General features: G+C 40.1%; 9 protein-coding genes and 1 pseudogene across 23 annotated transcripts; 3 read left to right on the top strand and 7 right to left on the bottom strand.

The window, feature by feature from the left end:
* Window positions 1-4,543: 4,543 nt before the first annotated feature.
* SLC25A28 (solute carrier family 25 member 28) lies at window positions 4,544-8,524 on the bottom strand. Its single transcript, XM_015887490.2, has 4 exons — window positions 8,166-8,524; window positions 7,249-7,477; window positions 5,981-6,037; window positions 4,544-5,472 (listed from the first exon to the last, which is right to left on the bottom strand). The coding sequence occupies exons 1-4, from the start codon at window positions 8,454-8,456 to the stop codon at window positions 4,955-4,957; spliced, it is 1,095 nt and encodes a 364-aa protein (XP_015742976.2). The 5' UTR covers window positions 8,457-8,524; the 3' UTR covers window positions 4,544-4,954.
* Window positions 8,525-8,769: 245 nt separating this feature from the next.
* ENTPD7 (ectonucleoside triphosphate diphosphohydrolase 7) lies at window positions 8,770-26,818 on the top strand. Of its 3 annotated transcripts, none has more exons than XM_007424758.4 (13): window positions 8,770-9,171; window positions 9,510-9,608; window positions 10,967-11,146; window positions 13,103-13,308; window positions 20,265-20,415; window positions 20,920-21,023; window positions 21,370-21,426; window positions 21,728-21,876; window positions 21,961-22,127; window positions 23,740-24,064; window positions 24,147-24,232; window positions 24,399-24,560; window positions 25,562-26,818. In XM_007424758.4, the coding sequence occupies exons 2-13, from the start codon at window positions 9,601-9,603 to the stop codon at window positions 25,788-25,790; spliced, it is 1,824 nt and encodes a 607-aa protein (XP_007424820.1). In that variant the 5' UTR covers window positions 8,770-9,171; window positions 9,510-9,600; the 3' UTR covers window positions 25,791-26,818. The 3 variants fall into 3 exon arrangements, with proteins under 3 accessions (XP_007424820.1, XP_007424818.1, XP_007424819.1); XM_007424756.4 differs by lacking the exon at window positions 8,770-9,171 and adding an exon at window positions 9,203-9,365; XM_007424757.4 differs by lacking the exon at window positions 8,770-9,171 and adding an exon at window positions 9,204-9,355.
* A 133-nt stretch (window positions 26,819-26,951) lies between these two features.
* On the bottom strand, window positions 26,952-30,800 carry LOC103055596 (V-type proton ATPase subunit e 2). Its single transcript, XM_007424755.3, has 4 exons — window positions 30,654-30,800; window positions 29,926-29,973; window positions 27,776-27,897; window positions 26,952-27,460 (listed from the first exon to the last, which is right to left on the bottom strand). Exons 1-3 carry the CDS (start codon window positions 30,755-30,757, stop codon window positions 27,804-27,806), a joined length of 246 nt encoding a protein of 81 aa, XP_007424817.1. The 5' UTR covers window positions 30,758-30,800; the 3' UTR covers window positions 26,952-27,460; window positions 27,776-27,803.
* Window positions 30,801-35,509: 4,709 nt separating this feature from the next.
* On the bottom strand, window positions 35,510-43,107 carry COX15 (cytochrome c oxidase assembly factor COX15). Its single transcript, XM_007424750.3, has 9 exons — window positions 42,904-43,107; window positions 40,455-40,642; window positions 39,766-39,888; window positions 39,362-39,548; window positions 38,214-38,381; window positions 37,900-37,981; window positions 37,465-37,619; window positions 36,730-36,843; window positions 35,510-36,190 (listed from the first exon to the last, which is right to left on the bottom strand). The coding sequence occupies exons 1-9, from the start codon at window positions 42,973-42,975 to the stop codon at window positions 36,059-36,061; spliced, it is 1,221 nt and encodes a 406-aa protein (XP_007424812.1). The 5' UTR covers window positions 42,976-43,107; the 3' UTR covers window positions 35,510-36,058.
* CUTC (cutC copper transporter) lies at window positions 42,162-52,462 on the top strand. Of its 5 annotated transcripts, none has more exons than XM_025164475.2 (9): window positions 42,162-42,763; window positions 45,227-45,298; window positions 45,798-45,857; window positions 46,294-46,503; window positions 48,029-48,064; window positions 50,666-50,799; window positions 50,974-51,001; window positions 51,653-51,758; window positions 52,077-52,462. In XM_025164475.2, exons 2-9 carry the CDS (start codon window positions 45,229-45,231, stop codon window positions 52,186-52,188), a joined length of 756 nt encoding a protein of 251 aa, XP_025020243.1. In that variant the 5' UTR covers window positions 42,162-42,763; window positions 45,227-45,228; the 3' UTR covers window positions 52,189-52,462. The 5 variants fall into 5 exon arrangements, with proteins under 5 accessions (XP_025020243.1, XP_007424814.1, XP_007424813.1 ...); XM_007424752.4 differs by lacking the exon at window positions 42,162-42,763 and adding an exon at window positions 43,040-43,112; XM_007424751.4 differs by lacking the exon at window positions 42,162-42,763 and adding an exon at window positions 43,125-43,247.
* A 152-nt stretch (window positions 52,463-52,614) lies between these two features.
* ABCC2 (ATP binding cassette subfamily C member 2) lies at window positions 52,615-89,370 on the top strand. 2 transcript variants are annotated; one of them, XM_007424753.4, is made up of 32 exons: window positions 52,615-54,958; window positions 56,958-57,131; window positions 59,886-60,032; window positions 60,798-60,932; window positions 61,257-61,379; window positions 61,664-61,719; window positions 62,107-62,338; window positions 62,553-62,728; window positions 64,313-64,490; window positions 64,950-65,204; window positions 68,001-68,066; window positions 68,802-68,939; window positions 70,570-70,716; window positions 71,263-71,347; window positions 71,502-71,568; window positions 71,799-71,925; window positions 72,410-72,586; window positions 73,774-73,941; window positions 75,521-75,707; window positions 75,900-76,026; window positions 77,903-78,026; window positions 79,394-79,613; window positions 79,987-80,141; window positions 81,638-81,793; window positions 82,864-83,063; window positions 83,685-83,811; window positions 84,876-84,977; window positions 85,095-85,238; window positions 85,586-85,744; window positions 86,529-86,695; window positions 86,938-87,132; window positions 88,699-89,370. In XM_007424753.4, exons 1-32 carry the CDS (start codon window positions 54,914-54,916, stop codon window positions 88,826-88,828), a joined length of 4,689 nt encoding a protein of 1,562 aa, XP_007424815.1. In that variant the 5' UTR covers window positions 52,615-54,913; the 3' UTR covers window positions 88,829-89,370. The 2 variants fall into 2 exon arrangements, with proteins under 2 accessions (XP_007424815.1, XP_087987846.1); XM_088131720.1 differs by lacking the exons at window positions 52,615-54,958; window positions 56,958-57,131; window positions 59,886-60,032 and having other exon boundaries at window positions 60,807-60,945.
* A 971-nt stretch (window positions 89,371-90,341) lies between these two features.
* Window positions 90,342-145,178, bottom strand: DNMBP (dynamin binding protein). 4 transcript variants are annotated; one of them, XM_088131722.1, is made up of 18 exons: window positions 145,051-145,178; window positions 123,925-124,078; window positions 120,191-120,313; window positions 117,924-119,796; window positions 114,809-115,074; window positions 99,518-99,711; window positions 98,791-98,890; window positions 96,796-96,943; window positions 96,504-96,521; window positions 95,652-95,851; window positions 94,892-95,022; window positions 94,669-94,773; window positions 94,302-94,430; window positions 93,206-93,538; window positions 92,657-92,839; window positions 91,944-92,142; window positions 91,399-91,835; window positions 90,342-90,892 (listed from the first exon to the last, which is right to left on the bottom strand). In XM_088131722.1, exons 2-18 carry the CDS (start codon window positions 124,067-124,069, stop codon window positions 90,707-90,709), a joined length of 4,770 nt encoding a protein of 1,589 aa, XP_087987848.1. In that variant the 5' UTR covers window positions 124,070-124,078; window positions 145,051-145,178; the 3' UTR covers window positions 90,342-90,706. The 4 variants fall into 4 exon arrangements, with proteins under 4 accessions (XP_087987848.1, XP_007424816.2, XP_087987847.1 ...); XM_007424754.4 differs by lacking the exon at window positions 114,809-115,074 and having other exon boundaries at window positions 117,928-119,796; XM_088131721.1 differs by lacking the exons at window positions 114,809-115,074; window positions 145,051-145,178 and adding an exon at window positions 144,518-144,648 and having other exon boundaries at window positions 117,928-119,796.
* Window positions 145,179-152,827: 7,649 nt separating this feature from the next.
* Window positions 152,828-170,556, bottom strand: CPN1 (carboxypeptidase N subunit 1). Of its 3 annotated transcripts, none has more exons than XM_007424749.3 (9): window positions 168,846-169,220; window positions 166,464-166,660; window positions 164,738-164,893; window positions 162,884-163,066; window positions 159,019-159,130; window positions 158,342-158,481; window positions 157,144-157,243; window positions 155,265-155,383; window positions 152,828-153,956 (listed from the first exon to the last, which is right to left on the bottom strand). In XM_007424749.3, the coding sequence occupies exons 1-9, from the start codon at window positions 169,066-169,068 to the stop codon at window positions 153,825-153,827; spliced, it is 1,362 nt and encodes a 453-aa protein (XP_007424811.1). In that variant the 5' UTR covers window positions 169,069-169,220; the 3' UTR covers window positions 152,828-153,824. The 3 variants fall into 3 exon arrangements, with proteins under 3 accessions (XP_007424811.1, XP_087988225.1, XP_087988223.1); XM_088132099.1 differs by lacking the exon at window positions 168,846-169,220 and adding an exon at window positions 170,447-170,556 and having other exon boundaries at window positions 152,829-153,956; XM_088132097.1 differs by lacking the exon at window positions 152,828-153,956 and adding an exon at window positions 153,993-154,093 and having other exon boundaries at window positions 168,846-169,221.
* A 1,891-nt stretch (window positions 170,557-172,447) lies between these two features.
* Window positions 172,448-219,532, bottom strand: ENTPD1 (ectonucleoside triphosphate diphosphohydrolase 1). 3 transcript variants are annotated; one of them, XM_088131891.1, is made up of 10 exons: window positions 219,415-219,532; window positions 189,344-189,468; window positions 187,954-188,071; window positions 185,665-185,815; window positions 184,679-184,838; window positions 183,922-184,155; window positions 179,790-180,047; window positions 177,027-177,134; window positions 176,566-176,703; window positions 172,448-175,718 (listed from the first exon to the last, which is right to left on the bottom strand). In XM_088131891.1, the coding sequence occupies exons 1-10, from the start codon at window positions 219,428-219,430 to the stop codon at window positions 175,512-175,514; spliced, it is 1,515 nt and encodes a 504-aa protein (XP_087988017.1). In that variant the 5' UTR covers window positions 219,431-219,532; the 3' UTR covers window positions 172,448-175,511. The 3 variants fall into 3 exon arrangements, with proteins under 3 accessions (XP_087988017.1, XP_087988016.1, XP_007424810.2); XM_088131890.1 differs by lacking the exon at window positions 219,415-219,532 and adding an exon at window positions 218,987-219,274 and having other exon boundaries at window positions 183,994-184,155; XM_007424748.4 differs by lacking the exon at window positions 219,415-219,532 and adding an exon at window positions 218,987-219,271.
* LOC148213577 (uncharacterized) lies at window positions 191,004-192,041 on the bottom strand (annotated as a pseudogene).
* Window positions 219,533-230,696: the final 11,164 nt, after the last annotated feature.

The raw sequence follows: 230,696 nt of genomic DNA, 5'->3' as shown, positions 1-230,696 counted from the left end.
TACAGTAAAGTCTTCATAATTGGTAGCCATCACTACACCTTTTGGCAATGAAATTCACAGCTTGACTAGGAACTGTGCTGAATTTCCCTCCATTCAGCTTGATTAGATGGTCCCAATTCCTAGCATTATGGTGCACAGGGGTGGGAGACCTTGGGACTTTCATTATAGTGAAAGTGTCTATATAGAAAATGAAGGGAAGGACAGTTATTTATGTTATGCACTCCTGGATTTAAAGGGAATAATTGCATCCGAAGAATGTCTAGTTTTAATAAAGAAAAGGAGGAGCATCTCAGCCCAGGACGACTGTGCTGTCACCTGCTACTACCCTTTCCCACATGTCCATGATAAATACCCTTTTAATGAATAACACACTGAAATCGGCTATTTCCATAGGGATCATGCTTTTCACCTGACATATACAATTAATTTACAGGAAGTTGTTCTCATCCTAAATCTTTGCACCCCTACCCTTTACTCTCCCGAGGAACGGGTTCTTAGCTGAAGATAATTTCATATGATGTCACATTAACTTCCCCTCCCCCGCCGCAGCTTCTCACTTCCCTTCCAGAAGCAATTTGATTCATTCATCTATTTTTCATCATGTATTAGAAGACTGAGTCATCTATAACATCATTTATTAGAAGTGTGCACCATTCTTGATGGAGCCAAAATGACAGCATCCCCTTGGAAAAGCCCAGAAATATGTAAAACCTTTGCAAACAAATACATGGAAAGGCCGGGGGCGGGGGGAGAGCTAAGGGGAAGCCCTTTAATGGCCGAGGAGGACAAGCAGCGACTACATGGACTAGCCTGAATGCAAGCAGTGCAACATTTTGTAGAAGATCCCGTTTTTGGAACCAGAGAATGATCGCCTCCTCCCACCCATCCCCGAAGAATACGGTAGCGAGAATTCCACAAGTGATCGTGAGGCCAGCGTGCTAAGGAAAGCCTAGAATAACTTTACCGCCACAAGACAGCAGTACTAAGGCCAGCTTGCTTTCAGTCCAGCTCGGTGGTTTCCTTAGCAACTCATAGAAAGATGCCAGATAGTGCACTCGGACTTTTCTTGGGGTGCCAATCCACCGGTACGCGCACGCTGCGCGTCGAAAGGGCGACTCTTTCGCGATTCCATCAACGCAGGCGGTCGCGATACGGTACTGTATTCTCCAGGCAGCAGCCCAAAGGAAGAGCCGCAGGAGCGGTGCCTTTGGCGGCATCCCCACCTATTGGCTGGCGTCATAACTGCATCTTTGATGGCTTCGCTGCCAGAGTAGATTTGTTCAGGCTTAGTAGAGAAGCTGTTCCGTACTTTTCGGGAAACTAAGCGTTGTAGCCGGGAATATTCATGTTTGGATTTAATCGTGCTTATGTTTAAGCAGAGGACACTGTTATTTCGATTCGTTGTGTAAGCACACAGCTAACATTTCCCTTTTCTGTCTCACCACACCACTGAAAGCTTTAGGTGTGGTTTTACATTCAGGCTATCTTTGTACAAAACTAACCAACCAACCGAACAAATTAGCAGTAAGGGAAACGTAGTATTCAGCAGGTAACATTTTATATTTTATGCTTTTTAAGAATATCAAACAGTTCCAATATAAGAGAGTATCTGTAGCTCAGGGTTGAATTATGGAATTCTTGGTGTTCTCCGACCTTGTTTGCTTGCAGATGTTTCATTACCCGATTAGGTAACATAATCAGGGCAGCCTAACTCCATCATTGCTGTGAATGTTCCAATACCTGAAATCAGGAAAGTGGAAAAGGAAGAGAGGTGGGAAACTACCCTTACCTTGGGCTTCTGAGGAAAAGCTAAAAAGTATGCTTCCATCCCACACTTAGGCAGAGGCCAAGCAGACAGGATGCCTACAAAACTCATAGATGGGGGAAATATCTAAAAAGAGTTACTCTCATTCTTCCAAAACTTCTCACCAGAACAGAAACTGGTTCAACCTGTGAATGACCAAGCAAAAAGTTCCGGAGTTGGAGTGCATCTGGCAGCTGCACCCATGGGACCACCTTTTAACTCCTAAAGATTCATATCCTTGTTTAGAGAGATCTCTGATAAGGAAGAAACATTTTACCCAGGCTTTATGAGGAGGAGAGAGAATCCCTATCTCCATCCCTATTAATCTGCTAGATGATGCTGGCAGGGAGTGTGGCTGAAGCTCACTGTGGATGAGATTAATCATTTCCGGTTTTTTCCCCTGCCCCTCCTAATCTTTTCTCCCGTCCTAGTAAAACTACTCATGCCAGGGGATTTGCTCATGTCCAACACAGATAGAAGCTAAATATACATGGAATGTATATGCTTTGAGGAAAATTATCTAAAATCTAACATTTTCTGATCTGATGTCATCCAGATGTGCTGCAATTGCAATTCCCAGATATCACAAACTGCTATAGAATCCTCTTAAAATTCTCAAGGAAAGGCTAGAAAGATGTGTGTTAGGAAAGTTTTACATACATACAGCAAGCAGGCAGCTTCCACAAAAGTTAAAAAAAAAAAAGTGAAGGGATTCAGTGATCTCATCCCAACATGTGGTTACTTCCCTGTAAAGCAAGTTATTTCTTTCTAAATTGTCTGATGCCTATGGAAATATATCCATATCTGGCGATGAGTAATTCCCCAAAGTTGTACTGATATCATGAAAATGTGATCTAGATAGCAGAAGCTACCAAGTCAGTTTCTCTTGTCCAACACAGAGCAACGTGCTTAAAATCCATCCCAAATAGATTATCTACAGCAGCCCTCCTCAGAGCGGTGTGTTCCAAATATTAACCTGCAGTTCCTAGAATATCTAGTCAGCATAAGAAGACACTGAGACATCTGTCACTAGATCTAGCACTACTTTTTGTTCAAATGGAAGTGTCTGTTATTGTTACTGATATTACTAGAAATTCAGGGGAAAAAAATCAAAACATATGAGACTTCCAGACTTCCTATGTTCTAATTATTGCTCTTTCTCTAGCTAACAGAGGTCAATCAGTAAAGTTCTCTAGCCCATGCATTTGTGTGTTTGTATGTGTGGGGAGATTTATGACTAAGAGGGGATAGGAATTAAAATGTTCATTTAGATCCTAAAAATTACCTTTAAAAAAATCTGAACCAGCACAGATGTTATGAAACTGGTTGATATGTACAAATAGTTGCATTTTATGCAGGGACATATGAAAGATCATAAGATTAATTTCTATGAGGCAGGGTGGCACCAAAGTAAAGCTGAAGATGGGAACAAATGCAAAATGCACTTTCCTAACAGTAGACATTGCTACAGTAAGCATGTACATATGATTGCATCAATGTTCCCAAGTGGTGAGATCTTTCCTACGTTTCCTAGGATGACAAGACATTCTAGCAAAGGCTAAAAGATAAGTCAGTAGAAGATAAATTAAGATGCAGCCAAGCAGCTATGCATGAACAAAAGGGCACTTCAAAGAGAAAATATTTTACTTCCTATTTTAGCTCAGCTTATGGTTCAGGAATGTCTATTTTTTCTCCCCATCCCCACCCCCACCCCCATGTACCTATTGATGCATTGTTAGGAATGTAAAACTGGGATATACTCACCTGAATAAAAGACAGAGAGCTATACTATACAAAGATCTATGCAACATTGCATTTTGACAGATCTGTTAACGGCATACTAAAAAAGACTAGCTTAACTGCATTGCTATATTTATTCCCCCTGTATATTCCCCCCCTTCTAAAATGTCAGCTTTGAAGCCTTGGGATGAAGAAGGAAAGCTAATCACAACTCATTCCTAATAATGACAAATCCATTATCACTGTCAAAAGTTCTGTATCTTTGAAGTTAAGACTATTCTTACTAAACCACTCCATGTTAAATGTTAACAATTACAGAACTACTATCCCTCCTTTAAATTTGTATTTCATTGGCTGAGACTGAAAAAAGGCCTTTTTGTTACAAGTACAAGCTAATGCAGAACTGCATATTTTACAAATATTAATGGAGAAATATGTTAAGAGCGCCCGTCCCTGCTCTTCAACTGTAGTTTGGCATGCACGTTTATTCTTCCACATCAGCTTTGTGTATATGTTATGTGAACAAATTATACCATGCACGCCTATGTTATATAACATTTTCCATGACAGGATATTTTAATACAATGCCTCACAAGCCAGTTGAAGGTTAAAGCAGATAGTGTCTCTTTTCACTATTCCCATATACATCAAGATTAAGGGGAATAACAAGAATAGTGCTGAATAGATTGTGCTATGCTGTTGAAAAGACACAGTTGAAAAAGCAATCGGTGGCATCAAACAGAAAACAGACCTTTCATGGATCTCAATGTACATCGTATGACATTCAGCATTATGAAAGTCAGTCTTTTCTTCCACCTCTTCAAATAAGAAAACAAAACAATTTCTGTCATACAAGTACAACGAATCCATCTTATTTGTAAGGAGAGGATTGCTGGGACTAATGAATGTTGGAATCTAACACCATCAGGAAAGCTACAAGGTCCCTACTCTCTTCCATAAAGAGATGCTCAGAATCACCTGGTAAGAAAGAGACAAGTCCTAGGACAATAAAGCAGACTTTATTGGAGGTGCCACGGGCCACAACAATCAAAGCCTTCTCAAAGAGCATGAGGTCTGTGTGAGTGCTAATAGACAACAGCTTAGCTAACACTTCTTCTGCCTCTACTAACTCTTACCTGCAATCACTTCTGAGACTGCAGGTTATCACCCCAATTTCCAATATGCTCACAGTAATTCCTGGTAGCCACCCTGGTCTTTATAGGTATCCAACAAGTGGGGCATGCTTGTTAGGTGATAAGCTAAAAGCAGGTGAAGTTGCTGTTTGCTGTATACTTTCCATTGAGAGAACAATGGGCTGTGCAAAATGCAGCAGCAGGCAAGAGGCGGCATCAGTATTCCAAAGTCTTGCTTTTCATCTGAGTTTGGCACCAGCCAATCTGAAAATGCATTTCACTTCCCGGACAACCGTTCCTCCTTTCGTTTTGTTAAGATGTACTTGAAGAACTCATACACAGACCATGCAATAGCTGTGGAGGGCATCTGGTAAATGACACGTGCCTGAACCCCACGGAAATAGGCAGTTAGCCCGCCCACGCGGTATACCGTCCTGAATGCGTGAGCCATGCCTGTAATGTGCCCACTGATGTTGGTATTCAGTGCCAAGGCTTCCTGGGTATTCAGCAATGTTTTGCAAACGTCCAAAGGTGTGGTGGCGGCAGCAGCAATGGCACCTGCACAGGCACCTGCTACCATGTGGGAACTAGGGTTGTACTGTCTATGGGGATTGAGGTGTTCCTGTAGGGATTCATATGCCATGAAATGGATAGCCTGGAAGGGGATGTTCATGGTCAGTTGAGTGGTATAGCTTCGGTAGAAAGCTCCTGCCCCTTCATTGCACCACACAGCACGCACACAGTCTGTTACTCGCTGATACGGAGAATTGTACATCTGCATTCTTTGTTTTATCACTGGAAATGGATGATAACAGCAGTCCAGCCATAATGAAAGGGGGGAAAGAAAGGAAAAAAAACTGAATGAATACAGATATATAAACAGTATATATTCAGTGTAGACACACACATGGACTATTATGCTTCTGTATTCAGTGCAGCCCTCATATGTACCTCAGTACTGGAATACAGTATCAATCCAGCAAGCCTTACATAATTGCATAAATCAGCAGACCCAGGTGCCCTCTTCCTAGATTGTGGGAAAAAATTGGGGTCCACTGAAATGTGTTTTGATTATCCTACAAAAATCAGGGAACATGTACACAGGAAAGCCATGTTACAATACGATTTTCATTCACTTTTTCACACTTATAACAGGACAAGAACACAAGGCTGTTCTTCACTCCAGCCAATGCAATCCACCATTCAAATAAATTCTGTAGAAATATTTGCTCTGTCTCCCTTCTCACAAGCATAAGAGCATTTCATGGTGATAAGATGGAGCACATAACAAAAACAGTATTACCTTCTGCAGGATTCATGGCTGCATCATGAAGCAATGTTGCCACACAGCCTGCTGCACCTGCAAGACAAGAACTGTTACATGTGAAGAAAAGTTGAGATGACACCCATGAGGGCCCCAATGAGATCCCAGACTATAACATCAAAATACTATATATGTGAAAATAGGGACATAAGCCTTTCCTACCAAGAGACAAGTTGCTTATGCAGAAGCAAGCCTCAATTTTCAATGAGAACAGCAGAAATAATCAAGGTTCTGATACAATGTTTCTCCAAATTAATTTCAATCACATACTGGAAAAAGGAGGAAACAAATATTTCCCAGGTGTTTTCATCAAGGTCTTTATAATATCTGAAGCAGAAAAAAACTAAGACTATTCTGCACCTATTTAGTAGGCTGTGCAGCATTTCAGATTTGATCATATACAAGTGTTTCAGAGAATGCAGGAGCACAAACACAGTACCTTTCTGCTATACTTCAACCATCAAACCCTTTCCCAGTATCACATGGGCAGGAAGGGATCTAAACCCAGGAAAAGATACAGCTACTTTATGATGTTGTAGGCAGGTGCTAATTTCATGCTCCTTCTACCTTGGAAGCGTCTTTTGGATCCCCGAATCTGAAGTGTTGCATAAACCTACTATTTACATCTTCACCATCTTTCTCCTAAAAAAACTCAACAAGCTCCAGGGGGTGATAAATTATGTCTTAGAGTTTAGGAGATAGAACAATACAATCAAATGATCAGAGATTAAGTACAAGCATCAGAAACAATCTATTCTGAGGAAGCACACTTGGCTGAATGAATTCAAGAGCACCTGTTACAGCAAGCCTGGAATTTTCCTCATTCAATTAAGTTGCTAAAAAAAGAGGCACTGAGGCAAATACAAGCATATGTATCTTTAGGATATCAGTCTATAAAGAACACTTTTTAAAAACAGAACTACATGCAAACAAAATCACAGCCATTCTTCTACAATATCACATTCTCACATAAGAAACAAAAACACATGCCAGAAACCTTATTTGCCCAGCCCATTTTATTCCCTTAATCCCTTCCAGGCCACATGTTGCTCAAAAAGACATACTGCTAACATACTGTTTTGGTGTAAGCAGAACACAGCATTATGAAAGAATGTCCATAACCACGAGGGGTTCAGAGAGTACTAATGCCAAAACAATAGGAACAAATCTGGCATCCTCTCACTCTGAGCCCCAACTGGTACAGCTGGAACCCCAGGATGGGGTTAGGAGGCAGGAAGGGATAATACCGTTGGCCACGTGACTATTGCCCCCAGCATGGATAAGGTTGGTAAGTGTCTTTTTCAATTTTTCGTAGCAGGCGAAATACAAGGCATGGGCAGGACCAGCCCCTGTAGCTGTGATGTTCAATCCACGCATAGGTCGCCAGATTCCTTCAGTCTGCACAATCCGCCACAAGGCCTCCAGCACATTCCGGTAACGAGCAGCAGGTTCTGGTTGCAGGCTTTGCATCCTTGTCTGCCAGTGCGGGGGGGGGGGGGGGGAGCAGGTTAGATATGTTTAGAGATTTACTCAAATAAGTTCTCCCAGCCAAGCTCTCTCCACCCACTTTCCTTTTACAAACCTTCAGCATTTGAGTCTCTGCTGTAATTCTGCTGTACATCCTCTCCCTACTTCCACATGATTTTTGCAGACAGTATGGTTCAGTGAGAGGTGTCTGACAGCATAAAAAACTTCCAATCTACCCAGAGTCACCTAACCTCCTATGCAATGGCTGAGCCCAATCCGTTTTGCCGGCAGAAGTAGGGGACTAGTCTGAGATGGAAGTAATAGATCCTACTTCTCAGCTGCTGGCGGCAACGCTTAACTGTCATCTCAAGTTTGGGACTCAGGAGACTGCACATTGCCACTTCCGCCGCCAACCGCAAAAGGCACAAGCACTTGTTACTCCGTTCTTCTTGGCCTAATTCATAACATCCACCCCGAGACATACATCCCTTTGACCTTCTGTCAACTTTCTTTATTGCTCATTTGAACAATTCGGATCGAGCCGAAATATCCCAGCCAGACCAGCATCCAACGTTATGGAGCAACGTGCAGCCGTGCGTGATCCTGCTCAGCCCTGCTCGAGACATCACCCGCCCGCGTTCCTAGCCCACCCCGCCGCCCCTCTGAGGCACGAACGCAGCTCCCCGCCTGTCCTCACCTTGACACAGTCCACCGGGTACATGAGGCTGTGCTCCAGCACCCCAGCCACAGCCCCTGCGAGCATGTGGGTGGAGGCGGCGGAGCCGCGGGGCAGGGCCTCGTAGTCCGGCTCCGGGCCGGCTTCCGTGTCCGTTCCTGACCCCCCCTCCCCGCCGCCCCCCGAGGGCCACGGCCACACCCAACCCGACCCTCCCCCGCCATCCCCGCCCAGCAGCAAGAGGAGCAGGCGGCCCGGCGCCGCCGCGCCCCCCTGACCGGGCCCCGCCGCGCCGCCTGCCCCCAGCTCCATGGCGCCTCCGTCGAGTCCGTTACGGGATACCCCACTCGGTCCTGCGGCTCCCGCTCAGTCCATCCCGCCTACTGGCACTGCTGATTGGTCGCGGTCCATATTCGCGCTGCCCTAGGCCAACGTGAATTGGTCGATTGGCAAAGGCCGGCCTTGAGCCCCGCCTATCAAGAAAAGATATTTGGCAATGCCTCTTTGACCTTTTCTTTTATCCTCACACCATTGGGCAGCTTTCCGTTGTACGCGCTGTACGTTGGAGAAAGGAAATAGTCATTGGCTACACTGCCTGTCAGGCTGGTAGTCAGCCTGGTAATAAGGGATCGCAGCTTTCTATGGCGCGTGTGGTTTGTTTGGAGAAGCTGGTTGGTTTGACTTTAACAATGACGTTGCCGTGGGTAGCATGTGTCTTTGTGGGTCGCAAGGGAAGGCTGTAGAATGCGGGCTCATTGGAAATCCCATGAGGTTGCCATCTTCTAACATTTCGGCTTACAGGGAAACCAATCAAGCTGAACTTTTCAAAGTATTCAGGCCCACGAATTAGGCAATGTTCTCGTGACGTAATTCCATGAAACTGGAACATCCGCCCTCAGCCGAGACCGGCCCCTGCATTGGTCCAGACCTTGTGACGTTTCAGATACCAGAGTTGCTTAACGACGTTTCGGGATTGTGTCCCGGGAACTGAAAATTCCCTCTGAATTGCGAGCTGATTGGATACAAGGTGAGAAGGCGGGGCCATGGCTGCCGAACTGCTCAAAGTAGCCGCATTGGGCTTGCTACGTCAACCCTATCCTAGTCCCCATTGGCTCTCCCTTCCGAGCTCGATCGTCCTGGGGACGTGGCTGGAAAGCGATCTCTTGACAGGCTCCGGGCAGAGAAAAGAGCGGCGGCGGCGAGTCCCTCCAGTGAGGGCCGGTGAGGAGGGATGCCCTGGGAGCGTGGGAGAGACCCGGGGCCTCTGTTTGGAGGCGCGAAGTGGCCCGCGTGTCTTGTGGCCGTTTCGGGAGAGGGGCGTCGGGGCTCACTTGGCGATCTCTTACTCGCTTTCTTCTTTATAAGCTCCGGGATCCTGTTGCGGAGAGAAAGAGATGCAACTCGCTTCTGGAGACCGTAGACAACGCTAACAGAATCCGGGCAGGGGGGTGACCATATGGCCAGGTGAGGTGATGGGAATGCGAAGCCTCGCCAGTGATCCTCTTACATTTCTTCCTCCCTCCCTCCCTCCTTCCCTCCCTCCCTCCTATACGTTAAACTGAATCATCCCCAGACTGCACGGCTGTTGGGAGCTGTGACTGAGCGTGTTTGAGAGAAACGGTGGTATCACAGCTGCTGCTAGGTTAGAGTGGGAAATGATCTTATGCCTGAAGTTTCAGAGAAAATATGCTTGTTTTTCCACCCCCGCCCCCCCATGGCTCTGCTTGCTCTGTGCCTGCAAGTTCTCGAAAACTGGCACGGCACAGTCTGGCTAGCAACCAGGACGGTTCAAGGATCACACTCAGTGCCAGTTAAGCAGAGGAGAAGGGTGACTGTATGATTCCCGTGGGTGTGCAAAGTGGGAGAAGAGCTTCCTCCTTGGTATTCAGTTCTAAAAGACATCTCTGGCACAGAGGTAGGGTGAGACTTCTCTGAGGAAGGGCCCAGGAAAGAGAGATGATATAATGCAGCATTACATGGATATATCAAAATAAATTTCTTATTATCCGTATGCTGGTGGGGATTCTGAAAACTGTTGTCCAGTCCACTGGAGGGAATTGGGTTGAGGGAGGCAGATGTAAGTCATTGATTGCAGTTGTATGCATGGAAGTAAGCCCCAATTAATACAAAAGGAGGAACTCTTGTAATGCATAGGATTGTAGTATAGGTGAAAACACTGAAGTCTTGCCCATTTATTTAAAGGATTGATATCCCATATTTCAGCTGACAGGTTTAAGGTTTACTAATCAATACAATCCTTCTTCTCCTCTGTTCTCTTACTTCCAATGTAAAAAGACTTGACCCCAAAAGAAAACAGGGGTGGAAACAAGAATATTCAGGTACCAATTCTTACTATTATAAGAATTTTAATCTCTCCTTCTGCCATAGCCTGATGGAATGACTCTTGGCTGGCAGTTGGGAGAGTCCAAGCCCTGTGAGTGGGCTTCCCAGGACATCTGAAAGTGGTCCTGCTTTTGTTCTCTTCCTCTTCTATCATGTGGGAGAATGGCTGTCATGAGACCACTGGGGAGTGGGTGAAGAAGTTTCTCAGGGCTGCTGATGGCAAAAAGAACTGGTGCTGCAGACCTTAATGTTCTTATCTATCCGTGAAGCTCGTATTTTTCCTGTTACATTTTATGTTATTTCCTAATCTTCTTGGAAGATTTCCTCCTATTCCAAGCTTATAGCTTTGAGCTGCGTTGATTTTTCTGTGGATATTAGAAACATCTGCACTTGGCTTTCTAATAGTCATTGTACTGATAAGCGGCAGGGGCTGAGACTACATCCCAGTCTTTAAAAAGCTGCTTTTTTTCTTTTTCCAGGATCAGTTTTTCCTGCCTGTGTCCAGCATCTTGGCACTTCACTGTGCCTTCAGTGAGCCTTTGTCTCCGTCAGCGTTTGGCCCTGATACTCCTGTTATTTGCAGTCTCTCTTTTGCTACTTGTGGCAATTACAAATCTGTGGCATTGGAAAACTGATTCTCAGGATAGGCAATTTGAAAGGTAGGTAAGTGGGGCATTGGGTAGAAATGAGGCATGCTAAGATAAAACAAATAATGCCTTCCAATCTGATTGCGGAGGTTACATAGAGAAGGGGCAGGAAGCTGCAGCCTTGGGCCTAATTCCAAAAGCTCTCTGCAAGTCAAATGTTTTGATTTATAAGAATGATTCATCTGTTTCTTCTCCAGCCACTTGCTGAGCAGAGAGGAAAAAAAATGGGATGGTAGAGAGAGGAGGGGGCTTTGACCATTATTTCCTTCATCCCTTCTTGTCTTTGGCAAGTTATCCCCAACAGATGACTTTTGAGAAAATATAGTTCTCAACATTCCCTGTCCTCAGAACCTCTTTGGTTTTTAAATCCAATTTTTAAATCAATCACATGGATTCATTTATTATAGAAGATCTCTATTCATTGTGCATAGCAATTCTGTATCTATGCAGAAGTAAGTCCTGTTGTAGTCAATGCAATTTACTTCTTAGTAGGTACGCTTAGGACTACAATCCAACTTAGACCTGAATGTAAAGTCTGTTTGAGAGAAAAGGAGTTGGGCCCAATCAAATTTCATTGTCTCCATTTATAAATTAGCTGATCATCAAAATACATTGTAAAAGGAGTTTAAGAGGAAAAAAACTGAGCACAATATTGCTCTAATGAAACACAAGTCCTCCAGAAAGGAGATGTAAACAATATGCCCTAAAACAAAAGGTTATCATACTGAGCATAAAGGCACTGCATGCTTGTAACCAATTTCTGAAGGTACTATGTATGTGCAATATAGGTTCTGAATTGTAGATTCTATTTTAGAGAATAGAATTTGATTTCCTGTAAAAATTAATAGGGAAAGAAATTGATCACTTCTTGTGTCATATAAAATCTTTCTGCCTGATCTTTCTCTAATCTTGTCAGGCAGAAAGTTATCCTAATGTAAACACTGATTGAAACCTAAAAAAAAAAAAAAATCAGAAATGATTGTAGCACTTTTCCCCCAATCCATATTCTCCTATTGATAGAAATTAGCATTTGTTCTCTCCCAAGTGGTGGGAAGGAGCTGCCTGGACTAAATTCAGCTTGTATTTTCCCACTAGCAAAAGTGATCATAATAATGCTGCTTTTTGGAGGGGAGGAATGTGGCTGTATTGATTCTTCAGTTAATGGAATGTGGGGAAGAGCATCAGCATTAAGGGCCCAAGATATGTGCTGGAATTTCTGCAATGCGGTCCAATGCAGCACTAGTGTTTAACTTCTGTATAGGCCATGGGAAGTATGCTATTTATAATATGCAGTATATTTGTTTCATAATAAAAATAAATGAAATGTTACATATCTTTATACAAGGTCTTGTACGTTCTGATAAAATCTCATTTTTTTGGCTTGCACTTCCAAGGGTCTATATCTACTGCAAGATATTTTATGCCATGTTTATCTGCTCCTATAGACAAACTGATGACGATGTGTTTTGATGTAGATATATTCCTGATAAAATGTTGCTGGCTTCTCTCTAGTCTTACTATACTCTGTTTCCCCATGTTTTCCTATAATAAAAACATCACTAGCAGCAACACATATAAGATACATAACAATGAACAATACATATTAACATAATAACTTCTGTAGTAATTTTGACATTAAATATTAATTCCCTGTGGTAAAATAATCATAACTCAAAAACATGAAACCCCTTTCAAAATTTCAAGCAATGCCTCCATCAGTATGACCATCGGGTGAGAATCTTCTTTATGCTACTTTCTTGCTAACAAATGTAATGAAATAGGCTTTGCTAGCTACACTGTTCAGATAGATGGTCCTTTTAAGGATATCCCAGTCCCAGAATAATTGTCTTTTGGGGATATCTAGAACCATAGAAAAATCTATGAAAAGTTAGCTTGTTTTCTGTGCTGCATATTCAGTGTTTACTCTCGCATTTTGTCACACAATGTAAATCACCTTTCGACTTGCAGGTATTTAGCACGATACCGAGCCTTGGAGGCAACAGACACAAAGAATTCAGCTCTGAGTTATGGAGTGGTTGTTGATTGTGGGAGCAGTGGGTCCCGGGTCTTTGTGTATTACTGGCCGCCACACAATGGGAATCCCCATGACCTGCTGGACATCCGACAAATGCGAGATCACAGCAGTGAACCTGTGGTCAAGAAGATCAAACCAGGTTTGGAATTTTCTGATTACCTTCTGTTATGGTAGGCACGCATCCATGAGAAGCAGATGGGAGATCCCATAGTTGTCCTTGAGGTGCTGGTGTACATCTGTACTTTGGCAAGGAATGGTGTTGATATTACCCTGGCCAGTCACTTTTTATCTGTTTCTTAATTATAACAGCTGTACAAACTAAAATGTTTCACAAATTCAAATCAATACATTTTAAATATTATTCAAAGCAAGAATATTATTAACATAGTTTATAAATTATGTTAATATTGTGTGTTTGAGTATAGTATTTATATCTTCCACAGTGTTGCATCATATGATGTAGGTGGTTATTGTTTTCATTCTTAGAATGTTTTGTGAAATCATACCATACAGAAAAAAATATTTTTCTCCCTTATTATCTGCAACTGGTTTCAATGTATATATTATTTCCATTAATGGAATAGACCATATGTTCTCTTACCACTTTTTCTTATATGCCCCTTTTAGATGTTTTGAATATTTTGCTATTACTAACCTAGCAGCCATTGATTAAAAAATTAGTAGTATTTTACTTTTCAAGTACTTTTACTTGCATTTGTACCAGAAAATAATCAGAAAAGACTTAAATATGTTTATTCTTTGATTAGTAATTAATGCAATTTTCTGAAATATTATATCTGAAAATTTACTGACTTTCAGATATGATTACCACATATGTAAAAATGTACCTCATCCATGCAAATTGTCCAACATTTTTGCTTGTTTTTATTATGTAGGCCTAGCAGCAAGGCTTGGGCACAGATGAAAGACGGAGGGTTCTCAACCTTCCTCTATCTTTTATGCAACATAGCCTACCTTCTTCCCTTGGTGAAGCATCCTGGTAGTTTATGGCTTCCTGTACCTATTTTGGATGGAGGGGAATGCCACAACCTGGCCTCTTCCTTTTTAACACCAGCTGGTGTCAGGGACCACATCTCACAGCCTGAGCACTTACTTGCCAATAAACTGGAAGAACAACAGTACTGTAGCCTGGCTTTTGTAGCTCTGAGTTATGTGGCCTTAGAAAAACAGCCTCCCCCGCCCTTTGAGGAGACAGAACAAAAGCACAAAGTATAGTTTTAAAATAAATTTTATTTAAAAAAAGAAAAAGTGAAAAAGTAAACTTCCTTTTAACATTAGCTAGTCAAGTGTCCAAAGCACTTACAAGTGAAGGAAATAAAATAATAAGTTCTGATAAAATCACAGTGTCTTAAACTTCAATCTCCATTAGAATGATGCAAAGGCGAAATAAGATTGCTGAGCAGATCATGTGGTGGGATTAGTGGATTCCTCTTGCTTGGAAGCATTCTGATATAACAAGGTTCCAAGTTGTATAAAAGAATACTATTCACTGAGCTTGTCCAGGAATACATAAAATCTAGTGAGAACCATCCCCTTCATGGATCACTGCTGTGTCGTGGCGAAGGGGCTTGCGTAACTCAATGAAGCCATGAGCTATCCTGTGCAGGGCCACCCAAGATGGACAGGTCATGGCGGAGAGTTCTGACAAAACGTGGTCCACTGGAGAAGGAAATGGCAACCCACTCCGGTATCCTTGCCAAGAAAACCCCATGGACAATGTCAAAAGGCTAAAAGATATGAGGCCGGAAGATGAGCCCCTCAAACGACAGAATGATCTCAGCGCGAAACCAACATCACAGTAATCCAAGTCTGTGCCCCTACCACTGATACTGAAGAAGCTGAAGTTGACTGGTTCTATGAAGACCTACAACGCCTTCTAGAACTAGCACCAAAAAAAGATGCCCTTTTCATCATAGGGGATTGGAATGCTAAAGTAGGAAGTCAAGAAATAATCAGAATAATAGGCAAGTTTGGCCTTGGAGTACAAAATGAAGCAGGGCAAAGGCTAATAGAGTTTTGTCAAGAGAACAAACTGGCCATTGCAAACACTCTTTTCCAACAACACAAGAGATGACTCTACACATGGACATTACCAGATGGTCAATACCAAAACCAGATTGATTATGTACTTTGCAGCCACAGATGGAGAAGCTCTATATAGATAGCAAAAACAAGACCAGGAGCTGACTGTGGCTCAGATCATGAGCTTCTTATTGCAAAATTTAGGCTTAAATTGAAGAACGTAGGGAAAACCACTAGACCATTCAGATATGACTTAAATCATATTCCTTGTGAGTACACACACAGTGAAGGTGATGAATAGATTTAGGGGATTAGATTTGGTAGACAGAGTGCCTGAAGAACTACGGACAGAGGTTCATAACATTGTACAGGAGGAAGCAACTAAAACCATCCCAAAGAAAAAGAAATGCAAAGAAGCAAAATGGCTGTCTGATGAGGCTTTATAAATAGCTGTAGAAAGAAGGAATGTGAAAAGCAAGGGTGAAAGGGAAAGATATAAACAACTGAATGCAAATTTCCAGAGAATAGCAAGGAGAGATAAGAAGGCCTTCTTAAATGAACAATACAAAGAAATCGAGGAAAACAATAGAAAGGGGAAGACTAGAGACCTCTTCAAGAAAATTGGAGATACCAAGGGAACGTTTAGTGCAAAGATGGGCATGATAAAGGACAAAAAAGGCAGGGACCTAACAGAAGCAGAAGAGATTAAGAAGAAGTGGCACAAATACACAGAACTATACAAGAAAGATCTTAATGTCCCTGATGTCCACGCTGGTGTGGTCACTGACCTTGAGCTGGACATCCTAGAGAGTGAAGTCAAGTGGGCCTTAGGAAGCATTACTAACAACAAAGCTAGTGGAGATAACAGTATTCCAGCTGAGCTATTTAAAACACTAAAAGATGATACTGTTAAAGTGCTGCACTCAATATGCCAACAAGTTTGGAAAACTCAACAGTGGCCATGGGATTGGAAAAGGTCAGTTTATGTTCCAATTCCAAAGAAGGGCAATGCCAAACAATGCTCAAACTACCGCATAATTGCACTCATTTCACATGCTAGCAAGGTTATGCTCAAAATCCTACAAGCTAGACTTCAGCAGTACGTGAACTGAGAACTACCGGATGTACAAGTTGGGTTTTGAAGAGGCAGAGGAACTAGAGACCAAATTGCCAACATTTGCTGGGTCATGGAGAAAGCACGAGAGTTCCAGAAAAACATCTACTTCTGCTTCATTGACTATGCAAAAGCCTTTGATTGTGTGGATCACAACAAACTGTGGCAAATTATTAAAGAGATGGGAGTACCAGACCACCTTACCTGTCTCCTGAGAAATCTGTATGCGGGCCAAGAAGCAATAGTTACAACCAGTCATGGAACAACTGATTGGTTCAAAATAGGGAAAGGAGTATGACAAGACTGTATGCTGTCACCCTGCTTATTTAACTTATATGCAGAGTATATCATGAGAAATGCCAGGCTGGAAGAATCACAAGTTGGAATTAAGATTGCAGTGAGAAATATCAACAATCTCAGATATGCAGACGATACCACCCTAATGGCAGAAAGTGAAGAAGAACTAAAGAGCCTCTTGATGAGGGTGAAAGAGGAGAGTACAAAAGCTGGCTGGAAACTCAACATTAAAAAAACTAAGATCATGGCATCTGGACCCATCAATTCCTGGCAAATAGAAGGGGTAGAAATGGAAGCAGTAACAGACTTCATTTATTTGGGCTCCAAGATCACCACAGATGGAGACTGTAGCCATGAAATTAAAAGACGCTTGCTCCTTAGGAGGAAAGCTATGGCAAACCTAGACAGCATATCAAAAAGCAGCATATCATCTTGCCGACAAAGATCCACATAATCAAAGCTATGGTTTTTCCATTAGCAATGTATGGCTGTGAGAGCTGGACCAGAGGAAGGCTGAGCACCAAAGAATTGATGCCTTTGAATTGTGGTGCTGGAGGAGACTCTTAGGAGTCCCTTGGACTGCCAGAAGGTCAAACCAGTCAATCTTAAAGGAAATCAACCCTGACTGCTCATTGGAAGGACTGATACTGAAGCTCAAGCTTAGATACTTTCGCCACCTAATGCGAAGAGAGGACTCTTTGGAAAAGACCCTGATGCTGGGAAAGATTGAAGGCAAAAGGTGAAGGGGACGGCAGAGGATGAGATGGCTAGATAGCATCACTGAAGGAATGAACATGAAACTGAGCAAACTCTGGGAGGCAGTGAAGGACAGGAAGGCCTGGTGCAATATGGTTCATGGGGTCACGAAGAGTTGGACACGACTTAACGACTGAACAACAACAGTGAGAACCATGCAAAAATACTGTAATGGAGACATTACAGTATTTAATTGGAAGACACAGATTAAAATAAGGCATTAAATCCTGAAGGAGAGTTCTAGCTGCACTTGTTTACCTAAACCTTGGAGACAAATGGCTTCCTGCAGAAAAGGTTTCTACGGCTTCCTGGTTCTGTTACAGACTGTCTCCTTTCCACAGAGATGTTTCCAGTGACTTGCTTCCATCTGTTTCTCCCAGGGGTCTCTCCTACCAGAGACCTCTCTCCCAGAGCAAGCAGGTTTCATTTAGCTCCCTCCCCCTCCCCCAGATTTCACAGACATTTACCAAAACACTGCCTCCATCTGTGCTTCTCCCAGAGATCCACCTGCTTAGGATCTCCCTCAGACCTCCTCTAGATCTGCTTTCTCATTCCCTTCAGCTTTGCATCCAAATCTCAAGACAAAGCTTATTATAAAGCAGAATGCATGGGGGCTAGGGAAACTCTTTTGGTTTTGGACAAAAAATACTTCTGTCCTACTTTTTTGATCCTGGGATACCAAAATGACTAAAATTCTGTTCTCTGTAGCCAAAAAGTGGGACCTGTGGGTCATTCCCTTGATATAAGCGTTATCAGGTGTGCTCTAAGATGCAAAGGTGCTGATGATCACCATGTTGGCCATCTGGGGTGATTATGGGAACAGCTTGCCTGCTTGCCTGTGTGGGGCAAGTGAATGGGGGCTTGCTCAGCACAGTATGAGATAGTAACTGCAGTAAGATGCAACAGTGTAAACTCTGTATATGCGTTTCCTACAAAGATCTTGAAAGGGAACCTAAGAATGGGTTTTTCTGTATTCCTTTTCATTCATCTTTGGTTAGTTCTCCCTCAAAATCTGATTCCTATAGCCAAATTCTGACTGTGTTAATAACTTATAATTAATATAAATTCGGGTTGTGCACCAGTTACGCCCTTTCCTGGATCGGGATGCCCTGCGAACAGTCACTCATGCCCTTGTTATCTCCCAGATAGATTACTGCAATGTGCTCTACATGGGGCTACTCTTGAAGAATATCCGGAAGCTTCAGCTGGTCCAGAATGCGGCCACGCGAGCAATTTTTGGGGCCCGAAGAAGGACTCATATAACACCTCTGCTCCGTGAGCTGCATTGGGTACCGGTTTGCTTCCGGGTCCAATTCAAGGTGTTGATTATCACCTTTAAAGCCCTACATAGCATGGGGCCAGGTTACCTGAAGGACCGCCTCGCCCCCGCGATTTCAACCCGTCCCACCCGATCTCACAGAGAGGGCATGCTCCGGATCCCCGCGGTAAAAGAACTTCGATTAGCGGGGTCCAGAAGGCGGGCCTTCTCTGCTGTAGCCCCCGCCCTTTGGAACATCTTGCCCCCGGAGGTGAGACAGGCCCCCTCACTCCAGGCCTTTTGGAGGGATTTGAAGACCTGGCTCTGCCATCTGGCCTGGGGCGGGGAGGGAGGATATCAGAAATGGGGTTGGCTGGCCCCTTAGCGGCCTGGTGTGGCCCCTATCAGCCTCTTGGATTTTTTAGCCTTTTTATCTTTGTAATATCTGGTTTTTATAACTTTTAATTGTATTTCTGATTTTAGTTTGTTGTAAGCCGGGGGACTGTGGGGAGATGGGCGGGGACAAGTCTATTAAATAAAATAAATAAATAAATAAATAAATAAATAATTGTTTGAAGAATACACTTTTTTTTACCATTAAATTAAATAGTAAGCATGTGCTCAAATTCTGTAAATGGTGTACTGACTTGGATAGGAAACTCTCTTGTTTTCAAAAAAGTGTTAGTCTGTATCCATTTTAACCAATTTAATTCAACTGATAATTTGAATTTCAACTTTAGATAATGGAATAAAATTTACCTATTATACAATATGGTCTTTTTTCTTTTCAGCCCATATATTGTTTTATTATTTTAAAAAATAGAGATGAACTGGTATAAGAGTGAGAGGACATTTATTTGGCATTAAAAGATCCACATACGGCTTCCATGTCTTAAATATCTCTTGAGCAAATTGATTAGTATCTGTTTAAAAGGCTGCATTTTTTTAAAAAAATACTAATCTTCATAAAGGTTTGTAACTTACATTAATATTTCCTAATTTTACCCAATGCCTTTTATGGCTTAGTAAAGAAATGTGTTTAAGTTGAAATTTGTTGATCCCGTCTTCATTAAGATATAAATAGAGCAAACCTCTTTTTATTTAAGGCTTTTTTTGAACCAAAACTGAAAAAAAATCACCTTTGTATTTCTATTCTTTTAATCATTTATTAAACAAATGAAAGGGAACAGAATGGAATAAAAATAGCAGTTTTGATAGAACAGACATATTAATAGCTGTAGTCTTATCCTAAACGAGTAAATTCTTTATCACCTGCAAATAAATTAACACATTTTAAAAGGTTTTGGATATATAAAAATATATTGTTTCCAATTATTAGGGAGTGAAAAACTATTTTTTAGATTTTCATGTACCTTAAGAAACTGCGGTATTAGAAACTCTGCTTTATAAAATTCTGTTATAAAACCATCTGGTGCAGGGGCTTGACTTTTCTCAAAGAAGAAAGTTTGCCAATTCATATTCTGTAACAGGAGCAATTGACAATGCTCTATCCTCATCAATCAACTCTGGAAATTTGAAATGAGATACAGGATTATAAATTTTCAATATGTCTAAATTATTTGATCTATGTAAAGGAGACTAAAGGGCCCATTCTTTTCTTGAATAGGGATCTCTACCCTGGCAAAAACTCCAGAGAAAGCTAACGAATATATGAAGCCATTGCTCGCTTTTGCTGCTGCCTATGTGCCCAAGGTCAAGCACAAGGAGACGCCACTCTACATTATGTGTACTGCAGGCATGAGGCTGTTGCCTGACAAGTGGGTGATCAACAGCTTTCTTAGACTTGAACCAAACTGGTTTGGGGCTTAGAAGCAAGAAGTATTGGGCTATTAGAAACCAGAGCGGGGAGTGGAAAGGGAAAGATTTCTCAAAGCACAGGAGTCTCGTATAACAACATTTCAGTAGGATTTTAGCTATTCTTTCTTCTGCTGGATGGATATTTTAAAGACAACATGATTTCCCAATTTTGTGTACTGTAAAGCAACTCTGTTTTCTTCATTTAACTATAGTCAATGGAACTCCATTTCCACCCCTACCCCCAACCCAACTTCCCTGTAGCTATGTGTGAAAGCTTAACTGTTTGCAAATTCGTAACTGAAAAGAGTCCCAACAGGAAAATATTGGATTCCTGCACCAAGGAGTAAAGAGACAGGTTTTCAAATTGGGGGAGAGCCTGCTATGCTCCCTGGGAAGGTAAATAGAGCAGGGCGGGTGAATATATGGCAGGGAGATATTCCTCATTTCCATATGGATCTTTGCAGGCAGCAAGAGGCCATCCTGGAGGACTTGGTGAGGGACATCCCCTTGGAATTTGATTTCCTCTTCTCGGAATCTCAGGCAGAAGTGATTTCAGGGAAACAAGAAGGTGCGGATCTGAGTTTAGTTTCTTCATGTTTCAGAGTGATTCGTCATAAAGGACAGATTGAAGGTGTACATAGTGAAATCATATTTGGGTGGAATTTTTTGAGTGGGTGGATTTGGTCTTGGCTAACTGCTTTCTGGCCTAATGTGAACTGTTCTGTGACTTGCATTGTGTTGGGGCTTGTGGATAGTTGCAGTCAGTATGCTGCTCCACCTACTGTTGATGTACCTGCCCCTACGAGGGGGGGGTCCCTTTTTTTTAAGCCTTAAATGTTGTTTAAGCCTTACAGAAAAGCTTCTCTGCCTCTTCAGTGGGCCTAATGTTGCATTTTGTGTTCTTTCCCTACCAGGTGTCTATGCTTGGATAGGCATCAACTTTGTCCTAGGGAGATTTGATCACGAGGAAGGTAAGGCTCAGAGAAAGGTCTGTTGGAATACGGGGCCCATGAAGTGGATAGTTGTTTTCTTATTGATGCATGAAGCAAGGAATGTCCTATGCAGTTCTTCATTCCCAGCAGGAGCAAGGAATTGGCTGTCTCATCTCATTTATTCCCTTCTGTCTCCTCAATTGAGCAGGAACAGAAATAAAGTGAAAGAGGCATAAGCTCCTTTTCCCTTTCCCTTTCCCTTTCCTTTTCCCTGTTTTCCTTTTTTCTACTACAATTAGTAATTCATTCTCTCTCTCTTCTCTTTCTATCTGTGCTACAGAGGAAGATGCGCTGATTTCTGTGACCTTGTCAAGTCAGGAAGAGCCCCTGGTCCGAAAAAGGACAGTTGGGATCCTCGACATGGGAGGCGCTTCCCTGCAGATAGCCTATGAGGTGCCTAGCTCGACCTTCTTTTCTTCTCCACAGCAGGTATGTCTGTTGAATAGGGAGGTATCTGGGGGGCTGGGCTGGGTTTAGCTTTTTATCATTTTACCACTTTTCTCTCCCTTCCAGGAGGAAACTGCCAAAAGTTTGCTTGCTGACTTCAACTTAGGATGTGACGTGCAACACACAAAACATGTGTATCGGGTCTATGTCAATACTTTCTTGGGCTTTGGAGGGAACTTTGCCCGGCAACGCTATGAAGAACTGGTGCTGAATCAGACCATCACTCACAACAGGTGCCCTGCCCTTGTGTTGCTGAGCCAGAAATGACTTTCCAAGGCAATTCTAGGTCATAAGGTCTCCTAGGGCTAGCAGTTCCTGTTTCTGTTCCCCGCACCAAGGAGAGCCCAAAATGGGGTTGAGGAACTACTTACAGAAGTAAGGTGTTAATGAAAATAAGGTGGAAATTGCCTAGAATCCAATTACAGTGGTACCTCGGTTCACGCACTTAATTCGTTCCGCGACTCTGGTCGTGACCTGAATTGGTCGCGACCTGAATCAAATTTTCCCATAAGGTTCAATGTAATTATGGTTAATCCGTTCTGACCCCTCCGAATTTGGTCGCCAACCGATTTTGGTTGCGACCCGAATCAAATTTTCCCATAAGGTTCAATGTAATTACGGTTAATCCGTTCTGAACCATATGTATTTTTTTTTTTAAACCACAAAAATATGACACAAAGTACAGTACGAAGAGAGAGAACGCTAACCTTGCTCGACGCGACTTCTGGCGTGGAGGACAGGAAGGCGGGTGGGGAGGTGGTTATTGCTTGGAGGGAGAGTCCCCCTCCCTACAGGAAGCCACGACCACGTGTCACGGGAGGGAAAATGGCCGCGGATCCTGTTTGTCACCCAATCCGGCATTCGCGAACGGAAGCAAAATTTTGCGAACGGTGCTGTTCGTGACCCGAATTGGTCATGAACAGAAGCATTCGTGACCCAAGGTACCACTTTATATACACAGAAAAAGGTGCCTCTGGCATCGGGGAGAGTGGTTAATCAGAAGGACCGTTCTGTCTTCCTCTGTGAATCAAGGATTTTAAAAATTATTACTGCCCCATGTTTTCCTGCTGAACAATTCCACCTTTTCCTGCTAAATTATTCCAATTTAGTTCCACACCAAAGTTGGAATCAGAGACTGTAGGAAATGATTTTAAAAAGTCTGGAGTATTTGATATATAAAAAGTAAATTGAGGAGAGGTGTTTTGGCATGTGTGACTCTGAGGTTTGGTGACTAAATCTTGCTACATTTTAAAAAACACCCTGTAATCCATCCAGTCTTCCAGGGAAGTTTGTTGGCAGAAAAGCTTTTAATATAAAAATTGCAATATACAGTTTATGTAAAGTAGTGGATATGCCAGAAATCAGTCCATGTTGTTCTTCAGTCTGCAATCGAGGATCTGATCTTTGATGTTTCTGTCCTTGCCAGATCACGATTGATTGATTATGTTTCTGTACTACTGAACTTAAAATAGCGACTCCCAGCGGTTTACATTATAAAGAACAAAAACCAATGAAAGCACAAAACTGCCCTTTCACCCGCTTGTGCTGAATAGCAAGCCAACTCTGGAGATAGTACCTCTATTACAGCCCCAAGTGGTCATGTCTCTGAAAGTCAGGTTGTATGCTGTTGTTGATTGTTGTAGTTACATGTCTCATTAATAGGGTATCCCCTATTAAGGGGTGTGTGTGTGTGTGTGTGTGTGTGTGTGTGTGTGTTTTAGGGAAAATCTGGGAAATAATGAGCTAGGCACCTAAATGAGGGCAAGGGAAAAGTTGATGTTCTGACTGGGTTGGTGCCATGAAGTGGGAGTGCTGTCTTAATGTTACCATATTTATTTATTGTAGGTTGCGTAGTGTACAGATGGGCATGAATCCTGAGGTGCCAGTCTTAGACCCGTGCTTGCCAATGGGACTAGAGGATGTTGTGGATAAAGGTGGCCAGGCAATGCATGTCAGGGGCCAGGGAGACTGGCAGAGCTGTGCACAACAACTGCGCCCCCTGTTGGCTGGAGACAACAGTAGCAGAAACTCTTTGAGCAATGCTTATCAGGCACCTATTGATTTTACTAACAGTGAATTCTACGGGTTCTCTGAATTCTACTACAGCACTGATGATGTGCTGCGTCTAGGAGGACCATATCAAAGCAGTACATTCACACGTGCTGCCCAGGTGAGTATGACTTTTGCCTTGATAATTTTCTAGGTGTGTCTTTTTTTCTATGCTAATCTCCCTTTGCTTTTCTGCCTTTCAGGATTATTGTAGCCTCAGCTGGTCAGTGTTGCTACAGAGATTCCAAGACAAGCTTTACTCGCCACATGCAGACCTGCACCGTGTCAAGTAAGAAGCTATTCTTGCCTTTTGTAGGAGAAGAACTGGGGGTAGAAAATGTACTGTGTCCATAGTCCTGCTTTTGCAGCGTTGGGACAAGAGCCTTAGAAATCACTGAGTAAGATGAGTCCCAGATCTGCATCTTTGTAATGAAACTGATATGTTTTGCTTGCAGGTACCAATGCTTCAAGTCAGCTTGGATGCACCAGGTTCTGCATGAAGGGTTCCATTTCCCCAAGGATTACTCTAGCCTACGTACAGTCCAGTTGGTATATGACCGAGAAGTGCAGTGGACATTGGGAGCCATGCTTTATAAAACCCGTTTCTTACCTCTCAGGTATTATAAGTTGCTATTTCCTGGGTCTTCTCTAGGAGTAAAGTCATCTTGGGAACTCCAACATCAGCCTTTTGGAAGAAGAGTTTATCAAAAAAAAAATTGGTCTTCCAAGGTTGTGGCCTTCAGAAATTGTGTTTTACGACAGTCTATACCTCCTCATACTCAGTTCTATAGTTGTTGTTTTTTTAAAGCTGAAGGTTAAAGCAATTTTTTGGACATAAAACATGAAACTGGTGCCAAAAACCCCTAGGATGTGTTCAAAAAGAGAGAGAGAGCGCCCATGCGAAAGAGAGATGCAATGCATTCTGCACAAATTTGATAAGAATAAAATACTAATTTTAGGAGATATTTCCCTTCCATTCATAAATTGTTTGTGGAACTTGAACTAACACAAACCGAAACTTTTAGGTATCTAGGACTTAAATTTTCTTCTTGCATTTGAAGGTTTGCTTATCTTCCATTTTCAGTAGCTGAAGTCTTGGCACTTGACTTTCAGGCCAAATCATGATATATAATAAACTGATGTGGAGGTTAGATAGGAGCGCAGTCCTCTCCCACTGAATGGGTCCCTAAAGCGTACACGCCTATGGGAAGGCAGGTAATGCAGTACATGGAAACATTCAGAAAGGGGACCTTATCAGATAAATGAATGGGACCTGTATATCACAGTCTTTGCACCTTTCAGGCAATAAAAGGCACTATAAGGAATAAGTAAGGAGTGTCAAAACTCCCAGTAAACAGCATCACACAGTAGAGGGTACAGGATAATGTATGATTAGATAGGCTATTAAGACTCAGTTTTAAATCATTGCTCAGTTGTAAACCATCTGAGAAGACTTTGGGCCAGTTGCTTCCTAACTTATCTCAAGGCTATTGTAATGATAAAATTGGGGTGGGTCAGGGTTTAGGGCAAGGACTTTACATATAACACTCTGAGCTCTATGGAGAATGTGAAATACATGAAATGTGTATAACAGTAGCCAGTTTCTGTTCTGTTTTAGGGAGATCCGCCAGGAGAACTTCCGTCAGTCACACAGCTCTTGGTTCCATCTCTCCTTTGTCTACAATCACTATCTGTTCTTTGGATGTATTCTTGTGGTGACGCTTGCAATTGGGCTCTACCTCCTCCGTCTGCGCCGTATCCACAAGCAGCCGTTGCAGTCCACGCCTCTTGATCTGCTGTGGCTAACGGAAGTTGTACCACTGCCAGCCCAGGAACAAGGCTCCTGACAAAAGAATGCTATCAGGACTATCTCACTGACTGTCCAGTTCTTCCCTATCGGCACTGGTTTTTAATGGGCCAAAAGGTGTGATTCCCTTATGTCTTTTTTCAGTCCAGAATACTGTGGCACTCCTCATTAGCCTCAGGGTGGCTGCTCAGTGTTACTCTGTCCCCAGGGCTATGGCTGCGAGGGGGCTTCAGGATGTCCTCTGTGTCGGAGGTTCCTAGCTAGGGGAGGGCAATCATGTTGCAGGTGTTACCAAAGGTGTTCACTTCCATTCCTATTGGAGATGAAAACAGTATCAGTACAAATGACCAAAGAAAATTATTTGCTCAGGAAGGGGTGGGTGGGAGAACGGGATATTTTTAGGACCGAGCAGCTCTTCTGAGGCATCTTCTGCAAAGGAAAGCGAAGAATTCATACTGGTGCTTCAACTCTGTTTGAATAGAGGCTTCTCCTTGTACCAGTGGCTGTGAGAGGACAACACTTTAAAATGTAGGATCCATTGGGTAAAGAAGCACTTTTTTAAAACAAGAAGAAAAAGAAGATATCATTAGCTGCTATTTTCTGCCTCCTTTTTCCACTTGTGGTTTTTGAGGAATTGAATTTTGCACATACAGTATGGGGATTTCTGTCAGATTCCCTATTACATACATCATGAAGGATGGCTCTTTGGTGATGCTCCTTCCTTGGGAGTTTCATCTATTTTTTGTATTGCAGAAGACTATCTTGAAATACAAACCATTCTGGACAATTCAACTTGTTTTAACACTGATTGTCTGAATCAACTGTGGGCTACATTTCATAATGTATTTGTTTTAATACTTGAAATCCAGTAACTGTAGCAATAAATTACATTGAGCTATGTAACCAGAGTTTCTTAAAATCATCCTTGATGCTTGTTTTCTATAGGCCAAGGGGCTGCACAAGCCATTATTCCTCATGTGCCTTCCTACTTGGTCATAGTTCTAAAGGGAAAAAAATGTTTTCTAAAGTTTGAATGTTTGCACAGAATAAACTTCAGCATGGTTTGTATTTTCCCATTTCTACTTTTGGAATGGAGAGAGTTCTTTACTGACTTCAATCATCTGGGTAGCTATACTGAAATCTCCCTTGGCAACAAAATCTCCATCTGAAATTTGATTTTGGTAAAACTGTTCTTTAAAATGATACAAGTGATATCAGCAGTTTCACTGTAGATAAGCTTTTCCAAGCAATATGAATAGGACAATAGGACCTTGCCAACAGGTCACAAACAGTAATTTTATTTTCACAATACAAGTTTATACCATATTTACATTTACAACTGGTAGTTAACATGGACAACCAGAGATGTCTAGGCAAATGTACTCTGACAGAAGAGCGTTTGTATGCAAAGATCAAGATGTGGAGAGACCTACAAATCTAGTATATCATTTAAAATGGAGAAAAGTTCTTTGTCTCTTACTAAGAAGGAAGTTGCAAAGCTCTACCAACAGTGATTCAATCTTCAGGCTACAACTACTTACTGTATTTACTGCAGTTATCAAGGGAGGGTCATTAATAAAAACATTACATTAAGATTATATATGCCAAGGTATCAGTTAAAATCGGAAGGCAGGGGATGGTCACTGCAGTGGAAACATCAGGCTGTAAAAGATCCATCACGTTCCCACTGGAAAGGGCAGGGGGTGAAGCCTGAAAGAGAAAGATATCAGCACTGAACTTTCCCAAGACAGAAAGAACCTGTCTTGGAACTATAAAACTGCTTGCCCCCCCTTACCCCACCTTACACAGACAGAAAGAAAAACAGCCTGTTCTATGGATTCACAAATTCTGGTCCTACCAGTGCAGGCCTAGGACAAGTAAAGAGCCAAGGCCAAGATCTTTTGCAAATAATAAAGTCAATCCTTTTTCTTTTCAGTTGTTAGTTGGTCACAACCAGCAGAGTAGATGTGGGTAAGAGGCTAGTCACTTCTACGCTTTTATTAGTAAGGATAGGTGGGTATATACCTGTTTAATTGGTCTGTAACAGCCCAGGTCACTCCCACTGAAACAGCACATACCAGATGGTATCATTCTTCAGCTGAGGTCCAAAGAGAGGATTGGCTTGAGCCAGAATTGCTATAAGCCAACTGCAAGAAAAAGAATAAAATTGCATGACTGAGTCACAACTCAGAGCAAAGAAATTAATCTAAAAGCATGATTTGTATAATTGTTTATGATGAAAGGTAAGAATTAGTGAAGAATACAAGGGTGATATGAGAGTCTGAATGTGAGACAAACTCCTTGGTACTGTCAAGAGGGGAAATTAGGAAAAAAATAAGTGAAAGAAAACAAAGTTATGAAAGTACAAATCTTTTGTATGAAAAAGCTTTTAGATTAATCTCCCAACAGAATTAATGGGAAGAGGACATAAGGAAAGAAGATATGGAAGCTATTTGGAATAGGGTGAAAGGAATTATGTTACAAAGTACCACAGAGCTGAGTTATGCTTATGAGAAATATGAGAAAAGGTGCTTGGCGTAATGGTTTTGAAAGAAGCTGTGGATGACAGAAAGTGCATATAATAAAATGAATACATGAATAAAAAATATTCAATGAAGTTTTCATCATTGAGCAAGGAATAAGATAAGGATGTGTAATGCCCCATTGGTCATTTGATATATTTAGGGGAAATGTATAAGGAATACATCAGAAAACAAGTGTGTTGGCTGGAGATATGAATGTGCACGCACTTTTATATGATTATGTTGACACCTTGTTGCCTGAGAAGCCAAATGATGTCACAGATATAAAATTGCATAATGCAACAAGGAGTATGGATCTGAAAATGGATGTATCAAAGAGCAAGATAGTTGTACTTGACAAAGAAAACAAAGAACATTTGCAAACTGTAAATAAATGGTGACAACTTGTAGAATGGTTACTGACGATGGGAAAATAAACAAAATTTCATAACATGCAAATACTGGGAAGTAATGGGAATTGCATGGTTGATTGGGAGGAATGGATGTTTGCCAATAGAAGCAAAATGGGTTTGTATAAGACTCTGCTTCTGCCTACTTCATTATATGGAAGTACGAGTTGATGTGTCAAGAGAAACATAAAAAGTAAATTGAATGCATTGTGAATGGGATATTTAAGAAGTGTTTGGTAAAATAAGAGTTAAATAATGAATGGGTGGTGAATGAACTGAAATTGAATACAAAAGTGAGTGATCCGTATGAAAGAAGTGAGGTGGTTTGGTCACACAGAATGAATAAGGACTGACTTACAAAATACATACATGAAGAAAAGTGAACAGGTTGAAAGAAATGGAAAAACCAAGGAAGTTGTGATTGGATGGAGTTGATGAGATACTAAAAAGGAAGCAGGTGAGAAGTTTAACGAAAAGACAGCAATGTATGAATCAATGTGTGGATGTGGCGGAAGCAAATGTGGTTTGTAGCAAGGACAAAAAGGTATGGAGAAGTATAGTTAATAATATTGGTTAAGCTCAATTTACATAGATTTTCTTCCTTTTCTCTTCTTGCTTTTAATTTTTGTTTATTATTACTTCTCATGCTTTTTCTCTGCATAACTGTACATGCCAGATTAGGATAGTACAAAGGTATGTGACTAGGATATGAGCATGTAGATTTTGCAATGGAACAAAAGCCTCCAATGTTATGTTAAAACAAAACTTTAAGCCAAAACATATGCTTATGACCTGTTGGTTCACACTTTAGACTTAACGTGAATTTACCAATTTTTTAGACGCACACAATACACTGAGCCATAAACTACTCAAAGAGGTTGGGTTTTCACAACACATTAAGTGCTAACAAACAACCTATAATACAAACTAACCAAATTTGGCATGTTGTACCCACACAGTTGTTAGGTTTTTAACAAATGTAGTTAAGCATGTTGTGTGACTGCAGTCTAGTAGAAGAAAGAGTCCAGTGGCACTGTGGAGTGAGATCATCCTACCAGCACAGTAAGAATTAAGTATCTAACTATCACCTCTTCTATCTTGGATTTCCTTTTATTTTCCCAGTATCCAGGAAGGAGGAACTGGGATCATACTGCTACAGTATATCATCCCCAGTTACAAAAGCATACATCTTTTCTAGAAACAGCCCCAGCTAGCTCCTTCCTATTATGCATGATTTACTTACAAAAGATAGCAACAAACAGCAGTAGTCACCAGCATGGTAATAATCACTCTAAAGAAAAAAAGAAAAAAAGTTAGAGTAGCATATAAGGGAATGTGAGGATAACAGATGCAAGAGTTATATCTTAGACTGCTATACACATAAAGTAATTGTATACATAAAGAGCTATTATTCTTTTGAACATCCCTAACCCTCACGTAAATAACTTCCTGCCAAGAGAATCCTAGTAGATGATCTAACTCAGTCTTTTGGTAGCCATATTGATTATCTATTTACAGGATTTTAAAAAAATCAGCAAAATAACAACGCATAAATTAATGCTTCCCCCCCCCCCCGCCACCTTTGGTGAAGTGATACCCTATTCTACACTGGAAAAAGGATGCATCGCTTACATCTCTTGCTCTTGTACTGGCTGGAGATTCTAGGAGTCTCAACACATCTGGAGGGCACTGGAGGGAGCAGGTTAGATCAGCGTTTCTCAACCTTGGCAGCTTGAAGAGGTGTGGATTTCAACTCCCAGAATTCCCCAGCCAGCATGCAATTCTCAGAATTCTGGGAACTGAAGTCCATACCTCTTCAAGCTGCCAAGGTTGAGAAACATTGGGCTAAATGAAGGACTTGAAGGTCTTGTACACATTCTGGGGCGTCAATAGCCTGGAATGACAGACCGGGTGAATTGAGATTGTGTGAATGGGAAGGCGAGGAGAAAACAAGGCGGAAAGAAGCCTCACCCGCGGTTGGGCCCCTTTGGCACAAGCCACGGCCCCGCGAATCCCACGAGCCCCCAGAAGATGGAGAAGAGGACCATCGGCAACGCGAAGCCGTGCGCCGTCATAGCGAAGCCGCTTCGGATCGACGAGGGGAGCTGTCCACCGCTGCAAGAGAAAGGCTCCGCCCCCTATCCCTGATTCCCGTATTCATTGGTCCCCTCGACAACCTCTCCAGCTTGCTTCCGGATCAACTCCGCAGGCGTCGCGACGATTGGCTGGCGCCTGGTCTTTCATTGCCCCTTCTTTTGGAATTTGGGCTCCGCGCGGATTATACAGTACTAGCCATCTGGCTTCTGCCGAAATCCCCTTTAATGAGCCTTGACACTTGCGGCATAGAATAGACCGAGGGTGCCAAAACTGTGGCTTTCTCGATGAGCCGAAATACAGTTTCTACAGTATTGGGGTGAATGCCGGCTGGCATTATAATATCAGCAACGTCAGCAAGGAACCTATTTTTACAGGAATTGGATGAAATTGGTGTTATTTAGGGATTTCTGAAATAAAGAGAGTCGACGTCCTGTTCTGATATTTACAAGAACCATCCACTGGTTTAAGTAAAATTAGTTTCCTTTGATCTTAAAAAAAGGTTAATACAACAACAAAAATATATAGCTTGGTGGATGCCTCAGAGAATGTGTAATAAGGGTTGGTTACAACTGCCTTGCTTTTGAAGATGCTATTTAGAAGTTATTTTTAACTCTCATGATCTGGATTTGTATTATGGCCACTTTGCGGACCGAAATCAACATGAATGCTAATGACTCTGGATCCATGGCTTAAGATGATTGAAATGTATAAAAACATTTAAGTCTTGTTAATTTTCTGAACAAAGGGACTACCTGAAAATTTTTATACAACGCTGGAAGGAGAAATCTCATCTGGTCTTCAGCAATGGACTGTCATACGTATTGACTGTTGATATCTGAATTAGGGTTTTTATAATAAAGGAGTAAGGAAGACTTTCAAGCAAAATGATCCAATTTGGGGGATTGCTCTGTTTATAATGCTAAAAAAAGAAAAAAGCTAAAATAATTGTATTAGGAATATTGATCTTGATATTGCATTACATTATTAATGCTGTTATACTGTTACTGTAACAAACACTGTTTATTAATGTGAAATAGTAAAATATACAGTATATATTTTAAAAAACCTGTATTGTTCCAGATTACTTGTTCCTTTCAAGGGAGGGGTTCTTTTGAGAAATGTTACAGACCATCAACCATCCAACAGTTACCTTCCCTCCATTTCCAGGGAGGCTTTTATTATATAAAATTTTATCAAACATATTTTCCAAACTTTCTAGCTTTTTTACACATCCACCAAACATGACAAAATGTCCCTTCTTGTTGTTCACATTTCCAACATAAATATAAAGTGCCTTTATACATTCTAGACAATTTCTCTGGTGATATATACCAATGATACATCATTTTATAAAAATTCTCTTCAAGATTGCAACATACTGTAAATTTCAATCCTTTCCGCCACATATTTTCCCATTGTTCCATCTATTATAACCAAACATTTAGCCCACTTTATCACACATTCTTTTACTTGTTCTTCTGTTTCAAATTTCAGTAAAAGTTTATACATTTTAGCAATTAAATGTTCATCGTTTGTATACAATTCTATTTCAAACTCAGTCTTCAATGTTCAAAACCATAAATTCTTTTGTCTACTTTAAATATTTCTAATAATTTATATAAGAGAACCATTGACAACTATATCCCTCTGCCACCAGTTGTTCTTTTGATTTTATTTTACATTCCCCTTGACATAATTCTAGTATCTCACAATAAGCCATTTGTGTTTGCTTATTATTACTCATCTATAAAATGCCTCTCAGTATGGCATGTCCAACATAATAATTTTTAAAATCTACATTAACCTGAACTTTGTCATACCACAATATAGCTGGTATTGGAATACAGAGGAATATGTAAATTGGGCTCAATGGAAGAGAGTCCAGGCAGCTAACTGCAAGGGGAGAGAAGTGCTGTGTTCTGCAGCATGAACCCATTGCACAGACATGGGAGACTGAAATATGCAAGCCAGTAGTAAGATGAAGTGTGCGAAGTAAACTTTGGAGATGCCTATTTGACACATATAACCAAAAACATCCATCTGAATCCACATTTCTCTGCTTTGGTTACAATATTATGATTATGAGAGCAAAGCAAAAAGTTGGATTGTGCAGAAGAAATAGTCTTACAAAACTACAGCAAAGGATTCTCTTTAAAAGCAAAATTTTCCAGTCCAGTTAAAAATAATAATTTCTCATTTTAAAAAAATGGGTATTCTGGGCCCTCCATCTAGTCTTTGTATTCTGAACTGCCTAAAGCACAAATAAAAAGTTAAAATTCATTCTCATACATTGATGCTCTTTAACTTATTGAGCAACAAGGATTGGAAGTATCAGTAATCAGAGAAAGGTAAGGAGGCCAAGGCTCACTGTCCATATTGTATGATGCCAACCCACCCAAGATGTGAATCAAAGAGTGAAAGACTCTTCCTTTAACCTTCTAGGCGATAGGTTCAATATACTAATGGTATTTGACTAGGGGCAGTGAACTTTTTAAAGTTTATATCCTCAAACTGTGTTTGGTTTCTCTATTGATTTATGGCAGGGAACCCTAAATAAATACATAAAACAGCAGTACAATGTTCAGCATGAACAAATAGCAAATCAGATTTCAGATTAAAAGTCTGCAAGTAAAAAACAGATGATTTCCATTCCTGATCAACCCATACAGCAGGTGAGTAGCTTGAATATGAATTTTGTGCAACAAGTATTGTAAATGAGTCAATGGGGTAAGACTTACCACAGTATGTTCCTGGCTCAGTAACAGCAACTGAACAAACACAGAAAGGCATTAGAGCTTGCTAGTATGAGTGATTGTTTATGTGTGGCAGAGTAATGCTGTAGAGATACTTGGAGGTCTCAAAAGGGGTTTGAAAAAGATTGAGGGACTAGGTGGGAATTTTAGATGTATTGCTCTGTACATGTCGGGTTCAGCCCAAAGAACTCCACGAGACAGTATAGATACAGTTCTATTGCATTTATTAGCTTCCACCTACAAGACAGAATCTCGCCAGACTGAATCTAAACTTCCCAAGCCAGCAAGCAAACATTGCAAATTCCTTAGGGTGGTGCCAGTCTCATCCTCTTCACCTTCCCACGGTCATTCTGGGGGCTAAGGAAATGCTTATCTCCCCGAGTGTGGCCTTCACCATACCATTCCATCACCGTACAGTATATCCAAATCAAGGACCCTCTGTTTGATTTCCTGTACACAATACTTCTGTTAAATCCAAGTGTTATTAAGTATGGAGTAGAAAGGCCATAAAAGAAAAAGTATTTGACAATCATCACAAATAAGATTAGGTAGCAATTCACCTCAAGAAAAAGTTTTTCTCAGCAAATTTCAGGCAGCAGATTATAATTCAAGGTGCTACAGAAGACACATAATTCTAACCAAAAGAAGGTATTTAAAGTGGAGCAAGGGACTTGAAATGGACTACTAATAATGTTTGACTGAGTGGCTTCAACATGTCATAGATCAGAGTAAACATAAAACTGGGCATAAACAACAAAACATTCAGTATCTTTGTATTAAACAGTCTGATTGCAGTAGAAACTGATATGTTCCTGTTGCAGCTGGGAAATTTAATAATTGCTTAATAATTGCAGCTGTTTGAGCCTGGGCTGTGACCGTTTGAATTTGGTGTCCAGGAAATACAGATTGGAAGAAAATACCAAAATATTTGAACATCTTTACGTGCTCAATTTGAAAGCAATTAATTTCCCATTTCCTGGAGAAGATAGCAGACTGAAGACAGCTCCATGAAAAAGCAGAGCCGACTTTTGTGGACTTTTTTAAGGAGTCAATTAGTAGATCGGCCCCTACGATCCTCTCTGGATAAGAGAGAGATACGTGAGATCCCCCAAGGTGTTTCCCCTTACGATTGGCCCCCATGAAGAGACTGCAAGACTCAGGTTTCTGGAGGGAGGGGGAATTGGGAGATAGGGGAATTCTCCCTAATTGCTCAAGCTGCAGATGGAGCCTTTTCAAAGGACATTAAGTTTGTGTACTTCCCTTGCTAACTACCTCCAGAAATTGCCTATTAACTGTTTCAAAGAAGTTAGACACCTGCAAAGTGACAAGGCTGGAAATACCTGGTGAGTGTCTTTAATCCTTAAATAAGAATATGAAGATCTATTTTTATAATCCTTAAGAACTTAAAATAAACAGCAAAAAGCAAGGCAAGGTTTTGGCTATAGAGAGTTTTAAATGGGTTAAGGGCTCAGAAAACATTGACAAATTGGATTTTGAATATTAAGGCTTTGAAACGTTAAGACTTTGACATTATTTTTAAAGAATAAATGCATGCTTGTGGGAAAGAAAAATGTTTTTGAGACTGGAGACATAACAAAACACGTAATTTAAAATGGTATTCAGAGATCTTTGAGGAACTGCATTGGGATCTGCACCGGAGAGGGAAGTCAAACAAGAAACATGCACCCAATATGCCTAATAATTAAAGCAAACTACTGTGGGGATTTCTTGCTCTTGGAAAACCAAATACATTGGATGATGAATATATAACTTTGCTTTTGTTTTCTCACTGCAGAGGGCACTGCTCTGCCTATATAATTTCCTGAGTTTCATTGTTTACTACTGTTTTAGGAATTTATGCTTAATCTTGTACCATTTCAAGTCATAAAATATAATAATATGGCTTTCTCTTTTAACATCATATTTAAAAAATAGGTTGCATAAGGACATAAGAACACCAGTGGATGAAAAAAGCTAAGATTATCATCATGTTTATTTAGAAATCTCATAATACACTATATGTTAATATTTTTAAAAATGAACATGATTCCTCTCAAAGAAACATGAGAACACACAATTACATACAATTCAGAATATAAACTTTGTATTTTCCCATCCATTACATAATACAAATGCTTCCAAATTTCCAAGGCCATTCATTCCATAATCCTATGCTGTATCTTACCATCATCTTTTATATACAGAATTTAAACATAGAGACCACTGAAATTGTTTGTGGTTATAGCTTCAATAAATTGCAGGAAATTTATTGTGTTGCAGGAGTAACAGCTAAAACAATCCTTTGTTCTTGCCACAGATATGGTCTCAGTAATTTTATAACATGAAAAAAGGTCAGCAAAACAGACGATGGTTTGTATTCATGACATTTGAAGCAATATATTCCACATCAATGAAGCTAAGGTACTTCTCTATATAGTTGTCTTCTTCAATTCAATTCAAATTTCATGGTACATATTGCAAAGGCATTAATTCTAAACTTTCAATGCTTGGGCTAAGAGAGTAAGACTATTTAGGAATCCCTCTGAGTTCATGAATTAGCCACACAGCCATACTCAGCAACATCAAAGAACCTGATTGATGAGTAGCTGCTAAAGGAGTTGGGACATACAGAAGTAGTGTGCTGATACCCAGGGTGACCTGCAAAGGAGCAAAAGTATCAATGCTATATCAGATATAACCTTAATGTATACTATATACATTATACTATATAGTGTATACTATATAGTATACCTCTGTATATTATATAGACAGCAATACAAAACAACCTTATAACTAATTAGGTGTTAACTAGCTTCTGTTACTCATTCTTATACTTTTTAATAAGTAAACTTTTTTACAACTGCAATAGTAATTTACCCTGTGCTTCATGAAGTAATGCTTATATAGCTTCACCTTCTCTGGCAGTTTCTTCCCATTATGACATGGCATAGTATTATTGCAGCTCGCTCGCTCGCTCAATCATCTTTAGCTCAAAGCTATATGAAAAAAGCTGGGCTGTATAGTGTCATGGTTGCTAATAACTCTACTTTAAAATCCCTAAGTCAATCATCCAAGTTAAATCAGTTTGCTATAAGCAGGTAGGTATCTGGAAGAACGGCAGTTTATCATTCAGCTCAGAGAATACTATTTCCCTGCTAGCTGGAATTTAAATGTGTGTATTAATGAGAAATCAATACCTGAAGATATGCTACAGTCAGTAAGGAAGCAAATGCCATTCTAGTTCTACGTGGGAGTGAGATCTTCCTGGAAAGTAGATAGAGAGCTGTGATGGCTGCAACTGAGGCGATGCCCTAAAGGAAGAAAAAAACTTATTAAAACGTCTTCCAACAGCTCCACAAAAGCCTTGGAAAGGTCCCAATTTACAAAACAAGCAGTCCTGCTTTCAAAGGAAACAAATGGGTAGGAGAACAAGTATTAAGTAAACTGATCCACACCTAGTAATTTTCAAGCCCTGTCTTCTCCTATACCTTATATAGGAGGTCATGACCTCATATAGGAGGTTATAACAGGTCAACAGCAGTTCTTCAGGCTTGGGTTGTAGCCTCCTCCAGGCTCTTCTCTTATAGCCTTATTAACTCTTTCATAATTTTTTATATTCAAATCCTTCTAAAGGGTGGGTTTCCAAAGATTATAGTTGTATTTGTAATAACTTTGTTTTAAGGGATCATGCAAGCCATATAACTGAACCATAGTTTTTACTGTCTTTGCAAAGATGGTCTTTCCGAGCAACATACCTGCGATTTTTTAAACTATAGATGGCAGGACTGAAATTAGTATCTTAGGTATGTAAAAGCTAACATTCCATCCAAGCTGGTACAATTCATTCCCATAACCCCAGTTTCTCTGTCATTTAAAAAAACTAATCAGCTAAAAGAACTATTAGTTCATAGCATAAAGGCAGCGATGCATACCAGGATTCTGTGATCAAATTGCACTGTTGTGGGATTCTCAAATATGTTCTTTGTCATTGGGGAAAAAGCAAGGAGGTCATCAGGAATCCAGCGTTCTCCCATCTTAGGAAAGGAATTATATACAAGACCAGCATCCAGTCCAGCCACAAATGCTCCTACAGTTTCAGAGAAGAGAGACTGACATACCTGAAGGCAGATTTTCAATAAGACTAACTATATGAGATTTAAAGTCTTCAAGATGATAAGTTTTTATCCCTAGACTGTGTAACATTTCCCAGCTCTGTATACTGTCCTTCAGGAGAAGGCATTTAAGAACTTTTATGTCAGAGAAAGTGCAAATCTTATCATGGACATGAAGCAAGGACAATAGATGATTTTTCCTATCTCCCCCATCCCCCACCCCCAATTTAGTGCATCAGTAACAGAGACATTTACCTGAGAGGGCAGTGAGGAAGATGAGTCCTGATGTTCCATAAGCAAATCTTCTCAGGCGTAGTAGTTGGTGGATTTTAGGTAGCTGAAAAACACAAGTACTGTAAGTATATGCAGTAATCCTTTCATATATTCTACAGAAAAGATCTTACAAAAGCAACATATTTTCTAATTACATTCCCCACCTCTGCCTCCTGGCTAAGCCTGTACAGGATATACCTGCCATACCTCTTCCCCATTCCAAGTACAACTGCTATCCAGATTATGGTGCCCAATCTGTATTCAAGACACAAGCCTTTACCAATGATTTTACCCACCTCATATTGTGGTAGCAACAATGATAGCCCAGTCCACAAGCTGTAGCAGTAAAGAACAAGAGCAGATCCAAGATGTGCAGTTAGACGGTACTGACTGACCCGAGGGATATCATAAGAGTCTGGCTTTTCCTCTAATCCACTTTTGACCATATACCAGCCCAAAAGACCCTGCAAAAATAACAAAATAATTATATTGAAACAAAGTTCATTTCTTTTCTTGCTAGTATCATATATGTTACATGCAAAGGAACATCATCTGACAATTTCAAAACAGAGATCCAGTTTATTAACCATTTCATCTTTCACCACTGTTCAGGAAAGGAAGTCTTTCAACTTATAGCAAGAAGTTACACCTGGTCCAGAATGTGGCGGCACAGCCTGAGATGAGTGTGTCACAGTATATGCACATGTCCCCACTACTTCACAAGTTCCACTGGTTAGCAGCTGGCTTCCAGGTGCAATTCAAGGACCTGGTTACTACTGGTAAAACCCTTCATGGCACAGGGCCTGGCTACTTGAGAGACTGTTTGTCTCCAAATTTTTATGCCCATCTGGTGAGGTCAGGCAGAGTGGGCATGCTTTGGGTCACATCAGTTAAACAATGCCATCTTGTGCAACCCAGGAAATGTGTTTTCTCTGTTGCCTGCACTCTGGAATGACCTCCCACCAGAGATCCATATAGCTCTCACCTTAATGATTTTCAGGAAACTATTAAAAACTTGGTTGTTCTCCCAGGCCTTGGGATGGGGTGGTTGTGGAATCCCTAATTTTTGGGGGGTTTGCTACTGAGTTAGCCTTCCAGTCAGTTGTGTTTTCTTGATATGTGTTATTTTTCTCTTTTGATTGTAAGCTGACTAGAGTTATAAAGGAGTTGGGCAAGTTTCAAAACTGAATTTAAATAAATAAATAAATATCAGGAGAAAGAATAATCTTCACAGCCTGACTCCTTTCTTCTGTTACTGCATAATCATCTCAAGCACAATTATTTCAAGGTTCTGCAAGGCTACCATATATCACAGTCCTTGACTCACATACAGATCAGCACCAGCTCTCTGAATGTTCAGATATTACTACTTTTCATTGCCTGTCTCAGTTATTTTAAAAAGACCCACAATCATTTATTCCTAAATTCCAATGGCTATTCCTACCTGAAAGCAGACAAGCCCACAGAGGGTGAGGACATGACCTTTCAAGGATTGCTTCAGGTAGCCCTTTCTCCAGAAGTAGGCCGCTGGAAGGATGTAAACCAACCCCACAAGTCGCCCCCACATACGATGTGAGTACTCCATGTACCAGATGAATTTGAACTCCGAAAGTGTCATATCGTGGTTCAGGCTGTTACATTGGGGATTTTTTTTTTCAAAAATAGGGGGAAAAAACAGCAACAAAGTTTAATAATTTCTAATTTTCAGCTCAACGTCCCTCAAAAAGCAGCTGCCAAAGTCCCCCTTGCCCCTCAACTTGTCTGTTGCTGAAACAGAGCCATGCTAATGGTAGAATTCCTCTTAACTGAAATTTAGAATATAGGAACCTTAACACAAATCATACTTACATTTTAAACTCTGGAAATTGCTGGTACTTTTGGAATTCTGCCTCCCATTCCTGCTGTGTTTGAGGAGGCTTCATCTCCCGCACTAAGTGCCAGTCAACCATCGAAAGCCCAGATTCTGTCAATCTTGGAAAGAGAGCAAAGAAACCATTTATCAGGGGAGAAGTTCCTTTCAAGTTGAAATATGATAGATGTGCCTACCTAGAAAAGCAGAGTTAGAACATAACGGGACAATTTAGAAATTGATGCAGACACATAGATTGATGCAATCCAGATGGGGAAATCTATTAGTGATTAAAAAAATGCTTAAGATACGCATATATAGTTAAAAAACAATGAACGTACCTCATAGGTTTTCTAGGGGAAAAAGAAACAAGAATATTATCTTAAACTCTCGGGAGGAAGGGTGATATAAAAATGTATACATTTAGATTGCACTTACAAATGACATGCTCAGCTCAAACACTATGACACAGAACTCCTATCTTAATAAGCAAAGACATAAAAATGACACAAGTACCCAAAGGGCAGGGATTTTTTTTTTAACACTCATTAAAAGACACTTAGAGTACATAGCAAAGCTACGAGGAAGTAGCAAAAGATATTTTGTAGAAAGATCTATTGAATGTAATCCATATATTGTGAGAAAAAGATGGGGGGAGGGTTGAGGATGAGAAATTAACTCTCCCCACCTAGTTATGCCACCAAGCACCACAGCTCCAGCCACAGTACTGCTGCAAATTATGAGCCAACGTCCTATTGTTCGGTCTGTCACAGCATTGGGTACAGGTGGTACTGCTACTCTGGAATGTGAAGCTGCTTCTGAAACTGCACTGTGTTGTGTCCGTTTCTGCAGGAGCTGCCACCACCGGAGACATTGCTAAAGACAAAGAAGGTGGTGAGACATTTATTAACAATTCAAGCAACCCTTTGTGTAAATATTTGGTATGTAATATTGTCACTACTGGACTGAAGGGATTACTGTTAATAAAAAAAGTGAGAATCACAGCCATTGGGAAGATGCACTTTACAATAAGAAATTCATTAATCTTTGCTATATCACCTAAGGTGCCCTTAATGGAGAAGCTATTGTACTTTAAAAAAGCACAAGAAAAAACACATTTACAAGAGTTCTGACAGAAAAAAGGACACTAGAATGTCAATTGATATTGACTAAGGAGCTTAGTACAACTTGCTTTTAAATTTTATTGTAGAAGCTCAGTTGAGCAGCTTTCTCACAAACAGTAGCATCCACAGCAAACAATGGTGATGGTAAATTAGCAACACATGTGCAGTAATGTCATCATGCAAATATAAAACTTACACCATTGTGTCCCAACATCTGATCAAATATGTTAAGTCAGGGCATTTGTATAATGATATATGTCATCATTTGTCCCCTCTGGGGATGAACATATTCACAAGTGCCTCAAAGGAGAAAAGAAGCTGATAGCAGGGAACTACTATGTCCATCAGCCCCTCCCGGGTTCTTCCTGTTCTCTGAGCTTGCTTCTTGCAAATGCTTCATTACAAGGCACTGATGAGGTTGCCTTGCCTGGTAATGAAATCTCTGCAGGAAAAGCAAACTCAGAGAACAACAAGAGCCCAACAATTCAATCATCAGCTATATATATTCTTCACTACCTGCTTCTCCTATTATCAGCTAGCATGGGGAGCCCTTCTCCTTCACGATGACTTATATTATAAGGCAGATCAGCAAAACCATCTATTTTGGAGGTGTGGATGTTATCCTGGTTTTCTAAGCATCCTATTTCTATCACAGCCAGCCATTACAGGAATCATAAAATGTTAAGAACTGGTAAGTTTTCTTTTTTATTCCTACTCCATTTCAGCTCTGCATTGCACCTTTTTTGGATCAAAAACCTAAGACCAGGTTCTGTCTTGTTTTTGCTATCTGATAAGCTGCTTTCAGTGTTGAAGAGCAGAAAAATAAATGCTTTAAATAAATAAGGAAATCTTTATTTTTTTAGTTCGCTGAAGTGAAATTTTTTCTCGTTTTTTTTTTTTTACAACAGTGAAAACCCAGTGAGAAAGGAAGTGCAGGTCCCATCCTAAAGGATGTGTTAGAGTAAATCAAGGCTGCCTATTCTTCTGGGAAACAACAGTACACAAACTGTGACAGCAGGCAGCCCTTGCTGTGTTCTCTTGGTCTAATTACATTGAATGATATATTAAGGACCCATATGTCACCCTAATTACCACAGAAACGTGAGCCCAAGCCACTTCATAAATTATTAGTTTTACTATGGCTACCATATCTGGGTGTAAAAGACCACGAGATTACAAGACAGAGTAAGAATTGTTAGAAGGTTGGTGCATGTAGACATTTTTATATATTAAGACATGTAGATGTTTAAAACATTTATCTTTATAATAAAAGCAGGCCTAGCAAAATGCCAATATTCCCTTTCCTGTATGTATGGTTAACTGTATTTTAGATTATCAAAAGGTTGCATTCTTGAGGATGAGACCTTTAACACTTTTCAAAATCTCAAGGATGTGTTAATTGCTGACATGGTTTGCCTCTTCCTGACTGGAAAGGCAGCAACTCATGTAAGCAGATAAACTGTCTTGACCTGATAGTCTCTTCTTGTTCAGATGACCCCTCACAAAGAAAGATAAGCGGTCCTGACCTTGTTTCTTAGGGATGTATGTTTACATATGGCTGTTAACACTCAAGGTGATAGAAATTAGTTTACATACAGAAAGGAAGAACCTTATTTGGCATCAGAGAAAGGGGTCCTGGGTAAGGGGAGGAGTATGGATCAAGGTAACTGGCTTTGATTGGATCAGAAAGTCATGACATCTTAACGTGGGTTTGAATGTAACAGAAGGTATATAAGGTACTGTGGGGAGGGGGCCCAGCGCAGCCGCCCACCTAACTGCCTGCTGTCATTGCTTCTGCACTTGGGTGAAGAATAAATCTCCTAACTTCATGCAATTTGTCAGTGTCTTTACTCCCGGCTCAGAAACGGACTTGGTAAGATAACTTTTTCTTCCAACAGAATGTTCTCTTTGCTCCTATTTAATTTTCGTCCTGCTATTTGCAGCTCAGATGTGATACCCCTAACTTTATCACATTTTGAGAGATCAGGAAACCGTATTCCACTGTGCAAGTACCTGGCCAGAAGAACTTCCTTTACGAGGTGCCAGCAAAAATCGAGTACCTCCCAGTACCGCCCGTAAAAGCATCGCTTCACGTTACCACGAGGAAGTAGCTTTCCTCTAACCGGAAATAAGGCAACTTTCCCCGGAAACGCAGTGCAATACGCTCCATGGTATCACGTGACAGTTAGAACGGCGCTTCCCCGCGTGCACGGCCAGGACAGGTGAGAGTTGGGGGCGTGGCCTTCTTCCTTTCCCATCAGCCCCGTCGATCTCGGAGTCACCTCCGGAGCTCCGGTGTGACGGACGTGGAATGAGGAAATGGGACCGGAAGCGGGGCCCGGTGGGAGGGTGCGAGGGTGAGTTGGGTGGAGGCGAAACCAGGAACGGAGGCCGGAAGGGATCATAAGGGTTTGGGAAGGCGGAGTTAAAAATAGATATCCGGGCAATTTTAATCCTTAAGTCTGTCTCGCGCGCGCACCCCCTTTAGTTTCAGAGTAGCTTCGAAAGAAGCGAATAATGCGGTGGAGATGTTTTGCTGGTGCCCCACTTCTGCCTGGGTTTGGCTCGCTGCACTTAGTTGCATCCACTCAAGAAAACTAAACGGAAAAGGCGCGGCAGATAAGGGGGGTGACGCTTTTTTTAGAATCATCCTTTGTGTGTCTACTCAGGAATAAGTTCACTGAATTCAGTGGTTTTTGATCCCAGGTACATACGTCACTGTGAGCAAATTCTGCCGGGCTTGGTGGGATGTACGCATATAGGATCGCACTGCTAATATTACTCCATTTGAAATGATCCTTAGATGTAAAAGAGAATGATGTAGAGTAGATTAGGATAAGTCTTTCTCCCTGGCATACTTTAGATCTTCGGAAGTGGGTATGTATCGGCACACGCAAATCGGCATTAGCACGCGTGCTGTGGGATCAGAGTTGCAAAGTGGTGGATTTAGGCACTTCTTTCCCCATCGTGGCTCTAGTGAAAACCAATTTGCTGCTTTCACTGAGAAAACTCACAGAGATAGTAAAGGTCTTCACTATTTTTCTATTGAATAAATAAATTGGTCTCCAGTTTCCCCCTCTGTTAAAACAGTACAGTTACAATCAGATTATATAAATAATGTTATATTTAGTTCATGCTAGGTATTTGTGTATCTTCTAAATTATTTTTGTTTTGTCCTGCAGTAGTGTACAGTAGTACAATTACAGTAGTATATTTCAGAGATTTTTTTACCTTTTCCACAATGCAAGACACTGCAGCATATTGCTTATGTAAAATAGTTTAAATAATTAGCAATATAATGCCAAATAGTGCAATTAAATGGCATTAGATATTTCAGACGAACACAGGGATCCTAGTGCTCCAAGATTAAGAGCAGTTGTAAAATAAGCATGATTCCTATGCATAAGTATATATCATTAGACTAGTGTATACTTCTTTAAATTGAAAGATTTGTTTTGAACTAAGAGCATCTAATAATCTACACAGGAAGTTAGAGATGCTTGTAGATCACTAAGCTTATCAGTCAAAAAGTTGATCATAGACAACTTTGTGAGAAACACAAAATACTTCATCAAAGTCTTGGTTGATGTTGGTGCATCACTTGTTAGCAGTCAGAGGTCGGTCTTTATGGATCTAAAATATTTCTGCATCAACCAAGGATGCTATGTTCATCACTTTTGTGGATGTCAGGTCTTTCCTCAATTCCTGTAAAAAAGCCAAAATACTTTAAGTTATATGGGAAAAAAAGTGAGAGGGGAACCAAATAAATTTTGCTCATTGTAGTAGAATCTTTCTACATGGAGAAAAATGTGGATCTTTAATAAGCAAATTATTTTTAGTATTCCCTCCCCTGTGCCCCCATCTTAACTCTCTCTTTTTGTGTGTGTGTGTGTGCTTTAGGGAAATCTTTCAGCATTACCTTTCTATATGTAATTACCTTAATTACTGTACATAATCACTTGCATGAATGTGAGATATGTTCTTCGGAGGTTCATATTCATTCTCCTGCCTTCAGAAGTGAGGTGTAGGTAGTTGAAAATAGAGTCCTCTATTACAGTTTTAGCTTTTCAATAACAATCTCCTAGGTATGTTGTTCAGACAGTAAATGCTGTTTATAATAACTTAGACAGAATTTAACTAGTAAATAGAAATCTAGGAGCCTTTTGGTTCTGCGTTCAGATATGCCTGGGCTAATTACATGGAAGAAACTGACTGAGAGTTACAGCAAGGGCTGGATCTTAAGATAAAAGATATCACCTTTTTCATAAATAGTCTTGCCCTTTTCTCAAGGGCAGAGTCCATTTGCCCCATAACTTCTGCTTTGTATTTCTCCTAGGAATGGCCAGTGGCTTTCTCATGGAAGTATGTGTTGATTCAGTGGAATCTGCCATTAATGCTGAAAGAGGAGGTAATCCCATAAAAATAGTAGCTGAAGATACTGAAGAGTCACAGAGGAGACCTACCACTGAGGACATAGGCTGAATGCATTGTAAAAAGCATTATGAAGCCATTTTGGAAATCCTTTTGGAGAGAAGAGCAAGATGTGTAATATTTTAAAGTGTGAAACAATATATTCGTTTTAATATCTTCAATTATGTGTTCTGACACTTAAGACAGGCAAGATGCAAATTTATATGAATAGATGACAATTCATATTTTACAGTTTTTGTATTGTTCTACTTTAATGTGTTGAATCAGTACCACAGTAAATCATGTAAAATACATATTCACTTTTTGAAATCACATAGTCATTAATACTTAGAAGTCCAAATGAGGAAATTAAATAGGGTTTTTCCTTATAAATGATGGTTCAGGAATGCCCAGAAACACTCCTGTCTATTACAGCAAATAATGTACAGTATTGTTCTTAACTTCTGCTTTCAAACAGTAGATCTGTATTTTTGCAGGTGCTGGTCGCCTTGAATTATGTGCCAATCTGATGGAGGGAGGAACTACACCAAGTATAGGTGAGTTGGCAAGCTGAATCTAGCCCCTCATACTTTACAGTGATGAGAACTGATCAGTGCTATAAAATATTGTAAATTAAACCTTGGTCTATAGCTCTCCAACCCTCAGATAAAAAGGAAGATATTACTTTTGTAACTGAGACAGGAATGTTACAGCATTAGCAGTGTTTTACTTTTTACAAAGCAGGCTAACACTTTTTCATATTTGTTTGTATACTATTCTTCAACCTCCCTTTTACCTCCCAACCTCTTCTGGAAAAGGTCAGAACTTTCTTCTTTTCTTTTATCTTACTGCTGCAGGAAGCAGAACTGAGGATCTAGCTCTGTCGGGTTGGCATAATTCTTTTCGTTATACTGTGGTTTATTTTCTTGTCGCACTCATACACTGCCCCAGCTCTTAACTGATACTGTGGATTACATCTTTTATTGCTTATAGGTCTTTTGCAAGTAGTGAAGCAGTGCATAGCAGTCCCCATATTTGTGATGATCCGCCCCCGTGGTGGGGATTTCCTCTATTCTGACCGGGAAACAGAGGTCATGAAAGCTGACATCCAGCTTGCCAAGCAGTATGGGGCTGATGGGCTGGTATTTGGAGCTTTGACTGAGAATGGGTATGTGGACACAGAACTCTGCACAGCACTGCTTGGTGAGAGTCTTGCTTTCCTTAGGATTTATTTGATTGCTGTGACCATAATTGTAGTAAGATAGATTCAGATAGAAAACAGTGGTCTCTTATAGGTAGATGTTATGACCCCCATACCTTATTGCTTGGTAGAAGCAACTTCATTCTTCTGAGCTGTAATAGATGTACAGTTGAGGTACAATCACAGGTAGTCCTTGCTTAACGGCCGTTTGTTTAACAATGGTTTGAAGTTACGAGAGTTTTGGAAAAAGTGCTTTATGACCTGTACTTCACTTATGACTGTCGTATACTGTTGCACCACCTCTCATGGTCATGTGATCATGATTTGTGATGTTCTTTATGATAGTCGTTAAGTGAATCATGCAGTTGTTAAGCGGGTTCTGATAAAAAACATCCATTGGGGAAGCTGGATTTGCTTAACCACCATGTGATTTGCTTGATGATCATGTGATTCACTGAACGACTGTGGTGATTCGCTTAACGGCCATTGTAAAAATGGTCGTGAAATTGGGTCCAGTCATGTGGTGACTCACTTAATTACCACCTTGCTTAATAACCAGTTTTCTGGTCCCTATTGTGGTTGTTAAGCAAGGCCTACCTGTATAGGAAAATGACAATAATGTACTTAACAACCTCCCTGTTCACTTTAGGAAGGGGGAATCCTTTATTTTTATTAGCCCATTTTTCAATTTTTATTTATTTTCTTCTTTATTGTACAAGATGTATCTTTGTTATTGTATAAGATGTATCACACTGTTGTGTTTTTTCTACTGTTGTTTAATCCATATTTTCAGAGAAAAAGAAGTATCGTATTGTTCCCAATCACTCATAGCCCTGAAAAACTTTTCAGCCAGCAGCTGTCAACATCTTTAATGAACCCATTTCGTTTAGTTTTATGTTCATAATTTCTAGACTGCTCTGCATCAGAACGGATTCTGCGAATTTATATGCAACAGAAGTTCAAAGTGACAGATATGGTGCATGTAGTACCTAGTGCCAGTAAAAATAAACATCATGTTAGCTATAAAATTGAGGGAGTATGAACAATGAAGCAAAAGCAAGGTGGTTAGTTACAGTGCATGGACGAATAAAAATATCTTGATCTGACACTGAAAATATAGTAATGTCATACAGTAAAATATAGTAAAGTAATATAGTAATCCTTTAGGGGGAGTGTCACAACATTGGGTTGATACAAAGAAGAGGCCTCTCCTTTGTGTCTAAAAATATAATATATCTACTGTAAGAGGCGGTACTTCAGATATTTGGTTCCAAAGTCACTTAAAACATTAAAACAAATGCTCATTTAATTTTGTGAATGATTAATTTACATGTTGTCTAAGGAGAAGAGTAGATACTTCTTTGACTCTAAGATTGCTTTTCATTAGGTACACAGCATAATAGTTGTAAGGGATTTGATATACGAAAGATAGAAGTTCACTGTGAAAAGATGTCTCGGTAGACAAGAAAAGGACATGTTTTCACCTCAGCATGAGAATGTTCACTATCTGAGGTCTTTCCTTTGCAGCTGCTTCTCGCCCTTTGCCAGTCACCTTCCACAGAGGTGAGTTTCATAGCTCAGAATGAGGATTGGAAAAGTGAAGGTCCAGGCACTGTGGCCCTGGCTGTTGGGATTTGTGAGAGTGTCATCTGGGGTTGCATGTCAGTGCTGCCTCCTAGGGGTTTCAGCCTTGCTTTGATCTCCAGACTCATGGTTAATACTCAGATCATAAAACATTCATTCATTCATTCATTCATTCATTCATTCATTCAAAAATGGTTATGCTGTCTGAGTGGTTAGACTTTTCTTATTAGAAGATTTTTCTGTACAGACTGATATGTTCCAATGCAGCTTTTTTTTCTTTTGAACATTAAAAACAGTATGTTAAAACATTTAAGGAACAAAATAAATGACTACATAAAATAAAAAGGAAGAAAGTGAAAAAGGACATAATGGATACAAAATAAAATAATCGGTAAAAAGAAAATTTATAATTGTCATAAAATTTCATTGCTTAAATAATTAATTGATTAGAACTAGAGAACTAGAGAACTAGACTCACATCAAGCAATAATTGAAAATCACTACAAAACTCTAAATAATTATGTTTTATATGTTTTTGCAATTATGGACAGCTATGTATCATCTGTAATTCTGTACCAATTTTCTCTTAAATTATAAGTTGGGGTAAATTTTATTGAATTTTTCCATAAGTCCTCCCATTGTGATGTAATTGTTGTTTTAAAATTTTGCATCCGCTTTGTCATACAGTCTTTTTTTGCTGTTCTGGGTTGCTGCAGTGCGCTTGTGCTCATTTGAATAATGTTGTTACACAGCTCCTCTTGTGGGAGGTTGGGTTGTTACTTTGGTAATGGAGTACTTGATTGGTGTGGGTTGTCTTCCGATACATTTGGCAGAGGAAACAACAGCAAATTAGAAACCCAAGAACATGATTCAAATGAGCACAAACGCACTGCAGCAACCCAGAACAGCAGAAAAAGGAAACAGGCCACCTATATGACATCTTCCAACAAAACGGGTATCCATGCAACTTTATCAAAAAGTGCCTGACCACTCAGCCTACTACAACACAACCAACACAAGCTATGAAAAGGATAACACTGCCATACATCAGAAACATCTCAGAAACTACCAACGGATTACTACAACCACATGGCATCTCCGTAGTACGCAAACCAACTAAAGCCCTTCAAAACTTCTTAAGCAAACCAAAAGACCCAGTAACCCAAGAAGAAAAAACAGGAGTCATCTACAACATACAGTGTAAGGACTGTAACAACCACTATGTAGGACAGACAGGCAGAAGGCTTGCAGAGCGCATCCATGTACACCAACTAGCAGTCAGAAGACATGATGAAAACTCCTTAATCTCACTACACGTGGACAGACTTAACCATAGTTTGAACTGGGAAACTGTCAGCATCTTAGACCAAGCTAAATCCAAAAATGCGAGGGAATTCCTGGAAGCTTGGTATTCAGATAAGGCAGCCATCAACAGGCACATAGAGATAAACAACATCTACACACTATTCAAAAGAGGCAATAAAAAGGAAAACAAACGACTAAAATATCTCACCAGTAATCATCACCCAGATAAGCAGAGATTAACACCAAGATTATCACCAGACGTATAATCAAGCAGTAAACAATACCTTAATCAAGGAACTATCAGAGGAAAAAACAAAACAAAACCCACACTCCCACCAACACTGGCAGGGCATGCCACTGTATATAAACAGAGAGCAAACCCCATTCCATTCTAGCACTGAAGATGTTACCTAGCCAGGTAACGAAACGTTTGTAAGAAAACAACCAAGCTCAGAGAACCCCCAAGGACTCCACAGTCTTTTACTTATCCTGTTTCTGTGTCTGTAGCTATTTATTTACACACACGTGTGCGCGCACACACACACACGTCCTAATAGGCGGTGGTCTTGGTTCTGTATACGTGTTTCAGATTCTGTCATTTGTCTTAAAACCTTCCTTCTTTCTTGAGGTCATTTTTTTATTCTTCCAGCAATCTGTAAATATATCAGCCATGCTAAATTTTGGCTTTCACCAAGTAATTCTTGCTGTGTCTTTAGTCTTTTGAGAGTCTTGATGTACCATATCCACATACATAATTATACTTTTCTTACAATAATTGTCTCCAGAATAAAAGACATTTCAGAGTGAGGCTAAAGGCAAGATTGTTGGACTTATTGTTTTTCTAGAACTCCATGTTTTTATCAAGTTCTGTCTGATTATGTGTCCTTTTAAAGTTTTTATTCTTCTTTTGTATCCTTATACCTAATATCTGTGAAGTTCGTTGGCTAAACCAGCACCTTCTAATATTGACATCATGCTATTCAGGGAAGTTATCCATTTGACTGTGTGTGACAAACAGCTTACATGGTAATATAATTTAAAATTGGGGAGAGCAGGTCCACCTCTATCTTTTGAATCTTGTAAAAAAAAATATTTTACTCTAGGTTTTTTTCCTTTCCAAATACATTTGTTAAGTGTTCTTTGCTAATCTTGCTTTTTTTTAAATTTGGGAATGAAGATTGGCACCATTTGAAATTAAAAAGTTACCTTAGGTGATATGTTTCTTATTTATGTTCACAACTGATCTTAACCAGGAGAGTTTTAATTCCCCTGCAGCTTTTGACATGGTCTGTGATCCTGTAACAGCCATGGAAACACTGATATCAATAGGTTTTGAACGGGTGCTGACTAGTGGTTGTGACAGCTCTGCCCTGGAGGGGCTGCCCTTGATAAAGCGGCTGATAGAACAGGTGAGCTTTCATTTCTCCCATTTTGTAATTCTGCTGATAATTTATCCTTGTTTTCTGGTAGTCCAGAATAGGGAAGATGCCAGCCAGCTGTCAATCTGGCTTCAGATATCTGAGGATTCTATGTAAGTGGGTTATATTTTCTTTTACAATTAAGGTTACTCTTTTTCTTTACAGGCAAAGGGCAGGATTATTATTGTACCAGGTAAGGTCTGTTGTGAATACCATTAACTTCAAGAATATAGATAGGACTATATTAGTTTTTGGATGAGAATCTACTGGACTTCATTTTTTTAATGAAATGCTAATTTCTTTGGAATGAGAATCTACTGAAGACATATAGTATCTTTTAAATAGCAGTTTTATTTGCAAATATTCAAACAGCATAAATTGTCTTCTACAAGCAGGGAGCACAGCAGTTAAAACAGCATCAGATTCCCAAAGGATCTAATAATGCAACCTCTTTCCTTTCTTCTGTCTTCTTTAACTAAACTGATATCTTGGACTCCTTGCCTCTCAACAGGAATTCTACTGGAAACTGCTTTCTATCTCTTCTCTAAACACTGGTGGGCATGGTGTAATCATATTTAAAGCATTAATATTATTCTATTGTATCACTATCATCAAGAAAAACAACAGCGATTGGTCCTTGAGGAAGAATACTATCTAGCAGATTTATGTGCTGGAGAGTTGCAAGTGCAGCATCCATTGCTATTGGTACCTGGAGTGTTCTTGAGTAATAATCCCAGGTTCAGAGCAGAGACGCCCTCTAATGTCTAGGTAAAATTGGCTCTGTTTTGTGAACAGTCATGCTTAACTTCTCATTTGTGACTCAGAAATGGATTATCTCCTACAGGGGGAGGCATAACTGAGAGAAATCTACAAAGAATTTTAGAAGGCTCTGGTGCTGCTGAGTTTCACTGCTCAGCTCGCTCAGCCAAGGACTCAGGCATGAAGTTCAGGTAATAGAGCAAGATCTTCCCTGCCTTAATCTTGTTTGTACTACTTAGTGCAACTTTACAGTTTGTGATCTGAATAAAACCGTCAGGAGCATTGGAGTAAAATTCATCTGTGGTTCCTAACTTCAGGTACTGTAACAAGGTAGTGTGCGTTGAGCAACCATTGGCATTTTTGATATTTCAATAATGTGGCAACAGGTGGTGTTCTGATAAATGTTGTGCATTGACCAAAATAAGAATAGGTTTGAAGTTGGTCTTTTCCTGATTTTTTATGGGTGCACTTTCTAGAGAGCATTGAAAGACTTGTTGTTTTTCTTCTAGAAACTCCAGTGTTAAGATGGGAGCCTCCCTCTCTACGCCTGAGCATTCTGTTATGGTGGCAGATGTGACTAAAGTGAGGACCCTGAATGCAATTGCAAAGAATATCCTGTAGAAGAAGAGGATATGGGACAGGAAGACCTACAGTCCTCTGACCTCCCCATTCCTTAACTGTAGACATTTCAGTAGCTTTTGGGTCAGTCAAATGAAGATGCCGGTGTGTGTTTTTCTCCTCTTCCCTCTTCCTAGTCTTCATTCAAGGAGTCTTTTCCTTAAATATTTGTCTGTGGGGAGCAAACTCTAGGAAAGCATGATATTGCCTAAAGAGGCATTCACCACTGGGTAAAATTCCTTTTGACTTTTACTTTTCAAATAAATGCTGAAGCTGATCTGCACCACTGTAGCTGTTCTTCATGCCATGTGTTTTGTCCAGCCTGGGTGGGGTTTCTGGTGTTTGTTCCAGGCAAGCAAGAGAGGTGAGTATATTATGCTTCCCTTCTTAGTTCACTTTGACAGAAATTGAGGTCTCTGCTTCTGTGGAATACAGGACTCAAATGGAATTTAGGAGTGGGTGAGGTATCATTTTCTTCATTCAGAGAATGAATGGATGAAGGAGCAAGAACTGCACGGGAAAACAGTGCAGTGCTTTGCAACATATTCCAGGCTGTGTTGATTTAAAGGGCTTAGATGTTTTCACAAATTGGCCCTATCACATAGGACAAGAAAGAAAAGGTTGGTAGGGGTTTTAACTGTGTCCCATCCTTTGGGGAGGGTAGCAAAGAACCAGGCAGGCAGGAGCTAGCAGTACAACCTATACCATATCCAATTTCATGGGCACATTGATTTCATCTGTCACAAATGATGAGGAAATTGGTAGGAGTCAATATCTCCATTCTAGCATGGCACTGGGAAGAGTGCAGACTTTTTTTTAATGAAGTTTGTCTCTATTTTTCCTTGAATTGTTCATTACAAAGGTAAACTGCTCAATAGCTGTATTATCTACATGGTGTAGAAATATTTTAGAAAAATACAAAATAAAGGAAAATCAATCATAGTGGATAGTGGACTAAAAAAATGAAATGGCCAAGAAAACAAAAACACCTTCTCATGCTTCTCTAAAGACCACAATGTGTCCCAAGCACGGAATTCTAGGAGGAATGTTGCATACGTGAGAAGTTATCACTGAAAAGGTTCTCTTTCCTATAGCCACTAGGTTTGCCTTATTTAGCTAGGGAAATTGAGGGAAAGTTTGATATAATAATCATAGGATCCAGGTTGGTAATATGGGAGATGGTCCTGTGAAATGACCTGGCCTCAGGTCAAGTTGAAATTTCAAATATGCATGGGCATTTTTTTTTAATCTGAAAGGTTATTGATGTTTGTATTTCGATGTGTCTATAGTTGTCCACTAATCCTGTATGCACATACAGCCCCATTAAAATCATTTTATCAGTTGGGTCTAGAAATGAACTGTCAATTTGTGCAGATGCCCAAATACCTGTGTCATAGCATAATATATAAAACACATCAAATAAACAACATGGGGAAGTATTCATGTTCTGCAAGAATAATACTTGGAGCAAAAGAAGTCAGAAAAGTTCAATAGATAATTGTGTTTTTGTCAAGGTCCACCAGGGTCACAAGAGTTTAGGAGACTCTGAGCCAAATGCTAGATTGTGCAAGTCATGCACTGTAAAAGATAGTGATAGGCTGATAGCTGCATAAAATTAACTCTTTCTGTTCCCTTCGAACACAGAAGAAGACATGGGGAAAGGAACATCTCAGTGCAATGGCTTCACATTCCTAGGAAATTGTCTCAAATGAAGTATAACAATCCACAGGACAGCCAGTTACTGACAATGTCTTATGTCTCATCCCCAGACTGAATGTCAGCCTATAGTATAGACATTTTTCAAAAATATATTGACCTTTATTTAACTAATAATGAACCAAGGGATATAAATTGCCTGTCCTATGAATACTGAACACTTTCTTCAGAATTAAATCATGGTTTGCTCTGGGGTTAGTGATTTTATGCAGAAAGGAAATACTTTTCACCGTGTTTAGTTTTTTCAGTGGTTTCTGGAGGGGGAGAACACTGAAGTCAGTATCATTGCTGGCTAAAAATAAATGGAGGGGGAGGTAAGGAGAGAAAGAGAGCCAGTTTGGTGTTGTGGTTAAGGCACCAGGCTAGAAATGGGAGACCATGAGTTCTAGCCCTGCCTTAGGTACAAACCCAGCTGGGTGATCATGGGCCAGTCACTCTCAGCCCTAGGAAGAAGGTGATGGCAAACCACTTCCAAAAATCTTGCCAAGAAAACTACAGGGACTTCTCCAGGCAGTCACCAGGAATTAACACTGATTTGAAGACACAACAACAAGGAGAGAAAGAATCCATTGCAAGTGTTTGTCTTTTTACTCTCACAGCCCCCACTCCCCCTCTAATTTCCTTTGTCTTGGTCTTGGAGACATAACAGTCTTCTCCAAACTGGATTCTCAGTGCAGAACTAATCTGCTAAAAGACCTGTCCATGTACATTTCAACCATATTGTCACTGGAGAAAGGGGATTTTTTTTTTTAAATTATATATCTTGAGGAATTTCATCCAGGATACTTTGTTATTCTCCACTCAAATCCATTCATTTTCTATCTCTCAAGCCTTAGGAAAATGCCAGCCAGGTCTTTTCCATAGTTTATGAGTTTGATTATAGGGTTAAAGATTAATGGCCTTTTGTTAGGTTCCTAACACTGCTTTGCTGAACATTTGGGACTTTTGCCCTGCCTGATTTCCTGGGTTGGACAGAATAGCTGGGCAACGGCTGGAGGAGAGAACATCAGCCATGGCAGCGGCACCTTTGGAACGTTTCTGTGGCTCTGTTTTCTGGGTAAGTGGCAGCTGCTTTTCTCAGAGACATTTGCTCATCTGTTAGTCAGGATGACGCTGAATGACAGAACGTAGTTGTCATGAATTGTGAGAGGATGGTTAGATAACGGTAAATCAGTTTAACTTGTGATTTGAGATGGTGTGTATCAGTTACCGATGTATACACGTAGCAAAGGACAAATGGGCATAAATAAGATTACAACTGAGGCATTAGCAAACTCACTGTATTTCTATTTTGAAACATCCATTGACCTTGTTTTAATTACAGTGTCTTAGATGGCGGGGCTTCAAAATCTAGTTGCAGAAAATGTTTATACCATTCTCAATGCCCATTGTAACAGTCATTTATAAATAAGTTCATTCTAAAGAAGAGAAATAATCATATGTGAATTATAGTATTGTTCCAAGGGATGCTAGGGGCATGTCTGCCATTTTTATGGCATCTTTTTGTAGTTCTCTCTCTCTCTCTCTCTCTCTCTCTCTCTCTCTCCCCCCACCAAAAATTGTTGTTTTGCTCACATTATTAATGGCTCCCCCCTTCATTGGACCAGGAAGATTTGTGATCCCATCTAATATGATTGTTTGTTGGATTGCCTTACTGGAACTTTTGTATTCATTTTTATCATAGTTTATATCTTATGGCAATTTATTTTTGTTCTCTCTGTTTTTTAATTTATTAAATAAATAAATAAATAAATAAATAAATAAATAAATACATTATAATTTGTATCCTGGATTGCTTTGATAATCTAAACCACATGGTGAAAATGAAAAAACAAAAAGGAAAGTATAAGGCTTTCCCCCCAAGCGTTGGAACCGGATGAGACTGGCATGGGATGAACGTGTTGTGAGTTGCATGGAAAAGTTTAGCTGTGGTGCCAGGTCTTTTTTGTTTTTTTGTTTTAATGTTTTTATTTTATGGTTGATATGTATTGGTTTAATTTTTGGGTTGTGAGCCTCCCAGAGTTTGGCTTAAGATGGGAGGCAATATAAATGTTTTAAATAAATAAAATTATTAAATCCCCAGTTTATTTTGAAGATGTCTTTTTTTTTTAATATGTTTTGTATTTTGATTATTTTTAAGGAAGATAATTTTACTTGGATAAAATTATCTTCCTTAAAATAATCAGAATATAAAACAAAACATTACCAGTGCCACAATCCTATAAATTCTAGTAGATCTTTTGCCTTAGATACTGATTTAGAAATGGTTGTGATAGACTTCCCCAGTTCATCACATGGAGGGCTATCCCTGTTTTTGGATTGCTGCCGGCTATACCAAATACCGCTATCCTCTGCCCATTTACACACCACAGTGCCATGTAAGGAAAAAAATAAAGTCAAGTTTAGTTTAGAAGTTAAGCATAATGGATTGCATCCAATCTAAAGTTATTGAATTTAGGCCCAATTAAAATCAGTGGGACTTGGCAAATGTGTTCCACTGATTTTAGTGATATTTAAATACCCATCTGTTACTGTAAATTATTACCTAAATAATAATTGTGTAGTAAAGTCTAATTGATATATAAGAATGAGAACTGCTGTTAGCTGCTACTTGCCACATAAGTCCAACCCAGTATCAGGAAAGCATCTATGTTTAGAAAAGTACAAATTTTTTAAAATGTGTTCTCCAGTGTTACCTTCTAACATGAACTTAATTACAGTTCAGTCATGCTGTTTGATATATGGGGCAAATAAAAGAGGATGTGAACTGGTGAAGAGTTTTGAAAAGATGTTGTAGGAAATGGACATTAATGTCAAAGTAGTGTTCAGCTGCATTATGCTGAGTTGTAAATCCTTGAAATATAGCATATTGTTATTGACTTATTACATGTATAGCAAAATTTAAACTTCAGTAATTGCTATATTTATTGTCAGAGCAGAGACATAATGGAACCTTGGGAAGAAGTGTAAGGGACAGACTGCTTTATACATTAACCAACAATTTCAGAGAAAGCCTTCAGCATAAACTTCTTCTGTTTCTCTCTTGTTACCCACAGAATTCCTCTTTCCTGGACCACAATGATGCTGATCTGCCCCTATGTTTTGAACAGACAATTCTTGTTTGGATCCCTCTAGGCTTCCTTTGGCTCTTTGGCCCATGGAAGCTTCTTCCCATGTGCAAATCTAAGCTGAAGAAATCATCTGTCACAAGGCTATATCTCATGAAACAGGTGGGAGAGAAAATAGTTTCTCAGAGTTTGACAAACAGTAGAAGGATAGTGGACTCAACTCAAAGAGCACCATAATCCCCTTGAAATAAATGAGGCGTTAGAGATATGAGAAAACTCCAAAAGTTCACTTAAAATGTTCATATCTCTCCTTAACATTATAGTTGTATTTATATATATTGTCAAATTATTGTTCTTGTTTTAAAAATGTCTTCTTTATAGTTAATTGATGTACTACATGTGTATGGATGTATGTGATAGTGAAATATAGATCTAAATGTGGCTGAAAAAAAAAAGCAGGAAGAACAAAAAATATTACAGATGTGACATACCTAGAATGTTGTTCTTAAACCAACATTCTTTGATTTGCTAATTAACGTTAAGTGTTGTCACAAAAAATGTTACTAAAATGTATCTATTATTGAAATGACTTGTTCTATGGCTTAACTTCATTCATTGTTTGTAACACTTTTGATTGTTATGGAATACAGCTGTAGTTACATGTTTTTGAGTGTTTTTTTTAAAGCAAAAGCAATGAAGGCTTGATTTATACATTGTGCTAAGCTGTTGATTGCTTAACTGTGTCTGATGGAATGCAACCTAATTACTGCAAGATGGCCAAAAGCACAACTTGTATGATATTTTTAAAAACTGCTGTCCCTAATAACCAATGACATTTGCTGAAACTGAAGCCTAGTAACTGCCTTTCTAAGAATTGGCTCTATTATAGTCACATTCAGCTTTAGCTTTAAGTGCATTCCATGGGGCAATGTTATTTTGTGTGGCTTTGGAAAGATTTCTTTGAGTTAAACATCTCAAATCCTGTTCTTAAAAGGCTAAGTATCAATTCAATTAATCTCCCACATTATTACATTTGCTGCTTGCTGAAACTTTTTGGACCCTGTTTTGAAGAGGAAATTTTTCTGGTCTGATTCCCATAAGATTTAATATTTGATTAGTTTAGCTTAGGAGCCAACACTGTAGAAGCAGACAAGCTTTGCTTGAGCAGCTACTAAACAGAAAGATGAGGCTGTGTGGGCCTGGATGGGGAGGAACCATCTTCAGCCTAATACTACCAAGACTCAGTAGCTGTGGACATTTTGGCCTCCTAGATCCGAGGTCTTTCCATCTATAGTCTTGGATGGAATAGTGCTTCCCCATTCAAGAATCTTGCACAATCTGAGGATTCTCTTGGACTCACAGCTCCTGCTCAAAGAGCAGGTGAAAGCTGTGGCCAAGGGGGCCTCTGCACTGCTTCATCTGGTGTGCCAGTTGCACCCTTTCCTGGACTGGGAGACCCTTCAGACAGTCACTCATGCCCTAGTCACCTCACTACTGCAATGTGCTTTACATGGGGCTGCCCTGGAAAACCACTCAGAAGCTTCAATTAGTCCATAATACGGCAACGCAGGCAGTGATGTGACAACTCTGCTTAGCAAGCTGCTCTGGTTGCCAGTATGCTTTTGGGTGTGATTAAAGGTGCTAGTCATCACCTATAAAACCTTACATGGCATAGGACCAGGTTATTTGAGGGACCACCTATCTCCCATGGTTTCTGCCTGGCTGGCACATGCTAGCAGAGTTGGTACACTTCAGGTTCCTTTGATCAAACTGTGTCATCTATTGGGACCCAAGAACCATGCCTTCTCTGTTGTAGCACTTGCTCTCTGTATGGCTGAATGATATCTGTATGGCTCCCGCTCTGCTGGCATTTCATAAAGCTTGAAGACCTGGTTGTTCTCCCAGGCCTTGGGTTAAGATAGATGGAGCCCCTTGTTGGATGTGTTTTTGTCTATGTTTTTGTATAGAACAAGTGTTTCTTCTATCTTGTTTTGTGTTTGGTCTTTATGGTTTAATATATTGTGAACTGCTCAGAATCAGTTTGAAGCTGGGTGGTACCTAAATAGATGTAAGTAAATAAATAAATATTTACACAGTTGCTGTATTAGGCTGTTTAAGTTCTATTTTAATTATGTTTGACTACCACCTTACCTAGATTTTGTATTATTAGTTATGACTTACAGTTGAAACAAAACAGACTGGTTGATTGACTAAAGCCTAATTGGCGGCTTCATGCAACATTAAGGCAAAACTAGACAAAAATCACATTGTGGCTTAGTTCAATATATAGGCACACCAAGTCTTGTGTTCGTTTTCACCAACCAGGTGTCATGCTGGGCTGTTATTGCCCAGCATCTCTATCTATATATTCAATAGATAAGACTGTTGATAATGTTGGTGAACTTACTGTCATGCATCTCCAACTTGGAGTTTTTGTGGGAGCAAGTATAGAACATGTTATACAAATAAGCTAATTTACTCTCCAGCGGACAAGACACATTGAGCTACTGCTAGAAAAATCATTGGGTCATAATATACTTTCTGGTTTATACCAGTTGTCCAGTTTTGGTCACATTTAGCAGATTTTTTACTAATCTCAGAAAAGCTACAGTTGTACCTGGTTAGTACTGGATTTCCTAGACCATCATGAATTCTCAGAACTGTAGGTTAGACTGGGAATATTTAAATAAATCTATAAAAAGGCAATTGCAAACCACTACTCTATTGTTGTCAGTTACTTGAACATGCCTGTAGTACTCACCAAGAACCAATCTCAACACATGGCAGTGTTTAGAGTTGCCTTTATATAGCAGCTTCTTCTCTTTGATGCTTTTTGAAAATTTGTTCCTTTGAAACCTAATGAGCAGCAATCATTAACGAGTAGTAATTTGCATCATTCTCTTTTCCTTTAATCAGGTGCTGACTCTGCTGCTCTTACTGATGGCATTAACTGAACTGGTTTTCATCATTGTTGAAGACTCAGGGAAACTACAGTCCCCCACCTTTAGTAATGGAAGACCTGCTGTCCAGTACACAAATCCTGTACTCTATTCCATCACTTGGGTGAGAGTCACTTCTTGGCAAACCTTTACTCTGTGTGAGGACAAAAGCATTCTTTATTTAGTTTTCTCCCCAAGTTGCCAACTCCAGACTGACAAATTCAGCCTTGGTCTATTTCCATTATTTAGACTAGTGCTCATTAAAAGTTTTGAGAGTGGATTTTCATTAGGCCAACGTTCCCCCGTGTGGCCACTCATATCATGATGGAAGTTTTGATTCAGCACATTTAATGACATGAGGCTAGACAAGACTGCATTAGAGGAAAGGGCAGGGGAGGAAAAAGTCAAACACTTTCTCCCAAAGTATTGCATTTGAGATTCTCAATCAGCTGGGTCTGGTCATTTTCCTTTATGTTGTTTAATAAAAAGAGACCTCTGATTAAGAATGCATATATCAGGTTTCAATTGCCACTTTTATATTTTCACCTGTAGATCAAATAACAGCTTTGGGGTTTGCCCTGAATATATTTAAAAGGAAACAGAGTAATGAGGGCAAAGCTTATTCTCTCTTCAACATTAACTTCATCAAGTATGCCCTTTGCTTCATCCTCCCTGCAATTTCTGTTAAATGCTGCTAACTAGGCACTGTACTGCTGAGCTTGTCTCAATGGAGTGCATTTGGCAATCTAAGAAAGTTAATCTTCAAACTACTCTACATTAACAAGTTCCATGACCCTCCTGATAAAATGAGTTTATGGGACACTTCTTACTACTGAATGACTTAAGCTAATTTAGACTTACAGTCTTTCTGCTTTTCTCTACCCTGCAGATCCTTGTTTTGCTGATTCATGATAGCCGTCGCTTCACTAAGTGCAGAGATTCAGGGATTCTTTTCCTTTTCCTCATCCTTTCTTTGATCTGTGGTGTATTTCAGCTCCAAACGCTTATCCGACAAGCAGTGCAGGTGAGAAGCACAGGTAAAGAAAAAAAAGAGAAACGGGCCAATAAGGCCTCTTTGGCAGCAGTTTTTCCTGTAGTCATGTTTCTACTGCAAGTGAATAAAATTAGTTGCCACATTCAGTTCAGCCATTTCATCTATCAGCTGTAACTTATCCCGTTGCATGCACAGAATGCTGCAGGAGTGGAGACTGGGGAAATAACATCTGTGTGAAAAGAAGCCACGAATAGGAGTGTTCTTCCAGGTTCTCTAGTTACCAGGGAAGATGCAAGGCAATTTCATTTTTTGGCACTTCCACTCATAATTCCCATTTGCTTTCCTCTCTTGCAGGACTCCATTACAGATGTGCCACATTTCAGCTTCTTCCTTGTGTCCTATGGGCTTCAACTCCTCTTATTGTCTATTTCAGTTATTTCTGACATTGCCCCTGAAATGAAGGAAACTGCAAAGAAAGTGAGAGTCATTAGTCAAATGTTTCAATTTGCAGAGTAATTGTCAAGATGGGGAATAGTCATTGGAATTCTACAGAGGATGCCTGCTTTGATGCAGCTTCCCAGTAGGATAGGAACCTTTCCACCTACTAGTTCTACTGGAGCCTTAATTGCAGTTTGCCATATAACCCACCTGATGCATTGCAAAGTGGGAGTGACGTTGAAGTTCTTGTTTGGAGAATTAGACTGCATCACTTTGTTCCCTGAATGTTTGACCTTGAGAGTTCTGCCTCCCTTACTTCACAGAACCCAGAGATCACAGCCTCTTTCCTGAGTTCCATCACTTTCCATTGGTATAACAGGTATGCAGCTCTGCTTGGAAAATGTCAGCAAGGCCTGGGTTGTATTTTAATCTGAGGCGCTGGGCTGTTCATGTCATTACAGTGTTACCCATGGTTGCAGGGACAAGGGGGTGAGAATGGATGTGGCCATTGATCAGCAACATAGTGATTATGGTGAAGAGGGGAGAACAATACAATATTTCTCAAACCTCTTAACAGTTGTATGGTCACGGTGGGGATGTGGATGTGCAGAACTTTAGCAAGATGGAAGATAGGTAAACTCTTCTTGCTCAGGACTGACATCCCTTGTGTCTCATACCTGATTGCTAAAGCTTCACAGAGTAAGCAAGATGGAAGACCTGCAATGGCTGGATTTCACAGTCTGACAGAATTTGCTATATCTTTCAGTATGGTGGTAAAGGGATATCGGAAACCATTAGAGATTGATGACCTCTGGGACTTGAGGGATTCAAATAAGACACAGCGGGTTTTTAGCACATTTGAGAAGAATATGAAGGCTGGAGTCAGAAAGGCTCAACGAAAACTGGAGATCTGGCATCGGAAGAAGAAACGGCATTCCTTTGCCACTGACCTCACAAATGGCTTGAGCAAGGCCCAGAGTCAAGATGAGTTAGTTCTGGTAAATATTACTACTCTGTGGGAAGTCTTACCTTTTACTTGTGAAAAGCAGCAGTGATGGAAGGTGGGAGAAATCTAGTACATGGAATTTTCCACTATCTGCTGTATCTCAGTTTTAGAGGGCCTGGTAACAATAAGATCGGTTCCACATGGGTGGTCTGACTGGAGGACTGGGGTAGGCAGGTGCTTGATACCAAACTTTGCTTTGAACCTAGGAAGAAAAGGAGAAAAAGCACAAGAACATGGTGATCACTGGAGAATCCAAAGGTGACCGTGCTAAGCACTGGTTAATTGTTGCTTTGATTCAAACCTATGCTGGAAAGCTTCTGAAATCTGTGGCACTGAAAGTGGTACATGATCTTCTGATGTTTGTGAATCCACAACTGCTAAAGTAAGTCCTTATTCCAGGTTTTATTTTAAGCCTCACTGATGGATGAATGGAGACAGAAAATCACTGGAATGGCGCTAACAAAGTTTTGCTGTAAGATTGTGTCAAATACTGCTTAAAAAGCTAGATAAAAATTAGAAAATAAAAATATCTTATTTTTTATTTCCAAAGTTTTTGAGGCAAATCTTTACGCCATTGCCGTTTTCTTACTACTTGTCACATTCATTAGACAGAGACTAAATGTTATACTATGATGTCTCTTCTGCTTTCTCCGACATTTTTGCTAACTTACATAATATGCTGACTAGCTCTTTCTAATACTACCCCAAGCCACCAAACTCATATCCAAAGTTTCCTTTCCACCTAGGAGATGAATTGTCATGTATTCATCATATCTTAAATTGCTCTGCCAGTAGGCAGCAAGGAGGGGCAATCTGTAGCCCTTAAGTCTCCTTTTCAGTACCCTCAGAGTTCCCCCTTTACCATAATTTCTGAAATCCTAATAGCACAATTTCCCCTACCTTGAGGTAGAAAACACATGAAAACTATGGGGTAAGCTCTGAAATAGATATGCTGTAAGTATAAAAAGGAGATAAAACAAAACTTGACCCACTGGTTAGCCCTTATGTATATTGTGGCCCTTTTCCATTTTACAGTCTTCAGCCCCCCAATTAACTGCAACTTTCAGCCATTAAAAAGTTGCCAATGCCTGCTAAAGACCTTAAAGTAAGCCTGCAAAACTAAATACCTTACACCCATTTCTGCTTTAAAATGTGTTCTAGGATAACTTTATAAGTAAGTGACTATATCTCAGCATGTTGCTTATCTATGGCTAGGATCTGAAAACAAGTTTGTCTAAGATTAATAATGCAGCTGTAATCCTATATTAATTATTTGTAGGGAATGTTATGCGTAAGCAATCCAAGGCCAAAGGGCTCGTTGTGGCCCCTGCCAGCGTGGCTCACCTGCCCGCCCTCCCTCCCTTCCTTGAAACCTCTCTGCATTCCTGAATTTGGTGTCAGGGTTTCTGTATGTAAGGCCTGATATCTCACCATTCTGAGTCAGGAAACATAAAGAAGAAATAGGCTTAACACAATTTAGAAAACAAAGAAACAACCCAACCTCTTTAAATCTCAGAAAAAGAAAAAGTAAAATTGCAAAATCTGATCCACTATGAGTCATCACCCCCCAACACCTACTGAAGGTGTCACTAAAGGCTGGCCACCTTTGGTAATAGACCATGTTCCCAGAAGAAATTAATCTGGCTCCTGGGTGATTTTCAGCATTAATGGGTTAATCTTTAAACTGTTTCCAGTATTAGCTTATTTGTAAGGAGGTCCCTCTGAGCTTCCTGGCGCTTATTTCTGAGCTGACACACATAGTGTAGAATCAGAGATGAAGGAGCCTTGTGGGCCATTTAACCCGACACCTTTTTTAATGCAGTTCTATGTGGGATGCTCATTGCTTGCACTGCACAAGCCTGACTCAGGACTCCATGAAGGACAAAGCTGGTATAGAGTCTTGGAATATGGTCTCTGGAAGTCTGTATGGCATTTCGGGTGATGCTCAGGTTATCTTTCCTCATAGGCTGATGATCAACTTTGTATCTGATCCAAAGGCCTACCTTTGGCAGGGCTATGTGTTTGCAGTGCTGCTCTTTGTGACTGCCTTGGTGCAGTCTTTCTGCCTGCAGCAGTATTTCCAGTTGTGTTTTGAACTTGGAATGAATTTACGCACTTCCCTTATGGCTGCCATCTACAAAAAGGTCAGCTGGGCTCTTGAATCGGTGGTAGCGGGTGATGTTTTTATGCTGGTCAATCTGTGCTAATAGGATGCTCCCTTCTCATAGGGTCTGTGTGTAGAAAGCTGGGTTTGTTCAGCACTGCTGTAGATCTGCTGCTTGTGGATCTTTATACTGACTTGCCAGTCTACTTCGAGTAAAATATGCTCCCATCTCATATAATGGAATAATACCCCCTAACCTTGTAACCTTCAATTATTTTATGCTTCAATTTCCCTTCATTCCCAGCTCTCCTGGCCAATGATTTGTCTGGTTAGGGATGGTAGGGGTTTTGATCAAAGCAATTTGGAGAGCATTAGGATGCAGATTAATGCATTTGAACAACATTCTGTTTCCAAACCTCTTTGTCTCCAGAGTAAATGTTATGTGCACTGGTTTCTCACGGCACCTACATTCTCTATTAATTATTGATTCTGCCCTCAGGCACTTACGATTTCCAATGTTACACGGAAGGAATCAACAGTGGGCGAGACAGTGAATCTGATGTCAGTAGATGCCCAGCGCTTCATGGATTTCACAGTCTTTATGCATCAGCTATGGTCATCTCCACTGCAGATTATTCTATCTCTTGTCTTTCTGTGGGTTGAGCTGGGGCCCTCTGTGCTTGCTGGGATTGGTGTGATGGTGCTACTTATCCCCCTAAATGCTGTGCTGGTCACTAAGTCCAGGGCTGTTCAGGTAAGTACAGGTTTGCTTTTTCAGATGCTGTCATGAAGGGTCAGCATAATCTGGAATTTGCTGAGGGCCCATGTTTCCCCAGGGGCCCACTTAAGAAATGCCTCCCAGGGAAGCACTTCCTTTTCACCACTGCAGTTTGCTTATTCAGCTTTCTGGCTCAGAAAACAGTGCTAGTCTGAAGGAGGAGCAGTAAATGCCACTGTTTACTTGTTCCTTGGCTTTCCATCTGGAAGTAAGCAGATGATAGCACTGAAGGGGGAAACCCCCCCCCCAGCAAAGTTGGCAGCTGTATTAATAAGAGAGAGAAGAGTTATAGAGGCTGCATTTCCAGGGAACCTTCTAGTTCCTGGAGCCAGCACTGCTAATCCAGATCCTGGATGAAGTCTCAGAATCTTCCTCCCTTCACTCTAGACTTTGAATCTTATGGAGGGTGTCTCAGAAGTAAGGGGCAGATGAACTGCATCCTAGGATATTGAAGGCACCAGTTGATGTCTGGCTGAATTGTTTCAGAAATCCTGGAGAAATCAACATCTAGGAAGAGTTTAGAACATATCCCAAAGAAATTATTTGTAAGCATATTGGAAATAATATGGTAATTACCAGAACTCAACATGGATTTATTTGAAACAAATTTTGCCAGACTAATTTTATCTCATTTCTTGAATAGATTGAGGGATTGCTGTAGCTTGACATCAGCAATGCATTTCACAAAGTATCCCATGACATGCTGATTTGCATACTAGTTAACTATGAGATGTATGTCATGACAGTTTAGTGAATTGGCTAGAAAAATCATGCTCAAACACCAATAGTTCTTCATTAAATTGGAAAGATGTATCAAGTAGGGTGCTATAATGATAAGTCTCTAGTTCCTCTATTCCTAGATATTTTTATTAATAATTTGGATGATAAAGTGGATGCAGTGTTTATCAAACTAGTAGATGATACAAAATTGGGAGAGATACCTAATACACTTGAAAAAACAAATAGAATTCGAAAGGTTCTGAAAGTTCTGCTAGATTGAGAAATGGACTAAAAATAACAGAATGTTATTTAACAGAAACAAATCCACAGGTTCTATATACAATGGGGGTACCTGGCTTGGTAATAATCTTGTGAAAAAGATATTGGAATAATGGATTAGATTAATTAGACTATACAGAAAAGTAGATTTCAGTTGAATGTTAGAAAAAACTTCCCCAAAGATCCACGTGACAGTGGAATCAATTGCCAAGAGAAGTTATGAGGTTTTCCCTCATTGGGTGTGTTCAAGAGGAAGCTGGGCACCTGTTTTGTCTGGGCTGCTTTAATTTGGATCTTACTCTGATTAGATTCACTGATCTAAGTGGCCCATTTCAGTGATTCTAGACCATATATGCTTCTGTACCTTCATTTTTATTATCTCATGATAATAAAATAATAATTTTTACTTGTAGGACAGTTGGGTGAGGTAGAAGTCTGTAATCTCTCTCCTGCCTAGTTAGTTTCCTAGTTTCTTCCCTGCCTGGATATTAATTTTGCACTGAACTGTCACCCTCAGTTTACAATTCTAATTCACAGTTAACTGATAGGCAGTTCAGTTTTACTGGAATCATGTTGGGTAAGAGTCACAATTTTTACTTGTGCTCAGAGAGCAGCATAACATTCCTTGCTGTCCATCCCATCCCATCCCATCCCATCCCATCCCATCCCATCCCATCCCATCCCATCCCATCCCATCCCATCCCACTGCCTATGAAGTTTCTCTGCTTCTTCCACGAGTCATTTAACTGCATCAGAAGAAGCTGGAGTCAAACATCAGCATAGTTCTTCTCTCCCAGCACGGGCCCTAATCAGCATTTTTCATACTAAAATCCCTGATATTAGTATTTTCAAACTAAAATACTTAGTTTCACTGAAAAGGAGAAATAAAGCAAGGCTTTTCACTGTCCCTGAAATAATGTTGTTAGTTAACAGTGCAGGCTTTTTCAAATTGTTTGTGTGTAACTGTTTTAAAGCCTTAATACTATTTTCCTAATGTTATTTGTCTTATATGAAGAAATTTTGTTAGAACAAAAATTGTGTGTGTTTTTTTTTAAAACGAAGGCAAAATTAGTTGTGAGTGCCACTGGCATGTGCCATAGATATATGGCATCAGTATACAATTGACATGTTACTGACACTTCCCCCCCCCCCCGCATTGGTCTCACCCAGTGCCTGGGTAGAAATAATGAAGAATTGTAGTCCCAACATATTTGAAGGCTCTTGATTGAGAAAGGCCAAGTTAGATGATGATAAGTATGGGAAGCGAATAATCATTCAGAACCTGGTACCCTCAACATATGTAACACTACTATTTGCATCATTTTCACCCAGCACAGTTGGGAATTACAGTATAATACCTTTGGAAGATGCCACACCCAGAACTGTTGCTCTACCACATACCCAGCAGGACAAAGCTCTCATTTCCCTTTCAGAAATAGCAGCAAATCCCTTTGTTGAAGGCGGGGGTTCTTAGGCTGGGGGTAATTTGGGCCTCTCCTGGGACTAATGGAGCATTTGTAATTGGTTGTTTGTGGGTCAAGGGTTTAGTTTGGGACTGCTACTGCCGAGATGCTTGTGTAAAACAAGAGTCTGCTTTTTGTTTTTTGTTTTTGTTTTTGAGACTGGGAAAAGGTGTAATGGGGCCAAACAGTTAAAGAACTGCCAGTCTAAGGAAAACAAAACTAATCAACTAGTGGAGGCGTCCTCATAGGCAGCCAATATTTTATATGATTCTGTTTTCGGCTCTGATATGTACTTCATTTATTTTATCAGGTGAAAAACATGAAGTACAAAGATGAACGCATGAAAATAATGAATGAAATTCTTAATGGCATTAAGGTGAGCAATAAGCTGGTTGCCATCAATGGGGCTTTATTGCTATATCTTGCATTGGTCAGACTAGAGGTTAGACTAGGATTCTTTTTCCTGTTGCGATACACCTTTCCTCACTTGTGCTCTGTTCTATAACCATCAGTGCCAAAGGCAAAAGTGGTGGAGCTCAAAATAAAAATAAGCCTAAAGCGACAGTAGGTTCAAGATTGTAGATTTTCCAGTCATGGTGTAAATCAGAACGGACAACCTTCTGAAGGCCAGAGATCATATGTTTTTTTCCCCTCTGTATATTTGGAGGGATGATCTGAGGCTGCAGTGGGTGGGGTGGGATTTTTAGGATTGGGGTATTGGGGAATTTGAAAATGTTTTAAGTCTGTTTCAAGGCTTGAACAACTTTTTTTGTGTGTGTTCTGCCTAAAACAGCAGAAAACCACACTACTGATTTGCAGTGGAGCAGTTAAGGGGATTCCAGGTGCCACAAAAAAGTGTTGCAAGATTTGTGAATTGTCTGTTTCAGCTTAGACAGGCAAGATATGTGGCAGTTGTGATTTACCTGAAGTCTCTCTTAGATGCTATGCTGAAGCAAAAATGTGACAGCATCTATGTTTCTTTTGAGTGTTACCAGTGTACATATTGCTCATCTTAAAAATGGAAGCAGGGTGGAAGGAAGCCATCTCTTCTGTTTTGAATTGTTGGAGACCTCTATATGATTGAGACCCATATTTGATGAGTATCTTTCAGATCCTGAAGCTCTTTGCTTGGGAGCCCTCATTTCAGAAGCAAGTTGAAAAGATCCGGGCCTGGGAACTGAAGGGGCTCCTGCATTTTTTCCATCTACAATCAGTTGCCCTGTTCATCTTCTCCTGTGCACCTTTTCTAGTAAGACAATCCAGGGAATGGGAGGGGCATTAAGAATGGTTAAGCAGACACAAATAGAAATTTGGAATATCTGTCAGTACGACTCTGATCATACTGATAGATATTAGTGAGGATGAGCCGCGCAGCAACTTAGCAATTTCCCACATGGCCTTGACATTCTCGGTTCTGGTCTTAACACATCTGGTGGCAGCAGGTTAGGGAAGGCTGGCCTATAGCATGGCTAATTTTAATTAAGATGAATGGCCAAAGGTTTGCTGACTTAGAACCAAGGCAAAACTATGAAGGCTGACTATCTTGAGTTAAAACATTGACTTAAGAAAGAACATTATACTATGTGCTTGGACTGAAGACTGAAAAAGCTGGATGTACTTGGTGCAAGTCCATGAGCATCCTAGGTACAAAAAAGGAAGGCTCAAGGACTGAAGGTTAGCTGTATGTCTGACTCACAAAGCAACACAGCTGAAGACATTTTAGAGATTACTTAGTTCAGGTTTCCCATGTTTGTTGCTTTCTACATACCCCTGTCAGCATTGGAATCAGACATTAATGGAGCTGCATATAAACCTAATAAAAATCAATAAAATAAATTCTCAAGCCAATGCTACTATTAATAATGACTGTGATAGTCTAAGGTAGTTGAAGAGCCACATTGAGAAAGGCTGATTTACACTAAAGAATCTGAAACACAAGCAGGAGTGGATTAACAACTATAGCTGTACAGTTAAAGCATTTCTTTTGAGTTAAGAAGCCTATAAAAAACAGGCTGATTATTTTCAGAAATCATTATTTTTTCTGTTGTACCTAGCTTAGTTGTAACAATAATTGGAAATAATTAGCAAAGGATTCATTTTTATGTATTGTCGAAGGCTTAATTTTTAGCTGTTTTAGAGAAGAACACTAAATTACTTTATTTGTAACCATTTTTAATGACCAACAATATCTATATGTTTAGGCATCGATTAGAGAAGAAAGCAGCTATAGTTTATATAGCTGACAAGGCTTGATAGATTTGGTGTAGAAGGGTAATCCTCATGGCACAAAACTAGAGATGGATGGGAAAATTGCTTCATTAAGATCTTTATATAAATATACCAGTTTGGATCTACTGAATATATAGGATGACTCAGAACATATGCACATACTGAAATGTGCACTTTCCTGAATTCTGCAATGCGGCTCACAGCTCAAAAGCTAGGTTCCAAAATGCGTAGAATAAATCAACATATGCATAAATATATATTGCAGAAAAGTCTAAATATATTAATGTATATGCATAGGCATTTCCTATGAGAAGATTTGTTTGCAAGTAATGTGCACACTAGGAAGAGTATGTACAAAAATGTATGTATTAGAAATACTTACCAATTGAATTCAAATATTTGTGCAATTTTTTTTTAAAAAAGAGAGCAGAACAGATCTTTATATGAGGGGGAAAGTGCAAAAATTCACTTGGCAGAATCTCTCCCTCATATTTTAAATCTTTCTCCAGCTTGCATTCTTCTGTAAGTAGGCATTTCTCCAAACTCTTAAGATGTTTTTTAGATGCTGAATCACCCCAACGCAACCATTTTAATTCCTTTTTTTCACTTCTTTCACTGTACATATCACCACTTGCCTCTTTAACTCCTAGGTCTCTGTAGCTACCTTTGCTGTATACGTGATGGTGGATGAGAACAACATCTTGGATGCACAAAAGGCCTTTACTGCCATAGCACTCTTCAACATCCTGCGCTTCCCGCTTGCCATGTTTCCATTGACAGTGTCCTCCCTGGTGCAGGTGAGCAGCCTTACAAGGAATATATATCAGGGGAGAAGGAGCCTGGCTTACAGAATTAGTGCTGAGCTCTTTCCCATATTTATTTTGTACCATTGGCAAAGAAGTTCCATTAGAACGTGTGTAGGAGGTGAGATATTACAAATTTAATTTCAGTCACCTGTATGACTGGTGTTCCTCAATCAGACTTGGAACATTAAAACATTGGACCCTTGCCTTAATAGGCCAACTCCAGATTTCAGCAGACAGTCTGGTGACTGCTGAAAATCTAAAGTTTCCTTTGGAGCCTCATCAGCACTATCACTGGGAGTCAACATTTTAATTACCTGTAGTGGTCCAATGTGACTTTAAATTAGAGCCATTGCAGAACATTTAACGGTGGGTTCCACATCCGGCAACCTGTCATTGATTGGAACCATAACAAATGTTTAAAGTAGAATCCAGGACAAGCATCCATGTCGTACTTTACTGGGATTCTAAGAACTATCCAACAATACTGCCTGGTGGCTCTGGGGCTGTCATGCCTGACTTTGCCTTTACATTTTACAGGTGAAAGTATCTACTGAGCGGCTGGAGCAGTACCTGGGTAGTGAAGATCTGAACACTTCGGCTATATGGCATAACCCCATCCCTGGTAAATTAAATTTAGGGTTCAGGCTTGGGTGGTCAGAGCAGGCAGAGTTCTGGAGAAAATGTGCAAGAAAACAGGTATGCTTGTGTACTGTGACTGGGCTGAGTAGTTCCTGCTCTGTCCTTAATGCCGATGCTTCCCTTTCTTTCTCTTCTAGGTTGTGCTGTGAAATTCCATGAGGCCTCTTTTGCCTGGGAACAGGATTCAGATGTTACTGTGAAAGAGTGAGTCACCATGTACAGCACCAGTTGTGTTGTGGGTGGAATGAGGGTTCTTTTTATTCAGTGACATATTGAGTTGGGCAAGGAAAAATAAACAAATTCTCTTGCTCTTAGAGGATGTCTGGCACTGCTTCATTGGGGACCATTCTCTTTAGCCTAGGAACTAACAACAATCATTTTTTAAACTGCCTCCAGGCATTACTTCACATCTGATTATATGCTTTTCTCTACAGCATCACCTTGGAAATTCCACATGGAAGCCTTGTAGCCATAGTAGGGTCTGTGGGATCAGGAAAATCCTCACTGATATCTGCCATGTTGGGTGAGATGGAGAACATCAAGGGACACATCAATATTCAGGTGACAGGGGAAAAACCTTTTCCCTGTATTAAAGTATGGACTATGTAATAAATAGAACAAAGTAGTAGAATCCTGAAATGAGGCCACTGTTCTGAAGTTCACCTTTGTTTTAAAAAGAAAAGAATAAAACAAACATCACACTCCAGTAAATAAAGAAATAGTTCTACCAGGCAGCTTCTATGCCAGCTTATTCCCTTGCAGAGAGATTTCCCACACATATTCACCTCTATTGATTTCCCACACAGCTGAGCCTTCAAAAATGTGATTTGTTGCCTGCTGTGTGAAGTGATCCAGTCTAATCTGTCACCTAATTGCTTAAAACATGTTACTCTGCCACATGTGTTGACCAGACTTAGTACTCTCCTCCGTGAATATCATTTGCTTTTCCCTACACTCCTCCTTGATCCCAACCATTGACTTAAGATAATAGTTCTTTCCAGCTATTATCTTAAGTAGCTGGATTTCCCCCCTTCTCTTCCTTCAGGGCTCTATGGCCTACGTGCCTCAGCAAGCATGGATACAAAATGCCACTTTGAAAGACAACATCCTTTTTGGGTCACCCCTTGATGAGGCTCGATATCAACAAATCCTAGAGGCCTGTGCTTTGCTTCCAGACCTGCAGTTGCTTCCAGGAGGAGACCTGACTGAGATTGGAGAGAAGGTATCAACTCTGAGTTCAGTGGTCAAAGAAGCACAGAGAGGTACATGAGTTAGAGCCAGTGTGTCAGTTTAATAAAATTCAACGTCTACCAGATTTATCAGGAAAATTACGTTCATGTCCTAACCAATCTTTCTTATTATAAGAGATAAGAAGTAGCAATGAAAAGGCTGTTCAGTGACAGGGAGACAGTTACTAGCTTGTCAACCATAGTTTCCAACTTTTCCTTGCCATCTCTTTGTACATATGCTGTCTACATATCCCAGTGGATACCTGCCTTTCTACCCTTTCTAGCATCCCTGGGAGAAGCCAGTGATGTTTAGTTCTGAGAGGGCATGCATAGATCTGACTTTCTGGTTTTTACTGACATTCTGGTTCAGCTCTGCTTTGGTTTCCCCTGATGCAGTATTCAGATCCAAATTAAGAATCACTAAGCTGTTAAAAATGACCCTGCTTCTCTGGATTGTTTTCTTCATTCTCCTCTTTATTCCCATGAGAATTAAAAATAATTCTATTCCTATTGTTTATGTTCAGTCCTATTTCCTAGCAGTTCAAATTAGTGAGAAATCTGAGATATTAAAACGGAGGAACTGTATAAGCCTCTGAAATCTATATCAGAGCAATACCTTCATTTGGCAAGTCAGAGGTCATAAAATAGTATGTAAGCTTTTAGGATCTCCAGAAACTTTATCAAATTATACTGTATGCAAAGGAAGAAGGAAGTAAATACCTCAGCCTTCCAGATCTCTTGAACTCCAGTTCTGATGTAGTTTAGTTTGCCATCTGTAGATCTATCCCATTTCATTTATTTAGCCACAATCTTAAGATGGAATATGGAAGAAAATGCAGACATTCCCATCAAGCAAAAGACTAAAAACAGATAGAAAGGATCACACTCAATCCTTCACTTCCCCAGTCCCCAGAATTGTTTTTCAAAACCCTAGTCCTTCAGTTGGTTCTCAAGTATTCTCCTATCTTGAATGACTGGCTTGCTGGATTTGTCTGTATCCATCTCTCTAATTGTGCCAATAACAAAATCTAAGTCTAGCCAGCAAACAAGTACTTTAGGATGCATTATTTAATCATCCTTAATCTAAATAGTCCTGGAATTAGCCTCCTGTGCAAACTATGCCACTGGTGCAGATCATAGAGCGGGTTCAGTGATCTTGTGAGTCTACTTTCTTCTGTAGGGAATTAACCTGAGTGGAGGTCAGAAACAACGCATTAGCCTGGCTAGAGCGGTATACAGCAATGCAGATATCTACTTATTGGATGATCCCCTCTCAGCTGTGGATTCCCTTGTAGGACGGCACATTTTTGAAAAAGTGCTTGGGCCAGAAGGACTGCTACAGAATAAGGTAAATCTGCACTATGGTTCCTATTTTGTGTATAATGTGTAGATATTTTTTACTTGTTATTACTATAAAAATTAACATATGTTTCTTCCAAAGAAAATAATAAACCAGACCAGAATCTACCCAGTATAGGAGACTAATAGTACTGATCCGCATTCTTAAAAGATATTGGCTGGCTTGACTGCAAAAATGTTTTAGGATCTGCTTTTTCAGCTGGCTCAAAAAGTCAGGCTATTCAAAATGGCAGATCCCGATCCCTAACTCTAACCGTAACCTTAACCTTTTCCTCAGCTTGGACTCCTAAGAAGAGTGCTTGCTAGTGAATGACATAAGGTGGATGGCTCCTGTCCCTTGCAACAAAGGGCAGGGAAAAGAGTGGACCTGATGGCCTAAATCAGCAGTTCTTAACTGGGGGCCCTAGGATATTTCAAGGGGGCCACAGGTGAAAAGGTGAAAAACATGTAAGAGAGGGGCCATGGCATATGCTAAAGAGGGCCACAGAAAAGTAAAATGTATTATACTTCAAAAACTGTCTTGTTGATGCAAGAAAATGCACTAGTTACTGTTTCATGTCCACATCTGGTAATGGAATCTGGGTGGGGGCTACAGGAATAAAACAAGGTCAGAAGGGGGCCACAGGCGAGAAATAGTTAGGAAACACTGGCTTAAATGGCCCTTTCCAAATACATAATTATATGAAGGTCCACCGGTAACATTACCAGTTCTCCAGTGCCTCCCTAAAAAAACACATTTAATAATATAGTAAAAGATAAATCATGAAGATGCCTTAAGAGGACATTCCATAACAAAAGTGTAACATTTAAAAATTTTGCATACTGAAATCCAGATGGTTGAAGAATGTAGGGGCGGGGTTATCTAAACATGAAAGGAGTTAAATATCTGAGAGATTTAGTAGGATTGCTTTGACAATAATGCCCTATTTTTGAGGAGTCATGGTTATATTGGGTCTGGGAATTGTTCTGAGAAATAGAAAAGTAGTAGTATTTCTGATATTAAAGATTTGATTTAAGAGATGTATAAATTGTCTGTTTTTGAAAAGGCAATTTTATCCACCGATCAAAAAATAACACAATATGTTCTCCTTTTCATTGTCATGGAGAAAATCTATGTGGTTGCTAGGAGTTGAAAATGACTTGATGGCACATAATCAGTAAATGTTCTTCTTTGGCATTGATTTTATGACACTTTGAAACAATAGAGAACTATCATTTATTTTCTTTAATTTAGATTTAGAAATGTTTTAGCATCATTTGATATGTGATGGATATGTGATATGTATAGTTTCCCCCTTTTTGTTGTTTGTTACTGTTTTCTTTTATTGTTTTTATATATTTTCCTTTTTTCCATTTCTGTGTATTTCTTCATATAAAATTTTGTTAAGATAAATCAATAAACTCTATTAAAATTTTTAAAAAATCCTTTGAAAAGAGAAAGAGAAAAAAAAAATACTGAGGGCATTTGTAGAATCACTGTTTATTTAATGACATAAATCCAGGATAGTGTGACTATGAATACTGTACTCAACTGTTCTTTGAATTTGTTACACATGTTTGTGCTACAGACACGGATCCTAGTGACTCATAGCTTAAGCTTCCTTGCACAAGTTGATGATATTGTAGTATTAGAGACTGGAACCATCATGGAACGTGGTTCCTACAGCACCTTACTGGCAAATAGTGGATCATTTGCTCAGTTGCTCATCATGTACGGGAACCTGCAGGATAATATACGTGAAGAAGAAGCTACAGGTAAGGAGATAACAATAAATAAAGAGACAGCATCTAGAATCAATCTTGTTTTCAGATGAGTTCACTAAGATGAAGCTATAGCAAAATATATATCATGGCAATAAGATATAATATGATGAACCTCAGATTTGCTCACCTTAGAATTGTTTCCATCCTGCTATTCAAATATCCCGCGCTCTTGGTTATTTTTAGTGGGTATAGATGAGGAGCTGGAACTGGATGAATATCCTGAACTTGTAACTGAAGAGATACCAGCTGATGTGGTGACTATGACACAGAAGAGTGAGGCCAGTGTCCACCAAAAAATCTTCAACCGCAGGTCAGTTGTTTTACAAGCCTATTGTTCCTTTATCCCCCCTCTCTCCTCCACTTGTTCTCTTCTGCTCTTTTCAGTCACTGTTTTTTCCATTTCTTTTTCTTCTTCCTCTGGTTCTTTTCTGATTCTTTCAGATCTCCTGAGCCTGGTCTGGTTATCTTTCTTCATAAATTATTGAAGCATCACTGGAACAATTCAGCAGCCTAAATTTTATCTTTGTCCTCATGATGCTGGTTTTGTGTCATCCACAGACCATAATTTACAGAGCTTTGTTCTACTGTTTTCCATACTGCAAAACATCCACTAGCCACAAATACAAAGGATAGAAAAGGGTTTTGGGGCAATTCATTATTACAGTGACAACTCTTTCTATAACCACAACAGTGCAAAACCACTAAGGTTTTGCAGGTAAGGAAAAGTTCTCAAAATGAAGCAGTAGGAAACTCTTCAAAGTATGCAATTTCAAGGAACTGTTTGTTCCTTTCTAATGTGTTGTCCCCTAGAAGCAGCTAATAATGACACTCAGCCCCAATACCCAGTATATCATTATCTTCATGCTTGTCCTATCATAGGTTACCCTAATCTGGGCATCTTCTAGGTATATGGAATATTTATTTATTTTACCTACCTTAATCCTATCATGCTGTGGGTGAGTAACAAGATAAAACATACAACACAAAAACAGAGGAAAAAAGTAAAACACATAACAAGGCACCAAATACAGCTAAGGACCAAAGCAAATTCAATCAAACCTTTTGCAAAGTATGGTTGGGGCCATCCATCCATCCATCCATCCATCTCGATAGCACCCAGATTTGAGAAGGCTTCCATATCAACTCACTTGGATGCTTTCAGAGCTCAGAACATCTTTCTCTCCTGACCCATTTTTGCAAGCTGATTTTTTGTGGAATTCTCCACCACCTTTGCTCTGGTGCTATGCCTTGTTCTATTGTGGACCACGGCTTCATTGTGGAACACTACGTAGCCTCATCTCAGCCACATCTTTTGCTAAGCAAAGCCAAGTTGGATGCTTCAGGACAAGGTGATGAAATGTAGTTATTTGTAAAAGGATATACCATTAACCAAATATATGAAGAAGAATTATGTGGACAGCTGCACTTTCAAAATCGGACAGGCCAAGACAAAAAGTGGGTGAAGCCAGGTCTAAAGCTGTATTTGGTTTAATTGAATTCAAAATTTAATTGAAATTAAGTTAGTTAAGTACTATTAATATAATTTTCCCAACTTTCTCCCATATTAGTTTCCAATACATCATATTAAAACTTTATAATGGTAACTTATAATGAATTAGGCACTGCCCATCCCTGAACCATCTCTGGGCAGCTCACAATATGACAAAAACAAGATAAAAACACAATACAAAATACAAGATGGGAATCTGATCACTTACCACAAAAAACACAGGCCTCCATCCACCCTAGCCTGGGAGAACATTCAGGTCTTTTAGGCATTCCGGAATGGCATCAGTGTGGGAGCCACCCAGATTTCAGAGGGGGATCTCATTCCAGAGGGCAGGTGCTGCAATAGAGAAGGTATGTCTCCTGAATCCTAACAGATGGCACTGTTTAACTGAAGGGACTCCGAGCACACCAACTCTGTTAGCTCATACTAGCTGGGCAGAAACTATGGGAGATAGGCATCAAATAACCTGGCCCTATTTATCTCTATTAGCCAGCCTAGAATTCCATGGTTGGGATCCTTTCTGAGTTATTTTAGAGAAGGCTACACAGGAGGAGGCATTCTGAACTCTTTGGGAAGATTTTTCTTTTTCAGAAATGTTTGTAAAGAGCAGAGCGGTGTAGTGCCAGAGCAGCCAAGTTCTAGAAACTCTGCCATTCACCACTGTTTCCTGTTCTAGCCGCAGTACCAGCAGTACTGTATCTGTCAAGAAGGCTCATCAAGGGCATTTGAATGAGAAGAAACCAATGACAGAGTTTAAAGGACAGAGACTGATTGATAAGGAAGCCATGGAAACTGGCAAGGTAAGAGATGAAGACATGGGAATTTTTGCATTCTTTTCAAGGAGCTAGATGGAGATTATTTATGGGGGGCGGGGTAGTGAAGGAGTAAAGCCTTGTGAGGGGTTCTTTTTGTGATGACTGGACACAACATGATAATTTTACACAAACGTTATTATATCACACAGCTTCCCCAATATAAAGATGTTCCTCTGGCTGGGCAGGACTAACTCCATCCTCATAGCCCACATGGGTTGGCTTAACCACATAGACATCTTTAGAGCTTAGTCCTTACAGTTGTTAAAGTTCTTAAAGTGAAATACAGTCCTTGTCTCTCTTCAAAAGTTCTTGCACTTGCTGGGGATTATGTGCTACCTCAACATGGATGCTCCTTATGTGATTACATTTGTATAGCAAACTTGCTGTCAAGTTCCAGGCCAGGTTCCAAACTCTGCTCTAAGTAATGTTGCTGTTGAGCACCCAAGTTGAGCTCCCAAGCCAAGCTCCACACAGGAATCAAGCCAAGATGGGCTGCTTACTTTGGCTTGCGGTCCTGGCAGTTGAACGTCAGCCTTGTGTCTTGCCTCTAGCTGTTGCACTTATCTAGATATCACTTTCTATTTCCTCATCTGCGTGCCATCTCTTCTTCTCCTGCTCACTCACACATATGTTCTGGGTTAGCTTTCTCTTTTCTAGGCTGAGGGTCTGGCTGGGATGAGGTATACTAACCTAGCAGGCTATGGACTTCAGCATGGCCCTGAAAAAGCCAAGGTGTGGCTAAAGTAGCCAGCTGTGGACACCATTACCCCAGTCAAATAGCTGGGAGTCGCCAACCAACTGGCTGGAATGCGTGTGCTGTGAATCTGTGCTAGTCAGTCTGCCTCTCTCTTAACAGGTTCCCCCAACGGAGTGCTTCCCCCTCAGGTTTCCTGGTAGAGCCAGGATTGTAAAACAATCATGTCCCCTTGGGGGTCTGAGGGATGAACTAAGCCTAGCTTTGGGAGGGCTTTTGCCTAGCAGCAGCCATTCCATGTTTTCAGTACTGCTTTTCCCAGATGCAGATCACACTTTCAACGTTGCTCCTCCTCCCTTCACATCCCTAAGAAAGTATGATGACACTCTAGTTTAGAGGTCTCATATCTCGTCTGTTTGTGTCTGTACTCTTCTTTTGCCATTATCTGATGCTTAGTGTAAGAACTTTGAGATATCCACTACAGCCTTCCTGAGAGCAGTTCAGTCTTTAGTTATGATATTCTGTTCCTGCTTATATCCATGTCAATATATTTGCGAGCCCTCGATTTACTGGAATGTAAGGAGCCTGCAGGATTTGATATCGTAAAGTGTGAAACCATTGTGCGGTGTATGATTGATAACAATGTTGTGCCATGCAGGTGAAGCTAGTCATGTATCTACGATACCTTCATGCTGTTGGCTGGGGCCTCTCAATAAGCATCCTCATCAGCTATATTGGACAAGCTGCATCCTTACTTGGTTCCAACCTTTGGCTTAGTGACTGGACAAATGATGCTTTACTGTATCAGAATAAGACCTATCCAGCTGCCCAACGTGACTTGCGTGTTGGAATCTATGGAACACTGGGTGCAAGCTACAGTAAGTCTCCCCAGAATAGAACAACTTGCTATTATCTGCTTCCCTTCCCCCCTCCTCAGACTGGAAGAGAGCTTACTCTGTCTCTGGAGGGTCAGAGGATTATAACCAGCATAGAAAGCTTGTTAGCCATCCAACTCCCATCATCAGCATGATAATTTATGCTATACAAAAATGTTGGTAGATTATTTTTGGAGGTTTGAATTCTGTGTGTCAGAACAGAATGAATTGGGAGAACATAGGAGAGGACTGAGTTGCATATGTATGATGTCAACAGGACACAACACAAAGGTAGCAGAAACCAAATGTATTTTATCTACCCTCATCAACATCCCCAACTGCACCAGGATCTCAATACTGCCTGTATTTGTTCCAGGTCTCTTCCTGCTGGCTTCAACTGTTCTGGCTTCCTTCGGTAGTATCCGAGCTTCCCGGGTCCTGCATGAACAACTCCTCAGTAACATCCTGCGGGTGCCTATGAGTTTCTTTGACTCAACGCCAACTGGCCGCATAGTGAACAGATTTGCCAAGGTCAAAACTCATATACAGCTTATAATTGATACAGCTTAAGGATTGATCATGAGGAATGGACCAATACCTTGAATTTGGGGATCCTCCTGGATGCAGCTCCTGTCTGAGGAGCAGGTGGCAGTTGTGTCAGGAGGGTTATAGTACAGCTATTTCTAGTGTGTCAATTACAGCCATTTCTGGATCAGGAAGCCCTGCTCAAAGTCTCTCATGCTCTAGTCATCTCCTGTTTGGATTACTGTAATGCAGTCTACGTGAGGCAGTCCTTGAAAAGTATTTGGAAGCTATAGCTAGTACAAAATGGAGAGGCCCAGGTGGTTATGGGTGTTTCCTATTATACTTGTGTGACTCCATTGCTTTAGGAGCTGCATTGGTTGTGGTTGGCTTCTGGGTGTGATTCAAGGTGCTAGTTTCTTCCTTTAAGGCCCTACGTGGCTCTGACCTGGTTATCTTCAGGACTGCCTTCTCCCATAGTCATCTGTTTGTCTGATCAAATCAAACAGGGTAAGCTCCCTTCAAGTCCTGTCGCTTTGAAAATGCCAGTTGACAGGATCTAGGAAACAGGCATTTTTGATCATAGCCCCAAGGCTCTGAGCCTCCCTTCCTGCAAAGATCTGGTTTCCACCTTCCCTCCTGGGTTTCAGAAGAGTCTTCCCTAGATATTTTCTCTTAGGCTATGCACTTTGCCTTACTTTCATCTATTTCCTGTCACCAGTCAAGAATTTGGGAATTCTTGATTATATTGATACTTTCACACATTCATTGCTCTGTCATTTCAATGCTTGTTTCTTATATCCTCCATTCTAGGCCAATTTGCACTTCATGCTAGGCTGTTTTCATACATACCCAGTTGCTCCATCTTCAAGAGAGTATAGTAGTAATGAATCATCCATAACTTAGTTAACCAACCTTTGCTAACATGTGTACATAGGACTTTTGTCCATTGGAGAAACCAAAAAATAAAGCCATTAATAAATAGAAAACTAGTCACGGATGCATTTTCTGATATCTTCTAATATCTTTCTAATATCAGAAGCTAGATTCCTGAGTTTGCACATTGCATATCTGGTTAAGTTAGTCTTAACCAGATATGCAATTGTAAGCTCATCAACCAGCCCTGATGCCTAATAGTGCCTTTAATATTTTGTATTCTGAGATCCATTAACTGAATGCAGAAAACTGTTTTTTTATAATCCAATAAAAGTTATGAGATATTCTAATCTACTCGTTGGGGAAGATGGGCAGCATACAAATTTAATAAATAAATAAATAAAATCCTCTCCACTGCAACAGAGTTATTTTAAAACACCAAACATCATGGGAAAGAGGGCATACAGTGTGAAAAGTTAAGATAAGGTAATTAATATTTTAAAAGGACTAAAGACAGGGTGCTACTTGAATTCAGTATAAAAGTACTGTAGCTTTGCATCAAACATTGCTTCCTACTGACTATTCTTAATTTATTCATTTCATTTTTATTCTCATCCTCCTTTCTACAGGATATTTTCACTGTGGATGAATCCATTCCAATGTCATTCCGCTCCTGGATGAGCTGCTTCTTTATGATTCTCAGTACTCTAGTGATAATTTGCTTAGCTACGCCTTATTTTACAATTGTCACCCTGCCTCTGGGGATCCTCTACTACTTCATTCTAGTGAGTTGTCAATAGTGCTGGGCGTGGATGTTCTTACAACAAAGCATAGAGTTCTTACTGTACCCAGAGATTCATTTCCAAGACTGCTGCTGCCTGTTTAGACTACCTACCTGATTCTGTGATGGCTTGTAGAATGTGAAACAGAAGACAGCGAAAGCCCTATGTATCAGGCTCAAAAAATTTCACATGGAATATCACTGACTGGAAAAAAACTGTGTCCCTTGATATCTCCAAAAATGACAAGAGGGTTAAAAGTGAAGAGTGAATCATACTCAACATTTTTATTAATGCTGCTCATTTCTTAAGAACTGTCTTTCTTTTCTATAGTACCAATATTTTTTATTATTTTTGTAATGATATAAAACTGACAGCATAACATTACTAGTTGTATATCAATGTCTCTTTAGAAAATGATATTTAGCAGGCTTCAGAATAAAGCCGATGTAAGCATACTCAATATCAGTATTCTTAAGCACATTTGACTCTTTTGGATTTCAGTCAGAAAATTTTGACCCCCCACAAATCTTTCTGTAAAAAAAACCCTAATCCTGTTATGGATTTTCTGATGAGTCTCGATGATCATGGAAATGCCATAGATTGAATAATTAATTGTTTGAGCCTTGGGTGTATAAAACAAAAGATAAATCACACACATACCTAAAATTGGATAGTTCTCTTTTCTTCTCATAATGCAGACATGTCCTAGTGTTCTCTTTATTAGTTTCTGAAGCAATATTCCCCTCTAGCTATAACACTCCAGCTATAATTCTGGAGTGATAAGATAGCAAAGAAGTTGATGGAGCATGGCCAGACTCTGCAGTGAATTGTATGCAGACACACACATCTGTGCTTTGGGGAAGTAGACTTTTGCTTTAGGAACATTAATTGGAAAAAAAACTGCTCAAATACAAGAACTATGTGCTAGAATAATGTGCATTTGAAGCTACAGAGTGCCACAACTTTGCTTTATTCTTGTAAGAATGTTAGCTTAAACTGAGAAAAGCAAACTCCTATATAATATGGCTTAATATAGTTTCATGGATCTTACTGAGTTATCTTTCTCTTCCTAGCAATTCTATGTGGCTACATCCCGCCAGCTACGACGCTTGGACTCTGTCAGCCGGTCTCCTATCTATTCCCATTTTAGTGAGACAGTATCAGGTCTCTCTGTCATCCGGGCCTTTGGGCACCAGGAGCGCTTCCTGCAACACAATGAGAAGATTGTGGATGTCAATCAGAAGTCTGTATACTCTTGGATTGTTTCCAACAGGTAAGTCTTTCCTGTAGAGGAGATTAAATCAGTGACATAGGCTGCTCCCCACCCCCTCTCCACCCTCTCCCCAGCCCCTCCCCCCAATTGCAAATTCTCCCCAGATTTGCAATATTCTAGTGCAGGTGGGAGCATGGTCTGATCAGTGCATCTAGCCAATTTCTGGCCTTTGCTCTAATATGGGTCATTCATCCTCCAGTAACATCAGGAGATAGTCTTCCTTAGGTTAGCCTTCCTTAGGTTAGCCTTTCTCAACCTGGTGTCTTCCTGATGAATTGGACCAGCTTCTCAAACACCCAGCTAGCATCTGGGAGGACATGAAATTGGGAAGGCTGGCCTTAGTGTTATTGTAAAGATTGAAACAATATACAGTTTCTGTTGGCTATTTAACTTATCTGGTATTTAAAAGTAACTTGCCTTCCCTCTTGAGTGACTGAGTGATATCCTATGAACCAGGTGTTTAGGAGGTCAAGAGAAGGTATATAGGGGCCCATCTCTGTTGCAAGCCAGTAATAGGAGATTAAATGGAAATCAGTTGTTCTGAAATAACCTCTCCTTTACAAAGCAGTACAAATTGCTTATGAGATGTCATAGGCTCCCATTATCTCTCCCTTTCTATAGGTGGCTGGCTGTGCGACTAGAATTGGTGGGGAATTTGACAGTTTTCTTCGCAGCACTTCTGGCAGTCTTTGCTAAAGATTCTTTAAACAATGGCATTGTGGGACTCTCAATCTCCTCAGCTCTGAATGTGAGTGACTGAGGGTCATACTCTCAGACAAAAAGGTGGCTGAATTGGGGCTTGCTGTGTATATGCACTGACGTGTCCGATGTATCAGTTCTGATTGTAAATCTATCTGGCTGGAATCCTTTAGCCCTGGGTTTCAGGCACCATTTCTATTGCAAGTGTATTATGATAGCACAGTAGTACTAACAATAAGAGAAATATCAAACCGATAAATTTTAAATGAGTTGTTAAATTGACCATATGATTAATTCTGATTATGAAATTCATAGATTAGAAATTATACATTCTCAGATGAAATCAGTGGGTTTATAAACTAGTTGATAATCATGTTAATGTGGAATTTCAGATTGGGTGCTGTCTTTTTGCTCTGTGCTATAAATATTTTTTAAAAGACTGCATTTTTTTGGTTTTTCATGCACCCAAAGCATGAAAAGTTGAGACAATGGAATGCAATGAGAGGCATTGGAAAGGGATGTAACAGTACTGCTTGTATGATTGTGTCATGCACTTTGTGTGGACAGTACATAACAGGGTGCACACTATAAAAAAGCACTAAAATACCTTGAGTATGGGCAGGCTATTTTAGTTCCATTGTAGTTTATAGTGGAACATTAGTAACTAGATGTACCAGCAAACTCGTTTGGAATATCCACTGTGTTGAAAAGAAAGTGGAGTGAGATGAATAAGACCTTTTCTTTGGAAGCTTGGTAACCAACCTTGACTGTATGCAACTGAGGCCCTCCAGATGTTCCGAATTTGAACTCCCAGCAGTTCAATCTAACCCAATCACTGAATAGTGAAAAATGCTGAGAATTCTAGTTCAGGAACATTTGGAGAGTCAAAGGTTCCCCATACTTGTATTGCCCAGTAAGTTGAAGTTATCCTGTGTGAAGCCTTAGAAGAAGGAACTATGATGCTTATAGTAAAGTAAGTGAATATGGAAATTGCCATTTTGTTGGGGCTGTACATTGCATCCAAATGGAATATATACAATGTAAGTATTTGATCAAGAAGAGGGGACTGAAGAAGCAGGATGATTATAGTGATATTTCCATTAATTCATTCAGATAACTCAAACTCTGAACTGGTTGGTGCGGATGACTTCGGAGCTGGAGACAAACATTGTGGCTGTAGAGAGAGTGCATGAATACACAGAGGTGGCAAATGAGGTACAGAAAGTGGAGTTGTGGCAAATAATAAAAATACACTTGTGTACATGTGTAAGATGAAGAGATTATTAAATTGTTCTAAGCTCATTCTTCTAATGGCCATCTTCTCTTGTGCAGGCACCATGGGTGACAACACAGAGACCACCCTCTCAATGGCCCAACAATGGAGAGATTACTTTTATGGACTACAAGGTTCGGTATCGGCCTGAGCTAGAGCTAGTTCTAGATGGGATCAGCTGTGATATCAAGGGCACTGAGAAGGTGAGATGTCTTGGAAAAGTCAATGGAGCTCTCAAGGTTTTGTTGAGAATGGGTATGTTCCAGAAGAGAAAAAAAGAGTGGAGTCAAGTGGGGATAAATGGGAAAAGGCTTGGCCTTCTTTCACTGGGCCAATATTCTATATACCTGAAACTACTAAATTGCTCAGACCCTAAGAATGACCTCTTTTGCTGAAAGCAAAGTAACAATTACTGATCAACCCACCTGGAGTTGCTTGACAAGAGCAGGAATGGAGGTTGTAAACTGAATTGGCTCATAGAAGCAGGCCACGAGAAGAAGGAAATGAACATTTTGTCAGACACCTAATTCTTGGAATACTGCTTCCTCAGATTGGTGTGGTGGGCCGAACAGGAGCTGGAAAATCGTCTCTCACAAATTGCCTCTTTCGCATCCTGGAAGCAGCTGGAGGAAAGATCTTAATTGATGGGCTAGATATAGCAACACTTGGCCTTCACGACCTACGTCAGAAACTCACTATCATCCCACAGGTAAAAGAAACCCTAGTACATCAGATTGAAAATGCTGAGGTACAGGATTTGACTGTTTGGTTGCATGAATACTGTTCCAAACTCCATCTGCAGAATGCAATAATGGGGGCAGAGGGGACAAGGGAGGGATTCCTTTCTTACCAACTTGCTGTTCCTACTTCCTTTGAAGTAGGTGCTGACATGGGATCTAGACAACTTACACTATACCGAAGGGCTGAAGAAACTTATCAATTTCCTTCTTCAAGCTAATACTATAGCTACCTCTTGTACTTATAAGCTGGGTTTACACGTGATAAATATGATATATAAATAAACAAACATGGCTTATCAGGGAAATTTAAGACCTAGCATGTGTGTCTATGTGATAGATTAGGCCAGGCCATTTGGTTAACCTATGGTACAATGTATTATGAAAAGAATCACAAAATAGGCTAATTCAGTTACTACATAAAGTGTATTATTTGTGTGTAGCCCTCAGCCTTGCAAGGTAGTTCAGACAAGCACACCCAGAAGTACTAGCTCTATGTGTCCCTTCTGAGACATTTGCCATCCCTCCCATTCCTTCTGTGGGCTCAGCTGCCTCTTATTTGACCATGTGTAGTCTGTGGCTCATCCTCCTGCCTTCCAAGGTCATTCCCACATACTATTACAGTAGTTGAAAGCAAGTTCAGCTGGTTGAGTGAATGCCAATACTTCTCTACCTCTACTCTCTCACTTTAACCTAACTCAGCCAGTTCTCTAGCCAACTGACTGAAGTGTCATCTTGTTGCATCCACATCTTCAGGATCCTGTTCTCTTTTCGGGGAGCTTGCGTATGAATCTGGATCCATTTGATCAGTATTCAGATGAAGACATCTGGCATGCTCTAGAATTGGCACACTTGAAGTCTTATGTACATGCTCTGCCTGAAGGGTTGTCTTCTCCAGTGAATGAAGCAGGAGAGAACTGGAGGTATAAGAAATTAATGGAAACTGCCAAGGGCTGGTGTCATCTCAAGCACACATGCTTGTGCTATTCAAGTATCTCCTATCTGGAAATATTTCTCTAGTTCAGCCATAGCCTGGCTTGACTGATGGAGAGTATTACCTGGGCTGATGTTCACTTCAGTCCCCTGCAATTAATTGCATTCGTTTTGGTAGTAGCATCAATAATTAATTTTGTGTGTCTCCCCCTTCCTCCCCCTCCCCCCTCAGTGTGGGGCAAAGGCAGCTTGTATGCCTGGCACGGGCCCTGCTTCGTAAATCCAAAATCTTGGTTCTGGATGAAGCAACAGCTGCTGTGGATATGGAAACTGATCACCTGATCCAAGAAACAATCCGAAGTGAGTTTGCCAACTGCACCGTACTCACCATTGCCCATCGGTTACATACCATCATGGACAGCCAGAGGTAAAAGTATGTGCGTGTCTGTGTGTGTCAGTGAGTGAACAGGAACAGTCAGGAGTGGGGTATTTCTATCATGCACAACCAAACGTCCAAAACGTCATGCAGAATAGCAGTGGGAGGCAGCAGAGCAATCCATGATAGAGGAAATACAGGGAAGAAAGTTCTGCCCCAACAGGACTTTGTGGAGCATACCAAAACATTCTGTAGTAAAATCAGTTCAAATACATCTTTCCACATGGATGCTCCTAAAAGGAATAAAAATATAGTATAGAGATCTAAAAACAACATGAAATCCAAGGAATTGTAATCCAGTTCAAATGTACATAGGTTGAAATAGGACCCAAAACAAAAACAAGATTTGAGATCCATTTGTGTGATTTTTTTAAGGCTGGATGGCTTTCTGAGATAAGCCAGCAGAGAAATACTATGGCAGGCAGAATATACATTATGATTCCTATATGCCAGTCCCCAGATAGATGGATGGATGGATGGATAGATAGTAATGCTTTGGTATATTCTTGACCTTTTAACATAAATCAATGTATAAAATCTTGAGTGCAAGTCAGTACTCATATTCACTGACACGATTAAGTATAAATCAGCTATAGAAATGTACGTTCCCATTGCAAACAAAAACTAAAAAAACAAGAAAAGCAGGAAGGAAGGAAATGGCCAGTTTAAGATACCTGGAAAGACATTAAGAAATGTGTAGGCCATGAGACTACATAAAATTTTACATCATAGCGATACTGTTGGTTCTCAATAAGACCCAAGAACATCCAAAGAAATTGGATGATGGAAGATTCAGTATAGATTAAAACAAACTAGTTGAACTATGCAGCTTTCTACCAACAGATCTAACAATGGCCATCAAATAACTCTAAAGGGGGATTAGACAAACTCTTAGAGCATAATGCTATCACTGGTAATCAGTCATGATAAGTACACAATATCCCAGGTAGTATGCTTCTCAGTGCCACTTGTTGGAGAACATCAGCAAGAGGGCAGTAGGTTGGGTCTCCATAGGCATCTGCTGGGCAATCTCAGGTACAGAATGGTGAACATTTGCTCTGATCCAAAAGGGTTCTACATTTTAAAATGTTGCTGGCTGTTAGGCTATGTAGGGTTAGGGAAAGGAAATAAACTATTTCCCACTTTCTATATAATTGTGTCCTCTCTTTCTTTCCTTCCTGCTATTATCTTAAAAAATCATTTGGGGACTGGCATCTAGTGAAAGAAAGCCCAACACAATGCTTTGGAGAATTCATGAAACTATTCCAGTGTTGCTGTCTTCACCATAAAACTCCAGACCCTTGCTGGGACCATGAGCAGGAGCAATTAGATGGCTAGAATACACTACAATGCCTTGTTGCACACATCACTTGGTTTCCTTTTTTATGTTTATGAACATTTTTGTTCATAAATCTATACTTTCCTGCTGAAACTGGATTGACAATATCCAATTAACTCCTCTCCTCTGGTTACCCTTCTAAAAGTTATAGAATTATGGTAAGTGATGCATGTAAGTATTTCAGAATTCTCAAATTTATATTATTCTTTCTGTTCTAGGGTGATGGTACTTCAGGCAGGAAAGATTGTGGAATTTGACAGCCCTGAACAGCTACTTCAACAGGAAGGCATCTTTGCAGGGATGGCCAGGGAAGCTGGCATAACGAGAACTCAGAACACTGCGCTTTAGAGGAGTGGAAGCTCATGGCAGAAAGATCACAGCTTCCATGGCATTGCAATTTTCCTTGATCTGCCACTTGCACTGTATGAAAAAATGTTACTAGCTCTGCTAGTGCCATTTACACTTGGAACACAATAGCTTTACCAAGCATTTCCTGACACTTGATGGCAGCTTTGTTCCTTTTTGGTCATAAACCAAAATACCAGCTATAACACAAACCTGGTTCTGTTAAGTTGGTGCAGTTTTACTGATACCCCTCAAGCCTGTTCCTTGGTTTCAAGATCCAGCTCAAAAGGCGCTAAACCCTCTTGGATAATTTTCATATAATTCCCTATATTCTGAAGAGGTTGAAGGAATCGTGACTGTTTTTTTTTGTTTTTGGTACTTAGTCTATAATATGAACAGCCTTCTAATGATAATCTTACACTACTAGGGGATCAGCATGTGTTTGTTTACTTGGAAAGAACTTGAGTTTAACATTTAACATGCTAAAATGTTACCACAGGTCACATGTTAAAACAAGTAATAAATGTGGGAAACCATTCTAAGCAGTCCAGGTTTCATACCCTTCTTGTATGTATGGTGTTTTTGAAGGATGGGTTTTGTATTATTCTTAGAAGCACCCTTCTCCAATCTGGTGCCTTCAAAATTTGCTGAGTTATTGTCCTCCATGCTGGCTGAAGATCTAGGAGATGCAAGCCAACAGTGGGAGATATCAGTGAAGCAAGGCTACTAACAGATTATTTTCAATTTTTTGGTCTTTATTAAAAAATGAAAGTCATAAAGGTTCCAAAATTATTTTAGACTTATCAAAATGTTTAGAGTCGTTGTAAGATAAGTTTCTCTTGTTTAGTTTTTGATATATACTGTTACCAGTTATCACTGGACCTATAAAAGTAACTTTTTATAATCATTCCCAATAGCCTCTAGTTAGATTTCCTGAGCATGGAAAATAAATTTTTATACTAGGAAAAGGAGAATTGTTTCTGTCCAAAATAAATACAAGTAATTTGAGAAATATGTTTTATTTACACAACAGCAACTCAAGCATGTTACTCAGGAAGCAAAATGCAGTTTTTACATTCTGCTGTTTCCCCCAGAGCAGACATGCTCCCCCTCCAGCTCTGACCCGAGTCAGGGGACAAAATAATTGCAGCCTTGCCCTTGCTCAGACACTGCAGCATACAACATGAGCACCAAACCTGTCTAGCGTTGAGCAAAAACTATTCTGCCCAACAGCTAACAATGTCAACTAATACTGAGACAGGGAAATAACTCATGGAATACTTGCTTCTTGGTGGTTAATATCCAGCAGCCTTCTGTGGAGAAAAGCAAATTCGAAGCCTTTCTCTTAGGTTCACTCCTTACAGGACTGAAAATACATGGTGTCACAAAGGGCAGAAATGCCAACAGCTGTTTGCCATAACTATTAGGAGGCTCAGCTATACTACACCTTTGAACACCAGCTGTTGGGGGACAACAATAAGACTGGGCCTTAAGGACCTATTGGTGAGCCTCCTGAAATACTGGACTAATAAGACTCCCATTATCTTAACAGGGTCCCTTTGCATGTTCATGTACCACTTGTCAGATTCCTCTCTCAGTTGCATGGTTTCCAGCTATCCAGTTAGTCAAAGTGGACTAAATGTCTACCTCAAATAGAAATGAGCTCCACACAGCACTGCTAAGAGAAAGACAGGGCTGTCTCTCTGGCTGCACAATGAGAGCATGGGAGCACTGCATTTCAACTTTCCTGGAAACCGGGTCCAACTCCCCACAGAAATATATTGAAATCTAAACCTTCAGAGGAATGGAGTGGATGCAATAGTATGCCCTTGCACGGTCGTGATAAAAGCACCAGTTTGTGACATCTCCAACTCCAGCATCTCACGTGTACTCAGTCTTGCGAATGTAACTGGATGGTACATAGCCCTGTTTCCCATGTGCCTCTGCCAGCCACCATTCCTGATTGCCAGTAATGTCTTCAAATTGCAGAATCTTTAGTCTCTGATTGGCTGTTACACTCAGTTCATTTGAATTGCGGCCCTTAAAGGTATAAAGAGCATAATAGACCTGGAAGGAGAAAATATAGGATGGAGGTGAGAAAAAACACAGGACAAAACCAATGGCAATCTCCACTCTATACCAACCAGAGCCACCATACACCTCCCAAGTTGTTTTCATTTTGCTACAAAATGCTTTGGGGTTTATTTCTCTTTCCCCCCCTTTTTTTTTTTAAAGAAGTGGAAAACCTGTTTCCAGAGTAGATGTACATACATTTGCATTTCTTTAAGCAAAGTATTAGGCCATGTTAAATTCTTCCTAGTCATCTAAAACACCGAATTTCTGAGAAGATTTTAGCTACAGAAACTAGCTAGCCAATTCAGAACTGACATGCTGGTCTTATTCAAACTCTAAAGCAGAATGTGGTTTGTCTCATTTTGGCTTTGTACAATGTGTGAATCAAATCAGTTCTGGCTTTCAGTAAGCCATGATTAAACATAATAACGTTTTAAATATATGAATCAGGCCATTAAGAGCAACAAGCATGTGTCTACACATGCTTCTGTCCCACTCACCTGATTTCCCATGCACTCATTGCTCTTCAGCCTAGAGTTACCATTGTCCACTGACGGGGTTGGCCTTGCCTTGTACCGGACTTGATGCCCATTTCGTGCATCTGGATTACTGTATCGCCGGGATGATGGAGGATTGTGGGATGGCTGTGCAGATTCCACAGTGGGGCCCATCTGGAGCTGGCAAACAGCATCCACCTCTGAGAGAGTCTGAACAGAACTAATGAAATTGCCTTGGAAGCCAGAGTCCTGTGGAGGTTTCTGTGGGCTGTTAACAGATGTGGTGCCCTGGATGCTGTTTGGTGTACTGATTCCATGGGATGAGGAAGAACCACTGTGTTCAGATTCACCAGATGAATGACTGCCCAGAGAGACATCTGAGTGGCTGCATCGTGGATTGTAAGGTTTCAGAAAGGAGCTGTATACAAAGCCCTTGGTCACTGTAGAGATGGGGCAAGGAAGAAAACAAACACTAATGCTAAGCATAATGAAGTTGGGAGCAGGTCCTAGGTAAGAGATGGCTGAGGCTCAGAAAGATTTCTACTCACCTCCATTGTCAATAAGCCAGCGATTCTGACTGCCCATAGGATCCTTTTTCTTGAGAACACCAACAAGATCTCCCTCCAGTAGTGACACATCCAGTTCTTGAGCTGCATTGAAGTTACGCTCAGCCTGAAATAGCTTTTCAGGAGGATAACGGGCCAGAAGGGCTGCACGCAATTCATCTGATTGTAGCATGTAGCTGGGCTATAAGGGAAACAACGGCTCCAATGAAGGGGAAGGGAATGCCCCCAGGTATCTATAGTTCTTCGCTCAGACTTCTTTAAAACCTGAGAGCCATGTTAGATCAGACAAAGAGCTTCATGTAGTCCAGTATCCAGCTGGAGCATTGCATTTTGGAAGCTCACAAATGTGGCTAAGGGGCTGGGATGATAGAACTTTCTGCTGTTGCTCCCAACAGTGGGTTTTTAAAGTATACTACTTGTGATTCAAAAGTTATTGTACAGCCAGTGACTAGTAACCACTGACAGCCTGAACCTCCATGAATTTATCTAACCCTCTTTTAAAACCTACATTGGTGGCTATTATCATATCTGATGGCAATGAATCCCACAGATTCTTTGCTTATTACTCTCAAGATCAGGAAGAATCCATGAATGCATAAAGCCTCCAACTCTCCACTCTGACCATACGGAAGTTAATGATATAATTCCACCTCGAGAGGACAGCCTTCCCCTCTTGTTACTCCCCCAGAGCTCACCATGCCCAGAAGGGGTTGCTTTCGTGCTGACTGGCGCTCCAGGCTTTTTCTTTCAAAGGGCTTTTTAGCAGTAGCAATGCTCTCTGGAAAGAAGGTGAAGACCTGCAGTTGCTGGAGGACTCTGCTGTGCTCTTCCTGGAAGATGGCAACAAGATTCCCTTCCTTGCCAACCACTTGCAGCAGCTGAGACAGAGAAAAGTGATATTAGCCACAAGAAGGAGTAAGAAGCCAGAAAAGGACAATCTTAGGTAAATTCTGCTCAAGAACAACCCACTATATTCAGGGTAATCATGAAGATGACTCTACGCTTCCAAATCAGTCAGGACTACTTTTCTTCTCTTCCATGTTAGTGGAGAGGTAATCAGTATTAATAATTACATCATGGATCTCCCCCAAGGAGCATTTCATTTTAGAGTCTTGTATGCTCAGAAAACATGCCATAAAACTGAAAGAGCTGGGGAAGGAAACCAGGAAGCATCATGAGCTTTCCTTCCATCCTCACAGAAAGGACCAGCCATGCCAGGCTACTTGTGGCTTCTGTGAACTTACTGAGAGCAAAGGCTGCAGTTCCTGCAGCGCTCGGTGTACAAAGTCACAGTGGGCCTCAGCATAGCTGCGCAGGCAGCTTGTGAAAAGTTCCTTGGCACAGCATTGAAATTTGGGCAGCTCATCTAGCAGCTGGGTGTTCAAGGCCTCATAATTGTTGCGTGCTGACTGTAATTCTTCCAAGGTCCGTTTGTCCTTCAACCTCTCTGCACGCTCCGTGCAAGTGTGGAAATCCAGGAGCTTATCAAAGCGTTTCTGCACCAGTTTGTGAGGCCCGGCAAACATGTTCAGCAGCTGATTCAGAGGGGTAATCACTAGACGCTCAGTGCGCTTCTTCTGCAAGGCAGAGAGCAACAATCACACCTGTGTACCATACTGTAGCTTCTCCCACTCTGCCAAATTACTTTGCTTTATTCAGCATAACTTACGCTAAAAAAGAGTAGGACAATAAACAAGGGTTTTTCCATCCTCCTGCAGAAAAATCCTTCCATTAACAAAAGCAAGCCTTTTCATTTATACTGTCATTATGACCAAAGGCCTCTGCGTTTCCCATATAGGTTTTAATGGAAAATATTTCTTCCCATCTCTCTTCTATCCTTGATCCCTGAATGCAAGATCTCCTACATTTACCAGCAATTTCGTTACCATGAAATATTTTCTCCTCTCCACTTTCCACTGTATAATTTGTCCCCATAAACTACAAGCCAGCTGCTGTCAATAGTGTTTTAGGGTTTGTATGTTTTTTTTCAGGAACATTTTAATATTTCTAGGAATTCTGTAATCTGCTTGTAATGGTGGTAGTAGTAGTAACTTAGTGCCCTCCAGATGTTTTGGATTATAACTCCCATCAGTCCCAGCCAAAATGACTAGTGAACTGGGAAAAGGGAAACTCTCATCTAAAGCCTTTGGAGGGCAGCAGTAGGCTGAGGAAGGGTGCTTAGATGACACTTTATTACAGCCAAAGGCCAGTTAGGTCAACTGCTTAATGAAAAAAGGATGTTTAAACTCTTCCAAACAAAGCTCTCTTCCAAATATCTCCTGATAGTAGACATTTTACCTACGCATTCATACAGAAGAAAGGAATAAAGATCTCACTCACAAAATCAGAGAACAGCTGATCACTGATGAAATGATGAACCTTCTGGAACTGCTCCAACTCAGTACTACCCTTCTCCATGCACAGGTCCCACATACTCAATGCTGCTGTCACTTTAACACAAGCTGACTCCTGAAGGCCAAGAAATATACATATAAGCGGGCTTGAGGCATGCTCTATAGCAACCAGCTCCAGAGGCAGACACAGCCTTGAACTGTGGGCCTGGTAGTATTATACAAGCCTAGCCAAGGCAGGGTCTTCCAATCCACTACTTTGCCAGTCTCAGCCTTATTAGATGACTGATATCACAATCCTTCTCAAGGTACTCTTCCCCCTCTACACAGGCACGAATGCACATAGACTTATTTACCCGGACATGCTGAAGATAAAGGGAAAGATCCCGGATGAAAGATTTAATCAGACGCTCCTGCATCCTGAAATTCTTTTCAGTCTCCTCAAAAGCCTCATCTTTGAGCTGTTAGAGAGAGACGGGAGGAGAGGGAGAGAGGCTATGAACACTGCAAAGGTTCCTACAGTGCCAAATCCTTGTAATAACCTTAAAAAGCATGTCAGCGGAGCCAACTCTTATTCACCTGGGGAGCAAAACCTGTGAGATGTTTGAGGTGACTGCTGACCCGATTGGATTTCTTGATGATGGAATGGAAGTTAAGTTTGGAGATCTTCTCAATTAGGCTGTCATCATCAGTCTTCCTGTACTTCAGCACTGAAAAGAATGAGGTAGGAGACAGAATTAGCCCCATAATATGCTGGGGAGTTGCTAATTGGCCTTAGGACTGTGCTCTCCTGGGTCTTTTTCTACAGACCCCAGGCACTAATTCCTGGTTAACTCATTCTAATTCCTTCCGAGTATTACTTCTAAACCAGAACAACATCATCAAAGCTAGTGAGTATAGCTTCTTCCTGATAGATAAGAGCACCTATCTCTCTTTTACAGGACACAGTTGCATTAGTAACTCTTCTAATTAAACATAGTTATATTAAAGTTTAGTGGATTTTCTGTTCTTACTCCCAACACCCACAGGAATAGCCTTTCCCAACCCAGGCCCTCTTTAGATGTGCGGACTTCAATTCACACTATTCTCAGTTTGACCCAGCCTTCCCAACTTGGTGCCTGCTTCATGTCTGCTAAAAATGGAGCTCAAAGAATACAATCCCAGGCTGGCTGAGAACTACATGGGGAAAGCAAATCTTTCATTACTTTCATAGCACCCACACCTTGTGTAGACAATCTTCAAATGCAGCATCACACAGCAATGCTGATCCCTTCCTACTTTTCCACATTGTTTGTATTACCATTCCCATTCCTCCTATGCTGGCTGTCATGCAACTTACCTAGATCCTTCCGACGCTTGTACTCATTGAGGTTACCATTTATCTCCTTGACAGCTAAGACAGCATCTGCCAAAGGAGCACGATCAGGGTGAGACTCAGGAGTAGCACTCAGGAGTTCCATCAGCAGCAACGGATAGCGCATCACACGCTGAACAGGCTTGATCAGGAAGGAGCCCAGGTCGATATAGTTGGTGCAACCCCTGACAGTGTCAGAGTACAAAGGATCACACAGAATCGGGGGACATCCAGACTCCACTGCTAAAAGTACTGCACTCTAGGAATCACCCATCTTCAAAATCAACTTCTGTCTATATTGTAAACCAGTGTTTCTCAACCTTGGCCACTCGAAGATGTGTGTGGACTTCGTGGCATGGCTGGCTGGGGAATTCTGAGAGTTGAAGTCTACACATCTTCGAGTGGCCAAGGTTGAGAAACACTGTTCTAAACTGTTACATCCAAGTCATTCCAGATCTATCAAGCTATTTTCTTGCTAAAAAACAGCGCTTCACAGTGAAACAACACAGCACCAGCAATCCCATCCACAACCAAATCTGAAAAACTTTACATGCATCCTCCTCCGGCTAAAGCAACAATACGCACCTGTTGATTAGCTGCACCTGCTCAACAGCTACACTATTCATCTTGCCACCCCCAACCCTATCTCACAGTCCTTAGTCTAAGCAGGCTAACATGACTGCAGCTGCCTGCTTCTTTGAAACCCAAGTGTGCAAATGATTTCTGCAGTTCTCTCCCACTCCTGCAAATGGCTTCAGCCCCCATTACATTTCCAAATCCTTTGCTGCTGCTTCAGACACATAAACAAACAAGTCAATAGTATATAAAGCTGCTTACCATTCAGTGTATAGACTCCTGGCAGGCCCACAGCAGGAAGAAAAAAACAAGGAAGAATAGAGGATGAGAGTGCAGTTATTCTCTTATTGTCCTGCAGCTACTAAATTACAGTCAAATCAATGGATGAACATTCCAAGCAGCCACTGTATGCACTCCACCCCCTTCTACTTCAATCCATAGAGTCACAGTCATGCCAGGAGGAGGTGTACACATGAGGCAGTGTGTCAAATACCACACAAGCACAAATCAGCAGAGTCTGTCTAGCTGACGGAAGCCCACATGGCTCTTTTACCTGAGGATCTCCAGAGATTCCACCAGAAGTCTCTGCACCCTTTCATCCTTTTCATAGGCCTCCAGAAGTGCAATAGCTTCATCGTGGTTCTGACAGTATACCTTATACACAGCCTCCAGCTCTGCCCGCAGCTCCAGAAAGACTGGACCTTAGGAACAGAAGTAAATTGTTAATGTGGTAGGATACAGGCTGTACCACATTGCTTAAAGAACCAAGTTATTTATATTTATAAAACACTGATTTAAAGCCTTATCTAAGCAGCAAGCATTAAATTCAGTGATAAAACAATAAACATCTTTTTAAAACAGTAAAGCAGTATAATGCAATATATAAACAGATGTACAAGCTAATATAAATATCAGCTAAATATAAATCCAGTAATCCAGGAAATTATAAAACATTATGAACCAGGCCATATCTAAAATGCAAGTTGGTTTGTCTTGAGATTGCTCCTGTTTCAAAAAGATTGTTGTGTGGAATTCTTCACCATATACTCAATCTCAGTTGCAAAATTTGCATTCTAGGCTATACAGATTTGTAAGCAATTTCTACAAAAATGTTAAGAGATATTGATTATTTTAGTACTCTTCTTCAAACATAATAAGGAAAATGTATTCCTAATGAGCTTTTTTTCTATTTTTAGTGCCCCCGTTGTACTGTATGAAATCATATTTGTTTTCAGAATTTTAGGGACTGTGGATTATTAGTAAATATAAATGCTGATGTCTTTGGAAGAAAACTGCAGAAAGCCAATCTTTTGTTTCTTGATGTAATAGACATGGGAGGAAACAACCCCAAAAATCAATGAAAAGCACTATTAATATTATCTAAGAACATCATACCAGGCAACATGTTCTTTAACAGTGGGCCACCAGAATCAGGATGGGACTTCAGATGGGACTTTTCCTATCTCAAAATATGCTGCTTTCCCCTCCTCATCTTGGATGTTACAAAATGCAACTCAGCTGAAGCCTGGACGACTGCCATAAGTCAAGAATTATTCTAGCTTGATTTATTTTCTCAAGTCATTGAAAGTTACCCAGTTCACAGTTTCTTATAAAAAGAGACAAGTTCTGGGCCTCTTATTTGCTCTGTAATCCAGCTTCCAATCAAATTAATGGAGGGGGAAGTCAAACACTGACATAAGAAAAGCCCTCTTGGAAGAAATTAAGAATCCCTTCAGTTCAGAATACTGTTTACAACAAATGCAATTTTTGAAGAAAAAAAAAAGCCCTGCTTGACAAATGGATTAGAATTAGCAACATTATGCCAATTTAAGGATGCTAAACCTCACTGGTGTCAGCAGGCTGGATCAGCCTTCCCCAACATGGGTGCCATCCAGAGGTATAAACTTGAACTCCCTGAGCTCTCAGCAGTAGCCTTTGACAGCTGGATTTTCTGGTAATTGAAGACACACATCTAAAGGATTCCAGGTTGGGGAAGGCTGGCTTAGGCACCCCCTAAATTCCAAACAGGACTAGGCTGCAGGGGATGGCTCTTTCCCAGCCCGATCATATAGTAGAAATTTACAAAGCATTGCAAAGTATTCTGGCTACTACTTTCCAGAATAAGGGCAGGCAACTGGGGCTTGAATTTTTATATTTTTTCCTGAGGGCTTCAGATAATATCCACTCCAAAGGACTGAAGGTAAAATATTCTATCCTTCTGGAAGGGCTTGGGAGCAGTGTTAAGTGAAACAGGTGTTAGGTCTACTTATTTTGCTTGTATTATGGGGAGAGATACTCCAGGTGCCCCAGAAAAGGAATTGGCCCCATAGACAGCATGTCCCTGTCTAGAAGGATGAAACAAAGAGGTGCAACTTGAGCCTGGACAGTGTTAGAAACATGATTCAGTGGCTATGGTACCCGGGGAGTGTTCGAAGTTGATGTCCCACACACCTGGTAGGAAGGCTTGACTTTGCCTCCTCTTATCATTCTCCTTCCTTCCAGCCTAGTGTTCAGATATCCCATAAATCCCAATAGGTAAAACACATACCAACAGCATGTGCAGCTTCCAGGGAGTTCAGCAACTGCTTTGAGAAAGCAATTACCCCAGAGATATTCCCAAACAGCAGCTCACAATCAACATGTGGCACCTAGGAGGAAGCAAAGGGCAATTTGTCCTGGGGCACGCTGTTTTCATATGAAAGTTCATCTTGGTGACCTTTCCCCTGTGAACATAAATCAGTGCCACAGTACAATAATATATAGCTTGAGCACCAAGAATAACACCCCTATAAATACACAGACTGGTATCATCATTGCTGGTATGGATACTTAGAAGAGCTGAAAATGGCCCTTCCAACTCTGTACCAAAATATTTCCTCTGCAGATTCCACCTTTCACAGAAGTACCACTATCAGGATCTCAGTTTCTACACAATATTATACAAATACAATTAATTCAGCTGAAGTTAGCATACTTATACTCTTTGTCTCTTCCCAAAACCCACAAGTGATCTGGTTCAGGATTACCCAATAAGCTTTGATTAAAGTTTTCAATATTTGTCTCTTTTTATGTTTTTTTACTGTACGTTGCCCAGAGTCACATATTTGAGAGAGAGAGAGAGAGAGAGAGAGAGAGAGAGCGAGTGAGCAAACTTGGGTTTAACCTTATGTATTCCCCAAAAAAAGTGCTGTCCACTGCTCTAACCACTATACGCAATGATTCAATATGATTCAGTTATGTTCTGTTCCTGGTGAAAAGCTACACAACACTCTTACCTGTGCCTCCTGTAATGGCACCAGGACTTTCTGGACACACATTTCAAGATCCCGGATATAATCCTGCTCAGTCTGCAATAGTTCTTCAATGACTTTTGCTCTCTTTTCCAGCATTCTTTGTTCTGGGTTTGGCGTGGTGGTTGCAGGAGGTGTTGACTCCAGCGACGTTGGCTGGGAAGTCTGCAGGGTCATTTCTGAAAGAGAGGCAAAGCAACCAGAGCAGAGGCTCAGAACCAGCAGCTCAATATAAAGCAGCGATAGGTAACGGGAAGGCTCTCAGTCAGATCCAACTTACACAAGGCCATCAGCTGGTGTTCAGCAAATAAAAGGGTCTTTTAGTCCTGCACAGCCTCTTCGCACAGGCTGCACCACCCACATATTTCCTGCTTTCTCCCTCTTGTGATTAGTCTGAGGATTTCGGTAAGTGATGATTGTGCTAGCAGAAGCAATTAATTAGAAGAGAGAAAAGAAATTGTTCTCTAATCCTCGAAATTGGCAAAGGGCCAAGTATCAGAGATAGTTTGACAAGATTTACCCCTGGAAAGTGGCACAAGATTTTCCACCCACGATCTGTAGGTAACAAATATATTTTAAATCAAGAGTATTTATTTGTTTGTTTGTTTAAAACATTTACATAGCTCCCCGTCTTCTACCAAACTGTGGGCAGCTCACAGACAAAAAACAAAACAATATCTGTTTAGAATAAAAATATTAAAACCAAAAGACCTGGCACCATAGCTAAACTTTCACATGCAGCCCACAACAAGTTCATCTCATCAATCTCACCCTATCCCAGTGCTTGGGGGAAATGCCAGGTCTTAAGCGCTTTTTGGAAGGTTAAAAGAGTGGGGAATTTTGGGAGTTGAAGTCCACCCATCTTAAAGTTGTCAAGGTGACACTGCTCTAATCACTTTAAAATCTGCTGGATGGATGGAGTCTGACCATAGGTAGCACCAGACTGAATACAGCATGTCACTCCAAATTTGTTTTAATATATCTGGATATAATTTACTTTAATTTTAATTAAATTTTTAGTTTAAAAGCTAAAAGCTGAAGCTATTGAAATGCAAGCAGAACATTATAAACTATTTGAAAATTTAAAAAACAACATCTCCACCTACCCACATATTGTTCATTCTATGCCATGCTGATTCTAAGTAACCAGTGAGTATTGTAAGTACAGTAATGTATACAATAATTGTTAAACAAAAAGGAAACTGAAGAAAAAATATGATTAAATAGATCCATTATTCTTAACTCAGCAGGAGTTTTCAATTCTGGGTTCCTATTAGATGGAATTGGGCTATAGTAACAACAAAAGAATCATAAAAATGTGAAAGAGTCAAGAAGTATTAATGGTGTTCAGTTCTCCCTTCTTCACTGTTCCTAAATTTTTCATGCCAAAAACTGGAATCAGGCACTGTAACGATATCATAAGTTTTGATCAAGTGGAAGCAACACCATCATTATCTATTACTATCCGGGAATGGAACAGATGGATCGCTATTGTGTGGACTTCTGCTTGTCTAGACCTAATGAAACACGGTTGTCTAGGAGACTTGAGAGAATGGGAAAGTGTAGACATGAATACCCTTTTCGTAGCAACACGCTAAACAGAATACCACCTCAGCTCCGAAACTGCCTGGCAGACCCTCGTTTAATTTTTAAGCAATCTGTGTGCAGCGGGCATTGAAAGAATGCAAAACTGTGCTGTTACCACCCTGAGAACGATTAGTTGCTGTTGAAAGGCTTGAGTGGAGCAATTAATGTTAATGCTTCCTGAGTACAGCAAGAAGCTTGTCTGTTGAAGAAAGAAAGAAGTAAAACAGAGCGTATGCAGATGCGCCTGAACAAATGGACTGTCGCAGGATGCAGCCCATTTCGAGAGGAGCGCGGGGCGCTTTGAACGCGCGGGGCTTGTATTAGGGGATGGGCGAGGGAACGGCGCTCAGCGGCGCGGCTGCCAACAAGAAAACACGAGTTCCTCCTCTCCTCGAGCGGCTCCAGGGGTCCTGACCTCCCATCATCGGCTTTTCCTCCGATGGATGGCGTCGCGAACTCGAGCAGCTCCTTTGCGCACTTACACGACGCGGCGCTCAGGCTGCAGCCCTTTTTCCCGGGACAGCTCGGAAGAGGGGAGAAAGGGAGGCGTGGCCTCGCCTAAAAGGAGCGCGCAGCGGGCTCTGCGGCCGGCTTGGGCAATTTCAGCCACCGAGTGCCGAGCCTTAGCCCAGCGATACGCCTCAGCCGATCCTACCTGCCATCACCTCCCCACGCTTCTCACCAAGCCGAGCGCAGAAGCCATCCCTGTCCCCACTGGCTGTTCCCACTGGAGCGTCTCTCTGATAAGGAATCGGGGGTAGACAGACAAAGCTGACCCGCAGCCGTAACTCTTCGCTCTTAGGATATTAGCATCTCAATGGCCCGGGGAGGGAGAGGCTATCCAGATCCGAGCTACAACAAAGCCCGGAGCTGGGAATATCAGGCTCTGGAGACGATTGTCCCAGTTCTTCAAATCCGATTCTTTCCTCTGAAACAAGGCCCCGGAGAGTCTCGGATAACAAGTTTTGCTACCTGGCGGGCAATGCTGGGCGGATCCAAACTCAAGCAGGAAAAAGCTAAGGGCCATATCCTTCTTGCACAACTTAATACATCTGGGGTGCGGCTGGCCAAACCAATAACAGAACAATTTTTCCTAACCCAGAATCATCTTTTGCCGTCAAGTCAGTCAATGCCAAATCTGCGTCAAAAGGCGAAGCCACTTTTGCAGCCATGAGAAGCAATGGCTTGCCCTGGACTCTGACGACATGGAGAAGAGGTTCCCCACATCAGATGTCCTCCGATCCAGGGTGGCTCCCGGTAGTTCAGCCTGAAACCATTCCTGGTTTTCTACTGCACCTGCTGTTGTCTAATTCGAGCCAGCCCCCTGGCTCAGGTTCACATGGAGATTCCTGGGTCCCAGAACAATACCCCCTCCCCGCCAGGCCTGGCAAATCCCAGACTCTTTTAAAAAGAAAAAGGGGGAAAAAAAGGCACGTGCTCCTCCCCGCTCCTCCCCGCAGCATTCCTGAGTGATCCTCCTGAGGCTCTTTCCCATAACTCCACCCCATACATGCACTTGTATAAAATTAAAAGAAGTTGCTCTGTAGCATGATAGCAATGAAACACTTTCAGGAATCCTAACAGCATGCATTTCCCTCATTTTTTACATTAGTTAGAAAAACGTATCAGTACCTAAATCAAAGCAAACTCTGCCATCCCTCCTCAACTAGAGTTCTCCAAATGACACTTAAAAAACAGCCTCCTTTCTTTTGGAAAACCTGCCAACAGCATTTGACAATAAATGCTATTATTTTCAAAGGCCATCAAAAAGAGCAGACCCAGTGGGTAGAGATCACTGCATTAGCTGGCACAACAGCAGGTTTGTTTTCTTTGGTACCAGATCTCACTATTCTGATCAAGTGGGCTGAATTTCAATGAGGCTGGCAGCTGCCGCCCTCTTGTCTTCCATTACTGGAAGTTGACTGGCATGTCGTTTGTATCTCACGCCCACTGCCAGTGACCAATACTGCTGGCAGAGACATACACGTATAGATGTGTGTCAAGAATTTGCTGTATGCAAGGAGGCAGACAATCCTAATGGCTGAAAGCAAGCCACTGGGAAGGCAACATTTGTAGGGCAGTGAGAACATCACAGTCTGGGTGACTTCACACAGGCCTATCCTTTGCTCAGTGGCCATTCATCTTTTCGTCAACAACTTTCTTGCCCCAGTTTGGTCCTTCTACCAGACCAGGGATCTGCAAATGGCCACAGCCTTGGTCCATAGTTTTATACCTGGCTAAAGTATCTTGTGTCTTGCTCGGGAGGTTTTTCATCAGGCCAACATGTAACACTATGATGACCCTGAATTCTTATCGCACATCAACTCTAACTAGGAGGCCAAGTGCTTTTCTCATAGCCCCCTTGTTGTGGGGGGCCTTTTCTTTCATTATCTTTTTCCTCTGCTGCTGCCACCACCACTACTCTAAACCCTTTGAAGGTTTAGGAACTCCTTAATTCTAAGGTAAGAAAACTTGGTGGAGTATGGGGAAAATAAAGGATACAAAGTCACTTGATTAACAAAGGAACAAATAGGCTTTGATTAAACAACTTTTTAAAAAGGGGGTTTAAGCAGCTCACTTCCACCGTTATCTCTATTCTGTCAATACTAGCTAAAATTCTTCTTAAGCTGTCTCCCTGGGCAGGCAGAGGTATTCCCAGGTTTGGACTCTGAGCTTCCCTCATACCTGTCCTTCTACCTGCACCTCCCAAATCCTCTCCCTTAATGCCCTCCTCTTGCTGGAATATAACCTGGGAGGATGAACCAAGCATTGTCATCCTCTGGCCGTTCCACTACCCAGTCATCACAAAGCTGCCAGTCCATCAGCATGTAGAAGATGCCGCCTACCTCTGAACTCTTGCTCAACATTGGTCCTATTCACATTACTTTTTTCTCTAAATGCCTGGGTTCTTTACTAATGGCATGCTCTTAAAATGCAGAAATTGCACAAATTGCTACGCTTCACAATGGAACTGTCACTTTTTTTCTTGGCAAAGTTCCTGCACCTTTAACAGCTGTCTGATAGAGAAACCCAGTAGGTGTGTTAGTTTCTACCAACACTTTCCTGGACCACTTGAGTTACTTATTTACGTTGCTGTTAAAGACATAGCTAAAGATAGACATTTTCTTCCCATCCCTTTTCTTGATGCTCATGCAACTTGAAGAAATCACCAGTTGGAAAGCCATGAACCTAACTATGGTCTTTGTTGTGTAGCTAGACATTGGATTGTAATTCCTTTCACAGAAGCCTTAGCAAAGAATTAAACAGTTCAATTTATAGAAACAAAAATTCCTGTTTTCTAACAGGAAAAAACGTTTTCTAGAAAAAAAGTTTTCTTTTTCTGACAAAAACACTGTTCTCACAAGATCTGTATGACAGATAGGAATGCAAAAGTGCATGTTCCCCATCACAATCTAAACTTGAAAGTGAACATGCTTAAATACCTTGCCAGAAAAACCAGATAGCAATACATATGTTCCTGGCTCATAGTCACCACAAGAAACAAATGCAATCCAGAAGCAAAATCTATCTGCATTTATTTAATTATTATTGAAATTTATAGGCTGCTCAATTCCAAAAAGGCTCTGAGCATCTTAACAATAATACAAAAGGTGTGGTAGTGGGGTAGAATAACCAATGCCCCAAACATAAAACCTCCTAGCCATTAATATGTGGAAGAAAACAGACTGAACAGCAACAATTGCCTATTGTAGGAAGAGGGCCAGCCATACTATCAGATTTCCAGAACATCCAGGTCCTGGTGCTATTTATTTATTTATTTATTCATTTATATGCCCATTCCAATATCAGAATGTGACTCCAGGCAGGTATTATCAGGTTAAATGAGAATAACAAAAGACCCGCAAAACAACATAGGTTAAAACAATAATAACAAAAGACTCCCCAAAACATAGTATGTCTGAGGCCAATCTCATTCAAAGCAATAACCCCTAAAGATGGGCTCACCTAGCACCCTGGACCAATGCCTAAGGGAAAAGTCAAGTTTTCAATGCTTTACAAAAGGCCAGCAGAGTCAGGGCCATCCTAACCTCCTACCATGTCAGAACTTGTGGGATGGGTAGAAATAATCAGAGACAGGTAGTCTTGCAAATAACCCAGCCCTATACCAAGAAGGACTTTATACATGATAACCAGCAAGTTGAATTGCACTTGGAAGCTGACTGGGAATCAATGTAGCTTGCAAAGCAGTGGTGTTATGTGGGTGTACTGTGGTGTGCACATAATTACCCAAACTGCTGAATTCTAGACCAGTTATAACTTCTAAGTGATCTTCAAGGGTAGCCCCATGTAGAGCATGTTGCAACAGTCCAAATGGGAGGGGACCAAGGTACGGTGCAATTAATGCACAAGATGGATTTGTGCATAGGCCCTCCTGGCCACTGCTGTTACCTGCTTCTCAAACAGAATCCAGGAGTCCAGAAAGACTCCAAAACTGCATACTAGTTCTGTCTGGTGGAGTGCTATTCCATCCAGAATTAATGATGAGAGATGCCCAGATCTGGGAATCCCTAAAATTCAAAGCCATTTGGTCTTGGTAGGATTAAGCTGGATCCCATCCAGATCCTACAGACTTCTGAGCTTGGGAAAGAATCTTGACTGCATCACTTCATCAGCCAGGGTTAGAGATGTATAACGGAGTATCATCATTACATTATATTGATGGTACTTCAACCCATGCTGAAGACCTCAATCACAGCTTCATGTAGATATTAAACAGGGCCAGAGAGAGAATAGAGTCCTGAGGCCCCCATCAACACCAACTGGACCAACTTTGGAGAGAGGAGTATCACCACACCACCATGTCCCCATTCCTAACTGCTTAAATGCAGAAGGATGGCACTGAGATCCAGGAAGGCCATGATAGATGCATCACCACCATCCTGATCCCACCTGAGATTATCAACGTGAAATCAGTGATTTCTCAGTACAGGCAGTCTTCGGGTTAAGAACACCTGGTTTATTGATGACCCATAGTTAAGAACGGAGCCTACTGTAGCAAAATTCAAGTTAAATGCACAATGGTTTGAGTTCATTACACAATACAGTAAAACCTTGGATTGCGAGTAACTTGTTCTGCAAGTGTTCTGCAAGACGAGCAAACATTTCTAATAAATTTTAACTTGATAAACGAGCAATGTCTTGCAATACGAGTAGTACATGATGCCGAATGTCACATGATCACAATTGAACCAACGGTTCTTCTCTCTCTTGGTGTGGGATGATTGCTTTAATATACAAGTGCTTTGGATTACAAGCATGTTTCCGGAACAAATTATGCTCACAAACCAAGGTTTTATTGTACTACTTATATAGTATTATACAATAATACTGTTCCAGCTTACATACAAATTTGACTTAAGGACAGACCTTGGGAATGGAACTTCTTCTTAAACTGGGGACTACCTGTACTGAATGTTAACCCTGAATGTCAATAGGTTTGGTACTCATTTGACCTTAGGTGGAGTGCTGTTCCAAAGGAGAGGCACAACTACCAAAACGACACACCCCCATGGTCCCTGAAGGATGGGACTCAAAGGGTGGCTTCCCTACTAGATCTGATGAGATGGACAGAAACTACTGGGAGAAGACAGTCCCTGTGTTAAAAATGTGCTGCAACAACATTGTGATCTGGCAGCAGTTACCGAAGGCAGTCTTGAGTGTAGGCTCCACACCCAGTGTAGAGCTTCTTTAATGAAAAAGCCCGGGAAAGATTCCATCAATTAAAGACAAGACTGAAACACCCAGCCCGGTATGTGAACTTGGAAGGCCAAATGGAAGCAGCCTTCTGCATTGTCTTCCAAGCAACAGACTGCTAGCGTTTGCTGTGCTTTGCATGTACTTCCCCTTCTCAGGGATCCAATACCAAGTGCATTGTATAAGAATTTCAGGCCAAGAAGGTGTGGTCCACACTAGAATGTACACACAATGTGAGGCATCAGGAAACAAACAATGGCACAACCTACTAGAGTAACGTCTGCATTTGCAGGAAAAAAAAATTCCCAGGGCTTCTGCCCAGTGCAGGAAAACTACAACCCAGAGAACATTCCATTGGTATGACATGCACACTGCCACAATATTTAATTGAAAGCAAGTTTCTGTTTCAGGCTTCACTGATTTTTGCCTCAAAGCAGCAGAGCAAACAAGGAGACAAAGAACCAGCCTCCATCGAAGCCGGGGCACAAGCGTGAGAGGGGGTGGGAGAGAGGAATCTCTGCTGGGGGGGGGGTACCCAGAAGAATCAATAGATTGTAACTCTCAGTATGTAATTCTGGGCCCTTAAAACTGGAATCTACAACAAAATATTGCAAGGTTAGCCTGCCACATTCTCTTCTAGGATACTGTTATTTTATTCCTCCCCACTCCCCCAATTCCCCACCCTACTGATTCATTCTTAGGATTTCCCCTTTCTACACTATTTTTCTACTTCTGCAAAATTCTGGGTTCCTCCATATCTGTTGATGGAGGAATACCACTTTCCTCGTGGTATTCTTTCAGCTACAGGTGGAACCCTACTCACAGAATGACTGGGTTCATACAGTACTCAGCCATAGCATGATTAGTTTTTGGCTTGCTGTGTTGTACAAAGATAGCCATAGTGGTTTACAAAGCCATGGTTTATAGCCTTGTGTGTTGCTTGAACATGGTCCCAACCTAGCTACTTGTGGCTAACTGAATAAACTATAGTTGGCAAGTTATTATTCAATAACTGTGACTAATGAACCCCTTCCCCTGTTTGGAGAAGCACAGTTGTCCCCAATGTTGCATTCCACACCTGGAGGGCACAAGTTGAGTAAGGCAGGCTTGGTGTAACCTGTGAATCCAGGCAGTGAGTTTGCTCTCCTACAGCTGCAAGGACAGGGACTATTTTTTCTGCCAATGGCCATTCTCCCTTAGAACCCTGTCAGGAGCCCCACTTAAGAGGGGAAGGGCCAGAGCTGTCAGTGAGCAGAGCTTTAACAAGATTTTCTGAGCTGGGGTCATGCATAGTTCAGTAATTTTAGGAGCACCCTTTTCCTAAAAAATCCTTCACCAATTGAAATGATCAGAAATTATCTTGCATCACATCCCCTTATTCACAGACAAGGTTTCTGAACATACATGGGTTCATTATTTCACAGCCACTCAGCAGAACTCTTTGTCCAACCCAGCAAACCAACTTCAAAATGTTGTAGAAACAGGGCAGACATACCAGACAGGCTTACGCTAATTTCTCGCAATGGATCAATATGCCATTAATAGACTTGAATTTTAAGTATTGGATGAATTGTTCCATAATTCAATATTTATAGTTAAGTTTTAATTTACATATCATATGGCTCTAAAAAGACTGCAGAGTGGTTAATAGCATATTAAAATGCAAATCAATCTTAAAGAACAAAGGCCCATATTAAGCTATGGTTTGTTTAACCATGGTTAGTAAATAAATTACAATATACACGTTATGCTATAAACTGCTTTATAAACTACAGTGATTGTGTTCACATAGCATGTTATGGTTTAAATTCAGCACAATGTATGAGCTGGCAACATAGGAAGACTGACTTGCTCCGTGGAATTTTTTATATTGGGGTATAGGAAAGTTTGTTCTTTACCCCATTTTTTCCAAAACATAAATGAATCACCTTCTCCTAAAAGGTGGTGTTTACTCCCATCTTAGATAATTCTCCCCATCCTACCCCAAATTTAGCCAGATCTTGCAAGCAAACTGGTGATAACTGGCAAGTCTCAAACCCTCATGCGATAGTCACACTAATTCATTGGCTACATCCCAATTCTTCAGGTTATATTATCTGAAACTAATCTAGACAAACAATATGACACATATGACAATCGGAACCCATGGATGCTTCTTGCAACATTGTTTTTATATGTATGAATATGACTGTCTGGAATACCATGAATGTGCAGGTGCCTGGCAACTAATGGTTAGTCAAAAACTGTATTAAGAAACCAAGGTGGCTAAAACATGCTGAGCGTGGCTTTTGGACTTTTTCCAATCCCTTGGATGTGTGCATGTGCTCTGGGTCACATGACAAGGAGGGAAGCTTAGAATGGACCAGTTGCCCACATTTGAAGCTACTGCCCAACTTTGTCTCCCATAGGGACTGGGAGAATTTTTCAGGATATATGTTTCCTTCACAGCCCCAGTTTGATCTTTCTTTTGCCATTGTCTCCTCCCATACCATATTTGGTTCTGTACTACAGGTAGTCCCCGGGTTAAGAATGCCTGGTTTAAGGATGACCCATAGATAAGAACGGAGCCTACTGTAGCAAAATTTGAGTTAAATACACAGTGATTCAAGTTAAATACATAATGGGTCAAGTTCATTAAACAATACTACTTATACAGTATTATACAATACTGTTCCAGCTTACATACAAATTTGGCTTAAGGACAGACCTTGGGAACAGAGCTCATTCTTAAACTGGGGACTACCTATATTCTGTTTTCAGAGTGTTATCACGGTGATAGGTAAACAGAATCTTGACCCCCTTGAAACAATTCCTCTGAGCTGGAAAGAATAACGTTTCTTGATGTTGGAAATCTCTCTCCCTGAACTTTGGAAGGGAGACCTTTCAGACAGTGGGAGGAATAATATTTGAATTTCTGGGAATCAGTAAAAAAGCTCAGCTGGATGGAACCTTCAGAGATCTGCATATTTGTTCTTAAAGTCTGATGCAGGATTAGTACCTGAGCCATCCATATTTTTAAGGAGAAGTCTGTTTATTTTTAAATCTATTTTCAAATGACAGGCTTCTAGCTAAGATTGTAGTACTGAATAATGTAATTCAGGAGTTGACTTATTTTATACTCTTTAGAGAAAATAGAAATATTAGAAATTAAACCTATTAAATAAATTAGCTTCATTTATATCATTAATACCAGGTGCATAATTCAGTTCTTTGCTATTTGTGGAGGCAACCTGGGGTATTTTGGATCAAAATTTTGATTAAATGATTTATTTCATATTATATATTTTCCATCATCCTAAACCTAACTCAGTTATTTTATTCCTCTCTAATTAGTATTTAATTTATAAATAAAATGTAACTGTCAATGTTCCATGTTATTCCAGTGGAAACTAAACTCTGAAATACTGTCCCTAGAATGCTGCATGGGGGAAGTAGGAAGATTCATTTGTCATTCTCACCCTTTTAGTTGCTGTGAACTATGAAAATCTGAGAAAGGTTTAAACAGCACAGAGGCAGATGGACAAAGGATTAAATGTGAATTTGAGAAAAGATTAAGGGCAGTAACTTCATCAGGTCATCTAGAAAGGAACCAGTAAGGGTAACACTCATTTGCTCACAAAGAAAATCAAGCACAGTTCCTTTCTTGTGCTCAGATAAGGGATGACTAAGGTGTGACCAAAGACTTTGCAATCTAAAACATTTAGAGAGCCAGAGCAGTATTTAAAGCCACAGCTACCTGTTTCTTGGGCTAAAGAAAATCAAGAAATACATGACAGAGAAATGTTAAAGGAAAGGCAAGTTAAAGGCATAAGAACCACAATAATAAGCCTAATAATGAACTATAGAGAAAGAAAAGCAGATACTCCACTGTTTCAGAATGAACCAGAATTTCAAGAAAAATCACAGGTTCAGGTCAATGGCTACAAATTTCACTCTGGGCAGACTAACACGAATGTGACTCCAATATGTTCCCTGTATTGGAAGGTAAGCAATCTTTTATGTGTGTGTTTTGTGTGTGTGTGCCGGTGTGTGTTTCTAATAGCAGATGAACATATGCAACTTAAATTACCACTTTTAGATCCCAGAACTCACACAGTTACAAGACGTGTAGGTTGGAAGCATGGGCATCTGTGCAGGAGGGGGCAAATGATGAAACATGTGTTACATCATCACACAATTGTCATGACTTACCTACTTGTGTCAGAAGTCGGGATGCAAGTATATAATCACAACATTTGCATGATGTCACCATGTGCATGTCATCAGTTTGGTGTCATCATGGTTTGCTGGTTGGAAGGTACCTTGGGGATCATTTAAGTCAATCCTCTGGCCAGTACCGGAATCCATTATTACAACATCCCTGACAGATGGCCATCCAGCCTCTGTTTAAATAGATTCAGTGATGGAGAATTCACCACCTCTTGAGGTAAGTCTGTTCCATTGTTGAATAGCAATTAGTATTAGGAAATTTTTCCCATTAGCCAACCAAAATCTACTTTCTTATAATTTAAGCTTGTCTTCTGGAACAATATTGAACAGGTCCATCCCATCTTCTACATGATAGTCCTTCAGATATTTGAAGTCAGCAATCATGTCTCCCCACAATTTTCTCTTTCCATGATGGGGAAAGGGGACTGAAAAAACCTACCAATTTCATCCTCTAGGTTACTATTATATCTACCTCTTCCACATATAGACTGGGTTTATACAACACTGTTAACCAGGTCAGTTAAAATACAGCTGCCAAATCTAAAATGCAAAAACTGGGACAGCTAAGAGAAACAGAAAACCCTAACTTTTGGCTCTCATCTAGTGGTCATCCATTTTGTATTTCACAGCCTAGATATGGTTTGTTGTTCAGATACTTGTGATTGTGACCCAATGAACATTGTTTTGTCACAGTTGACTGCAGTAACTGCTTTTCTGAGTTTCTGTAAACTTATGCTTGGTCATCAGTAATCACATCTGGTCACTTTGCCTTTTCTCTGCCTCTTTTTCTATTCTCCTTTATGTTTCCAAACATCAGGGTCTTCTCTAATAACTCTTGCTTTTGCATTATGTGTACAAAATATTGGTGGTCCTACTTAAAGCAACCTTTCCTACTATGACGTCCACCATATGTGAACTCCTGGGGATTATGAGAGTTGAGTGCAACATATATGGAGGGCACCATGTTGGGGAAGATTGGCTTAACCCATTTGATATAGGAGATATGTTTGCTACTTGCCTATGGGGTGTCTATTCAAGGCAAGACCAATAACTTCCCAAAGTATGTGTAATTATTGTGTTTCCAAACATGGCATTCACAAGGAAACCCAAGTTGCAAACTTGTCTTCTAAATAAGGAGTGAATCAGACTTAGGGATCAGAGATTCAAAAACAAAAGGAAGTTAGATTTCTTGCCCATTTGTTCACTGTCAGGTTTGGGAGTTAGAATGGACAGGGGGGAAATGGTGATGCCAGTCTTCCTTAACAGGCTGCCCTCCAAAGGCTGTGCAGGCTGAGAAATGGTGGAAAAAATAATTCAGTATATCTAGAGAACACCAGTTGGGGAAGGCTGGATTAGTTCTCCAAATCTGATTTTTCAGGTATCTTATTGGCATTGCTCAGTTTAGCTTATCTGGTGGCAAGAATACCTATTTTCCAAGTTTTTGTTAACCATTAAGAATGCCAGGAGCCAACTTTGGTTTCCAGCTCTGTTTGGAGAAAAATGGCTATGGCAAGCTGAATTTCTGCACTGGATATCACTATCCACCCACTAATTTACTGCCCATCAATCTACTTGTTCATATTATAGCCTCCTCTTCCCTGCCACAACCACTGAAGATGGGTCCATGCTAGTCAGACTTATTCTGCAATGGCAATTTGGTATAGTTGTAAAATATACTGAGAATTTCCATATTCCAATTAAAATTTCTTTTACAAGCACATTTCTAGAGCCAATGGCTTCTGAAATACCCTTTGGTGTAAATTTTAAATTAGGAGCAGGAGTTTCCATGCTTTTCACAGCTATTTAGCTCCTTCCATAATTAGCAGAAATCATGTCAATTTAGGCCTAAAATGGTGCTTGATTTGAATTGCTGAATTTGCAACATCTTGGCTTAAGAAATTATTTTTTTCCTTAGTGCTGATTATTCCTCAAAATTAGATCTGCTTTTCCTTTTCTAATCTGAGATCCAGTTGATAATATGGGTTTTTGGAACCCTCTGCCATGTTCTTAGTGTACAACTCTGCCTTCAAATCTGAACCCTTGGAATGCCTTGTTACACTCATATTCCAAAGGAACTCTTATAGGAGGATTTAAGATAAACAAGGCCAGAGGATAAGGACTAGCCTTTTGCTTGAGTCACTTTGCAAATGCCTATGCACACTGATGGCAATAAATGAACAATAACCTTTGCTTACAGCATTATACATGGCATGCATCCAGCACAACAGCTGAACAAGGAAACAGGGTTGGTTTCTAGCACAAAATACAGAAAAGCCACCAACTTTCTTTCATCAGACATGACTTCCCTGAAGCTTAAAGATACTGCTAGCTTTAAAGACAAAGGAAAACTCAATGGAAACCATTTCTCAATGTAGGTAACATAATTTCCGTGATATTACCTAGTTGGGTAATGAAATGTCTGCAAGCAAACAACCAAGCTCAGAGAGCACCAAGGACTCCACAGCTCAACCCTGAGCCACAGATATTCTCTTCTATTGAAACTCAACTTCCTTATAGCTAACCCAGACAAACTGGATCAAAGTGAATGGGCACACAAGTGCTACTGTTGCAAGAACAAGCTCAAAGCAGCAGGCAAAGCAAGCTTCAGAGCAAGGAAAATTAAGTGCTTCACCAGTAAATGAGAAACCAAGCTAAATTAATTTTCTCAAGTAAACTGGCTTAAAATTATGGGGGTTGCAAACCAACACATCCAAAAGGTTCCAGTTTGGAGAAAGATAAACTAAGATAAGATTGCAGCCAAGAGAGATATTGGTTGGTTTACACTTGGTACTAAAATACTATGTGTTTATGGTTTAGCACAATCTGTTAACATACTGGTTAACAAAACATCATGTACGAACCAGATAACTGTTCTACGTCATGTCTGATTTAACATTTCCTTAGTGCTAATTTTATATTTTAAAATGTAAGCTGTCCAGAATTGTCTGAGGGTTGATTGATATGCCACAAAGTTGTTTTTGATTCCTAGTGACCACATGGATAAATTTTTTCCATGACAGTTGGAGTTCTCCATGATACTTTGAGAGTTGGGCAGCTTCTAAAGTCAATAAATATGTACGTAAATAATTATTCATGGAATTACAAACAAACTGCAAGAAGTTCACAGCCCAAGACTTCCAAGAAGTTCTACAAAATATTTACTGTATGTATTGCTTAAATTCAGAACCCAGCAGTTCAAGAAACTTTACATACAGATCTCTTTTTATTTTATCCCCACAAAAACAGCCGAGAGGTAGATTGAACTGAGAAAGAGTGGTCCAAGTACCCCAGTGAGTTCCATGCTGAGGATGGACTGGATCCTGGCTCTCCCCAATCTTTGTTCAATACCTTAACTACTAAACTAATAAAGGAGATGCAAAGTTAGTTTCAAAGTCATAGGAACCAGTCCTGAGCAACAAGTTTCTTTTGCAGGCTAGCCCATACCTAGAAAGGGAGCTTAGCAGGCAACGTTGCTAATGCTGGGAGTATTAATCTGTGGCTGCCTATCCCAACCAGGAAAGAGAAACAGCAAGCACAAAGGAAACAGGCCTGATGTTCAAAAATTATTGTTTACAGTGAAAGAAACAATTACTGTATTTAATTTCTATAAAATTGCTGATGAATGACAGGAGGTACTTCATTTTCCAGTGCTGTGGTAAATGGAGGTGTTTGTTTTGGGGCTGCCTGGCTGGTTGGGGAAGGTGTGGACATCCAAAGAAATGTAGTCTTTGCCCCACTATCTTTTGTGGATCTCCCAACACTTACCTTGGTTTTCTTTTATATTGTGCCTTAGGGCACTGGGAGCTGTACGCCGGTAACAGCTGTTCCGTTGCCAGGCTTCTGTGCCACCTGCCCATCCAGCTTCATCCTCCCAGTCCAGACTCCAGTCTGACCGTCCTGCACGTGTCCTTGGACACCCACCCTTCCAGACCTGTACATCTGCTGCAGTTTCAATTCTTTTGGTATCTGGCACACACAGTGACCTGGCAATTTCACATCCAGGGTCCAACTTCTGATTGCCATTCTCAATTCTCAAGGACCAAGTTGGTGGATCTTCTAGGGCAGAGTGATTTATATCATCCATGGTACAGCTCCCAGAAACCACCCCTGAATGTTGGGCATTGTGAGAGACTTCACACAACATAAATAAGCTTTCTGGCTTCTCAAGATATTTCCAGTCAGTGCTGCAATCCACAAACCTTTCATTTCCCTTCTTATCATTCCCATTCAAGTTATGGCTACCTGTGTTCCAATCCTCTTTTGGACAGTCGCTGAAATTCCAGTTTTCCTTCCAACGGTTCATATCCAAATGTTCTGCATTTCTGAAGAATCTAAAGTCAGCATCCTGGCCACCCTTATGCACAACAAAAGGCTTCTTGTGAACCACCCTGGTGTCATTCTCACAGTCTGTATAGTAACCTTCTTCTTCCAGATAACCATTGATTCCTTTCTCATGCTCCAAATACAGATTCATTTTCCTCTGGTCCACAGATTGTTTATCCTCCCCCACATAGTCCTTGTAGTCTCTGGTCACATCGTGGACCCTGTACCCACTATCCCCCTTCTTGAAGTGGCCACAGACTCTGTTCACAGGTCTGATGGTGCCATACAGGTCCCTGATTCTGTATTTGTTGTTCCAGTTTTCGCTACCACCATCTTGCCCATGTCCCTTAGCAATCTTTCCTCTCCTTACAGAGTTGTAGTCTTTGTACTCACGGCTGGGGAATTGTGAGAGACAAGCCTGTTGTCCTGGAGAGTTTAGCTGACTTCTGGACTCAGAATAAATGTTCATGTTCTTCCTGGTGTGCCCCTACCCCACCCTACCCCCTTCCCTTCTTCAGAAGGTTACCATTCCTTCATAACTACCCTTTCCCTGCACCTCACGCCTGAGACCGTGCTGACTAACTGCCTACAACAGAGAAGCTGTGCAACCTTCGTACCCAATAGGCAGCAAGTTCAGACAGCCTCTCCCTGTTGCTGGCAGGTAATGAGTAACAAGAGTACCACAGTTGTGGATTGGACCAGTGCCCTGCCCAAACCGGCTTCTCTGCTTTATAATGCTAAAGGCAGGAGCAAGTGACCTCTCTTTAGGGCTTCTTGGTTTAGGAAAACTAAGCATATGGTTTATGAGTTTGTATCACACAAGGACTTTTCTGGGTGGGAATACATTTTAAGAAAGGAAACAGCTTTGGAGAATTATCAAAATCTGGACCCTTAGCTGTCTCTAGTCTTCCTGTAGGAGAAACATAGGTAGTCTTGACTATTAAGTCATCCTGCATCAACAGTTATTCACAAATGCACATTGACAGTCATTAACCTTCACCCTTTTAACAGCATTAAGTCCACAGATATGCCGTATCCTCTATTTTCCAATGAACCATTCTCTTTCATCCACGAAGCCCAAACACGCACATAATATTGCAGCACTGGGTCTGAATGCTCTTCATATCTCAGAGTTCAGTTAATTCATATACTCTGTCTCAAACCTATAAAATCCTAGATAGATATTCCTAGTCCCTGATAATCAGCATGGGAATGATTAAACTGCAGAAAATAAACTGTGGCATCTAATGCAGAGTTCAACAGTTTACATAGAAGGCCAACTAATTTCACAGGATTGTGAAGAAAAACATGAAAATGCCTAATTAGCAGGTTTTCTAAGAAGATAACCTGAAAGAGGAGTTTTCTGTCCTTCTGTGGTCACAACTTTTTTACCAGCCCATGTCTATTTTTCTCAAGTCTCTACCCCACAAAATGATCAAACTCACAGAATGAACCATTATAGATTGGGGCAGCAGGAAGAGGAGACAAACACCAAGAAACAATTATGCAGCTATGCAAAGCACCCAAAACAGCCCAATAGCTTATTCACTCAGTGGATTTGCAAGAGTAGGCATTTTTAAGTTCATCTTTCCAAAGACCCAAGTGCTAATGGATTTCCACAAAATAATTTTATGGTTGCAATGTCAATAAAAATGGAAAGCATTTGCACCTTATAATTTATGCACACAGTGAAAGGCAGCAAGTCATGCTCCTGAGATTCGGAACAACGTCATTATTTTCATTCTTTCCTCAACACCAACCCACCTCATTTTCTTGCTAACTGGTACTGATCCTCCTGCAACAACGATCAGTTTTGCATAAATCCATTCCACTCTGCTTCATACTGGGTTGTAAGATACATACAAAACTCATATGGACATTTAGCCGAAATATACATTTTGGTGAGCTGTTTGCATGCTCTTTATCTGTTTGCATTCTCTTTACAGGGTTTCACTGTTAACAGACAGAATTAGAGTAAAAGGGGCCAGGAGTAAAAGGAGTGTGCATACCCACTACCTTACACTTTCTTTATTTTTGAACACCTGAAGAAAGTTAAGTGGATCTGCAATAATAACATTGCCACACTATGGTGGTTGTACAGAAACAGCCAGTAAAGTAAACAACATGTTCAAAAGATAAAGGGTTGCTAGAAAAACTTCTATAACTAACTCATTACATAATACCATTGCTCGAGTTACAATCTGATCTGCTGAAAGTTGTGGATATCTAGGCTGTATTTTCTACCAAAGCATCCCAGTAGACACACAATTTGACACAGTCTTCCCCAGCCTGAGGTCTCTTTTGGAAAGACACTATGGGATATTTAGCATAAAAATCCTTTCTGTAAATACTTGCCCCATCTAAAGATTCTGGAAGAGCAACAAGCAATTTAGATTATTGTGCCCCTTAAAAGCAGTAAAATATTGTGAGAGAATGGGGCTGAGTTTAACATAATCTCCTAATACTTTCTCTTTCTTTATTCCACCTATGCAAAAGGCAGTTGGCAGGGGAGGGGGTGTCCTGTCCTCTCCATCCACCCTCACCAAGACTACTATACTCACCCTTCAGCTCCTGTAGCTCCAGGCACAGAGCTGACATTTTACAATCACAGAAGTCTAGGTTCTCTAGTGTCTCAGCTCGTCCGACCTCATCCTGTGGTTGTTCCAGTGTTGCACTGAGCTCTGTGTGAGTCTTCCTGTAAAAATCTAGTTCTTGGTCTAATTCCTGGATGCGATTCAGTAGGAAAGGACATGGAGATGCTCTTCCAGACTCAGTAGTGTTCCCTTGTCTCTCTTTACTCCCCAGCTGCTGCTTAACTGAAGCTGGACTCTTCCTTTGACTCCCTGGAGGTGGAAGTGGTGCTGGCCTGGATGGCCGCATAGAAGTTGGAATACCCTGTGAGATAGGTGCAGTGTTGGGGCTAGTCCTTACTGGCAAATATGGTGAGGCAGAGGCAGGGGTACCAGGTCGAGGAGGTGGTGGCCGTAGCGCTTTTCTTCTCTGTGAAGTACTCTCTACTGTACCACGTACAATATCTTTCTCACAGCTGAAATCCAGAATGGAAAAATGCCGGGCAACATTGTCCTGTTCAAAAGTATCACAGCCACCATGGCCTATGGTATTTGTCAGGCTCTGTTCAAACTGAGCCAACTGCTCTGTCAGTTTGGAGTCAAGGTCCCCACAGATCTCCCCATGGCTCACACCTTGAAGGTTTTCAGCCTGAGTACTTTGACAGACAGGCCAAGTGTCCAGGCTCTCATGGATCCCACTGAAGCTGGAAGAACGGGATTTAGATTTCTGCTGCTGACCATCCATGCAAACAACCAAGTCCTCACAAAGAATGTTTTCGTGGATCAGACTGGCAGCTTCTCCATCGCACTCTAAGCGTTTGCAGCCTTTCAAGTGGCCCCATGAAGTTTTGGGGCTTTGGATGGGCTCTGATTTACCCAACTGGTCACAGTGTTGGGTTTTTACCTGAACTGGAGAATGAGGTATGGAAGAAACTCCATTTACAGCTTTGTCAGAATCTAGAGAGGAAGAGCCTGACACTTCTAAGGGAACAGATCCAATACAACCTTCCTTCTGATGATTTGGTATTTCATTCTGTTTTAGTTCTGAGTCCAAGGAATTCCTTTGCATCAGAGGAAGTTGACAAGTCTTTTCCTCAGTATGGTCTGAGCTCCATCCAGGCTCCTCCCACGCGCCAGGGGCACCTGCTTTGTGAAGACTGGCTGTTTCAGAATCCGCCCCCTTTGGCAAATATCCAGATTTCCATTGCTCCCTAGACTGTAGGGTATTCTCCTCCAATCTCACAAACCGGTGGGGAAAGATGCCACGTTTCCCTCGAACTTCTCCCTCTAGCCAGCCATCTTCCAGAACCCCCAGAATTTGGATCCGTTCCCCCACCTCAAAGTCTAGTTCTGCTGATTCCAGGGCTTGGAACTGATAGAGGGCAATCCCATAAGGTCCTGGCAATGCCACCTCATCACTCCACAGCTTCTCCTTTTCCTGGGGATATGTGTCTTTCACTCCATTTAACTTTGGAACCTCTGATGAAGTTGGCTCATCTGGGTTACTCTTGGCTTTTAGGGGACCCAAAAGCTCCACAAATCCCTCTGGGAAGATGCCTCGGCGACCTTGAATCTCCCCTTCAAACCACCCAGACTCTGGAATTCCAACAATGATAATCACATCCCCTTCCCGGAAATCAAGTTCCTCCTCCATCTGGGCTGAAAGACTCATCAGTGCTCGGGCCTGACCCAGGGCATAGGATGGCATCTCCAGTGTTGTGCCATATGGGAATCGGGGACCAAAACCTGAGAGGCTGAGTTCTCGAACACATGATGATGGGAAGAAGCCACTGGCTCCCCAACTGCTTCGACCTTTGAGCCAAGGAGAGGCTACAAAATCATTCAAAATCACCAGGTCTCCTGTAGGGATAAGGAATACACATTTAAAGAATGGCTCAGGCAACCCGTTTACCTCCCCTTATAGTCCAACTTGAGATTTCAACTCAAAGCAGGCAGTCACAAAGATGTGCTATGTTCTCAGTGGCATCTGACAAACAACTTTAGTCCCATTGCTGGAAAATGTGGCCTCTTGCAACTATCCTAGTGACTGTAGAAATGATTAGACCTCTGTTCCAAGTACAGCAAGTCTACTAAAGTACAGATGTACCAGAAGCAAAAGGCCAAGGACCACTATCACTGGAGCTGTAACGGCGAAAGGGCACAGAACTGATGGACTGACATAGAGATCTACAGGACAGCAGAGCATTACTGATCTCTTTTGCCCAAGGAAGGAAGGCATGAAATTCCCCAGTACCTCTCTGCAGGGCCAAGCTGCCAGGCTCTTGCGAAGTAAAGTTGCTGATACAGACAAACAGCTTCTCTCCCTGCTTCATAACAGGAACATCCACAGGCTCTACAAAACTGCTGGGGAACTGACCTAAAATGGGTAACAACAAATAACATTTTCAACAGAACAGAAAAATTCCTAACTAGCAAAGATGGTAGACATGCTTCTGTCCCTTGATGTGCACTTCATTCTTCACCCATGACATACAAGCATCATAAATCTTTCTCCTGTGGCCAGAGAGATCCACCCTTTTCCTCAGGATTCTCCCAGCCTTTTACACTGATGATATGGTGGGAGGTGCAGCGGTATATAAAAACCGTTAATAAACAATCTTTGGTGCTAACTATTCTGTTGTCAAATCTGTAAATTTGAGAGATTTGTACACTGGTTTCCTCATTTAATATATGCTTGTTAAGATAAAGAAATCTACAGTGTACATTGATGGAAACCCCAAACCTGACTTGTGAATTGAGTTTTGCTACATGAGAATTGATAAACTTTGAAAACACCCATTGGTAACACCAACAATATGCAAATATAAGGAAAATGTTTTATGGTTTACCAGACCATTGCTCCACCTTACTTATTACTGTCTACTATCACAACTGTACAGTTAAGGGAAATTAAAACTTGTTAATTTAATATTGAAACAGAAAATTCCATAGAAGGACCAAGTGAGTTTTTATATTAATCCTCTTCTTTCTTAGAATAGCAAGCATTTGTAACTGAATGACAAACCAGAAATGCTTAGTATGGCTCCCATTTTACTTGGATCTAACCCATCCTTCATGATGGAATTATTTCCCAGCATCTTCTCAGCAAAAATGGGAGTCTAATTTCATAAGTCAGATCCAGTCTGGCATAAGAAAAGATGAACAAAAAGAGCTATGGAAGGAGTGAAATATAGCTAAACAAAGGATTTGGTTCCTAGTATCTTTATAGAAAATCTCCAACCTTTCTTCCAGTCCTTCTTCAAAGGAATGGTTATCATACAAGAGAGATATGTTGCTTTGTATGGGACAATCTCTTCATTCTATCCATATCAGGTTGTTCTTTTTACTAGGAATGTGATTTCCATTATTCATCTAGATGATACTGTAATTGTATCTAGGATTTTTGTCCTTTAAGGAGCAAGGATATATTCTGTATAGATATGGGGCTGCGAGGACATCAACTATACATGCTGTACTTGTCAATATCTCTTAATATTTGTTTTAATTCTAATAGGGGCAGGAAACAGGGTCTGGAGTATGTGTATTTAAACAAGTGGTTCAGAAGAGGGTTAACTCTCCCTATCTGTTAGTGGGAGAAGGAAAGGTATGTCTTAAATAAATTTTCTGTTCTGCGATATAGGATGAGCCACGTGATTGAGCAGTCAGTGGATGCAGAGGGTTGAGAATGGCTCCCTCTCCTGGTTGCTTCAAGCTTTCTTTCTTATGTTCTCAATTAAATGGCAGTTGCCAGACTGCTGTACAGCTTGCTTGAGATGAGAAAGCTATTTCAAAATGGCCTTCTTATGGGCGCAGTTTATTGCAGCACATTAATGTGACATCCAGATGTTACCATTTTTGTTCACTCATTAGCCCGTTTAACTCCTTTTCATCTGTTCTCGTTCTCTCTCTCTTCCAGACACACACACGTGGCTGTGTGCACACCCAGTGGGAGCAATCATTGTCGGCAGAAAGGCCTGGTGCAGAAATACAAATCCCCAAAGTTCCACAAAACTTCATTCTGTAGGCTTTTGGAGGGGAAGCTTTAACATCAGTAAAGACACACGTTCTATTTCCTTCCCCTGCTTTTCCAGTACTCAGTTCCTGAACAGTAACAATTATCGTGAGCATGCATGTTGCTGTTTCGTAATACGAACACCTGTGCACGCATCTTTTGTAAATAATTTTTATACACCAAACTTCAAAATAAAACAACATTGCCACTTTAGGATTATCTCCACATTTTAGAATTAATCTGTATGCTTCAATTCTCCCAGCTTTGTGGAAGCAACAAGCCAGAGGCCCCTGCAGCAAGCTGTGATTTCATCAAATTCATAAAATATGTGTTGTGATGTCACAAGGAAAACTCTGTTACTAACTTCTTTTCTTGTGACATCATTATGCAAATACAAAAAGCTTGCATCACAATGTACGTTTTGTCATCAGTCCCCTTTCATTCCACCCCCCCCCCTTTACATTTGCACATGGACCCTATATACTGACAATTCAAAGCAGGTTTAGGGAAAAGGAAGCCTGTCTCTTCTGAGAAGGCAAGCCAGCCTGCTCCTTTATCAGCGTAGGTGTGAAAATCCCATCTCAATATAAAAGCCTTTTGCAATTAACAGTATTTTTCATTGCTACAAAACACAGGAACACTGATATTAAGAGAGGAAGGACTCAAAAATAGATGCTGACATTTCAGAATTTCCTACAAATGTATGCATGCATGGATGCATGAGTAGGTATTTTTCCTGAATCTGCATGCATGCTCACTATTTGGTGGAGATAACAGAGCACAGTAGGTTAAGAGAGAAGCTAAAGTGGGCAGGGCAAATATTCCAGTATATCCCATCAGAATATACTACAAATGAAAATTCATGTCTGGGCATTGCCTAAGGCAGCCTTCCCCAACCTCCTGACTTCTCAGTTACCATAACCAATAGCAAAAACCTATCGGAAAGGCAACCGGTTGGGGAAGGTTATTGCAAGGACTAGCAGAAGTAAAAATTCTAGACTCTGATAAAATTCATATCCTACCTTATGAGAGGCCATCCCCTTTAATCATGCAATAAGGTGAATGTGACCAAGAGTATCACATCTTTCTCTCAGGCTTGCACAGAAAAAGAGGGACTGCTTTAATGAAAGGCGGAGGGAGGTTTGAAGCATTCATTTTGAATAATTTTCAAAGCAGGCACAGCCCTAAAAACTACCCCAAATTGTTCAGGGTGTTCTGGTCATGCCAATCCCACTTCATGAAGCAGTGAGTATACTGAAACTTATATTCTTTACTGGACCATTTGGTTGGTTGAGGAAACAAAAAAAATGGTTAAAAAAAAAAAGGGAAGCAAGCTTCTGATATATTAATAGCTATCTCATTTCTCTAATTGCAAGACCAAAAAGTACATGGAGGTATCAGGAAGTGTGTGTGAGCCCAAACTTTTACAGAAGTCCAAAAAAATATTAGATAAAGAAACCACACCCCCCCCCAAAAAAAGGGGAGGGAAGGCATGAAAAATTTTCTCTGAACAGCCCCAGAGAAACTATGGGCTCATTCACACAGCCACTTTGCTGAGCTTTCCTCCTGTCCTGGAGCCAGAAGGAGCTCGTGTCAGCATAAATTGCACAGCATACCTTTAAGGCATATCCAGAATGGGGCTGTGCTGCATTGTTGTTGCAGAGGTCTACCATGTGACACAAGGCAGGGATAGGTGGTTTCCTTGGTTGAAATTCCAGTCCCTTCCAGTGGAACCACAGGAAAAGTTACCACTAACCACCACGCAGAAAGCGTGTTGGGCTAGTGCTTGTATGCATCCAATCACACATTTTCTAATTTTTCATCAACCACTAGATAGCAGCAAAGAGAGTTTTTTATTCTTTATTTAGGGTCAGGATGAAATTTCCTTTTTCTTTACTTAGCTTTACTTGTTCAGCTCCTAGAGTACTTCTAACCCAACCAACTTCATGAACTCCTCAAAGACCTTTTAGATGTACCTGTGACTCCTTCCTTCTTCCCAAAGAGCCAGAACTCATCTATGACTGCCAGCACTTCAATGATATCCCCAACAAACAGTGGCAGCTCCTCAGACACACTGGGGCAGAAATCAAAGACAGCCCGCACCAGAGAGCCTGCCTCCATCTTTGGAATCTGCAAGAAAGGGGTACAGAATGAGAATTAGGACAACAACGGCACCGTGTTACAAATTGCAAAAGGCATGTAACTAGGGGCAGAAATGCAAGCCCATTCCAGAAATTATGCAAAGGCTTCTGCCAGCTACTCTTTTGCAGAATACAAAACTTATTCTCACATCCCACTAAACCCAGCATGACAATGCCTTGCTAACCATTTTTAAATAACATTTCAAAAGTAGATCAGGCAATCTCCCACCAACCTGTTAGGCTATTTTGGGACATGGGTTTAAGTGTTCAGAAGAATATGAGTTGTGTGTGGAGAAATAGTCCAAGGACAGGTCACCAATGCAGAAATTCTCCGCTCTGGCAACCAGTCACTTGACAACTTGAAAAATGGTTAAAGCCTCCATCCCAGACGCTTGCCCACAGTTACTCAAATCCAATCTACCTTGCATTAAGGACAGCGATGGACAGGGCGTCTGGTGTGAGTCATAGCTGACTGAAGACATCTCCATGAATGAGCAGAGACAACCACCACTGTGAAGAATGAAAGACCAGCGAGTAGACTGGTCCTTCAAATTTCTCCGGAGAAGGGAAGATCAGGAGGTCACCCACGAGTGCTCTGAATGGCAGCTCCTTGCGAGGAGACCATAAAACAGAAGTTTCCCGCAGGTCTGAGCACCAAGAGCCAAGGGAGATGACATCTGTGCTCTCAGCAGTGATGGAGCCTTTCATAAGGACACTAAGCCAGCCAAACTCACTTTCTAATCACATTTTGAAATGTTCAATTTAACCACTTTATGGATATTAGAGACCTTCAAAATGACGAGCTTAATTTGACATCTGGTGAGTTTTACTTTCTTTGGGTTTAAGAAATTTTAAACAGAGACTTAAGAATTTAAAATAATATACAATTGGCAAAAAGCAAAAAAAAAAAAAAAAGGTGGGGATTTTGATTTAAGAAAGTTTTGAACGGATTGGGAGACCAGAGAGATTTACAATACTGGTTATTTTTGCTGTAAGATTTGAAAAACAAGTATATAATAAAATAATATAATTGTGGGAAATGATTAAATAGAACTAAATCCATATTAGGAACTGAGGCTCGATGAAGGTTGCAAATAGACACTAGAGGGAACTAAAGGAACAGGCAGTAAAGAGTTAAAATGGCTAAGCCAGCTATAACTTTTTCTTATCTTAAAGAGTTTTTTGAAACATGGACTGAAATATTAATAACTAATATCTCAGAAAGGATACAGATTTCAGTGGATAAACGTTTAGAAGATGAGAGAAACTTAAAAAAACTTTTACCTGACATAGATATTATAGAGTTTGAAGGCATGGAAGACAATGGAATTGAGATTACCAAAATGGGAATACAAAAGACAAATCAAGAAAAGGATCTGGGCATGGAACAGCTGCAACAAGAAATTCTGGATGATGCCTCTTTATGGGATTTACAAAATAGGCTGGCGAAAGCTTTGAAGACTCCTTTTAAATCCCAAAGAGTGATGAAAGATCAAATCCTGCGATGCCATAGGAATGATTTAAAGGTTAAGATTGTGCAGAACAAAAAGAAGGAATATAAATGTGGCTATTTGATCAAGGATAAACTATTTGTTTAATATTTCTGGTAACTCCTAATGAACTTCTTACTGAACTAGGACTGAAAAGATGATGATTTTTATACTGTGTATAGATAAAAGTTAGGCTGTGGGGAGAAGAGTTTTTTTATTTGTAATTTTAAAAGAGAGAGAAAAGTTAGTATATTAGCTTATGCTTGGTGTGATGAAGGTTGGAAGCCATTTCTTTGTTATTGTCTGTTGCTTTTTTCTTTTTCTTTTCTTTTCTTTTCTTTTCTCTTCTATTTTTCTTTCTTTTTTCTGCACCTTCTGAAGTTTTTCTTTTTTCTTCTAGTCTAGTTTGTATTAGTTTTTATCATGTTTATTAAAAACTTCAATAAAATTATTAATAATCATTTTAAAAAAGGACAGCGATGGGCAGTTGGTTTTCCTGATAGCAGGCGATGAGAAGGAGGGGAAACTCAACCAGGGGAATCAGCAACCCTGCCTTTGAATTGTCCTGCATTGCAACTGTAAGGGCAGCACTACTTGCCAGTCTTGCTCTTGTGGCACGCACCCTCAAGTCCAGTCATGAAATTTATTTCAACATCCATTCCTGATTGCTCAAGGACAACCTTATCATGCTGGGCCTATAGATTTACAGTTCTAAAGTCTATTTGTTGCACCTCAAGCCTGTGTGATCCAAAGCAGCACAAGGGATTTCAGTTTGTTTGTCATCTCAGCCAGATTGGATTCAATAGGGCTGGCAACTCTGACTAAGATGCCATTCAGCATCTAAGTCAAATAAAAAAAAAGATAAATAAAAGTCATCTGTCTTTTCCCACAAACTTCTGTCCCTCTCTCTAGTTTAGTGATTAGTTGCTCACTCCTATTTTCTACAAAAGCCTGCACTCTATCATCTGCTGCACTCTATCATCCTGGCCTTATTTTCTGCTTTACTTCCTCCTTGTCATCTGGCTCCTGACCTTCTGACCTCTTCTGTTCCCTAGCTTGCTTTCAAATATTATTATTTTCAACCCAGTTCTTCCTTTCGCCCTTTCCTGTTTCATTTTGAACTTGGATGGGTTTCATTGAAGGCTCCACATCAATCATGTACATCCAAGAACAGGGATTGGGAAAAGGAGCTAATTTCACTGGTAGAATATCTGCTTTGTATACAATAAATCTGAGATTCAAGCTCTAGCAACTCCAGTTATGTACATCTGCTTGATACACCATGAAACTAACAGTACTATGTTAAGTGGAGAAGTATTGACCTGGTATAAGGCAGGGGTTACTATGTACATGTACATGACTGTAATCTGGCACAACCCCTACCTTGTCCTAGACCAGCCTTCCTTGGCCTTCCAGGTATGTTGGGCTAGAATTCCCTTACAGTCAGCAGTGTCTGAGAAAAATAGCAATTGTAGCCAAAATATTTTGAGAGTGAAGATTGGGAAAGACTTCTGAAAATATTTCACATACAACTGCAGTCTCAATTCTGTACAGCTTACTACACATTACTGTACAATTTAGTTCTAATATTCTTCAGTAAATGTCACTGGTTGCAGACGGATAAGTCCCATGACAGTAAGAGCCACTTAGACCTTGGGACTGGATAAACTGTTCTGCCCAGTCCCAACCAATCTTGCTTTTATTCATAAAAAAGGGCATGGGGGAAAGCTGACATGAAGCTACTAGTGAAGGAAGAAGTCTGTAGGAGCCATCCCATTTGGGAAACTATTACTAATTTGCACACAGCTCTAAACCAGAAAGGAACTGCCTTCTGGGAATCAAGAGCTACAGCGTGTAGAGCAATTGTACCAATTGGGCAGGGCCAGGTTTTCATTTTTTCCCCTGGGCTTTTGGTCAGATTTTCAAGTCTGGTTTTAAAGATATGTTGAGAGGTTGCACTATAGCTGTGGTGCAAGATGGTAAAAAAACGACACTTTGGATTTTCAAAAGTGACAGCCAGAGGAGGCTCCAGGAGCCAAGAAAAAGGGTTCAGGGACTGCATCCTGAACTAAGCCATCATATAGTGTAATACATTTGTGTGAACCCAGCAACTGACATTTATTCAGTAAACCCTATTTTAAAAAACCATAGCACTGCGATATATGAATCAAGTTGAAATGGGTGGGCCATACCCTTCTGGCTGAGGATTATGGGAATGAAGTTCAATACACGTGGAAGGGTTCAGATTAGCAAAATCTAATTTAAAGGGTACATTAGGTCCAGAAATCACAAAACCATTAGGACTTCATATTGTTAACAAATGTATAGATAGGTTTTAAACATAATCCATAAAGGATGAAAAGACAGAAGCTTGTGTATTGGAAAGTGGGTATGGCATGCATAAAGTATATGCGACCCAAGCAGATAGTGACTGGATTCTCACGCTGCATTATGCTGTAATGTAATTTACTTTGTACCATTTTTTCCCAAAGGACTGAGGTTCTGGCTATCTGATGGACTGCCTCTCCCACTACCAAAGTGGTCTGAAGGTGAAGCCATTGTGAAGATGTCCCGGTCAAAGACTCATCTGTTTGGCATGTCTTTCTCTGAGTCACTCCCAGGCTAAGGAATGCATTCCCTCAAATGAATGTTTTTTCATTTTTAAAATATACCTCTAATAAACAAAATCTTTTATGAATCCAGCCACTTATGATTTATGAACTGTGGCTTATGGCTTAGCATGTTGTATGAACCCCCCAAATTCAATAAACCATGGATAACAAACCATGGCTATTTGTGAGCTCAGCAGTAAGTTAACAGAGCTACTTCAGCCATATCACAGAATATGTGGAGAACGAACGATTCTACTGACTGGGCAGATGTATGTGGGAAATTTCCAAATGCTCATACAGCCAGGTACTTGTGATTTTTATAGGAAAGGAACTGAAGAGGCCTCCAGCTCAACAAACATTCCCCCAAATTCCAAAATCACACAGCTTTTATGAAGGAAACAGAGCATAAGGAGGAGGTATATCTAGCAGGAAAGAAGGGCAAGATGGCATGGAAGATGAGCACTTCCCTGACGCACAGGACTGTGGGCTGGTGAGAATGGATTCATCTATATACAATCCATCTGAATAGACACAAAAAAAGAAAAACCTACCTGGTTATCATTAATTTTCTATCTTTCCAATAATTTTGTTCCTGTCTCTTTAATATTAGCTTGTTTGGAAAATAACAACAGATGCTAAACTTTATCCCAACACTATAAACAGTTTTACTATACCATGAAAAATTTTTTCCTGATGCTTCCGGACAGTTGGAAATTCTATTCTTTCAGCTATATCACAACCATTGTAGCTTCTTCATTTAAATAGTGAAAAAGCCTGTATGCCAGGAATGGACAATGTTTTGATATTAAGAGGCTGCATCACAAGGGTGGGTTTCCAGGGTTGTTTTCCAGGTTTGGGGGGAGGTCTCTTTTATTGTGTTAAACCAATTTTGGGGCTTACAATTTTTGTATATTTCTTTCCTCTATGGCAGGAAAACACATCACCAATGTTTAGCAGAGGGATCTTCAAAAAGGGGTTATGGGACTGTTTGCGTGCCAAAGCTACAGGCTGTGTACCTTTGCTGTATGCCATGAGACTTAGACGACAGTTCCCCATAGTCCCATGCCTTCAGCATCAGAAATCAATAGGGAGAAAGCACGCACTTTCACAAGGTGACACACTTGCCTCCTCTCAGAAAATAAATGGGATATGTGTCCACCCCACCCCCCCACCACCAGGGACAAACATATTGTTGTGCCTGGGAAGTGTCCATTCCTGCATTCCTGCACATGCAGAACTCTGGTTGTATAGTTCTCAAAAGAAGTAACTGGATGTGCATCGACAGAAGTGTGCATCAAAGCCCACAATACAGGATGAAGTAAGTTTGAATGAGGGACTGCAGAGAACAATATGCTGTTTTGATGGCACTGCTTTATTATCAGGCATGGGTTGCCACATGGCAACAATGTGAAGCTTGCCTTTTTCAGAAATGCTGCCTTGGCAATTCCCAGCTTTTATACTGCTAATAGATGGAGAACAATGTTACCAGTTGTCTTTCAACTATGACCCCAGCTGCAACATGCACTATATAAAACAAATCCTTCCTTATGATTTTCTGGATTGGATTGTATCAAATGAATACTTGCTGCCTCATCAAGTTTAAGAGAGTAACTTCATCCAATAAAATAGGACAGCTGCTGATGTAAATGAAAATTATCAGGAAATTCAACAGACGCATTTAGAAACAAAAAATCAGAATCACAAGAGATCCTGAGGCCATGTATTTTGCCTCTTTGTAAGACACATGAATCAGTCCTCTCCATAGATGTGTTATGACCACCCAGACCACAACACAGAAAAGACAAGCCAGGTTGTATACCAACTAAGTGCATGTTGAGATAATTGTAATGCAGTGTGTGTGGGACTATCCTTGCTCTTGATCTGGGAAACCGCAGAATACAGTGGACAGGTTACTGAGTGGGGAACCTGCTCATATACAAGGTACCCCTATACTGTACCGAAGCATCTGTACTGGCTGCCAGATTCAAAGATTTGGTCTTAACAACTTAGGACCAAGACCCTGATTAGATGCTTTTCCCATTATATCCCTGGTTGGTTACTGAAGATTTTGCTAAACATACCAAGGGCTGCTGAATGCCCTTTGGAAGCTGGGCTTGGGCAGGCCTTTTTTGTGATGGTGCCCTCACTTTGGAATGCTCTTCCCCAGAATTCAGGAGGCAGCCACCAGACCAGAACTATGTTCCACAAACCCTGGGTTCCAAGAGAACTCAATGAGGCTCTGTAAAAGAGTAAGGAGGAAAAAGTTCACTTGAATGTAGCCAATTTTCTATCACTAGAGCTCTGCTTTTTGATTAGGAGTTTCAGGATCTTTTTTTTAACTAACTGGTTCCATGGCCTGAAAAAGTTTGAAAACCCCTGCACCGAGGGATATTTTAGGCACCTGTTGAACACTCCAAGGTCTGGTATGAAAGTTAGATGAATGTTTTTAAAATCTTCTTTTCCCCTTCCTGATCTTTTAAAAGAGTCTGTTTTATTGAATATTGTTCTTACGTTGTTGTTGTTTAATATTAAGGTATTCATTGATTATGTTTTTACTATAAACTACCTTGGGATGCTTTGGTATATGAAGCAGTATATAACCGAGTTTTTTTTTCAGGTAAACCATGATTTAAAAACCCATGAGCATTACAAAAGTATAACTGTTAGAAGGATAAAAGAAAGGTTGGGATTATTTATTTATTTATTTATTTATCTATCGATTTCATATTAGGTGAAGGGCTTAGATGCTCTATATTTCTGGTAGAAAGGAAGCAGCTAGGCATGAGGGATCTAGACGAAGGGTCCCCAGACTCTTCAGCTCACTGACCCCTTCATGAAGTTTCAGATTGTTCATCAACCCCCAAACATTTATTATATGAAAATAATTTAATAAATATTACTTTAACTAATAGTACTATGAATAATAATAATAATACCTGCCACACAACACCCCAGACTGAACAATTGTTGATAAGAAAAACAAAAAAGTCTGGATAGTGGACATTGCAATACCCGGAGACAGCAGAATAGAAGAGAAAGAACTGGAGAAAATCACAAAATATAAAGACCTGCTAACAGGAGTAGAACGACTATGGCAAAAGAAAGCAAAGATAGTACCAATAGTTATGGTTGCCTTAGGTGCAATCCCAAAACATCTGCAGCACCACTTGAAGATCATTGGCATTGACAAAAGTCACCATCAGTCAATTGCAAAAGGCAGCTTTACTTGGAACAGCTTACATCCTGCGATGATACCTTTAACACCATCAAACAACATCTGCCTATCTCAGGTCCATGGGAAGGACTCAATAGGTGGATAAAAATGTCAAATCCAGCCTAAACATCTGGCTGACTGTGCAACCAACCATAATAATAATACACCATCAAACAACATCTGCCTATCCCAGGTCCTTGGGAAGGACTCAATAGGTGGATAAAAATGCCAGTTCCAGTCTAAACATCTAGCTGATTGTGTGACCAACCATAATTATAGTATTGACCCCTTGGATAGTCCCATCAACCCTTGGGGGTCAATACTGTATCTACCACTTTGAAGAACCCTGATTTAGAGGCTCTGGGATGAAAGGATCTGCCAGATTAAGAATTGCTTTTCAAGCCAAAGTATGTAGCAATGAGAAGAAACTACATTTGGCAGCATTCTACTGACCTTGAACTGTCCAGATGATTACCAGCTGCAGGATTTTACTCTAGAACAGCACCACTGTTTTCTTCAGAGATCATCTGGAATATTCTTCAAATTATAAAATAGTTGATATCACTTTTAAGGTCTTTTAGCAGAGCCTGCTTGAATAGAAACTATCTTTGGCCTTGCCACCTAAGGCACTGAACAGCACATTTCTCCCTTCCCATCTGGCCATCATATTGACTTGCTATCTCTAGCACTGTTGGTATTCTTTGGTTCCTGACCTAGTCCTGCCTTTGCACCCCAGAAACTTAATCCCTGCACATAACTGGCATAGTGCTATCCATTGGCAACCACATGCCACTTCCAACACTTTACAGCCAGTCAGAAAGAGCTGGATTATTGGAGAAGCTTTGAGCTGAAAGTTAACAATTCATTCAGGGTTTTTTTACTCTTTGTGTAAAGGAGCTACAATGGAGTGCAGCAACAGCTTGTTACCCTGCAAGTGTAAAAGCACTGAAAGAGGTGCAAATTCAGTGACAATGTGGACAAGCTAATGATGGAAAGATAACTAAAATGTATGGCAATTTACTCACATATCCCATCCTTATAGAATACTCTGTCTCTGCTAGAGATCTATAAACAGCCTAACAGTCTTAACATGGAATACAAGGCCAATAAAGAATATTAAATTTGAAATGGTTACAAAGGATAAGAAAAGAAGCATATGGCCCCACCACTTTGGGGGGAAAGCAAATTGGCACAATATATGGAAGGGCTATAATTCTGTGATGGATTCCATGCTTTGCTTGCAAAGTTTCAGGTTCAATTCCTGGCAACTCCAGGAAGATTTGGACTCCATCTGAGGCTCTGAAGAACCAATGCCAGTCAGTGCAGACAATATTGAGCTAGATTGGACTCAGTAGAGTCCATTGGTATTGCAAACTATCCATGACGTACACCTTCCTTAGGACAGGATTTCTTGTGATGCCAGAAAAAGAGGAGGACTCAAAAGTGGGGAGGGGAGCTATAAATAAAGATTTGGAATTTGGAAGAGTTACCAACCCACAAAGATCGATAATCCAGCACAGAAGCTACTGCCTCCAAAAGGTATAACAATGCAAGTCAAGGTGGCCTTGCAGCACAGAATCATAGAGTGGCCATTGTGTAAACCCCTTCTTTGTGCAAGAATCCAAAATAAACCATTCATGACAGACAGCTGTCCAGCATTAGTTTACTATTTTGACATCAGTCAACCTATCAAGTCTAGAGTGGAAAAAAACCGCATTATTGTGGCCCTGCTGAAAAAAGGACTCATTCAGCTGCATAAGAAGGGTGAGCAATAATGAGCAAAAAATGGCATAACAGGTGAATGTAAGGAATGCCAATGGCAGAACAATCTTCTAGTTACTGCAACCATAGCAAATACAATTTAAAAGATTGCCACAGAGATCCAAACCTTATACTAATTATGCAGATATGCACATACAAAAAGGAGAATAATAATATGTGTATACTACAAATATAATTTTTCCAGTATTGTAGCTTGGTGAGTTATCAGAGGGCTGGAACTTGAGATTGTTTTCACTGTATAAGATTGTTTTCTGCGGCCAGCCCTCTCTCATGTTTGGTGGGCTGGCTCAAAAGAGTGTAGCTTATTCCATGATAAAACATCAGCAGAATGCTGTCTCCTCAGGAACATCTGCTTGCCAATCCTTATTCCAAACTTATGCCTAGAGGGAGGAAACAACCTCTCAGCTTCATCCGGCTGCCTCATTAAAGAACCCAGCCTTCTGTCCTAAACAGCAAACTGTTCCCAGATTTCTTGCCTCCAGCTTCCTTGTCTTGACCAGCAATATTCAGTCCAAGTATAACAGGCCAGTGTGCTGCAGGAGAAGGCAATCCAGGGGAGAGGGGGTGGGGAAGCATGTTATGCACCCAAGCTTTGGCTCACGGCTGAGTCACCAGCTTTAACTGCCTGTCGGTACCATTTCCCTCTTATTTCAGGGAAATTCACAAATGAACAGAGATGACAGAAGGAATCCCTATCAACCTTGTACTGCATCAGTTTGGGGAGGTTCACCATACATCCAAGATGACTAGATTCCTCTAGTCTTCAGAAGACTCTGATAGAAAAGACTTCATTGAATTTAATTCTTCACAGTTCTCTCAGTATCACAATAGGTTTAGATTATCCTGTGCAGCGCTTCCATTTCTTCTGCTAAAAGTGTCCCAGCCCTCACTGAAAATAACACAGGGCACCTGACTAACTCCACCCTTAGTGGTAGACATTTGTTTGGGCCAGTCACTTTCAGTCCAGCCTACCTCTGAGGATTGCTGTTGCGAGGATAAAATGAAGGGAGATTCCCCATGTAAGCCACCTTCAGCTCTGGAAAAGCAGGATATAAATCTAGCAAGCAAATGAAAATAAATAAAACACATTGGTAGAGCATCAGCAACAAAGGTTGTACACAAGAGTTGCTAGCCCTGACATTTCAAAGTGTATGAGCATTTCCAGACAAAGATTGTGCCCATTTTGAACCAGCCTCAGACCTGTGGAATCACATAACATCAGTTGGTTTAGGAACTGAGTCAGTTTTTTTCCTGGCTCTGAAACCTGCTGGTGTCTTCTTTGAAAGACTGCAGCTCTGCGGGGCTTGTGTGCAGAAAACCTTGCATCACCCAGGCTCCTGGTACCCAGGCTTCAGGTTCCTTAGCAGGTCTTTCAAGGGGAAAGGTGGCTTTTGTTTTTCCAAGAGCTATGGAAGTTGAGAGAAAGCATCTTTTTTTCTTGTTTTCAACAGTCATGGGCTGGACAACAGTAAAGTCAATCTTGAATTGCTTTTGGACATCGCCTTAACCACTATTAGCTCTCACTAAACCTTCTATAATTTTTAGTCTGCAATTTGGGAATGGCTGCATCAGTGTAACAGGAGAATACCTCAGGGAAGAATAGAATAGAAAATATGTCCTTTATCCCTTTCCCACTTCTAAAACTTGCCCTAGTCATAGGTCTGAAGAACAACCTGCTCCGACCCGTGCTCCAGTCCCCCTACAATATTCTTCTTAGGTATGAGGAAATACTATAATGTAGTAGGCCTCTGCAACTAGAGTTCAACCTGCTCCTATGAAGTTTAAAACTGGAGAAAGAATGTGGCTGTCTATACCTGACAATGTCCCCATCTTTGTCACTTCAGTCAGTCCTTCCAGGTTGAAAAAAAAAGGTCTATGGGGCTCCTACTCAAACTGAATGCAAGCTGAACCTGCCATATGGCTGGCAAACCTGGTAAAATGGCATGAGATGCTCCCCGTCAGATTTTGCCCTTAAATACAAGAAGGTCTGAGACCAAGAGGACAGGAATATTGAGACCAGGACTGGCATCTAAATCCCCATGTATGCCTTTCTACATGTGGCTACTACGTCACAGCCTTATTTGAATACTTCTACATTTCCAGATAAAGCCTTCTGGAAACTTGACTGAAACTTAAAAGAGCAATGGAGATTGTACTTTATTCTGGTTAAACTTGAGATAAAAGTTCCCAGATAATGAGGATGCTTATCAAGTACTAAACTTGACAGGCACTGGACAATAATTAACATCAACCAAATTTGACATAGGGGATTGAAATTAATTAATAGCTACATATTCCTAACCCTTAATATGTCATAATGAACAGAGATGATGTGTCTAGAAGAACCATTGGCAAATCCATCCCCAGAAAGATGTTATTCTTCAGTAATGTAATAATGCAATCTTTGAACCAAATTGTAGCTGGAATACCAATTCATGCATCATTCAGCAACATTTAAAAAGCTACAGTAGCTGCTTGATTATTAATTTTCCCCAAAAGCAGAGATAACATGGTGGGCAGCATGGGGAGGGATTAGACCAATTAAGGCTTTAAGGAAGAATCTTACCACCTATTTTCCTAGACAAAAGATCCATTCTCCTTCAATGAGGTACCTCCACAAATCAGCACATACACACAGTTCCCCATGCGTATGTATATGTACATGCAGAATTTAAACACCATGAGAGGCAGAAATTCAGTGCATAAGAAATCACACACAGTTCTTTAATATCAGAAATTAAAACAAATAGTAAGTGATCTAAGAAATAATAACAAGAGGTTGTCAGGGGACCTTGGACTTGAAGGAACTGTGACTTCTTTGTCAGATACTATATCTATAAACCGTCTCCCAGTTGTGTCATGGTAAGCTATCAGTTTTTCTCCCAAGTGTTCCACATTGGGAAAATAGCATTATGTTAGCATAAATACAGAATGATGGGGGGGGAGGGGGGAAGCTTGCCATGAACTTAATCACAAATTAAATAAATGATTAAATACGGTCAGCAAATTTCAGTAAAGCATATTAACCATCTGCACACTAGACAATCTAAAACCCATTATCACAACTGCTTATGTATTTTCAACAAAGGTGTAAACCACCTGGGATCTGCTGCATTACTGACCCAAAAATGAATAACACAATTCCTTACATAGGTCAAAAAAGCTATCTCTCATGTGTGTGCTTCCAAATGCTTTCAATTTCAACACCTTCCCTACCTGACATCTTCCAAACAGCTGGCAACTGAACTCCAATGCATCTGGAGGGCACTGAAGTAGGGAACTTCCATCACCCTGACCATCAGTTAGACTGGCTGGGGTTAAAGGCAACCATAGTCCAAACATCTGGAATTCGTGCTGGGGAAAGACAGTTTAACCTATCAACACACCAAAGTTATGCTCAGTATTCTATATTTGATAACAGATATGGGACAGGATATATAGAGCATCTTACAACACCACAGAAAGTTTTTTTCCAGCCCTGATATTAATTCCCATATCAATGCAGTTTGAGGTTTAGAAACTTTTTCTTCACAAAGTGGAAAATAATTTCTCTCCCCATCTTGGATCTTGGGGGTAGAGATCCAAGATGGGGAGAGAAATTATTTTCCACTTTGTGAAGAAAAAGTTTAGGGCTCTTATTTATTTTATTTGTCTTCATTAAGTTTCTCAAATCGTCTTTTCAAATCCAGTTTATACCAGTTGCTAATGAACTGCAAAGACGGAATCATAATTATACTCATCATCTGGCTGAGCCCACCCCACCAACCTCCTTAGGAGGCACTGGCTTGAAGACAGAAAAGAGAGGTGCCTGGTCCACAGCAGGGAAATCCAAGCCAGAATCAACCCCCACTTGGGGAAACAAAAGCAGTTTTCCCTCAGTAATCATAATAATCATCCCAAACATTAGGGGCAGTTCTTATTTAGAAACACAACTGCAAGAATGCCTCCCAGCAGATCTGTGCCTTAAAATTAATACCTACTAGCACGGTCAAGAACAGAATTGCTGAAGTGCCAAAGCCAAAGGTTTCACTGGTTATGAACAGTGAAACAACAGCTACGTGTTTCTTCTTCCTGTATACTTAGAACTGCACAACTGGATCTAGTTTCTCATAAGCCAAGGACGCAAACTTAAAAACAAAGTTACTAGAAACAGTGAAGCCAAGTACAGTAAGCACATAAATAAGAAATGTCCTGCTGGATTAACACAGAGGTCAGTTGAGAGGTGTACTGCCTCCAATACAGGAGGTAATATAAAGCCGTCAGGACTAATGAATATCCTTAGCAGCTGGAAGAAAGGGGAAAAAAATGCAAGTAAGGATTGTGCATCAGTTCTGTGCCATTCCAATTCATTGGCAGAGACTGTATCCAAAAGGCAATACCTGAGCATATACTAAGAGAGCCAATAAACATACATTATTGAGGCATCTACCTGTTTTGGCCACCTCACTGTATCTTTCTAACACTCTTAAGCAGAATGCTCTAAAGACTTAGATTTGGACTCACTTTTCCATATGCATTTCTGAGCACGCAACAGAGTATTTGCCTACTCAGTGACTCCATTGTGTGGGAAAGACTTGCTTCTGGAAAGTGTGCATAGCATTATAACCTGAGTTTGAAGAATTCGTTCACTTTGTAGCACCTAGCAAAAAAAGCAGTCCAATTTAACCATCTATAGAAAGCAACTCCCAAGCAGGAGGGTTAGAGAAAGAACCAATGACATGTTAGAAACCACCAACATGATGTAAAATAGATACAGTCAGGTCCAGAAATATTGGGACATCGACACAATCCTAACATCTTTGGCTCTATACACCACCACAATGGATTTGGAATGAAACAAACACAATGTGCGTTAACTGCAGACTGTCAGCTTGAATTTGAGGGTATGTACATCCAACTCAGGTGAACGGTGTAGGAATTACAACAGTTTGCATATGTGCCTCCCACTTGTTAAGGGACCAAAAGTAATGGGACAATTGGCTTCTCAGCTGTTCCATGGCCAGGTGTGTGATATCCCCTCAGTACCCCAATTACAATGTGCAGATAAAAGGCCCAGAGTTCATTTCAAGTGTGCTATTTGCATGTGGAATCTGTTGCTGTCAACTCTCAAGATGAGATCCAAAGAGCTGTCACTATCAGTGAAGCAAGCCATCATTAGGCTGAAGAAACAAAACAAACCCATCAGAGAGATAGCAAGAACATTAGGCGTGGCCAAAACAACTGTTTGGAACATTCTCAAAAAGAAGGAACGCACCGGTGAGCTCAGCAACACCAAAAGACCCGGGAGACAACAGACAACAACTGTGGTGGATGACCGAAGAATCCTTTCCCTGGTGAAGAAAACACCCTTCACAACAGTTGGCCAGATCAAGAACACTCTCCAGGAGGTAGGTGTATGTGTGTCAAAGTCAACAATCAAAAGAAGACTTCACCAGAGTGAATACAGAGGGTTCACCACAAGATGTAAACCATTGGTGAGCCTCAAAAACAGGAAGGCCAGATTAGAGTTTGCCAAACGACATCTAAAAAAGCCTTCACAGTTCTGGAACAACATCCTATGGACAGATGAGACCAAGATCAACTTGTACTAGAGTGATGGGAAGAGAAGAGTATGGAGAAGGAAAGGAACGGGTCATGATCCTAAGCATACTACCTCATCAGTGAAGCATGGTGGTGGTAGTGTCATGGCGTGGGCATGTATGGCTGCTAATGGAACTGGTTCTCTTGTATTTATTGATGATGTGACTGCTGACAAAAGTAGCAGGATGAATTCTGCAGTGTTTCGGGCAATATTATCTGCTCACATTCAGCCAAATGCTACAGAACTCATTGGATAGCGCTTCACAGTACAGATGGACAATGACCCAAAGCATACTGCAAAAGCAACCAAAGAGTTTTTGAAGGGACAGAAGTGGAATGTTATGCAATGGCCAAGTCAATCACCTGACCTGAATCCCATTGAGCATGCATTTCACTTGCTGAAGACAAAACTGAAGGGAAAATGCCCCAAGAACAAGCAGGAACTGAAGACAGTTGCAGTAGAGGCCTGGCAGAGCATCACCAGGGATGAAACCCAGCGTCTGGTGATGTCTATGCGTTCCAGACTTCAGGCTGTGATTGACTGCAACGGATTTGCAACCAAGTATTAAAAAGGGAAAGTTTGATGTATGATTATTATTCTGTCCCATTACTTTTGGTCCCTTAACAAGTGGGAGGCACATATGCAAACTGTTGTAATTCCTACACCGTTCACCTGAGTTGGATGTACATACCCTCAAATTCAAGCTGACAGTCTGCAGTTAACACACATTGTGTTTGTTTCATCCCAAATCCATTGTGGTGGTGTATAGAGCCAAAGATGTTAGAATTGTGTCGATGTCCCAATATTTCTGGACCTGACTGTATTTATAAATACTGTTTTTACAATACAGGTAGCCCCCAGTTTAAGAACGAGTTCCATTCCCAAGGTCTGGCCTTAAGTCGAATTTGTAGTAAGCCAGAACAGTATTATTCTATAATATTGTATAAGTAATATTATGTAATTAACTAGAATCATTGAGTATTTAACTTGAATTTTGCTACAGTAGGCTCTATTCTTAACTATGGGTTGTCCTTAAACCAGGCATTCTTAACCTGGGGACTCCCTGTACTTCCTTTGGTGCCAAGGTACTGGCATCAGAAAAATTATGAGTCAGTTCTGTGATCCCATGAAGGGACCACTTGGTGAGACTGGAGGACTGGCACTACTGATCCATTCTCTGCCTGTTCTTTCCCCATGGCAAGAAAGGAGGGGAGAGAAAAAGAGAAGCAGGTCTTTTGCTGCCTGTTCTCCAATCCTCATTCCACAGGACTGGGCAACTGGCAGCAAAGGAGCCATTATCATCAACTTCTCTCTTCCCCTTTTCCTGTCACCCAGAAAAGGGAATGAGGCTTCTTCTCTGACTTCACAGAGTGATCAGTCCAGAGGGTTAGTGAAGTGATTGTGGAAAACCTACATCCCCTCTTCTCCCCAAAGTAGGAAGGAAATGGCTCTTCCACTGAAACTCAATGGGCAAATTGGGCCTTTTTGGTGTACCTGCAAAGCTGCTGTTCTTCTGCTAGCACCTCTATGGTGAAGCTGTGAGCACCCTGGTAGTAAAGGTATAGGCAGCTTTACCATAGCTTTGCAGTGCAGTTTCTCCCCACCCCTGGGCTTAGGTGCTGCTGCAGTTAAGCCACAGGGGGGTGTTTTATATCTGTGTCCAGCAGCTGGAGGCAGCTGTAGTACAGCTGCCTACAGATGCCGTATGGGAACAAGAGTGGGTAAAGTGTCTCTTCAGCCACCAGCTTATAGGGGAAAGGACTCTATTTGATGCCAGGCCACATACAGGTTACTAAGGAAAGTGGGAGATATGGAGTTTTGGCCCTAATTCTCCTGCAGCCAAAAAGGAATGCCTCAGAAAAGCAGTACCCAGGAACCAGATGGGCACATGATGTTTGCAACAGACTCAGATGGCAAATAACAGCAGGAAAAGCCTCTAACCTTCCCTCAGAATGATGTATGTCAAATGGACCAGACAGGATGGCTTGTGCCAGAAGAAGCTGAAAAACACCACTTTAAAACTGGGTAAAAAAATGACTTTAGGCTGTCTTCTCCATGAGTGAGTTGAACATGAGGTTGTCCATTCATATTCAGAGTATGTTTGCTGAATCATTGCTGGTCCATGGTTAGCAGGTCATGCAGAAGACTCTATAGAGTATTCAATGGCTCTCATTCTAATTTATCTTGCTAGGTCGTGATTAATGGTGTGGAATAAATAAGTGAAATAAGAGTAATAATATAAGAATAAATATAGCCAATGTTATACAGTGGTTAAGATGTTGAATAGACAGCAGGGAGGCCCACACAGAAGTTCCCCTGTGCAACCATAGAGCTTTTATGTACACTATCTTCAGCTCCCAAAGAAAAGGTAGAATATAAACATGAATAATAAATAATAATAATGTGTTCTATATATTAAACACAGACACAATGAATCATAATGATACTGGTAAATGACATAAAAAATTAAATTGAACAAAGTAAAAAGAATAATATTCCACATAAGTTAACAGATAAATATTAGGAGACAGCTGGTTTAGAATTTAGCTCCAGAAGAGAACTCCTTACATTCTGCTTGCTTGCTTGCTTTCTCCCAGTAGATATTTTGCCAACCTCAGAATCATGACTTATATTTACTTTAAAAATGCTAAAAATACAGCAATAGTGCTTATAACCATTTGCAAAAAAGAGAGAAGGGGGATGAAAGGAACAAAACTGTGAAAATATACAATAAGCCTGATCCCTCAAAAAACAGAAACCATCTAATTTTTCCTCAAAAAGAAAAGAAAGGATCATATATTACTGTAGTAAGATTCTGGAGTAAATGAATGGATGTACTGTATATAAAATTACACTATCTGTTAAAAGTCCAAGGGTGAAGGAAGCAGGTAGTGAGATAATACAGTAGCTATGATGAAAGATACTATGTAGCATTTGTTCAAAGATAATCAAGTACCATTGGAGGAAGTTTTAGCATCTATTTAACAAAGCATTAAGAAATGGATTATATGATAAAATTGGGATATCATCTGTGATATTTTCAGATACACATCATATAAAAGTGGCATGGCTATACATAATCTTGACAATGGAACTGCTAAAAATGTGCAAAGTGTATAAGAACTTGAATAAATTACATAACTTCTAGTGCTGCAAGGCTACTGTTTATTTTGAGATCAATCAGCAAAAGGACTATTACGAGGCATATGAAGCAGCAGTAAGGCTGTTCCCCGCATTGATGTGAACCATCCCTCTAGAATGAACATCTGGTCTTCACTTTCCACCACAGGCAGAAATGCCTTCAAGCTCTTTTAAAACCACTTGTTCGAAGAAAGGGTAATCACCAGCTAAAGCTACAAACAAACACTGGAATATATCCTTTAAAGTGGTGCAAGTGATACCATTCAAATACACAAGCCTTCAGCAGACAGAAAACTGTTCTAGAAAATATGCTTAGCAAAACTTTGTGGTGATATCTATTCCTATTTACAACCCCAAAGAGGCTTCTGTCTACGAAACATAAGATGAAGAAAACATAATTTCCTTTTCTGCCATCCTATATGCTAAAGTTAGCCCAATAAAGCATAACTTCAGAAATACTGAGTAAACAACACTCCAGGTCTAGGAACTCTTACAACTTCTTCCAAAATTTGCAAATGAACTAATATCTATGAATGAATAGCTACAAAAAAAGCATTAGAGGAAGTGAAAAACTTAAGCCAATCAGCATCAGTTCACCATCTAACAAATTTCTACATGGAAACTGCAAGCCATAACTTAACATGTAGCATACACATGCAAAATCCTAACGCTTAGCATGTACGGAGTCCCACTGGTGGGGCCTTCAGCACCAGCTGGCATTTTGACCTCCTTGCAATCACGTTGCTGCTCCCACCACACCCTTTCCCTCATATGCACACTTCCAAGCAAGCAGGCTTACTCAGCTGAATATTCACCATTATAAAATTGCTGCCACAGGGTAAAATGTATCATACTATGGGAAGGAATTGGCTTAACTGAAGGTGATAAAAGCTCATTAAAGGGCCATCCACAGGTACATTCATAAGTGAGTTTGAGAATCAAATGTGAAAGAAAAATTAGTTGCTCCAGAATTGGCAGCATCACAAAGCCCAAATGATGGTAAGAAACAGAAATGAAGACTAGGAAGGCGTCAGCCCAAGAGAGCCCTTGTAAAGTATGTGGATCAAGACAAATGCCTAAGTGTGCCCAGTTCAGTGATCTGACAATACACAATGCAGTTTCAGGGAAGCTGGATAGCTAAGGCCAGGTTCTCACTTGCACCTAACAACAGCATAAATAAGCCTTGACAACTTTTTTATCCTTTGTCTCTATAATATTGCCTTCATCTCATCCCCCAGCCCACAAATGAAACAAGCTTAAGTCATCTTCAGTTTTAAAATCTATTAGATTCCACCTCCCATTACCTTGGAGGGAGTCAGGACAGGAATAAGCAATAAGGATAGCGAATTGTATGCTGAGTAAGTGAGTGGGTGGCACTTTAACTTGGTAATGGAGAAAGGCCCTAAATAATTCTCACAGTATCACTAAGGTACAATGTAATATTTCTACTGTTATAATTTGTAGAACTTTCCAGATGTTCACTGGGGTTGGACTATGAACTGAGAAAATAATGAACTGAAATCTAAACTCCAACATCATTTTAACAGAACATCTGTTCAAAGGCCCTGAAGTATGAAGAAAAGGAAATCATATGGTCATGAGACTTCAAATACATCTGATCTAGGAAGGTTCTGAATCAATCTATGTTAACTGGGTTCTGTTATCTCAAGGGAAAAAGTATTTTTGAAAAGTTTAGCTCACTCCATTCTAGTTTTGAGATACTTATTAAGCTAAAAACAAAAAGATGCACAAAGTATCAAGCCAAAATCACGCAAGGGCATATTTCTAATAGCAATAATTCTTTGTAGCATTCCCCCCTTTTCATTACAGTATTTTTTTTAAAGGAAACTAGATATCTTAAAAAAGAAATTTCACACATATGTATTAAACTCTTTGACCTTATTCATAGATAACAAGAGTTATCTTTAACTAAGGCATGTGATAGTGATTCTACTAGTTACATCAGGTAAAATTAGCATTTCTTTAGTCAATAACCAATTCCTTTCTGCTCTAATATTTTATTATTGCTCAACGTAGGCTGGATTCACACATTACACTAAACTGAATTTGGTTTATTTGTTTGCGTCTTACTGTGCTATGTGAAACAAGCCAATATATTTTTGTTAACCAGGGTTCATGGTTTAAGTATCATGTGAACCCAGGCAGTTGTGATTTATTCACTAGATCATGATTAAGCAAATTTGCAAACAAATTCATAATTTCATAGCAGGAACACTTGATTTTAACTTTCAAGTTCAATCCTCAGAAAAGGCAGACAACTATGACACAACTTTTGAATCTTGCCTCACGATTTCAATGCTGGGCAAGCATCAACAATTGTGATACTGAAATTAACCATTCAAAGGTTAAAGTCAGATGTAGGCTGTGTCTTGGATTAAGGCAGTGTTTCTCAGCCTTGGCAACTTGAAGATGTGTGAACTTCAACTCCCAGAATTCCCCAGCCAGCATGCTGGCTGAGGAATTCCGGGAGTTGAAGTCCACACATCTTCAAGTTGCCAAGGCTGAGAAATATTGAATTAAGGAATGAGTGATACTGACAAACCCCGTCAACACCAAGGAAAAGGGAAAAGTGGAAAGATGCCGTCACCTCTCTAGAGCTGCCTCTGAGTCTCTATTCTTAGAGGAACTCCTGTATCGGCAGGAGTGACATAAGATGAGCAGGAAAGCAAAATCTCCGGTCGATGGGACCAAAACCGAGTGACAGAAAGCCGTATTTCCACCCTTCCTGGCCGAGGACTCATTACCAGGTTGGGCACTGGCACCAGGGAACTGTGGGAAAATACGATGTCCGGAGAATGAGTGCGGGTTCGTGAGGGACGAATCGTACAGAAAGCAGGTCCAACGTGTCCTTCTGAAGCTACGGGGAGGGGAGGGCAGATGGCGGGGTCTCCACGGCAGAAGAGGCACTGAGGTGACCGAGGCAGCGCCGCGCCGCTCAATGGGACCAGCAGAAGCCATGAAGTGAGAGTTGGGGCCCCATCCAAGGAGTTTCCACGCGAGAACCGCGAGAACCTTTTTGGACGCGAGCGAAGTTGAACCGCCGGAGAAACCTGAGGGCGGACGCGGAAGGGGGCATCCCCGTCGGATCCTTCTCCTTCCGCCGTCCCCTGCAGCCCCTACCTGTAGCGCGGTCCCTTCGGCCGCTCCAGCCCAGCAGATCTCCCTCTCGCTTGGCCCCCGGGAGCAGCCGCGGCCCGGTGCTCAGCCTCGCCCGCCCCGAGTCGCCGCCCTCTCCAGCCTGCCGCGTTCTCAGCGCCCCCTTTCCGCCACTGAGCGTACGCAGGGCTGGAGGCGGCCGTCCGCAGCCGTGAGTTGGCCGGGCAGTACCAAAGTCTAACGGACGTACTGGGGCGGGTAGAGCCTTCCACCCTCCAGGCTCCTTCCTGAGGCGAGAGAAGGGAACTCTGCACGTGCTTAAAAGCACTGAGAACTAATCCCGAGCCTCCGCACTCTTTAGTAGCACCGGGGTGCATCGCGAATCGCCTCCTTTTAGCACCAGCCTTTAGTATCACCTTTGATACTTCCACCACCTTTCTCAAAATAACTTGGCACAAAAAAAATCATAATTCTCAGAGAGTCGAGGTATGTAACCCTGGCTGGAATCATCTGGTAAAGCATTCCCAATGGGGCCTTTGATTTGGACTATTTTCTTTGACCTGCAGACTCACCGCCCCCCCCCCCATGCCACACTCAACTTGCTTTTGAAAGCTCTCTCAGTATGGAAAAGGACTGGCACAGAGAGCAGTTGTTTGAAAAACACCAAACCCTGTAGCATGAAGAATTGGCCAAGATGTACTTTGGTTTTTAGAGACCAAAATCAAAGCAACCTTAGCTTAGTGGGATGTATGAAATCATCCTGTGTAAAAATAGGCAGCATGAAAGTGCTGCTGCAGTAAAAGAGATGGGAACAGTAAGAGCATTGAGCCATTATTTCAGGCTTAAATAGCTGCCATCTGTAAATCTTTCATATGATTTATTCAGAAAAAAAATCCTACTTTTCTAAGCAAAAACCAATTCGGGCCTCAATAACGGCAACTTTATTGTGAAAACTATAAAGTTCCCAAACAGAAAAGCTTTTACAGCTCTTGCTCAGGCAATGGGGAGGGGGAGGGGGAGGGGGGAGGGGGGAGGGGGAAATGTGGCTGATCTTGGAGTCATGTTAGTACCAATTTACATGCTTACATGGGCAGATGGAGTGAAGGAGAGCCCTCAGACCTGCCAACTGAGTCTTATCCATAAAATGAGGTAGTGATAAGGACTCTTCCAAAGATTTCTGGGAAGCAGGAGCAAATATTTCTAAATTTTCCATTTGGGGGTTCCAGATTTCCTCCTTTTTTAGTTCTGGATGGGGTGGCACTCCCCCTGAAAGAGTGCAGTTTGGAGGTCCTAGACTCATGGCTCCTGCTAGGGTTTTCTCTCTCTCTCTCTCTCTTTTTTTCCTCATTTACAACCATTTCTGGCTCAGGAGGTTTTGGCATCAGCAGCTCTTGCCCTTGTCATTTCACATTTGGATTATTGCAATTCACTCTATGTGGAGTTGCCCTTGAAGGTAATTCAGAAGCTAGAACTAGTCAGAATTCAGCTGCCAATCTGCTGATTGGCTTTATTGTGCTGTACCAATGTTGACCAATCTTATGGAAACTGCACTAGTTATCAGTAGGCTTCTGGGTCCAATTCAAGATACTGGTTGTCACCTATTAAAGCCCATTGTGGTTCAGGTCCTTGTTACCTTTGGAACTGTTTGATTCAGGCAAAATCTGCCTGTCCACTTTACACAAGAGGCTGAAAGTCCCTCTTTTGTGACAAATTAAGGGGGAAAGAGACAAGGGAACAGACCTTCTCAGTAGCAGCCCCTTTGCTATGGAACAGCCTGTGAGTATGGCCCCTTTCCTATTTTCATTCAGAAACCAGCCAAAGCAATTCTTTTCCAACAAGCATTAAGGGCAGAAAATGCAACATAGCTGGAAACAGCCAACCCAAAGAGGAAGTATCATGTAGATTATGAGTTTTATTTTGTTAGTTTTAAGGTTGATAGAATCCTAGGAGAAGGCAGTATATGAATTACTGTACAAATGAAAATAACTTCTAGCACTTAATGTCAAAACTGTTCTCATCCTATTAAGATACACAAATCCATTTGCTGGTGAAAATCAGAAGAGAATTCAAGTAGGTAGTCTTTATGTTACAAGCTAGATATAATTTATGGTAGTCTTTTTCCAGGACTAGTGAGAGTCTGTTCCCCCCCCCCCATGTAGTTCTTCCACAGTTGTCTTTAACTTTTGTTACTTAAAATAATCACCCAAATTGCTCTTTCTTTTTTTTTTTAAGTTGTTTGCTGCTGAATTTCAGTGACATAATTTCTGGAGACTCTCATGGCTGAAAAGAAGAGAAAGAATTGAGTGTAAGCAGGCCTCAGATTGCCTGCCCTGCTACAAAGTGTATTTCTGAGGAACTCCTTTTCCCACTGCTTTGAATCTAAGTTTAAATAGTTTTCTTCCACAGCTATGCGTTGAGAATGCTAGGAAAGATTGTAAAGATTATCCAATTTCTTTCACTGATTATTTTATGAAGTATTGCTCCCAGCTAAGCAAAGATCTTCTACTGTACTGTAACATCCCATTAGATTATTGTATGTTTAGTTTAACACTATTCATCCCTTTTAGTAGCAGAAGTAGCAGAAGCAGTTTTGTCAGAAAGCATATGTTGCAGAGAGAGATATAATTTGCTGTGGGAACAAATTGTGTTGTTTCTTTTATTAAGGATAGATCCAACACATAAGATATTTAATTATGTACAGTGTATACTCTTCATAAATGTTTTTGTATCTTGTTCTTATTTTGTGAAACCATTAAAATGTGTAAAAAAAACAGTAAGGGAGAATAATTCTTTGCATCAGTAAAGTGTTTCCACTGACCAATTTCCAAAGCAAATTGGCCTGCAAATTCTTTATATTATGGCAGTAAAATGAAATACTCTTGGGGATCAAGAAGGACATAATTGTTGTTAATAAACAGAATCAGCCTAATTGGCAAAATGTTTTTAGAAGTCTTTTCAAATTAATCTAAGTTCCAAAATAGTTGGGAGAAATGCCAGAGAACTAGAAGGTAAGTTTTATAAGTCTGGCCTATATTTCACATTTTTGTAACCTTAATTTTAATGCTACTTGTCTTAAATATACCATAGTGTTTTCCAAAGCAGTGTTCATCTGGAGTGAATTAACAAAAACAGCTACACTGGCCCTGAGGAAAATAAAATCCCCATTAAGACAAATTTATTAGCAAGTTCAAAGTTCACAAAATAATTTACAAGCTTTGATAACTGTTTTGCAAAACTTGGACTGACTTTATAAAAGCCAGTTCCATATGGAATGTGGATTTTTATCTTCTCAGAGATACTTAACTTGGAAATTCTGAACTATCAAAAATGCAAACCAAATCATATATGGTTTATGGGCTCAGATATCAAATAAAAATATATGCTAAACAGTATGACCCAGTCAGAGCTAGTCCAAGACATTTTGCTGTCTGAAGTGTAGAACAATATAGTGCCTCCTCACATTCCATGTACTTAAACTGTAATCACAGTTGACTTTTTCTCCAACACTGGTATTGTAACACTATCTCTGCATGTGTACCTGGTTTTGGCCTTGGGTCCATATCAGAAATATACCCCTAATAAGAACCAACATGATCAAACAGTTACAAACTTGGCAAGCGTAAAAAATAGTATGAAGAACTTTCAAGTGTTGCTTTTATCACTGCTACTACTTAGATGCTGTTATATACCATTGACATTTAAATTGAGGTAGTAGTAGTGGCAACAGTTGTGATAAGTCTCTTTGGGACACTCCCCACTTGCACCTGGGTATAGTACCAACATGCCCTGGCAACATCTTTTTTCTTCTGTTTTACCATGATGTTGCATTCATCTTGTTTCCACTCTATGAGTGAGATAGGCATAAGTTCTTTCCCTTATACCAACAGCTTTCAATGGCAGCTCAAAGTGTGTAAAATCTGTTATACGTCAACCATTATGCTGCAGATGAAGTCAAGTAATCAATAGCAGATGGAATCAGAGGTGTGCTTATTTGTCATTTCAGGCAGATGTGGGTATACCCCCTCCCCTCTGGTCCCCAGCCGTCATTCTGCAGTTATCTCTGCATGTAGTTGTATATAGCAACATTGTGCTGCTGGTTGATCAGAAATGCACAATAGTTCTAAACTATTTAACTAGCAGTAAGTGCTTTAACTCTACAGTATGACCCATACCGGTTTCGTGCAAGGCTGGAGTAGCAAAACAATGGAATTGTGTACCAGTGAAATAGAATAGCAAGCCCAGCTAGTGTAATGTTGAAATGATGGACTTCCACCATCATTGCATCCCAGACAGAACACAGAAAAATTTGGAAATCTGCATGTGTTGTCTATGTAAAGAAAGAAAAGGAAGGGAAGAGAAATTCATAGTAAAAGTGTTGCTTGTGACTTAACTCCTTTCATAACTCTGTTCTGTTTTGGTTTTTACTTTATTGACTTTGGGTTATGACAAAATGGACTGTAGGGAGAGGAGCATAGGATAACAAGCCTATAAATTATAGACAGAAGCTTGCACAGTGTTCAGATGGGCAGACAGTTTTCCCCCCAACTGGTGGCATGCAAAGCCAGAAGCAGGCATTGCAGACACATAATCAGGGCAGCACCATTTGGCAGTAACCTGAAATGGTCACTAGAGAGTCAGGAGAGGGGACAATTTTTGCTGATTCAAAGATAGGTGAATAACATTCACTCAGCAGGCCCAACCCCTTATGGATTTTTTGCATAAAAAGAAAATGATTTGTGACTTATGGTTTTGATGATTAGAAAGAATAGGTTATAGAAAGAAGGGAATTATGATGTAATCTTAGAGAGGCTTGATTAGAATTGTATGTATAACTGCCAAGAGGAAGATTGGAAAATAGATAGATAGATAGATAGATAGATAGATAGATATTGTGTGTGTGTATGTTTTCTGTTCTTTTTATTTTTTCTCCTTTTTCTTTTTTTCTTTTTCACATTTACTTTATTTTTTCTTTTTCGCATTTTCTTTCTTCTTTTGTCTTTTATATATGTAAAATCTTTTAATATAAACTATTAAAAAAAACTCAGCAGGCCTAATGGTGTATAGGAAGGCTGAGATCTGGGACCTCACATCTGAATAAACTCATATTGGGCTGGCTTGAGTAGGCACATAAAGTTAGTACCTATAATTCAGAATACTAGATTTATGTCACAAATGTTTAACAATTATTGTTTGTATGTGAGGGTTTTTTTCAATGAAATCCACTGGAAATTTTTCCAATATTACATTACATTACATTACATTGAATTTATCTCCGCCCATCTCCCCCAAAAGGGAACTCTGGGCGTTAGTGATGCAGATATTAATGTGCATAACTGATTAAAAATATCCAATTATATCTTTTTTCCATGATTACTCTCCACTGCCCAGAAGAGGGCAATGTAGGCTCTTGCAATCTACAGTAATGTTCTTGAGCGTGTACTCTTCTAACCTCAAGATGCTTCCAGACAAGACTTTTATTGCGCAGTCACCTTGAATGGAGTCATTGAATTTTGTGAAGGTTGACAGGAAGGGGAATTTTCCTCTTGGAACCCTTTAAGGTTTTCAGACCTCCTGTCCCATCTTCTCTCCCACCAAAAAGCAATCGCTAAAGAGGCAAAGACAGATCAGCTGCATTAACTTTTGAATGGTAAGACCCTCAGTTTCTGGGAAGCAAACATGGTTATACTGCCTGCCTGCATTCAGCTCCCTGCATATGATCATGCTTCATGTTCAAAACACTTTATTCTCCCCATGCCCCTATTGTATACTGTTTAGCAGCAGCATCACTAAATAACTATTGTATTCATTGGTTCATCTACAACCATGATAATATTAAAGATTTGTTATAGCTATGCTATGTATGGTATGAAATGGCCTTTATTACAAACCTAGATGCTGTATTTCTGGAGCAGATACTGTTATGGACTTCTTACTTTCTATCATGATTTTTCCATGAGAATGTCAAGAAAACAGTGCTCAGGACCATACTAAATGGTCCTAGACTTATTTTAAAATGTCTTCATTTTCTCATCTTTAATAAATATACTACCAAGATCCATCTACTTGTTCTGTTTTTTCACCATAACTTATCATCATTCACTCATTTCCCTCAGAAACACACCTATCTTGATTGATTAGATATTAATTTTCAGACTCCTTGTTGCATCACGCAGTCTATCTAACTTTCTTAACCAACACTACATTGTCTGCATAAAAAAGTACACACACATTTCACGTCCACAACCAACAAATGTCTAACTTCATCAGAAACATTCTTTATGTTTGCCTATAAATATATAATCAGCCAAGAGGATATCACATATCCTTACTTTACTTCTTGTTCAACTGAACCATTCAAGAAACATTCAATCTCACACACTATTTACTTCCATCACATATAGCTCATTGCATTCAGCAACCAACCTTCACTTCATATTTGCTCAAAGCTTTCCATAATTCAGTCTATTTATCACATGCTTTCTCTAAATCAACAAAAGTACAATAAACATTCTTTTTCATGTTCATACATTTCTCAGTGACTTGCTGAAGAGCAAAAATCTGTTCTGAACACATCTTGCCAGGTGTAAATCTGCATGTTCTTCCCAAATTTTGCTCACTGTCACATCTTATACTTCTGCATTTTTGCAGCTTTCTCTTTTATCCATTTTTTCTCTCATCCACAACTTCTTTCACTCCATCATTCTACCAAGAACCCTTTTTCATTGTTCCCATTAGCTTAACACCACACACTTCTGTGGTACATCAGAATTTCCCATCACCCTTGCATCCTTCATTTACTCTCTCAATCTTTCATCATAAACAATCAAATCAATCATGCTTTTATATTCATTCCTTTGCCATGAATATGCATGAACAGACTTATACTTAAACCATGTATTCAAAACAAATGGATCTTTTCCTTAGGAAATAAATCACTAATTACCATTGCCATTTACTCTTGGAACTCCAGATGACCCAGTCAGACTTTCTATGCACCTTGTCTCATTCCCACCCATCCATTTATGTTTCCCAACCGAATATTTTTCCCCCAGTTCACATTCATTCAGAACTTTGCAGTTTTTTCCAATATTCATGTTCAGTTATCACCATTCACTGCAGAATACTGTAACATACAATATCACTACCCAGTTAAGTCCTACTTACCTATGTATCTACAGCAAACTAGATGATACCAATTCATATATTTCAGGTATTTCATGCAGCTTCTATTTTTCTTTCTTTCATTTAATTTCTTCATTCACACTTTTTACCATTTAGTCTTCCCATATTCAAAATTGCAGTTTTCCATATGCCATATGTCACTAGATAAATCAGTAAAAATTGCCCTCTGCCACCCATCATAGCTTTGGTCAATCAAGGTTTTCACATAATGGTTTTCAATAATATACGAAGAATTAGTTTAGATTAGATTAGATTAGATTAGATTAGATTAGATTAGATTAGATTAGATTACCAGCCTTAATTGTACATGTAACATTCCTTGTAAACAGTAGTGGTCAGTTTTAACATATTTTGGGCAGTATGCCACAAGCACAACCAAAGCTTAATTTTGCCCAAGGCATGTTCCTGCAAGTATAGTTCTTTACTTTAGAAACTAGGACTGTGCAGTGATTTGGATTCAAAGGGGAAAGGCAATTTGGAGCATATGCGGGCACATACATAATACCTTTCAGAACCTCCTTAATTCCTCAATATTACATGAGCTCAGGAAAAGAATATAGTTTCTTTAACTGTCAAGTTGGTGACAAGTGCTACGTGAACACACACAGGGGCTCTGAATGACATTTACTTTTATTTATTTATATTTTATTTATACATTCGATTTTATTCACCGCCCATCTCCCCCCAATGGGGAACTCTGGGCAGCTCACAAAGTACATATATAATCCTAACAGGCTATTGCCATACTATGTGCATTATTTTCATGGACATCCAGAGTTCTAAATGCATATGTATGTACAGAGATAATTGCTGATGTTTATCACCTTTATCAAAATTTTGATGTGGCTACATATCAATAGTAACTCAAGTGGCAAATTTATCTTCTGTGCCCTTGGTTTTGCAATCCAAATGAACAGCAAACTTCTTGGGCCAATACACAAGTGTCCGTAAAGCCTGCTTGTTTGAGCTAGACAGCATTTTTTCCAGCCCACCAATGGGGAGAACTGGACAACAAAAACTGGAGGCTCCTCACTGTTCTCCTTGCTGCATTAGGGGAAAGCAGGGTCATAGCCACTCCTCTATTCAGCAGAATAGGATGTGAAAGAAAGAAGCTATCATGGTCTTCACTTTGGAGCTTTGGAGGAGGGAGGGAAATCCCAGAAGCAGAAAGCAGGATGCGGTAAAGTAGGAGTTCCCACCAGAGGAGGATGATCCCCTCTTCAGCTTCACAGGAAGTGCTGTAAAACTGTCATGCAGCATTTTTTCTAAAGCAGGAATGGAGCTGATTTACCTGTGGAGTTAATTGGCTCAGTCTTCAAGACTGCTAGGAGCTCCACAGCATTAGAAGGGGCATAAGCCAAAAAGCAGGCAAGAAATTAAAACACAGGACTGATTAGACTATTATAGAACAGAAGAGTCTAATGCCTGTCCTCCTTCAGAAAGAGTTTTCAGTCCACATTGCAGTTAAATATATATTTAATAAGCAGGAAGCTCTAGATGCATTTCATGATCGTGATCAGAAGGTTGGATGCTTCTTAGAAAGTTCATCTGCCACTATTGTTGACATTGCATGTCAAACATGGCTCCTTCAGCTTTTATCTAGAGAAGGAACATCTTCATCGCAGTGACTCCCATTGGGCAGCCCGTGGGACAATTTTCTTATGCAGAGCTTTACAGTTAGGCCTTTTCGCATACGCCTTTGGTACAGGAGGACTGTCCAAAGGTTTCTGTCTGAGTTGGAAATGAACCTGAAAGAGAAAAAAATCACTGAACTGCCATCCAATGAAGAGTTACAGTACATATTGTATCATCTCTCTCTGCCAGATGGAAGCTTGTGATATTCCCTTTTTTTCCATTTGGAAAGTCAATTCAATTAGACAAGGTCCTGTGGACAAATTAAAACAAAAAACAAAAACTATGCAGTAAAACAACAAGGGAAAACACATATTTGCAAACTTGCCATCAGTGAGTCAGGAGGACTGGATTCTAGGAAAGTCATTTCTATATAGATGCATATACCTCATTTATGACTGTATTTGGGTTTTTTTCAGAGCTGCTTAATGGTCTCTAGATTGATGGTGTGTTATTTTTGTTTACAAAACTATATATTTAGAGCTAAGATTAAGATTCTGATGTAACCCCCCCAAAAAACTTTTATAGTCTTTCATCAGAAAGAGAACGGACTAATAAAAGATGTAAGAGATATTTCATCCTTTGGGACAAGCAAAGATAGTAAAAGTTAGCTCCAGATTTGGGTATACTTCCTGGTAATGGGAAATAGCATTTCCAAGGAATGCTCTGATCAGTGCCAGGTAGCTGGGCCCAGGTGTCATGTTAATTTCCAACCATTCCTCAGATCAATGGTACGAAGGAAAAAATGTGGGGAATTAACATTTAGCTAAGGTGAATCATTTCACATTTCTGCAGGGGTAGGGAATTTGTCATCCTTCAAATGTTGCTGAACTACCAGCATCTCTTACCTTTGGCTATGTTGGCTGGGACTGCTTGGGAGTTATATAGTTCAGCAACAACTTGATTCCTCTCCCGTGATTGTTGGACTAGCTTTTATTAAAGGGAGTCCAACTAGGGCACCTAGGTTCTTGCTATTGTTGAAGGATAACCTTTGCTGTTGATGGATAGCACAATCTGAATCATATTAGTTGCATTGTTTTCCCAGCCAAAGCTGTTTGTGGCTAGCAGGATCATAAATCGCTTCTCTTTATATAAGCCAGCCTCTTATAAACTAACGATTCCAAGATAGACTGTGTGACTAGTAAATAGGGTATGCTCAGATATGGGAAAATAAATTATACTTAAGAGAAATGTAGAGAGGATTCTCATGTGAGATTTTTTTTCCTTCCAATATGGAAAAGGTGTACCCTTCTTTTGGGCTGGAAAGATATTTCCCATTTCTACAATATTTCCACTAATCAAGATTCCAAGATGTATTGCAATTGAGGAAATGCAGATACTTTCCTCCTTTTCCTTCCCTACTGTACTTCATGCTTAATACTGGAAGTGGGAGAATTGTATTTTCTCTTTCCTTCAGTACTCACCTGTGAGGGCTCAGCTGGGCCAACAGTTACCATCGCGGTCTGGGATTGGTAACCATCTGCTGATGCAGTAATTCTATAGTTACCAGGCAATAGTAACCTGAAGTAGTCACCATGTTCACCTACAAGAGAAAAGAAGATGCTGAAACATGCAGATGATAAAGGCTCAGTTTGAAAATGAGGAAGCCTAGAAGAATAAAATTCTGGCTAGTACCATCATTTAGGAATTGGAACGAGTGAATTACTGATCCATCCACTGACACTCATGTGGTAATTTTTTAGTCAGTGACCAAGGGTCATTGGATGGTAAATGGTCAGAAGAGAACTAAACCAACATTTTGATTAGTTGGGTGAATCACATAAGAAGATGCTTCTAAGGAAACCATAGTTCTGTTCAAATATTCAGCCTGAATGCAGAAGAGCACAATATGGAGGTGGCTGAGTTCACACATGGAAGTCCTATGTTCTATGGACATCTTTCCCATTCATGCTTCATCTTATGAAAGTCTAAATGTCTTCAATTCAACATCCATGGAATTCTTGGATGCTATTTGGGCCTTCACGTGTTCAAGCTGAATATAGCATATGTCAGTGGTTGTGAAGACCGGATGAGTAAACAATCCCAGAGGTGAAGCAAGCTGTTCCTTGTCCTTCATGGCTCACAAATCCACTCAAACACTAAGCAATGTAACTTTTGGAAAGACACAAACCAGTGATCAGTACACAGTAACCAAGAAAAGCAAGATCTGCACCCAAAGTTTCTCAGGAAAAAAAAAACTGACCCAGCTAAAACTCAGCCATATATGTATATATATAATAGCTGCATTGGAAGTCAAGCAGTTGGCCTTTGAAGAAAAAGAAAAGAAAAGAAAAAAAAACCCACAGCTGTATGGGCACTAGATGGTGAAATTCAGTCTAGGGGAATCAGAACCTTTCAGCCACACGTTTTAAGGTTGACTCTTGGCTTAGATGCCTAAGAGTTAATACAAATACCACAAACTCCAGAGTAAGACAAGATAAGCTCCTGTCCACAGACCAGCCTGACTACTCCATGTGTATACTTCACACAAACATATACATACAGTATATATTCTAAGGCTAATGGTGCAATACTATAATAGTAGATGTTCCCTGTATTGGAACTGTGCCAGACAAGAACAATGAGTTTTCCTCAACTTGATACCCTCCTATGGTGTTAGGACTACAACTTTCAGAATCTTCAGAAAGGGAATGCTGACTGTTAAAGTCCTCCCAACACATCTGGCAGGCACCAGTTTGGGAAGGACTTTCATAGGCTTATGTCTAATTTCTGAACTTGTTTACTAAATTCTAGCAAATTATTTTTTTCATTCAGATTACAAATGTGGTAAATGGCAAAAGGGGGACGCGGTGGTGCAGCGGCTTAATGATGCTGAAAGTTGCCGGCCAGAAATGGTCGGCACTTCAGCGGTTCGAGCCCAGCTTTTGCGCAGCAGAGTGAGCTCCTGTTTCCTCCCCAGCTCCTGTCAACCCAACAGATCAAAAACTTACATGAGTAGATAAATGAGTACTCTCACTCCGGTGGGAGGAAAAATGCTGGCGGCGCCTTACAAAAGGAGTCGGGAGCAGTTGCCGGTAGCGCGGAACCCGCACATGCCTGAAAAAGGCGCGAAGCAACGGAAACCCCGCCTCCTGCGCTCGCCAGCTGGACTCTGCTCTAGGAAGGAGGCAATGGCAAACCACTTCCGAAAACACCTTGCCTTGAAAATTGCAAGGACTCCTCCAAGCAGTCACCATAGAGTCGGTAACGACTGAGTGCGGATAAAAAAAAAAAATGGCAATGAAATCAATTTAAGCACCCTTTAAGAAAAGAACTCTGGCTTGTGCTAGGCTGAGTACCAACCTGTAGTGATATCATGGCCAATTCCTTCCACAGAAATGACAGCTCCTGCAAGTTTGTTGTTGTTCTCATCTGACACCAGGCCTTTGATGCCCTGGTGAATCTGCACAACAGAAACACTGAATAGCCTTTGGACTAGGACTATGGTATTTAGGAAGAGTATAGCAACAAATCATTTTGTTTTGAGCTTCAGCAGTGATGGGGCTTCTTTAGAGGCCTGAGAAAAAGTCTTCTCCCACTCTCACAATGATGCACTTAGTGATAAAACACAGATGTGGTGTGTGCAGAGGGTCCCAGGTTCATTCCCCAGCAGTTCCAGAATAGATAGATTGGGAAAGACCTGTCCAAAATTCTGGACAGAGTTCCAGAGTTTCCACATATTCTAGATTCACTTATTAAGCCCTTTGGATGAACAAGAAAAAAATTGAGTCCACACATTCCTCCATCAATATAATGAAAAAAGATCTCTAATCAGGATTGTATCAACTCCAGGAAGAGTTAGGAAAAATCGGAAGAGGTGCTGGATGAATTGGGGGATGTGGATGGGCCAGCGAGAAGGAATTGCTAAGATTGGGAGTGGTACAGCAGTGGTGGGAAGGCACTAGGAAGTTTGGAGCAGTGTAAGAGCTAACAGGAAAGCACTGGGAAGACTGGGGAGGTGTGCAGCAGTGGCAAGAAGGCACTGAGAAAATGGGAGTGTGAGGACTGGGGAGAAACATACTTTTGTGCATGTGCAAACTTGTAAGTAGGCTTTTTTATGCATATTCAGAATTAAGGGACAGTCAGGTTTAACAGAGGCCCCTTCCCCCCACCCAAAAAGCAGTGGTATACCTAGCATATTTGACCCTGGGAGCAGATCATTTTTTCACAGCCCCCTCCTCCATCACTGCTGTGCTGCACTGCTGACTGCCAAACAGCTGATTGGTGTGCCAGAAGCAGCCACCCAATTCCACACCCACCTCCACCTTCCTGGATAGCCTCCTTGTCATCTCCAAGTTGCCAGACAATGGACCCCCTTATTGCCTGTACCCATGGCAGACCGGCCCCATTGCCCTGCCCTTGGTATGCCACTGCCAAATAGTCCACTAGATCAAGGGTTTACTACATAACGTAGCATCTTACAACCATGGGAGAAAGAGGAGATCAACTTTAAAAAAGGCTTGCCAAAAAGCAGGATGACATTGTGGCATAATTTTGTTACCTCCTCTATGTAGGCAATAAGGGCCTCCCGATTTGCCAGCCATTCAAATTCCAGTTCCTCCTGCGGTGGGAATTTGTTGCAGCTCAGTTCAAGGGTAATTTCAAAGCAGTTACTGTGCAGGTAATTGAAATCCTGCATCCCTGAAAGACAGCAAAAGCTGGAGATATATTTAATCTGCAATATAATTCCTAACTAAACGAGTCTTCAGAATGGTTCACAAATCAACCAAAATAATAAAACAATAAAGTATTGATGTTAAGCAAGCAACAAATGAAGGTGCATCAGAAACAAAACAATAGAAACCTTACAAATAGCAGGCCATCACAGAAACCTGAAGGGCTAGAAAAAATGCATTAAAACAAAACTGTTTTTATAGTTCCGTTGAATGTATTCAAAGAACTGAGTATCTTTGGCCAGGGCATCACTGATAAAAAGCCTTAAGCATCCCTTTAAGCCATATGTCACCAACTGAAAAGATGTAGAAAAGGGCCTCTCCTGATGACTTGATACCTGAATATGGGGACTGAAGAACAATACAATAGAAGGGCACCAAGCTGGGGAACTTTTCTAATCATTCTGCAGGCCATTCCTCTTACATGATGGGTCATTTCAAAGTCTTCTCTCCAAAATATACCTCCTGTTCTTATTTTCTTGTGCTATCACCCCATTTGACTTACCCTTGCTGAGTGAGTACCAAGATGCCCCATTAGTGATGCCATCAATAAAGAAGTCTCCACAGTTTGTACCCCGATGCATCCATCCGTGGGCATAGGAATAACCCTTGGCCAACTGGAAAGAAAATGTCAAGCTGGTCATATCTTTTCACCTGTCCAAGTTCACTCACATTGCAAGGTGGAAATAGACTCTAGATCTAAACAGGGAAAAAAGAAGACATTAATATCACCTTTGCAATATTAGTATCCTTGCTTTCCCTTAAGAAAACCTATCCCATTATATTGTGTGGCACATTCAATGCTGTTCAGAGCAAAACATGAAACAAACACAAACACAGCACATAGTGAAAGAGCCAAGGTGTTAGAAGATAAGAAATTGTTTTGCTGAGTGGAAAATGTTTTCGAAGAGATTTTACACTCTTCTTCTTCTTCTGACTGGGCGTAAGAACATAAAAAGAGCCTTGCATGATCAGACCAAAGACCCATTTAGCCCAATATTTTGTTTCATAGCAGCGAACCAAATATTACTGGGAAACCTACAATAGGCTTTCTCTGTATTCCAGCAACTAGTATTGATGCATATGGTGTCTCTTTTATTAGAGATAATGTACGGCCATTATGGTTAATAGTCAATGATAGCTTTATCCTCCATGAACTTTTCTTAGCCCTTTTTAAAACCATTCAAGCTGGTTGCCATCATTACGTTTGTGAAAGTAAATTCAAAAAAGCGTTATTTATATATGTCCTGAACCTCCTGCCCTTCACATTTATTAAATCATCCTGGGTTACAGCATTTTGAGGAATGGAGGAAAAAGTATATTTCCTCTATCTCTCATATACTTCTGTTTTTTCCCCCCACTTAACTTAAAGAAAGCAAAATGTAATTTTTCAACTTTTAGGGGAGCTATTCCAAGAACCTGATGACTTGGATTGTACTTTTCTACTTCTACAACACTCAATTATTATTTTCAGATGTATGAGATCAAAATTATATACAATTTTACAAATGTGTAACTTTGTATGGAGGAATTATACCACCAGGTTTGTTTCACTTCCTTTCCTAATGACGGCCCAGCACCCCCATTTTGAAATCTGCCTTTTTTGCAGCTTCCTAGTTATCCACTACCAGTTCAGGGCCCATCAAAATATATTTATTATTTATTAAAAACAGTTTTATTCTATTATGCTCCACAAAGCTCTTCATAGCACATAGCAAATAAAAATAAAAGCAAAAATATAAAACAAAAACCAGCATCTGATAAGCTTAAGAGCAGCAGAATAATAATACTTAAAACATTAAAAATAGCAATTAATAGAATCAGGGAGGATATACTGAAAGCTGTCCTAAAAAGAAAAGTCTGCACAACATTCAGGAAGATTGTGTATGAAACAATCCTAATTCTTTCTGACTGTGTAGGAGTTGGTTTCATTGCATTTTTTTTTCCTCTTGAAGTTTCTTCTCTGTCTTTCTCCTGGTATTGCTCCAAGACTGGAAGTAATTCACACTGAGAGAAAAACTGGCTATGAGTAAGAGTTCAGTATTGCAAAAAAGCACAAATATTCATTGCAGTTTTTAAATGATTAGTATCAGTGCTGTACTACACGATATATTGCAATACTAGTCATTTGGCCTGAGTATCAAGTTGAGGTGGGGGATGCGGTGGCGCAGCGGCTTAATGACGCTGAAAGTTGCCAGCCAGAAATGGTCGACGCTTCAGCGGTTCGAGTCCAGCCTTCGCGTTAAACAGGGTGAGCTCCTGTTTCCTCCCCAGTTCCTGTCAACCCAACAGGTCGAAAACTCACGTGAGTAGATAAATGGGATTCTCACTCCGGTGGGAGGAAAAATGCTGGCGGCGCCTTGCAAAAAGGAGTTGGGAGCAGTTGCCGGTAAGCGCGAAAAACCGCGCGCGCCCGAAAAGGGCGCGAAGCAACGGAAACCCCGCCTCCTGCGCTCGCCAGCTGGGCTCTGCTCTAGGAAGGAGGCTCTGGCAAACCACTTCCGAAAAACAATTGCCTTGAAAACTGCAAGGACTCGTCCAAGCAGTCACTGCAGGGTCAGCAATGACTGAGCGCAGACAAAAAAAAAAATAAATCAAGTTGAGAGCTTCCAAAGCAAACTGGACAAACACTCTACATATATACAGTGTCTTTGGTATTATTATTTACAACAGAACTAGTTGCTTCATATCGATTCTGAAAAAAAAAAAAATCAGCAGATCAGAACTAAAAGAACCATTGGTCACCTCTGGGACGTGACATCAAATGTATATCACAGTATTCACAGCAGCTGCACACAATTACATTTTAAGCTCTCCCCCCATCTTATTAGAGTTTCTTCATTCATGTTCAGAACATATCCTCTTTTCAACTGTAATTTTACTATCCAGTTGGACACCTCAGTTACAATACTAGGGATTCATCCACATGTCTGGTTGCCACAGTGTAAAGAAAACTCATTAACTATTAATTGAAGACAGGAACACATGATGTCCGCAACCAGTCTCCAGACTACCATGGAGATAATTTCCACCCATCTTTCTGTGTTTCAGTTCAGAAGTGGCGTTTTTCTGTTTCTGCCAGCATAAGCTATGCTTCGTAGTCTGCCACGAATCGTTCTAAGATTAAGTTTATGGAAGGAGGCTAGCTTGCTGCTTTTGGTCGCCCGAGGCTATTGCTGTGGTTGCTGGCCACTGAGTTTCAGGGCCATTTGCCTTGCTCTCCCACTGTGCCAAAAAGCCATCTCTCCCATTTCTCTTTCAACTCATGGGTGGCAAGGAAAGTGGGAAGAGAAAGAGGGAAGCAGAGTTTTCGGATGCCAGTTCTCCAGGCACTAAAATGACCCACTTCCCCCTAAGAAAGGTACAAAGGGGGAAGTTCTATGGGATTAGAGAACAGGCAGAAAAGAAGTCATTTTCCTCCTCTTTCCTTCATCCCTCTTCTCATACCACCCATGGGCACAGAAGGAGAGGAAGTGGTCTTTTGGTGCAGTTTCTCCGGGACCCATTTTGGGATTCCTTCTCACCATGGAAGTTCTGCTTTATCACAATGATGTCACCTGAAGAGGCACTTCCCCTCATCTCATAGCTGTCCATTTCTCCATGTATTGGTGCTGCAGTGCCAAAGCTGCAAAGAGACCATCTTATACATGTCCAGCAGTCTTTTGGAAGACTGCTGGACATGTATAAATACAACTGGATAAATGTTTAAAATGCCTCACTCTGGTTTTGGCATCATAGCACTGAAGCCATGGGGGAAGAGGGTGTTTTAAGCAGTGTACAGCATACACCTGGGAGAAGCAGTTCTGTCATATGCATTTACACAGGAAAGGGTAACAAGACCCACTTTTCCTCCTCCACTCCCTTTTGGCAAGTGGTCAGGAGGATGGGTGGAAAGGAGGGACTGAGTCTCTTCTCTCCTCCTACCACTTCCCTTGGCATGAGTGGCAGGAGAACAATACGGAAAAAAAAGGGGGGGGAGAAATAGGGGAGGTTGACTTACTTACTGCCAATTTTTTGACCCTATCCATGGACTCTGAGAACTGACACCAAAAGAGCACCAAAGATAACTAGCAACAGAAGAGGCATTCCCATCCTAATTCTCTCCTTCCCCAGGATCTCAGTGTGGACAGAATCCCTATTCTGTTTCATTCCCAGGACAGGATATTTGTCCACAGTGTAGTCACTCTTAAGCTGGTATACTTTTCTGTCAGTTTCCACACTGGTCATGTTGGTGTGCAGAACAGCCTGAGATCAGTTTAGATGTGAAGGTAGCCAGCATCAAATAATCTCCTAAAAGAGAATCTATGTTTTGTACACACATTGATTTGAGTTCATCTCATCTTGCTTTTCTCTCTCCTGGCATTTCTCACCTTTCTGAAGAGGACATCATCAGGAGTGGGGGTGCTATTTGTACGCCAGTTGCCACGACTTCTCTGTTCATGGGATTTGTCATAGGGATAATTGGCAACTACAGCTCCACCATGAAGATTGGCTGATAGAACAAAATTGTAACTCTTCAGCCACTGAATTACAGCCAATGTCTCTGGTTCCACCTGTGAGAGATACAGAAAATACCAAGCCAGATGCACAACCTGATTCTCAGTAATCCTAATTTGCTCCAGACTCGCAGCACTGTCCTTCTTGGGACATACCCAGAATGCAGATGTAGAAATGCGTAAATCAATGCTCTCTAATCTCAGAACTGTCTGGCCTTGGAAATTATTATAGACATTAGCAAGTGCCCATTTACAGAACCCTGTAAATCCATCCCTTTATGCTTGCACTGATTGCCAATTGGTTTCTGGGCACAGTTCAATGGCTGGTGATTATCTTGAAAGCCCTAAATAGCCAACCCAGGATGTCTGAGGCATTGCCTCCTCAACTACCAGCCTTGCCCGCCTACTTATTAAGATCAAGATGGGAAATCCTTTTCTTGGTTTCACGTAACACAGAAACATTCTTGGTTGGAATTAGACACAGGGAACACCTCTGAAGCCAGAATGTCCTCCATCCACTTTAAAAAAATGTTGGCAGAATTTTAATCTGCCAAACTAAATTAGCTTTATTGGAGAAGAGTGGGTTATCTGACTGTCTTGCTCATGTTTTCTATCTTAATTTTGCAATGCTAATATTATAAAATGCCTTGAATATCTATTAAATACTCAACACATAAGTATCTAACTAATAAGCAGTGGGGAAAGATCTTAAGTGCACACGAACTCATAACCTGACTTTCTTGTTTGTCATCTTCCTTCCTTCCTTCCTTCCTTCCTTCCTTCCTTCCTTCCTTCCTTCCTTCCTTCCTTCCTTCCTTCCTTCCTTCCTTCCTTCCTTCCTTCCTTCCTCCCTCCCTCCCTCCCTCCCTCCCTCCGGCTATTGGAGTATATTAGTGGTTAAAATTACATGTTGCATGAACCCAACCACTATTATGGTTTCCCAACTTTATGGTTTAGCATGTCCAGCCCATTGTGATATATTCAGTAAATCATGCTTAAGAAAACCATGACTTAGCACAATATGTGAACCTAGTCATGATTTTGCATTTTAGAAACTGAGAGAATGTGAGTTCTAGTCTTGCCTCAGGCACAAAAGCCAGCTAGGTGACCTTGGGCCACTCACTCTCTCTCAGCCCCAGGAAGGAGGCCATGGCAAACCACTTCTGAAATCTTGCCAAGAACTTGCAGGGACTAGCCCAGGCAGTCACCAGGAGAACACTGACTCGAAGGCGTGCGCGCGCACACACACACACACACACACACACAATGGGAGAAGCAAGTTCAGATGTACAAACTTTATATTCATCCTGGTCCTATTTGATGCACATAGGACTGCACATGACCAGCATCAGAAGTGATGGCCCTGGTAGGTTCCTAGCAGTTGTTTAAGAATTTGGGAACCAATTCTGAATATGTTAGTTTTCCATATCTAGGTATACTGATAGAGACTCAGACAAAATGTCTCTTTTTCCTGTGTTCCAAAGGAATATGGTCCAGGGAGTATTAAACCACTTGTTTTTTTCTCCATATGTAATTGGCTCTCAGAGAATAGTGAAGAAAATGGCAAGAAAGTAGGGGGACTAAATTCCTGCAATATTATAAGAACCCAGTGACATGCATTACACAGCCATCACTAGTTTCTACAACCACATGACCAGGATGGATGAGTGAATGAAACATAAGTGGATACACACATTACTTGAAAAGGATGGATTGGATTGGCATTACCTGGCTCTTCCAATTATCTGGCAAAGGGATGTGATGATTGGGTCCACCCTGTTTCTCATTGTGATACATGATGTTGTTGAGGTCAGGAAAATTACGGTTAAGGTCAACTCCATTGGCGTTGTTTCTCCCAGTAAGGTAGTCTAAGGAACTTTGGTTCTTGAAAGAGAATAATGCATTTTTGTGTAAGTTTTAGAGATTTTAGCTCGTCTCTTGAGTCATCAGTGGGAGTATATGCATTTCAGAAAAAATAAGAATATAGAAATCCTTCAGGAGCTTCTGGATTTCAGGGTGCTAAGAATAGTTGCCAGATATTTATTGAGCAGGGTCTTCTGATGCAACTTAGCATAGTCAGAATTCAACAGGCAACCCTAATTTAAAGATGATTATATTTTAAATAACATCCCTTTTTCCTAAACACAATTGCATTCGAAGCAGCCACAGTGCACACCCACATGCAAAATGCAAGATTGAAATTTCCTTATTTTTATGGTCCAAGAACCTTAAAGCCAGTTTGTATCATAGGAATCAATTTTCCCCTGGGCTGGAGAATTGGCTGTTGCTTTTACTAATCAATGTCACTTGCCCTGCTCAAGATCCTTTGCTGAAAGGACTAGGAACTACTCAGAGTACCAGAACTAAAACTATGATTTCCAAAACAATAAATGGTCAGAACAGTTTGGAACTATATTAAGTGCACTATTATAAATTAAAAGAGTTTGTGGTTAGAAAGGCAGTTATCTGGAAGTCCCCCAGTTGCTATGACTTTCCCCCAATGAGAATGCAGTCCATCCTTTCAAGTGCAAGATAGTGAAATCAAGTTGGGCAATGGCATTCACCGCAATGTAATGCCTGTTTCCCAATCAGTGAAAAATGTGGGGGAAGATTGAAATCTCTAACCTCTGCAAGCCTGCAACTATAGCATCATGAGATCCTAGTGCAGTGTTGTCCAAACTTGGCCACTTTAAGATGAGTGGACTTCAACTCCCAGAATTCCCCAGCCAGCCAGAATTCTGGGAGTTGAAGTCCACTCATCTTAAAGTGGCCAAGTTTGGACAACACTGTCCTAGTGGGTTGGAGGTGTCTTTGCATTCTGTTACAGATCAGCACCCCTGACTGGAAGTGATCATAGGAACACCGAGAATTGCTTTATTTTGAATGAGATATTGCTCTGTTTAGGTAGGCATTGACTGGCACAAGCTCTATTTTTTCTAGTTCTATCGTTCGATATCAACAACAGAAGATTTTTTGCATTCAAAGTGTATAGTCTACTTGTTACTACATAGTACTGCAGTATGTATTCTGCTAAATCAGATCAAGATCCAACTCTCTCACCTATGAGTTCCTAACAGTGGCAAGTGATGCATCTCTGGAAGACCACAAACAAGCGATGGTGATATGGTTATATTCTGTATTTGTCACCTGCATCTATTCTTAAGAATGTATTACCTTTTAACATAGAAGTTTAATTCAGCTGTTGCAATAAATAAAGTTTGATTTAGACCTATTGTCTGTGACTTTGCCTTTCCCAATTTGGTGTCTCCAGAAGTACTGGAACTGGCTAAACATTCTGGAAATTGCACTTCCAACACATCCGGTGAGTATCAAATTGGAGGAAACTGGTCTTATGTATGTTTCCCTTCTCACCCTTCCTCTCTCCCTTGGCTGCCGTAAAACAAACTTTTGTTATTACAACTATTGAAATAAGAAAGAGATGCTTGCCTGGTACCTGGGCAGCTGCCACTTCATATCCATCAGGGTTCATTGAAGGTAAGAGGTGAATGCGTGTTTCATGGATGAGCTGTGTAATGCGCTGATTACCATGGCGATATTCTTCACATAGGAATTCTGCAAGCTGGAGCAACAGTTCCCGGCCTAGGACCTCATTCCCATGCATGTTTGCCACATACTTGAATTCTGGCTCCACTGAGAAAGGGAGAGACATTGCTGACATTGGAACAGAGTGGATAGATTCGACACAATGGGGTGCTGATCCAAAAACATTCAGGTCAAGCAGGAGGGGGAAGCCATATGGATTCCCAATTGGCATTCTAGGATGATGAAACTTTAGCTGTGGCCTTTTATGTTGTGGAAAGAAGCTCATTGTGGGGTTATGTGCTTCTTTGGACAGCACATGTTCGTTGTCTCATATATCAGCAAGGGAGGCAAACTGCTGTCCCTCACACAGGACTTGAAATACAGGGCAATGGACAGGAATCTGTGCGCCAAGAAAATGGGAAGAAGCAGTGCATTGTGTGAGAATGGTATGGCAAATCTTTTCCTGTGATATAGGATTAACAGTAGGGTCCAGTTGGAACAGCATAGTGAGGGTCCCTATTTCCTTATTTCATACTGTATGTTCAAAGGCCCTTTCCACTGTTCTTTTAGCTTTTCTCTTGGAATGTCACATTCCAGCCTTCCAAAGCCTTACAGGGGTTAAACTAAAATGCAAAATCAAATCAGCTTGGCTTGGCCTCAAATTCTTTTATGTAAAATTGCTTCCCCCATAGATGGCCCCCTTAACTCTACATGCACCCTGCAGGATGCATAAAAACAATTTGTAGGTTCTGAAAGAGCTCCTTCTTCTCAGTTCCCCACTGATAGCACTATGGGGAGAAGGCTATTAAATTATATACAGAACAAGTCTTTAGAAGGGTAGGCAGTATGCCTGCAAACCTAGGTAGTCCTATTTTACCCCCGAAGAACAAAAGTATTTGTGTGGATTATGAGGGGGAAAAAATCCAAATATATGTTTATATATAATAGACATCCCTTGATCAAACTTGCAGCTGATCCCAGCCTCTTTTTTTCCCTATCCATTCTTCATCAGTTCTATCCTCCTCTTCTTGTATCCCTAAGAATCATTTAACCAGGTGGTCTATGGGATTTCTTTACATGAGCTATAATGGCTTACCTGCTGATCTTGGTGGTAAGAAACACAAGATCAAATCCATTATCACTTACTAGTCATTAGTATTATCTATCTTGTAGGGTTAATGCATAGAGTAATGCATATCATACTGGTAAAATGCTGAACTTTGGATATCAGAGAAATGAATGTTTACTAAATTACCTAAAATTTACCTAAAATACAAATATTTCTCTTTGAATTAGATTTTGGGGTATACAAATATAAAAGACTATAAAATATAATAAAAATAAAAAGAAGTAAAAGGATTGGCTAAAGAGTGTTATATCTGATCTGCTTAATGTAACTGATGAATTAACATGACTTACAATGCCTGGTTGAATAAATATATTTTTGCCTGACATCTAATGGATAATGGTGACCCAGTAGGCTAGTCTTCCCCAATCTGGTATCCTCCAGATGAGTTGAACTTCAGCTTCTTTAATTCCTAAGTACACTGCTTTGGGGAAGGTATTCATTAACCAGGATGCTTCTGATGAAAAAACTCTTTGCTTTAACTGGAGGAGGTATATCAAGGGCCTCAACAGATGATCTTTGATCTTAGAGTTCTTGCTGCATAATCATGAGTCCGGTGCCTGAATTTCTCTCTCTGTCATCAACATCAACATGATGCAATGTCCGGCTCTGCCCCGCTTATTCAAAGGTCTAGTCTATCAAAGCTACAATTTGCAACATCTGCACAAAAAGCTATGGGGGAGATAGTGCAGGGAGAACTACTTAAGGTTTTGTCATCTTCCAAGGTTAAATATAAATCTTAATCCAATTAGCTATAGTATTTTGTAGAATTAAAGTACAGCAGTAGAAAATGAGAGTTGGAGTTGAATCTCTGGAATTGGGATTACATTTTGCCTTGATGACAAGGCTCAGATGCTTGCTAGTACATATCTCTCAATACTGCATGTGAAATGGAACAGAACCGACTGAAGTGTCATGAGACTCAATAAATTGTTAAGAAAATTATTAAACAAGTCAATGTCAACCCAAACACTGATTCTGTTCTGCCGGCCCCTCTTCCCCTTGACCTGACCAAACATTCTATTAGGAATACTATGGCATTGGCTTGATTCCATTAGGCACAGAGATTCCAGCACCATACTGAACCCAACTGTGCATTGGTCAGGCAGAGCAAAAAGAAGCAACTCTTCAGCTATACAAAAGAGTTATACCTCTGGGCACACTTACTGGGCTCATGGATGCCAGGAGAGTCGCTGAATTCCAGCACATAGAGGTTGCGGCCCTGGACACTGCGCCCAATGCTGTACAGCCTGGTAATATAGGGGCATGAGCCCCTTACGTCGAAGAGGGCTTGCACCAGCTCCTCATAGCGGTGATGGAGAAAGTTAATTGAGGCAGCCACTCTCACCAAGAGCAGAACTTTTCCAAGGAGCCAAAGCCACTGATACATTTTTCTCTGGATGGCAAGCAGCTTTTTACAGGAGATGAAAACTGTGCAAGCTTTCTTCTTAACAGCAACTAAAATGTAAACTCGAACCAGCTCTCTCCAGTTTTACAGTCAAGCGCCAGCCCACTCCACCTGTGGTGGTAATAGTGGTGGGAGGGGTATCTCAGTGAATGCCTCTCGCAGCTTGGGAAGAATTTTTAATGCTGAGCTCTTCTCTTTGTGCTCTACTACACACATACACCAGAGTTCTTGGAGCCAGAATCGTTCAAAACCTCTGCACCTTTAGATAGTTGTGTTGATTTCTGTTCATTTATTAACTGAAGGATAAACAGGGGTCTGAAACTTCCTGGCTCCTCATGGCAGGACAGAGGCCTGATCAAAATCTCTCAGATAAGAAGGGGTATTCAAGAACTGTGACATCTTTCACTGGGGGGTTGGTTTCTGCCAAGACTCGCTAGATTTCAACCCAGGAACCCATTTTCAGCCACAAGCCAGAACCTTGGCATACACAAAATGTAACAAAGCAAGCATCTATGAGCACATACAACATGCTTCTTCCTCTCTATGGTCCCTCTACATTCAGAAGTTAGGTGCAGTAAAGAGCATGTTGTATGACTCCAGAGCAGGCATGGGGTCATGCAGCTGTCTTAAGAACTGACATTGGAACTGAAAATACTCTGATATTATGAATGTCCATGATCTGATGATATCCTACAAAAGAAACAGTGCTTTAAAATAAACAGGGGTGGGTTGCAGAGTAAATGCAATCTGGGACAAAGGGCAATACAAATGGTGAAGCATTAGATTGGCTCAACTCTTGGTCCTATGCTCAGTGTTGCTCAGTTTTGCCCTGCTTCACTGTGGCTCCTTTTTCAAGGTATGTTATGCATAGGGCTATTATATTTGGACTGAAAAATCTGGAAGACCGTTTGATGGCAGCAAAGAGGTACAAAAATCTCTCATTTAGCTCAGATATGATAGTCTTAATTGTTCATAAAAGGCCTGAGAGTGTATCTTGGGAATCAGACTGGGTTTCAATTGTCCATGTTTTAAGCCAGGTGCAGTGTGCACTCTGACAGCATATTTTGTTTGCGTTCAATTTTAGCATCCGAAAAGACAGTATAATTTGTTTAAATAAAAAAATTATTGGGAGACCCAAAACTAAGATGATGGTGGCCATCCTGAACTGAAGGAAAAACCAAAAATTCCTTTAAACTCATAATCAAATGTCCCTCCTCAGTAAACATACTGCCAATTACATCCATCCATCTACTTGCTGTAATTTTTCACATCCCTTCTCTTTATGGCTTCAACCCCAGAACAGACCTCCAAATCGATCCTCAATAGCCAGGCTGTACACTATAGTTGTATTTGTTCTGACCTGCTTAACAGAGATGCTCAACTGACGGAATTAAACCAGGCATTCAGGAGACTGAACTATCCATCCAATAGATAAATCAATAGATCCAGACTGATTTCCAGATGAACCTATTAAAAGACAGAACAAAACCTAATAACAGAGCACCAGTAGTTGTCACCTATAGTTCACAGCTCAAGTCATTCAAACATATTATTAATAAGCTACAATCCATACTGGACAATGACATTGTATTTTCTCAGGATGGATGACAGACCTATACTTGGCTACAAACAATCACTTAGTCTGAAGCAGATTCTCACAAGTAACAAGCAACATTAAAACAATTATGCTAACATAGGAACCTGTCAGACCTAGCCCAAGGAACTCCAAGAGACAATCCAAATTCAGTCATGTTTATTAGCTACAACCTCTAGCAAGAATCTTCCCAGACTGAAACCCCAGATCCCAAGTCAGCCAGCCACAACAGTGTGAATTCCTCAGGGAGGTGCCAGTCTCATCCTCTTGTTCCTCCATGCTTTTCTGGGGAGCTAAGAAAATGTTTATCTCCCTGAGCCTGGCCTTCATAATTCCATTCCATCACAGAACCAGCCCCTACAACAAACCCAGATGTCCACTTTGCTCCCACATTTACACCAACGGCACCATTGCAGACCCTAACAATTTCACACAAGAATAGAGGCATCTTCATATGTTCTTCCTTTAATGTTATATATTCTATCATCTGCCAATAAAGCCCTCTGGATTCTGTGTAGAACAAACAGGTCAGAGTTTATGCAAAACACTTAAGGGATATAAGTTTGATATCAGGATCAAAATAAGAACAAAATAATACCAGAGTATAAACTTCCCATGAGGCTCCATTGCATGCTTTGGAACAAAGAAACTCACATTTTGGTTTTAGGCTACCTCAGAGGATCTCAATACAAAATGGGTTTTTAACACATTATATTTGTTTATTTATAAGGTAATTGTAATCTATCTCACATGTAGCCCGCATCTGCATAATTAGCCCTTTTTTCTCTTCCCCTGCCTCATCTCATTTTAAATCCGACATCATTTTAGCCACTCCATGAAGTGAATTGTAGTGATGTAGTTCATGAAAGCTTACATCTTTTAATAAAATTTATTAATCTGAAAAGGTGCTACCAGACTCCTGATTTTTCCTCTCTCGTTATTTTCATTTTTGGAAGAAAGAAGCAACAATATTGAGACTTGGCAAAGCCAGTCATCACATCTCTAAATCACTTTCAAATCTTTCTAAAGTAATTTGAAGGTACCCAATTATATGATTTAATTTGTAAAACGATTCAAAAAGGGGAGTTGACCAAATCTTGAACTGAATCACCCATTTGTTCAGCTTCGGTGCATCCCCATTTTGACTTAATTTTTGTGATCTGGCTAAGGGGTGAAAGAAGATAGCTGAATCAGTGATGATGACCAAAATGCAGAATAAAGGTTTGGTTTACATGTGGCAACAAAATAAGACACAAGAATTATGAAGAAATAAATACGGATAATAGTGGAGTTTTCAAATGTTCCCTTATCTTAGTAACCCATTTACAATAAATCTACTGGGAAAGAATTAAAATCCTTAATCTCCTCTGTTGTATCTGATTTCTTTTGGAAGAGACTTTCCCAGAAGAGCATTAAAACTGTGATTCTTGACACCTGCAGGATGAAATAAACAATCTATTTTATCATCTCAATATTGCTTTATTGCATATGAGGGCTAATCCTTAATCTCTCCTAATTCCTTCCTTAATTAAGTAGAGCAACCTCTCCTCACAGGTTTTGTGTCTCAGGGAAATGGAGCAGGAATTTTACTAAGACAGCCTGGCTCCATCAGACTTGAGTTTCTGGAATGTGTCAGGAAGATTTTAAAAGGTGAAGCTGCTGAAATCCCGCACTTGGGCATTCTTGCTATTTCTCTGTAGGTCAAATTGTTCTCTTGCCATGCTATTCTCCCACTTCCTTTGGGAAATAATGGACAAACACCAGTGGCATTATTCAAAGCATCTTTAATGTTCCATATAAATACAGATAAGTACATGTGTATGAAGTGAATATTTGTTTCATTTGAACAGGAAAGCCAAGACAGGGTTTAAATTATTTTCAGAAAGTATGTGACAGCATCCCAGGACCACTTATCCTGAATTATTCTTCCTCCAAGCCTGCAGCCAGGAAGAGGGGCTACTGGGCACAGATGTTTAATAATATAAATTTATTGCATTTAATTCCCTTCCAACCCTATGTCTACAGTTGGGATTCTTGCAAATCAGTCTGTTGAAGAGCATAAATTCAGCAGCAACCCCAATAACAGGATAAGGGACCTGATACGTTGTGTCATTTGGACAGATTATCACAAAACAATAACAGGCACCCATTAGCTGGGATCAATATGAAGAGGTAGACAAACTTTTTCCAAGCATGGGGCCTTCCAGGAATGTAGGACCATCAGTGCCACCATCCTTTCAGCAAGTGGATTGGGCATGCTAGTTGGGGATGGTGGAGACTGTAGTCCAGCATATCTGGATAGTACCAGACTGGCAGAGATAAAGAGATTGTCACTTGTTCTAGTGACTGTCTCAATCCAACCCAGCCTGATTTGCATCCTTTTCCCCCCTCCCAATGCTGCTTCAATCCTAATGTACTCTAAAAGGTTATCCTAAGGAATATGAATAGTCAAGATTTCTGTATTGTTCTACAGCTATGGGGGGAGAAGAATACTGAAGGTCTCTAATAGTGGATAGTTCCTAGCAGGAGTAAGGCATAAAGATACAGAAAGGAGCCAACTGATTTTTTTCCTATTAAGATTCTGGAGTAGCTGGGAAATATGTAGGACATTGTTATTCATTTATTTTTATTCATTTATTCCATCTTTTGACTAGGCAAGGTCCTGAATGGTCAAAGATGGGTCAGTTTAAATGCAGCTCATCTAGAAAACCAGCTCACTAAACATAGACGTATTTCCAAAAAAAATTGGAAATGCTTTTTAAAAATCAGTACAAAATGAATGCTTATTTTGTGTAATCAGTGTGGAAATATGTGGCATGGTACATATTGCTCATTCTCACTAAGCCAAGATTCACAACAATTTTGACACATAAATGTGGTCAGTACTTACCTGGCATGAATTGTTATATGTTTCATACTCTGAGCATTTCCTGTTTCTGTGCTTCTCATACATCAGATTTTAAGTTCTATTCCCTTTCCCTTCTTTGCAAACTCTTTTAAATGGTAAGCCATTTCATTACTTGTCAAAATTATGCTTGTCTGAAATAAAATTCCTGAGGTGGGGAATCATATTGTTGAAAAACTTCCTGTATTAAATAAGAAGAGCCATGTAAAGTTCATGCTAACTCTAGAGCTACACATTGTACTAAGCCAAGCGAACCGCATCATGACTTAATGCAATAATCCTGCATATATATATATGTGCTAAAATAAAAGTAGATTCCTTAGATTAGCCAACAGCATGAAAATTACCTTCATCAATCCTAGTTGCTAAAAGTCACTTAAAAGTGCCAGTATCAGATATCTGCTAGATCAACTATCAGCCACCGGCTCTCTAATTATCTCCCCACAATGTCTTCCCCTGTGTGATTCTACAATCCTGAAGTTATTTAAACTCTCAGGCCTGGTCTAATTTGGAACACGCTTAATCTGCTGAAGACTGGAAAGCTGGTGGATGAAAGCCAGTTGATCTGCCTGAGACCAGCAGATTCCCTTAAAACTCTGCTTGACCATGTATCAGCTCTGCCTGCATGAATCTTCCCCACCTAAAACATTGCCATGTTATTATTGCTGGATCACAGGATTATTCCATTGAGCTGGTTCTCCAGAAGACTTGAGACTGGCAGGGACACTGCTATCCTGAAGCAAATGATAAATAAGGCTTTCATAAGAGTGGCACAGATGTACAGGTAGGTTGTCTGCTGACAGGATATGTTCAAATGTTGCTGGATCAACAGTGTTAACAGGATAGCTTAGATTTGCTAATCAGCAGACAGGCTAGATAACAGACTGGCTCATTTGTCAGAGGAAGGCTGGAAATGGTTTGACTAGAGTAATTCCTAATTTTCAATAAAACTCCAGTGCGTGAGTTTTGTTTTTTTCCTAGGAACATTCCTCTGGGGCTTGGAAGAAGGAAGGGATTCCAGAGGTTCCACTCTTGAGAACTTCCGCATCGCAGGGATGTGAATTCTGCTGCAAAGGGTTTGTTTCCCTCTCCTCCAACACAAACAGTTTTTGAATGATAATAATACCAATGGACTTTGTTAATATACAGTGTGAAATCAAGCCTGTGTGTCCAGAAATGTATAACTTACATAAGGCAGCTGATAGTGAATCCAAACAGTTCACAAACAGTTCATCAGTGCAAGGCCTGTTACTCAGATACAAACTGTTACACATCAGGAATAATTCACTGTTCCTTTTTCTGGTCAAGCTGGACATTCATAAGCTGCATTTTGTTCTTTAGCTTTTAGTAGAGAGTACTTTGGGCTGTTCCTCCTTTCTTCTCCCAGCAAATGATAAGCTATTGTCAAAAGTTTTCACTTCCAACCTCTTTCACAGAGGACATACTACAAATCTGATAAAGGGCTACTTCAAAACTGTAAATGGGATGGGGCCAGTAGGCAGTATGTCTGAATGCTTATGGAGCTTTCCAGTAGAATGAAAGAAAACACACAATCCAAAGAGAAGTCTAGGATTGTCCTTGCAATGTTCAGTCCATCATTTCTGGCTGGATGTCCCTGTGCTGTATTCCCAGGACTAAAGCAATATATGAAGTGGCATACCTGAGAGAAGTGGTGTTTGTTTCAATACAATGTGCAAGTACTTATTATCAACCCTCACTTAGAGTAGGATGAGAAGTGAATCTTCAGTCTGAGGGAGATGAACAGAATGGTAGCATGCTGTTGTTTTGGTATCTGTTGGTGCCAGAGCAAATGGCACAGAAAGCCTTCATATAGACTAGTTGTTTCAGCAGAGCAGAGGGGGAAAGTACAGCCCTCTGATCTTGACCACAACGTGTCCATAGACACACCAAGCTGCCTACTGCACTCTAAATTATTTCCTTTCTCAGGCACTTTGGTTTGCGATAAATCATCCAGCCTACAAAGAGCAGAGACACCACTAGAGTAGAGCAGATGACCATCAAGCTGATATAGCTTGCGTGGGATAATAGGTGTCTGTAGGGCTGCTCTGCAGGGATCATGTTGGTAAGGTTTAGCATATAGCCCAGGGTCCATCCTGCATCACTGTTTTGAATCTGAAATGAAGGAGACGAGAATCACTCAATGAAATATTAAGCACTTCTGAGAAAAGTGGTGCAAACACTACATATGCAACTCTCTCCAACAACTCAGTGGCTGGGTTTGCATAATAAGTTTACTCAAGTCAGTTAAAGACGCAGCAACTGAATTCACACAATCTGCTAAGGCTGGTTACTTTTTTGTGAATTCACATGAGGGCAAAGCTGGCCATTTTAGTTAGTTTATGTTTCAATATATTGTAAAAATCCAGAAAATGGGTTAATTCAACAACCAAGATAAGCATGTTGAATGAATCCATTCAAAGTGTTGCTCCTGGGCTTCTAAGTTCTTAATGTTTTGTGCCCCTGATACTGCACTTAGCCTCTTTCCATGCTGATCTACCTGCTTCATACAATACCAGAAACCCTCCTCTGTATCCCACCTGAGAGAGACACAGTTGGTGAGGGATAAGGTTTTTTCAGTTGCTGCACCAACATTGTAGATTACAATGGCTGGGGTGGGTCTTCCGGGCTGTGTGGCCGTGTTCTGGAACACGGCCACGCAGCCCGGAAGACCCACACCAGCCATCGTATGCCGGCCCTGAAAGCCTTCGACAATACATTGTAGATCATCTTGCCCTATAAAAGTGAATATCCTTATCTCTAGATGTCTTTTGCAGATTTATGAAGATATTTCTATTATGGCATGCATTTGTCTTTGGTTTCTGTCTATATATTCTCACGGTAAAAGATTTTTAACCAAATGATTAATTTTGGATTGTATTGTGGTATAAAGTTTTTGTGAGCTTCTAGAGTAAATCCCCACCACCACTCCTTAATTTCTGCCTCTGAATGTCAAAGATACCTTCTTCAGGAAGTGGATATTCCGCCATTTTTCCTCGGTGAAGTTGTATCTCTGGCCAAGCAGTGAGATAATATAAACACCTGAGAAACAGTACTCACTCAAGTACTTTTCTTTTACCTTAGGAAATTCGACTTTCACCTAGACAGAGAAAAAGGAAACAAGTTTATTTCTTTGGCTTTCCCTCCTCCTTTCTACAGACTAAGGCATTCCATCTTCCAGATAAACAACATTAATCCTTGGAGCAATTACAATCCATCTGTGTGTTTTCAAATGGACATCTTTTTCACATGCCAAGAGGACACTACATTTGTAGGGTAAGTGGGATTTAGCAATTTCTCTTCCTCGACTTGTTTTTTGAGTTGGAGGACTAAGCAGAACCAATCTCACACAATTAACACTAATTGGAAGCCACTCGCTCTGAGTCAAGATCCATGCTCCTTTTGTTTGAGAAAATGACATACCTCATTCCAGGATTTGGAGCAAAAGCTCTTCACTGTCTGTATCACTTGGTCCATAGGTTTTTGGGTAGCATTCAGAAAATTCATTACATAATAGAAAGCAGAAAATGCCTAAAGATCAAGCAATATGAAGTTATTCAGGAAAGAATCCTTAAAAGAGAAACCAGTGCTTTTTCCTTGTTGTATTTTGTAAACCTCCCAGAGTCATAACAAATTGGGGTGCCCTATACATTTCACAAAGAAATAAATGAATATAAATAAAATATTGCTATCAGCAATCTTTAGCATAAAGAAGGTAAAGTTTTCTGAACAAATACAGAGATATTATTCAAACTACTTATTCATCTCGCCCACAATTGTCTGTTCTCAATGGTTTGATTCAAATAGCACACTAATGTTAAACCTGGGTGAACAAAACAGTTGCTGCATTCACACAGTACGTTATGTCCAAACAAATAAACCATATTATGATATATGAGGACCTGGTTTGCACAGGATGCAGGGTGCTGGACCACAAACTATCCAACCCTATTTTAGTCTCTTAAGAATGTTGTGCAAACTCAGCCAATCATTCTGATTGACACTAGTTCTCCAGGGACTTGAGCAGAAGTCTTCAGCATCACCTGCTGCCTGTCTTTTGTACCCAAGCTGACAGAGAGTGAATGTGAGACTTTCTACCTGCAAAGTGGTAAGGACTCTACCACCGAGCTATGCTTCTTCTGTTCTGTTCTTCTGAGCTCCAATTCAATACTATATGCAAGAAGAACAGCAACCCAATGGGTGCTCCTAGTAATTCATACCAACAGGTATTTTCTCTTAGTGCCTAGATCATTCCATATAGCAAAATTATGCCCTGATTTTGTTGAACTGCACTACTGAAATTAGTATTTACTGACAGATCACTAGAACATTTATACTTCGTATGATAAATGTTGTAATTCACATTCTAGTGGAGGAAAAGGTTTTTTAAAATGGTGTAGTAACAAACTGTTTGCCTTACCATTTTTGATAGCAGAGGCATTATACTGTATAGGTAATCCCCAGTTTAAGAACTAGTTCCATTCCCAAGGACTGTCCTTAAGTCAAATTTCTATGTAAGGCAGAACAGTATTATTGCATAATATTATAAACAGTATTGTGTAATGAACTTGAATAATTGTGTATTTAACTCAAATCAAATTTTGCTACAATAGGCTCCATTCTTAACTATGGGTCATCTGTAAACTGGACTACTTATATGTATCTCATAAAATAATCATATTGATGTGCTCTGTGGGAGAACTCATATTTCTCCAGCAATAAAATATGAGAAGTGTTAGATTTTGGACATAGAAATATACTTGTAGTACCCTGAATTAGTGCTTCCATCAGGCTACCAAGCCTCCATTTTGTTGGCTTCCTTGTTTTAAGATTTAATTTATCATTAAAATCTAATCCCAAAGTGGAAGTGTTATTATATGTTCCCATATGGATTTGCATTGGAAATATATTTTTTGTTTTCCCTGTCAAATTAGACACCTTGCAGTATTAATCAATTACCATTCATTCATATATGCAATTTTAAATAGATCATGTCCAATTTTAAACCATGCTGGTTATGATATACAGTAATGGCCTCAATGTCAAATAGTCTATCTCTATAAAAATATACTACTTTATTTGTTTTTTCCTCTATAGCCTGCATATCTTAGGGAATCTATCATGTTGATGTTGAAAGAGGGCAGCAAGTTATTCTTTCTAGGAAAAAAATATTCATATCTCTATTAGTATTGCGCTAACTTTTTCAAATTACACTAGCATAAATATCTGATGTTCTTCATTTTAAAAATAAACACACTTACCACTTTGTTTCCAAACAGAAATCACTTGTTAACAAATAAGAAAATGATGGGCAGAGCAGCTACGTCCAGGGTGGAAGGGAGCAGAGTGATGAATCATCTGCCACTTCCAAAGCTCTGCTGGCTCATGCTGAACAGGGCAAAAGGTGAGAAAGTGACTCTACCAAAGTTTCAGCATTTTATGTTTAGGAACTGAACCAAATATGCCATTTCTATGGACTCTCAAGGGAATCCCCCCTGGGGTTGGAGTTTCTTGTCAGTGGAAATATTACAGCATTGCATCTACAACTGCCAGGCTCTGCACAGTGTCAGTTTGTGGCAATGTAGTCATTAAAATGGTGCCTTTGTAAGAATGTATCTCCTACCTTAACACTGATCTGGAAAGAGGGTTGGGAGTTTTGCTTTGTGACATTTCCCTTAAATCAGTGTTTCTCAATGTTGGCAACTTGAAGATGTGTGGACTTCAACTCCCAGAATCCCCCAGCCAGTCTGGGAGTTGAAGTCCACACATCTTCAAGTTGCTAAGGTTGAGAAACAGTGTCTTAAATGAACAGGCAACTATTTAGACTAAACACATGGTTGTATCTGGGGAATGTCAAGCAGGAGTAAATAACAACATCCATGTAATGCTGCCATCACACAAATGCCACAATTTACAAACTCACACCAGACTCTGTGATGGCAGTATGTAATCATCATGTAATCATCATGCACATGTTATCATTTTGACATTGTCAGAGTTTGTTATAGATGCCACTGAGTTCAGTGATTTGTTTAGACTGAATCATCAGTGCTTCTATTCTTGCAGTTCCAACCTGATTGAAGGCTGCTGCTGAAGATAATAGGGTTAATTCTTTTACAATAAGAAATAGTATCACAGAAATCCTTTTGTCCATTGCCAAGCTATCAATTTCTTAAACAGACTCACCACAAATTCTCCAGACACCTCAGGCAAGAAGGTACGATTGAATGTACAGCTGGAGTAAAAACAGTCTGGAGTATTAAAGATTCTCTGGATGCTTGCTAAGCATTTTTCATAATTCCCATCACCTTGGATTTGCATCTGAGAGTGTGATACAGTGATCCTACATGCTGTGCAGGGATTTGTGGTCAGGTCAAAAACATTAAGTGTCCTCGTGTAACCTTGGTGGAAACATGGATCCTGGAGTCTGTCAGTTTTCGAAGACTAAAAAAAGTTTACAAATTCATCAGCAATGGCATGAGTCCCAATACATTCACATATCACATTATAGCATAAAACTTGGCTTACAATCCACAATGGTTGGATTTTAAAAAATCACACAAAGTCAAAACCAAATAAACCAGATTATATAGATGCAATATTATGGGTGACTCCAGTCACAGATCTGGACTGGGGCAGAGTGAGGCCTAGGTCAGAAAAGAAATGCCTGCGTTGAATCTACATTTTTATATAAGTATTCTAATTGAAAAATAAACTTAACAAAATACAGAATGATGAAAAGAAGGAAATACTTTAGGAACAAAAATTAACAATCCTATATGTATATATTCTCACATGCAGTGCTCCTACAAATGTATATTTATAGTGAAGAAGGTGGCCCTCAAGATCTAACATGGTATAATATTAGACTAAGATGAAGGCCTAAACTCTTAATCTAAGAATAAGCATAATAAAAACAAAGTTCTTCTTTGCCTTTTTCTTTACATTCAAATTACTACTGGAACTGAGCCCTGTAATAAAAACCAAAGGGGCAGAAAATATGTTCTATTAATTTTGGCTGAGTCCTCAGAATCTTGATTCTATAGCAGTGTTGTCCAAACTTGGCCACTTTAAGATGAGTGGACTTCAACTCCCAGAATTCCCCAGCCAGCCAGAATTCTGGGAGTTGAAGTCCACTCATCTTAAAGTGGCCAGGTTTGGACAACACTGTTCTATAGGGTGTGTTCCCCATCCTTATTACTCTCCAAATGTAGCCCATATCCACCATCCTGGCTGAAATGATGGAAGTTGTAGTCCAGCATATCTAGATGGCATCAGACAAGAAAAAGCTGCTTTAGTGGTATAATATGGTTATGATGCTACTAAAAAGATATGAGGATAATTAGCAGCAGAACTTGCTATCCACAGTTTTTTCCAATTCACAAAATAACTAGCTGGCCAAGGTTCTGCAGGAATATTTTCTGACAGTGCTGCTGTGTGTTTTTCTCTTATAATCACAACTATTGTATTCAGCAGAATATATGTTGTGTATGGTAGTCCTTCGGGTTTGAGGAAGACACGCTGCTGGGCAGTTCATCTGTGGACACAGAGATGGCTCTGCAGTCCCAGTCTGGAAGTGCAGAATCTAGCACAATGGGGGCACTGGAAGTCCATTGTTAACTGTGGGTGTTATTCTGTGATGCCATTCACAGTTTTCTATCCATTTTTGGCAGTGCCTGTCTTCAAAGCCAGTGGAGGCTTCATAGCACAGGGCTCACCAGCAGGTTCTGTCAGCAACCGCAGCTTCTAGTTCCCTTGGCTGGATGTCACAGTGGTATAGGGTTTACTTCACAGTATCTTTGTAGTGCTGGCGTGGTTGACCTCAAGGTCTCTTCCCAGACTCTAGTATGCTATAGAGCAACAGGCAAGGCATACAATGGTCATCCATTCTGATGACATGTCCCACCTACCACATCTGGGCTCTGATAATCAGGGACTCAATGTTGGACTCTGAGGGATCCAAGACCTCCAGGGTGGAGACACGGTTTTGCCAACGAATGCCAAGGATGAAGCGGAGAGCTCGCATGTGAAATTTCTCCAGTTGTTTGATGTGTCTTTAGTACAGAGTCCAGGACTCACATCCATATAAGAGAGAAGGGATAACCACAGTTCTGTAGACTTTCAGCTTTGTGGAGATATGGATGTTGTGTTGATTGAGCACTCTAGTACGCAGCTGCCCCAGTGCCTGGATGGCCTTGCTGATCCTGGAGTCAATTTATTTGTCCAAAGATCCATCACTCGAAATGATGGTTCCCAAGTATTTGAATCTGTTTACATTTGTCAGCTGGGTGTCGTCAACAGTGATTTTTGGTTCTATGAGGTTGGTATTTGGCACAGGCTGGTAAAATACTTCAGTCTTTTTCAGGCTGATAGTCAGGCTGAAGAGCACAGCAGCACCTGAGAATTTGTTCAGCATCAACTGTATATCGCTGTCTTTGTGCACTAGGAGCGCACAGTCATCAGCAAAGAGGGTTTCTTGGATGACTGTATGGAGTCACTTCATTTGTGCATTCAAGCAGCGAAGGTCAAAGGGATAGCCATCCAATTAGTACCTGATGTACACTCCCTCCTTCAGATCCTGGGCAGCCCATAACAACATGCAAGCAAAGAACAGATTGAACAGGACTGGGGCTAGTGCACACCCGTTTTACCCCATTGGAAATGGCAAATGCAACTGATCTATCACCACTGCAAAGAACCTGTCCTGTCATTCCGCCATGGGGCAGCTGAATCAACTTCACAAATTTCTTCGGGCATCCATAACGTCTCAGGATGACCCAGAGAGCCTCCCTGTTTACTGTGTCAAATGGCTTTGTCAGGTCAATGAAGACATGGTAAAGAGGCTTGTTCTGCTCAATGCACTTCTCCTGAACTTGCCTCATGACAAATATCATGTCTGCTGTACTCCATTCTGGCTAAAAGCCATGCTGGGTCTCTGGGAGGTTCCTTTCTGAGACAGTGACAAATCTGTTCAGGAGAATGTGGGCAAAGATCTTGCCTGCAATGGACAGCAGAGAGATACTCCTGTAGTTTCTGCAGTCTGATCTGCTTCCCTTACAAGAGAGTGGGACTGCCCCTGTGCAATAGCTGTTCCACTTAAAACTACATCACGCATAGGTTTCTATTGTGCAATTCACTTTCATCTACAACTTGTCTGCACATCATCTCAGTCCAAACTTAATTCATTGAGCCCTGTGGTGATGGGGGAGTGGTGAAGCAACAGGTGGAGATGACCACGGGCAGTTATAGTCACAAACCTGTACGGAGGTGGCCCTTGGACCAGTGGTTGCTCGTCTCAGAACCTGGGGCAGCAGAGATGTCTGGCAGCATCCAGGATGACTGGGCAGCCCTTCTAGGATAGCACTGCCCACCCTTGCATGAGGGAGTTAGAAAAGGTACCCTAAACATTGCCTGCCCCACAACATCTGGCTAGCTAACTGCAGCTGGCAGATCATCTCCTTAGTGGTTGACCATCAAGAAAAACTAATAAAAAAAACCTCATTTTCAGAGCTGGAACGTCTGCACCTTGCTGGATTAAAAACAAAGTGTCAAGGCCTGAAAGTCAAACAGCACTCATAGGCATTGTGGAGCACTAAAAGCACAAGAAGACACTTAGGTATCCTGGTCATCCACTGCAGCAGAAGAGGTCTCCAGCCGTAATGGTCTTCCGTGCCACCTGATCAAGGTCTCTTATACTAAGAGAATATACATTGGTATGTTCTGTTTCACAGTTTGACAGGAGAAAGGGTAAAGTAACTGAAGACCAGCCACCTCTTGCTTGCTTCAGACTGCAGAAACTACAGGGGTATCTCACTGCTAGCTTCAGCCAATCAGAAAGCAAGGCATCTGCAGAGTGGCTCGAGAGGGCACAAATGATGGGAACAGATTTGTACTGTTATGACACAAGCTCCACCCCATCTGTAATATCTTGTGACATTCCACACATGTACCAAAAGGGTGGAGTTTGTGTCACAATGATGTGATGTTGCTTTCATTGGATCCTATCCTGTAGATACCTCTAGTGGGAGCGGTTAGAAGTGACAAGGTCAGAATACTGAGGTTTTGTGAATTGGATTCTCTGATCTGATGGGTTGGAGTTGGCTCACTGGCCAAAGTTTCCTATTTATGTTTAGTAGGTCTTATTTTCTGATGATAAGGTAGAAGTTTCCAGGACAGTCAAGAGCCAAGAGCTCCTCACTGTATAAGGCTCAGGAATTACAATATAATTGCATTATTAAAGGAAACAAGCCTACTGGATAAACAAGCAGTATGTTTCATCCCACACCATCTAACCAAGAGATTGATACCCATGACTTACAAAAACATCATGTAACAGCTTGAGGTGAAGAGCCTGGTCCTTCCCATAACATAAGAAGCTATGTGTATATACCATGTATTCCTTTCCATAGAGATGTACTTTTACGGTATCTGCTGATTCATTATTATTTGGGTCTGGTACAAAGGTAATCTGTGTAGATGCTCCTCCAAGATCCAGTGCTCCTGTTGTCCTACTTTTGAAGAAAGTATGGCCCAGTACTTTTGGCCAGATAGACTGCAAGAAGAACAAATCAGATGGCAGAAAATTGCAGAGCTAGACTGAGAGATATAACAGTCAGATCTGGGGGGCTACAACAGGACAGAAGACCTCAGCACAAAAATGAAAGTAGCATCACACAGTCAGCCACATGGCCATGACCTCGTCTCTATTTTCCCAGAATGAAGAACTTAGAATAAAGGTCTTAAATTTCAGGAAGGCAAATTCCAATAGAATGCTATGAAAACTTTGCAACAGTAAGAGCAATGGAACAAATTACCAAATACTAGGCTCCCCTTTGCTAGATGAGTTGAAGCTGAAGTGGACAGCCCTCTAACAGTCATTCTTTAATATGGGGTTGGGGTCAGTATCCCCCTTCAACCCTATGATAACCCTGTGGAATTTGCAGGCTTACATTACATTTTAACATTTCATAATCTCCTAGAGCTCTGAATAGAATTGAGGATCACAAAGACTCTTAGGAAGCAAGCCAAGCCAGAATTCCTGGTGTATCACTTGCCTTTCTGGCATGTCATATTACCTCTGTGAATTTGCCCAGCAAGTAATTAAGGGTGATCCAGCCATAGACACCTTCTTCATCACCACCAAGAATCCTGGCACCCTGGAACTTGAAGGGATACATACGCAATGTTTCTCCTACTGCAGAGAGGACCCTTCCAGCAACATCCTCATTTTTCAACCTGTATGGAGAAAGAAGGGGGAATTATATAGGATTATATAGGATTCCTCAGGGACAATTCTTATGTTTCATTTCTTTCTTGAAAATGCATTCTGGAAAATGGCCAGAAAATAAGATCCTAGTGTCCAAGATGAATTTTTGGAAGATGGGAGAAGGAGGGAGACTTATATAGATCTGGCCTACTGTTCTATTAAAACCTTCAGCCTTTTCCTGGTTACTTTCATAAGGGTGTTCTTAAAATAAGAATAATGTGACACCAAAAAGAGCTTTCAAGCAATTCTACATGTTTTCTAGATATGAGCTACAGATGGGAGTCTTCCCAAAAGGTTTGTCTCCAAGGCCTTGAGTGACTATGGTAACACTGGTATAGAAAGAAAGCAGGTGGCCTGTGGAATAGGTACCTAAATCAATGGTACACCCTAATTTAGCATGGCTTATGGCAGAATTCTAGAAATCATAGTTTACATATGGAGGGATACCTTCTGTTCCCACCCTCACGGGCTTTTGTTAGCTAAGAATTCTAACCCACAAAGCCAATGAAGCTGAAAGAATATGGGAGAGAGGAATGTATGCAACACTGTTGTGCCAGATGCAGAGATACATGCTAAACTGAACTGCCCTTTATTCTTTCAGTCGGACACATTCACATGTAACCAAATGCACAAATTGTGGGCTTGTGAAATGCAAGCATCTCATGGGGAACTGATGAGAAATTCTCATCATGTCCAATCCAAATAAACCCTTAAAAGCCTGTTTTTTCTGACCTCATCCCTAGGAGACACAGCCTTTCAAAAAAAAGAAAGTGCAGACAGCATTTCCTAGGGTACCTCAGCAGCCGCATGCCAGCTGTTGCCCCTAGGTAAACAGGAGTCTCCTGATGCTTTCCCTGTGGCACAATCTCCTTTGCTGAATCCATACAGTGCTTTAGGGGGACACTGGCATTTTCCACAGCATTGGCATAAGATGAGATTCCTGGACCTGAGAGAAGAAAAGCAGAATATTTTCAACCATTTTAGTTCAGAGCTGGGTATTCTGTGAAATATTTTTTGCCCTAAGAAATCCAAATTCTTTCCAAAATAAAAGCTGAATTAGCCAACCTCTTCCACTGTTGCATCTGTAGTTGGTACATTACCTTTGTATGAATAATATTGACATTAACTTGGTATCCATTAATTTTAACAGAGACAATCCTCTTAATTGTTCAGCTATAGCCATGCACATACTTTGTGATATTCTTTTTTGGCAAATACTGTGTCCATTCCTCCACATGGTTTTGAACAGTATATCGTATAATCATTTGATTTAAAGTGGTCCATTTCAGTCCACTTATCCCTAAAACATCCGGTTTAGTATGCTCCATTCCTTTCTGACAATATCAGGTTTTTCTTGGTTCATGCTTCTCACATGCCATGCTCCAGCTGAATGTGTCCTTGTAAAATAAGAAACTCCTCTTTCAATAGTGGCACTATCAGTGTCCAGCAGAGGCATACACAGGATCAAAGGTTTTTGTCAAAATGATGAAAGCAGCATTGCAGTATGAGCACTGCCCCTTTCATATGCCCGTGCAACATCATGATGTAAGCATAAAAGGGTGGAGCTTGCACTGTGGCAGTGGAATGCTGCTTTCATCATTGGCCCCTCTTGACTACACGCCCCCTTCCCCTCTCCCCACTCCCATGCCCTCTGGTAACCAGACTTCCCTGTGGCTTTGGTCTGGCCACATGCTCATCTCCAGATCTACTTGTGAAAAGTTTGGTGCTCTTACCTATAGTCCCCTAGTAACTACAGGAACACCTTTCAATTTGGGAATTCATCATCTGGCACTCAAACCTGTCCAAATATTTTACTTACATCTTAACATTCTCTTGGCAACTGTCAAGGTTCACAGGAGGCATGGCTGTAAATCTTGACTCCATCCACTTAATCCCTTATTTAGGTCTTGGCCTACTTGGCAGAAGGCTCACAGATATGACTCAGATTAGTCTCTTCAGTGCAGACATGAGTGAAGTCATATAAATACATAAAGTTACTGCACTGCAGTACACAGAAATCAAAGCCCTCATACAGAACTTTATTCAAAGGTTTAAATTCTAGGCTTTTTCACCTCACCTTTACATCCCATCTTTGAAAGGTACCTGATCCATGTTGCTATAAACAGTTTCTTTGAGCCTGGGAACAGTTCCTGTCTCACCAGCCTTATTCCTTACTCCAATATAACAGAAGTGGTTTTTCAGTGCTATGTTCTAGGTGTTCTTTTGGAGTTTCTCCTCCTAAGTGGATTGGTTTCCCTCATGCTTGTAGAGCCCCATCTACCCTCACTTCTACTGCAGATTACTCTTAGCTTTACCTTCCCCTTTGTCATCTTACTGACAAGGATGACCCTATCAAGAAGTCTTTCTCCAGCTGGCATTGCTATCAAAGATACTAAATAGATCAAGGTCTCCTACTAAATCAAGATGGTAATTCCCAGGGAGGATAACAATGGTCAGCCTAAACTAATAGTCAGTATCTACATGCACAGACTCAAATTAATTGAAAATAGCAGTAAGTCTGTGCAAGAGTATAAACTGCAACCTTTGGCAAAGTTTAGAGTTCACTCCAAGGAACACAAATTACAATTTTATGTGGTGTTTTTCAGCAGTAAAAGATTGTTCAGGGCTACAGTGAGCAAGTGCTTTTTCCTTTCCTTCTCTTATATCACATATATGCTCCTTCCATTAAACTGGTGGACTTGGCTGCTTAAATTCTGCAGTCAAGACTAATCTTAACTCTTAAATTATGTTGAAGGACTAAAAGACAGAATCTTAAACAGGTTTTTATGTAATTAATCATAATTCATTTTATCCATTGTTGATTCTGAATCAGTTTTTCTGTAGGAAAAAGGAGTTGAGCAGGGTTATTACAAAGACATGGTACCACTTTTAAGTGGAAAGAATGGAACAACTTTAATTTTTTAATATTTTTGTACATGTTATTTTCTCTACTCCTTCACTCACTTATAACATCAGCGGTCACGTTGGCCAGGAATTCAGAGGGTTGAAGTCCCACATCTCTGGAGGCCAGCAGTTTGAAGATGGCTGATTTATTACAAAAAGTCAATTTTCCCATGTCCTTACCTTCTACTTCACATACATGAATCTGCCGCACCACTCCTGTGTTATTCTCTTTCTCAGCTGGCCATTCATACACATACACATTAGTGTGGGAAGAACCAGCATCCAACACAATCCCATACTGCAGGAGACACAAATCCACAATTTTGCTTTGTAAATTTCAGCATACTGTATTGGGAGAAGATGATAAAATGTACTTTTGCTACCAGTGTCACATACTGTCTCTTACAAACAGAATCACAACTGCATTTATACTATTGAACCCAACCCTCTACTCTGGACAAATTTTCCTGATAAATAACTATCCAGCATTGTCCAGAAGACTTTCAGTGAAGAAGAGTTCCCCACCCACCTTGATAATTAGTTCCACCATTAAACTGCTCTTACTTTTAAGAAGTTTTTCTTACCTAAAACAAAAACTAACTTCTTTAACCCTGTGTTTGTTTAAAAAAGCAAACCTTTTCTCTTTTTAATTTCCTTTATCTCAGGAGAAAATGATAGCATCCTCTAAGATATAAGAAGTAAAAAAAGAGTTGTTCCATTGGATTAACAAATATGAGGGCTTTTTTATGCTTCAGCTTTCCTGGCTCTTTATTTGTAAACTTGAATAAAGATCCATGTACATCAGATATAAGAAAGTTCAGGTCTATAAGAAGACATTGTAGATGGTACTTCAAGACCCACTTGACACAGATATGACATAAGATCAATATGGGATTGCATCTTAAAACAGAAAAAAGTGTCATTTTATCATCTATTCCATATAGATTTTTTTTTACTTTATACCTAAACAAGGACACTTTGAATCTGTGAGCTTTGAGTGCAGCTTTCCTGAAGTCTGTTGCTATTTGGGGCCACTCCCCACAACCACTTCTGAATTATAATCCTACCTACCCATTCTTCCACCAGCAAAAAAATATACTGGCATTAAATTTGCTGCCCCATTGCTGATTCCTGTCCTGCCTCTATCGTTTCTGTTCCCAATCATTTTCAGATACCAAATTTCCTTCTAAGGTAATGGGAGAGAAAGCTTAACATATTTTATACACCCTGAGGCTATCCTTGAAAATTGTCAGAATAAGAAGGAAGATGCTACTTTAAGGGTGGTACAGTTAAGGAAGCTTAAGACTGTTACTTATGGGCAGGGGACAAGATATATTGGACTTAAAAATGAGAGCATTCTTTGTGTTGTAGGCAATTTTTCTGGGATTCTATTGGGAGAGTAAGGGAGGTATAAGTCTTGCCTGAAGCCTCCAACAAAAAGAGGCATGGGATAGTGAATGCATTCAACACACATCTGATTTTAGTCTTCATGTGAGCTCCTCCAGCACGTCATTTGAGTTAACAGGATTAGAGGCATAACACTTCAGCAGATGAGTTTTCTGTAACTTACTTTACTGTTCCTGGTGGAAGATAAATTCTGTGCAATAACCACAGTGATTAAAGTAATAAGAGCCACTGCCAAGAATAATCCTACGGCAATGTATTTGAAGTGACAATATTTTCTCAGCTTGCTACCTGTAATTACAACAAAGGAAAAAAAACAGCATTACAAACAATACAATACAGCAACACAAAATGCGGCAACACATCCCACACACAGGAACACCCTTTCACAGGTATTTCTTATTGTTAATCCTCAATTTAGGGCCAGGTCTAATAGGGTTGTGCTATAGAAAAGATGAGAAGTTCTAAAGCAATTCCATTGATTCTGAAGTCCAGCACTACAGGCATTTACTGTCACTCACCACTGCCTTAATCTAGAGGGAAGATCACAGCCCAGCTGCACAATCCCCTCTGCCTCTGCTTTTATTTTTGGTTTCTGCATATCTATTCCTGGATCAATGCAGCTGGAGTTCTAAAATTCCAAAACAAATTATTTCTGGCCTTCTTCCTGGCTCAGGCTTCACTATACTGTTGCCAGCAGTTTGAAATGGTTGCAGTTCTGTCAAAATGTCTTTTAAGGACTGATGTCTATTCAGTGAATAGTGTTTCTGAGCCATTTTTAGATATTTGTTACTTTCATGAAGTTGCCAGTTTTATTATTCCCAGGTTATTTCATGTTAATATACTCCACACATATCTGAATCTTTCTATGAGCTCCAGCTTAAAAGTGGGAAGAATTATTTCCCTTTCCTTGATGCCAATTTCTCTGACATCACTATAGCTCAAAATATCAAAGTTCAAGATCTTGTACAATAGAATGTAACAACTGCACTTATGTTAGAGATTCCAGTAAAGAGAGAGAAATAACAAAAGAAAATTCAGTCTCCCAAGATTTAGGCTAGGGATCAAAGGACATTAATGTCCCAAAGTTAATACAGAAATATACTGTAATGACAATAGCCACCCAATGGAGCTTTTGAGATGAGAAATGAAATACAATTCAATCATAGTTAATGAATCTAGAAATCCTATGGGATAAGGATTATGGTTTGGCCTCCTTCCCGTAGATGGGTGACTTTAAATCTTCTAACTCCATTGAATCTCATCACTAAATGAGAAAAACACTCTTGATTTATAGAGTGTCAACAAATATTTTGCTAGAGTAAATAGTTTCCTGGAATTTCTTTTACCTAATTGTTTTAAGAATATGAAATGTTACTGTCATTTGGTTTTAAGATTAATTGATTAATAAAGTTCAAGAAGTAAGGTTGCCTTTGTTCTCCTTCCACTGCTCTCTCTCCAAGCCTCCTTATCCTAAGCAATGTGGGGTAAGGCTTATGAGGCTTCTTGGGAGAAGTGGGGTTATTTCTTTAACTTCTTCAACTGAAATAATATTTTAGGATTTGGGCTAGCTGTGGCTGATTCTGGCCTTCCTTAGCACCATTGGCACCCATGTTTCATCTCTGCTGTAAGATAGCTCTCTCCCCCTCCCCTCCAAACAATGAGGAACTCTTCAGGGTATACAAGTTTTTATTATTATTATTATTATTATTATTATTATTATTATTATTATTATTATTATTATATATACCCAACAATGTGAAACCACAGCTGTCAGTTCTTTAGCTGGTGTTGGCCTTCATTTGCATCGAGTTCTTCCCAAGAACCTAGGATGTTGTAATGTATTGGTGTAGTATATGCGGATCCAAGCAGTGTAGCCTTTTGTAATTGACAGATGGAAATTTTGTCAATACGCAGATTTTCTAAGTGCTCTCCAAGGGTTTTTGGTATGGTACTTAGTGTGCCAATAACCATTGGGACCACCACGGCCAGTTTATGTCATAATCTTTCAACTTCAATTTTCAGAACTTGATACTTTGTGATCTTCTCCAATTCTTTGTCTTCTATTCTACTATTCCTTGGTATTGCCACATCAATTATCCACACTTTCTTCTTTTCAATCACAGTTAAATCTGCTGTTATGCACCAAGACTTTATCAGTTTATATTCGGAAATCCCACAATATTTTAACCTGCTCATTATCCACTACTGTTCAACTATATGTTCCCACCAATTTTTCATTACTGGCACATGATAATTTTTACAGATGTTCCAGTGAATCATTTTGGCAACTGTGTTATGTCGTTTATAATCAATTTGTGTGATCTTCTTGCACGAGCTGAGTATATGATCTACTGTTTCTTTTGCTTCTTTGCACAATCTACACTTTGAATCATTTGATAATTTTTCAGTTCTGGCCTTGATTGCATTAGTTCAAATAGCTTGCTCTTGAACAGCCAAAATCAAGCCTTCAGTTTCTTTTTTTAATGTTCCAGTTGTAAGCCGTTGCTAGATTTTATCTTTATCCACTTTCCCCTCGATCTTTTGTAGAAATTGACCATGTAATGCTTTTCCTTGCCAGCATTCTATTTTGTGTTTTATTACATTATTTTGATATTCACATTTTGTTTCCTGTACATTCAGTAAGTTCCAATTTTTAACTTGCATCAGTGCTTGTTCTTGCCTGTCTTTTATATAATCAGCTAATGCATGCTTTTCTTCTTCAGCAGTTTGTTTGACCTGAAGTAAACCTTTGCCTCCATTTCTGCAGGGCAGGTATAATCTATCAGTATCACTACAGGGATGTAATGCATAGTGAATAGTCATCAGTGTTCTTTGGTCCAAATTGTCCAGTTCAGCTTGTGTCCAGTTAATAATTCCAGCAGTGTATTGTAAAACAGGTATGGCCCAAGTATTGGTGGCTTTGACGGTGTTTCCACTGTTCAATTTTGTCTTTAGCAATTTCCTCACTCTTTGGATGTATTCTTTACTAATCACATTTTTAACTTGTCCATGCTTGATGTTATCCAACTGTAAAATGCCCAGACACTTATAGGCTTCATCCCGATGGCTCCTAACGGTTTGGCCTCTCGGCATTTCAATTCCATTACTGTTTGTGATTTTACCCTGATTTATTGCTACCGTAGCACATTTCTCTAGGCTAAATTCCATTGCTATATCTGTGCTAAAAATTCTTACAGTATTTCTCAATGACTGGATTTTGATTTTTGATTTGCTATAAAGCTTCAGATCATCCATGTAAAGCAAATGTGAGATTTTATTAGCATTTTTTGCTGTTTGATAGCCAAGATTAGTTTTCTTCAAAATCACTGAAAGTGGGATGATGATGATGATGATTTATGGGAGAATCCCAGAAGAGGGCTATCAAGCTTTTTTTCAGTTAGTTACTTTAAGGCTGAAATCCTATATCCAGCAGCTGAAGATTAACTTTCTGTAGGACTGCATTCAGTGCTATAAATTAATGTACAGGATTGCACATTTAATGTTTAAGGGGGAAAACTTATATATAATTTTGTATAATATATAGTAATATTTATTGCTCTGTTACTCTCTTTTAATGTTGCTTTTTATTATTATTTTATATGTAACTTGGCTTTTAAAAAAAATCTAGGTTAGTGTCTTTTTTTTACAAGATCTTCATGTGGGGAAAGAGGAATAAACACTTGCAACAAAGCCTAGAATATTTATGAAGTACTCTTTCTTAAACTTTTAATCAAAACACAATTGAAAGGTAATGTTAGTCCCTAAGATTCCAAATGTTCTTGAAAACAAGAAAAATATTTATAAGATGTCAACAAATATTTTGCTAATGTACACTAATTGTTCTAGAATTGTATTGCTCATAAAATATAATCATTTTATGAATACTGAAAACTCTGAGAATTGGAAGGCAATATAAGCTGAAAGTAGAAATAATCATATTATGGCAAACAAAAAAGCAGTTATATTTCTACAAATGGGGAACACATGCTATATATTTGTTTGTTTCTTCTCTCCAGCAGTGTCCTTAGTGAAATTTAACACTTCTCTGGGCTTTTAACCACTTGCACCCAACTATGTTACAACGTGAGCTGGTGTCAGCCCTAACCCTAAAGTACACCAGATCAGGATACAGACTCCACAGGAAGACTCCACAGGGCTATATCTCAGTAAAGGTGTTTTCCTTTTTCTCCTTCTTATACTCCAGGGACATGGGAGCAGGGTGGGCAAGTCTGAGTCCACCTCTCTGGACTTACGCCATGTTTCTTCTGTATCTGTTGTTTCCCTAATGGACTCCATTAGGAAATGAATTTTTTCTCCAAGATGATCTCCCTAGCTATCGACACTTGGCAACATCTTTTTCTGCCATGTCACCATGATGTCCTCATTTCACCTCCAATGCATGAATGAGAAAGTCTTATGCTATTCTAGTGTTAAAGAAGTGTTTTTCCTCTTAAACTGGTATTGTCAAATTGCAGCCATAAGTTGTATAAAATCTGTTATACTTTGCCACCCATTTATATTAACATGAAGTCAACTGATCAGTGGCATGTGGGATCAGAGTGGCACTCACTGGCAATTTCATCTACTGTGGTCCTGCCTCCTCACCTCCAGTTGCCAGCAAGTCTTGTCTGCCACCAATCTACTGAGATTCCCCTAAAGAGATGGACACTGAAGTGCTGCACCAATTGCCTATCAGAATTACTAGACCACTTAGATGGTAGTACTGTACAGTAAATGCTTTAACTCAACGGCCTTTACCAATTTGGTGCAAGACTGAACTACTGAAACAGTGGAATAATGGGACCAACTCTCCCTTTCCCATTGTTTCCCAAAGAGCGATGGAAGGAATCTGGAGGTTGATGTTTATTGCCTATTTAAGATAGGAAAGAAAGAGAGGAGAAATCCTAAGTGCTGATTGTCACCATATTTTTCTCACTCAGAAAAATATTCCCCCTGGAGAAGAGCACAGGAAGAATCCTAGAAATGACTCACTCCATTCTTGCTCCAGTGCCATGATTAGCAGATGCTTTTCACATTTGTTGATGTGAAGAAAAGGAATGTCAGCAAAACTGAAGGAACCTCCAATCAATTTGATTATCACATGTTGCATATGCAAAATCAGGCCAACATCTTTCAGAAGTGTATCACAGCTGATGCAATAGAAACAGGATAGGGATCAACAATGGTAGTAAATTTATGTTGGTATAGTTTATGTTGATAGCTGAAAATGCAAATAACCTGCAATCTCTAGTAATGAAAGTCAAGGAGCACAGTGAAAAAATGGGACTAAGATTACATATAAAGAAGATCAAACTCATGACAGCAACCAGAGTTAGAACTGACAATGAAGATACAGGTAGTCCTTGACTTACAACCACAATAGGGACCATAAAATTCATTGTTAAGTGGTGTGGTCGTTAAGTGAGGCATCACATGACCACACCCAATTTTATGACCTTTTTTGCTGCAGTGGTCATTAAGTGAATCGCCATGGTCGTTAAGCAAGATATCACATGATCACTGTTTGTGACCTTCCCTACAGGCTTCCCCATTGACTTTGCTTGTCGGAAGCTGGCTGGGAAGGTCGCAAATGGCGATCATGTGACCCCCAGGACATTGCAACCGTCATAAATGCATGCCGGTTGCCAAGAGCCCAAATTGCGAACATGTGACTGTGGGGATGCTGCAGTGGTTGTAAGTGCAAGGACCGGCTGTAAGTCACTTTTTTCAGCACTGTCATAACTTTGAATGGTCACTAAATGAATGGTTTTAAGTCAAGGACTACTTGTACTGAAGTGGTGGATAGCTTCTGCCTTTTAGGAACCAGAGATTAAGAAATACACTGCAGACTAGCTCTTGATAAAGTAGCCATGAAGGCCTTGGAAAAGATATTCAGATACTGGGATGTGTCTATACCTACAAAGATCAGGATTGTGTAGGCAGTAGTTTTCTTCATGACACTCTGTGGACACAAAAGTTGAACTTTGTAGAAGCAGAATAAAAAGAATATTGATGCTTTTGAAATTTGGTGTTGTAGAAGACTCCTGAGAATACCATGGATAGCCAAGAAACAAACAAATGGATCAGCAAACAAATTAACTCAAGAGTTCTCGCTTGAGGCATAAAATGCCTAAGCTCAATTACTGTACCTTGGACACATTATGCCAAAGACTAGCTCTCTAGAGAAGTCTGTATGTTGGGAACGATGGAAAGAAAGAATGGAAAAGGACAATCAGCAGCAAGGTGGATGGACTCAATTACAGCAATTATAGCAAGGATAGGTGCACTATTGGACAATCTGAAGGACCAGGTTGAGAACAGATCATCCTGGAGAAAATCTATCGGTGTTGTCCCTATCAGTTCAACAAGCACTAGGAGTGCTTTCAAAGTGTAAAAAGATTCTTATAGCCTTAGAATAAAATTTAGGAGACCATCATCATAAATAGATATTGGAAATATGAATTCTGGAATTGCTCCTAGAAGAATGTTACACTGAAAGAGTTCGATTTTTCTTTTAAAAACAGTTTGGGGAATACCCGTTTGCCTTTTTTAAGTTAGAGTTTCTGGTGCATGTATTTGCAGAAAAAGGTAAGTATTTTAATTTTTAAAATGATTAAAAATACAGAAGATACAACAATCCCTTTCAGGATCATCTGATGTTTTAAGACACTGTCATAATGTTGAACCCCAGTTGCAAATGTTTAGGGCTGCTGGCCCATGGTCCCACTCCCACCACGCTGAGTATTGATGCATTCACTTCCTTTCCTCTATGAAGCTAAAGCACTTTTTTGACAGAGTATGTGACAATTTGCTTTAGATTAGATAAAAACTACTTTTATTTTGTTTTTACTTCCCGGGCACTGGACCCATGTAGGAAAAGTGATATCCGAAAGGTCAGATGTAAAATAAATAAAATATTCATTTTCTTGCTCTGATGGAAAGCCATGAATAACTGTACAATTTTGAACATATACAGAGCAGATGTTATTGATAAAGGATTAGGACTTTGTTAGAGATGGTCTCTTGTTGATTTTCCATGCTAAGAGTATGGAAGATCCGTCATTCCAAGCTGTGTGAAGGAATAACCAGGAGCTGAACCATCCACATGCCCCTTTCTCAGAGGGGTTCACAAAGCCCGGAAGTGAACACACAGCAGCTTTGTGCTTACCATGGAATCCCAGCTTTTGTTTGTGTTGGCAGTAAGTTGATGGCTTATTTCTGGCAAAACGTCATCAGGGAGGTTACAGAGAGGAATACTTTGTGACCCAGGGTAACTCAGCCTGACAATGCGCCCATTCACCACATCAACACCAAGCACATTCCTTCCATCTGGAGACACTCCCACCGAGTTAGTCCCTATTCTGAGGAGAGGGAAATAGCAACTTCCAGATGCATCATTTAAGCCATGCATGCACAAAAAACACAATGCTAGAAGAAAAGACAGCAGCCTTGGAACAGCCTTCAGAAATCCTGGCCCTTTCTAAAACATTCCAACTTCTCTATATTGTTAGGTTAGTAATCGAGTTATGAAAGTCAAGTGGCTAACCCATGTAATCCAGATCCATTAGATTCACCACTACAGATGGACAACATACATCATGCTAAGTCTGAATGTGGTTTGCTTCTTTATGACTTTGTCCAACATGTAAACCAACCCATCTATTTCTTTATAACATGGCCTGAGACTTTCTGTTAAACTACAATAACTCAGTCTATTTACAATAATAAAATATATAAACTACTTATGGCCCTTAGCCTGCTTTTTCTAGTAGAAGCCCTCATTCTCCAGCTAACTCCTGTTTCTATTCTTTCTGGGTTCTTGGAAGGACTGAAACTGGCATGGCAGGAACCAAGATTTTTCAGGCCAGACAGAACTGTATGTAAACTTATCTCAGCTGTACTTCCTGCCCATGGCCTTGAAGAAAGACCACTGATTTGGAAAGATGGGAGGAAAAACCCCAAGGATTTAAACTATGGAGCACAGTATATATAGAGGCCTTGACTGCTGTTGACTGCAGGATATATGTACAGCTTTTTCTTGTCTGCAATAAGTGTTATAAAGTAGAACAAACACTTATAAAATAAAAGCTTATAAAATAAAACGTATCTAGTCATGCTGAATCTTTGAAGGTATTTCTATTAGTGAATGCAGAGTGGAGTTTTTGGAGAACAGATATTTATACTGTATGAAGTCTGACAGCTATCTACTCCTATTCCCAACATTGCAGGAGGTGAACCTACACTCTAACCCTGAGTTTAAAAAAAGGCTACAGATATTCTTGCAGCTCTGATGGCTGTGGATTAGGTCAACAATGCTTTTCTCCAATATCAAAATTTAATTGTGATTCAAATGGATCAGTTAACCCAGAAGATGAACTAGCTAACCCAGCAAGGTAGTAGAATCTCCCATATCTGTCCCAACCCAAGATCTGACAAGCATTGCTACTGCAGCAATGGTCCTTCCTATGCCAAGTATCTGCCTCCCTGCATACCGTTTGATGAGAAACCTGGCAAATTTACTACATTTCTTGTTCAGTATGAATTACCCATCTCCCTAAGGCTGGAGAATTGTACCATGGACCAGTCTCCTGTAGGAGTTATAATCAGCTTAAAGACAGAAGGAGCTTTTTTGTTATCCATTAACATTATTATTATCCATCCCACTGAACAGAAACACAGCTTTGGTTTGATTCCGTCTCTCTGTCTTCTGTTCTATGATAGGTCTCCCTTGAAAACATCGCAAAAACACAATCTTTCCTCTCTTTCCTCCTGGAAAAAGTTCCACTCTATATCCTTAAAATCTCTCACCTAGACAAGATTATTGCAATCTTTTCTTATCTCTGATCTTTCTTTGTCTCATCCTGAGGCTCTTACATGTCTCTGGCACTTCACTGCCAAAATAATTTTTCTTTTTGCACAGATCATAAAAGTTTCCTCCCAAAATCCCTTCACTGGTTTCTGTTAGCTCAGTATGAATTCCTGTCCTTACCATTAAAATCATGTATGTATTTGTTCCCTTCATTTCTGAGCTCTTTTATATAAATACATCCCTGCTCATTTCTTTTGCTCCTGCGGTTTTAGTACCTAATCTCCAAAGATCATCTACATACTAAAAAAAACCTGTCCTTTTTTCCTGGCTTTCTGAAATACTTGGAATTGCCTCCTATCATACTTGAATGATGCCACTTGTTTTACGTGATACAAATTCCCTTTTTAAAAAAGCTTTTTGTGAAGCTTTTAACTCAACCCCCAGAGCAGCAGTGCACATCTTGTGCCCCTCAAGATTTAAATACAGCTTCAGAGCCTTTCTGACAGATGACGACTTACGGAGCAGGAAAATAATTAAGTACATGGGGAGTTATTAACTAACTATATTAACTGCCCAGTTTTTTCACCTAGACTTTTAAAGTATGGCCCTATATCACTCAAAGGTCAAACATCACTCTTGGCCTGAAAAAAGTTAGAAACTGCTCCTCCCTTACACAGCCTACGACTGAGCCTAAGTTCATACAATGAAGCAACCATACACTGCTTTCTCCTCTGACCCGGCTTCTACTTTCTTTGTTGTCTCCCCTGCTGAGCATTATATTGCATGCAAACAAAGGAATATAATATTCCTTGTAACCCTTCTCCTAAATTAATGGGGAAATCCTTAATTTATTAGAAACATGATGCAAAAGAAATGGTACAAAACTCCCCAAAGCCTTCTTTGATAATGAATTGGAAGGATAGGAAAAACATATTATAAATAAATGAAGTTACACGGCAGCCACTAATTATAACTAAGGAAACATCAGAGTCACATGCACAGAAAAATTAAGTTTAGTGTGGTTCATATCATTCTGTTTCATATAATATCATATACAGTAAGTTCATGTGACTGCATGGACCGTTATCAGGAGCTGCTTTTGACCTTTAAAGCCCTACACGGCCTGGGAACCAGGCTATCTGAAGGACCGCTCTTCCCTATTACATCTACCCATCCCATCAGGTCCAGCAGGAGAGGCATGTTGCAGGTCTTGTCTGCTAAGGAGTTCCATTTGATCAGATCCAGAAGATGTGCCTTTTCGGCTGTGGCTCCCACCCTCTGGAACATCATTCCCCTGCAAGGTGAGGTTATCCCCACTCCTGCTAGCTTTCTTGAAAGCCCTTAAAACCTGTTTTTTCCAACAATCTTGGGGATCCCATGGGGGGCCTGCGAGGTGGCTGTACTGTATTTACATGATTGTTATGCTCCCACAATCTTGATTTGTATGTTTTTATTTATGTTTAATTGTTTTAATGGCTGCTATATTGTTTTTTGTTATTGGTTGTACACCACCAAGAGTCACATTCAGTGAGATGGGTGGCTATATCAATTTGCTAAATAAATGAATGAATGAATGAATGAATGAATGAATGAATGAATGAATGAATGAATGAATTCCAGACCCAAAATATCAGCTAATAACTATCTCAAGTAATTCACCAATGTCACTATCTGCAAGGTTTTTTTTTTTTACAAAGAAAAATCCTTGTTCAGAAAATAGGCCGTTGGAATAATTTATTGTAAGGTGTTGGAGAAAAAACTCTAAGAGGGAAGTCCCATCCCATCCCATTTGTGACTTAGAAATTTTTTATTCCTTCTCAAGATGAGGTTTGTTTTGTCTACTCAAGCAGGACACTAGAGTACTTCAGTATCCAAACACTTTTATTATGGGTTTGCAAAGCCAGGTCAAGCACACATGGACATGTTCAGCCACACTCCATGGGCACGACCCTGATACACAAGAAACAGGGTGTACTGATAATCAAGCAACAAGTAAATACAAGATTATAAATGTAATTGGTTACAAATAAATTATAAAATGACAACATTTTAAAATTGACCTGAGTTGCTAAGTTGTACTTGCTAAATGTACTTGCTAAATGTCAAACCACTGCTTCAGCTAGCTCTAGCTAAGCTGACCATCTTCCTCTTCAAACCTAACCACAGATACAATACAGAAACTAGTGATTGCTAAATGTTTGCTTAAAGTATTTATTAATATTCAGATGGCTTAAATTCTTCCACAAAGCCAAATGATGGTTTTGTACAGCAGGGGCATACCTGCATGCCAGTTTGCCCATTGCCACCAACCATTTCTGGAGGGCAGGAATCAAGAATGTTGTCTTCTATCCACCCTGCACCCACCACAAATTTGACCTCTGTCTGTGTTTTCCTGCTCCACATTTTTCAGCTTCTAACAGTCCAGTGTTGAAGTCCAGTTTGCCTGTTGTGCTTTACTTTCATCTATGCAACCCCCTTTGATTGGCTACACGCTGGCAGGAATGCCCCCTCATCTAGATCTTTTCTGTGTATTTGGCTCCCTGAAGCTTAGATGCTGTCTCCTTAAGTTTACTATCTACCATCAACCTTCATGGGATCATAAGAGGTTAGCATAGGCTGCTTATTATGAATATCCTCCTTTGTTCTTCATCTTGCTTATATTTTATTCCAAGCAATAATAAACAAGGGATTCTGTATTTTTTTAAAAAAGAAGAAGGAATTAAAAATTAGGACAAGAGTCTATTGTAGGGCAGCAGATGAAAGTCTCTATACAATTGTGCAAAGAATGCCCCAACACAGCAGCTCAAGAATGGAAAGAAAAACAAATCTTGGGAAAATGTTGCCAAATTCATGAAGCAGGAAGATTTTCCTTCTTTGTTAATGAGCCCTTATATAAAGCTCCATTTGTTGCCCATGTACAGCAGGTGGACCAATGACATTTTGAAGCATTTAGAAGCTTACCAATTTTGAACAACATTTTCAGCCATAGTGGATTACCTGATGGAATTTATAATCTGTTTTGTATTTCATGGAGCTCTCGACAGTTGTGGTATCAGGAATTAGAGCTAAATGCTACCTCCCAGGGTACCATTTATAAAGGTGCAAGATTCCATTTGGATACCACATAAGATACCATTTATAAAGGTATGAGACTCCCAGGGTATCTTATAAAGGAATAAGATTCTTCAGATTTACAAGAAAGCCCCACTACTATAATTTGTTCAGCAAGCTATGATTTAGTCTATGCAGTGCTTTGGATTCAAAGGCAAATGAGTGTTTTGACGCATGCATGGGCACACACAGAGCACCTGTCTGCAATTCCTTAAGCCAAATACACTTTTCCTGGGATTGTGCTGCAACGTCATGTAATCCCAGGGGAAAAAACTCAGCCACTTTAAGGAGTTGCAGACACATACCGCATGAAGGGTCACACTTGTTCCAAAGCATTTTTTTTGCCTGAATGCTGCACAATTTCAGATCTCATGCAAAGGTACACAGCTGCTGTTGGCTTGAAGGCCGCATCAGCTTTTTGTTGCATGTTGAGGTCTACAATCCAAAATAGGCAGGGCCAGGGCCCTTTGGAAATAGTACCCCCCTGGCTTAAAGCATCATATTTGCTCTTAACCCACCCACACAATCATGTCAAAACTTTTGGAGCAGTGTCTTGGATATCTCAGCTCTCCATCAAATTATATTCTTCATGGGGCAGAATAGAGGAGTGATCACCTGGCGTCTTACTTTTAATCTCTATTTAGCTGCTGTTATCTACAAAAAAGGGATAAAGTTAAAATAACCAAAGGCTGCTCCCTTTTGAATTGTCCATGCTAATTACCCACACTGGTTTCTCATGGTGTTGGAAAGTTTTGTCCTTTTATATCTAGAGATATAATGTAAATACTTGCCTATTTGTATGTCTCTCCCTGCTTTTGCTTGCCTTGTGTCCCATTTTTGTCAGTTAAATGTTTTGATGTTTACTGATGTTTAATAAGTAAACAAAAATCAAGCTAAATTTTTGCTAGCTGAACTGAGTGATGTGTATGCGGGCTCTGATCTGGATTCAGGGATTGACTGGAAGTGTGCTCCACGCAAACCAACTGGAAATTACTCACAGTACAGTAATCTTCCAATAGACCCAAGGCATGCTGGCAGGCTACATGCAATCCTGAACTTCATTTTACCCAACTCTGACTTAATATGTATAAATCTTGCATGTGAATAACAACATGAAAAAACAAAAAGATCTGTTCTTTAAGGAATCCCTAAATGTGCAAATGGATTAGCTACACCATACCATCTTCATGCATGATGTTTACAACTAGTGTTTGCAGGAACAGCAAACAGGGGAAGTACAAAAGGATGGAACTTTCACACTTTTGAAGAATTGTACTTCTGTTCCAAATTTTCTGTAAAAAATTAAAAAATCCTAAAAGAGAAAAATTATGGGCTGTTAACAAAAGGGTGATGATCACTTTTAGATGTTTCATCAAGATACCATAATGAACTGTTACCAATGCATATTAAAAGATTAATCAGAAAGCAAACTCAGGCCAACAGGCATTCCACAGGCAATTATAAACATATACAAGTAGTCCCCAGTTTAAGAATGAGTTCCGTTGCCAAGGTCTGTCCTTAAGTCGAATTTATATGTATGGCAGAACAGTATTATTGTATAATACTCTATAAGTAGCATTGTGTAATGAACTTGAACCATTGTGTATTTAACTCGAATCATTGTGTATTTAACTCAAATTACTACAATAGGCTCCATTCTTAACTATGGTTTGTCTGTAACCTTGGCATTCTTAACCTGGGGATTACCTGTATAACAAAAGGAAATAAATATTAAAAACTTTCATTCCTGGATCAGACAAAGTAAGACTGAGCTCTGACAGCAGTCAAAATTTGCTCTGGGCTTTGTTCCTGCACAAGCGTGGGCAGCTACTGTATGCAATGTCTGAGAACCCTGTAATATAGAGTGTCACATTTAATTATTAAAAGGATGTGGTATATTTATTTCTTGCCCAGTGTTAATCCCGATGAAATCATTAGTACTTTTCATGCTTTGAATACCACCCAAATTCATTTATCATTTTATTGACTGATTCATTGATTGCTTGAATGTATATAGCCTCCCCCCCCGAAATCTTGTGACTCTGGTTCACAATGCAAGATATAAAAGCAAGAAATCATTTTAGCATATTGTAGTACCTCAAAGTTTAGAGTAGTGATATTTTCCAGAGTTGGCAAATCCCAGATGTGTGGACTTCGGTTCCTAACATTCCCCAGACAGCAGGGTCAGTGCTTAGAATTCTGGGAGTTGAACTTCACGCTTCTGGAAGTTTCCACAGTCTGGAAATATTACATTAGTGCGTGAACTGTATAGCTTGCCTGTAAAGCTTTTCTAGGATCAATTAAGTGCTAAAATGTCCAACACAGTAGATTCAAAGTTCATTTGTCTTTGATGTCTCAGCTTCTTCCTCATCCTAGAATCTTATTGCTGCATAGAAATTTCAAAGCTTGCTATGTTTTCAGTGAGGGTTTTTTTGTTTTGTTTTTTTGCAGATAAAATCTCATACTCATGCAGGTCAGGGGGCCATCTTTGATAGTGTCAACTATGCGGTGTCTAGTAGCTCCTCTTGTACAATTCAATTAAATCAATTACAATTTGGAAATCACAAGGACAATACACAGGTTACTTGGAAAAATGTAGACCACCACTTGTCCTCTGAATCCCTGCTCACTTGTCTTGTAACTGGGAAGTTATTAGAGACACCTTCATTAATATCCTAAATGTTTCTCTAAGGAGGGATAGTCCTACAATGTCTCCTTGTTCAACCTCTTCTTAAGAAGCCTGCTCTGGATCCCTCAGAAAAAGGTTATTATAGGCCAGGCTCTAATTTACTATCGCTGAGTAAAGAGATAAAGAGTTCTCAACTGCAGACAGTTCTGGAGGAAGCAGATTATCTCAACCGATTACAAATAAGTTTCAGAACGCTTACAGGATGGATACTCCTTTGGTCAATCTGATGGATGAACTAGGGACTGACCAACCTCTGGAGTAATCTATTTTATGGTACATTTAACAAATAGAAATGAATAAATGGTCAGGCTTGCACTGGAGATCAGAATTTTCACTGCTTTTTGTGTGTGCATGCTTTCAAGACAGCCTTTGACTCTTGATGACTGCATGGACAACTTCATGCAGTTTTCCCGGTAACATTTTTCAGAATTGGTTTGCCACTGTCTTCATCGCTGTTTTAGGGGAGGAAATAAGCACAGAAGGGATAAATAATGCAGGGTATTGATCATATGTACTGTGAGTTATAACACAGTAAAGAAGTATTTGCCCACTTGTAGCAACAGTACTATAAAACCTTAATTTAATGGACCATTCAGGGGATAGGTATTGTCTGTTAAACACAAATTCTGTTAAATCTGAAGGTTTCTTGAACATGATTTCCTTAAGACTGAATACAAGCCCTTACAAAGTCAGCATGCTAGGGGATGCTATTAGAGCCAGACTTAAGGACTCCTGAAGGACCCTTTTTCTCCAACTGCTCTGGGACAGCAAAGAGGCATGATCAGGGCAAGACCCAGGATGAGAAAAAAGAATGACCGTTGCTGCCCCAAAATATATCTGCCTGCATATCCACTCCTCTTTCCAGCACCTACCTTCCCTCCCTCCCTCTCTCTGCTGCCTGCTAGCCTGCCTGATCAATCTTCCCAGCACCTTCCTGCCTCCCTACCTCAACTCAGCACCCACTAACCCTTTATGCTACCTACCTGCCTGCCTGATCTTCCCTCCACCTGGAATTGAAACATGAAGTGTGCACAGAAGCATATCCATTTTTTAGGGGAAGCAGCAACAGCTATCCAGACTGCTTCCCCAAATTAATGGATAAGTCTGTTATTTTATACTGCTGACTGAATGCAAATTGTGTCTGCTGTATCAAAATGTACTAAACCAAAGTCTGTTAACCTAGGATTTACTGTAATATAAAATGCAATAGCCGAATATGGTTGCAGTTCCTTCAGGTGCTGAAATGGAGCAAATACAGGATATCCATAAGCAGAACATACATATCATGACAGAAAGCCATGTACACTCCAGTGTAGAATCCTATGCCCTAAACTGCTTTCATGACCTAAATATTGCAAAAAGTCATGGGTGGTCTAAAATGTACTTATCCTTTTAAGGCCATTACTTTTCAAGTTGAGAATAACATTTAGACTCTTTCTTGGCTACAACATCATTCATCTTCACAAATTTCATCTCACTGTGCTGCTTCCTTGGAAAATCATAAACTAGCTGTAAATCAACCATGCTCGTTGCATTTTAGGATATTTCTTCCTCAGCATTTTGTTACGGGACAGTATGCTGTGGAAGTTTCTATGTTTAAATAAAATACAAACAAAAATAATCAGATTTCAATATACTCTTGACTGCTCTGTGGTGAGCCTGACAGTCAACCAGATTATTTAATGTATGTCAGAATGGGGCATTCTGAACAGCCAAGAATTCTCTGCTCTGGTTATAATAGCGGAAAGTTCATAGGACTCCCTTTTTTGGACTTTATTGCACCAGACCAATAAGGTAACATTCTAGTCTCTGTAAGGATTCCAGGCTGATTCATGTGGGCAGTCTTCCAATCCCCCAAAACAGAATCCATGAAATCCTTGCCTTCAGCAATGTTCCAGAGCTGAATAATAATGACGCAGCTCACTCACTCATTTTCAATGAGAAACAGGACTACATCTTTTAAGCCAGCCTTTCCCAACCTCCTGCCTTCCCTGTATGTTAGGACTAAAACTCCTAGAATTCTGTGATGACTGATAGGCCAGCCCAGGCACTCCTGAACACTCACCATTTTAGAGACATTCGGAACATGTAATAAAATATAGCAGGCAGTGCCCAAAAGTACCAGTTTATTGGGTTGTATGTGCACAGGGAGGGATCACAGTTTTCCACTGTTATGACTATTGTCCTGTGCTTACGACATTGTCTACTGCAGTCTTGGAAACAAGGCAATCTAAATCCAAACAATGACCCTTATTTCTTCTTCCACTCTCTCATTTTGGTATCTAATGGATGGTGAATATGCCTCCTTGCCTCCATCAATCTCGCAAGTTCCTCTCTCCTTTAAACTCCATTACCCATGCATGGAACTCATTCCAAGATTCCCCAGTTCACAAGACATTGTACTCATGCTACCAGTGAGAATAAAACCAAGTACTGTCACAGGAATGAGAGCCCTAACATATAACACTTTCCACATCAATGGAGAAAACTTCTCCTGGAAATTATTATCTGAGTTATTACCGTGCACTCTTTCTTTTACCTCATTTCCTAGATCAATCTATTTTAACCCTTGGCAGTAAATCTCACAGTTGTTCACATGGGAAGTTATAGTTTCACACCAGTTTTTCCTTGTTTCTTATCCTTTAGCTGAAGTTGCCTTTGTCACTATGATCTCATTAATAGAGAAAAAAAGCAAAAAACTGCCAGGTGAAATAGTCCTCCAAGATAGTAATATTAGCCAGGATCAAGCAAAGCAAGTAGGTAGTACAATAGTCTTAGCATAGTTTCTGAAGGCCACATTATATCAAATATGAATTTAACAGAGAAATATGGCCACTCTATAGGAGGGAGGTCAGGACCATGGCGCACTCTGAAGGGAGAATATCTTTCTCCTCCATTTCAATTATTCCAACATGCTTGGGGCCAAATTGCAAAAGGATGAGCATCACACCTTAGCACAGCAAGCTCGGTGCTTTAAAATGACACTCATGTTAAATACTATAATGCATTTAGCATGAAGGTTGGCCTTTTTGACAGGCTATTTTTAATAGGGAGCAACAATAGCAGACCTGCCATTTCCCTCAGTTATAGCAAATTAACCCAAACAACAGTGCAAAACTTGCTTCTGGGTCTGCCTAGAACAGTTAATTTACCTTTCTCTGGGTTTCATGCAGGATTTAAAGGCCAAGGAACTTTTTTTTCCTACTTTTTTTAAACAAGCCCAAGCATTGCTTATTCCTGCAAGCATATTTTTTAAATTGGCTTCTCCAAGAAAGAGCTGTTGACTCTCTTAAATTAGGAATGTTACTTCTAAACCAGAAGCACATATTCTGACCAAGCATCCTTTAACTTAATAGAGGCATCAGGGAGATTAAGATGCTGCCTACATAGCAAGCTTATATAATGCATTTATGTCTGGTGAGAAAATGGGATTTGGTATAATCAGCTGCAGCTGTTGGACCCAGAGTACAAAAGGTTGGAAATAATGAGCATGTCTGCACTAGAGGGTGATCTCAGTTCATTCTCTTCCATTCATGCAACCTTCTCCAACTGTCTCCATATAATGTCCTTTAACAATAATTGTTGATTCTTATTAATATACAGTATTTGAATTTACAAGCTTTTAGTTTATTTTAGCTCCCAGAGAACCTGGAGAATGCAATGGAGAGCTTAGACAGGATCGAATCAGTAAACAGATTGGAAAGTAATCAAACCAGTTTACAGTGTTAAGGTTAAGTTTAAAAAAACATTTGAAAGAGTTTGTTATTACTGGAAAGACCTGTTTTAAATGAAATGCTGATGTTGATAAAAGCAAATTTAAACAATCATAGAATTTCAAATTATTTTTATAATTTAAAAAGGGATTAATTTTACCCAGATCTATATGATGTAAAAAGATAAATCAGTGTTCTCTTTTCTGTGATCCAGAGTACAAGCAATAATAACAGATAACTCTTTCTCCTCCCAATGAGAATTTAGCTGTGTTGCATTGATTGGTCCCCACACTTTTCATCATCTGCAACAACACACATCCTGACAATATCACAAACTTCCACAGGGATACCTGTTAACCATTAGACTGTGTTCGGACCTGAAGTTGGAAAAATAGGCAGGGGCTACTTCACCGTACCTGTTGGGAGCTCTTTAAAGAGCCAGCACTTTTCCTGGGCTTGCATGATAGCCACATAAGTTCAGGAAAATATGCATTTCAATTCAGGAAGTGTAATGGAGGCAACAGGCACAGCGTTTTTAAGGAGCCGTCAACAGGTACAGCAAGGTTGCCCACACAAATCCAAAGCACTTTTGCCTGCTTTGGATATACTACTGCACACATGCTCAGCTCCAAGTGCTTGGGACTCCTACTGTTAAGTCTTTAACAGTCACTTATAACCAAAAAGAAAGGTTCTCAGAGTTTTCTTTAACCTTCTTTAATGTGTTGAAAGGGAAAAGGGAATTATGTTACAGAAATCTGGCAAATGGATGTATTTTCTTCACCATCCAATTTATAAGTTCATTAGTGTGGAGCTATCTTGAGTCTTTTGCAAATCAATTGCTGATGAATTGGTTTTTCTGATAAGAGAAGAACATGCATATGTTGTTTTTGTAAATGTATGAATTACCACCCTCTTTCTTAAAGTTTGAGAAACCCATAACATCTATGCAATCAAGTAAGCGTCTCAATTTGAGAAGTGGTCACATTTGGGCAGCAACAATTCAGATGACCATTAAATATCAGCATATGATTAGAGTTTTTTGTAATTATAGTGGTCATCTGGATTTTTGCAGCCAAAATCTGATACTGTAGTTCTATTCTCAATCACACAGAATCACTTCTTTCCAGAACTGTAAACTTGTGTCATTATACATGCTTTCATTCCTCAGTAAGGCAATTGGTATGGTTCATGTGTGCTGAATTGCACTGCCCCTAACATCTTCAGGAAGGGAACCTCTCCGTGTACATTTGTTTGTGTGAAGGCTTCCTGTTACTTCTACTTCCTCAACTAAATCTTCTCTATTAGTTAGTATCAAATCAAGGGTACCTGATCTTCCTGTATCTTTCTCTACTCCTCAAAGATGAAAACTTGTCAGCAAGCCAATCAGGAATTTCCTAGGAGGCCCATGCTTAGCAGAATTTGCCTCTGGGTAGATGTTGTGGTAATTAAGCTTCACTCATCATTATGATTTCATGCCTCTTTGAAAGATCTGCAGTTTGCTTTTAGATGGCACTGTCCACATCTTCTCCTTGGCTGGGAAGGCAATTCTAGATGCCAAAAACCATATTGCTTCTATTTGTTTTTATACTTATTTTAATGCAGTTGATCTCTACAGTATTACACAGTTCATTCATTAGAATTTCTGAGTGGGGATTTATTATTATTTTTTAAATATACATTGCAAATCCGCTTCCCTTTCTATTGTTTCTATTTCTTTTGAACAAACAGTATCCTTCAGTTGCTATATTCTCAGACATAGGAATCATCCCATTAAGGCACCATTATATATATTAAAACATATTTGCCTTTCTGTACTAATACCATTTATGTTGTCAGTCACTCACTTCTTTCCATTTCCAGTCCTTTTCATAGACTGGAAGCGTAGATGAGTGCATCACTTGAGCCCCCATGGTCATGAGCTTCTTTCTTAAATCTGCAAAGTCTGTAGTGATATTCTTATAGATGTTCTTTGCAGTATCATTTGGCCCTACTTCTATTAGCAAGAAGGAATAATTGTCAGGGAAATGAATAAATTGTTTTGTCACATCTTTACTCCTTGCTCCAGTCAGATAACATGCTTCGTAATTTAATTAACCAGATAAGTAAAGGAGAGATTGTGAATGAAGCCAGCTTGCTAGATTACCAGCAGCTAGTTTCAGATTTATACTCCACATCCCAAAAAAGTGAGAGCTGTCTGTCATCTACAGCCTCAGAATCTGATTGAACCAGCCGCTCCTTCTGCTAGATATAAAAAAGATCCAGCTGTTTAAAAACAAAGTGCTCAAGCCCAAGTCAGTTGGGCAAGATCAAGGGAGCAAGAACTATACAGCTTTCAATAAGGCAACTTTAACATTAATCAAGGGTAAATAAAGTATCTTGGAAACTGTAATAAGAATTTCCCAGCCTTATTTATAGTGAGTCAATTAAGTCAGAATCTCCTTGAGCAATTTGAAATGCTTCTCCCCAGATCTCTATCTGAGCTGCAGTGCATTCGGAAAGTATTCAGACCCCCTTCACTTTTTTCAATTTTGTTATGTTGCAGCCTGATACTACAATTGTTCAAATTCATTTTTTTCCTCATTAATCTAAATTTAATAAATTTACAGACATTTTAAAAATTCTGTTTTCACTTTGTCATTATGGGGTACTGAGTGTAGATTAATGAGAAAAAAATGAATTTGAACAATCGTAGTATCAGGCTGCAACATAACAAAATTGAAAAAAATGAAGGGGGTCTGAATACTTTCTGAATGCACTGTAAGTTGCCATTGAGGTAACCTGACAACTGACTCACTCACCATCTCTTGATTGTTTATGTCTGTGTTTTCTTTCATTTGTTTCCTAGCCTCCCCAGAAGCTCACACAAAAAGAAAACCTCCAGAGGTCTATGGAGAGAGCTTGGCAAAGAATGAGGTTTTCCCTCTTTACAGCAGTTTTGAGTAATTATGTGGAGTTCACAAGATGTAGGGGAGGTCCAGGGAATTAAAGCAGAGAAACATATAGCTTCAAGTAATTGCTATTTTTGTAGAAATAGATAAAACATCTGGCTGGGATTTTGCATTAAGTTTTTATTTCTGTTTTCTGTATTGTGCTAAGTCTAATTGTATCTTACTCTCTATACAAGTCAGAGAATTGGGTGTAAACTTAGCCTTTACTCATTCTTCAGGCTGTGCTCATAAGATATAAAGTCTTGTATAGAATCTTTTGGTGATCTGTAATTGTAAAGACTACACAGGATGACCCTGAAAGACCTTGAAAGAGGGGAAATCTGTTACCAAGGCAACAAACAAATAAATGAGGTTTGACTTTAAGGCAAGAAAATAGTTTACAAAAACATGTCAAGCCCTCCCCTTAATTCATATGAAGATAAAAGGGGGAGGAAGGGAAGCACATTCAGAGTTACAAGATTCTGTTACTATAGCTGTTTTAATAAAAGTAGCTTTAGGTCTGCATGGTGTCTATTCCTTAGTCTGGTCTACTTCATAGGGTTGACAGTAATAATGTTTGTAACTTTTTTCCCAGTCCCTTCATGGAAACTTCAGAAAGATAGCTCTCTTTGTTATGACCATCGCTATACCATCATCTTGTAGTCTGGACTACTGTATTTTCTTTTGGGTTTTTTTCATTTTAAACAAGTTGCCAGCTGAAATATACAATGAAGTGAGCAGTTCTGTAATTTATCATCTTCAAACTGAATGTTTGCCTTTTCATGTTTTATCTTTTTTAAAATAAAGTTTGATTTTATTCATCTCCTGTGAGACTGATTTAATCTTGTGAGGGGGAGAGCTAAATCCTCTAATCCATTGTTTCTATGGCACTTAGCCAGGAGGTACATTATTGAAATTATTTCCATTTCCAGTTTTTGCACACACATTTCACATTCCTGTGTTGGGGGGGCACCAAATGAGACATCCCCTAGAAGATAGGTAGTGGCAACAGGAATTATCAAGCTGATACCTAAAAGCAGAAGGTGGGACCCGGCTGTGAAGACTCAGAGGACTTCTGGGAGAGGACATTTGTGTCAGCCCTTCAAGATAGAACAGGTCAGGAAACAGACGTAACAAAAACTACTGGAATTCTACTTTATTGTTATAAGGTGAAATAACAGAATCTTGAAAGCCTGGCAGTTTCTCTCTCCTTACCTCTTATACAGTCAAGAAAGGGCAATCTTGAGTTTCTTCCTCACCATCTCCTGTCTTTCCAGGCTAAGCTGATGTTTCCATGATGGCTGTTGCATAACATCTTTAAGGTTATCTCCATACTCCTCTACAATAGTTACCAAAGTGCTAAGCTATTGATGTATACAGTGTTCACAGGATTATTGACTGATTATGTGCCATCAAGTCAGTGTTGACTCTTAGCGACCACATGGATAGATCTTTGTATAATGTATCTGAAGTAGCAACAATTTGAGCCAGGTCATTTGTGCCTCAAGTGTGAACTCTGGGTTGATTTGTTCATTGATCCATTTGTTTGTTTTCTTGGCTGTTTATGGTATTCTCAGAGTTTTCTCCAATACCAAATTTCAAAAGCATCAATACTCTTTCTATTCTGATTCTTTAAAGTCCAACTTTCACTTCCATAGAATGGCACAAGGAATACCATTGCTTGTACTAACCTGTTGTTGCAGACACATCATGGCATCTGAATATCTTTTCCAAGACCTTCAGGGCTACTCTACCAATATCTTTTCCAAGAACTTCAGGTCTACTCTACCAAGTCTGTGGTGTATTTCTTGACTGTGTGTTCCTTTCCTGTTGATGTTCACAGGATAAAGAAGCTTTTATCAATCATGTACCATCTTCATATAATACCTGCAGTGAACATCAGTGTATTTTCAGGATCTTCCAGTTTCCAATCAATCTCAGTTCTTTTTAAGGATATGACATGGATAATCTGACAGTTGTTTGACTTGGCCAGCATATTATTCTATAAATATATGTGTAACTGTATAATATTTTTCTAGTCAGACATAAATAATTAAGGAAATGCTTTGCCAAGCATTTAGCATTTGGAGTTCAGTTGTGTTTTGTGCAGGAGAAAAATTTTATGCTCTCTAGAAATGCATCAGCCACATACATGCAATGAAGCAATTTTTTTTAATTCAACCAGAAGCACAACACTCTTAAATTAATACCTGGAATAAATATGATCTCCCAAGTATTCTGGCAGAAAATATCTTGAAGAAGCCCCAGGAAAAATGTCACATGATATATTATTTACTAAAGTATATCTGTAGTCGCAGTACAAGTGGCTGTTCTTGTAACTAAATATGCAGTCCCTCTTTGTCTGTTATTCAGGATCCTTGAAAGATAGGTCAGGAAGTACAAAATTAAAACAACTACATAGGCTGCCACCATTCCCTTTCAGCTTATTGTAGAGTGGGAAAGACTCCAGACTAAGACACACTTGGCTGCCTGGGAGTAGGGGCCATTTAGCTTGCTCCCACTTACCTCAGGCATACCTAAGTAAATACAATCAGTGTTTCAAAGCATATCTGTCTTGGAGGACACAGGTTCTTAAAAGAAATCTGCAGAGAAATCCAGGTTAGCTCCCCTCCCCCAAGGGAGTCTGTAGTTTAAATAGGATAGTTAAGAAAATGGTGAAGCATACAATTTGAATAGTAAATAAAATCCAAAAAAGTTGGTCTAGCTAGTTCTTAATGCTGAGATAAGCTACTTTAGCCAAGTAAGTTTTCTCAGAATTCTTGATTCAACAACATCTTAGCTGGGTCAGTGAGTCAGTCAGGAACTGCCCAAGAACAATGAGGAACAAATAGAAGATAAAGATATTTTGCTGGGTTTTATATTGTTCAGCTAAGTGACTTTTACATTCTATTCTTCCTCTGATCAATGAACAAGATTATGGAAATTGCGGGCATGGAAATTCTTGTCACCATATACTTTCAGTAGGTAAGAATAGGTAGAACTGTTCCTGCCAGAAGCCTCGTACATTTGCAAAGGGAAGTACTTGTGATATAACTAGAGAAGTAAGAAATGGAACAGCCATCCTTGTCAACTCCATGGGGATTTTAAGAATGGCAAACAAAGCAAAGCCAAGCTTCCTGAGAGTTACTATTGCAGAGAAATGAACAGCCAAAGAACAGAATGGGAGGGCTTATGGACTGCCACTGCCAGTAGCAAAGCAAGAAGTTATACACAGAGTAAACACTGTTTGCTTAAAGTGGCATGGACATCCTGTGCCTACACAGGTGTCTGTAGTATAGTGTTGGCCCATCACCTTTATCTGTTTACTAGCAATGGTTGCCAATATGTATACCCCAGGTCTTCCATCTATACTCAGCTGTTACTATATAGTAGCGCTAGGCAAATAATCTGGAGAGGGCTGGTTATTAATAAAGTTATTAATAAAGTTATTAGAGGACAAAGAAACTTACTTCCCTATTAATACCAGCCCAATACAGAAACTAGACAGCCTAATCAAGAGAACCCTCAACGACCTAACTAAGAAAGGCCAGATCACAAAGGAAGAACAGTGGTGGATGAAAAGCAGTAGACCCATCCTCCCACGCTTCTATGGACGACCAAAAATACACAAGCCTGACATACCGCTCCAACCAATTATATCTTTACCAGGGACTCCAACATACAACATAGCGAAAGAACTGACAAAAAAGCTTGGACACCTCAGAGAGACCAGTGAATATTCTATCAACTCCTCACTACAGTGCCTCCAGAAACTCAAAGACATACACATAGATGAAGACGAAATATGGTCTCATTTGATGTTACAGCACTCTTTACATCCATAAACCCAGAACTAGTGAAAGAATCCATATCAGCAGTACTACACAACACACCCAACTTAATCAAATACACCCAGATTGAAATATCCAGAATCATGGACCTCATCAACCTCTGCCTCACCACCTATTTTCAGTTTGATGGACAAATATACCAACAAATCAGAGGCACACCCATGGGATCGCCACTGTCAGGACTCATAGCAGAGATTGTAATGCAAATGCCTAGAAGCTACAGCACTTCCCCACATACAACCTAAAGTATGGATCCGGTATGTAGATGACACATTTGTATAATAAAAAAAGGAACAACTAGAGAAGACACATGAAACCATCAACAACATCTTCAAAGGAATAAAATTCACCAGAGAGGAAGAAAACAACAACACGCTACCCTTCCTGGATATCCTCATCAGCAGAGAAAACAACAGTAAATTAGAAACCCAAGTTTATCGGAAGACAACCCACACCAATCAAGTACTTCATTACCAAAGTAACACCCAATCTCCCACAAGAGGAGCTGTGTAAGAACGTTATTCAAGTGAGCACAAATGCATTGCAGCAACCCAGAATAGCAGAAAAAGGAAACAGACCACCTATACAACATCTTCCAACAAAATGAATATCCATGCAACTTTATCAAAAAGCCCCTGACCACTCAACCTACTACAACATAACCGACACAAGCTATGAAAAGGATCACACTGCCATACATCAGAAACGTCTCAGAAACCACCAAGAAACTATTACAACCACATGGCATCTCGTAGCACACAAACCAACAAAATCACTCCAAAATATCTTAAGTAAACCAAAAGACCCAGTAGCACAAGAAGAAAAAAACAGGAGTTATCTACAACATACAGTGTAAGGACTGTAACAAACACTATGTAGGACAGACAGGCAGAAGACTAGCAGAGCACATCCATGAGCACCAACTAGCAGTCAGAAGACATGATGAAAACTCCTTAATCTCAAACACATGGACAGACTGAACCATAGTTTTAACTGGGAAACTGTCACCATTTTAGACCAAGCTAAATCCAAAAATGCAAGAGAATTCTTGGAAGCTTGGTATTCAGACAAGGCAGCAATTAACAGACCCATAGAGATAAACAGCATCTCCATACTATTCAAAAGAGACAAAAGATCAGAAGATCTCCATACTATTCAAAAGAGACAAAAGACCAGAAGATCATCACCCAGATAAGCAAAGGTTACTGCCAGGCACACAATCAAGCAGTAAACATATGCTAATCAACAAACTACCAGGGGAGCAAAACAAAACCCCCACCCCCACCAGCACTGGCATGGCATGCCACAGTATATAGAGAGCAAACCCCATCCCATTTTAGCACTGAAGATGTTATCTAGCCAGGTAATGAAATGTTTGCAAGAAAAGAACCAAGCTCAGAGATCCCTAAGGACTCCACAAGTTTCTAACCTCCAGGCCATCTGTCAGGATTCAAGTGTTAATGTGGGGCTTTAAAGACTGAACTTGTCTTCAACTTCAAGCACTGGCCAGGAAGACAATAACCTTTCTTCTCCTAGGGCTCCACTGGTAGTTTAATACATAAAGAGGACAAAAGATTGTACCACATGACAACAAGCAGATAGGAGCCTAATTACAAATTAGGGCAAATAGCTTATTGTCATACTCCCTCTCTACTCTATGAATGGTGCGATGGTGTGCTTGCTCTTTAGTCTGAACAACCAAGGAGCTGTCATTCCTTTTTTCAACTTCACAACTTGTATCCATGGACTTGTCCTGCTTTCCTCTCAAGGTATCACTACCATTGACCTGTCAGGATTCCAGTCTGCTTCTGTTATAGTCTGTTACTTGATGCTACATGGGCAATTATGATAAGTAAGGCTTCCAATCTAGCTGAAGCAGGAACAAGAAGATCAACTAATGTAAGCCTCACTGGCATTTTATACTCAACTTACACTGCTCCATCATCCACATAATAGTTATTTGGAGATGATATACCGCAACACCCAGAGAAACAACAATTCTTTGGGCAACTGGGGGGGGGATCACACTCACTAGAATAAATGGAAACCCCAAATGCAGCAAAGATGGCTTACCACATGTTAAAGGATGCAGTAACATGGATTATCATCTAAGAGCCTCCCATCTGGCATATAAAGCCATTGAATCCAAAATGGAATCATGAGACCTCTAAAATAATCTAACATGAGATAGTGATAGCCATTAACTCAGAGAACTTTAAAAGGAAATATTTATTTATTTTATATATCAAATTTGTCACTGCCCATCTCATTAAAAAGTGACTCTGGGCAGTTTACAGAGAGGATAAAATCAATTAAAATACAATATAATAGCAGTCTTAAATAAATAATAAATAAATTCCAAGAATTGATGGAATTGGCGAGTAGCTGGGGATTGTCATTAGGGCACCAGCCGTCCCCAGGATGGATTAGAGTTCTTATCACCCCACACAAGCTAGCAGAACGAAGTCTTTAGATAAATTCAGGGAGAGAGGCTACAATTTAAATCTGTATTAGTCACAGCCACTGCACATTTAAACAAATAAAATCTCCTTTGAGTCAAACTTGATTCCTGGTGACTTCATGGATACATCCATGTAGTTTTCTTGGCAACAGTACAATGTGGTTTGATTCTGCATTCTTCCAGGGTATTTTTTCAACTTTCCACTCTAATCTACAACCCTGCTATTTCCTGGTGATTTCCCTCCAAGTATTATCTCTGCTTGGCATATTGAGATCAGCCAAAGTTGGCTAGGTCTTGTTACCTAACTCTACATTACCTCCAGTAATAAGGCAGTATATCAGTACCACTGCTGGAGAGTACATGTGAAAGGATGCTATTCTGTTCATATCTTGCATCTCAGCAACATTCTCCTGGGTTCATTTATAAGGGTGATTTCACATAAGTTCTGAATTTTCTCCAGATACAGAGTAGCCTTCGCTAGCTCGGTATCTTCCAGATGTGTTGGGATTTCAACTCTCAGAATTCCTACAGACTATGGCCGTAGCTAAGAATGAACCCAGGACATCTAGAAGGTATCAGCTTAGGGACAGCTGATCTAAAGAAATAGGTTGATTTAATTGGTGATGTATTGACATCTTAAATGCATTAACATCCTTCCCCTCCCCCCATTTGAATTTTATTAGGGGTGGACATACTAAAGCTTGGCAAATCTTCTCACCCTTGGCAAATTTAAGATATGTAGACTTCACCGCCCAGAATGTTGGGAGTTGAAGTCCACACATCTTAAAGTTGCTAAGGTTGAAAAACACTATTAAAGACGTATTAGTAGCATACCAGAAAAAAGGAGGTTTGTTCTTTCTTTTTTGTCCAGAGTAGATGCTTTTAGGGATAGGAGTAAGTGTGACAACACATTTCATTTCACGTTTCACAGGCAATTATTTGGCCACAGAAAAACTTTTTTGTTTTTGTTTTCCATTTCCTGCCTAAAGGGGAAGTGGAAGCCTATAAACTGGACTACCACAAAAAAAAAAAGCTTTCCCTAGCAAAAATAGGGGTACTTGCTACTATCAACAATCCATGTGTGCGATATATCACCCAACACTGGCATCTACAGGAAACAACAGCATCAAAATGGTGGGGCATGATCAGCTTTTGGCCTTTTTTAATGTGTGCTGCACACATTGCATGCATATAAAAAGGGGCAAGACTTCTGTCATGTCAATCACCCCTGCCCTTTTGATGCTACTGACATGCCTCCTCCCTCCGCAGGTGCCCCTAAACAGAAAATAATCTTACCCAGTCATGACTTGGGGAACAATTCTGTAAGCAGCCATGCAAGTTATGAAGAGCTTTTGCATCCCAGCTACTTAAGGTCTCTATTGCAACTACCCTGCACCTATCAAAGCAGAATGCCACCATATAGATTGTTGTCGCTGCAGACAAATTCTTGCTTACATATTTGCCTAGCAACTTAATTCATGTTTTCCAGTGGCAAGACCAATGTTTTACCCAGCATCTCATTTTCTGCAAGAAATATTATTCTCCCCAATTAGAAGTTAAGCTAGAAATACCTTGGCTTTTTTGCATATTTTTCTTATGCTACATAACTATTTGTTTACATGCATCCATAAAGTCATATCATATACATGATAAAGCTTCCTTGTTTGTCCAAAATGACAGCAGCTGCCTAGGATCTCAGGCAGAGGTTGTTTCTACTATCTACTGGAACGGCCAAGACCGAACCTGAGACTTCAGCACACAAAGCATGTGCTCTAACGCTGAGTTATGCTTGCTCACAATATAACGGTTCGCTCTTGGGTGCACTGAACTGAGAGCTGGAAGGAAACTTTCACACCACATAAAAGCACGTGTGAGCCTCTCAGGCAGAATTTGTATCATTTGCCCTTATTATTAAAAGCAGGAAATAATGCAAACATCTAAGGCAGCCAATATACAGAAAATTGCAGGCTTAAACTTCTTGAGTGAAAAAAAGATCCCAAACGGAACTTTACTGCCCTCCTCCTACCAGGCCATGGCCATATATATGTTCATTACAGCAATCTCACTTAATCCAAGATAACAACATGGCATGGGAAGCAGTTCTTTGCACTCCCCTTACATGTTCCAAAGATCATTAACCAGCATTTTTATTGGTTTATCTCCCTCAAAAGCAGAATAGCTCTCCCGATCTCGAAAGATTTCTCTCTCACACACACATACACACACACACACTCTTGCACTGTACCCTTTCCATGTGATCCAAACTTAGAGCAGGTATCCATGCTGGTTCCACAGGCTACAATAAATCTCCTTGACAGCAAATCCATAATCTCAGAAGCAACACAGACAGGAGTCCTCATTCAACAAGGACTTTCCTTCCAGTCGGTGAGGACTGGAAATATCGTTGGAAGCCGGTAGAAGGAACTCTGAACAAGTTCGCTCTTGAATGGCAAAACTGAAGGACTATACACATTTCACATGAATATTCACGAGTTCAACTTTTGTCTGTATCAGGGCTGACATTACAGCTGTTTTCAGCAGCCACAAATTCCTCCGAGAATTTCTCTCCCTCCCCTCCCTAGTTCTTCCTTTGGGTTGAAAGAAAGGGGGGGGGGGAGAGGGAGGGTCTGCTTTTGCTGCTGAAATTCGGAGCAATTCATCTTCTTCTCTTACCCCTCGGCTCGTCCATTCCCTTTGCGCACGCCCGCTGCCTTTCCTCCTCCCGCTTCTTTGATCAGCTTCTCTTGCCTCCGAGAAGGGCACATGCAGCAGGGTTATTTAACGGTCCAAGGCCGTGGGAGGGGTTATTCTATGACTCAGAAGGAGAAGCAGGTTGGATTGTCTGCTTCCCCCCCGCCCCCCCATGGAAATCTTCCTGCTCCACATCTGCAGGGCAATCCTCACAAGTTCATCTTGGGCATTTGGTGACCCTCATCCAAGTATATCCTTCCCAACTTTCAGAGTTGTAAACTGGTGTCAGATAGGTGTACCTTATTGTACTGGCACTTTTCAGTACACAATTACTTAAGATTCTTTTGAAGTTGCCTGACGTTCAAGTCATTGCATCAGGATGGAAGAACTATTCCCAGAAGAACACTTCTATGCCCCCTTCTTCTTGCTACTGCTGGTGCTTATGAATGCTAGACAAAGGCTGTCCTTTCCTGCTCCCCCATGGTTTTGGAATTAGACTTTCCCTCCCTGGACATGTTGTATTTTATTTCCATTTTATTAAATTGGTATATTTCTATGGCTTGTAAATACCATTGACTGTAAATAAATGAAACGTGATATAAAAGAAATATGAAATATATGATCAGAGAATCACTTGTTTGGCTGAGGAGAAATTATTATATCCCCTCCAGACTTGTTCTTCCCCACACTTGATCAGAACCACATCCTTAGCACCACTTATTTTACATATACAATGTGCTATTATTTAAAGAAATGTATTTCTCTTTTCTCTCTATGAGAAGCTTAACAGAGTGGCAATACAGAGCTATTCAATCTATGAGTGTAAGCAAGAATGAAATTAGCTTTGCATAATCAACTCTCCATTTTTAAAAAATAATGTTATTTGGATAGAGGGTCTGGCAGGCATCAAATACATATTCCTGGATAAACTGTGACTTAACTGCGGCTTGACATTAATTTTCTTACTGTGTGTCTTGGTTTTATTTCTATAAGTAGAATAATTTATTCACAGTTCTGAATGGCTGAATATCTCCATCTTTGGTATGCATTCTCAAACCCTGTTTATCTTCTAAAATTATTTTTTAACAAAGCCATTTTAGAAATATATGCAGCACCAATAAGCCAAGGATTCCTCCTGAAAAGAGCATTATGAGAACCATATGTACTGTGTTCAATGCCTGTTCAAAATGAATGTGTTGAATCAGCTTTGCTTGGTTTTTCCTCTAGGTTGTGTGGGAGGTATAGGGTCAACTGGTCAATTGGTTAGCACTCCAACTGAGGTAGTTGCAGGCATCCATGCAAAATTAACACAAATGGTACCATGCCTGTATCAGCTGATATAACTTGGGGCAATGTTGGTTGTATGTGGCACTCCATGTCTGGGGCTGTGTAAATGGATCCTGGCTGAACAGAATTCTAATGGGAGTTGTTGATATGAGAAGCCAGGGGTCAACCAGTCAACTACTCATATACATTTTTCTGTTGTCTAAGGGAGAATGGCATTGCAGTCTGATCTCCTGCACAGGCAAAACAAGAATGAGCAGCAGGCACAGTGTTCAATAACTGGAGGGAAGAGGGCTTCCAGGACCACAGTAGCAAAGGTAATAGGAGATATCAATTCATTGATGCAGAAAATATAATGGCAACATGGTTCATCCACCCACATCAAGGAGCCCCACTTTGACTTCATGGAATGATTTAAGCTGCAATAAGATGGAAAACACCACGAGTAGGGGAGCACCTCAGCCTGTCTTTGGATCGCTTCACCCTCTGATGAACCATGAGATATAGGCAGGGACACGTGGACGTGTACTCAGGGAAGGCCTGCTGAAGCATCCTCATGCCAAGGTAGAGATTATGTGGATATGCTCTCAGTAACTAGCTAACAGGAGAACCTTCAAGGACTCAGTATGACTGCATAGAAATTTTACTGCAAATTAGAACATGTATTGACATAGAATATTAACTACAGAATGCAAGAATCCGACTATATACATACAAGTTTGTGTGCTTGTGCGTACATATGTTATGTGTATATCAGCCCTGAGAACTTAAATCCTAGGTCTTCTAGCTTTTGTGGTAATGGACTTTTCATTGCTTTTTTCCCAGACTGGAATCGGGAGAGCACCAGCACCCTATTTACTTAATGGTCTTGACTAGTCTGAAGCTCTTTGCTTCCTGTTTTGCCAGCTTCAGCCCTCACACCAGGACACTTTCCACTCAGAAAACTTCAACATTTCTTTCCTAATGATTTATTTGTAGCCAACTGGGGAACACAATTGCACAAACAATTATGTTTTTAGAATATTTTTATCTCATATTTTAGTATACCCAATGAATAACATAAAACTATAAAGTATTTATCATAGTGTAAGTCTTAAAAACCAACAAAACTAAAATGTCACAGACATGCAGTGAGGACATTTTGTCCATTTTCTACCCAAGACTACATAAACTGATTGCTCATTTATCTCATGCTATTTTATAGGGTGTGCGTGTATGTGTGTGCGGTGTCTACGTATATGTATGTATGTGTGTGTTTTTACCCATTATAATTTTCATGTACAGATTTTTCATGCACTTGACTTTATTGTACCTTACCCAGGATTCAGGTGGGTTATAAATATTGTAAAATAAATATAGTTTGTAAGTGGGATGTCCCATCTAGCATGTTTTTTCCTCCAAAGAGAAAATAACAACACAATTATCTTTCACACATCAGCACAAAAATCACATGTGCACTTAAAAATATACTAGTTGAAATTACACTTTTGCAAGAATATCATGCCATAGTTAAAACATGGCTGACTTTTTACACTGCTTGAAAGATAATCTGCTGCTCTAAAAGATAGATTTTGCTATAGAATTGCAAAAACGTTTACTGGGGTACATCGAAGCAATCTGAAAAACCAACTATGTTTGGGCTACTAAATCTGTCACCTCTTGGAGTCCACTTCAGACACTTCAACCATTTGATAGCAAATACTGTATGCAGCACATTTATATAAGAGTCACTTGTATAGTGAGATGGGCAGCATATATACATTTGAAAAATAAATCAATCACTGGGCGGCAGTGGTGATGGTGGTGGTGGTAAATTTATTCCTGTTAATATAGTAATATTTGAGTTTTTCTCTTATGTCAGTCTGCTCTTATTTATGAAGTACATGTTCAACTGTTACATGTTTAAACTTCCTAAAGGTGGTAAGATTTGTGTTCCCCATTATAAATACTGTTGTGCAACACACTGAGATGTTAGCCTAGCATACTACTGCCATGAGTTAAAATTCCTTCAGTGGTGAGGAATCATGAGAAAACCCTATTTTGTAGTTCCGTAAAAGAGCTCTCTGTGAGAAGACAAAAATGTGGAAGTGTAATAAAAATATTTTTTCCTAACACTATAGCATTGCCTTAAAGCATCATATTTTTAATTTTGCTTTTGTACATTTACATTCAGATAAACTCTGGTAACACATTTTGAGACTAACAATTTTATTTAAGGGATAAGCTTTCATAAGTTGTAGTTCATGAAAGCTTATGTCTTAAATAAAATTGATAATTTCAAAAGGTGCTACCAGATTCTGTCTGAGTTTTGGTTACCATAGTCTAACACAGCTCTCATCTTTCGATATTCAGGTAAAATTACTAAAATTTGAAAAATGAGGATCTGGAACATAGAGTATCTAAGGTCTTGGTGCTAGGAAAAAAATGCAAATTTTGTGGATCAGTTCCCCAGTTACAGAAAGTTTAGAAGAAGACTTGGTTACGGGTCGTTAGTTCTGGTTCTATTTCTGGCATTCAGAATTAATTTTCTACAACCCGTAATCATATAGTTTGGATTCAAGTTGAAATGATCTTTCCTACATTATCACAGGATTCCAGAAACTTAGCTCAATCATTTTAGTTAACTTTCTTAGACATATCCTCTCCCTCCCGCTTTACAGGGTAATGCAAGTTTTTCTTTTTTAGCCACTTTTTAACATTTTCTGCCAACTGCAGGTAGAATCGTAAAAAATGTCATATCCTATAATCTCTTGAGAGAATCCTTATCAAGAAAGGCAATAGGTTTACTACGCCAAATAGCATTTTCCTTAACCCCAAATCCACCCAACCCTGAATCAACATATATTACATTTTTTCTTTTCAAATATGGAGCAGCCCCCATGAGAGAGAGAGAGAGAGAGAGAGAGAGAGAGAGAGAGAGAGAGAACAATAATAATGTTCTAGATTATAAACTTATGGTTTTTAGTTCCTCTTTGTTTCTAATTGGCTGTGTTTTACTACCTCTTTCTATATAGCTGCATAAGAGTGGTTTAAATTTGCAGAGGAAGTCACCACTTGTTCTTTCTAGAAGCAAAGCTTTGGGGAAGTTGCCAAGCTTACTTAAGATAAAGAGTATACTTTACATAAAAAATACAGAGCAGCTCTGGTCTCTATAGAGCAGGTCACAACCATATCATACTTTTCTTAGATATTTTACCCTAAGCAGCATTTCAAAATACTAATTAAAGGATTGGGGGTGGAACAAAATGGTCTCCTGGAATCCTTTAAAACTTGGTTATTTCTTTAAATATGAGATTATGGCATACAAACTTTGTATGTTTGAGAAAGCAACCATATGGTAGAAAGATAGAAAGGTAGATAGCTTAAGCTGAGGAAGCATCTTCAGAATGTAGTTTGTACTCCTTATAATCCGTAAAACTTCTATCGGAAAGTTTAATAACAGGCATAGCTCCTGCTATCCTCATCCTCCCTCTCTTTCTCACTCTCTCTCTTGTTGCATATGAAGACAAATTATGAGATATCTAGTGGTGCCATTCCAAAGGAAACTAACCCAGAGAAAATGCTGAATTCCTGGAAATGCCCACTGTTCATATGAATGGGGTTATGTAACAGAGCATAAAGGGGCTTTATATGTTGAAGTGGCAAGGAACATATTTACAAAACCTCAGATGTATCAATGATATCTATATGATTGAAAGCTGACTTTGAGCTTGTAAATTCATGGTATCCATTATGAGACCCTCAACTGTTCTCCCCCAACTGATTTGTATAATTTATTAAGGTAGCACATTTCTACCATAGTTTTAGGATGCACAGCCTTGCAAGGTGGACTATAGGGGGAAAAAAACAGCCATAAAATTTTAGAACACAACAATATTGAATAATACTATTTCAACATCAAACCAGCAGCAGTTAAAATCTCCCAGCGTTGCAAATTAATTATCCATGGACCATGCTAAAAGTATAAAAATACTTTATAATTAAAAGCCCAATGTACTGTAGTTAGTATTTTTTCCAACAAATTAAGTAAAATTGATTGTACTAAATCTTTAAATATTATTTTATAAAACAGAGGTTGCTCTTCAGGAAGGGAGGGCCAAAGCTGTGGGGCTATTAATCTCCTAATAATCTACTGGAAATTCTAAAAGCGAATCCTTTAAGTAATTCATATAGCACAGACCTTCAGATATCTCATACTCAAACTATTTCAGATTTTAAAGATCAAGAACAACTCCTTAAATTGCTCTAGAAGTAAAAATAGATAGCTATATAGCTGATAACGCCCTGGTGTTATATAATCTATTCAGTGTACTTAGATCCCAGTGAACATGCCAGCTACTGCATCATGCACGAAATGCAGTTTCTATGCCATTTTCAAGAGCAGACCCACATGAAGCACATTACAGTAGTCCAGCTTCACTGTAATTAAAGCATGTATTATTAAAATTATCTCCAAATTCTCTAAAATCTGCTGAAGCCTAAGTTGATAAAGACATTAGCCATTCTAACCTAAGAGAGTTAAAAGCACTTCAGCGTTTAGTGAGACTCCTTCCTCCACAGAATTCTTTCACAAAATGTGTGGTTGCTCGTCTAGCCAGGATATCGCTGAAATTTTAAGGCAGGAACTACCTCACTTGGGATATGCTGCCACAGCTGACTTTGTGCAAAATATATTCTAAGACCAGAATTTGAAATGTTCTCTTCAAATTTTGAAAAACCTGATCACAATCCATTTTTGGATTGTACCCCAGTCAGAAATGGAGTTAGCAAATTTTATATACTATTTATAAAGGATATCTTAAAATATAAATATAAAAAGGGAACTATGAGGAGGTTCAAAATATAATTCATGTCTGGATAAAGAATGAAACCCGGAAACAGGAAAGAAAAAGTTAATAAATTGCCTTTCAGGTTTCTTTCTCTGGGGCAGCATAACTTACAAGGAGTTGTTTCCTGTTCTCAGCTACAGACAATATGATAGCACAAAAGGCTGACCATGACAAAATTCCATCAGCAAAATTAGCATCAAGCAACAATTGCTGTCTTGGCATCTTCAGTAGGATGTGTGTAATTTTGGTGAAGGCAGGGGCAAGGGCCATACTTTCCCTTTAAGTGGTATGTTAGGTCTATACTCTAAAATGTATATGGGGCCATGGCAAAGAAGTGGAACTGGGGCCAGTACTAAATTGAATGGAATTAATTTCACGTACATTGAATTAACATTATGTGAAACTAACTGTAATGAATAGGAATATCCCCCACAGATTTATTAATTTGTCATTTCTGTCACATTAAAAAATAGTGTCATCGTTTGGATTTTTAAAAATATTTGTGTATTCTTTCTTTAAATTCGCAATAAAATAAATGGGGGGGGGGAACCCCTTCCAAATGTTTATATCATCTCCTTTCAGTCAGAGGATAATAACTAAAAATGACAAATACCTCAGCTACCTCCCTTGTCATGATGCTAAATCCTACATTCAGAATTACAGAGGAAATAAAATGTCCATGCTTTATTACTTTGCATTGGCTTATGGAAACATTTTGTTGTTTGATACATATGTGTGTACACACGCACACACACCTTAAACAATACAAGACCTCACCTTGTGGTCACCCCCACCCACCCTGCACGGACCCTTATGGTGCACTTTCCTGCTCCGCTTTCAAAGTATTGTTTTCATACTTCTCTTGGCTCACATTCCGCTTTCCAGTTTGCCTGCTGCACTTTTCTTTCTTCTAGGCTAGCTCCTGCCCTTCAATGGGCTATTCCATAGAGGCCACTACACCACATTTTTCTGTTTTTCCTGAAAAACACATGATACAGATTCTATTATAGCAGATCCCTATGTATCTGTATTTGCACCTATATTTACCCCATAATTAATTAATTATAATTGTAAAAATAATTACGGGTATGAGTCTATGGAATTTAAAAAGGGAATTTCTGATTAAGCACGAATAGGATAGTACTAAAAGTAACCTTGCCTCAACAAGGAGTGATATGATTCTTTCATCCAGAATAGATAAATATCATGTTCAAAATTTGAATCTTTATGGCCAGTTTTTATTGCTGAATATTCCTGAGAAAAGATAGCTGCTCTGAACATGACATTTATTGTACTCTTCCCCAAGGTAGCCTGATTTTGGTTTCTTGCAGCACTATTTTTAAATGTGTAACAGAAGCTCTTTAAAAGGAGAAGTAAACTCATATGATTCTTGAATGGTGTAATTTCCATCTTTCTCAATCCTTTATCTAGTTTTCATGGCTATGCTCTTTCATGTTTTTCAGAGGTTTAAACAGGAGTGAAGTGGGTTGGATGAAAACGTTTCTTTATCAATTCAGTTTCTAGACTGAAAAGCATTATTCTTTAATTATTATATTTTTCCTGCCATGTCCTCCCTATAATTTCCAAAGTTCATTTCTAGTTTTACCTGTTCTTTTTATCCAGAGGTTCAGACATGTAGCAAAAATGCATATTTTTTAGCATTCAGTTTCTGAATAAAAAGCTCCACTCATTCACACGCCGACGTATACCTTCCCAACTCAAAGTCTAGCTAGCCAGCTTAGGTCTGAGTTCAAAAAAAATAAAGGCAGGATGCCAACATGGAATACTTGTTGTATGTGGTGCTCCCAAGGTCTGAGATACTGATATTTGTTTATACTTTCCAGCAATGCTTGACTAGTCCATCAAAGTTTGGCCCATGCAACCTTAACACTTTTCTCACATTTCCTGGATTTTTTCCACCACAGTGCCATTGCCTTATCCAGTTCACATGGGAACTATCTGTTGTTTTGGAAACCATCTTTTGTTGTGTCTTATTTAAACTCTTCATTCTGGTACTTTCCCACATACTGTGTAATCAGAAGTCTTCCTGAGCAAACCTTTTTGCCTTTTTGTACTGCTCTGAATGTAATCTTTTTGTACTCATAAGCTCCTTCTTTGATATATGTCCACTCACATAACACATGGCATAAAACTACACACTAACATGGTACTATGGCAGTATATAATTTGGTATTATATGCTAGTGCAATATACTGGTATTAATATACTGATATATGGTTCACAAATTAATGATTAATAATATATGAATAACATATTCTGATATTAAGGTAGCCTAAACTGGTTTCATCCTTTGGTATCCCAGTAAAATATAGTTCATTCTTGAACAATTTCTTATACAGAAAACCAGAAATCAAAATATGTCCTGCATTTGCAGATAATGTTAGAGAACATTACTTGCTAGTTTCACTACAGCATCTCATTGGTGAGTTTTAAAAAAAGTATAGGGGTTAGTTTCTTGAATAATAGAAATCAGTTGAGCAAATTGTTAAAAACCAATCAAAACAGAAACACATACTTTTTTCTTCCCCAATACCATGTCCCTTCTTTGGGTCTGGCCTTTATTCTTCTCAGAAATGTAACTGCCTAGCCAGTTATCTCCCATTTTGTAAATTTATATTTACCCATTTTCATTTTCAGAAATATTTATATTCCCCACCCCCCATGTTATTTTTCTGCCTTCCTTTGCCTGCAGCCCAATTGGATGCATATTCAATCAAAAGTCAATTCACTATGTTTAGGGAGACTTACTTGGGATAAATCAACAGAAATATAATGTCAAGATCATGGGAAGTGATAATTCTACTCTATGCTGTATTGGTCACTCCGCACCAGGAATACTGTGTCCAGTTTTGGTTCCATAATACAAGAAAGGTATGAGGAACTGAAAAGAGTGCAGAGAACAACAAAGATGGCGAAGGGCCTGGGAGCTAAATTCTATGAAGAGTTAAAGGAACTGGTATGTTGAGCCTAAAAAAGAGAAGACTAAGGAAGACATGATAGCAGTCCTCCCATACTTGAAGTGTTGTCACAGGGAAGAGAATATGGATTTATTTTTTACAGTCCATGAGGATAGAATAGTAGCCAATGGGTGGGACTTTACTGTGAAAGATCCAAACTTGAAATAAGGAGGAATTTCATGACTGTGAGAGCTATTAAGCAGTGAAACAACTTGCCTCCAAGAGCTGTGAGTGCTCCATCACTGCAGGTTTCAAATAAAGGTTAGACATCATTTGTCTGGAGTGGTCTGAAGATTCCTGCCCTGGGCAGCGGGTTGGATTACAAGACCACGAAGGTCCCATTCAACTTTATGTTTCTGTGGTCTATGCCTAGAAGATAGAAAATGCTTCCCTTTGAGACTGTTGTTCTTATGCAAAATTTTATGAGATTCCTGCTGTCTTCCATTTGTAACACACCCTTGTTTTCCTTTCACTTCTTCATATCTTACAAAAAGAATGTTTCAAGATGGATAGCTCCTAGCATGAATAATCAAAGGACATCATGACAGCTCTTCCATTCTTTTACCTTTAACACACTTTCTCTGCAAAAAATGTAAAAGAGTTATAAATTGTGACAATAACAATTTGGGAATGAAGCACAATGATCTTCATTTAAGGAGAGATGGAGAGCTGTATAATGCCTCTAGCTGCTAATTATATGAAACCCTTATAACACCTTAATTAAGCATCACTTAATTATGACATAAGAATGGATAGGACTGCAACCTAAAAAATCCTGATTAAAATCAATCACACTATATAGGGATCTATAGCACATGGCATAATCATGTTTATTATTTATCATAACTAATTTCTTGCATACAAGCATTTCTGAAATGAAGTGACTATCAGAACTTTGGAATTATCTCCCCCTTCTGTAGAGACAGATTCTATAGCACAGAGAAGACATAGTTATGTGCACCAAAATGTGACTGGGCTTAGGGTTACCAGATGTCTGGCAAAAGGAGGATATATCTGGACAATATTTGATTTTAAGGCTATGCCTTAAATGACAAATGTCTTCCATCCAGCAGTCATAGCCTTAAAATCAAATATTGCCCAGCTTTTTGAGTATCTTGTTTTTTTTAAATGGACTGTTTTCACAACAGTAGTCATTCAAAATTTTGTATATTGTGACCTTGAAAATAGCTTTTCTTTTCCTCATCCATTGACAGACTTAACAAACTAGATTTATATTATTTAATTTTCTCCTAATTCCAGCAATTGGCTTCAATCGATCCCCTTCAAATCTATGGTCACTATAGTCAGTAGATTGCATGACTCATCCTATGTTTCTATGATGAAATTTGAAAAGTGTGTTGTCATCAGTTCTATATTATTGCTAGCATATGTTCTCGAAAATAAAGATTTGTTGGAAAAATATTATGATTGAAAAACCAGTCTTTCTGATGCTAGAAAAAGTAGTTTCAGATACATGTAGGCCTAAGTACATTTTTTGCATTTTTTTGCTGTCACAGATGCCAAGAAAGTTAAAACAGTTTGTGTGTCCTCCTTCTCTCCCCATTTGTCCTTCTTTCCAATTGTCCGTTTTCCTTTGCCAGTTCAGATATCTGGTAACCCTAGCTGGACTTGAAATTTAAGCAGGGCTGGGTGTACTTGGTACTTGAATGGAAGAGCAGCTGGAAACACAGGGCTGTAGGATAGATTGGGAAGTTAAAGAAACATTCTGGAAGAAGGCAATGGGAAGCCACTGCCATGCTATTGCCTGAAAACTGCATGACTGTATCCCTATATCCTCAGAGTCAAGCTCAGTTGGAGGGATAATAAAGCATAATAAATGCTACAAACATAACTCTTGGAGGAAGTGAGCTGCAGCTCACTAAAGCTTATGCCTTTTAATAAAATTGGTTATTCAGAAAAGGTGCAACCAACCTAATTCCAATTCCCCTACTCTGCGGGTGAGAAGCATTTGTAAATATTTTATGTTTCTCTTCCAATGTTTATACAGCTTGCATTGCAGGCTGATGAAGGGTTGGCAGATGACAATGTCCTGCGACACTGTTGTAAAATAGTCCCATATAAAAACTGCTGGTCAGAGATGGGGCAGAAGTTGGTTTATACTTCAAGCAGTAAAAACCATAACCTGAAAATAGCAATTACAATACTTAAATAA

Source organism: Python bivittatus, unplaced genomic scaffold (genome assembly GCF_059951505.1).
Source record: "Python bivittatus isolate LINGU-HERP-01145 unplaced genomic scaffold, Pbiv_v1 ctg000980_np1212, whole genome shotgun sequence".
NCBI lineage: Eukaryota > Metazoa > Chordata > Lepidosauria > Squamata > Pythonidae > Python > Python bivittatus.
This window is presented reverse-complemented; position numbering and strand designations above follow the sequence as displayed.

What these genes read in the sequence shown, in the direction of transcription:
- SLC25A28 (XM_015887490.2), bottom strand. Translation starts at nt 8,456, where the DNA reads ATGGAGCTGGGGGCAGGCGGCGCGGCGGGGCCCGGTCAGGGGGGCGCG. An exon ending in CAATAGTCACGTGGCCAACG is followed by an intron (nt 6,038 to 7,248) that starts GTATTATCCCTT and finishes CTTGTCTTGCAG; the next exon opens with GTGCAGCAGGCTGTGTGGCA. An exon ending in AGCCATGAATCCTGCAGAAG is followed by an intron (nt 5,473 to 5,980) that starts GTAATACTGTTT and finishes ATCCATTTCCAG; the next exon opens with TGATAAAACAAAGAATGCAG.
- ENTPD7 (XM_007424758.4), top strand. An exon ending in CAGGATAGGCAATTTGAAAG is followed by an intron (nt 11,147 to 13,102) that starts GTAGGTAAGTGG and finishes TTCGACTTGCAG; the next exon opens with GTATTTAGCACGATACCGAG. An exon ending in GCAGACCTGCACCGTGTCAA is followed by an intron (nt 24,233 to 24,398) that starts GTAAGAAGCTAT and finishes TTTTGCTTGCAG; the next exon opens with GTACCAATGCTTCAAGTCAG.
- LOC103055596 (XM_007424755.3), bottom strand. Translation starts at nt 30,757, where the DNA reads ATGACGGCGCACGGCTTCGCGTTGCCGATGGTCCTCTTCTCCATCTTC. An exon ending in CCAAAGGGGCCCAACCGCGG is followed by an intron (nt 29,974 to 30,653) that starts GTGAGGCTTCTT and finishes TTTTTTCTTTAG; the next exon opens with AGTGATTATTACCATGCTGG. An exon ending in GCTGTTTGTTGCTATCTTTT is followed by an intron (nt 27,898 to 29,925) that starts GTAAGTAAATCA and finishes TTTTTCTTGCAG; the next exon opens with TTGGCTTATAGCAATTCTGG.
- COX15 (XM_007424750.3), bottom strand. Translation starts at nt 42,975, where the DNA reads ATGCTTTTACGGGCGGTACTGGGAGGTACTCGATTTTTGCTGGCACCT. An exon ending in AATTTGATCACAGAATCCTG is followed by an intron (nt 36,844 to 37,464) that starts GTATGCATCGCT and finishes TTCTTCCTTTAG; the next exon opens with GGCATCGCCTCAGTTGCAGC. An exon ending in TGACTGTAGCATATCTTCAG is followed by an intron (nt 36,191 to 36,729) that starts GTATTGATTTCT and finishes GCTCCTTTGCAG; the next exon opens with GTCACCCTGGGTATCAGCAC.
- CUTC (XM_007424751.4), top strand. Translation starts at nt 43,202, where the DNA reads ATGAGGAAATGGGACCGGAAGCGGGGCCCGGTGGGAGGGTGCGAGG. An exon ending in CCCGGTGGGAGGGTGCGAGG is followed by an intron (nt 43,248 to 45,226) that starts GTGAGTTGGGTG and finishes TATTTCTCCTAG; the next exon opens with GAATGGCCAGTGGCTTTCTC. An exon ending in ACTCTGCACAGCACTGCTTG is followed by an intron (nt 46,504 to 48,028) that starts GTGAGAGTCTTG and finishes TTTCCTTTGCAG; the next exon opens with CTGCTTCTCGCCCTTTGCCA.
- ABCC2 (XM_007424753.4), top strand. Translation starts at nt 54,914, where the DNA reads ATGGCAGCGGCACCTTTGGAACGTTTCTGTGGCTCTGTTTTCTGG. An exon ending in TGAAGGAAACTGCAAAGAAA is followed by an intron (nt 61,380 to 61,663) that starts GTGAGAGTCATT and finishes CTTACTTCACAG; the next exon opens with AACCCAGAGATCACAGCCTC. An exon ending in TCTTGGATTGTTTCCAACAG is followed by an intron (nt 83,064 to 83,684) that starts GTAAGTCTTTCC and finishes CCCTTTCTATAG; the next exon opens with GTGGCTGGCTGTGCGACTAG.
- DNMBP (XM_088131722.1), bottom strand. Translation starts at nt 124,069, where the DNA reads ATGGAGGCAGGCTCTCTGGTGCGGGCTGTCTTTGATTTCTGCCCCAGT. An exon ending in CAATATAAAAGAAAACCAAG is followed by an intron (nt 99,712 to 114,808) that starts GTAAGTGTTGGG and finishes CCTCTCTTTCAG; the next exon opens with AAATGACCCTGCAGACTTCC. An exon ending in CTGGCTTATTGACAATGGAG is followed by an intron (nt 91,836 to 91,943) that starts GTGAGTAGAAAT and finishes CCATCTCTACAG; the next exon opens with TGACCAAGGGCTTTGTATAC.
- CPN1 (XM_007424749.3), bottom strand. Translation starts at nt 169,068, where the DNA reads ATGTATCAGTGGCTTTGGCTCCTTGGAAAAGTTCTGCTCTTGGTGAGA. An exon ending in TTGGTACTCACTCAGCAAGG is followed by an intron (nt 158,482 to 159,018) that starts GTAAGTCAAATG and finishes GCTGTCTTTCAG; the next exon opens with GGATGCAGGATTTCAATTAC. An exon ending in TGGCCATGATATCACTACAG is followed by an intron (nt 155,384 to 157,143) that starts GTTGGTACTCAG and finishes TTTCTCTTGTAG; the next exon opens with GTGAACATGGTGACTACTTC.
- ENTPD1 (XM_007424748.4), bottom strand. Translation starts at nt 219,101, where the DNA reads ATGAGGACTCCTGTCTGTGTTGCTTCTGAGATTATGGATTTGCTGTCA. An exon ending in CTTCCACCAGGAACAGTAAA is followed by an intron (nt 188,072 to 189,343) that starts GTAAGTTACAGA and finishes TGTCTCCTGCAG; the next exon opens with TATGGGATTGTGTTGGATGC. An exon ending in AGCTGTTACATGATGTTTTT is followed by an intron (nt 180,048 to 183,921) that starts GTAAGTCATGGG and finishes AACTTTTTTTAG; the next exon opens with TCTTCGAAAACTGACAGACT.